The sequence below is a fragment of the Phascolarctos cinereus genome, unplaced genomic scaffold (assembly GCF_003287225.1).
Source record: "Phascolarctos cinereus isolate Bilbo 61053 unplaced genomic scaffold, phaCin_HiC Scaffold_5;HRSCAF=322, whole genome shotgun sequence".
Taxonomy (NCBI): domain Eukaryota; kingdom Metazoa; phylum Chordata; class Mammalia; order Diprotodontia; family Phascolarctidae; genus Phascolarctos; species Phascolarctos cinereus.
This window is the reverse complement of record NW_027555958.1, coordinates 44,179,619-44,466,421: the sequence shown is the minus strand read 5'-3', so window position 1 is coordinate 44,466,421 and position 286,803 is coordinate 44,179,619. Positions and strand designations below refer to the sequence as shown.

The window sequence follows — 286,803 nt, the reverse complement described above, 5'->3', positions numbered from 1 at the left end:
CTTTACCAGCATTGGCGAGGACTAAGACGAGCGGGTGTTGCCGTCCATAGCCACTGAGATCCTCAAGTAGCTCGATGTGATGCAGGATCACCCAGAGAGAACTAGTCTCCAGGCAAGTAAGCGATGACCTCAAGGGCGAGCGGCAACTTTTGGGCTCATCCTGGATGATACTTCTTTGACACATTTGACCTTTGGGAAGGAGATCACCGAGGCAGTAGAAGGCAAACAGGTGGCTCGGCAGGAAGCAGAGAGGGCCAGATTTGTAGTGGAAAAGGCTGAGCAACAGAAGAAAGCAGCCATCATCTCAGCAGAGGGTGACTCCAAAGCGGCCGAGCTGATTGCCAATTCACTGGCCACCGCAGGAGATGGCCTAATAGAGCTTCACAAGCTGGAAGCCGCAGAGGACATAGAGTATCAGCTTTCCCGCTCTCGGAACATCACCTACCTACCCGCCGGACAGTTGGTGCTCCTCCAGCTTCCCCAGTGAGACCTGCGGCTGCACCGATCCTACCCCACTCAGCCATGATCTAATCCATAGCTTTTTCCCTGTCCTCCCACCCAAAATCACTAAGATTTAATGATTTGACCTAAACAAAGGAAATAAAATTGAAGTCATTTTGGGATCTTGAAAAATAAATAAATAAAATAGAGCATATTCTGTAGAAAACTTTGTGCTTTAATTAAAATTTATCTTTTAACACTATAACCTAGAAAATCTTATGTTTGAAAATAGATGCAAAAGGAGTTTTTTAAAATCAGATTTTTAAAAGTATTGCCATGATCAGAAAGAGGGGAAACACATGCCACCCAGTGGTTTTTAAAAGAATTTTTTTTGTTTCTGTCAACGCAAAAATTTCAAATTGTGCATATGGTGAATGTGCAATTATTTAAAATCATACAAAAGTAATAAAACACAAATTACTGTAGAACTCAAAAGGCAAGTTTATGGCATTGAAATTGCCTTAAGTAAAGCAACATATTTTTATAGCTTATATATTGCTTAGCCAATATTTAAACAAGGATCTTATCTCATTTCTCTCTTGTTATATAATAGATTGTTTTTCCAGAGTAGCATAAGTAATGTTTATCTAAAATATACCAAGTTGTAAGAAAATTTTTTGAAAATAAAATACTCTGACACAGACTATGAGAAGTTCATATTCAAATATACACAACAGGGAACACCCCCGCCCCCTCATACTATGAGATAAATTTAGTGGGCATGACACATGTACTGCAACTATGCACTGGATTCTAAATAGCTACCTATCAAATCTCCAGGGATATAACTAACCCAAGTCTAGCAGCACTTTAACACCTCTTGTTAAATGAACTGTAATTTGATTCAGAAGATAGAATCCTACTTCAGAAGAAAACACGGCAAATGCTCACAAAGGCATTTTAGTGTGGACTTTTTGTCAGCTGTAGGTATAATGTGTTTTTAAAGTTTATGTATACAGCAGTTTATGTATTAGCTCCTAATAAATTGTGAAAATGCAACGTGTAAATATGAAATAAATTGCATGATAGTTTTCATTTTAAGTAGTATCTTAAGAATAAAAAATGTCACTGCTAAGCCTCACAAATATCTATTATGAATCATTTCCTAATAAAAACCTCAGTCTTGGAAGTATTCATACAGTTTTCTTCCTCCAGTAAAAACGATGCCTTTCTATTAAAAGGTACAGCTCTTAGCTCCAATTAAGCATTGACAGCAGATATTCCAAATCTAAAACTCAGTTTGCCTTCATTTAGCAACATTTATTTTGTTGTTGTGGTGTTGGGCAGCTACATGGTAACAGTAGATAGAGTGCCAGGCCTGGAGTCAGGAAGACTCATCTTCCTGAGTTCAAATCTGTCCTTAGACACTTACTAGTTGTATGACCCTGGACAAGTCACAACTATTCGCCTCATCTTTCTCATCTGTAAAATGAACTGGAGAAGGAAATGGCCAACTACTTCACTATCTTTGCCAAGAAAACGAGTCTGACACAACTCAACAACAAATTTGAACTTCCTTAGTATTTAGAGGAAAAGCTAGGACTAGCACCTCAATATCTTGACTCCCCACATAGAGCACACCCCATTAAATCAGGCAGCCACTCAGCCCTCCAGAGACCATTCCCTAGGGCAGTGGTGACAAACTGAAATAGATACTGATCCCTGTGGACTACATGTTGACTTAGAAATCTACAAATTAACATTTTCTAAGTTGTATTTTTATTTATCTTGTTAAACCTTTCCAAGTGACATTTTAATTGGTTTCAGCAGTGCTAGGGAGTTTTGAGGAGCTGATTGAGGCTCCTTAGACCTCTAACACCTCTACCTTAGGGAACTTAATCAACTCATTTTAGAAGTCTGGCGCTGTGGCTGAGATATCCTGATTGGTGAGTGACTACAAATTCTCGTGGGACTCTATTTAGTACCAAACTAGATATGCTTCAGAGCCCACCTACTTCAGCCCATCTACTTTTTCTTGCTATTTGCCCTGCCACACGTGCCCATACCATTTCCCACCCCCACCACCCTTGTTTTCCACTTCTTGCTCCGCAAATTGTAACAAAATCAATATCATTGCTTTTAGAAAAGGCATGTCAATGATTCCTCCCATAGCTCCATTTACCATCACTGTGATTTCTCAGACCAAAGCACCCTTCTCTGGCCACCATTCCCTTATCTGTGTTGTCTCCCCCATTGGAATGTAAGTTCCTTGAGGGTAAAGATTGTCTCTTACTTTTGTATCCCTGGAACTTAGCACTTAGAATACTAGATCCATACTACTCTATAAATAAATTCATTTATTATTTCTACTTGTAACAAGGTCCTAACCAATGGAACCCCCATCCTCAGAACAGAAACAATGTGCTCTGCCTCCTACTAGCCCACATGAAAGAGGTTAGGGAGACTGCTTCAAGAAAGCAGAGATGCCAGCCTCTTAGAAGATGGTAATAACAGTTATAAGTTGTTACTAGATACTATTTAAAGTCTTTCCATCAATTCATGCTGCAAGTCTTTTGTGCCCTTTAGCATTTCTTCTGTGTGTAGGAAATACCTGCCTGTCCCATGCCTGATTCATATAGTACACTGAGTGCTTCTTTACTTCCCCCACTTTGGGGTAACTTAGACATGAGCCAAAATCTACTTTAAATAATTTGTTCCCATGGTGGGGGCTTAATGAAGTGAGCAAGAAAAATGACCCTAGACCTCACCCCTCTCTCATTAGAAGTCAGGCTACCTCAGCATTTAACCAAGTCCAGATTGCCTGCAGAGGTCCAGAGCAGAGCAACCCCGTAGAGAGAAACAGAGGGTATAGTACTCCAATCTGTTGGGAAGTAATACTTAAATACTCAAAATACTTAATAGTCAAAACACGAAACAGCTCATTCCTACCTCCTCCTCCTCCTAGTATTTTAGGCAAGGAGCTCAGTCTCTCTGAAGAGATGGTCTCTAGGCATCTCTTCCTAGGTCCTGGCCTAATAATGAGTAATATACGCTGAAGAGTTTTATTTAGGTAAAGATTTTCCTGAAACCAACAACATTTTGAAAATAGTAATTGATTTTTTACAAGTGTTAAAAAGCCACACACTGTTACAGAGTCAAAGCTTCTGCAACAGAAGAGGACCAGGAAAAGCTGATGCAGATCACAAGCCTACATTTACTAAATGCCTTCTTACTGCCAATTAAAATTGTAGGAGTGAAGGTGGACTGTCACAGGCTCATACCACACATTAACAGGGTCATCTGTGTCTTTGGTCTTCCTGTCAAGATCCTTCCACAGACATCACTTCCCACTTTCTTGACTACCAGAGTGTTCAGTACTTTGCACCAAGATTCTTTTGAGGCTCACAATATTTTCAGGGAATCGAGTTATGCTGGGGAAATCAGCCAGATGCCAGCGATTTCAACACCGCTGCATTTTGACCAGGACAAATATCTTTCCTTCCAAAGATCAATGATTATCCAAACTTTTTTAACAAGCAACTCATGACTGACATTGTGACACCAGGCAATGAGATTACCATAGAGATGGTGTTGAAGATAGTCACTGAGATTAAGAAGATCCAAAGTATTTCTTGAGTTCCATATGATTTAACTCCAAAGCCTCCAGGAACTACTGAGCAGAGGTAATAAACTTCTTTTTCTCTTTAAAAAAAAAGCAGCAGTTTTTAGGACTGCTAGTTAGGCATTTTACATTTTACATTTCACCTTGTCTCTGCATTGTCTCCCTCAAAGTCAGGCCAAGGGCTTGGGCTCCTCCTCTTGTTAGCCGTTGACTTCTCTGCTTCTTTTGCTGCCAGCCATCTCCAGTCATTGGACCCAGGGCCTCTGGACTTCTCAACCTTATAATGTTGACTCCAAAGCCTGGATGCATCTACCTGGAAAATGATGTTTAATTACTTTCTGAAGAAAGAAAATAAATCAGAAAAAGAAGCCAGGGAGCCAGGTACTGCATTTGGAAGCAATAGCAACGTAGGAGAAACAGCAGCCACTCACATCCACCTCCTTCACCAAGGAGTCTAGAGAAAGAATGCACTATTTACTCCAGGGGAAAGAAAGTCAAAACAAGAAACCAAGTAGGAATCTGTCTCTTCTTTTTAAAGGTCCACAAAGTCATTGGTTCCTCCAGCTCAGCAGCCCATAATGATGAGATCACTTCATTATTTCAAAGCACCCACCATTCAGCACTAAGCCGCCCATATGTCCAGTACTAGGGAATTCATCATCTCCCAAATCCAAGTGCTGAGCGAACATATTTGGGTGGCCAGAACCATGAGGAACAATCCTGAGTATGCTCCATGTGATGGGAATGCCCTCATTATACCTTGAAAATTTTGCTCAAGAATCACTTTCTACATGAGGCCTTTCTTGGCTTCCTGTTAGTGCCCCTTCCATTTTTAAACTTGTATTTATTTTTAACACATATGCTTATTCAAATATATTTTTCTGTAATAGCTTCTAAGCTTCTTGAAGGGAAAGCTACATATTATTTTTATCATGGAATCCCAGTGACTAGGATAGATGCTTATTGATTGATTGATTTCCTCAGACTGTTTTTTTTTAACCTTGAATGCAAACTCTTTCCCTGTTCTAAGATTCTCAAAATCTTTGACATATCTATTTTGTCATTGTTTCTGGACCCATAAAAGTAGGGATCATTTAATGATCACAGGATGTTAAGCATTTTTTAAAAAATCAATGTAAATTTTATTTTAAGACTAGACAATGAATAAAAGGAAGTAGTCATCTGACCATTGATTGTCAAGGCTTAACATGAACCATTAGGCAGAGTTGTTTAATGATTCATTAAAATGAGGCTAAATCAGAACTTTGAAAGTATTTTCATTTTGACATTTCATATTGAAGCAACAGACTGCCTTTAAATCATAAATTGTTCTTAAGAAAAAGATAGTATTTTTATAAAATGCCTAAAATGACAGCTACTGATACACAGTATTCTAAGATGAAATAGTATAAGCCTATAAAACTCATTCCCTAATTTAGTTTCAGACCTTTTTAAAGTTTAAATTTGCATATCTTACTTATAGTGTACATCTCCTTTAAAAAGTATGAATTCAGGTGTACTCCTATATAACTTTATACTATGTAGATGCAAGAAACACACACCGGTATAGGAACAGACAACGAACATCTGTAGAGTGTCAGCACTGACTGGCACACAGCCTGTTCAAAGTAACAATAACATGTTGCAGGCAGTGAGTAGAGCAACACTTAGACACTCTGATATCCATGACTCCTGTGCAGCTTAGATGTATAATTGTAAGTGGCTTATGAGAACCAGTCCTTGAAATATGGTAGATATTCCCTGCCTGGATCCAGTCCAAGTGGCCACATGGAAGCTGGAGGTGAACTTACTTCGGCCATGATGATTAAGTGTTCTCTCTCTAGTAACTGCGTCAGAATTGAGCAGATGTACAAAAAGGGAACTCCTTTCCAGACCCTCTGAACAGCTCAATCATCCTCTTGCTTAGGAGAGAAAGAGCAAGGTTGCCTCTTTTTTACAGCCATTCAGTTCTAGTTCATCAACCATTGAGAAAATTCTTCAGCATCACACAATGCAAACACCAGAATCACCATGGCTAGAAATAAGTTCCCCCAAATCTTTCACTTAGTTGGGGGATTGGACCCAGATAGGGAATATATGTGTATTCTTCAAGGACTGGTGTCCCATAGGTCAATTCACCCTTAGATAGGACCTTTAAATAGAAGCAAATAATGAAATAGAGCATTGAAACTACCTCAAGAGTAGATCTAGGAAAGTTAGAGTTTACTGACTCTTCTTCCTGAAGAATAGCTAATCTGAGGGAAAAACAGTGTAAGAGTTGGCCTGCATAAAAAGACCTCTGTCTGGGTAAGCATAGACTCTTTGGACTCCATCCTCCACAAATCATGGAAGGAAGATAAGACAGGAGCTCTGGGGGGGGGGGGGGCACTGATTGTTCCCTTTTTGCCTTTATAACCTCAGCACCTAGCACCATGTCTAACAGATAGTAGGCACCTCTTGCTTGTCGAATTTAATTGTGCCTCTGAGGGACTATTTCATCAGCAAACCAGGGAGTTTGGATTAGAACTAAAAAATACTGTGGGAAGGAAAATAAAGGAGGACATAATCCTACCTAGAAATGGGTATCACCAATTCATAGAAACTCAGAGGTGAGAAGATTTCAGAAGTTATTTAGTGCATCCCAAAACTGAGAAGGAATTTCCTGTGAAAATAGTTTTTTTTTCCTTCCAAAATATACAAGTAGGTGTTTAGAACTCCACGAAAAAAGGTAAGAGTTAAATATTCATTCTATAATCATTGATTCAGCAACTTGATTATTCATTTCTAGCACATAACTCCTGAGTTTTCCTAAATCATAGGTGAAAGAACTTGCTACACCTCCATTCAAAATTCTAAATACATGTTGCTGTCTCCCAAATATTTTCTCATATTTTAAATCATTATAATCGCAGATCTAATCTGCTTTAAAAGGGCTCATAACTACTCAGGAATAAGTAGCTAGTTAGCACTTTATATTTGTGCTTGATTTCCTTGGAGTTATAAAACCAACAGGTTGCTGTCTTTCTAACTTTGTAGAATTGAAATTAACTTTGTTACCGTGAATTAACATGACCTTTAAAACCTACAAAATGAATTAATGAGGCAACAGGTTGGTATTAAACAGAAAGCATTATTACAGGTGTTGGTTAAGAACATATAAATAGAATTTTCTGTGCTGTCTTGAAACTTCTTATTTTGCCAAAATCAAATGAACATTAATATTTTTGGATTATAGGATGATTAATCTGGAATTTAAACACTGTAATGTCTGAAGACCATAACTGAAAATTTATTCAAATGAAGCTATGAAAGAATATTGTGAAACTTCCTTTCAAATGTCATAGGACATTTGCACAATGCAGGGCTCTGTTTTCCTCTTCAATAGTTCTCCCCACAACTCCCAGGAAGTTAGTGAAATTAATGTACATGCACCAAGAGCAGAACAATTTGTTTGAAAACTGATAGTAAAACTTACAACATGAATTTAATGAATATGAAAATCACGGAAAGATTAAATAACTGTCAATATAAAACTCCCTCCATTTGAAAGTCAAGGGTTTTTTTTTAGCTGGAACACCTGCAAACTTTGCTTGATGAGAGTTATAAAGTCCAGCTGTTTTTTTCTCTTGTTTACATCAGTTCTCATAAAAGAAATTCTGTGATTTGAATTTAGAGAATTTAGCTAACTATGCTGACAATACACACGAGCCCAAAGACAAATGTGATTCAACCTTTCCAGGTTGTATTAGGCCAAAGTACTACTGATAGTAGTAAACATTTTATTACTGCCTTGGTGCCAAAAGTAAAGAAATCTTCCCAAACCACTAAACAGATACAAAAATAATAATAATAATTTGCCAGATCTATATTTACTAGGCAAATTAATTTACTGTCCAACTTTTCTGTAAAAATATCAAATAAGACCAATTTTAGTGTTAGCTTATCTAAAATACTAATAATGTTGATTAAACAATTGAGCTATTTTTTTTCTTGGTTAGGCAATGGGGTTAAGTAACTTGGCCAGGGTCACACAGCTCGTGTTTGGTCTGAGGCCATATTTGAACTCAGATCATCCTGACATGAGGGCCAGTTCTCTATCCACTGCGCCACTTAGCTGCCCCCAATTCAGCTCTTTTTTTAACTAACCTAAATCTGCATTTGTGCACGGTGACACACTACACTAAACTGTAGTAATTTTACTTTCGTTCCTTCAATTGAATTGCATAATACTGAGGACGATATTGGATTACAAGATAAAAAAAGATCATGGGACTATAAATTTAAGAGTTTATATAAGAATTCTTAGAGGTCATGTAGTCCAAACTCTTCATTTTACAAATGTGGAAACTGAGACTAAAAGAGGTTAAATGACTTGCCCAAGATTATAGAGGCAGTAAGTAGCAAAGTAGGCTTCAAATCCTGGTCCCTGACTGAAAATTCAACAGGCACCAAGCATTTATGAAGCACTTACTACGTACCAGGCAGTCTGCAACTTCAAAGTCAAAAAATGAAACAAAGCAGCGCCAACAATCACTGAACTGTGCTGGAAAATGTTGAAAGATCTTTACTTTCCTCCTTCCCTGTCTTGATTCCACTATCAACCATTTTAATGTCCTTGATAAGACTCTGTCCTCTAATTCAAAAAGATCTTTCACATCCAATCATTCCCACTGCAACCTTCCTATTTCAAGCCTTCATAGGTAACTGTAATTAGTCAGATTCTCAAAAGCAAACAAATGTCTGAACAAGAATCCTCCCTAAAACAGCCTGGATGGTTTTTCATGCATCTTTTCCAGCCCATTCCTCTTTTAGATAATTCTGTTTGGGATTAGGTTGGTTGTTTTTTTATTTTTTTTAAGGTCTAGATTTTTTTAATAGCATATTTATATTCTAGTATATTTACATATACTATCCTCCCCACTCTTTATCCCCACTGAACTACCTCTCATAACAAAGAAAAGCAGTTGGGCAAAACTGTTTACAATGGCTTCAACAACATCCTGCACCTGGAGCTCCCCCACCTTTCCGTCAAGAGGAGGGTTTTTTCATCTGTTTTCTAGACCCAAGATTGCACATTGAAATTAACCTGAGCTCAGTATTCTTTTTATTATTATTACTATTAGTCATTGTATATACTGTTCTCCTGGTTATTCTTCCTTCACTCTATATTGGTTCGTGTAAGACATTCCATTATTTCTTTGAACCCACATCTTTTCTCACAGAGTAATTCTGTTATGTTCAACCACAATGGAAAGGTCAACCATTCCCCACATAGTGAACCATCTAGTTTGTTTCTATTTTTTTACTACCATAAAAAACCGAAAGCTTTGAGTGTTAGGAAATGTTTTCCTTCCATCAGGTTTTTCATTAATATCAGAAAAGAAGAGGACTCTTAACTAGTCTTCCTGCTTCTGCTTTATTTCTTCTCTAATTAATTTTTCATATTATTAGCCAAATATTTGTCCTAATACACTGCTGTGATACTGTCCTCTACTAAAAAAAAAAAACATTGCAATACTTTCCACTGCCTACCTAATAAAGTTTCCATTTTTGAGAGGAAAAAATATCTTACATCCTTCATTTGCTTTCTGGATTCACTAAGAATTTCTACCATTAAACAATCTTCTGTTTAAATGGGCTGTGAAAGGGCACAGAGTGAAAAATGACACTGAAGCATTCAGAGCATTCATGTTCTTAAGAGCATTCCTATGGAAAGATAGATCATCTATAAGCCTTTTGCAAAACAATGTAGGGGGTAGCCTATATTCCCCTCTTCTACTTGACTAGCCTCCCCCCCCCCAACAAGTAAGACAGGTAGGGAAAGGAAGTGATAGAAACAGAGCTTACATACAAAGGAAAAGAAAAGCTAGGTTATGGTTTTCCCCCAATCATGGGGTCAATATATTGTAATTAGATTAATAATACAGACTCTGATCCCATTCCTTCAGCAAAAAGGCCCAGTGTTCTCAGAAGCACAAAGTAAAACTGATTAAACTGTTATTAGTCAGTTTGACATAGATAGTGACCAAAACTATTAAAAAAAATATTGTTTGAAATCTACCTTTAAGACATTCTGGCAACAAACGGTTGTCACGATCCCTCCAATACCAGAAATATTTTTCCTGTTAAAGGAAAATCCTGTTCTAATCCAAGCTTCTATATGCAGTAACAGAAGATCCTGACTTTTCCTTAAATATTGGTTAAGATACTGATTTATTCTTGTAGACATTTAGTTTATTTTGGGAACTTCCTTCCCTTTTTTTGGCAGAATTGAAAGGTCTACAAGGATCTACAAGGATCTCTTCCTAGTTATGTTTTTTTTCCCCCTTGGCTATTGTAAATGCCTGAAAAGCCCCAAACTGAACCTGTTGTTGGCATTAGTTTAATTTCCAATTTCTACTGAAAAGCAATCCTGTAAAACAAAAGCAATCTTTTAAAATATGCACTATACACAGGAGCCCATTACAGTATTCCACCTTTAAATCTAGAGGACTATTGCTGACGCAAATGAAAAAATGAAGAAACCACGATGCGCGATGTAATCACTGAATTGAAATTAAAATTTAAAACAGCACATTTTGTTAACAGGTTTTCTTCAATCAATCAAGACGTTTTTACACACTGACATCCATTGCTGCAAGTAGGAAAAACTTCTTTATAGAAATGGCCAGCTCTCAGAGCAGGTATTTACAAATATCCCCAAATGGAAAACATTCTTTAAGTCACTTTGTTTCACACAGCAAGGCTCTTTCCTCCCACTATGGACTTTGTGAAACCTTGATTTAGGGACTAATTTAAAATTAGCCTGTTTATTAACGTTTAATTTAATTTAATCCAGACAACCGACTGGATTGTCAGGCTTCAGAGTCAAAGTCAGGGAGGGCAAACAAGGGACGTGGAACACGTCGCCCAGGGGCGAGAATTGCAGGGGAGCTTCCCGGGTCCTCGTCTAGTTTGCCTGAGACTGGCGCCAAAGAGGCAGCAAGCCACCGCCCCCAGCCCCACTGGCGGTTTAATTACCCAGCTTAATTTGGGAGAAAAAAAAATTGCGCCTCCTTGGCCGTCAGCCCCGGTTTCCAAAGGGGCAACAGCCGGGGGGGAAAGGGAGTTCATGACGTAACTCGCACACCGTGAGAACGTACACTGAATCCTCACCCGGGGTCCGGGGAGCGTTGGGTTAGCTCGGGCGTGAGTTTTAATCATCGTCATTTTTAAATTAAATTTAAATCGATGACGTCCTGCAGACGGTGCTCAGGGTGGGGTGGAAGGATTGACTAAAAAAAAAAGCTGAGGCAAGAAAGACTGAAACCGCGCCCTCAGATGACTGACAAGTAACTGCAAGACCCCGCGGGGCCCGCAAAGGGGAGGGGGCGAGGGGACCCCGGAAAGGAAGCGGTAGTACTAATCCTAGAGACCGTTGGGCCGCCCGCGCGCCTTCGAATAGGCTTTCCGCGCGTGCGCGCGCGCACTCCGAGAGGTAGGGGCGGATATCTGCCCCTTTGCTGTGCGCGGGGCATGGCCCTGAGTGCGGACACGTGACGGGGAATGCGGCATTTCTGGACCAATCAGGGCGCCGGTGACGAGGGCCCGTGCGAGAAGGGCTGGTTAACCCCGCTCTACTCCTGCAGCCTTAATCTTTTCCTCTTTTCTTTCCCGACATTCTGGATGTCGTTTTGTCGGGCCCCTCAGGCTTAGGTGTAAAGGGGATTATGTGTTACTAGAGGCTTTGTAGTTCTTCGTCCTCTTACGCCCGGATATCCACACGGCTCCTTGAATAATGAACGCCTATTTACCTCTCCCTATTCTCCTGCACCCCCCCGCCCTTTTTTTTCTACCACCGAATTTCATTCTCTCCAGGAAACCTCAGTCCTTCAGCCCTTAGTTGCCTGGGAACGCAACATGCAAAAAAAGGAACATGTAAACCCCTTGGACTCGGAGAAATGCATGTTGCGTTACGTATAAATATCCTGAGAAAACAGCCTTGCTGTTTTAGGAGCTAAGGAGGCGAAGCTGAAATTAAATTAGTAAAAAGATAGCTAAGGACCGGCAAGTCAAGTAATTTGCAACTTAGTGACGCTTAATGCCCCAAATTGGATGCACCCTTTGCAGCAAGCAGTGGGTTTTGAAGTTTAAACTGACTTTATGGAGGTGTGGTACTTAGATGTCTGGTTTTGGGGGTGCCTGCTTTGTAAATATTTTCAATAGTTTTAAATTATGTGCCCAGAACTGCACGCTTTTTTAAAAAAAATTGTTACATGTAATTACTCAAAACTGAAAAAAGGGGTACCTTCCCTCAGTTCTTCCATGAAGGGGACTGTTATCTTCCTCTGCTGACAGCCCGAGAAAATGGCAAAATGTTTGTGAAACAGAAAGTACTTTAACCAGCATGATTATGTGCCAGATGCTTTTGACTATCACCAAACTATGCCTGCTCTGTGGCATAACCTGTTCTCTTTCAGGTCAGAGCTGTTCATCACACCGACACAAGTAGCTGCCTCAGGCCAAAGCAGTCCGTGGCAGGCTGTCAAATCTTACGCTGATTAGTACGTGAAAGAAGCATGGAGGAGTAGAATGCTATTATTAATCAACAGCTGCAGAATACCACTGCATCCAGTTCTGGGAAACGCAGTAGGGAATTTTTCAGCTCCTGGGAAAATAATGGTCCTAAGGTCATGTTCTCCAAGGCCAGTTTGAACTGATTAGACATAGAGGAGAATGATTAGTAATATATGAAAGAAAAAGCAGTATCCTGAATGAGTGGAACAGCATTTGAACGTGTACACCAAGTAACAACACCTTCACTAAAAATGCTTTTTTGTGAATTGGTAACACTGCTGAGGACAGTGCCTTGCTTATTTTTGTAGCTGTCCTATGACCTAGCAGTGCCTTAAAGACTATAGGTACTTAATATTTGTGGAATGAAAGGACACATATATGTATACACACACACAGTACCTTGGGATTTTTTCAGCCCCCCAAACAGGAAAAAACATCTACTATTAAAAACTTAGACTTCCAGAAGACCCATAAGAATGTGATCTGGAAGGAATCTGAAGAGATCTTCTAGTCCAACTCACTCATTTTAAAGAAGATGAAATTCAGGCGACTTACCCAAAGTAACACAGGGATTTCGTGTCAGTCAAGAGAAGCCCCGTCTCCAAAGATTCCCAGTCCAGGTTATTTCCGCCACACCAGGCTGTCTCCAGTGTGGTTCAGTGTTTTCCATTTGCAAAGGGCAAAGCCATACAGGCAGAACATTTTGGATTCTAAACTATTATCAGTCATAAAAATGTCCAAAATCATAATTAAATTATATTTGCAATACCCTTTGATCCAACAATAGCACCTCTAGGGCTATATCCCAAAGAGGTCAAACAAATGGGAAAAGGACCCACATGTACAAAAACATTCATAGCAGCTCTTTTTGTGGTGGCAAAGAATTGGAAATTGAGAGGATGCCCATCAATTGGGGAATGGCTGAGCAAGTTGTGGTACATGAATGTAATGGAATACTATTGTGCTATAAGAAACGATGAACAGGCTGACTTCAGAAAAACGTGGAAAGACTTATGTGGTCTGATGCTGAGTGAAGTGAGCAGAACCAAGAGGACTTTGTACACAATAACAGCCATGTTATGCAATGACTAAGATTGTTAAACTGAACTTTTCTCACCATTATGAGGATCTAAGACATCTCCAGAGTCCGCGGGATGGAAAATGCTGTCCACATCCAAAGAAAGAACTATGGAAGTGGAATCGCTATCACTTGTTTTTACCTTCTGTTGAGTTTTGTTTCATCTTTCTGATGGTTCCTCCTATTGGTTTTAATTTTTACTTACAACATCACTAATGTGAAAATATGTTTAATGGGTATGTAAATGTGAAGCCGATATCAAATTGTGCACCGTCTTGGGGAGGGTGGGGGGAAGGAAAGGGGAGAAAAATTTTCAACTCAAAAGCATATGGAAAAAATAAAAAAATTTAAATTAAAAAAAATTATATTTGCAAAATAGGTGTCCTGACTTGCTGGTATTCTCCCTGACCCAACCAATTTTTTTATCTACATTGTATATAAGTTGTATTTCCTTAATTGTGTACATGTTGCATCCCAACACTACCAACATCATCTGTTGAATGTGATTTCTTTGAGAGCAAGGAACATTTTAGGTTTCAGGTTTGTTTGTTTTGGTCTTTATATTCAAAACACAATGCTTTGTACATAAATAGTAGGTACTTAACAAATGCCTTTTGGAGTTAATTACAAAATCGATGTGTTATTGATCTGTTAGTCCTCTCCCTGCCCATTCACATTATTTTATACTTACATTGCATATACTAACATATTCACTTATTTTCATGCATGTTGCCTCCACCAACCCCTCCTCTACCTACCGGAATGTAAGAGATTTTAAGGAGTATTTTTTCTTTACATTCACAGCACAGTGATTTGTACTTGGGTGCTTAATAAATGCTTGTCAAATTGAATTATAAAATAGATATTACTGAATTTTGTATAAATTAATTTAAAATAATTTTAAATGTGCTAGGAGTACTTGTTATTTACACTCTGTTATTTGAAAAGAACAGTATTTGATCTCATTTTAAATTCTTCTTATAGGAGCAATAAATCTTATTGCAAAGCTAAACCCATAATTTGTCTTTAAAGTAAACATAAACAGGAAATTTCACGTTAACATAGCTTACACTTGTCTAAGAAATTATATTTCTGTGTAGGGATGTGAGTAAACAATAATTTTTAAATTAGAATACTATTTAGTTTGCTGAACAGCTTATTAGGGAGCAAAAAAAAGTACCATCCCGTAAGAAGTGTCAAGAATGCTAATGCTCAAAATGAACTAAGACTGCCAAAGAAAAAGACAACAAAAATATATATTTTTTAAAAAGTTACTGGGGAAAAGAGGAGGACACAAAGAAAGATAGGACCCCTTTTTTGGGGTAAATGGAAAAATAAGAATAGACCTCAGAAAGAAGGCAACTAAGGTGAACTAACTGCTCAATTTTTATTTTAATTATTTTTTTTTTGCTAAAAAGAATGATCTTTGGACTGGAAAGAACAGTACAAAAACGGCTAATAGGATCGTAGATCTAAGGAGCTGATATCCGAGATAAGTAGGAAGATAGCAAGACAGCACCTAGCTGCTTTTAAAATGAGTTCAAGTCACTAGGCCCAAACAAATGACATTGCAAAGTATTGAAAGAACTGGCAGATATGATTATTGAATCACTGCCAATGATCTTTGAAAGACTGTGGAAAATGGGAGGTGCACTGAAGGATTGGAGAAGGGCAAATATCCTGATTTTCAAAGAAGAGAATGGATTCTGCAAACTATAGGTTGTTAAGTTTGACTACCAATCTTGGCAAAATTCTAGTACGTATTATTAAAAGGATTATTAGTGAACATTTAGAAAAGAAATCTGTGATCATATGGCTTCATCAAGAGGAAGTCACACCAAATTAAATTAATTTCCTTTTGATGGGGTTATTAGACTGATAGATCAGGGTAATCTGGAAGGGTAAGCAATTCATTTTGGCCTTACTCTCCCAGAGCTACATTTCCCTGTTGGGGTTCTAGGGGTACCCTTCAGGGGTTTGGGATGTCTTTCTTTACTACTATCAGCTCAAGCTCTCGTTCTGGTATGTTTCCCCCACTATTAGATGCCAATGATTAATGTCCCAGTTTTAGTGAATATCAATAAACTTTTACAAAAGGATATTTACTTCAAAGACATAGCAAGAACTAACGTACAAACATTTCTCCCCAATTCTTGGAGGACAGACTCTATCCTATATCAGTGATAAAGAATAGTTTGATCCCTGGGGAGAGTGAGAATGGGTTCAGACAATTCAGTTCTTTACAGCACTGGTCTCACCACATTCAAGTTCTATCAATGTCTCAGCTACCACTAGGATAGGTCCCAAAGATCATGTCTTGCTTGGACACTGATTCTGCTGGATTGGAAGGCTGCAAAACCCAGCATGAACTCCATTCCCACACCTCCTGGTAGCTTGATCTCCTGATCTCCCAAAGCTCATAGGACCATAGCCATCTCCTTCACCTAAAATAAGAAAGAAGAAATGTTGAGGCAAAGAACTACAGCCTATGTTCATGAGCAACATGTTGGCCTCAGACAGAAAGGGCCTAAGATGTTTTTCCTCACAACGTCTCCTCTTACCAGAACACAGCCAAGCAGAAAGTAGTCAGACCAAAGGGACTGACTCTGACCAGCATACAGCTACACAGCCTAGAGCCACAGCACCTCTTTATCATGATTGGCAGACCAGAACCAAGCACAGAATGTCTGCACATGCTCCCAACCTTTTCCAGCCACTTTTATTACACCTCTTATGCCTTTCTGGAAGCAGGCTCCCCAGGCTCTTCCATGTGGGGGATTGTATTAGCTGAACACACTCATAACTATTCACCAGGCACTCATCTCCTAATCCCCTCCCCTGCTTACCTATAATCCTAGATTGTGTTAACAAAGTCTATCATGTTATTCTTGTGGACAAGACGGAGAAATGCAAGCTAGACAATGGTAAAGGATCATATATTTAGAGGTGGAAAGGACCTCAGATGTCATCTAGTTCAACCCCCCTAATTTTACAGATGAGGAAACTGAGGCCCAGAGAGGAAACAGAACTTGCCCAACATCACTGATGTTGTAAGTGACCCAAAGTCGCTCAAAGAAAATCTCTTTTTCACTGTGCCACATTTCCCCCATATGACACAATTACACGAATTTGAAACTGATTTACCAATTGAACCATTGGTTTGATGTCAACTTAGAGATCTGTTGGGGAGTGAAGGATCAGAGACTGGCCTCATGCTGTTAAAATCCGTTCTGTTTTGTTTTTTGCAATTACTTGGATAAAGGCATCAATGATATACTGATCAAATTTATAGATGGCACCAAACTTGCAGAGAGAGCACATTAGATGGTAGATTCAGGATCCATAAAGATCCTTATGGGATAGAATACAGCCAAATCTAATGCAATAGGTTCAAGTATAAAGTCTTACGTTAAGATCAAAAAATGAATTTTACATACAGAAAAACACACAGGACACACCTAGACAAGGGTTTGTTGGGGAAAACATCTGGAAGGTTTAATGAATCTCAAATTCAATGAGTTGCCTGCAATGTAATAGGCATAGTACCTAGGGCTGGAGAAGGGAGTCCCACTATAGTCTATATTGATCAGACCACATCTGGAATATTATGCTAAGATTTAGATAACACATTTTAGGAAAGATATTGATAAGAGAGAATATCTAGAGAAAAATGACTGGGAATCATCGTATGAAAATCATTTGAAGAAATTGGAGATGTTTAGCTATCAAGAATTCTTAGCAGGGATATGCTGTTTTCAAGTATTTAAAAATTACTTATGAATTATATTTGTTCTGCTTAATCCTACAATCATTTCAGTCATGTCCAGCTCTTCATGATTCCATTTGGGGTTTTCTTGGCAAAGATACTGGAGTGGTTTGCCATTTCCTTCTCTGGTTCATTTTATTGATGAGCAAACATGGTTAAGTGACTTTCCCAGGGTCACAGCTGGTATCCTAGAGTATCTTCTATTAAGAGATAGTGATTGAGTAGATACAGCGCTAAGCTTGGAGTCAGAAAGACCTGGGTTCAAATGTGAACTCAGCCATTTCCTGGCTGTGTGACTGTGAACAAGTTACTTAACCTCACTCAGACTCAGTTTCCTCCCCTGTAAAATGGACATAACAGCCCCTATATCACAGCGTTGTTGTGAAGATAAAATGAGATATATGTAAAGTGTTCAAAAATGTTCAAAGTGCTACACACATGCTAGCTATTATGATCTATGATCTTGGGAGATACACAACCTCTGGGTCTGCTGTTCAGTCATTGCACTCATGTCCAACTCCTCGTGACCCCATTTGGGGTTTTCTTAGCAGAAATACTGGTTTACCATTTCTTTCTCCTGCTCATTTGAAAGATGAGGAAACTGAGACAAACAGGATTAAATGACTTGCCCAGGGTCACACAGCTAGTAAGCGTCTGAGGCTGGATTTGAAAAAGATAAGTCTTTCTGACTCTAGACCTGGCACTCTATCCACAGAGCCACCTAGCTGCCCTGGCTCTGTTTACTCATCTGTAAGATGATGAGGTTGCAGAAAGTGACGTGAGTTCATATCCCTTCACCCCATTATACTACCATTAGGCCTATACTCCAAAGAAAGGAGAAAAGGATATATACTGGGTGTCACAAAAGTCCTAAGGCTTTTATACAAATATATGTATTCAAAAATATTTATATCAGTTCTTTGATGGTGGCTAAAACACTAAGGGGGTATCCTCCTATTGGAGAGTGGTTTAAAAAGAAAAACTGTAGCAAATTAACATAATGGAATATTACTGCACTATAAGAAATGATGAAATGAACAACTTTGAAGGAAAATGGAATGACTTTTATGAACAGACGCAGAAGGGTTAAGTAAGCAGGACTAGGTTAATTATAGAGTGAGAGTATAGAGAAAGATGACCTCAACAGACAATACAATAATAAACTCTTAAGTCCATGAGGGTGAATATGAAACATGGCACTCACCTCTGACAGAGGTGAGGAACAGAAGATGCAGATACATATACACATATTTTCATATATTAGATAGAGCTAACGTGGGAATTTGTTTTGCCAGACTACATAGCTCTGTGTTAAGGATTTTTTGTTTGTTTGGTTTTTAATATTTTGGGGGAGGGGGAAGAGTAATGGGAGGGACAGATTAACAAAAATATTTGTTACTTAAAATAAAACTAGGCAAAAATTTTCTTTTTTATTAAAGGGGTTGGAGTAACTGATCCGTAAGAATTCTTCTTGTTCTAAATCTATGATACTATATATCACCTTGCCCCATATCACACAGGCATAAATCACCAGGATTTGAATAAGGTCCTCTGACTTCAAATCCTATATTCCTCATACTGCATCATCTTACCTGCCCTAATCTTATTCACACAGACCTCTTCAATTAATGCTGGACAGCTACAGATCAAACTAACCTAGACATGTGACTCATTCTTGCAGCTGCTTTTCCAGATGTTGGCACCATCTCCCTGATTTCCAAATCCTCTATCAATGCAACCTGAACACTGAACTCAAGGTCCTAGGCAACCTTTCTTAAATGTAACATGATTTGCATCTTAAGAAGGGGTGTAATCTGATATGGTTCATATTCTAATAGATAGTTTTCAAGTGCTAGGAAATTTTTTTTGTCTAATAGAAAAAAAATCTGAAAACAAAGTAACAATTCTTGTGACGTTTGACTTTACATCTAAGACATTAGCTCAGAAACTTTCACATTATTCTTCTACTTAGTCTGTTTACAGAGAACTTCAGAGCTAAAAATTCCACCAGGTCTTACTGATAGGGTGAATGTTCCATACAAAATTAATCCATATAACAAAAACAACACATCTTCAATGGAGTTGAAATAATTCTATTTCAGAAATAGTTGACAGCAAATGTAGATATAGAAGAAACAATGAATGCTATAGCTAAAAAATGAAGAGTGCTACAGTCTTGTTTATTTAACACTGTCATGGCTTTATTCAAAACACAGTTGCACAAAAGTAATATAACTTCAAAGTTTTTTTAGGAGAGAAATTCTTAGAGGACTTAACACACTATATACATACTGCCTTACAAAGAGCATTAAAATAGGACAAAAACCTCTACAAAATATAAAACCCCTCCCTTACATATTTGCATGAAAATACCACCCACCAAGCAAAGTAAGTTCTAGAAGTTATTTGGAGGCTGTAAGTATTAACTTTTAAAATAAAAGAACTGTACTAATTCTGATTGCACAATAAGATGATTGATTTTTTTAAAATGTGGATTAATTTTAAAACACGGTATTTTGAAAGCCAAAAGTAATAGATGGAATTTAAGAATGCCAAGTGCCCGAAATGTTGCATTTCAGCTGTTAAAAATGAGTAAATTATTAGTCAAGCATCCCATCATTCCACCAACTCTGTCCCAAGAATCTGATTTCACTTAACCAGTCAAGTTTTTTGTTAATTGGGTTTCTCTACAAATACTCTGTAATTATACTCCTATGGGAACCCCAGAGTTACTAGTCACATTCTTTGAGCCTCATGGGGAAAAGAAAAAATACTACTGTCTTAAGTAATTTAATTGTGGCCCAATAGAGAAGTATGACTTCAGTTCAAAGAGACATGGTCACCATTTGTTGATGCTGATTTTTACAAAAGTTAAGTTACAAATATTCAAAACTTATAGGAAAAAAATTCTTGAGATAGTCAAGATTAATACAAATCAATTGTCTGGAAAACTGAGCCTCCATGATAAAAAGTGGGGTACATATTTTTCTATTTTTTTTAAATTTAGTCATATAAAACATGGAAACTTAATGGGAAAAATACACACAGGTGCACACATACAATTGCAAAGTCTCCCCAAATTCTTTTCTTTATGGATATCCATTTTTAAACAAATCTTCATCTTAAAATCAATCTAGTATCAAATATTTTTGTCAACTGCCTAATACATGCCATTCAAATATCTTAAAAGCTGGTTATGCTTCGTAATGATGGGAAGAATAATTTAAGGTTCTATTCAGGAAAATAAAATATGCTTTGCAGATCTCCAGTCTGCAGCGTCCAAATCTTGATTCAGGAATCAAACATTAAATGTAAAAGTCTATCCATGGATAGAATGCCTCATTAAACATTCATAGGCAGCTATTTGACATCTAGGGGATTCTGTTCAGGAACCCCCTCCGACTTCATCCTGATACAATTAATTCACAATATTAACCAGGTGACATTCAGGGTAAGCAGAGACTCTTGAACAAAGTTATGTGGATAATCATGTCTGTACTTGAGACAATTTTAGTCAATCGTCTCATTCAAGGGTAGCCTATGAGAAATCCAAGCAAAGCAAGAAAAGGTGGTTGAGGGAAGGGCCTAAAGTTTTTGCAGTCTGTCTTCCATTTGGGGAGGACAGAAATCAGAAAGGGCAAGGAAACTGTTGAAAGAGGAAAATGTATACCTTAAAGAACCCTGTCATGCCATGACTTGTAGCCTAAACAAGAAAGGGTTCATATACATGCTCAGAACTTGGAATACATGAGATTTTCTTTTAAACACAAAGACCTAAACAGCTGCCTGGTTTGAGACAGGTTTCAGCAGCCTCTCCAACAATAAACTACAAAAATGCTATTTCTGAACAGAACCCTCACCATTCTGCTTCTGATTTAATTATGTAACCATACAAAAAACCGTTAGCATCAAAAAACTGACTATCTTCTAACTAGACCTCTGGCCAATTCTAGAGAATATAACCAACTTTTTCATCTCAAAGAGAGACTGTTGACTTCTCATATTACAGCATATAACAGCAACTTTGATTTCAACTAGTTTATAAATAACTTTAAAACCTTATGAATGAAATGCACCATACTACACCCATGAAAAACCTGCCATATTTTAATTGTGAACTAATTATGACCAAAACATTGAGCATGAACAAGAAAATTAAGATTTCAAATGAATTGCTAGGGAATTTGATAATGGGGTCAATTATTATATAGGACTGATTTTTTTTTCTATATACCGTATGTGATCACTAACAGGCTAACAAATCTTATTTGGAATGATAAAAAGGCAAAAATAGTAAAACCACACTTTTCCTATAAAAAGTTACAAGTTATCTTCTGTAGGGACAGCATGGTACATAAAGAAACAGAGATGGACAAGATCACTCTATTGCCAACTGTAGAATAATGGAGTCTGGTCCATTTAATCATCTTCTTCTTCTCCTTCATCTTCAATATCTCGTTTCCTCTTTTCTCCTTGAACACTTTCTTCTTCTAAAATAAAGGAGGAAAATTTTTAATATTCAGAATTTTACCAAAAAAAAGACTCAAGGCATATTAACTTGTAAACTTTTTTAAGGTCAAAAGGAAGTTGTATGTCATCTCTCAAATTATTGCAATTTAAATTTATTACAAAATATTTAACAGATTGTGAAACAATCAACTCAAGCAGTTCATTATGCACCCTTGTGGTCAAATCACGTAGGACATTTTTTAAAAAGTCTCATCAGTGAAGTCGTTTTGTGACTTTGAAAACAAACACCCAAGTTTAACAGATTTCTATAGAGCCACAAATGAGGCCCAGAGATACTAAGATTAACAACAGACTTTACTAGTTTAACTGTTTCTTTTTATGAGTCTAACAGAAAAGGCTGAGAAATATACACACATGTAGGCAGGGTAACAATTTTCTAACAGAACAATAACTTCTTTTAATTTAATATTTAAATACATAATATAATTTCAACTACAAAATCAGAAGATTGACTCCCTCCCAAAAAGAAAAAAGTAATGAAAAAACTGAGATCAAGATTCCTTTTATCTTCTCATTAATTTTTTAATTAATTTTGTAAAACTCTTGAATAAAACTTTTATCATTAGTTATATTTGAAAAAAAAGTTCTCAAAAAGATGTATATACCTTTTAAGAAGGTATTTAAAGGTAGGCATTTAAGCTGAAGAATGATGGAATAAGTAAAATTTTTCCAAATTAGAGAAATTTTTGAAGTTATGCCAAGAGATCTTAAAGTAGTTAATAAACCTTACCTTCTTCTTCCTCTTCATCTCCTCCTTCTTCAACATAGTCATCATCATCATCATCATCCTTAAAATGCAAAACAGTTAGTAAATCATCCCAACACAAGTAACCAATTAATAAGCACTTATTAAGCACCTAGTACATACTAGGTCCTAAGAATACAAGAGAAAAAGAAATAGTTCCTGCTTTCAAGCAGGAGATAATATATACACAAAAAAAGTTTATACAAAATAAACACAAATTAAATGAGGGGGAGGGGAACAGGAAAGGCTTCATATAGAAACAACAAAATGTTACTATGTTATTTTGAAGACCATCTATACCTGCCTGACCCATATGCCCTATCTTAAAAAAAGCAAATTTCTAATTTCTTTAAGAAAATAAATGATAGTTGAGACAGTTTCAAAAGAGATGGGCCTTTTATTCTGAAGGTAAATGCAAGGGTCAGAACGGAAATTGATCCTGGCTGTCCAGAGTCATACAGACATTAACCATTTTTCTCTCTATATTAGGAATAATCTTGACCCATATCATAAAAGATAAGAACCATACAGAAAAACATATTTCGAGAATCATACAATCATCGGAGATTGAATCAGTAAATAATACATAGAGTATCTGGAAGGCTATGGGTAGTTTTATTCTTTTAAGTACCAAATTTTATTTCCATTTTTTAAAAAATGATAACTTCCTTGCCTTCTTAAACAATGACCCACAATTTATCTGATCATTCACGATTATAAACATCAGCTCCATTGTGGTGCTGAAATAATGGGATATTCACAAGGCCCACCAAAGTGGGGATTATACAAAATGTCCTCAGACTATGATGATATTTTTTCTGGTCTTTTTCTTTGCTGTCACTTCTTACCCTGTCTGTTTATAGTACCTCTATCCCCAACTCCTATCTTCCTTCTAATATGCTGGGAACTTGAACCACAGAAGTATTTATAAAGGAAAACCAGGCTGAGCTAATCTGTGAATGGCTTCTCCAATGAGTAAAGTATATGACCTTCAGGCATGGATTTATAATAACTATTTGGCATCTATTAAAGTAGTTGGATAGCAAAGTAGAATGGTCAAGCTGGAATCAAAAAGACATGAGGTTCAAATCCTGCCTCAGACACTTACTAGCTGTGCGACCCTAGGCAAGTCATTTAACCTCTCTCACCTTCAGTTTGCTCATCTATCAAATGAGAATAATAACACTAGTACCCACCTCCCAGGCTTGTTTGGCAATCAAGTGAAATAATACCTGTAAACTGCTTTGCAAACCTTAAAGTACTGTGTAAATGTTATTTATTATTACTACTGGCTATTTGGGGTGCCCAGAAGCCTATTCTGATTGTTTTCTACTGCAGTCCAAATAACTGAGTTGGAAATAGGTGGTGTGCTACTAAATTCATCTGGCCCCCAACCCTAAAAGGGCAAATAATTTCACGGAATAAGAAGGAAAAAAGGAGGCTCAGACTATTTTCAGAAGCTTCCTACTATTTCACCAAGAAAAATAATCACTTAGTGAATAAGACTGCAGCACAGATTTAGGGTAAGATACAGATTATAGAGAAGACAGAATCTTAATTTTCTGCCATTCAGAGGGCCCTCCCAAGCTAAATTGCTTAATTCACATTTCAGCATCTGCTGAGGCAGTTTTTCTACTCTTTTCAAAATATAGCCTCAGTCAGAAAATAGCAATCTACCTATATCTAGTAAAAGAATACAATATGCTAAAACAACCACAGAGATTTAACAGGAAGATCTGGGAGCAAACTAAAGCCTGAACTAAAAATAAAAGAAAAAAAAGTTTTTTCCCCTATATAGCTTATCTTTTGCCCATTTCAAAGATACACAGAAAGGAAAGTAGCATGTTGCTCTGAATCTAACTTGACAAGTCTTCTTGAGTCGCCATACTTTCCAGAAACACTGGACCCAGAGTATGCAAGATGTCCTGAACGTGTCAAGGGTGAAGCACCCACTCGCGCATACACACACACACACACACACACACACACACACACACACACCCTTGCAACCAATATAAAGACATGGCCCGACTAAGTCCATTTCAAACATTCTTTGGCATCTGAATTATAATGTATATAAAAGCACACTGAAGGGATACACACCTAACTGCTGAGTTTATAAAGGCAGCACTGTGTGACTAAAAGAGCCTTTAGAATCATAAAGTCTGGGTTCAAATCCCAGATATGCACTTCCTGTGACAGAAGAGATAAACTTGGGGTACAGACTAGCCATATTTTTTGTACATGGACAATGAAAATATATTTTTCTTGACTATGTATATTTCAAGGGTTTGGTTTTTCTTCTCTCCTTGCTCCCTCCACCTCCCACCATGGTAAGGAGTAGGAGAGAGAAAAAAATTAGATTTTTGCTTTAAAAAAAAATTTTTTTTATAGGAGTCCAGTAAGAGGCAGCTAGGTGGTACAATGGTTAAAGCACTGGGCATGGAGTTAGGAAGACCAGAGCTCAAGTCCAGCCTCAGACACTTATGTCACTGAACCTAGGAAAGTCATTTAACTTGCCTGCCTCAGTTTCCCTATATGGTGGCATGAGAATCAAATGTAATAGTATCTGTAAAGTGCTTAGCACAGTGTCTGGCACATAAAAAGTGCTTAACAAACATTTATCCCTTTTCCTTCAGTCAAAGAAGTTATCTTTCTGACACTGGGTTAACCACTGTAATTAGGTCAATTCATTCAGGTCTCTTCATCTTCAAAATCTTATCTACAAAACTAGGCTTTCTTCAAAAACATAAGTCATGAGCTATGGTCAGCTTCTTATCAGCAGAAAATAAAATGCTTCCTTGTTGATGGTTATATATAATGCCAGAAATACAATGGTTCCCAATTCTCCTAAAGCCCATCATACACATTTTAACGCCCTGTATCAGAAGAGCAGCTGAAAAAGAATGGAATGGGGAAAGGCACTCAGAGAAGACCTATCAATCCAGTCCAACTTCTGCTCCCTTCTCAGCCAACTCAGCACAGCCTCCGGAGGCTTCCACGCTTCCAGCTTCCCAGAAATCAGACTTGAGAAAGCCTTTTCAGAAATGAGAAGCTGTGCTGGTTCAGGCTATTCTTAGGCCACACTCACAAGTGATGATCAAAAAGTTGCAAGTATTGGGGCAGCGGGGTGGTGCAGTGGATAAAGCTCTGGCCTTGGAGTCAGGGGGCCCCGAGTTCATATCCGACCTCAGACACTTGACACTTACTAGCTGTGTGACCCTGCAAAAGTCACTTAATCCTGACTGCCTCACTATTCTATATCTCAAATTGGGTCTTACACTTGTTAAAATGTCCTTTTCACCTAAGGCTTTTTAAAAACAACAGAACTCAGATTCATACTCACTGGGACAATGTGTTTATTGGCAAGAAAGATAATTTTCTAGAGTATTTATACTCTTTTATAAAGTACTATTTGCAGAGAAATGAAGATAAATTTAGAAAATAAGCATCCATTTTGCCCAAATAAATGCCAGTTTGTGGAATGAAAGCTTAGGGAAAAGATAAATTATCAATGCTAATGTAAACTGAGGCATTTCACTGCTAAGGAATAATTCAGCTTAGTCAAGTACAATGAAGAATACCTAAGATACGGAGGTCTCATTTTTCTACTACTACATACCCTAAAATTCACTCCAAAATCACAAGCAAATAAAATCTATATTTCTCTGCACCTGTTTCTTCATTCAGAAATGCTCCTACACACACACACACACACTCTCGCATGTGCACACAAATTAAATTATATGTAACATTATATATAACATTAGCAATTCTAAAGAGATGGTAAATATGTTACTTACCACCTTTCCAGCATTGATAAGGATAACGCAAGCATTGTAAACACCAATTGTTAACATTATTTCAAATCTTATGTTAATGAAATGTGGCACATATATCGAGGATCTGTGTGACAGAAAAGGAAGCATCTGGATATGCACCAAAAATGAGAATGTACAGGCTGAGTGTTTCATTGGTGTCCACAAAGTATTTAAAAGAACCAGATTAAGGCCTATATGGGTCCTTTACAAAAGATTCTTGGAAAGAAATGACCAAGAACTGAGAAAATGTGGATGGCTGGGCCCTGCCCCCAATAACGAGGTCATGAATTCATTTGGAGTGTTACTTTTAATTGAAGAAATGGACCGTGAATTCTAAAACTCATGTATATTCACAACATGAAAAGAACTTTTACTTCCTAGAGGCCAGGGATTGTGTCTACTTAACTCACTTTTTATATGATGCCAATACAATGTTTTTTGGTGATGGTGAAAAGTGTTTGTTTACCTGAATTTCTTCCTTCATTAGGTATGACAGACCCACCTCCTCTTCTTCTCCCTCCAAATCTGAACCTGCTTCATCTTCATCTTCCTCCTCTTCCTCATATCCTCCTGGTGGACCTGCTTCATCCTCCTCTTCATCTTCATCTTCTTCATCATCATCTTAAAGAAAAGTAAACAACAGAACAACTGCTCCTTGCCAGTGTGATCTTTTTATCCTGGCCCCAGTCATCCCAAGCTCTAAGCTAATTCAAGTATGTCAGAAATGGTATATTTAACATTTTCTTTTCAAAATTCACGACTTGGGGGGAAAAAAATTCTAATTCGAAGGCACCTATTCAATCTAATGTTAGTGACACTAATTCTGTGACTTCTATCACAGTAAATGTTTCTCTGCTACTATCAAGACTCTCCGATTTCTTTCTAAAACAGTCTCACCATTAGCAATAAACACTGCCCCCCAAAAAAACCAATATTTTCACCAGCATTTGGTGCCACAGCAATAATACCATTGTTTGTATATTATTTATCAAGGAATTTGGAAGATTCAAGGTCAATACACTGGTTTTCTATTTTTTTTTATTTTACTAGTTCTTCACCTATTCACACCCAAGCTTCCAAGCAAATGCTGATATGCATGGCTACAGTGAAGGCTAAATTTAATGCTATTTTATGAATGCTTTTGAAAGATTACCCTCTTCATCATCTTCCTCCTCTTCAGAATCTGGTGCTTCATTATCTTCCTGATCAAATCCATCTAGATAGGTGATTTGTTGAAGCAGTTCAAAAATACTTTCTCTATAATCTTGCAGATTTGTGATCTCACAGTTAAACAAGTCAAGGCTTTTCAAGCTTTTAAGATTTTGCTGAAACGTCAAAGTTAAAATTTATATTCAAAATTTTAAAGTACCATATTATCATTTTAAAGTATTGCTGGGCTAAAAGATATATCCAAAATAGTAAATTAGAAAGAGCACTAGACTAGGAGTCAGGAGATCTGAATTCAAATTCTAGCACTTGCATAACTTTGGACAAGTCACTTAACCGCTTGGTGCCTCAGCCTCCTCATTTGCAAAACAGGAATATTAATATTTGCAACACCTATGTCATGGAATTACTGTGAGAAAAGCACTATAAAGTGCTATACAAATAAGATATATTTTACATTTATAAGTAATATAAAGCAGTTGCATAGCATGTATAATGGATGGAGAACTGCCCTTCAAGCCAGTAAGACCCACATTTATGTCCCATCCCTGACCCACATGTGTTTCCCCACACATCTCTTTACCTCTCAGTAAATCAGACAACCCTCTAAGCCTATAAGCTGCAGAGAACGTGTTGACCTGCATTGTTAGAGGGAGTTTTCTCACCTGGGAGTTCCCCATACAAATGTTATCACAGGTAGAGAGTTTCTACCTAATAATAATAACATTTACATAGCACTTGAAGGTTTTCAAAGCACTCAGTATGTTGTCTAGCTTGGTACTTAAGCAACAAACCTAGGAGGTAGATGGTGGTATTATCCTCATTTTACAGATCAGGAAGCTGAGTCTGAGAATGGTTAAGTGATTGGTTAAGAGGTGGGTTAAGGGTCACACAGCTAGCAAATGTATAAAGTAGGATTCAAATTCAGATCTAGTTCAGTGCTCTACTCACTACTCCACCTAGTTGCCTCAGCACTAGTAACCTGCTGGATTATGCATGTACATATATAAAATCTGCCTATCTCTTTATCTATCTAGATCCACAGACAGCTAGCTGGCAAAGCAGAGAGATCAAAGGGTGGTTTGCTCAAAGATTAAACAAGATAAGAGAAGTAAAGTGCTTTGCAAATGTTAAACCTTGGTCTAAATAACTATTTGCTTGGGTCAGAGTGCCAGTTTTATACAAACACTTTTAAGGTCATGAATTTTATTTATAAACAGTTCAATACTGAAAATGTTAATTTTTAAATATGAATTAAAATGACATTTTTCTGATTATTTACAAAGCCACAGCCAACCCTTATCATGATTTAATAAAATTAGCTACAATCTCTTTTTGTAATACCATATCACTAGCCAGCAACATCATCAATATTTTTTTCCATTTCCCCATCTCCTCTGCCATCCCCAAATTAGCAAACCATGAAATAATGGCCCAAAGGATGGAAGGACAAAGAAAATCCAAATTAAATTATCAGACCCTAAGAGCTGACTACATCTCTCTACTAAATCATGTTTTTATCTGGATGTTTTCATTTAAGAAATCCAAGAAGTATTCCAATCTCAACATAGAAGAAGTTACAAAAGGGGGACAAGTGGTGATTATCAAGCTATTGACATTCAGTTGATAAAAATCAAAGGAAATAATGTATATAAAGCACTTTACAAATGTAAAGGCTACATAAAAATACCACTGATTACAGTCATATACAAATCCAAGCATAAAGATTTATCAAGTTAAAAAGCAAGTTCAACTGAGGCAAACACTTTGACACATCCTTACTTACCAGAGCTTCTACTGTGCTGAGATCTTTGATTTTGTTGCCACTCAGATTGAGGTAGGTGAGATTTGGACATTTTTCTGCCAGGACCTCCAGGCCCCCAGAAATAATATTATCACTAAGTTCCAACTACACAAAAGGGGAAGAAAAGAGAATGGCTATGACTAAGGACACATCTAAAGCAAAATATGCGAACCACTTAAAAGGGAAAAAAATGACACTGTCTTCCTTGGGAGATGTTAAAATAACTACCTTCCATACTTGTTAGATTCCCCAAACACAGTGCCTTGCACATAGTAGGTGTTTAATAAATGTCTATTTAATTGAATCCCTAAATTAATGCTGTAGAATCCCTTTATGATGGCAAGCAGCTCATAGCTAAGCAATTGGCTTCAACTGTTATATTAAGGTTTCATAGCATCAGTTTAGACAATTCAAGGAACAAGATCTGTCCTTTCCAAATCCATTCTCAGGGTTCTAGAGGATTTAAACTTAAAAGAGCATTGTAAACAATACCCAAACTGATACAAAATTATATAGAAATAGATAAAGCCTTTTTTCCTACTTTCAAACAATTCTAATCAATGGATAGATCAGTCAACTAATCTAGTGAAAGGTAATGTTACTAGAATGTTTGGTTCTAGAAACACCATGCTTTTAAAGGAATAGCTCCAAAGGGAACATACCTTCCGAAGTTTACTCAAGCTGGGGAGCCCAGCCAGCGAGGTGAGTGCCACATTGACCATGCTCAGAAATTCTAATTCTTTGAAAGTATCATTGAGACCCTCAATTTCCCCGTTGACAGAATGACAGTTATCAAGGACTAACTCTGTCACCTGTGAGAGAAAACATATTAATGATCCTTCAGCTTTTTTGCAGATTACTCAGCAACAGGATTCCTGAATCCAAACAGTTTCAAATCACATATCCTTTTCATTTTGACAAGGACTGGAGAACTATCTAAAATCACCTTGTAAATTATGTGAATAAGAGTTGCCAGCCTGCTGTGAAACAGAAAAATAAAAACTTCAAAAAGGAGAGATCATGTCAGGTCCCAGCCAATAACCCTGACCATGCTTTGGAATAGATCCTCAACACCAGGACATATACTCAGGTAAACTCCTGCCTGAACACTCCAGGTGCTCAGAGATGCTCAGTAACCGTAAAATATGGGTGCTGAAAAATCACCACTGAACTCAAAACAACCAAGAAATATGTCTACAAGATACACAAACAGGCATCATTCCACTACTTCAGACAATACCCAAAGTTATAAATGTTATGAATGAATTTTGGTTTTCCTTTTACCCATTTGGAAGAAAAAGCAGGGTAGCAGAAAGATAGGGGGGAAAAAAACAGCAATGAAAGATGAAATTAATTTTAAATCTGCTTTTTTGTTTACGAATGTCACCACTCATCCCTAAGAAAACTTAAAAACCTTGTTACCCTTCATAAGGAAAGATTAGACATGGCTTTTTTCCAGAGCCTATCCCAACTTTCAAGGGAAATTGGTCAGTCCAAGCATCCAAGCCAAACAGTAGCACCCAGAACAACACACCCCTGACTACGAAATGGTATTTACTTCCCTCCACCATAATGACATTTTGGGGGCTTCCTCCCCTACGATTTCCTCCTCTCCCCCCACACGAAGGGCAGCATCAACCTTTAAGGTTAAGTTCTATTAAGTAACCAAACTTTCTGGGGTAGGTCTGGGTAGACTTGACTTTCAGAGTGGCCCATGGCTCTTTACAATCCTCCATGCAAAAACATCTGTTAGAATCGTTTTGTTGGCTAGAAAGCAGCAAGGAAGGGAGGGTAGGGAAAACACAGGCTAGAGAAAGTTAACAACTTTACTCTCTTTGAAACTAGCAATTCACTTAAATTGCTACAGGAGTATACCTGTAAAGGTAAAAGCAGGGGGAAATGGTTTAAATCCCACACTTCAATCCAGGTCATAAGCAAGCATCAACATCTATGTGGGGTGCTTTTGTAAACATTTCTGTGATTATTTTTTTTAATCATGTGCTTTCAGCAAACAGGCTGGGATAACCCTGAGAGCAGCCACGATTTCCTTCTGCCTCCCAGCCCCCTCCCACCCTGCCAACTTCAGCAAAGACGGCCGCTTAAAGACGCCACCCGAGCTCCGGATCTGCGAGCCGCAGCAAAAACGGTCAAAGAAAGTCCTGCTGCTCCTCCGGCCGCGCTCGTCATCACCACACATTTCTCTAAGCGTCCAAACTCTCCCCCTATCCAATGCAATCTCAGGTACAGCGGTAGGTAACTGAGCTCTTCTTCAAGCAGCCACGATTCGAACGCGACGCCCGGCCCCGCTCTACTCTCTCTGGAGCAGCCAGGGCTTGGCGCGGGGGCCACATTTTTGTCTCTGCCCTTGCCGGTGCCGGGCTCCGGCAGGCTGGACGGCCGGCCGCTGGGAGGGGGCGGCGGGGAGAGGTAGCTCGCCGCTACCTGCCAGGCTGCATGGCGGGCATCGCGTGTCTCCCGTGACCACCCCGCCGCTTCGGCCCAGCCCCCAGCCATCCCCCGGCGGGCTTCGGACCCTGGAGAAGGGCCAAGGGTAAAAAGGGCAAGGCTGGACGGGGCGCCTCTCCCACTCAGCCACCGGGCGCTTCAGGGAGCGGAGCCCGGCGGAAAAGAGGTGGACGTCCCCAGACCGAAGAAAGAGCAAGGGGCCGGCCACCGGGTCCGCTAGAAGAGAAAGGGAAGAAAGTGCGCTGTTCTCCCAGCTCCCCCCGCCGCCCCTCTTTAATTAAAGAGGCGTCTGGAAAGTCGGGCGTTCAAAGAGAGTTGCGCCGAATCCATCTTAGGAGCACGGGGGCCGGGGTCGCTCTGGGCACCGCAGCCAGAGACCCCGAAAGTTGGAGCGACTCCACCACCGCCGGGAAGGTGCAACGACATTTTAAGACCTGGAAAATTCCTCCCCTCCGGGTCTGTGGAGGAGGAGGAAGGTGGAACGGGAATCGCCCCCCACCATCCCTGTCCCCTCCCCCTCCGGCCAATGCGGCTTCTCCCAAAACTTAATCGATGTCAGATAAAACCGCGAATGACCCAGATTCTCCCCAAGAACGGCAGCCGGCCGGAACCCCACCATCCTGAGCCCCCCCCACCCCGAACAAGAGAGTGGAAGCGCGCCGAGGGTGGGCGCGAGGACTTCGGGACCCCTGGGGTGGGGGTGACAAGCACACCCCGGGGGCAGCCGGCAAAAGGGAAGGGCGTCCAAATTTCGGAAGAGATGAGGCACCTGGAAGGTTTAGGTCCAGCATCGACGCCTTTGCGTCCTCCTTTCCATTCGCCTAACACCCCCCAAAAAAATAAAGCCACCCCAGAGTTGGCTGGAGTAGTTGGGAGAACTTCTTCGGGGTTCTGATCGCTGGGGGGAGGGGGGATCGAAGGCAGCGAGGGGCGCGCCAAATCCAGCCACAGCCCCCAAGAGGGGAGCAGAAGCAGCTGGCTCCCCACCAACGGGGTGGGGGGGGCAAAAAGAAGCACAACTCACAGGAGAGGGGGATTAGAGACGCCCCCAGAACTCCCCCTGGGAAACAGCCCCCTTGTCAATCTTGGAGAAAAACAAGATGATTTAAAACTTAAACATCTCCCTCCCCTACCTCATGTGGCTAGTAAATTTCTTGCACCCCACCGCCACCACCCAGACCCCCCCAAAAGCCGTCCCTCAGAAGGGGGGAGCATGGGGGGAGGGGGAATTGATTTATCTCACCTCCTCGGGAGCTCTGTTCCTTAACTCCAGGTTAATCTTCTGTTTCATCTTCATCTCCATGTCCTCCTCCTCCTCCACCACTACTCACACTCCTCCCTTCCCCTTTCCCTTTCCTCCTTTCCCTTCCCTTTCCCACCACCCCCAACCTCCAAATAAAAAAAAAAGGTTAGGAAATGAATGAAGAGATACAGGAAGGGAAAAGATTACACCCACCACCACCAGAAAAGGGTGGGGGAATGAGAACAGCAAAGGGAGTCGGAGGAGTTGGGACTCAAACTCAGATGCCCCCACCGCCCTCTCCACACACTCGCACACACGCACACACACGCAGTTCCTTCCCCTTCAATGGCTGCTCAGCTACTGAGCCTCCATGACACAGCGCAGCCAACCCCCTATCTGAAGCCCCACCCAGCACCCCAACGTATTGGTAGAGCCTTCGGGGACTCTGTAGGCCAATGGACAGTTTAAATGTCGATCAGGCTTCTGGGCGGGGTGGAATACGACAGCCCAAGACCATTGGCCACAGTCGAGCGCGCAGTTAACTCGGATAGGTACAGAAGAGTGTCCGTCCAAGGGGCAATATTTTGAATTCCGGTCGCCCCCCTCCTTTTCTTTGTGTGCTTGGCGCGCTTTCCCTAGGCACCCTGACACTTTTTTTTTAAGTGCAAAAGGAAAAGAGATTGTCATTCTGACCGAGTTCCCTAAGTTTTGCCCTGGCCTTCAAGTCTATGAGTCCAAGAGACGTGAGCAAGGTGCTTTTGTCATCATAAACCTTTGCCCCCAGCATGTGGAATGGGGGTGGGGTGGGGGTGGGGGTGGGGGTGGGAGAGAGGATGCGAACATGTTAGTGCATTGTAGTTATTCGCATTTATTTTTGCATTTCCCCCCACTCACCCGGCCTTCCAGGAGGCCGTGTGTGACAGTGTTTGCCTTAAAAAAAGATTTACAGACATAATTTAATGGAAAAATGTGAAAATATGTGCGATTTTAAATACAGTTGGATATCTTCAGAGCAAAAGGTTTGGGAAGAATTGAAGCTTTCTTGTACGCAGGCCGATTGAAGTGTTGGGACAAGGAAATAAAATTCCTAGCCTAATGACATTCGTACAGTGGGCCTAAAAGAAATGACTTTGTACCGCTTCCTCCCTCTTAGTGAGGTTTCCATGGGAATCTGTGCCTGAGGTAGGATGGGGGGGGGGTGGGGGCGGGAGGTGGGTATTCTGTAGCTTTGTTCTGGAATACGATTCCTGAATTAAGACGTGTGAGGAACAGCGTAAAAGAGAATGGGGAGACGTGGGGAACTACGTGCAGAATCCGTGAAATGGTTTAAGTGTGAAAAGGGCGTCTTCGTACTCTAAAAGCTAAATTAAACTTTAGAAATAGAATGTCTTTGTTATGTAGCTTTCTCAGTGAGCAGTGAATTTTCTTTTTTCACAGGTGATATGAATGTCAATTCTTCCCATAGAATTTCCCCACACAGTTTACATTCTCACTTTTGATGGCCATTTCTGAAGACATAGGTATTAATTATAATTTTCCCCAAATTACATATGATTTGTATGTAATATAATTTTGTATAGTGTAATTTCATTTTCCTAAACCCTAATAAATTTGTTTCAAAAAACTTAATATCTCCAAAACTGAAGTCATCATTTTCCCCAAAGTACCTGTTCCTCCAGACTTCCTTGTGTATGTTAATATTGTGGTAGGCTCAGGCTTATTACAAGCCAACCCAAGAAATATCCTTCTATGATAGCTGTTCAGTCACTGCAAAGTGCATGCTGGAGAGAGGAAAGAAAGGGAGAGAAATCCATCCTCCTCCCCTTCAGAGACCCAGACCACATGATCAACAAGTTGGACAAAGGGATGGCTGCTAAGACGTTGGCATCCCCTCTTAATCTGAATTAATAATCCTCCTTGAAGAAGTCTCCTGCCCACCTTCATGGGGACCAGAGGATCAAACAAAAGAATCTGATGAAGGATGCCTTTTAGTGAGGCCCCAATCGATCATGCTGATCAGCTTAATTGCCCCATTACACTAATTTGATAACCTTCATTCTTCAGCTACTCAGACCTTAGTATCATCTTTAATACCTGCCTGTCCCTTGGCTTTCAAATCCCTTCCTATGTCTCAACAATTCTACTTCTCTAATATGTCTTCTATCTTCTTTCAATTCCCACTGCCTCCACCCTAGTTCTGAATCCTGTTGTTTTTATGTGGACTAAAGCAACAATCCCTTAACAGAGAAGTCCTCTTATTTCTCTTTCCAACCTACTTCATACAATAATACCAGATTAATCTTCTTAATGCGTGACTCTTGTTACTTCAAAGTAATGAATTTAGACCACCTAGGTGCCCCTGTTGTGATTTTTTTTAACTCGACTCCAAAGAGATAGGAGGAGATTCCTTTACAGACATGGTTGGGGAGGTGGGGGTAAGGTCCATTAATGTGGAGCATCATATACAAACTCAGATTTTTAAAAATTATTATTCAGGCTTGCTGTATTTTTTTCTCATCTTTTTTCTTTTCTATTACTTTAAAAAAAGTGTTTGTTATGAAGAATGGCTCTCTGGGACAGGGAAGGGAAAAACCTAGGCAGCAGAAAAACAGAAGATATCAATCTATCATTTTAAAAAATCATCACTCCTTTTACCCCTAGTAGCAGCTGAAAGTAAACTTGAGTTCCATCAACAAGAATAAGGGAATCTCAGACAATCAACTAACAAACTAATCAAGAAAATAAATAGCAGTATAGAAGGATGCAAAGTAAATTCACAAAAATCATAACATTTCTATACCATACTAAGAAAACAGAAAAGATAGATAAATTCTATTAAAATAACTACAAAATGCATAAAATATCTGGGAATCTAACCTACCAAGATACCTTCAACAATCTTATAAATACAGTTATAAGATACCAGAAATTTTAAAAAAAGATTTAAATAACTGGAGAATTCATTGTTTATCATTGGGCCATGCCAAACACACACACACACACACACACATACACACACACACACACACAATGATTCTATGTAAATTAATCTATAGATAACAGTGCTATGGTGATAAAATTGCTAAGTGATCACTTCATAGGACTAGACAAAATAATTACAATTCACTTGGAGGAACAAAAAGTCCAGAATCTTAAGGGGAAAATGAAAAAAAAAATGGGGAATGAGAACATAGCTTTAATATATCTCAAATAATATTATAAAATAGTAATCATCTAAATTATTTGCTTCTAGTTTTCAGAAAAATCAAAAAGTAGGTCAGTGGAGCACTCTAGATGAGCAAGACCCAAAAGCAGTTGAACATAGTGATCCAATGTTCAACAAACTAAGAACACAGACTACTGCCGGGAAAAATGGAAAGCAGTCTGGAAGAACTCTTATACCATATAAGACAATAAACTCATAATGGATATACACAAATGTAGAAGATCACATCATAAGCATGAGCACCACATTTTATTAGGATTTGCCCCAGGAAATTATTTTAAAGTAAACATTGAGTCCTCTGTCAGAAAGAATACTATTTTTATTCACCAAACTAAAAAAAGCTAAAACTTAACTAAACATTTTTAAAAATTGACAGCTAAACTTTACCAAAACAATATATAAGCTTTTAAAATGACACAAAATACCATTTTTTGAGATAGAGTGCACCCTATTATACCTGACACACCTGTGGGGTGTATATGCAATTACTAGGTACCACAATATAGCAGTAGCCATATTGATGCTAGCCTTAAACCTACAGAAAGGTAGCATATTGCTGCATCACGTAGTGAGGGTGTGCAAATGTTGGATTTGACCACTAGGTGATGCTATGCTCAAGTCATCAGCCAGATAGTCTTGGCATAATCTCTGATGTATACTTCCACACCACCATGCCACGCTAGCTCTAAGTAGATAAGGTTAGAATTTAGACTCGGGAATGATGTGAAATATTGCTCAGAATTATTTTTTAAAATAGAAAATCCACGCCCTCCCCACCCCACACACACCTGGAGTTTTCTTTCTTCTATTGAATGACCTCTTTCATTGTTAGGACACAGTCAATATACTATGGTCGCATAGTTTACTAGCTATAGTGAAACTGTAATAAAAGTGTTACATGCTTCCACTCTGGCCTCCATTCCACCCATGCCCTAGAAACCTCTTCATTCTGGAAGATCATTACAGCCTTAGGATTCACACCTTGGAAATACCCACCACCCCTGTGGCCCCTCCCTCAGATTGAATGATTCAATTTAAGGAGGGTGCCCAGGCTAGCCTTTTCTTCGTTTTTCACCAGGCTGCACTCCAGATTTCTCTGTCATGCCCTGGTATCTGGTAGCTTCCTTCGCTACCCCACTCCACCCCTTTTGCTTCTTTTAATGACTTTTCACTGCTCTGCTTCCCTTAAATCCAATGCACGTGAAAGTCAAGACATCACCCTACTAATGTCATTGGTCCTGTTCCAGAAGGAAGAACAACATCCGTTGTATACCCAAGATAAGCTTCTTGAGAGCAGGGACGATCTTTTGGCTTGTATCTGTATCTCCAGTGCTTAGCACAATGCCTGGCACATAGTAACGGGTTAATAAATGCTTGTTGACTGACTCCAAACAGCTCCTCTGGACAGCACTCCTTGCTTGCGGGTGTGGCTGGGGTTTTCCAAACTGCACTCACTCACTGATCATTGAGAGGGAATATGGTGTATGTGTGTTCAAGCCTTGGCCTCAGATGGTAAGTACAAAGCAGAAGGAGAGAATAGTTGTCTCTTACCCCTGCCTGGCTCATCATTCCAGAGAGCTTCAGAACATCTCATTTTGGACACTCAAGGACCTCCCCTCACTCAAGTCCCAACTTCTGCCCCTACGCTGATCCCACATTGTTGTTTGTCCTTCATTCTCAAAGAGGAACAGTGACATCAGGAGGAGGATGTCTTGACTTGCAAGTGAATTAGATTTAAGTGAGGCAAAGCAGTGCAAAGTCATCAGCCTCACTCTCTCCTCCAGGGTCATCAAAGTCCAGTGGCAGGCAAGACATAGGTCAAGACGGCTGGCAAAGGTCCCTGGGTGTCAAATAAATTACATATGAATGCACTGTCAGAGTGTGGCAAGTTTTCCCAGCCACAGGGAGCAGGTTCTATACACCAAAATAGAGGCTCCAGTGTTAGCCACGTGGGTCATCCACTTGGGTCATTTCTCCAGCCAGTAGTTCCAATCACTGTAGACAGAGGCACGTATCATAGAATTGGTGGGGGCAGGGCAGGGCTAGGTACACAGATCCATGGCAATGAGTCCTCAGAAGCAAAATACCAATCAAGTAGCTTATGAAAGGACACAAGTGAAATGTTTATTGAAAGATATAAAGGGTGTTCCTTCCCACTACCTGGCATGGCCTCACCCCACCAACCAGAGCCTGGCCATTAGCGTGAGGTGATTCCGTGTCAGAGCTGCCAGCCCGCCTTCCTGGTTCTGCCTGACCTTCCACAACCTTAGATTAACTATATCTTTGTCACAGTTCTAGTGGAGTGCTGTAGTAATACTCCCCATCCATGGCAAATAAAAATCTGAGTGTCCTGATCGCCATTTGTTATTCCCTGAATGATGGGCAGAGAACGGCTGTGCTTTCTCAGGAAGAATCTCTCAATTACCAAGGACAAAGATATACTGAACTCTAAGCTCTATATGCCTGTACACTGATGTTGTCACATTCTGGTGTTTCATAGCTTTGTCTCTCCTGTGGGAAGACCCTTTGTCTACCACAAAGGTGAAACACCATTGCAGACATACCCAATTCAGAGAGGTTTTGGGGTCATCCCCCAAGAACCGCCACCCAGTAGATCAGTGATAGGGGATGTGAGTTTTCAGAAGAGTTGTAAACAATCAACAACCACATAAAAGATAAGATGGTTCCAAATCACTAATAATCATAGAAATTCAAAGGAACAACCCTGAGGTTTCACCTCACCCCTTTCAGCGTGGCAAAAATGCCCCGAGATGAAGATAGTCAATGTTAAAAGAGTCATGGGAAGATAAGCATCCTAATATAATGTGGATGGAACTATGAGCTGATCTAAGCTTTCCAGAAAAAATTTTGGATTATGTAAGAAAAGTCACTAAACTATTAATATCTTTTAATCCAGAAGTCAGGGTGGTTAGATGATGCAGTAGGTAGAATGCCAGGCCTGGAATTAAGAAGATTCATCTTCCTGAGTTCAAATCTAGTGTTAGACACTTAACTAGCTGTGTGACCCTAAGCAAGTCACTTAACTCTGCTTCAGTTTCCTCATCTGTCAAATGAGTTAGAGAAGGAAATGGCAAACTGCTATCTTTGCCAAGAAAACCCCAAATGAGGTCACAAAGAGTTAGACAGGACCAAAACAACTGAACAATCCAGAAATCCCCTTTCTATACATATATCCCAAGAAGATAAAAAAAAATAAAGAAAAACCCTATATATACCATAACATTCATAAAAGCGCATTTTGCGGCAGCAAAAAATCTGGAAACAAAATGAGTTGTCAGCAAGCTTTTATTAAGGGCCTAATGTATGGCAGGCACAATGCTAAGCATGGGAGATACAAAGAAAGACACAAAACAACCTCTGCTCTAAAGGAGCTCACAGTCTAACGAGGAACACACCATGCAAATGACTGTGTACAAATAAAATATATTCAGGATAAATGGGAGACAATCCACAGAAGGAAGACACGAGTATTAAGGGGGATCAGGAAAGGTTTCTGTAGAAGATGGAACTTGAGCTGAGATTTGAAAGAAGCCAGGGAAGCTGGGAGGCAGAGATGAGGAGGGAGGCAGTTCCAGGCATGGGAGCAGCAAGGAAAAGTACCCGCAACTGAATCAAGTGATAGAATATCTGGTGAAAGGAACAGCAAGGAGGTCTGTGTTACTGGACTGAAGAATATGTGGGGCGATGTAAGGTAGAAGGAGACTGGAAAGGTAAGAAGGGCCCAAGAGTTGAAAATATTTTGGTATGCAAATGTGATGGAACACTATTGCACTGTAAAAAAAAGAAGACAAATACAAGGAATTCAGAGAAATGTGGGAATACTTATTTGAACTGATATAGAGTGAACTAATCAGAACTTGAAAAACAATGTATAATATTACTATAATAATGTAAATGAAAATAACAGAAAAAGGCAATCATACTCTGATTAATAGTAATAATCTTTGGTCTCAGGGAAGAGATGATGAAACAAAGTACCTATTGTTAACACGACTGCTGGCATCTCCCATGCTCAATATTAAAAAAAAAAAAACAACCCTCTGGGGCAGATAAAATTAAGCTAGCTTGTAGAAATCAAGGCTGAATTAGGACGGTATGAGAAGGTGGCAACAGGCATTCATATAGCAGCTACTATGTACCAGGCCCTGTACTATTTTTTTACAGATATTTTTTACACGTCTCATTTGATCCTTACAAAAACTCTGTAAGGTAGATGCTATTATAATCCTTATTTTACAGTTGAGGAAACTGAGGCAGACAGAAACTACTTGACTTGCCCAGTGTTACACAGCCAATAAGTATCTGAGGTCATATTTGAACTCAAATGTTCCCGATTCCTGGCCTGCACTCTATCCACTGTACCACCTAACTGCCCCTAGGCACTAATGTGGGATCTCCTGAAACTAAGGGGCAAGCTCTGACTAATGGGATAAATTGATATCAGCTGCTGGGAAAGAACAGTCCTGGTACAGAATAAAAGCTTCCTCTAACATGACAGAACCTCAGCTTGGTACGGGCTGCTGCTGTGCAGGGGTAGTGAGTGAATCTTTGCTAGGGGAATAAGTCAAATTAGTAAGTGTTTATTTATTAAGTACTTACTGTGTTTCAGGCTCAATACTAAGTGCTGGGAATACAAGCAGAAAAAAAAAGATTGTCCTGCCCTCAAGAAGTTTAAATTCTAATGGGAGCAGAGAGAAAAGGTATCTTTACTGGAACATGGTGAAGAAACAAGTCCATAAAGTCAGAAGAGGGGCCCGAAGAAAAACGAAGGAAAGACACAGGAACAAGGAAGACACAATATATCATGCAGTGGCATTTCTGTTCCAAGTCCTTGATGCAGAAAATCACACTGATTTGGGGCTGTGTAGGCGAAATCCTGCCAGTGGGATCAGGGGAGGTGTCCTTTGGACCCTGGTGGAACAGCCAGGGCACTAGAAAGGAACACGACTGAATGGGAAGAATAAAATGAAGACTCCTTCTAACAGTTGTAGAGAAACAAGGTAAAAAGATTGACCAGCTAACAAGAAAAAAAAAAACGCAAAACGATGTGGAAGCCAGAATAGGGTGCTGGGACTATGGGAGAGAAAGAGATAGTAGTCTAGTCATCTGGCTGCAGAAGGTCATGGAAATCTGATGTTAATGGGGAAGTTCTATTGAAGGGAAGGTCTTCTTATTAGTGACAGTCAGAATTAGTGCATGTCTGAGGCTGGATTTGAGCTCAGGTTTTCCGACCTCCATGTCCAGTATATGTAGTTACTGGCACGTTTTCTCCCTCATTAAAATGTGAGATTCCTGGGGACTGTGACCCTATTTTTGTCTTTCTACGTATCCAAAGGCCTTAGAACAGTGCCTCCATGTAAGTACTTAATAAATGCTAAGTGGCAAAATAGACAGATAGACAAATAGACAGACGGATAGACGGAGAGACGGATGGACGGATGGACAGATGGACAGATAGACAGATGACAGACAGACAGATAGACAGATAGACAGCTGTATCTGGAGTCAGACTGGAGGTTCAAATTCAGCTGTGTGATATTGGGCAAGCCTCTTAACCCCTGTTTGCCTCAGTTTCTTCAATGGTAAAATGGAGATAATAATGGCACCTACCTCCCAGGGTTGTTGTGAGAATCAAATGGTTTTTTTGGGGGGGGGTTGTGTTTTGTGGGGGGGTTTTTGCATTTTTGGTAAGGCAATCGGGGTTAAGTGACTTGTCCAGGGTCACACAGCTAGTAAGTGTCAAGTGTCTGAGGTCAGATTTGAACTCAAGTCCTCCTGACTCCAAAGCTGGAGCTCTATCTACTGTGCCACCTCGCTGTCCTGTGGGTTTATGTTCTATCACAAGATACTGAACTTTGAAATTCACCTCATCCTTCTATCTGAAATGCTTACTGAAGGCACAGGTGACCCCAGTGTCTTGTTTCTCAGCAGGTAAGTTACATATGACTACTATAAGAACTTTGAGTTTAATAGCTGGGAAACTCCAATAACTATAACTTTTTGATGAATATGGAACAAACACATTATGGACTATCTCTAGCATGACTGACAAATATATGAATTTTAGCTTTCTTACTCTAAGATAGAGGAATTTATAACCAAAGAATTTATATAAGGTGACCCTCCTTTAAGGCTGGAGAGAACAGAAGCTGAGACAGATACAGAAGAGCCAAGTTAGAGACAGAAGAAGCTGGGTCAGATACCAAAGAAGTAGAGCAGAACTGATTGAAGGAAAGATGTTGCTGCTGAGAGCTGATTGGAGGAAGAAAAATCCTTTGTTCTTAATACAACTAACTGGGGGAAAAGTTTGTCTACCTGGCCATTTACTGCCACCTATAACTTGAAAAGGGCTAAGTAGCTAGGCCAAGAGAGCAGAACTGATGCTTTGCAGATGCCATATTTAGAGAAACTGCCCATTCTTAAAAAGCACAATATTGACTTAGAATCCAACCAAGGAAAGTTCAAGCGGAGTGGCCAGTGAAGAAGCAGCCCTAGAGACTGTTCCTGAAGAGGGCAACAGACATCAAGACCTGCAGGCTGGAACTGTGAGTTGCCTTAGTCGTGGGTAGCCATTCATGTGCCTCCATACTATAGTTTTGGAAGCATGTGCCCATTCTCCCCCACAGCTTTATACATTTATGGGAAAGTGAGTCCCAAGAGCATGGGTAAACTGTTATTTCTGCTTTGCCTTCTGCTTAGTAAGTTTCTAATGAAGAGCTAACAGTGTCATCTTGGCTGCTTGGTTTCAGTAGGAGGCACATTGTTGTTACTCAGTCATTTCAGTCATGTCTAACCCTTCACGACCCCATTTTGGGGTTTTCTTGGCAAAGATGTGGTTTCCCATTTTCTTCTCCAGCTCATTTTACAGATGAGGAACTGAGGCAAACAGAGTTAAGTGACTTGCCCAGGGTCACACAGCTAGTAAGTGTCTGAAGCCCAATTTGAACTCAAGTCTTCCTGACTCTAGTACCCAGCACTCTATCCACTGTTCCACCTAGCTGCCCCATAGGAAGCATTTTAGTCAGAATATAAGAATTACAGCTATGAACAGTGAGAGTGTATACCCTATGCCAAGATTATCCAAAGTCCAAATCCCTGAGATTGATTTGTAGTAGCATGGCCAACCCCATTGGAAACCCTAACCTGCTTGTGTGGGTATAGGTTGAGGTAAGGGAGCCAGCCTACAGAGAGAAGACAAAAGAAATGGGGAGGCTTGTAGTATTAAAACTCTGTGTCACATACACACTCAACTGTGGGGCCATGCCCCTGATACACTTAAATAAACCATTTGAGTTGTACTTCAGTTTTGAATACTCATTTTAGCATATCACCAGACCTGGCCCAAGACATCAGTCTCTCTCTCTCTCTCTCTCTCTCTCTCTCTCTCTCTCTCTCTCTCTCTCTCTCTCTCTCTCTCTTTCTCTCTTATTTTTATTTTGAGTTCTGAATTCTTTCCCTCCATCCAGCTCCTTTCTCACCCCTTGAGAATTCAAGAACAGTACATATTACATATGTATATATAACATATATTTATATATATTTTCTATTTTATTTATTTATATATAATATATATGAAGTAATGCAAAATGTATTTCCACATTAGCCATTTTGCAGAGCAAGACAAGAAAAATAAAGTGAAAGAAATATGCTTCAATCTGCACTGAGTTCATCAGTTTTCTCTCTGGAAATAGCTAACATTTTTTCATCATGAGTCCTTTGGCTTTGTATCATGGATCATTTTACTGATCAGAGTAAGTAAGTCTTTTACAATTAATTATTGTTACAATATGGCTACTATTGTTCACTAAGTGTCCTATCTCTGCTTATTTTACTTTGAATCAGCTCATATAAGTCTTCCCAGGTTTTTCTGAAACAATCCCTTTGCCATTTCTTATAACACAATAGTATTTGATTGCAATCATGTATCACAACTTGTTTAGCCATTCCCCAGTTGATACAATTGAAGGTATCCCTTCAGTTTCCAATTCTTTGCCACAACAAAAAGAACTACTATAAATATATTTGTACATATTGGTCTTTTTTCTTTGATCCTTTTGGAATTTAGACCTAGTAGCAGCATGTGCTGGGTCAAAGAGTATGCACAGTTTTGGTGGTTCCTTTGGGTGGTTCCAAATTGTTCTCCTGAAAAATTGGAGCACTAATACATTGTTGGTGGAGTTGTGAACTGATTCAACCATTCTGGAGAGCAAATTGGAACTATGGCCAAAGGGCTATAAAAATGTGCATACCCTTTGACCCAGCATTACCACTTCTAGGTCTGTATCCCAAAGGGATCATGCATATGGGAAAGGGATCCACATGTACAAAAATATTTATAGCAGTTTTTTTTGTGATGGCAAAGAATTGGAAATTGGGGGGATGCCCATCAGTTGGGAAATGGCTGAACAAGTTGTGGTATATGAATGTAATGGAATATTATTGTGCTGTAAGAAATGATGAGCAGGCAGACTTCAGAAAAACCTGGAAAGACTTAAAGGATGCTGAGTGAAGTGAGCAGAACCAGGAGAACATTATACACATTAACTTCCACAATGTACAATGACTAGCTTTGACAGACTCATCTCCTCTCAGCAATGCAAAGATCCAAGACAACTCCAAAGGACTCATGATGGAAAATGATGGTCACATCCAGAAAAAGAACTATATAGCTGAATGCAGATCAAAGCACAATATTTAATCTCTCTTTTTGCTTTTTTTTTCTCTCTCATAGTTTCTCCCATTGGTTCTAATTCTTCTTTACAAGATGACTAATGTGAAAATAGGTTCAGTATGAATGTATGTGTAGAGCCATATTGCACCCCATCTTGGGGAGGGGGAAGGGAGAGATGGGGAGAAAATTTGGAACTCAAAATCTTATGGAAGTGAATGTAGAAAACTGAAAATAAATAAATAAGTAAAGTTTTTTTTAAAAAAGACAGATTGTTCTCCTGAATGTTTGGACCAGTTAACAACTCGCTAATAGTGCATTAGTATAGCTGTTTTCCCACATCTCCTCCACCATATGTCATTTTCCTTTTCTGACATCTTAGCCAAACTAATAATTGGTGTGAGGTGGTACCTCAGAGTGGTTTTAATTTGCATTTCCCTAATTATAAGTGATTGAAAAAAGTGATTTTTTTATATGACTATTGATATATCCCTACTCTCAATAGAGAGGTGGGCACCATGCTTATGAATGTGGTATAGACTAGATTGCTGTGTTGGCTGGTTTATATTTGTTTAAAGTGCTTGGGTGGTATATCAGGAAATGACAGTGTTAGAAAAATTAAAAAAAGGATCACAAATGATAAAATGAACAATTTTGATTATAAAAAATTAAATTTTTTTTGCACAAATAAAACCAACATAGTTAAAGTTAGAAGGGAAACAGGCAAAAAAATAAACTTTGTAGAAAGTTTTTCTGATACAGGTCTAACATACAAGATATATAAAGAACTGATTCAAATTATAAGAACAAGAGCCATTTCCCAATAAATAAATGGTCAAAGGCAGTTCTCAAAAGAAAAAAAAATCTAAGCTATGCAACAACCAAATAAAAAATGCTTCAAATCACAAATGTAAAGAGAAATATAAATTGAAGCAACTCTGAAGTTTCACCTATCAAGTTATCAAATTTGACAAAAAAGAGAAATAACGATTTCGAAAGGTATCATGGAAAACAGGCACACTAATGCACTTTTGGTGCAACTATGGATTGATACAGCCATTCTGCGAAGTAATTTTGTAACTGTGCCTCACAAGTTACCCATCTGTAGCCCAGCAATGCCATTGCTAGGCCTAGATGTGTGGACTAGATGTGTGGAAGAGAGTAAAGTGTAAGAAGATTAGAAAGATAGAAAGGGACCAGGTTGTAAAGAACTTCAAATGCCAACAGAAAACATATCTGATCTTAGAGGTAAAAGAGATCTATTGGAATTTATTGAGTGGGGAGACATGTAAAATGTAAAGATCTATGCTGTAAGAAACTCATTTTGGCAGCTAAATGGAGAATGGATTTGAGTGGGGAGAAACATGAAGCAGGGAAACCAATTAGAAAGCTATTGCAAAAGTCTGGGTGAGATGTGGTGAGAACCTAAACTAGGCTGATGGCTGTGTGAGTGGAGAAAAGGGGATGTATATAAAGAGATGTTGTGAAGGTAGAAATAAGACTTGGCAATGGATTGGATATGTAGAGTGAGTGCAAGCAAGGAATCAAGGATGACACCAAAGTTCCCAGATTGAGTGAGGGGGGAGGATAGTGGCACCCTCAACTGTAATAGGGATGTTTGAAAGAGGATGGGGGGGAAGATAATGAGTTCTATTTTAGCCATGTTGAGTTTGAGATGCCTACAGGACATCTAGTTTATTACTTGTCTTTCACTTCTAAAAGGACCAATGACATCACAGAGTGATGTCTTGACTTGAATGTGAATTGGATTGAAGTGAGGCAGAGTTACACAAAGTCATTGGCCTCACTTTCTCTTCCAGAGTCATTGGAGTCCAGTGGCAAGACAAAAGTCAAGATGACTGTAATGGTCCCAAATGTAGTTGATGACCTTGGCATCTTTGATGTCTAACCAAGCTCTAAGTGCTCCACCGTGCCTGCTTCAGCTACCTTCATGGCTATTGGAACAAATTGTTCTCATCTGCCCATTCCACCAGGGGAAGTCTTCATATTCTTGAGGTAGACATTCCCCTAAATCACCAATGGGTTTGTGGCCCATCAGTTACCCTCAACCTGGTTTGGCCTGTCTGCCAAGATGGTTTTACTGGGTGTGGCTGCTGCACATGCTATAGCTTCTTTGGAACCACAGGTGAGAGTTGGGTGAATCAGGTAGCCACCAAAAGTGGAAAGCAACCCTAAAAAGGGCTCAGTGAGCCCTCATACCCTCCCTGAACACTCCATACACCCCAGTCCAAGGAATCCAAAAGGTACCTGGTGAGTTATAGGCAGAGTTTACGAGAGAGACTAAGGCTAGACATATAGCTCTGGGGTCATGCTTTTGTCTTCCTTTGCATTACCAGTGTTTGGCACAGTGCCTGGAATATAGTAAGCCTTTAATAAATGTTTGTTGACTTGGAAATCATCCATATGGAGATGATAATTGAATCTTTGAGATCTGATAAAACCACCATGTGACACTATTAAGGGAAAAGAGAAGAAGTCCCAGAACAGAGCCTTGGGGAATGCTTACATTTATTAGGTATGGCATAGATGAAGATCCAGTAAAGGAGACTAAGAAGGATTAGTCAGATAAGTAGGAGAACACCTAATAGAAAATAATGTCATGAAAACCCAGAGAGAAGACAGCATCCAAGAAGAGAGAATCATCAACTGTGTCAAAGATTTCAGGGAGGTCAAGAAGGATAAGGATTGAGAAAAGACCATTAGATTCAGCAACTGGGAAAACATTGGTAACTTTGGAGAGAGAAGTTTTATTTGAATGATAAAGTTAAAAGCTAAGAGTTTAAGAGAGATTGAGAAGTGGAAACATTTAGTATGGATGAGTATTAGAAATTTAGCTGAGAAAAGGAGATATTGGACAATAATGTGGACTGTTGGATCAAGGAAAGATGAGCATATTTGTAGACAGCAGGAAAGAAACCAGTAGATAGGGGAGAGATTAAAGAATAAAGAATAGAGACAACAGTAGATACAATCTTCTGGAGAAGACAGACAAGCATGGGATCAAGGGTGGATATAGAAGCTTTGGTCTAGGCAAGGAGAAGGATCACCTCTATCATATATAGCAGTAAGGGACAATATAGAAGAGGAAGATGTCTGAGCCAGAAGAGGAAGGGGGAAAAGGGAGCCTTCAGCAAATGGCTCCAATTTCTTCAGTGAGTTATGAGGTGAGGTCCTCCATAGAGTGGGGGAGGGGTACAGTATGAGGATTGAGAGAAAAGATAGTTTGAAACAGCTGCTGTGGAACATATTGAATTAATTAGGAAAGAGTAGACCTTGATGCAACAAGGGCTTGGTTGAAGTTAACATAAATTGGTGGTAGACCCAATCACCACAGTTTTTGTGGGGTTTTTCCCTCCAGTTCCATGCATTAGCATGTACCTACGAATAAAAGAGAACAATAGAGGGACATATAGGGATATAAGGGACTAAAGGGAACCATAGAGGGAATAAAACAGGATGGGGTTTGGCAACACAGGATCCATGATAGGATAAGAGGTAGAGATTAGAGAACGCAAGTCAGTACAGAGTTGAACTGGTCCACGAACTGGTCAAAAAAGGAAGAGAGAAGAGTATATCTAATGTATGGCCTCGGAAGAAACTGATGGATAGAGGAAATGGAGGTCATGGTGAAGAACAGGGGTAGGGATCATAAGGCAGAGGGAAAGATAAAGTGATGAAATATTGTGATCAGATAAAGAAATTTTATAGTTCAAGAACACAGATGTGGAACATGTTGGGACAAAATGAAGATGAAGGGTATGGCCATCTTTCTGTGCATCTGAGGTAGAATGGAAAATGATGGGAGTTGAGCAGGTTAAGAAACTTAGATGTTAAGGTATTTGTATGTTGAAGTTCCCTAGTATGAATTCAGGAGCTGTGGAGAGAAAGACTGAGCCAGACACTCAACTCATTGAGGAAAGAAGAAGGATGTCCTGGGAGTTGATAGATAATGTTCACTAGGATCTGGATTGGGTAATAAATTTGGAAAGCATGAACCTCAAAGGAGAAGAGATTATTGAATGATGGTTATAAAGGGACAATCTGGAAATGGCAATGGGGAAGCAAGGAGTATTCCAACTCTCCCACCATGTAGCCAGTACTAGAAAGGGAAAACAAAGAAGCAGTGTCATCGGGTGGAAGTCAAATCTTAGTGAGTGCCAGAAGATGAAAGGAGTGAGAAAAAAAGAAATTTAAGGTGAAAGGAAGTTTGTTAATTATAGAGCAGGCATTCCAGGGGGCACAGTGTAGCACAACTTAGAGATGGGAAGAGTAAGGTAATGACTAGCTGGGGATGAAGCCCAAGATTTATACATTGGTAGCTGGGGGTTCAAAATCACTGACTTTGGGAGAATATTAGAAGGCAGCAGAATGCTAGCCATTGACGAATGAGGCCAGGCACAGTACTGATACTCTGGAGATTGATCTGCTGAAGAAAGACAGGTAAACAGATTGTTCAAAGCTCTCCCTCAAGGGATAGACCCTTAGAAGTCTCTGGGGCTAAAATAGAAGCCAGAAAGTAGGTGGCATGATCTTGTCCCTAGGGGGCTGACAGGAGAAGTCCCTGTTAGGGCTTTGGTGGGATAGCATTTGTGGGAGACCTTTACCAAGTCCAGGATGCACATTTGTGTAGCCCCTCTTGCCTTGCCCCATCTGTCATCTTGTTGTTCAGTAGCTTTCAGTTGTCTTCGTGACCCCATTTGGGATTTTCTTGGCAAGAGTGGTTTGCCATTTCCTTCCCCAGCTTATTTGACAGATGAGGAAACTGAGGCAAGCAGCGTTAAGTGACCTGTCCAGGGTCACACAGCTAGTAAGTGTTGGAGGTCAAATTTGAACTCAGAAAACTTTCTTGATTCCAGGCCTGGTGCTCTATCCACTGCACCACCTAGTGGCCAACTAGATACTGGTAAAAGCACCATCTTCCCTAGGAGCATTCGAACTCCTGTACTAAGTATTCTCCTTGATTGTCCAATTAATGGGCACAGGTAAAGATCAGATATCTCACAATAAGGACCAGTGGAAGACAAGGTAGATTAGTGGAACAAAAGGTTATTCTAGCTCTGTTGGCTACAGGCCTCCCCACCTGAGTTATGGGGAAGGGTCTAATCTTCCCTTGTCCCACAGTTTCCAAGAACATTTATTTGGTCTGTGGAGGACACTCAGATCTGATTTCTTGCACCCAAAGGTTCCTTGGGGTACAATGGCAGTCAGCCCCCCACTGTGTTCCACTTTGGATACTTGCAGGGTGTATTGCAAAACCACAGAAGCCACCACCAACTCACTTGATTAATCAATGTTCATGAAGATTATGGTATTCCACTCGAGCGCACAGAAAAACCAGTTATGGAACCCTTCACTTGTATAAAAGGGAATGCTTTTGGTAAATAAGTGAAACATTATCTGGGGTACCATGCACCCCAAATCTATAGCTTGTGAACTCCCATTTCTGTGGAATGCAATCAATTCAGAATGAAATATGTAACAAAATAAATCAAAGTGCATTTATGTAAGAGTATAAAGTAAATAACAAGGACTTAAGTCACGTAGAGACCAACTCAACACCCATAACATCATATTACTACCTCCCCAATATAAGATACAGTTTCCTGCAGGTAGTGAGGCCTAAGGTTCAAGACTCTCACTTGAAAAAGAAAAAGACAACATAGGAAGTGACCTCTATATACAACAGAGATACAAAGTAAGGAAATGGTAGCGTAGGGGAGTAAGTAGGCAAGGATGACTGAGGGGGCTAAGGATAGTTATTCACTGTAATCCTCACCCACTGGCAAGCTAAACGTGGAGATAGGTGTAGGGAAGCAACAATATTAATACTAACAATGGATTGCAAATTGGCATTCATTTGGTTCCCCTCTCTCCCTTTATTCCAGGTTGGCTTTTATCTGCCTCCTTCAGGTTATGTTCTCTAGTCTGAGAGGTTTTTTATTTGACTTCATTTAATATCTCCCAGTTTACCCTCTCTCCTGCAAATCTACTTAGCACTAGCTATTAATGTCACAGAGACTGAAAAGATTTGTGATCTCCCAGAAAGAGAAACCAGTGCTCCATTGTCTCACTTGCACAGTCAACTACCTGTACCTTCCACTTTTCCTAGACCGACCAGTTTCCCTGTCCTCTATTCATTGAGCTATTATCGATTATACAACAAGAATTAGTGATCAAATGTATATGAAAAGGAATAAATAGCATAATAAATGCTTATTGATTAATAAAAGAGAGTAAACGAGAGGAAGTTCATCTGATACACAGGGATCAGAATCAAGCATTTATGACCCTACAAACAGAAAAGGGTTTTTCTCCTCAGATCATTTACCTGTCATGGGAAGGAGGGAGAGACAGATCTTGGAGGAGTTATTCAGTTAAAACAGTAATGTCTTTTCTGAACTGAGAGACAGGGAAGATGGGGAATAACTTTAAGGGTCACTCAGCTTATTACACTAACCATTGTCCTTATTAACACAGCAAATACCCTCATCAGCCTCAGTGGCTACAATTCTGTAGCCGAAGGGAAGAGCAGTGGGTAGGTAGGCCAAAGCATCTGAGTACCTGGCGTCAACCCATGTGAAGCCAAGATGGAAGACACCACATGAACACTAAATCGGCTTCCTCATTCTCTTTCTAACATCTTTCTCCTAGAATTAGCTGAGCAAAGTTCCACAATCCTCCAGTTTCAAAACACTAATGGTATTGGATTCTAAGGAAGCATCTCTCATCTCCATGGAAATTCCAATACAGGGTTACACAGACTTCTAGAAACTGAAGGTTGTGACTAAACCCAATTCTATTTCTATGCTGCTTTTCAGTGTGGCATCAAAGGCTAGGAAATGGAAAAGACACTTAAACAATTTTCCCATCAGAAAAACACTGTAGCTTCAATGTTTGGGAAACCTATAGAAACACTGAAGCCTTGCAAAAAGCTTTATTGCCTCCTCTTAGAAATCAAAGGTGGAAAAGATCTCCTGCTGCCTCTAATACTGGGAAAATCAGTACCAACTGAGCCAGACACAATGATGTCTCATCTCATGAGGAGAGCTCTGACATAAACTGGATGTGCTCCCCATTTTCTTCTTCCCTCACTCCACCCACCCAGTACTATCTTGTCTCTCTCTACCCTGTATCTTATTCACTAGCCTTCTCATGAAAATCATATCCTTTCAAATCAGGCATGCTGACTCACTCATAGGCTTCTGGGAGATGTAGCTCAGAGACACCCAGAACTCCTCTGCATTATTTTAACAGAATTCTCCAATGGGCAATAGAAGAACCCATCATCTTTATGACAGCAAGACAACTAGGCAACTGGCTTGCTGCTTAAGGATCTGATTTATGTACACCAGAGGTATCAAACTCAGAGCCTGAGAGTGTTGCCTGAACCAGATTAAAATGTAACTGGAAAATTGTATAACAAAACAAATAAAAATACAATACAACATAGATAATGTCGATTTGTGGTTTTCTAAGTCAATATGCAGTTCACAGGGATCTGTTTCTATTTGAGTTTGACTCCACTGGTGTATGGTATCTGGCCATTAGTATAAGGCTGATGTACTTGTGGAAAAGTGACTTTACCTGGAAGACCATGAATAGTATAGTCCAAAAATAAGACTTAAACTCAGGACTTCAATCATACATGATGTGAGGGAAAAAACTATGGAGGCCAAAAATTTCCCTGAGGAATAGGCATGTAGCTTCAACAACAGGGGGAGGTTAAGCAGTGAGAAATCTAGTGGAGGGAGAAGTGAGTTCTAGTCAGGGTATATACCATCATCAGGATGGCAATGTACCCTTAGAATGAGAAGAGGTCTGTGACAAAGTTCCTGATAGCTGCCATTAAGGGTAAAGGAGAATCCATAGGGATTGAAGCATCTAGCCAGCACTGGGGCCATGCAAATTGCCTTAAAGCCTCAATAAGCCTCAAGGAAATAGCATTGCTGGAAGGGGAAGGGTAGAGTTGGTAATTTTTCTCCTATATTTCTGTTCCCAAGTCTCTGTCTCCCTTACTCTAATAATAATATAAAGTATTAATTATACAAATTAGTATTAAATTAAACTTAAATTAAATATATTAATTACATGAGCATTAATAACAGCATTATATTAATGTTTATAATACTAGTTATTTCTTAAGATTAATTAACTACTGGTGATAACAACATGAAGTATTGATATTAATATTATAAACAATAATGTCAATATTATATTAATGTTACTGATTGTTTCTTAATGTTAATCAAATAATTACTGTGATAAACATTAATAACAATATTGATATTAATAAAAATTATGTCTTAATATTAATTAAATAATTACTGGTGGTGGTGATAATAATATGAAGTAATAATCATATAAAGTATGGTCTAGTTCCCTGGACTCTGGGCTTTCATGAGCCAGTACAATCTAGGGGAGAAGGCCCCCCCTCAAATCTCACAGCTCTTGGGATTATATTGCCACTACACAAAGTTTACCTGTGGAAGTTCCTGAGCATAGCTCATGTCTAAGTCTTTATAGACGTGGATAAAAGGATCCCTTAGATTCCCATACAAGCCCTAACAGTAGCAAAGAATTTATTGGTTATAGGAAAGCCTTTATTCCATCCTACACAAAATGCAAAGTAGTCATTGGAACCCATGAACAGTCAATAAAATTATCTCCCTTCCCCATATCCTCTAGCCTAATAGCATTCCCCTGTTTTGCATTCCTCAGAAGGAGACCAAACTTAGGGTTGTCAGTAGGATAGCCTCCCTATATTCCAGTGACTCCTACTTTCCTGCAGAGTCCTACACTGTTCCCCTGGATTCATTGTCATCCTATAGTTTTAAGTCCCCTCCAAAGGGAAACATATTACCTATCCCTAACTCTGCTTCTTTCTCTAAAATATGACAGCTTTCTTTTCCAATCAATACCTTTTTTGACTATTATATTACTTACAGTCCACCTCATGATTCAAGATACCAGTAATGTAGGAATTTCTGTCTGTGGAAATAATGTTGGACCAAGCCCTTGTGCAGAATTTAATAAATTTATTACTAATCATACACTGAAGCCAACATTGCAAGCCCTATTTCTCCCATATAAGAAATATGCATATTAAGCATAGTATGTTGGAACTCTATTTGCATGCCCAGTGAGACTTAATAATATTCTTTGAAATGTATGCTCTCCTTTGCAATTTTTGCAGAATGAAAACAAAAAGCCTTACTATGCAAGCTTTATTAATACCCCCACCTCATTCTAAGATAACATTGGTTTTTCTAAGGTCATTCTCAGGATAATTATTAGCACCTAGACTGAGCAAGCAGTCGCCCTGAGATAACAGATATCTCCTAAGGTCACTGAATATGTGTCATCCTTTAGCTAATTATGAGAAATTGCCTGGTACGGGCCTTTCATTAACATAACAGTTATTTGTTTCTAAGCCCTATGAGGGTGTGGAAAGTGAACCAAAGATAAGCTGACCAAAAGAACAATCATAAATTCAGAAAGGCTGTCCACCAGGTAAGCCTTGCATAATTTTGCCAATCCACATTCCTAAAATCTTCAAGGCCATATCAAAATGAGACTTTCCTGATAACCATGTCAGAAGCAAAGCTTTTTCTCTACATATAAGAGAGATCCAGTTTCAAATCACATTGCAGCTGAAAATATGGCTTCTTGAGCATTTATTTCTGCCTGCCATCCACAAAGAAGTTGATTATAGCTCCCACGGGTATAGGAAAGCCTGAAAGAAATAATGACTCATCAGAGAACTAGGAGGTACATTGGAGGCAGCCATATAGCACCCTTATCCCTCAAATTGGGACTCAGCCAGCTGTGCTATATTCTTTAATACACTCCACTTGGATACATAATCTATATGTTGGGCTCTTCTTTGATTTTTCAGTGGTATAGTGGTAACATTTACTATGTATCCATCTACTAAGAGCATTTACTGATAAATGTTGGAGAATGAGCAGGACAGACTAGTCACCTCTCCAGCCTCTAAAAATTACCACCTCAAACTCAGGATGGCAGGATAAATTCCAAGATCATGATGTCTAGGAAATCTCTCTTCTTCTAATTAGGAGGCTGGGGTTCAGAAACAACATTGTACAGGAACTCCTCCCTCCTATATTCCTGAGGTTAGGGTTCAGGAGGGGAATCAATGCTCCTTCAGAAAGCCAGGGTTCAGGAACTCTTATTGATTATCACCTCTCTAAGCTAAGACCATACTAAGGCCATTCAGTACAGATGTATGATGTCCTCTGACTCTGTTCAGCAGCCTGTGAGCAGGAGGCAGGTGGTGAGAAAAATCCAGGACTGGGATTTGGCAAGAGAAAAGTAACAATATGGAAAGGGAGGTAAGGGATTTGAGGTGATGACAGTGTAAAGTCGAGGTGATTAGGTATTAGAGTTTCGGGGAAGAGCAAGAGAATCTTGCTTTGAAATCAGAGCAAGGAAACTTGAGAAAGGACAGAGGGATAGAGATTAGAAGTTCTATGAGAGTGAATAATATGCTTAAGAAGGATGAAACAAAGAAAAGAGATATAATAAAAGGTCATAGTCACATAGGCCAGAGGCCGCAAAACTCCTGAATGCCTTGAACCAGTTTAAAATGTAATTAGGAAATGTTTAACAAAATAAATAAAAATACAATATGACATAGATAATCTTAATTTGTGATTTTCTAAGTCAATATGCAACCCACAGAGGTCCCAAAGTTTGTGATTAATGATGTAGAATGCTTATGGGTAGTAGTGAGATCCAAGATGTGACAATTAAATATTCATTTGTTGTCTTCAATTAAAAGGAAAACATAATATTTCAAATTCTAATAGTTATGTCACTCTGCAACAAAAACAAATATATATTAAGCAATCTACCACCGTATAAAAGGACTGCTCAGCCGGGGGGGGGGGCGGGGCGCATAACTCACTCTCTCCTTTACCCACTAAAGGCTCTTCTTCTCTTTGCTTTGGTCATACACACAGATTCAATTCAATCCTGGGGGAAACTGGCCCCTAAAGAGAGGGACTGACTCTTTTTCTAGAACTCTCCAGTTCTTTATGCCCTGGTAGAAATCATTTAAAGGTCAGATTTGGATCAAGTCTAGAATCTCCCCAAAAAAAGAGTAGAAAAGCACTAAATGAGCAATGTAAATCTACCACACAACAGCCATTTATTTCTTCTGCACAAAAGAAATGCTTAGCGCAAAAGACTCACAAGCATGCATTGACAAAGACTTAAACAAGCAACAGTAACATAACTGCTGTTATGCTCTCCTAAGTAGTTGATACATAAAACATTAAAATATGAAGCATTGTATAAGACTGCTGAGTAGGCATTTCACATTAACCTTGGCTCTGTACTGTGTCCCTCAAAGTCCACAGCTTCTGTCAAGTAATTCAGGAGTTAGGCATCTCCTTCTGTCCACAATCATTTTTTTCCTTCCAAGCAGTGCCATAGGAGTGTAGGGGCCTACCTCCTATAGTTGTTATTGTTGTTATTATTTGACCTTTGCTCTTGAAGAGAACAATGACATCAGGAAGGGGATGCCATGACTTTTTTTTTTGGGGGGGGGAATGCCATGACTTTCAAGTGAATTGGATTTAAGTGAGGGAGGGCTGTGCAAAGTCACCAACCTCACTTTCTCCTCCAGAGCCATCTGGGTCCAGTGGCGAGATACAGATCAGGATGACTGGAGATGGTAGTGCAACCAACACCATTGGAGCAAACCAGGAGCTCTGAAATTCACAAGGTTACCTCCAAGGCTAGAAGAATCTATCTTAGGATTGCTATTCAATAATCTATGTGCAGGAAAAGAAAGGCAAAGTAAAGAGACAGCCAGGGACCCAGGCTCAATATCTATTAACTGAGCCCCTGCTCTAGTTGCCACATGTGAACATTGGCCATTTCTGCTGGGGTGGGTCTTCCCATACCTCTCAAAGGAAGTCCCAAGAGGAGACAGAATTAAAAGTAATGCATTCTGGAGAGAGAGAAGAAAGACTCAACTTCTTTTTAAGGTCAACTGAGTGGGTCATTTGTATCAGTTCATTTAAGTATTCCCAAATTTTTCTGAAATCATCTTGCTTGTCATTTCTCATAACACAATAATATTCAATCATGATCATATGTCGCCATTCCTCAATTGATGGGCATCTTGAGAGGGAAAGTTTCAAGGAGGATGCGGTGGTATATGTTAAACTTTTTAAATAGGTAGGGAGGCTCAGATTCATATAATCTAGCCAATATCTCACTAACAATCAGACTCCTTAAGAGTCTGCCCAATATGATGGGATGTTCTAATAAACCTTTTCTTTGGCTGAAAGAAGGCTTAGGTAGAATTTTTTCAGGCAGGAACCACATGTTATCATATTGGGGTCCCAGCACCCCTGAATGTCAACATTTTGATGTCCCATGTGGGGAATCTGCCTAACCCCAAGTCCTTCCTTAAAAGACTGGAAGGTATGTAAGGCCTCTTCCCTCCCCCCACCCCCTTTCTTTCTCTGCAGTTGGGGTCACTCTCCAAGCACCAAGGCTTTGGAGGTGTTTTCAGGCAGACAATTACGAGGCTGTCTCCAGCTTGGCCTGATGCTCTCAGGCTCTCGGTCTACAGGGTCTGTTCGAGACCATGGACTGTGGTACACCTTCTGCAGCAAAGAGGACAAGAACGGACTCCTTACACAGAAGCGTATGCCTAATTCTGTCAGTTGTCTCTGCGCTGAGTAATCGGGGAAAACTACAGTTGCTTTTTGGTTCCCTGAGGCTTACTTATTCCCTTCCCTTTACACTCCTGAATCCTCTTTCATGGAGGTTACAGGGAAAAGTTAGAACAGCTAAAAAGATCTTGGTCACTCCTTTCTCCCACTCCCTTCCCTTGAATCAAGAGGGTATCTGTTAACCCCTCACTCTTTACCCCTAAGCTTTGATTTCGCTCTCCCGCACCTGGGAAAAGAAGAAGTGGGGAGAGTCAGTAGCTACAGCATGGACCCACCTGGCAATAGCCTTGGGCCCTATGGCAACCTTTGCCTAGAAGCATCATTCAGGTTCAGCACATTCTTCTCAAGGTAAAGAAGCTAGACTCCTAACTTGGATTTGTGTACAGGCCATTCACCTACAGTTTGTAGCAAACAGTGGGTACCAGCCAATATTTCCCCATTTTTTGCCTGGATGCAGCCTGTGCTTGGTTCCAGTCAGCCTCCTGAGGCAGGGAAAGCTCTACGCCCCTTGCCAGTAGAAAGCAATTTCAGAAACCAAGACCTTTGCGCCTTATCCCAAAAGAATTTGGGTCCCATTTGTTTAAGGGGGGGGAGTGATAAGAATGAGATCTAGATCCCAAAAAGGAAAAACCCTGGACTTTCCCAAATGTCCAAATCTCCGGCGTTCATTGTGTCTACACTCAAATCTCCCAATTCTGTTACCCTTAACCTAGCCTAGCCCTCCCTATGGCCCCCAGCCATTTCCCACACTTAATCCTAGGAAGGCTCCATTATATAGATCCTGTTCTGTTCACCCCAATTTATTGGCCTCTCCCATTCAAGTCTTCCTTAAACCCCTCCTCCAGTCACCTCAAACTACTTGTCTACTCCTAGATCCCTCCCACAGTCTTTCTGTAGTCAAGGTTAATCTTGTCTCCATTAAGGTGCATAGATTCTTAAAATCTAACTACTGCTCAGATTCTTAGAATCTAGCCAATATCTCAGACTCTCAGATTCCTCAAGAGTCTGGCAAATATGGCAGATCTTTAATAAACCTTGTTTTGGGCTGAAAAAAAAATAGGTAGGGATTCAATAGGACAAAAAGGGGGTGGGGAGGAAGGGAATTCTAGGCATAAGGCACAGCCTGAACACAAGTATGGAGGCTTGAGAGATCAGTGAATAATGAGAGGACAAAGGAGAATTCTGTTTAGCTGAAGGGAAGGGAAGAAAGAGAGAGAGAGAGAGAGAGAGAAAGAGAGAGAAGAGAGAGAGAGAGAGAGAGAGAGAGAGAGAGAGAGAGAGAGAGAGAGAGAGAGAGAGAGAAGGAGAGAGAAGAGAGAGGAAGGAAAGAAGGAAGGAAAGAAAGAGAAGAGAAAAGAAAAGAAGAAAGGAAGGAAGGAAGAAGGAAGGAGAAAAATAGTATGCTTCTGTCTGTATTCACACTCCATCAGTTCTTTCTCTGGAAGCAGATAGCATTTTTCATCATGAGTCCTTTGCAATTGTCTTGGATCATTTGTATTGCTGAGAATAGCTGTCATTCACAGTCATTCATCATACAATATTGCTATTACTGTGTACAATGTTCTCCTGGTTCTGCTTACTTCACTCTGCATCAGTTCATTAAGTCTTTTCAGGTTTTCCTGAAATCATCCTTCTTATTTCTTATGTTACATAATATTCCATTACAATTATGTAGCACAACTTGTTCAGCCATTCCCCAGCTGATGGGCATCCCCTCAATTTCCAATTCCTAGTCACCACAAAAAAAGCTACTATAAATACCCGTGTACAAATAGGTCCTTTTAAAAAATCTCTTTAGGATACAGAGCTGGTATTGGTATTTCTGGATCAAAGAATTTGCAGGCCCTTTGGGCTTGAAGGAAGTCAAGAAAACTAAGAGACCTAGAAGTGCAGAGAGAGAAAATTCCAGGCAGTTAGGATGTAATTTCATTACTGATTACAGCTCAATTATAATACTGAGGACATTTAAATTAAGATTTCTTCAATATTTAAGATGAAAGACATAGGAAGAACTATAATTCAAATATTGAAGAGAATTGTAATTCTCTGACAATAAGACACAACAAAGCCTACATCTCAATAAAAGGCTATTATTTTAAACCAATATACAATCCCACAATAGTATGTATATGTAATAAATATTTAAACTATTTTAAAGAGATCAGCTGTATCAAAAATTGCAGAGGTCAAAGAGGTTGAGTACAGAAAAGGGGCCATTGAAGTTTATGATGAGAAAATCACTTGCAGAGAGAAATTTCATTAGTATGAGGACAGAAGTCAAATTGTAAGGGGTCAAAGAAACAAATAGGAAGCATTTGGGGAAGATTAGATAACCTTTTCAAGACCTTTAACAGCAAAGGGGAGGAAAGTGATAGGTAACCAGATGAGATAGAAAGAACAATGGGAGGCTTTTCTTCTAAGGAGAGCTGAATGTTTATAATGGACAAGGAGGCATAAATGGTGAGGAAGAGATTAAAGTTACATGAGAGAAAGGGGATGATTACTAAGAGCAAGGTCCATAGAGAGATCAGGAGGGAATGGATCAAGAGTACAGGTAAAAGGGTTTATCCTTATTTAAGGATAGAAGCAGTGTTGCATAGGGAATAGAAAACTGGTCTGGGAGCCAGGGAGAGTCCTATCTCTGACATATACTGGCTCTATGACCCTGACCAAATTCTTTAACCTCTCAGTGCTCTAAATACTTTCTCTAAGACTACAAGTTTTTCAAAACTATATCATCACACACAGGGAACCTCCATCCCCCACTTCACCTTTCACCCTCCATCCCACTCCTATTTTCTGCTCTTTTGATGAATCTCTTCCCCCATTAGAATGTAAGCTCCTTGAGGACAGGGACTATATTTCTTTTTGCTTAATTGATATCCCCAATACTTATTACATAGTAAACTCTTAATAAATGCTTTTTCTCTTTCTTTCTTCCATAAGTTGCAGAAAAGGTACCGACCATCATTGGTAGATAGATTTTCCGCATCTGGGTATTCTCTATATCAATGAAATCATAGGTCCAGTCTGTATCACTAAAGAATAGGGACAAATACTTCTTCTGTGACCAATGGGAAGGAGGACAGAACAGGTAAAGGTGCTGAAACCTAGTAAAATTGGAGGAGGTGCACTAAAGAAGATCATTTGGGGATGGCCTCCATTGCCATGACTCCATGAGTTTTCTCAGTGGTGGAGGACAAGGAAGAGGAGAGCAGACCTTTGGGAAATATTCACATTAAGGGGTCAAGAAACAACCCTGCAAAGCTGAGGAGCAGCTGTACAGCTCCAGGTAAGAGGAAGATTAGCTGTGATGAACAAGATAAGGAGTTGATAAGAGTCAAGTAGAAAAACAGTTGAACAGTAACAAGGGTCTAGCTGAAGCTGTGGACCATGAATTTGTAGAGGTTAAATTATCCCTAGCAGTCACAATCTCCAAGCTGGAAGAGGGATGGAAATACACATTATAACACCAATATTCTTCCAGCAAGAGGCAGTGTGGAGGAAAGGAAAGAAAATCAGGCTATGTGATCATGGGGAAAATCACTAAACTTCTCAATGCCCTAGGTACCTCTCTAAGCTGTCAAATTTCAGAGGAGTCCCTAGTCATTGGTGAAGTGAGTTGTTACGCTGAGAGTTCTCTAAACCAATGAACTAGTAAGTCTGGACCATTCTCCCTCTATCTAGTAACACTGTGACTTCATGGAACATCAAGTGATTCCCAACAGAATCACAGCTGAGAATCCCTCAAAGGATAATAGAACATGGTATGTGTGAGTATGCCTCAGTGTATTATGTATTATATATTCAGTGTACAATGGCTCATGGAGCTAGACTGTGGACTTACTCTCCCCAGAGAGGGGTAGCTGTGAGAAGTTAAGGAAGTCTTTCTCTTGTGCTAATGGTTCAAGCCCCCATTTTAGTATCTTTTCCTCATGGTTAACCAGGAGTGATTACGCTCCAGATCCATTTAACCAATTAATATCATTTAGCTATCACCAAGGAATAGTTACTGTGAAGATAAAGCAAAAACACAAGTTACAAATACTCCCTTCTAACACCTGGGGGCACCCTCTCCTCTATACCACCTCAATCCCTATAGAGAGTGGGCTTAGATTTAATGAGGTTTCTATCACAGTAAAAGGATATGGTTACCGAGATGTATATTCTTAGAATGGTGCTTTAGGATTCGGAACAGAAATCTTATTTCTTTTTCTAGTACCACAACTATGTGGACATGAATGTGTCACTTAACCTAACTGGGCCTCACTTTCCTCGCCTGTAAAATATGTAATCTTTTGAGGTCAAAGAAGATAGAGAACATTTACATAGCACTTTAAGGTTTGAACTGCACCTTAAATACATTATCTCAAGATAACTTGTGAAGATATGTTAATTCTCTGGAAGAAAGATGCAGGAGATATTGAAACAATTGTCATGATTTTTCCCTCTGTTGCCATTTGTTAGTATCTAGAATAAGATTAGATTTCTTGCAAATAAATTTCTAGCAAATAAACCCACCTTGGACATGGGTCTGTTGTAAAGCCCACTGCTTTCTACTTCCTTTAGGGAAACAGACATATCAATTTTCTTCTATGACAAAAAAAGAAAATTTTCTTTAAAATTAAAGTTTATGGTCATTGGAAGGGAGTGGTTACTGGTAACGTTAGTACATCTTGGTGGAAGAGAGATAGCCACACTATATGAATAGCCGTGAGTGAGGAGACGGGGTGGAGAGAGGATGGTAGCCACAAAATAGAATGAGATGGGCACCCCCTCAGACAGAGCAAATTCATGTAATCCCAAAGTCTCAAAATTAGACAGCTATAATAGACCTTGGTGGCCATCTACTCCAACACACAGAGGAAGGGAATCCTCACTATAAAATATCCAAGAAGTGGTCTTCCAGCATCTGCTTAAAGACCTCCAAAGGGAAAGAATCCATCATCTTCTTTAGGCAGTCAATTCCACTTTTGTATAACTCTTTTAGCAAGGTTTCTTGTCATGAAGCCTAAATAGGTGTCTTAGCAACTTAATACACACCGTTCCTGGTTCTGTCACCTGAGTCCTGATAGAACAAGTCTGATCCTTCCTTCTCATGACAGACTTACTTGAAGACAACTTTCACACCATCAAGTCTTCTCTTGTCCAAGCTGAACAGGCCAATTCCAATGGATCATCATATCATGTGGACTCAAGACCCTTCACTATTTAAGCTGCTCTCCTCTGGACCCTCTCCAGTTGTTTGCACTTCTTAAACCATGGTTCCCAGAATTGAACCCTACAATCCAAATAAATTCTGATAAGGGAAGAGTACAGTTGAACCTTCCCCTCCCTATTCTTGGAGGACTCTCTTAATCAGCCCATGATCACATTATCTTTTCTGATTGCCACATTATATTGCTGATTCAAACTGAGCTTGTTTTCAGCTTTTTTTGTCTAGCATTTTGCAAGTGCTTATAAATGCTTATTGATTGAATGTTGATTGTGTTTTGCTTAAATCTGTTCTTTGTAAGAATGGAAGATTCAATGGAGGAGAATGGGGGAGGGGCTGTAGGAGAAATTCTAATACTTTTTAAAGATATAAATAAAAGTTACTAATGGGGGGAGGATAATAGGTTAATCAATAAACATTTATTAAGTGCCTATTGTGCTAAGGTAGCAGTATAACCTATTCCTTCCTCCAAAACTGGAGGTGCAGTCTCCCACAAATACAGACTTATGGGGAGGGGTACAAACAGAAAATACAATGTTAGTAAGGCCACCCATCAGATTAAAGGAAAATAATGAATGCTGGAGGGGATATCGAAAAACAGATACACTAATGCATTGTTGATGGAGCTGTGAACTGATCCAACCATTCTAGAGAATAATTTGGAACTCCACTCAAAGAGCTGTAAAACTGTGCAAACCCTTTGACCCAGTGATACTGCCACTAGGTTTGAAACACAAAGAGATCAAAGGAAAAAGAAAAGGACCCATATGTATAAAAATATCTACAGCAGCTCCTTTTGTGGTGGCAAAGAATTGGAAATGGAGGGGATGCCAATCAATTAAGGAATGGCTGAACGATGTATGACATATGATTGCTATTGAATACTATTGTGCTGTAAGAAATGATCAAGGGGATAGTTTCAGAAAAACCTGGGAAGACTTAGATGACTTTAGGTGAATGAAGCAAACAGAACTGGGAGAACATTGTACACTGTAATGGCAATATTGTAATAACAATCAGCTGTGAAAGACTTAGCCAGTCTGATCAATACAATGATCCACAATAAATCCAAAGGACTCATGATGAAAAATGCTATCCACCTCCAGAGTGGAAACTGATGAACACTGAGTCCAGATTGAAATATATTTTCGTTCACTTTTTAAACATTTTTCTTGCTCTTTTTTCACAACATGGCTATTGTTGAAACCTGTTTTGCATGACTTCATTATATATGTGTGTGTATGTATGTATGTATAGAAGAATATCATATTTCTTGCTTTCCAATGAGTGGTAGAGGGGCAGGGTGAAGACAGAAAATTGGGAACTGGAAATAAACATTTAAAAAATAAAAATAAATAAATAAATGGCAGTCAGTGATGAAAAGCTTGAAGGAATGCATGTGGCTAAGGCAATTCATGACTCCAGAACTTCAGATCCTTAGTGTTCTCTCTCCAGAGAGTGAGAGATAAGTGGCTCCACTGCTCAGCAGGGTTAGCCCACCCACAACATGCAGCATTGAAGCTGGACTGGGTGCTCCCCTGGGCTTGCTCCTTATAGGACATAGGGCTTCCATTGGAAGGACCCAGCCACGGCACTTGGCCTCTCAGCTACTTGGTGGCAGCAGTATGAATGACAGCAGTAGTAGTGACCACCACAGCCAGTGGCAATGAAAGCTGCAGATGGATGAAGTCACCTGAGGACATTGTGAACTTCTGAGAGTGTGACTCCTCTTGGCAAAGAGAAGTGTTAACTTTAGAATCTATGGCACCAATCTTCCAAGCATGACTGAGCACTACAACTTTATCAGGACTCTCGGAAGAGAGAAAAGGACTCTCATGGGCAGGAAGTGCCCCTTTACCATTCACCTTCCCTACACATTCATCTCGCTGCTACTGTACTTCATACTTGAGCCCATCCCCCTCATGGACATTCTATTTGTGAGAGAGTTCATCCCCAGGCTTTGGGAAGAATTTTTAGTATTAGTTATTATTGGTGGGGTATCAGGAGCAACAGTACTAGACCACAGCCCCTCAGAGTTACCCCTAGAACCCTGAGAGATAGTAGGAGTAAGCTACCCTCGGGAGTTTCCATCTGCCAATGCAAGTGTCCATTTGGGAAGGGTGGCCTGTGATAGGTTGGGGGGGACTCACAGAGTAAGCATGGCTTCCCACTGTCTTCCTATTACCCTGTAAAGACTCCTCAGTGAGCCCCAAGTTGAAGCAAGAAGTTGCTAGGTCTAAGAAGTCTGAAAAGATCAGTTAAAATAGCCCTTACATATTCTTTGAAAGGGTCTTCCTCATTGGTCTTCTGGGCCCCAACCAGAGACCTGCACCTTTATCCCAAGTCATCTACCTAAATAAGGGGAGTTCTTTACTATTTACAGCTGCCTGGTGTCTGTACTATATAGCCTACTAGGGGTGGCGAACCTGCAGTCTCAAGGCCACATGTGGCCCTCTAGGTCTTCAAGTGTGGCCCTTTGACTGAATCCAAACTTCACAGGACAATCCCCTTAATAAAAAGATTTGTTCTGTAAAATTGGACTCAGTCAAAAGGCAGCACCAAGGACCTAGAAGGCCACATGTGGCCTTAAGGTTGCAGGTTCTCCACCCCTGGTAAGTCCTGGCCTGGGTGGCTAGGTGGCGCCATAGTGCAGAGTACCTGGACTTAGAATGAGTACTCTTCAAATCTGGCCTCAGACACTTACTGTGTGACCCTGGGCAAGTCACTTAACCTTGCTTGCCTCCGTTTCCTCATCTGTCAAATGAACTGGAGAAGGAACAGTATGTGTGCCAAGAAAATCCCAGATGAGGTCACAAATAGACATGACAAAAATGACTGAGCAACTCCTGGCCTATCACACCTTGTCTTCATACTTCTGAATAAACGATTAGTTTTACACGTTATCCAAGTTGACAGGAGATGGCGCTAAATGGTAGCAAATGCCTTGGATTGGCCGTTAGACCCATTTCCCAACGGAAGGAAGGACGGGAAATGTAGAGGGGAACAGATGAGAAAGAAATGGAGAAAAGCGTTCAAATGGAAAACTAGAAAGGAGAAGGAGACACTTCAGTTTTATGATCTTCCCCACTTGTCAGTTCCTCCAAATTAAACAAGCTTTAAAAACACAGAGACAAGTGAATGTGGAAGCCGTCCCAAAGATACTTGAAAAAGTTTGTCCTTCCCTCCACATTCTTACTCCTTGGGAGCAGTGCCACTCCTATGATGCACAAAAATTTTGAAGAAAACTCCAGAAATGATGAGGACAAGATGCCTGAAAAAAAGGATGCCTTCGTAAAAGATCTTTCAAATAACAATTTGCAAAAATCAAGTCTAAAATCCCTGCACTGAACGTTACTTTTAGGAAGCCTCAAGAAATTATTAGAAATGCCAGAAGATGGCGCCCTAAGTGTTCCTGAAATTCAGCACTACAACGAAAAGTTTCATTTCAGTCATAGCGTCTCCCCTGGGACTCTGACTCCTTGGACGACTTCTTGTCCACCTGTCTTCTTTTCTCCTTGGCAAGGAGTTGCCTTCTTTCTCCATTATATTGCTGTATTTTAACTATCCCCAAACTCAGGAAGCTTTTCTTTGATGAGCACAATAACACAGAATTTTACAGTTTACAAAGTGTGCTGGGGGGAGCTCTTGGTCTGTCTCTCAACAGAAAAGTGATGGACTCATGGCACAGATCGAGACTTTTTTTTTAAGCATGACCAGTGCAGGAACTGTTTTGTCTGGCTATGCATATTTCTTATAAGTATTTTCTTTTTCTTTTATGGAAGGGGGAGGTTGGAGGGGGAAAAATCTATTTTTGTTCATTAAAAAATAAGACTACATTTTTTAAAGGCAATTGGGGTTAAGTAATTTGCTCAGGGTCACACAGCAAGATTACATTTTGTTGTTGTTGTTGTTGTTATTTGTTTGTTTTTGGCTAGGCAATGGGGTTAAGTGACTTGCCCAGAGTCACACAGCTAGTAAGTGTTATGTGTCTGAGGCCAGATTTAAACTCAGGTCCTCCTGAATCCAGGGCCGGTGCTCTATCCACTGAGCCACCTAGCTGCCCCAAGATTGCATTTTTAAAAGCGTCTTCATGCAAGCAATCCCATTTGATCCTCTGTATATATTAGGTAACTGAGGTGCAGAGAGTTAAATTGACTTGTCCAAGATCACACAGCTAGCTTATAAGAAAGCATGGACAAGAATCCTAGGCTCCAGGGATCTTTTTCCACTGACTATACCATGCTTGCTTTCTCTCCTTAGTGGAACAAAATGAGAAACTTTTCTTGGAAGCTTATGTGTCAAAGAACAGGAGTTTTAATTTTTTTTTAATTCCAAAATAGTTTGGTTTTGCAGCTGATCCACATGGTCATGTATAGGTATAGCCAGCTTTTGACTATCCAGGGAATGATGATGCAGCACATCTATTATCCTGGTCAGTTTGCCTCCTCAGATTGTTGGAGCCATTCCATAGCTCATTGCATTGACAACACTGAGGGTGAGCTGGAGCGAAAGGAGGACTTTAAACTGAAATGGGTGAATTTTGCTTCTCTAGCAAAAGGTTTGGCGGGGGGAGAGGTTTTCCTCTTAATATTTCCTTCTCTAGACCTCTGTTCCTTGCGAGGTTTCAATGTGAAGAATTTAGAACTTGTTCTGATCTCCAGATTTCTAGTCTCGTGGTGGATTAGACATCAACCCACATTCCTAGCACATGAGTACTTTTCTCTCCCTTCTCCGAGCTCACAAGCTCCTTTGCCCACCGCAGCAGTCTAGAGGGGTCTGGTAATTGATGCTGTTCCTTCCCCTTTATGAAGACCTAGGACCCTCTTCTCTCTGAACTTGTACTGGTTTTTATCCTCTCCCCCACCCCCATACACACACACACACACACACACACACACACACACACACACACACACACACACACACACATACTTTCTGTCTATCTCTTTCTCTTGAGAATCTACTTAGTTGCTGAGGCTGTTTCTGTCTCTGTCTCTGTTTCTCTCTGAGTCTCTCCATATCCCCCCGTTCAGGCCTCCCTGCCATCAGTCAGTGTCTTCTCCTCTGACAAAAGCCGTCCTAGATCTAGGCTCCCTGGGGAGGAGGGGGGTGGCTGGCTCTGGCAGTGAGAGACGCTGTCTCTTCATGGTGCTACAGTCCCTCCCCCACTGAGCATACAAACGGGCTTTATCCTGCAAACAAACACGCCCCTCCATCACACCCCCAGCTTAAGCAAGCACGTGGCCCTTGGCCCCCAGAGTGGGGAGATGGCCGCAGCGACAGGACCCAAAGCCAACTTCAAACATGTTATATGTGCCTCAATTTCCCTTTCTTGGTCTCAACTTTAATTTTGCCACCTGAGCTTCCAACTCTCGATCCACCTTAATCTTCAGCTCCCTTTTTGCTTTCTCTCTGTTTCTAAGCCTCGGCATATATCCTACGCTGCCATTCTATCTGCATTTTTATTGCTTCTCAGTTTGGCCAAACTCCAAACTAACCTGTAGACATCTTCCCCCAAAAAGTGTTTTGTTTTAAATATCACGTCTCTTTATCTTCTCAGGCCAGAGGAATGGCAGAGGAGTAAGATGAGGACCCAAATGCATGTCTGGAACTAGTTAGATTGAAGAAGAAAGAGGATCTTAGGTGACACCAGTTTAAGGGTAAGCTATGTGAATAGGATAGAGAAAAGAAGAACTAGCAGCTGGAATCCTGAGCCAGAGCCAGGGCTCCCTGTAACTGACTGCATATACCAAACAGGGTCCATCCTGCATGCCTAATAGGCTATTTAAGGAACTGGCTGCTGACATCCAGGGCACCCCCCCCCTTTTCCTCCTTCTCCTCCCCTCCTCACACACACTCACACCCATCCAGAGCCACCTTAAAAGCGAGAGGCAATTGTGAAGTATCTGGCCAGTAAGTGGAGTTGGGACTGGATAATGAGATAAAGACAAGAGGGCAGGGAGAGAGACAGAAAAATTTGTACAGGGGGGCCAGAAACACACACATCCATACACACATACACACACACACACACACACACACACACACACACACATGTAGAAATAGAGTCCCCTGGAAAGTCCCCAGAGAGACACAGAGAGGCACTAAAGGAAAAAATAGTTGGAAAGATAGATCTAGATCTATACAGGGCACTAATAGAATTTCCTCTGTGTATTTCTTCTCTCTCTCTCTCTCTCTCTCTCTCTCTCTCTCTTCTCTCTCTCTCTCTCTCTCTCTCTCTCATACCACAGTCTACCTGTCCCCCCACAAACTCCTGTCTAATCTTCTGTACCCCCTTCCAGGAGACCATGCTGCTATTTCTTAACCTCTTGTTAGAGCTGGTCCGGACTCTGGCTGCAGATGGGGGTATGTACATTTGTGTTTATTTGTGTCCATGTTTGTGTCCGTATGCTTGCAGGTATGCTAAGGGGGGAGGAGGGGTGAAAGGGCTAAGATGACAGTATTCTAGAAAAGAGACAAAGGAAGGGAGGAAAATCCTGACCCCTACCCAGGTTTTCTGCCCCTATTCCTGATCTTCTGCAGCTTTTCCTCCTATTTCAATGTGATTTTAGAAGGGTAGAGAGTAAACGGTCCAGCGGGGCAGGAAAGGTTAGTAATAGATTCCATCACTACTGCAGCTTCAGCCTCCCGAGCTCTCCTTATTTAAGAAGTCTTTCAATTAATAGAAACAGCTGCTTTGAAGGGGAAGGGGGGGAGTGTTAAGAAATGAATGAATAGGGATTGAGTTCTTACTGTAGCCAGAAAAAAACCAGCACCTGCCCAATTTTGTCCCTGAATCCTTGTCCCAGAGGTCTCATGCCCAGAAGCATAGTGATGCCCTTTCTTGATTCAACTATAGATAGAATCCAACAATGTATTCCCTCTGATAAGTGACCCACTAGGTTATATGGAAATAAATTGGGAAGAGGTAGACAGGGTCTCCAGTACTATCTTTCTAAGGGCAGGAAGAGTTGAGCTGGAGGAGAAAAAAAAAAGCTGGCAGATTCTTACTGGAGGCATTCTGGAACAGAGGGTCTCAACTCCTCAGAGTCCTACAAGAAAGAAAAAAGGGAAGTGTGAGGGAGTCCTTCAGAGACTGTCTTCCTGTGGCTTTCTGAAGAACACTACTGACTTTGATTCCCTGATAATATTGACTAGTCTGGCTTAGTTGCCTACCCCACTCCACCCTTCATACCTCTGGATGACCTTCTCTCTCAAACACTTTAGATTCTCTCAAACGATTCCCTTTTTTCCTCTCCTCGTCACACTAATGTGGAATCTAGGGAAATAGGAGAGGAAATGGGAGCCTGAGCTACTTTAAATTTATATCAGTCTGGAAAATGAAGAATCTAGTATCAAAGAGATTCCACAGGAATAATCTCCCCTGTAACCCCCAACATAATCTAGCTCTAGGTGAAAACTCAGAAGCCAGGCAAGGAGGGCCCCCTGTGTCTCTCTCCACTGCAAAGACAGGCTGGGTATGATCCCTTCATGTGACTCAGCTGGCAGCTCCCATCTCCACATACAATGCCACTTTCATCCTGTTCTTACCCGCCCTGGCTCCCCCTGCCCGCCCACCCTCACCCTAGACCCTGCACCAATTCCTTCTTTTCCTTTACCATCTGGAGATCTGGGAAGTGGGAGAATAGGGATTGTGGCTTTGGGATTAAGGAGTTTCCTACCGAGCTGCAGCCCAGGGACCAAAAGCAGTGCTGAGTTGAAATTCACAGATGTTGATTTGCATCTCATTAGCATTTTATTCATTTTGTGTGCCATAGCCAAGGAATCCCTTCAACCTCTGCCTTTCTACCCTAGTATCTCTGGGTGCTTTCCTGCCTCACAACCAGAAATTTCACCCCCCCCCCATGCTGGGGAAAAGAGGGTTGGACTTACTGCACATTTGTATCCAGATTAATTTTAGCCTTCAGCTTTTCCCTCTGTTTCCACCCCCATCCCAACCAACACATTCAATCCCGCAGGGGTTTTAAATAGGTCCCTCTCCCTTACCCCGACCTTTCCTTGCTAGGTTTCTGGTTTCATGACTTCCCTGGGAAAGGTTGAAGTAGAAGGGGATGAAAGAAATAGAGGACAAGGGAGGTGTGTGGAAAAAGAAAGAGAAGTGAGACAAGAAGAGGCTTGGGGTACTGATCAGGGGCATTGTCATAGCTCCAGTTCCTCTTCTTGCAGGTTCACACTGGACATATGAAGGTAAGATCACGATTCAGTTTTCCTCCTATTTCCTAACTTTGTTTCTGGTCGGGGGAGTGGGTATACCCTCCAGCCTTCAGGAGAGCCCAAATCCTCCCCCTAGCAGCAACTTTCCGTCTCTCCTCTCCTTTCCCCATCACCTTTCCTCACCTTCCAGTCTCATCTCTCTCATGATCTCCTGGTCAATTTGCCTCAAGAAAAGAGAGTTCTGGGGTCACTGGTGACTCAACTTATGAAGACGCTAATTCTTCCCCCACTAACTCAAAAACCAGAATCTTAGAGATAACCAATCAAACCTTCACCCTCTGGCTCAGCAAAAGGCTGGAAACTTGTTCTTTCAAAGAGGGATGAAATAGAGGGTACTGTGGCATCCAGTAGAGTGGGGCGGGGAGAAGTTGGCAGAAACACCCGAACTTCTAACTCCCCATTCTACCACAACCCTCAACCCAAAGCAACCCCATTCCTTAACCTGAATTGAGATAGTATGTGGAGCAATGGAGAGAAGAGGTGCCAAGGCTTGGGAGCCAGTCATCTAGTGGACCCTGCGGTGGGCGGAACCTAACTCTGGCTACTCTTTGAACTTTTCTGGTCGTTGACTCTGTCATTGACAGAAATCCAGAGCAAATGTCAAGGGCTCTGGTGAGAGGAAGAGAAGCAGGGCTAGGAAAAGGGGCCACCTGAATCTCCATTTAGTGGGGAGACATGAAAGGCTTGGTTCACCCCATCTTTCTGAGGCTTACAGTCTATTCCTCATCCTGAGCCCCATCACTCCTATCCCAATGCACCCACAGGCTTTCTTTTCCTTTTTCTTTCTGATCCCCATTACAGTTATCCTAGTCTTAGGTTATTGTTAGATCAAGAAGAGCTGCCACCATTTCAGTTTCCCAGAATTGGACCCACCACAGACTTGAAAGGAAGGAACTGGGGCATAAAGGGTAGGGGACAGTTATTTTGTCTCTCAATTCCTGCATCATACAGATTCAGTATAGGAGTGGGGAATTAAGCAGAAGGCACATTCTTCAACACATTTCCCTGGATGGGGTGTGGGGTCTGGAAACTGGAAATGGCAAGTGGGCAGAGAAAGATAGGGTAAATGTCCTTGGTAATTCTTTATTAGGCCCACATGGTCAGGACCATTGGCCAGCCACTTACCCCGAATGTGGGAGCAATGCCCAGTCTCCTATCGACATACAAACTGAAAGAGTGCCATTTGATTCAGAGCTGCCTGCCCTAAAGCCCCATGGCTATGAACAGCCCGGCACAGAGCCCCTATCTCTGCACAACAATGGACATACAGGTAAAAGACAGGACAGGGTGTCTAGGCTTTAGATCTAGTCATGGAGATTTCATAAAAAGCAGGAATCACTAAAGTGTCCAATATTCCTGGGTTCTCTGGAAGTTTCACCCTTACATTTGGGAAAATGAGGGTGGGGATCAGGACCCTGCACCTTTCAGTCAGGATGGCATCAGTCAGTCTCCAAGCAAACCCCACAAATCAGTTCGTAGTGTCAACTGCTGTCCAGATCTGGGAAGGGGGGAAATGTGCTGGAATGTGAATTAGTTAACCAGAACTAGGTGCCATAATGGGGAGGGAAAAACAGATTGGCCAAGACTTCCAGGAAATTCTGGGAATACCCAGGGATGAGAAGAATCTAGCCCAACACCAGATGTTCCCCTTATTCTCACAGTGCAACTGTCCCTGCCCCCCACTCTATATCTGGGGGGGCTCCCCCGAAATTATGTAGCAGCCCAGCTGCACCTGCACTGGGGCCGAAAAGGGCAGCCCGGGGGGTCAGAGCACCAGGTCAACAGTGAAGCTACAGCTGCAGAGGTACTGGGAGACAAGACGCATGGACTTGGGTTGCTGAAGGGACAGGGCTGGGGAGCACTGGAGGGAAACCAAAGACTGGGGATGCTGGGAAATAGGGTTGGGGAAACATTGGAGGGGGGAAGCCCGGGAACTAGGGATGCTGGGAGCTCAGGAGACAGGAACACTGCACTAGAGACATGGGGAACATCGATCGCCCTCTCCCCACAGCTCCACATCGTCCACTATGACGCTGATTCCTCTAACGACCTGAATGAAGCTGCTCAAAAGCCTCAGGGACTAGCTGTTCTGGGCATCCTCATTGAGGTCAGTGGTCCCCTAAATCCCCTTCCTGCTGCCTCCCTCGCTTTTCTCCCCTCAGTCTTAATCTTTCACTTATTTCATTTCCTATATCAGCTTGTTTCCTTCCATAGTGGGAGGTGGGCATACAGTGATCACCATTCTGTTCAAGGAAGAGACAAAAAATGAAAAGCCAACCCAGATTATCCTAGAATTATCCCTGGAATGTCCATGACCCCAGACTCCACATCCTTAAACTATCATCTCCCTATCCTAGGTAGGTGAGAACCAGAGCCCAGCTTATGAACACATCTTGAGTCACCTGGAAACAATCAGGTATAAAGGTAAGCCCCAAAGAAGTTGTAGTAGGATGGAACAAGGTTAGCTCTCAGGCAGACTTAGAATTGTAGAATTAGAGAATTTTAGATATGGAAAGGATCTTAGGAATTAGTAAAGCAACTCCTTTCTGATGCATAACATCCCCACAGGTAGGTACCTAGCTTCAAACACCTCTGGGGACAGGGAACTCATTATCAACATGAGAAAGTCATTCTAGTTTTACACAACTTTAATGTAAGTTCTTTCCTGGGTTGAGCCAAAATGTATCTTCACCTCCTCCCCCCATTTGATTCTCGTTCCTAATGGTAACAGCAGCTTGGGATGAGGGAAGACTAAGTAGGACTGAGTTGTCTCATTACTTGGAAAGCACAGAAATTCATGTTTGGTTAAGGCAGAAGAACAGTAAGAGAGATGAATTTTGGCTGGTGCTCCCCTTCTCTTCCCTTGGGGCAGCTATATAGTGAAGTGGAGTACTGGGCTTGGATGCTGGGAGACTCATCTTCCTAAATTCAAATCTGGCCTCAGATACTTACTACTTGTGTAACCCTGGGCAAGTCACTTAACCTTGTTTGCCTCAGTTCCTCATCTGTCAAATGAGCTGGAGAAAGCAATGGCAAACCACTCCAGTATCTGTGCCAAGAAAACCTCAAATGGCATCGCAAAGAGCCAACTGAAATGACTGAATAGCTCCTCTTTTACCCTCTGCCTTCCTTAGGTCAATCTACCTTGGTGCCACCCTTTGATGTGGGGGGGCTGCTTCCTCCAGAGTTGGGGGAGTACTACAGGTACAATGGTTCACTCACTACCCCTCCCTGCTACCAGAGTGTTATCTGGACTGTCTTCCACAGAAAGGCTCAGATTTCTATGGAGCAGGTGAGATGAAGATGGAAGGGGTGAAAGATTTGGAGGTGACCCTGTTCCTATCCCCCAATACCTGTCTCTTCCCACTAGTGACCCCTCAACTGTTTTCCCTTTCCCAGCCCTTTATTGTATACTCTGCCACCCTCAGCCCCTACTACTCCTTTTCCCTCAGTTGGAGAAGCTACAGGAGACTTTGTTCGCCACAGAGGAGAGCAGTCCCTCCCAGTTACTGGTCCAGAATTACAGAGCCCCTCAGCCCCTCAACCATCGACTGGTTGTTGCCTCCTTCATCCCAGGTAAGGATGCAAAGGGTAAGGAAAAGGGAAGGAGCCTGACAGGTAGGAACAGGGAAACCACTGGAGAATAAAGGTAGTTGGTGGGAAACAAGGTATACAAGCAATGGGGTATGGAAATCTATCCTGCCGTACAGGAAAACAGAAGGGAAAGGGGATAAGAGAAGGGGAGGGGGAGAGATGGAAAGGCGGACAGATTAGGGGAAGGGGTATTCAAAATGCATGTCATCTTGGGGTGGGGGAGGGAAAAGATGGGGAGAAAATTTGGAACTCAAAATCTTGTGCAAGTGAATGTTGAAAACTAAAAATAAATTAATGAAAGGTAGTTGGGGAGCTAAAGGGCTCCAAGATTGCCACTAGTTGAGACTCTAGGGTGCTGGAATTGCTCTCCTGAAAGATGAAATTGGACTGGTGAAAACAGGATCTGATCTGTCTACTCTTCCTTTGCAGAAGGAGCCTTTTATTCCACAGGTAAGGCAATCCTTACCCAGCTTCAAATGGATAGGCTCTGTGTGTGTGTGTATATATGTGCATGTACGTGTGTGTGTGTGTGTGTGCGCGCGTGTGAAGGGCCTGACCCAATTTCACATGGATAGCCCCTATGGGTATGTGTGCGTGTGCGTGCGTGTGTGTGTGTGTGTGTGTAAGGCCCAACTCAGTTCATGGTCTAACAGTTCTTTGGCTCTCTCAGGTGAAATGGTGGGTCTAGGCCTAGGAATCTTGTTCGGCTGTCTCTTCCTCTTGCTTGCGGGTTACTTCATTGTCAGGAAAATTCGGTGAGACTCTACCTTCCAAGCTCCTTAGCAGACCCTTATAACAATCCTTTTCTCTCGTGAAGTCCCAGCTGTAAGCTGTTGCCTGAAGATAGGAATAAATCCTTCGGCTCACCCCCTTTTCTCATAATTCATCTGCTTCTTCCCCAGGAGGAATCGGCTGGGGGAACAGAAGAGTGTTGTCTTCACTTCATCCCGACACGCTACCACGGATGAGTAGAGACCCTCGCAGACACCCCTTAACCATCACTTTTCAGCAAACCTGGAGGATTCAGTGCTGGGACTTGCCAGATAATAGCTGTAGCACTAAGAGTTGAATGTCCCTCCTTCCTCCTGACAGCTCCTTGGGGAGCAAGCTTGGACTCTAAGGAAAACAGCTTGGAAAGCTCTTACCACCAATGGAAAGATGAGAAAAGCTAGAGGATTTGTTTTTGTGGATAGGACAATGTTTTTCCCTGAGAAGGGAGAATTAGTTATACTCAAGAACCCCTCTTACCTTTCAATATCTTCCCTGGACAGTACAGTCCCTTGGAAAGAGGGTTGCTGTAGAATGGGTTCAAGAATCCATATTCTGAATGTTTCGGAAATAAAACATTTTTGACCACACCATAACTCTTGTCTTTGTGGCTACTGGGTTGGGTAGGGAGGAAAGAAGCCTGCCTGGCCTACAGTAAGTGCTTAATGTTTGCTGACTGACTGAAAGACAGGAATTGCACACACACAGATCTCCCCACACCATCTTCTATTTTGAGCAACCATTAAGTGACAGAGAACCCCTATGAAACCTGGGTTATACCAGATATTTGAGAATGTTGGGAGGATGGCAGGGAAGGGTAAAGGGAAAGAGGGGAAATGTTTAGAGCAAAAGTTTTTCACTTAGGGTCTGTGAACTTTGTTTAAAAAAATATTTTGATAACTACATTTTCATGTAATTAGTTTCCTTGTAATCCTATGTATTTTATTTTATGCACTTAAAAACATTCTTCTAAGAAGGGGTCCATAGGCTTCATCAGACTGCCAAAGGGTTCCATGGCACAAAAAATGTCCAGAACCCCTGGGCTGAAGGGACCCCCAGAGGTCAAAATCCTGTGTAATATCTTACCTACTCCCAAAAGCCAAATCCCCATACATAGTTATAAAATCCTTTTTATTAGTCAAAATCACACTTACTTTGATTAAAAGGATGGGATATGCCATCCCCAGCAGAAAATAATACATTTTATAGAAAAGTCATTCCCTCTTTTCTCCCTCCCCATTCTCCCTCCCTCCCCATTAAAAACTAGAAAAAAATTCCTACTGTTCCTCCACAAATCCTTATAGGCCATAACCCTCCACGGTACTGTGGCCCTGTAGTACTCCGGGCCACCTCAGCTCTCTCACTGTAGGATAAAAATTATTAAGTTCCACTCATCCCAGTTGCTGGGAACAGAGAGAGAGAGAGAGATGAGGAGCAGAGATTACTATCTCCCTAACACACTCCTCATTCTATTCCCTAGGATCTCTGGCCAATGGGGGAAAAGGGAAAAGATGGTGGACACAGGGAGTAGAAGAATCGGGAAAATAGGCTAAGACATTTTGGAGGAAGCAGCTCCAAGCTCCTCTACCCCCAAAAGGCAGTTTGGAGTCTTTGTCAAACCAAAAATGATTTCCCTCAGACCTGAGAAAAAGAGATATCCAATTGGGGTGGGGGAGAGGGAAGAGGGCAGAAGGGAGAGATAACAGGGAACTTCTCAGATCCCTGCAAACCCCAGTAACCTCTTTACCCTCAGGTACCCCAATTTTATCTCCTGGGCAATGACTAAGCTAGGCCACCTCCCTTAGCAGCTGTCCATAGTTGGAGATGGAGAGAAAGACAGGAGACAAAGAGGGTGCCCCTGGCCCTCAGGGTTTCCCCCAGGTCCCCTCAGTCCTCGGGTGGGATGCGCAGGGCAGAATACACCATCACCCGACTGTCCTCCCGCCGTCGGCCTGCAGAGGGGAAGGGACGTGAGTCTCGGACAGGATGGGGAAGTGAAGGACCCAGGGCAACAGGGGGTCCTCAAAGGGTGGGGAGTTTCAAACCCTCTAACCATTGACCGGCTGTCCCCTGGCTGCTCCCGCTGTGGCCTAGAGAGCAAAGGTCAAGAGTGGACAAAGTGAAGCCCCTGAGGATGGGGAAGGGGAAGTGGATGGAAGGGAATTATACAGAGAAGAGCAGCAGGGGCACTAAGGTGGGAGTGGGGCAGGGCTCAGTCTTGGATAGTGGGCAGGCAGGTGGTGGTCAGGCAGGCGATCAATCCAAGTGGTCAGTCCTTACACGAGAGGCTGCGCTGGATACTTCGAAGGGAGCCTCCAGCTGTGATGAATGCCCAGATCCCCATGGATAGAGTAACTGCATAGATGGGCAACAGGCTGGCTTCATACCAGGGATTCAGAAATGTCTAGGGAGAGGCAATAGTGATTGAAGAGAAGAAAACGTCCCCTCCATTCCAACCCCAGCTACCCTCTGAGCATGTAACAAAACCTTCTCCAGACCTTTCACTTTGCCCCAACAAAACTCAAATATTGTTACTATGCCTCTTCCCACCTACAATGTTGCTTCTCCTCTTAGCTAGGCCCTCAAGCCCCTGCCTCTTTTCTCCCAGAGACGCCCATTCCTGACTCACCAGTCCTGATGTCAGCAGGTGACTGCCAACAACCAAGCCCAAGGCCCAATATCGTCTCCTCTCACAGGCATCAAAAAACACAATCCCCCAAAAGGTATGAAGCAAAATGATGGCTGCTGTGAGAAACGCTGGGGAAAGAGAAGGGGATCGCCTGAAGCACCTCTCCAGCCCTCAACCCTGCTGAGCTCCTCCCAGCACCCCTGGCGGAAGCAATCTAGAGAATTTTCCAGGAAGAACCTGATAGGGCATTTTCCCCTCCAGGTTGAACTAGATCTGCCCGACACAGCCAAGTGCTGAGAGATGCTATGGTCTAGGATGGAGATTTAGGGAATGGGGTCTTACCTGAGGTTAAGAAGTAATAGGGTGAATCTCCATTAATACCAACCACACCTGGACCAAGCGCATCTGCCAAGATGTTGATAACAGAAAAGACGCCACTGATGATGCCGAAAGATAGACCAGAAACTGGGGAGATGGGCAATCAGCGAGGTTAAGAGGGGCAAGGACCATTCACTGTGAGTTCCTACTTACTCCTCCCACCCAGCCATTCATCCTCTCAGTCCCACTGCCCCAGACTTCGTGTGGGAGGGTCTGGTAGGGAAAGGGGAGAGATGAGAAGCCACTGAGACCAAGTTACTCTGCTAGTCACCCCTCCCTGGCTCACCATAGGCCATCTGTCGGATGGAGATGGGAGATCTTCCGTCCTCACTCAGCGATGCTAACCCCTCATCTGCCTTCTGGTGGGGATATGAGGGAGGGTGGGGGGGCTCCTTTCCCCCAGGTCCCTCCCATAGCCCTCTCCCTTCAATACCCACCCCAACAGCCTGTCCCTGTCCCTCCCAATGACTTTCCAGCCCCTCCTGTGCTCCCTCCAATGCCTCGACCCCCTCACACCCAACCCCAGTGTTCTACTCTCTTACTTAAGTAGCTTGTAGTAGGCAAATCTGAAAACCTCCTGAAGCAGGACAGAAACGGCAGCACCAAAGATGAGGAGGCCATATTGGAGTCGGGTGTCTGACTGATCAGTCACATGGACCAAGATGAACCAGACCACAGAGGCCAAAAGTAGAGAGACCAGCCAAAAAAATGCCCTGAGGGAAGGCCGGGGAGGGGGGGAAATCAGAAGAAAGGGGGAGAAGGTACCGGGCGGTCAGAAGGCTTAACAAAGAGAGATCATTTAAAGGAACAACAAGAAAAGTGGAAGTTAGATTTTAAGGAGGATTTTCGTAGGGCAGGAGTCACCTAGGGATTAAGGGAATGAACTGGAGGAAATAAGGTTGGCTTTTCTCTCCAGTTAAAGCCCTCATCTGTAAGAGTATTAAGATTAGGCGAGTGACAAAGGTCTGGGCAGGACCAAAGAGGAGGTAGAAAAGTATGTGTGGGTGTGCCCACGTTAGGGGGAGGGAAGGAGAAACAGAAAGACGGGAAGGGCAGGATTCCTGGACCCTCCCTTGAGGCGTGTCTCCTCCGGGTCAGCGCCCCCATTCCCAAAGAGTCACCTCGGCCGGGGGGGGGGGTGTCTGCCCACGGAAGGCTCGGGGGGCCTTCAGCTTCCGAAGGCCAACGTCAAGGCACTGGGAGGTGGAATCTCTCCCACACGGGAAGGCAGAAGTGGACGAGAGGGAAAGGATAAAGGACCCACAGCCTGCGGACTAGTGGGCCACGCACCCTCTGCCTCGGCACCCATCTATCTTCCTCGCCGTCGGATCGTCCAGGGCTCCCTTTCTTCCACAGCCTCCGGCCGCCTCCCCTCTCCCCCACCCCTCTTCCCATCCCCACGCCCACTCACCCGGCCACCAAGATGATGACCCGAAGCGGGTCCCCGGCCACCGTGACCAGAAAGAGCGAGAAGGCCGGGCCGAAGGCCACGAAAGTACATCCGAAAAAGACCGCAGCACCCATGGCTGGGCCTCGGGGGTGGGCTGGGGAAAGTGGGAAGGGGAGCAAGGGGAGGACAGGGACCTACAAGGGAAGGGGGTGGGGGGGCAGCTGACCAGTGGGGGGGGGTCGATTTCTGCCCCAGTAGGGGCACGGCGGCAATGTCACCCCCAGGCCCCGAAGAGGGGGGAAGGGGGGGGCGGGGGGGGACACTGACGCCCCAGCAGCAGGTCCGCCCGACTTCCCCTACGGAGGCCGAGTTGGGGACATTCCCAGGCCCCAGCCCAGCCCCATCGCCCTCCCTTCTTGTCCCCTCCCCCAAGGCCAATGGTGAGATTGTGGGAGGCGTGGCTACAGTTGGGCTTTTTTTAGGGAGGGATGTTGCATCCTGGGAGTTGTAGTTCTTAGTTCCTCCAGTCTCTACCCCTCCCTAGGGTGCGGTTTAGTAATTTACGCCAGGTATGGACGAAAGGAACTGAGTTGAACTTGAATTGGGCTTGGAGCCAGGACAACTAGGTTCTGCCTTCTTCTTCTCTTCTATTCCCAAGCTCTCTTAGGGTTGCAGTTGCTCTCAGTAGCAAAGGGTGGTGGGACTTGCACTGCCTTCTGGTAGGCTGTAGGAAGGTTGGGGGTGGGAGAGAGAACGCCTGAAAAAATACCAAGGGCTGGCGTGGGGGGGGGGCAGTAGGGAAGATGGGGACGCGCATTGTTTTTAGTTGAATGGAAGGAAATGGATCGGGGCTACAGCAGAAAAGATGAAACTTAAAAGCTCCAGTGGGAATTTACTGTCTTACATTAGACCTGGAACCTAGGAAAGCATCGGAAAGACCTCTGTCTGTGAATGGGTACAAGAAATAGTGAAAGAGGAAAGGATGCTCCTTGAAGGGACTGACTTCAAAAGAAGTGGTTCTTATGAAGCACAAGAAAGTTTTCAGTACTGTACTGTGCTGTCTTTTGGTTGACAGCTAACAAAGAAACTCAGCCCCCTTCCTTCCCCCACCCCCACCTTTTGTGTTACACTTCCTTTATTTAGTTTCTGAAGATGTATTTTTGTAATATCTTGTTCTTCAGACTGATTGATGGAAGAACAGAGAATTAGAAATCTAGTTCAGATAGCCTGCACAACCACATTGGGATGGAGCACAGTTCTTGGCAAATAGATGTTTGTTGACTGATTGGAGACACTTAAGATCTTCTAGGGGACTTTTCAGATGTTTAAAGGAACCTTGGGAGGAAGGGAGAACAAAGGGTGTCATTTTTCCTGGAATTCATGTGAAGGACTATTGCCAGTGAATACGGAGTGTAAATGAGGATATAGAATGAGGAGATTAGGTCCAGTCAGGACAGGAACATAAAGCTTCAGGGGGTTGGACCAAATAACTTTGGGAGTGAGAGGTCCAGTGTCTGCAGAAGGAGAGGCAGGCTGATCTCCCTTTCCTCCTTCTTCCAGTCTGTGAACAGGAACTTGCAGCAGAGTTAAGGTGAAGTAATAGTTAACCGAAGAGCCAGGAAGGAAGTTACAACTGTGCCCAGGAACTTTTATGGGAAATGCTTTGGGATCTAAACAGTGGAACCATCATCACATGATGGGTAAATAAGATAGAAGAGAGACTCAGTCTTCAACCTAGGGGATCTCTTCCTCTCCCAGCCTCCCTCATCCTACTCTGCTCCTCATTTGTTTGTGAGAAGGGAAGAACTTCACTTTTTCTGAGAGGAATTGAGGTTAGCCTTCAATGGCAGGGACTCCAAATTGATGGTCAAATAAAGGAAGGGAAATATCCCCATTCTTTTATCAGTGAGGCAAGAGGATAGGAAAAATCCATATTGTGATGGACAAAAGCTTAATAATTAATATGTTAGAGTAAACAAAAGTAAATCTGTAGAACAAGAAATGTATATACATTGACTCCAACTGTATGTAGTGCCACTCTTCTTCTGGTTCCTGAACAAAACTAAAAGTCATGCCAGCTAGCAAAAATTTAGATGGACTTTGTTATGAATAAAAAAAAACCCAAGAGTTTCTGGGTAATTAATAATAAATTTATTAATTAGGCTTAGCCAGCAAGCAATAAATTGAAGATCAGTGGGTTGTCTCAGTAATGAGACAACCAATGGAGACACTGAATGCCTTAAATCCCTTTTGTATAAGGGAATGCCCCTGACAAGAGAAAATCAACCCTGACTGGTGGACATTTAATGAAGAGATAGGCTAGAAGTCTTCCACTCCTCCCACTGAGAATGAGGTTTGATCATGAGACTCAGCCGTCTCCAGCAATCTGGACAGGAAATCCATCTTCATCCAGACCACTCTGGTTGGTTTTCTCCTTCATGAGCTGGGTCACCCTAAACTCTAATGGAGGGGTACAAGGACAGGGTTCCTGTCCCTGGGGTGAGAACTCACCTAGACTGGATTCTGTTTATATTCCAAATAGAAGTTAGGTCTCCTAGTTGGATGGGATCCTGCCCAAGACTGAAGACCTTGTTCCTTGAGGGCTAAGAGCAATTCCATCAATCAGGTCATGTCCTTCAGAGACTGAATTTTTACAGGGGCTAGGACCTTAAATGAGGAAATAAAAAAGCCTGCTTCCCAATTTAATAATTGGTTATTAATATAATAGTAAACTAATTTCTCTCAACTTGCAAGAACTCTCATTTTGTTTGCTTGTTTGAGGGTTGTCTGTAATACTCTTTTTTGTTTTGATTTTGTTTTTGCCAATGATTATTAAATTTATAATAAATTAAATGTGTTAATGAACAAATAATGGCTTGTTGATCATTTGATGAATTATTCTTCATAAATGGAAGGACAGTCTGAAGTAGAGGATAAAGTGCTGGCTTGGAGCCAAAAATTTGGATTTGTGTCCTGACTAAACTGTATGATAATGGATAAATCACTTAAGAACTGAAAGTCTGTTTCTTCATTTTTATTTTAATTTATTTTTCACTGGAAAACTTTTTATCGTAGGTGGAGTGGGGTAGCTGGACACAGTTTAGATGATTCCAATTTTGTTGGCAACATCTAAAGCATCACAGTCTGGAGCAAATTGGACATAGGCCTTCTCTCCATCAGACCAGATCAGTGTGTTGACCTTGGCCATGTTGATGTCATACAGCTTCTTTACCACCTGCTTGATCTGATGCTCGTTAGTCTTGATGTCCACAATGAAGATGAGGGTGTTGTCCTCAATCTTCTTCATAGCAGACTCAGTAGTCAAGGGAAACTTAATGATGGCATGGTGATCAAGTTTGTTTCTCTGAGGGGCACTTTTCCAAGGGTATTTGGGCTGCCGTGGAAGTCTTAGTGTCTTGGGTTGCCAGAAGGTGAGGGATCAGATCTTTTTCTTTTTGTGGCTATCAACACCCTTCAACACTGCCTTGTTGGCCTTCAAGGCCTTGGACTTGGCTTCTGTCTTGGGGGGCACAACCACTTCCTTCTTCACCTTCAGCGCCATCCTGGGGGAAAGGCTATTTCTTCATTTTTAAAATGAGGATAATAATGTTATTATCTACTTACCTTGAAAGGTTGTCATTTTAAGAAAAGTACATTGCAAACCTTAAAGCACCATATAAATGTGAGTAGTTATTAATTATAGTAGCTGTCATATAACTGACATAGTTTATTATGATAATAAGATGAATTAATTCAAAGTAAGGTCTTATCCAGTTCCACTGAAGTAAAATGTAAAATACAGAGGTTGTGTGTAAATGAATTGCTAATGTTGCATGGGGAAAAAAATCAGCAAATTTCCATAAAACCTATAAAGGTTTCAAAGTTCTGGAAAGGATATTACAGACTCTATCCAAAATATCACATTAAAAGAACTTCAAGGCTAAAGATAACACTCCCAAAGAAAAAAACATAACCCCCCCCTCAAATTTTGGCATTCCATCAAAGAAAGTGACACAAACTTCAAGGTGGGGGGCATTGAGCAATATCCTAGGACTATTTCTATAAATGGAATCAGCAAAAACAAACCAAAACATTATTTTGGTTGCAGAGGATTCCTTGGAATACCAATAGGAATTGCTGAATTCTGGGAAGACTTCTGGTTTCTCAGTGATATCACTAACGTCTGCCTACCCCCAAATCTCTGATAGCTGTGAACATTATTATGTGCAAAAATGTGGGAATTTGTATTTTTTTAATAATATTTTATTTTTTCCCCAACTATATGTAAAAACAATTGAATTTGTGTTTTTTTAAATGAGTGTCTCCAGGTATATTTGTAATGTAAACATTTTGGCTACTATTGATGAAGCTTCTTAAACAGACTCTTAACAGTTAAAACATTTTTTAAAAAGTAGAATTCTGTTTCCATAAGTGATTTATTCTAATTTATTCTAATCAATGCTGATTTGGGGGTTTGGATAGTTGGGGGTGGTGAAGAGAGAACTCTGGGTTAGTCCACTGTAAGACTAATCTATACCCCCCCCACACACACACACTCAAATCCAGGAGTCTTGCACAGTCGTATTTGAGGATTCAGTTAGTTTGTGATAGACCAAGGAGCTAGGACCATAGCAAGGAAAAGTAGCTTCAGTTTTGATTACTTCCTGCTTAGGAGAATGGGGGGGGGCGTTGAGAAGGGGGAAGAGAAGTACAGATGTAATTTCCTTTTCTTTTTTTTTTTAAACTTCACTGCTCTGAGTCAGAAGCCAGAATGGATGTTCTACTTGTAGTCATAACTGCTGTGCCGCTCATCTTGGGTAAGACCATTCTCTCTTCTAGCCCTCGCCAGAATTCTGTGTCTAGTAGTTAGGGAACAAGGTGGGGAAGAAGATGAAAAGTGAGGAGAGGATAAAGGGTGGAGAAAAGAATAAAACAAGAGGAGCAATTCCAGTCTCATCACTAACTGGCAGAATCTAGATGGTGAACATGGGAATAGAGAAAGTAGGAGATCCAACCTAGAAAAGAATGGGCTGAGAAGGGTCGAGATTACAGACTTGGGGAGATTTCAGGGGGAAAAAAAAAAAAGGAAATCACTGTTCTCTATCTCCCAGGAAGGCAGAGCAAGAAAAGGCAGCTAAAACTGCATAAGAGGAAACTCCATTTTATGATGGGGGAAAACTAGGAGCAGGGTGACGTTAGATGGGTTGAAGTGACTCTGTTGCTGGAGAGTAAAAGAAAGACTCCTGTCTATGTGGGGTTGGGACTCCTAGAGAAGAATAGCAGCCATCAGGGACACTGTTAAGAGAATAGCTGTCTCCTTCCCTTCTTTGTTTCCCAGTCAGCCAGGTGTGTCTCAATGTTTTCCTTTCCTCTTCCTCCAGATTCCTGTTGTTATTCACTTGGCTAGGATGCAGGGATGAGGGTGGATAGCAAAAGACATGGATCTGTAGACTAAGTCATAGAAGGTAGAAATCTTAGAGATCAACTAATTCAGTTTCCTCATTTTACAATTGAGGAAACTAAGTCCAATAAGATGAAGCGGCTTGTTTAGGTCACACAGATAGTTAGTGGAAGAGCCCAAGTCTCCCAATGTCCATTGCCTAAACCTTCCTTGTCTATCTGTTGTTGTTGTTGTGTGTGTGTGTGCCTCAAACAAACAGCAGCTCTAGGAAGGAAGTGTGGCAGAGTAAATAGAATGTTGGACTTAAGAGTCAGGAAGACTTGGATTTCAATTTTACCTCTACCATTTACTAGCTCTGTAGCCATGAGAAAGTTACTTAATCCTCTGAACCTCAGTTTCCTCATCTATAAAATGGAGATAAAAAAATGCCTGCTGTAGCATCTACTTCACAGGATGACGAGGCCCAAATGAGAATGTGTATAATATTCTTCACAAATCTTAAAGATATATATGTACATGTGTATATATGTATATGTGTGTATGTATCTTAATTATTAGAACTGTTAGTTTTCAGAGTAGCCAAGATTCCATAAGAACTTAGCTTGGATGGAAGAAGATTTGCATTGGTTGTTTGTTTTTTTTATCTCAGTCCCCTCCCAGACCATTTCTTCATCTGGGCTCTTAGCAAATAAGAGAGACTATGTGGAGCAAGGTGTTTTCTGTTCTGGAATAATAAATAATATTTATACAGTGCTTTAAGGTTTTCAAAGTACAGATATTATCTCATTTTATCCTCTAACCAACCTAGGGAGGTAAATGCTATTATTATCCCCATTTTACAGATGAGGAAACTGAATCACAGAGAAGTTAAGTGAGTTGTTCAGATTCACACAGTTCATAAGTGTGTGAAGTCAGATGTGAACACAAGTCTTCCTGACTCCAGGTCCAGCACTTTATCCAATGCACCACATGACTGGGAAAGATAATCACAACCTCAGTCCTTACAGGTCAAACCTGGGACAATTTGAGCTGGGAATGCAGAATATGAGACTTGGAAGGAAGAGTCTGAAGAAAGAGTCCTTGGTGAAGTAAAGGGCAGGGTGATCCTATGGTTTTTAATTCAGAACATGGGGCAGAACATGGGGAAGGAATTATAACAGTCTTTTGACAGGTTGATGCTTAGGGAAGGCAGCAAAATGGGAACTTGATGGGCTGAGTATTATTTCTTGATGACTTCAGACTGTCAATGGATTGTGGATATACCCCATGAGTTGCTCACTTTTGCTCATTTTAGGACAAGAATATGAGGAAGAACAAATATATGAAGAAATATATGAAGATTATCAGGTGGTCTATTATACAGTCACTCCATATTATGGTGAGCATGATACAGAGAGACACAATCTGGGCTTGAGTTCTGACTGCCTTCTGTGCAGTGGCCAGGCCAAAGAGGACAAATAAGATGAGTAATATTATTTCTTTTTGGGGAGAACCAAAACCATTAACCTAACCTACCCCACTTCCCAGTCTCATTTCCAAAGTCTAAAACAGGATCTGACTTAATTGTCTCCTAAGCTTGTGATGATTAATCTTGTGGGGGCTGTGACATCATTCTCCCCTTCTTAAAGATATATGCAATATCTATTGCACATCGATGTGCACATATACACAGATATTACATACACACATAGATATGCAATAGCTATGTATGGGTATAGATGTACACATACATCTATACCCATACATACATGTGTCTTTTTTTTTCCTTTCCAGCTAATAAGGGGTAGAAAACTTGTGAAAATTCAATTATCTATCAGTGCACTATACAGTTATACCCCAAGTTGAGAGGGGAGGGGAAAAGTAGGGCTGCTCTGAGGAGAAGCAGGTTAAGAGCATTAGAGGGGAATGTTTTAATTAAAATATAGATACAATAGGTTTTTAGGGGGATATTATTGCATATCTCTATGTTTTTGTTTATTTGCATGCTTTTAAAATTAAAGTGAATGCAAATTATACACTGTCCTCTTACACTGCCCATGGGATGTGGCCAACAACACTTGGAAAATTCCCATCTCAGCCTTTTATCTCCGATTTCTGGGTCCTGTTAGATTTTCATTAGATTGTGAACTCTTTGAAGTCAGGGACTATTTTCTCCTTTCTATGAATTCCTAGCTCTTAGAGAGTGTTTACTCCATAGTAAGCACTAGTAAATAATTGACCATTTTTTCCCTTTCTCAGATGACTTAGTCAACTTTACCTTTGACTATTCCCAATTTGAGGAGGAGGATAGAATGGTGAGTGACCCACTGACCTGGGGAATTTCTATAGAGGGGTTTGGATGGAAGGTAGCTTTAAAAAAACCCAAACCATAACTAGTTATTGTGTTAAAATAAAACTAGTTGGTAGGCCTAAAATGAATCAGGATAAAGAGAAACTGGGCAATCAGCCAAAAAGGAATAGGGAACCTATGGGGAATTAGTGGAGAGGAAGCCAGAATTCAATTAGTTTGCTACAAATACTACAAGAAAGGGTTAGTTAGGCTCTTATCCAGAGGATCTAGGGAACTCAGAACATGTGTTAATGGTAAAGGATAGGCAATTTTGTATTTCACTGAGGGGTTGGGGGACGAGTAGTTTTGAACCTAAGTCTTGGGAGATACTGAAAAGAACCTTTGGGGAGGTTGTATGAGTGGGTTGGGGGGGTCAATGGAGGAGTTAATCCTGTTTTCCCATCCTACTGATAACAGAACATTGAGAAAGAAACTATAACTGAAGCAGGAGACAGGAAGGTTAATCCTGAGAAAAAACTTCCAGACAATGGCATACAGAAGACAACAGAACAAGTGAGTAAGGACAGAGACGCGGACCTCACAGAAGTAGTTACCTCTCCTGGATGAATCACAGGCTGGCTGGGATGGGAGCATGAAGAAGGAGGAGGGCTGGAGGGCCAGTCCTGGGACACTGAGGGAGCCGAGTCCTCTCATCAGATGAGGTCTGTGTAGAGTGCTTGGCACAGTGGCTGTGCCTTCCCTTCTCTGGCTCTGCAAAGTATGAGCACCTTGCTGACACTGATTTTCCCCTAGCCAATGGTCCTTCTCTTTCAGAGTTAATGCCAATGTCATGTGGAGATGAGTGGGAGGGCTTACTTCAATTTCATTTCAATTTAATTAGTATTTAAGGAGTGTTTGGTGCGTGCTGAACACTGGACTTGGTGTTATGGGGATTGATTATGCTACATGTTTTTTCCACTTTAGAAATTTACAATCTTATTGGAGAGACAAAAGTTGCACACATGAAACAACAGAGAAGAATAAGAGAATACATATAATTAGACGGCAACTTAACATAATTAAATTTCAAGATGCATGATATAGATAATGAAGTGTCATGGGTGGAAGGAGAGAGGAATCATAATTGGCTAGAGGTTTTAGTGGAGACAGTAGGACTAAAAATATAGGAGGGATTTTAATAAATGGAGAGTAGCGGAAAGGATATTCCAAGGGTAAAAAGAGCAAGGATGAGGAGGTGAAAATGAGCGTGGGATATTAGGGGGTCAGGGAGCAGAGTATATGTGTTGGAATGTAGTGGGGACATAACATGGGGTAGGTACAATGGCGCTGATTCATGTAAGGTCTTCACCACCAGGCTGAGGACCACAGTAGCTAGAGCTGGAAGGGATCTTAAATATCATCAGTTTCGATTAGACCAGTTGCTCTGTTGAGTATAATGTCATGTAAACTCAGTTCCATATCTGCAAAATGAGCTGGAGAAGGACATGGCAAACCACCCCAGTATTTCTGCCAAGAATACCACAAAATGGGGTCACAAAGAGTCAAGTGAAATGACTGAACAACAAACAGACATCATAAACTTAAGATGTTCAAAACTAAACTCATTTTCCCCAAATTCTTCCCCCTTCCAAACTTTCCTACTACCTTCTAGGGTACCATCATCCTGCCAGTCTCCCCGATTTGATACCTAGCTATCACCTTCTGTTCCTCACTCTCATCCCCCTGGGTATAATCTGTTGCCAAGGCCTGTCGATACTACTTTCATAACCTTCCTTGCATCTGCTGCCCCTTTCTCTCCTACACTGTCACCCTGAGGTATAGACCCTCATCTCCTCATGTTTGGACTACTGCAGTAGCCTGCTAGTTGATCTGCCTGCCCTAAGTCTCTCCTCACTTCAGTCCTTCCTCCACTCAGCTGTCAAAGTGAGTTTCTTAAAGTACAGGTCTCCGTACTCAACAAACTCCAGTGACTCCCCATCACCTCTAGGATGAGCTATAAGATCCTGTGTTTGGTGTTCAAGGCTCTTCATAATCTAAGCCCTTCTCATACTCTCCCACCCTTCCAGTCTTCTTACATCTTACACCCCACCCCACACACTTTTCAATATGGTGACACTGGTCTTCCTGCTATACCTAAAACAAGTAACTCCATTTCTGGGCTCCGCGTCTTTTCACTGGCTGTCTCCCATGCATGGAATGCTCTTCCTCCTCATCTCTGCCTCCTGGCTTCCTTCAAGTCCTAGCTAAAAGTCCACCTTTTATAGAAAGCCTTTCCCAGGCTCTCTTAATCTAATACCTTCCCTCTGTTGATAACTTCCTATTTATCCTGTATATAGCTTGTCTGTACATAGTTGTTTGCATGTTGGCTCCCCCACTTGATTGTGGGCAACTCCAGGGCAGGGATATTCTTGTCTTTCTTTGTATCCTGTGTGCTTAGCAAGTACCTTGAAAACTGCAGATGCCTAATAAATGTTTATTGGCTGACTGAATTGACAGTCTGGATTAAGGTGGTAAGAGTGGGAATGGATAAATTCAAGGGAGGGTTCAAAGGAAAAAATGACAGGACTTGGAGATCTATCTTATACAGGGATGGAATGAGGTAGAGGGAAAGCTGAAGATGACTTGTACATTTTGACCCGGGGTGATTAGAAGAATCACCAAAATCAGTGCTATTTTGAATTGACAAAATTGGGGAGTATGGGAGTGGGCTTAGTTTAAAAAGGGGGGATGATGAGCTTGATTTTGGACAAGGTGAATAAACACTGAGAGGAAAATATTTAAGTGGCAATGTCCTAAGAACAATGGGAACAAAAGTCATAGTAGAGATATAGATCTGGAAGTCATAAGCATGAGGTGATAGTTAAAGGCATGAAATGAGTTTGCCAATAATAATAGCTTGTATTTATATAGTATTTTACATATAGTATGTCATTTGAGCCTCTCTACAACCTTATAAGGTAAGTAGTATAATGATTATGATTTCCATTTTATGGATAAGGAAACATCCTTTGGATGTTTAGAGAGATTTAGAGAGGCTAAGGAATGCTCTACCTATCATGTAGAGATTAATCAGTGGAGCCAGGGATTAAATTCAGATCTTCTATGTCGCAGGCCAGTACTCTGTCCACTACACCACATGAGAGATTATACACAAAGAAGAACTGGGGCCAAGAAGGAAAAGAAGATGGTCCCAGAGACAGAGAAGGATCTACCACAGAGGTAGGAGAACTAAGATAATGATGCATCCCAGAAGAAAAGGGAGGGCAGAATTTTAAGCAGAGAGATGTTCAGTGGTGTCAGATACTACAAAAAGACTGGGATTAAGAACTGTGAAAAGGCCATTTAAATTGGAAGGAAGTCATTGGAGACTGGAGATAGTGGTAGAAGCCAGATTGTGGGCTTCTGAAGAAGTGGGTTGTGAAGTAATATAGGTAATATACATTAACTGCTCTTTTGAGAAATATAGTTGTGAAAGGAAAGAGAAAAGAGAAAGGACAGCATCCGGAAGGGACAAAAGGCTCAAGCAAGAAGGAATCTATGTTTGAAAGTTGAAGGGGAGGAATCAGTAGAGAGTGAAAAGAGATGCAGAAGTGAGGGTTTCTGAGGATTTGGGAGGGTGCTCAGGCCTATTATGCAGAGAGTCTCATTTTAGAGGGGATAAGTGATACATCTTCATCTGGGCCCAGAAGAAAGGAGAGGGTAAGTATAGAGAATGAGGCATGTTGAAATGAAGCTCTTCTCTTAGGTGTGGTGAGCCTCCCAGCCCATGTGTCTGCCAGCAGCCACGTAGGGTAGAGTGTGGAAGGGATGATATATTTGTGTTTTAGGCACCTTCAGCTATGGATGTTGCTGTGCCCACTCTGCAGCATCACCTCCCACTCCTCCTTCTGCCCTGGGTTCTGCTGAGGTGGATATTGCTACTTTAGAAGGTGAGAGGTCAGGATAATTATGCTCAACCACCTGCTTGGGAGAAAACAGGGTAGGTTAAAATAGCTCTTCCAATGTTCTCAACATCTCTAGGGAGGGGATGGGAATGTGTTTGGGGAGGACTGGGGACTAGGGGAGAAGGGGTGAATGGGAGGAGTGGGCTAACAACAGGAGAGACTGTGTTTAGAAAATAGGAAAAATTTCTTGTTTCAAGGAGATAGTCCTGGGAGTGTCATGAAATAAAACTTAAAATGGGGCCTCAGGTGACTTTAGGACTTCCTAGTCCAGATGCAGGAAACTGGACAAAATAACTTCTTGAGTGCCCTTTGCCAGCTTAGAGAGTTAGAGCCAATTTCCAGCTGGTTCTGGCCCAGATGAGGCAGGTGCAAATAGGCAGTGGGTGAGCCTCCTAATGAGTTGGAGAGTTAAAGGGCAAAGTTCAGTAGCAAAAGAGAATCCCTGTTGGTTAAAGTAGGGTTGAGGGAGGTAGAAAAAGGAAGAGGAGAGAAAGGAAATTCCAACTAGGGAGTTGGAGGTGAAATTCTGATAGGAGTTAAGCTGAAGAAAGGAATTCCTGGTAATAAAGAAATCATGGAAATGAAAGTTGAGAAGGATAAGACATCTTCTCTGTGGACCTCCTCTAAAAGGAGAAATGTTATTGAGGATGAGGGAAAGGAAAGTTACATATCAGATGTATATTCTGGAGTGAGGAAAGGGTGCCTGGGCTCCTAATCCTGTTCCAAGAACCAGAGTTCAGATTTCCTTCTTGATCCTTACTACCTGTGAAATATCCAGCAAGACACTTAAAAATCTCTAGACCTAAGTTTTCTCACCTGTAAAATGAGGGATTGGAGTGGATGGACTCTAAAAATTTCCAGCTCTGGATCTTTTCCTTCTTTCCTTTCCAGGAGAGAGAAGGCTGCCATGACTTCTTTGAACAGGGAGCTGGGGGTGGTGGTGGTGCAGAAACTGGAAAAAGAAATAAAGAATAATTGAACCACAAAAATTATCTCATTGACCTTCCATAAGATCTTCCCTTAGAGAATCATCATATTACTTCTTGGGCCATTTGGGTGGGAATGAGCCGTGATTTTTTGCATCCCTTTCTCTTTGGAATTGAAAACAATGTGTATTGTCTGCCTGTTACAATCTCCGTTCTTTCCCATATTTTGAAGTTTATATATACAGAGCCCTAACTAGGGCAGGCCACTAAAGCTTTGTATACATGCAGGCACTGAAATTTAGAGGAATACTGACAGCACTTTTAATCCAGCAGTTTAGAAGCCAGAATTTAGCATCTACTTAGCAAGAATATTGAGATACCAGGTGGTAGCTTCCTCCCCATCAGTAGCACCTAAAATGAGCTCTCCTCAACCCCATTCCCTATGCTACTCACTATCCTCAAATGAATTGGGGACACATTTCTTTCCACTTTCCTAGCTGCAAAATGATGTGTTTGCTCTGGATACAGAGTCAAACTTTCATCCTCCCTTTGCTTCCAATTTGGTTACTAAGTCAGGGGTGAAGAACCTGCGGCCTCGAGGCCACATGTTTATTTCATCTGAGGCTGGGAGGTTTGTGTGTCTGGGTTGGGGAGAGGGAAATGCCTTTAACACGCAAACCAGTTCCCTTTTCCTATATAGCCCCCTGCAAAGTGTTTGGGTTTGTTTTTTCTTTTTTTTAAAAAACATTGAGAAGCTGTCAACATAACCAAAAACCTTGCCCCGATATCCCGGTCTTGCAGAATTTTATATTTCTTTTTAACCCCTTTATGTATGCTAAGGGGAACTGTGCTTCCCCCTTGTGGCTGTTTCAGAAACCGTCACCCCACTCGACTTCCAACTCTGAACCCACCCGTGAGAATATGAGGGTCATAAAATCTGAGCCGAAAGGGACTTTAGAGATATAGTCCAGCTTCTCCATTTTTATTGAACAACTGAGGCCAAGAGAGATTAAGTGCCTTGCCTAGGGTCACACATCTAGTGAGTGTCAGAGGCAGGATATGAACCCAACTCTTTCTGAGCTCAAGTACAACACTGTATGCACTAGTGTCTCGGAATGGGGAGATGTTAATAGTCTCCTCATGACTTCTCAGCTCCAGGTAGCTCCGCACGTTCAGACAGGCCATTCACTTCAAACAGTGTCTCTAAACTCACATCCCAAAGTCATGCACATCCCCAGGACCCAGAGGGGGAAAAGGATGACCGTTGCCCCTCTCCCCTACCAGGGGAAAGTATTCAGACGTGGAAGGGGTGCGGGGAAGGGATCTAGCCCAGGTAGTGGGCGGATGAGTAACACCAGGAGCGTGAGAGGCCTTCTGGAGCTCTGACAAGGGGTCCGAGGTGTGGCAGGCAAGGCACCAGTGTGTGTAACGTGTGCTCTCTCGAGTTATGTAAGGAAAGCGTTGTAACTGCCTCCCGGTCCGGGGCCTGCGAGAGAACACGGTGTTCCCGGCGCTAGTCCCCGCCCTGCTCTGCCCGGGGAGCACCGAGACACCCAGCTTGGGTGGGGGGGGGGCCGGTTAAGGAGACGTGGGGAGTCACGAGTCCCAGGCCCGAGAGTGTGACTATATACGCCCAGTACACAGTGTCCCACACAGTCGGCCGGTCCCACACGTTGCAAACACTGGACTGTCTCGGCTCCACGTGCACATCTGACATGTACACTGCGGGGGGGGGGAGACGACAATTCCGGGGGCGGAGCCTGGAATTCCAGAAGCCTCACCTCGGCTGTGGAATCCCCCTCCCTCGCCTACCCGCGGCGTCCTTGGCCCTCCAAACCGCCCTCCTTCCGCCCCTAGCCGCGTGCATGCTCTTTCCCTTCAGGCTCCACACACTCGAGACTGTCAGGCCTGGGTTCTCTACCTCCCCGCCTAAGTTTAGCCAGTGCAACTCCTCCTCGCCCTCCTTTCCCGTGTTTCCTACTTCCCCCTCCCCTTTCGGCCACTGGGTCCTCTTTCTAAGCCGCATGTAGGGGCGGAGCATGGTATTAGTCTCTCCAGGCCAATTAACGATGGATCGTCCCTCCATTGGCCGAGCTCCTGAGAGCTTAGCCAATGAACAGGGGATGTCGTCATGGGCCGGGGAACAGAGGTCACGTGTTCCCGGCTCTCCAGCCAATAGGAGGATAGCAATCCGGTGCGCAGGGGAAGGCACGTGTGGAGCTGCACGTGTCGGGATGGGGGTAGGGGCGGGACCTGGCTAAGGAGAGGCGGAGGAGGGAAGAGTAGACCCGGTGCGCTAGGGAGAGTCTTGGACCGAGCTGGAGGGTTGGTGAGTACGTCGCGGGCCCTAGAACGACCTGCTCTGGGGTGGTTTCGGAGAGAAAAGGTCTTGAGAAAGGGAGGGATCAGATAATGACACTGGGTGGGGATGCGTTATGAGACGAGACGGACTGGAAGAGAGTGATAGGGAACACGATTTTAGGAGAGATTTACGGGGGTCAGGGGCGAGCCTTGTCCCTTCTTGGGCTTTGGAGGGACCTCCGGGAGTGTGAGTGGAAGGCAGTGGGCATCCTTCCCCGGATCACAGCTGCTTACACTGCCCTGCACCTGGCTCCCACCTGGAGAGGCTGGCACAAGCTTGACCAGGAGTTTGAGAAGAGTAGGAGTGACAGCCCCAGTAGACGTGGGACGGCAGCTTGTGGGAGGATAGATGTGGTGGCGGATCTGATCAAAAATATTCCTTTCGACTTTGGAAAGAGGATAAAGAAACCTCCGTCATTCTGGAGGCGGCTTCTCCGGGGGAGCTTTTGAATCACTCCCAGCCCATTCCAACATAGATGACAGGGTGACTTTTCTGTTGCGTCAAGGATAAATTTGAGTTGGGGGGGTCGGGGGGGGGTGGGGCGGAAACACTGTCCTAATTCCACTTCTTCCATCCTGTTCCACTCCATCAATTCCCCAGACCTGAGACGAAAACTCTTGCTTTGTTCTTAAGTTGCAGGTTCAAATGTGCTACAGCATCTTCTCTTAATTCAACACTAACGTCCATCCCCAGCTTTCCTGGAAACATGGAGTCTCCATGTAGTATTTCTTTTTATTCTTCTTCCTCTCTCTCTTCTTCCTCTTCCTCCTCGGAGGTAGACAGTGCCCTCAGCGACTTTGGCTTTCCCTCAGATAGTGAGGGGGAGTGCAGGGGGGGCTCATGGGTCCAGGTCAGAGGCTGGTTGGCAGAGGGGAAGTCAGCGGCCAGGACCTCTTCGATGTTGCCGTCGCCCCCTGAGTTCCAGTGGTCATCAGGCTTCATCTTGCCTAGAAGGACCTGGCTTGGCTTCCCCCATGGCTGGTTCAGGAATGAAAAGATCAAGAGACAGTGAGGAGGAGACATGTCTGAACAACCAGAACTTAAGCACAGAAGGAGATCGGCTCTTTGCTCAGAAGGTAAAAAAAAGAAGGGGGAAGAACTGGGAAGTCTGGAGGCCTATTATTTTGTGTATGTTCTGAAGTAGTTTAGTGATTCTAATTGGGTTGTGTTACTGACCATCTTGTGTTACATAGGTCCTAGATTTGAAAGAATAACTTGTGTTGTGGTAGGGTAACTTTGGGTCTGCCTACACTCTCTGATCTCTTTTTCTGTAGTGTAAAGAGCTCCAAGGATTCATTCGCCCCCTCACAGACCTGTTGAATGGGCTGAAGATGGGCCGCTATGAGAGAGGTGGTTATCTATTTTTGTCCATCTGTTCCGCTGTGTTACTCATTCAGTCTGTATCCATATCTTTGCCAGAATGGAATTAGGCTAGTGTGGCTTCTTCCTTTTTGTCCCTGGAATAGTTGCAATACCTGAAAATAACCTTACCCCATCTTATCCTTAAGTATTATAGCTTCGCCAGGTTAAAAGCCTGGAAGCCCAAGTTTCTTAGTCCTCCAAAGGCTTTGTTATGGAATAGAAGTGCCCCCCTTTTCCTCTTCCTTATTTTCTCCCAACAACCTAGAAATGTATTCCCTTCCCCTCTCTTCTCTAGACTGGAATCTTTCAACCCTTGGTATCTCTTTCCCTTTCTCTCATTTACATTTAGGATTAAGCAGTTTTCAACAGAGTGTGGCAATGGACAGGATTCAACGTATTGTAGGTGTCCTACAGAAGCCCGAAATGGGGTAAGTTGCCCTGCTTTTTCTTTCTCTGACCCAAATAAAAGTGTGATGTTTCCCTCATCTTGTTTTCTTTTTCCTTCTACTTCTGAAGTCTCTAACTGCTCTTTTAAATTTTTTTTTCTTTTTGCCTTTCCAGTGAGCGTTATCTAGGGACCTTGTTACAAGTAGAGAGTATGTTGAAGACTTGGTTCCCTCACATAGCTTCCCAGAGGTCACCCTCAAAGGATGAGAAGCACAGATTTCAATCCAAGGTGAGAACTTAAAAGCTATAAGTCAGGGTGGGAGGACTGTATGTAGAGGGGGATTCCTTTTTATCCCCAAACCCTTTCTCATTGATACAAGCATCTCCAGGAAGAGAATTGCTTCTTTGTCTCCCTACCCCTAGTTTATGCATTGGTTTGTATTTATCACTGGGAAGTTTTCTGATGTCTAATCTTTTCCTTCCCCCTACAACTGCTGATCTTGTTTCTTGAGTAGATAGTAGATAGAATGGGTCCTTTCCTTAGTCAGATGTCCAGGCAAAAAGATTAAAAAAAAAAAGGTCTTCTAATCTGATTGTGCTTAAGAACAGATTAAAGGGTTTTGGTTTTTTGTTGTTGTTTTTTGGTGAGGCAGTTGGGGTTCAATGACTTGCTCAGGGTCACACAGCTAGTAAATGTCAAGTGTCTGGTCTGAGACCAAATTTGAACTCGGGTCCTCCTGACTCCAGGGCCAGGGCTCTATCCATTTCACCACCTAGCTGCCCTTAGGGTTGTTGTTTTTATTAAAATAAGTGGATTCACTGCAGAATTCCTATAAACAGTATGATTCCATAGTACATTTAAAAATCAGACTTAGATTGCAAAAATTTGGTTTATCACACTGTGTGACCTTAGACAAGTCATCTGAACTTCTTCGGGTCTCAGTTTCCTCATCTGTAAAATGAGGGGCTTGGACTAGGTGACCTCTGCAGTGCCTTCCATGTCTAAATCTATGATCCTACAACTTCTCAAGACTATTGTACCAACAGGATGCACCTTTTTATACATTGAGAACTGGAAAATGCTTGTGGAATACAGAGTAAAAGATTGCAATTGCAGGGAGTCAGGGAAGCTGTGCTGTCCTTGAGAGGGTTGGGGACCTGGCATTAGGGGCTTCTGTTGCCTCTTTCCATCTCCAGAGAAAAATCAGCTCTTGATGGCTTAGTCACTCACTACTTTCTCCTCAATCCTTCTGATTCCTAGCGTTTGGCCAGCAGCCAGACCTACCCAACTGGTCCCTCAGCTGATCTCCCCAGAAAGGAGTTAGACCAGATTCACCTAAGACATCGGGATCAAGGGAAAGAGAAGTTGCATTCTCAAGAACAAGAGTTGCCCCAACTCCTCCCAGAATGGCCAGCCATGAACTTGACATGGATCCACACATCCCCTATTTGCAACCCACCTCTCAGTTCTCTTGGCTCAGCTGCCTTCAGCCATGGTCTCCTGGGTCCTGGGGCCAGCTTTGGGGTTATCCTCTTCCTTCAACATGGAGCACAATCTTTTGCCTATTCAGCACCCACCACTCCTGTCCCTGATGCTACAGTGTCTCCTATTGTCTGTGATGGTCCTAAGAACCTCCCTGAAGAAGGGCCTCGTTGCTACAGTTTGCCAGTTTCTCTAGCATCCACTCCACTGACCTCAGAATGGAGCCGTGCCCCATCCTCACCCTGTTTATCTACTGTGGCTAGGGAGATGACAACTAGAATGGATGAAAAACAGGCCCTTCATTTCTGCTGATGTCCCATTCTCCCCATCCCAACTATAGGACTGTCCTCTCTGCTCTGGTTTCTATTTTATGTGTGTTTTTTTATTTTATTTTTTGAAGTGTGTATATTTGTGCTGAGGGGATAGAAACCCTCTCTGATTAAAGTAATGTTACACCTGAATTATTTGTTGATTTGAGGAAGCAGAACTGTACACTTGAGTGATCTCTCTCTCTCTCTCTCTCTCTCTCTCTCACTCACACACACCCCCCCCCCAACCAACGTTTTCTTCTTAACTGGAAAGTACAAGCAGAAGGGATTTTTTACACTCCCTTCAGAGGCATCTTTTTGGGACAACTCTCAGTTAAATTGTATGTTTCACTGTTTGGTTTGTTTCTAATTAATTCCAGGACTGCCATCCTCATTTTTTTTGTTATCTTCCACTGACCCAGATCAGCAGCTTCTACTGTGAGCTAGCCATTTACAGCAGGCTGTTGATGTTTTGGGGTGTGTATGTGTGTGTTGGGGAGGTGAGTCTCATGTAATTGTTGCCAAGGTAAGGATGTAAGAGCTTAGAACACCCACAGCTGGCTGCCAGTTCCTAAAGAGGGAGGAACAGTATTGAATTGTCAGGAGTTCCCTCAGGCATGAGCTTTAAGTCCTAGGTGTAGGAAGAGGGAAAGGCTCCCTATTTTGTTGTTCAGCTCTTTGTGATTCTGTGGACCTAGCATGCTAGTCCTGTCCAGGCAAAGATCCTGGAGTGATTTGCCATTTCCTTCTCTAGTGGATTTTAAGGCTAACAGAAGTAAGTGACTTGCCCAGGGTCACACAGCTAGTGAGTGTCTGAGGCCCAATTTGAATTCGGGTCTTCCTGACTACAGGCCCAGCACTCTGTTCACTGAGCCATCTAGCTATGCTCCCCTCCAACTTAGAAGCAAAGTGTAGTTATAAACAATTATACATCTACTTTTCTCACCCTGAGTTCTTGTTGTATCAGGTTCAGCCTCCTGTTGAAGACTGCCCTGTGTGAACATGTCTCATGGTAGCACTTCAAAGTCTAGACTAGAGTAAGGAAAACATATACAAATCTTTTATTTCCCCCTTCCCTTCTTGTCTATATCCTCTTTGTTGTGCATGACCTTGACAACTATTTGACTGAAAATCAGGGGCAGAATTAAGTGTGCCTCATCCTCTTTGAAAATGGCAGCATTTTCCCCATTCCCCTTTACCTTGGTCTATCCTCTTATTCCCTCATTGCCTTTCCTGGATTCTCAGTTGTTGTTTTTTTTTTTTCCCCTCACTGCCTGAGCAAAGGGGCTGAGGTATTGCGTTTCTTGGAAGGCAAGAAAAATTTTATCCTTTTTACTATCTCTCGGCCTTTTCAGGCAGGCAGTGGCCTCATAGAATCTTGAGTTGGAAAGGACATCAAAGGTCCTTTAATTAAACTTCTTTCAATAACTTTTTTTAAAAAATCATTTTTATTTACCTCTACTAGTCCATTTCTATTGACTACGCCTTTTAATTCAATTTTAATTTTTGAGCACCTAACTTTTTGACATCTATAAGGCAGTAATAGTTTGGTTCTCAGCTCTCTGATCATTCTTATTTTGTTTCATGATTCTATTCCTTTCTCCCAAAAGTAGGAACATCCCAAGGCTCTTTTTCTAAACTACCTCAGATAATTCACTTTTATACTTTCAGCTCTCACCTCTACTCAGATAAATCTCAGATCTTTATCTGACCTTCTTTCTGAATGCCAATCCCACATTTCTGACTGCTGACTATCTACACTGGGATATCCTCCTTTCCCCTGAAACTCAAATAAAAGTACAAAATTTTAGAATTGGAAGGGACTTCTAAGTTCATCTAATTAAATGTTGGCATTTTATAGATGAAGGAACTGGAGGCCAGAGAAATTACTTGTCCAGGTCAAATGTCTTTTGCCTTCCAGTCCAGCCTTTTCTACTGTACTGACTAGTTATCATTCATAGCCCCCATATGTCATTTGGCACTATCTCTTATTATTTATTTTTTATATATAAGACTTGCCTGGTCAAGATCTGTCATATATCTTTGTGTCTTTTAGTAGCTAGCATAATACCTCGAACAATAAATGTCCAATAAGTGTTCATTATGTTGATGCCTTGGCCTGGAAAAATTGGTTGGGATCTCTTTGTGTTTGGGTCCTGGCTTTCTTTGGAAATTCAAAATATGTATGTTCTTTCTGACGTGCTTGTCTATTTGTTAGTATTTTCCTAGGTTATACTCATTATTCCAGCTTTTCCTTTCCTGAATTGTGACTTTGCTCCAGGCTCTGGTAATTTCTGGAATTTTTAGGGCTTTCTTTGGTCCTGATCTGTGTTAGCTAGGCTTATGAGTGCTGTGTTCATGGACCACTGGCTATCCTGCTGCAAAGGCCTGGAATAGTTTGATCTCTGTAGGCTTCTATTCCTGAGTCCTAGTTTGGGGGTCTAAGTAACACAACAGCAGGCTAGGAATCCTGGCTAAGACCCTGGTCTGATCTCCCACCTCTCTTTCCCCAGAACATAGCTTCAAGCTCTAGGATTCCTTGGCATGCTCCTTCCTGGTCCCTGAGATGGAAGGCTTCTGTGAGATGAGCAGATAGACAGAGTCTTTCTGTACTGAACTTTTCTCTATATCCATAAGATTCTGGCTGGCTGTATGGATTTGAGCTGGCAAAAATGAACTTAACTGTAGTTTCTCTTTGGATTTTTAGAAAAATCATTACTCTGCCCTGATATTAGTTTTAAAAAATTCTTGATGGAGTAGTGGGGGAACTTGGCCATTTTGCATCCACGTTTTGACATCTTGAGAGACCCCTGCTGTATTTGTCTACATCTGTCAGAACAGATCTCTGCCCTGGTATGTGCTTTGTGTTTATGCCTTGGGGGAGGTAATAGTCCTTGTAATTAAGTGGTTGCTTTAGGGAGGGAATCTTTTCTTTTTTATCCTCCCTTCTCCCATTGACTTTGGAGGGCCCCTTAGCGACCCAGTAACCCTTGACAGACATAGGTGGAGTTTGAATGCCATAGAGGGAAATTTTTCTTATGGAGAGAGAGAGAGAGAGAGAAAAGAAGGAGAAGGAGAAGCAGCAACCTGAAGACTTTCCAAGAACTAAAAGTCAGATGGAGGGGGAAAAGAAAGCAGCTGTCAGAACTGATTATTTGGTTCATAATATCCCTGTTTTGGGGAAAATGCCGAGAACAGGCTTATCGTGGGTATATTACACTTCAGTCTTTGGAAGAGGACCTGTTCCTTTGTACGTGCAACCCCAGCAGCCAAATTAGGCGCCCGATAAATACTCGATAATAGTTGGGGCAGGACTAGTGGGAGAAGAGAGGCCTGGCATGCACCGCTTGTCTTGATCTCTCCCACTCCTTTCTGAGACTAAGGGGGGGTGACAGGAGGTCCCTGGTCCTGTCGTCTCCCCTGAAAGAGAGAAAGAAATGGGTAGCGACAGTAGAGACGGCATGCAGCCTTCCTGAAGACGCAGGCCAGGACGGCGCAGGGGCTGGCGTCCAGGAGCTTCGCGCTCCCAGACTTGAGCCTTAGAGACCTGGGTACCAGAAGGTTGCCATGGTTTCGCCAGGCGCGAGCGCGCGTGCGCAGCTCCGCCCCGCTCCCGGCCCCTCGCGGGCGCCAGCAGCTTCTTTTCTTCCGTCCGGCCCTGCTGGGGGAATTACAGTTTCCGCTTCCGGTCGCGACGCAGGCTCAAGGTCGGTCAGTCCCAGAGGACGCGGGTTGAGGAGTTATGTTCCTGGGGTGGAAAAAGATGGGGAGAACGAAGGGGGCCCCGAGAGACCTTCGCTTTCCCCTCACAAAAGCAGAGCAGGCCCGGGGCGGAGGGTGGGTTACCGGAGCTAGAAGGGGTGGTCGCAACCACGAGTGCGCCTTTCGGCCGTGGGGTGGAGTTCGTCACCATCTCATCTCCCGTCCCCCCTTCTGAGCTCGGCCAAACCCTCGGTCTTGCTAGACACCTCACGTCCCAAGCGGTCCCCAGCGTGTGCGGACCTCCACGTGCCCCATCTCAGCCCTTAGGCACCCATCTTTAGAACGCTTCTCGGTCCTCGTTTGCAAGCATACCCTGCATTTCACTGGATCTTTTTATTTTTATTTATCTGGATTTCATTTCCATTTCTCCAGCTGACAGTCGTCTCACCACCGCCCCCGCCCCACGCTCCCACCCTTCAGCTGCTTTAGTCGAAAACTCCTTTCCTTACAAGGACAACTTTGTCCCAAGATCATGGCAAACCACCTGAAGTTCATTGCCAGGACAGTGATGGTGCAGGAAGGGAATGTGGAAGGTGCATACAGGACCCTGAACAGGTAACTGCTGGGAGATCTGCAGCTGCTCCCCCATATTATGGGGAAAGTGATGCTTTTCTTCGTCCCTAACATGTATCTGGATAATTTTTAAACCTGTGATACCCTTGGTCCTAAACAGGTTGAGGGAAGAAGTTCATCTAAAGTTCAACTGTGAATAATGTTTATTGGTTATAAGTACAGCCCAGTTGTATGTGACATAAAATAGGGCAAACATCCTGTTCCTGCCCTCGTGGATCCTGCAGTGTAATTGGAGAATTAAGATGTAACCTCACAAAACAGTCTGAGAGTATGAATGGCACGGCCTGTCTTAGTGGATACTCTGCCTGATCTGGAGTCAGGAAGACCCCTCTTCAAATCTGGCCTCTGATGCTTGCTTGCTGTGTTACCATGGGCAAGTAGCTTAACCTCTCAGAGACTCAAGGATGCAAATCTTATCGATTAGAGATGTGTAATCTGCTTTAGTGGAAGGAGTTCCTATTGATAAGATGGTAACATATATACTTTGCAATTCTTAAACGCTACATAAATATCATTGATGATGATAATAATCTAACGTTATTATTCAGCACCTAGGGGCTAGGGCATACAAAAACAACATCAGACCTGAAAGAAAGGTAACTTTCTGCTGGGGAGGACATAGCATGTAAACAAATAAGAAAATAAAAGTAATTTGAAAAGGGAGAATCAGGAAAGACCTCTGGTAGGAGATCACATCTGAACTGTGCTTTTAAGAAAGAGGGATTCTGAGAAGACATGGGGGCCGGAATGCATTCATGCTCTAGCCACTTCACCACCCAGCTGCCCCAATACTAGTTTCTAAATATATGATATCCCTTAGTGCTAAGGGAGAGTTTCCTAATATGTAAAATGAAGGTAAAGTGAGGAAAGCAATTTGCAGACCTTAAGGTGCTATAAAAATATGAGTTGTCATTAATAAAGGATTTGGGCAGACATCTGAGATTGAAGTAAAGAGACACAACAGACCAAAGTACAGAGGTAGGAGTGAAATGGGAGGTGGTAAAGTTAGATTACTAAGTGGAGGGCCTTTGGTAGTATTGAGAAATAAAGTTGGATAAGTAGTTGATGAAAAGTCTTAAATGATAGATGTGATGATATGGATCTGTTAATAATTGCTTATGTTTATATACTGTTTTATGACTAAAGGATTTTGAACAGCTTCTGCTATACTGATCGTAAAATCTTAATTTTGAAGCTGGAATAGGCTTTAATAAATTACTTAAGTGACATTGTATCCATTTTATATGAAGCAACTGAACCTTAGATTAAGGGATGCCCAAGACCTGGATAGGGGACCTTTGGCCTCAAGGCCACATGTGGCCCTCTAGGTCCTCAAGTGCAGCCCTTTGACTGACTCCAGACTTCACAGAACAAATCTCCTTAATAAAGGGATTTGTTCTGTAAAACTTGGACTCAGTCAAAAGGCTGCACTTGAGGACCTAGAAGACCACATGTGGCCTTGAGGTGGAAAGCTTCTCACCCCTACCCGAGACCATGAAGCTGGTGACTAGGGAGGAGTAGAGAGTGAAGTAAAAGCCAGGTCTCTTGCCTTTTAGTGAATTGATTTTCATAATTCTGATTAAAACTGCTTTCTTGTCTCAAATGGAAAAGCATTCAGTAGTAATTACATAATTATAGAATGTTAAAGTTAGAAAAAAAGTCTTAAAGATTATCTCATTCAGCTTCATTTTACAGATTAAGAAAAGATGAGGAAAACAGAGGATTGAAGTGACTTGCCCACAGCTAGTAAGTGGCAGATCTGGAGCTTTTCAAATCTTCTGGCTCTCAAGTACAGGCTCCAGGTCCTTAAAACTATACTATATTTATTTCCTAGATCTCTAGTTAAGAATCCTTATAAGATAATATTTAAATATTAGAGAGTTTCTTGGGCTCTCTCAGAAAGGGAGACTCATAGCTAGAAGGGGTTTTTGGGCCCCCCTCCCCAAATGAGGGATGGTGGTGAGGGGGAGAAGAATATAGGGATAGAGTTGTTGTCCCCCTTCCTCCTCCCCAAAGAGAGGGTTATTAGCTTTTTTTTTTTAAATACACAGAAGAGAAAAGCAGGGCCAGAAGGAATCAGAAACACGTAGGGCAGCTTTGAAAGTTACGTGTTGAGTTTATATTTTTAAAGAAAAACAGCTAGGTGGCACAGTGGATAGAGTGGTTAGAACCCTGGCCCTGGAGTCAAGAGGACCTGAGTTCAAATCCAGTCTCAGACCAGACACTTGACACTTACTAGCTATGTGATCCTGGGCAAGTCACTTAACCCCAATTGCCTTGCCAAAAAAAAAAGAAAAATAAGCTATACATCACAGATATTTTTAATTTCATGTACAATTCTCTTTCTGTTCTACTGTGTATATGGAAATAATTATTTGGTGTTAAGTTCAGAATAAAAAAAATAGGGAGTTGGAGCTGGAGAAGCAGGGAGTGCCAGGTTGGAGGGTGGCATTAAGAGAAATGTGATGATGGAGAGAAAAAAGATGGCATTGACAAAAGTTCGCTCTGAGGCAATGAAAAGGAGAGAAGATTAATGTATGTTTTCATGAGGCAATTGAGGACTATGGGTAAGTCTTTGAACACACTTTACAAATTTATTTCTATCCCCTGCTCTCTTTGTAGTGAGACTTTTGTTGTTGAAGGAAAGCTTATTAAAGCAAATAGTTGGTCTGATGCCCTGCTGCCTCCCTCCCTTTTGCTCCTACTTGCAGCATACCTAAAAGGTGGGATTCAATGATTTATTCAACTTGGGAGAAATGAATTTGCTCTGAGCTTTGAAAAATAACTCATCATGGTTAAGAGTTTGGGAGAAGTGGCATTACAGGTACATGGAACTGTCAGTAAACATTTATTAAGTGCCTGCTGTGTGCCAGGCACTGGGTGGGCTAAGCACTGAGGAGATAGAAAGAGTTCAAAGAAAGTCTTTGCCTTCAAGGAGCATCCAGTCTAATGGGAGAGACAACTAGCAAACAAATACGTACAGACAAGCTATGTACAGGATAATAGGAAATAATTAAAGGCAGGCACTGGAATTAAGAGGGGTTAGGAAAGGCTTCCTAGAAGATGGGATTTTAGTTGAGACTTAAGCCAGGGAAGACACTAGTCAGAATTGAGGAGGGAGAGCATTCCAGTCATGAGGGGCAGCCAGAGAGAATGTGTTGAGTGGAGGGATGGGGTGACTTGTGTCACTGGACTGAAGAGGATGTATTTGTGAGGAAGGTTTCAGAAGACTTGAAAAGTAGGAGGGGGCTAGGTTTTGAAGGGCTTTGAATGCCAAAGAGAGGATTTGATATTTTATTCTGGAGGTTATAGGGAACCACTGGTTTACTGAGTAGGATATGGATATGGACATGGACCTGTGGCAGGGTCAGAGGAGAGGAGTGGGCATTGCAAAGGTGAAATCGACTGGCCTTTGAAATGGAGGATGATTCCAAGCTTGTGAGCCTGAGGGCCTCGGAGGTTGGTGTTGTCCAATAGGGAAGGAAGGATTGTGGGAGGATTTAAGGGGAAGATAATGAGTGTAGTTTTGGATATGGTGATACCTACTGAACATCGTCCAAGACATCTTGTTAGAAACGTCTGAAAGGCAGTTGGACATGTAAGGTCGGAGGTCAGCAGAGGTTGTGATTTATGAGCTCCTGAGCTATAAGAGTGAGTTAATCTCATCATTTAACTGAAATTGCTTTCTTTCTAAATTGCTTTATTCAGTGGCTTTGTCCATTCTTATCCTTCTTGACCTTTCTGCAGCATTGACACTGCTGACTGCCCTCTCCTTACTGGGTTTTCATAATGCCCGCCGATCAGGGTTGCTTTACATTTGCTGTGTTTGAGTGTGTGTGCACACACCCCTTCACCAGTGCCCACCCAATAGACCATATTAAGCCAAGCCCTTCTGTCCTCCGCTATCTCTAAAGTCTATTCAAGTTCATGTTCATTATTTCCATGACATTACCTATCCATTTCTTTCTCTGTTGTCCCCTTCTCCTTTTGCCTTCAGTCTTTCCCAATAAAAGGGTCTTTTTCCGTGAGTCCCATCTTCTCATTATGTGGCCAAAGTATTTAAGCTTCAGCTTCAGTATTGACTTTCTAGTGAATAGCCTGAATTAATTTCTTTAAGTACTAACTGGTTTGATCTCCTTATTGTCCAAGGGATTCTTAAAAGTCTCCTCTAGCACCACAATTCAAAAGTGTTCATTTTGCAGCACTCAGCTTTCCTTATAGTCCAATCTCACAGCCATACGTTGTTACTGGAAAAACCGTAGCTTTGATGTTACAGACCTTTGTCAGCAAAGTGATGTCTCTGCTTTTTAGTATGCTGTCCAGGTTTGCCATAGCTTTCCTTCCAAGAAGGAAGCATCTTTTAATTTCATGGGTGCAGTCTCTGTCTTCAGTGATCTTTGAGCCCAAGAATATAAAATCTGACACTGCTTCCATTTCTTCCCCCTTGACTTGTCAGGAATCAGGTTGCTAAGATCTTAGTTTATTGATAATTAATGTTCAAGCCAGCTTTTACACTCTTCTCTTTCACTCTCATCAAAGAGGTTTCTTAATTCCTCTTCACTTTCTGCCATCAGAGTGGTATGATCTGCATATTGAAGATTGTTGATGTTTCTTTCTCCCTGCAACCTTGATTCCAGCTTTTGATTTATCCAGTCTGGCATAAAAGTTAAATAAATAATGCAACGATATACAACCTTCTTATACTCCTTTTCCCATTTTAAACCAATCAGTTGTTCCATGTTCAGTTCTAACTTTTGCTTCTTGGCCCACATAGCAGTTCCCTAGGAGACAAGTAAGATGATCTGGTATTCCCTCAGGACTTGCCACATTTTGTTGTGATCCACACAGTCATTGAAAAAAATTAAATTTTTAAAAAGGAGGGAATTGATGTAATATTTTTTAAGGCACAGTTGACTTCTCACACTGTTTAACAGGTTTGTGATGAAGAAGAAGAATGATGACTCCATGGCTGAGAGCCAAGTTTATCAACTTGGATGAAATTTTTGAGTGCTTACTCCTTCTGGAAACTCCCATTCTTTGGCTTCCAGTACTGCTCTATCCTAGTTCTTCTACTTACCTTACCTCCTTTTCAGTCTCTTTTGCAGGCTCCTCATCTATCACTTATTCCCTTTTAAGCATGGGTGTCTCTTGAGGCTCTATTTTGGATCCTTTTTTCATTCTAAATCTCTCTGCCTTGGTGATCTTCTGTAGTTTCATTTGTCACCTATGCATATGATCTCCCAGTTTGTACATCCATAACTGTAATCCTTCTTCTGAACTCCAGGCTTAAGACTTTAAGTCTTTTAACTCATATTTTTGTTTGTTTTTTGGTGAGACAGTTGGGATTAAGTGACTTGCTCAGAGTCACATGGCTTGTGAATGTTATGAGTCTGTGGCCGAATTTGAACTCAGGTCCTCCTGACCTGAGGGTCAGTGCTCTATCCACTGCGCCACCTAGCCGCCCTGACTTTAAGTCTTTTAACCAAATCCAGCTTGATGTCCTACTAGCATCTGAAACTCAAAATTTCCTAAATGGAATTTTTCCCTTTATCTCTTCCCTTCTTCAAATTTTTCTATTTCTGTAGATGGCATTACCATCCTTCTATGTACCAGGTTTGTAGCAAGTGCTTAATATATATGTGATTTGTTGATTGACTGAGTCTTTCCTCTTGCTTTCCTTCCTCTCCCTCTCCCCCCATTCAGTTAGTTGCTAAATCTTGTAGATTTGACCTGTTTACACCTGTCCCCTTCTTTCACTCAGCTACAAATATAGTTTAGGCCCTTGTTCATTCCCTCTTGCCTGGATTGTTGTAACAGTGTCCTCATTGATCTCCTTGCTTTGAACTTTATCCTGTATACCTATTCAGTTAATCTTCCTAAGGCAGAGGGTTGATTCTGTCACTTTTCTGTTGAAAAGCTTTTATTGACTCCCTGTTGCTGCTAAAATCAAATACAAACAGCCTGGCATTTAAAGCCCTACACAATCTGCCCCCAAGCCTACCTCACTTCACATACTTTAAGTTTCAGCCAGATGGACTTTTAGATGTTTCCAGAATTCAGTATTCCATCTCCTACCTCTGTGAATTTGTTTGGGCCATCCTCCCAACCTGAAACACTGTTATGGCCCTCCCCTTTCCTTCCGTCCTTTTCCCTCTCCTCCCCACCTTCTCTCTCTCCTCCCATCCCTCTCCCTCTCCTCATCACTACTCCTTAGAACCCTTATCTTCCAGAGTTTATTAACTTATGGACCATCTCTTCTGTCAAGCCTTCTCTGATTATTCCTCCAATTGTTAAAAGTTTTCTCTATCCTCAAAACTTGTATCTTCCCAATAAAATGGAACCTTCCTGGATACAAGTATTGTGTTTGTATCCTTAGGGCCTTGTACTTGGTAAATGCTTATTAAATGTTGGTTGACTAAGCTGCATTCCAGAGGAACTCCAAATAGTTCTTCATAATACAATTTTGTTATAACTAAGATATTGTTAAGACTTTCCTGTTTGTAGAACTTGTAGTGGGAGTTATTTTCATTATGAGGAATGACTTACTAGACAAAAGACCAGAGAAAATAGTTTGTTGTACAGGCTTATTTGCTGTGGAGAATTTGTTATAGTCAAATTGACTAGAAGTTGTCTCTAAGTTAGCTTGTCCTCCTCATAATCCCCTCTGCAGAAAGTATTCTGTCCTTCCAAAAATTTTTCAAGGGCACTTTGTTTGGATCTTTGCTGTATCTATTACATTCTATCCTGTATCATGCCTAGGTATGTGGCACAGAGCACTGGGCCTGGAGTCAGGAATACTCATCTTCTTGAGTTCAAATCCAGCTTCAAACACTTAGTAGCTGTGTGACCCTGGACAAGTCACTTAACCCCTGTTGGCATCAGTTTCTTATCTATAAAATGAGCTGGAGAAGGAAATGGCAAACCTCTGTAGGATCTTTGCCAAGGAATCTCCAGATGGGGTCTGAAAGAGTCAGATGTGACTGAAATATGATTGAAAAACGACTGGACAACAACAGCAGGCCACCATTCTTGGTAAATGGTTGTTGGATTGAATCTGCTTTGTCCTCAGGTGACCCTGAGCCCTGGGGGCCTGAAGTTGGAGAAGTTAGAGGCTGACCGTGGTGTTTTTCTGTATAATCAGGAATCTGTTTACCTTGCAGAGGAACTTCCTGTTCCTTATACTTCTGTCACTTGAGAGAAGGAGCCATATTCTTTGTGGAAAACTATTCATCTCCAGCCCATGGTAGTGCTGTTTCTAATCCCTTTACTGATAGTCAGCATGAAGCCGAGATGGTGTGGGGGGCTCACACATTTCTTGTATTCTTGATTGTTATCTAAGAGCCTCCTTAAGTGAAATATGAAGTGATTATAAAGTATCATTTAATGATAGATAGGGCAGTCTCCTTATTTTTTTTCCAACTACCTTCCTCCTTCTCTCTGATCTAATTTCCATTTAATGAACATTTTTCTTTTTTAAAATTATTTTTATGTATTTCATTGAATATTTCCCAATTACATGTAAATTTTTTTAACAATCATTTCTTAAAATTTTGTGTTACAGATTCTCTCCTGTCCCTTCCGTCCCCTTTGAGAAGGCAAGCAATTTGATTTTGATTTTTTTATATATGAGGTCATACAAAACACATTTCCATATTAGCCATAACATTTGTTTTTCTGATACCTTTGCCAGCTATGGTGTTTTAAATTCAGCTTAAAATATTCTTCACTTTGGGAGGGATAGGGAAGAAAGAGTCAGGGGTCAGCAAAGGATAGAATAACATTTGGACAGTTCCTGCCACCCTGCCTAGCCTCCCTGTGTCTCTATCCTGGCACCTCCCACTTGATTCTCAATCTCAGGATGCAGCAGAGAAGCTGGAGAAGGAGCCCAAGGGTATTCAGTACCCTTCAGTCTCTCTAGTCGAGACAGTGTGACAAAATACAAAGCGCTGAATTTGGAGTCAGGGAAGACTTGGGCTTGATTTTTTTTCTCTCTGACAATTATTAGTAATGTCCTTATGGAGAAAGCCCTCCACCTGTTTCTTTACAGATACCCGTGGCATTGAAGTGGTATATATATGTCAGTTATTACTGACAACTGACAAAACAGTAGTTAAGACAAATGGCATTTGGTCCTTTGCCCCCAGTTTATCTTTTATTTAGTCTTTTGTTTTAAAGACTGCCTTAGAATTTTGTCAGTCAGGATAGCTAATTTTGAGAGGATATGTCATGAGCATCAAGGAAAATCAGGTATGATGAGCCCTGAGTAGCTTTCCCCGTTTGCTCTTAATGTTGTAGTTACTTTCCTTAGATAATCTTGAAAGCTTAGGCTAAAAGTTTGGGAGCAGTTGTCTTTGGGCCATCAAGGAAAGTGCTAAAGGAATGACTTGTTCTGTTTTTTTTTTTCTTTATGGGGAAGCTGTTGGGGGGGGGGGTCATTGAAAGAAGAATGAGATTTTTTTAAAAATTTTTTTTTTAAAGTTTTTAGGCAGTTGGGGTTAAGTGACTTGTCCAGGGTCACACAGCTAGTAAGTGTCAAGTGTTTGGTCTGAGGCTGGATTTGAACTCAGGTCCTCCTGACTTCAGGGCCAGTGCTCTATCCACTGTGCCACCTAGCTGCCCCAGGATTTATCTTCTAAAAAATAATAACACATTTATATTCCCCCTTAAGATTTACAAAGCACTTTATTCACAGCAATCCTATATGGCAGATAGTATAGCTAATAGATGTGTGTGTGTGTGTGTGTGTGTGTGTGTATACACACATTTTACATATATATATATATATACACACACACACACACACATTATATATGTGTACACATACATATATTACACATCTATATGTAATAAATGGAAAAGTTTTTATTAAGTACTGATCATTGGCCAAGAACTGTGCCAAATGCAGGCTAAAAATATAAAAATCAAAACAGTCCCTGCCATCTAGAAGCTCACCTCTTTAAAATAATGTGGGTATAGATGTGGAAGCTATTGCAGAGATCTTGTTGTATTTTTAAGGTGGCACTCTTTAGGTGAACCTTGTTCTGGAATCCTCCCCCAGCTCTATCTTGGATTGTCAAAAAGTGCTCTTACCATCAGTTTCAAGCCCTTCAAGAAAAATTGAATGGAGCCAATCCTGTTAAAGGTTCTTTCATAAGGAAAGCCTATTGAGCATGTAATGTGAGCAGTTAGTATTCTGGCATGTTGGGATCTCAGCATCTTTGTGAATTTTATTGTATTTTTCATATTCCTCACATGCTCGTCTTCTGAAGTACCTTTTTGGTCCTGCATCAGGTTTGAAAAGACCCTTTAACTTCATGTCTAACTAAGGTTGGCACTATAAAAATTGGTTACTTGCTCTGTGTTCTGTTTACATAGGCAGTTGGTGTTAACTCAGACCAAAATGGTTGAGAAGGATAAGGGAGTGAGAGAAGAGATGGGGCTAAATTCCTAGCCCTTTTGGAGCACACTAGAAACTAGACAAAGGAAATGTTTTCAGGAGCTGCTGTCATAAAACCTGCATGTGTTATGTAACCATAGGTCCTTATTGGTCAGCTAGGCTGAAGGGGAGGAGCATGTGTGCCTGGGAGGGGAGAGAGGAGGTGGTCCAAGTTGAAAACCTTGGCTGAATGGCTGGTCATTATGCAGATGAAAGGAGGGAGAACTGGGAGTGTGCCTATTTGGCCCTCTTTTCCCTTGGTGGCCTATTGAGTATCTTGTGCACACATTTGGCTTGATATGAGCTGGCTGTGCTGACATGTGAGCCTACTCTCTTCCTCACTCAGGCAGCTCAGCACCTTTTACATAATCTGTTGAATTCGTTAAAACTGGTGACTGGTTCCTTCAGGGATTGACTGCCAAATATCTGCAGTATAAGTTCCTATCTGTTTACAGTAAATCTCATGATTGGGCTAGTCCTTCAACACCTCTGGAGGTAGGCATGTCACTAGTAGTATGGGGTATTTGCCTCCTAACCAGTGGCAGTAATCTATACTTCTCCAGAATATTTTCTCTGCTGCTTCTATAGCATACACCCTTGCTATCTCCCATCAGAAATACTGCAAGTGTTAGATGCTATTGTAGTAGCTGCTGCTGCTTTTTTTTTTTTGGTGAGGCAGTTGGGGTTAAGTGACTTGCCCAGATGTAGTAGCTTCTTCAGAGGTCTACCTCCACTTCTACTTCTTTTCCTCAGTATTTTTTTATATAACTATTAGGTTAATCTTTATCCATTCTGAATTCTGATCATATTTTTATCCTTCAAAAGATCTGTGATTGTTTTAATGGGTACTCCCTCTGATAAGATGGATCACAACCCAGCCATGGTGTTTCATTCTGTGAGATTTTTGTCTTGCTGTCCAGTAAACCTTCAGTGGGGAAGCCACCCAGTATGCTGGGAATCATTTTCTAGTTCTCCTGACATCATGTTGCTGCTGAAATGTGTCAGTTGTCCGTCAGCTATTCCATGTGACCAGCCCGATTTTTTTCCTTTTTTTTTTTGTTTTGTTTTGTTTGTTTGTTTGCCTTTAGGCAGTTGGGGTTAAATGACTTGCCCAGGGTCACACAGCTAGTGTGTGTTAAGTATTTGGTCTGAGGCTGGATTTGAACTCAGGTCCTGCTGCCTTCAGGGCCAGTGCTCTATCCACTGTGCCACCTAGCTGCCCCCTTTTTTTTTTCTTTTTAAAAAAAGATTGGGTTTCCCCATCTTGCCCTGGCAACTCACAAGCCAGGTGCCACTATCGATTGGCACAGGCATTTTGACCTGTTCCATTTCCTGCCTGGTGGCCCTTCTCCTTCCCTGGTCCCAGAGGCTCACCATTTTAATGCCAAATTTAGTGCAGAAACCCAATTGGCACACTCCCCTGCAGACAGAATTCCCAAGTTGAAGAGATCTGCCCAATGTCAGCCTCTTTGTTAGCTAGGATTATGGGCACATGCCACATGCCAGGCCCCATTTCTTTTAAGGGCCACCTTTCTCTGACATCTGTGATCTCTCTTCTTTTGTGTGCTTCTTTATTGGTAATGTGTTGCTGCTTGCTCTGTCCATGCCTACCATGCCTCTCCTTTGCTCTTTGGGTGACCCTCAGCTTTATTTGAAGACTGTTATACTCCATGATCCATAGTGATATACCATCACCAGAAGATCAGAAGTGTTAAAAAGATGGGCCTTTGTTTCAGAAAAAAGCTTGAGGTCCATGAAAGTACTGTACGATTTCCTGAAGGCAATCTAAGTCTGCTTGCCTGTACTTTTTCTGTTCTGGGCGCAGCTCAATGTCTATCCAAGAGAATGTGGACTGATAGACTGACTCTGTAGGCTAGTTGTCCCTCCAGCTACATTACATGATCCAGAGTCTAGACATTCATCAACTGGGTTTTTCCAATGTGGATATTTATACCACACACTTTTAAATGATTATGAATCTCATTTTGGAGGCTCTTCAATTTTCTCCAGTTGATGCAATCCCCACAATATCATCAGCAAACAGCAGCTGGAAGACTCATCCTTATATAATTCCTTCTCCATTTGGATTTATGTTGGACATCCTCCATGATATTGGCAAACACCCTTGGCAAGCATATAGCTTCCTGTTTTGTGTCCTTTTTTGATAGTAAGAATTAGAGGGTCATCAAGCAAAATATCTCTGTTTTATCATTAAAGGACTTATATGATTTCAGCATGTGCATGGGAGACACCTTTAAGGCAGGGTTTTTCTCTACCAAATCAAATGCCTTTGTTAAAAAAAATACAAATTAAGCATAGCAGGATTTTGTAATCTATGTACCTTTCAGCCAGTTACTGTAAAGGTGTAGTTTGCTGCAGAATATCATGTGTGAAAACCTGGCCTTTTTTTTTTTTTTGAGCTCTGGTCCTATCATTCAGAAGTGGTTTCTTATTGTCTACCAAGCAAAGGTCAGACTCTTTTGTATGACAATTAAGACTTTTCCTTTCCTAGCTTATCTTGAACTATACCCTTCCAGTGAAATTGAATTACTCTGTTCCCCAGACCCTGTACTATTCCATGTAGTCGGGGGTGTACTGGTAAATATTTAACAACTGGCTCTCCCCCAAAAAAGCAGACACAACACTGTTAAGTTTAATCTGCATTATTAACATTTCCTCTATCACTTTCTTAAGTTTAGATAAACAATAAATCAAGCCCTGATCTGGAGCATTTACTGATGTCCCAGGTATAAATGCTCCCAATAAAAATTTAACAATTGGCTCCACTCCCCTATGTGTCTGTGACCTGGAAGAGTCTCTCTTCTCCTCTTATTCTATTTCTGACCACCTTCTAAAGACCAGCTGGGTCACTACTTCTTGTAATGACCTATTTCCCCTTAGACTTCACACAGGGCTGTTTTACACCTTTAGGTTGCTAAGGCTGGAATATATCTTAGAAGTGATCTTGTGCCTTTTTATTATGATGAGGAAAATGAGGTCCAGAGTGGTCAAAGTCACACAGGTAGTAAGCACCAAAGTTGGGATTTGAACCCAAGGCACCTGACTCCTAAACTGGTGCTGCTTCTACTATACAGTCTGCCTCTCTAATTAAGTATAATTATGCATTATAGTTATTTGTGTCTTATCTTCTATTAGATTTTAGGTCCCATGAAAGCAGGCACTTGTATTTTACCCAAGCTTTATATTCGCTACCCCCCAGTACCTACTACAGTACTCTATGTACAATAGATGCTTAATTAATGTAAGTTGAATTGAATCATAGGCAGTTGTTTCCTGTCAGGGAATCCCATTTTCAAATTTCATCCAGATTGTTGGAAGGCCCCATTCACCTTTTCTTTCTCTCACCCTCATACCTTGTATTCATTCATCTGCTAGACAGTTCCTTATAATCCGATAAGATAACAAATGTAAAGCACTTGCAGACCTTGAAGTACTACATAAACCTAGGTGTTGAAGGACAGACTCCTTCATAATTTTCTCTTGTACTCTTGTTATTCTTTCTCAAATTCCTCTTCCTGCCTGTTCACTGATAAGGTCTCTGGAGAATTTCAGAGTTGAAGAGGACCTTAGAGATCTGTTACTTCATAAGTTCCTCTAGAGTTTGTTCTCTTGAATTCCTTTACACTCTTTCTTTATCTGATCTTACAAAACACTGGTCCCCAGTGTGGTATTTGAGGACTCTGAATGATGGTAGACCCCATCTCTGAAAAACTCAACTCTAGAAGCACCCTTACCCCCGAGACACAATTTATGCCATGCTGAGGTAGGCATACCATGATTATCCCCATGATGCTGCCAGCATCTTTCTGGGTTCTAATTAATGTGCATATGCCCTAATTAAAGATCCTGCTGGGGAGAGGAGAGTATCATAATACGGTGGAAAAAGTATTAGCTCTGGATGCAGAGAACTTGGGTTTAGATCCTGCTTTTGATGTGTAACTTCTGGCAAGTCACTGAATCTTCCTGGGCCTCCTTACTTTTAAAATGAATGGAGTATATTAGATGGTCGTTGAGGTTTCTTCTAGCTTTAGATCTCTTGTCCTGCGGTCCTTGATCCCATTGGAATGGGATTGTGGTTCTCAAGACAATCTAAAAAGTGAAGAGTGATCTCTATGAGATAGGACCTTTTTAGAGTAAAAAGGAGTGTCAGTTCCCTGAGCTAATAGCTCTTAGACTGCTTGAGGCCCAAAAATTAGCAAATGGAAATATATAAACCTGGGGGGACTTGTCTAAAATAAGACCCCATGACCTTTGAGTATTTATTTTCTCCCTAATTCTGGTTAATCTCTTTCCCACCATCTTGGAAGTTTGAAGTACCCCACTTCTACACAGCTCTGTTCAAAAACAATCCTCCAAATTACAAATTGTATCTAATAATGAAGCAGCAGGAGCCTGGGTGGGGCAGGAGACACCAGGTACTGGGTAGAATCCAGGGTAAGGTTTCACATATACGTTCACCTGTGTAATTTACCTAGTAGAATTTTTATCTGGCTTCTGTGCATTCAAATAACTACTTTCCAGAGCTTTATGATGTTGATATGGAATAGCATCAATGAATAGGACTTCCACTGAGCACAACTGGCTAACAGTTTGTATACTTCTGCTGCTTTATCCAGTCTAAATCCCACGCCATCTCCTCACTGTAATAACCATGTTTCAGACTCTAGTCCCTCAATTCTTACATATTAGATACAGTGAAGTAATAGAGTAAGCTAGGAATTGGGCTAGGCAAACCAACCCAGTTATAAAAGGCAACAGAAGAATGGTGCCTTCAGTGTTCCAGAACACCAGCTGAGGAGGGATTGAGGGAGATATTCAGATATGGATCATAAGGTCAGTGCCTTCCCGAGGAAGCTTCCTAGGAATTGCAGAAAGTTATTGGCTGGCCTGACTTGTCATGGGAGTCACACTCAGTGTTCGTTTTCACCTGGCTCAGTGAGAAGGGAAAGGTGGGAGATAGATCATAGGCTCAAGGAAAGAAAAGATTTTCCCCTCGATACCTTGCTCAGAGCTTGGGGGCACAGAGGACAAAAATCACCCATGATCCTATTTCTGTCACTTCTTGGTAGTAGCATAGGCCTTGATACTATTTCTCTGCAGAGCCCGGGGATAATTAGACCATAGTTCCTAAGGACAGGAACGTCATCCTCCCTTTCCTTTGCATTTCTCCACATGTTGTAATACCGAGTCTTACACATTGCCACGGGAGTGTTAGGAGTTGTCTAAGGCATCTAACCAATTTGTTTTGTCTCTGTGAAGAATTCTCACTGTGGATGGGCTTATTGATGACATCAAGCGGCGGAGATACTATGAGAAGCCATGTCGCCGGCGACAGAGGGAGAGCTATGAGACTTGTCGGCGCATCTACAACATGGAAATGGCACGAAAAGTTAACTTCTTGATGCGCAAGAATCGGTTGGACCCGTGGCAGGGCTGCTGAACCCAGCGGAGATTAAGAGACCCAGTGTGAAAACTCCCTCGTAGGCGATAGCTATGTCTCCACAGGTTTCTCTGAGAACCTAACAATTGGGGAATTTGCTTCCCGGTTTTTCCAGCCCTGGTTTCTCTTGCCATCTTTTCAATCCCAGTATATTCAGATACATACATAAATGCATGCATGCCACGCATTCACACACATTTACCTCCCTGCCAGTGAATGATATTAAATGTTCCTCCCTGTCACCATGTCTCTGAATGGAAAACCCCACAGGACTGTGTCTTTGCCATTCTGAAGAAATTGGCGGCACAGAGACTTCAAAAATGAACGAGTGGAATATAACACTTTTATTCCATTCCTTGATCCCCAATAATTCCCAGTAAGGAAAACTAAGGACTACAGATAAGAAGTGTCCCCTAGTATTGTTTGAAAAGTCATCTCTTTTCTCTCCAGAATAATTTCCTAAATTGAAGAAGGGTAAGGCTCATGTAATTGTAATAAATTCTACTTCTGAAGCACCCAACCAAACTATTCTACTGAAATCTTTCCCCATGGGAATTCCTGGAAAACTCCAACAATCCAAATTACTCCTGTTTTCTCTTTTGTTCGGAAGGGGGAACGTGGACGGAGACAGGGATGCAGGGCCGGTCGGCACGGCGGTAAGACCAGACAGGAGATGAAGCTGGGGTTAAGCTAATAGGCATAAAGGTGAATGGGGAGCAGCTGAAACATAGAAAAGATGAGAAGATGGAACACACATGGGACAGACATGAATCGAGGAAACAAAGTGGAGTTTTCCACCCCACCCCCATGTCCTCTTCCCCCAGCAGGGACTCTCGGGTATGTGACACCGACAGCTTGTGGCGTCGGGCCACTGTGGGGAGAGCCAGCTGCTTTGCTTCCTCTCCTGCTGTCTGTTTGCTCTGGCCACGCTCCCCAGATAGCTGTGTTGCTGATATTAGGCGAGTAGGCGCCAACCCCTGCAGGGGGTGGTGGGGAAGGCCAAGGTGGGCAGCCCGCCCCGCTCTTTCACACGGCCGTAGCCTGCTGAAGCCTTCTGGAGCTGCGTGGCTTGCAAAAAGGAAATAAACAGCGCACACTGCCAAGCTTCCTTCCGTTACAGTTTGCTGATGTTCAGACAGCTCCCTCTGGTGGTAAGGAAGGATGGCTTTGGGTCACTTCTAGCCCTACTCATTTATCTGCTTTTTAACCTCTTTCCCTAAGGATTCCCATTTATACTAACATCCTTACTGATTAATTAAGCTGGGGCTATAATAAGATAGAATGTAACTTGTGGTCCTTGCCCTCTTAAGCTTCTGCCCTTCCATTAATGTCAACATTAAGAGTACTTGAGGGATACTAGAGAAATAAAAGGTATCCTTGGCTCCTGGAAGTTGATAATCCAGCTGAAGACTATATACCTGTGAAACAATTTTTTAAAATCCAATTTTGTGTACAATTAGTCACTCTTAACATCTTTTTTCTGGCATTGTACTTGGTGGGTGTTTTCCCTTTGTCTCCTGTGTCAAAACAAGATTTAGGAATATATCAATGCAAGAAATCAACTACCCATAAATTCGGAGCGGAAGAATTCCACAAACATTAAGTAGCTACCCTTATGAAGGGGGAGGAGAAATACAATGCTGAGCTATCTTAATCCCTGTCCTCACGAACTTAAAATATAAGGGGGGGTGGATAAGTTACAGATACAGATAAATAGGATACAAAAGGTTCCATAAGTATCAAAGTGCTATGTGAATGCGGCAATAAAGAAGGAATTACTTTGATGCAGTTGACAGAGAAATTTAGGAGTTGGTTAAATTTAGCACCAAGCTTTTTAGGAAGAGACATTCAACATGTCTAAAATAGAAGTGATTTCAGTTTCCCCTCTTTGAAGTCCATCCTCCCTTGGCAGCCAAAATTAGCTTCCTACGGCATAGATGTAACTGTTAAAGAGTCAAGAAGCATTTATGGTGTGCCTGGCATGTACTGCACTAAATGCTGGGAATATAAACACAAGCAGAAAGATAGTCCCTGTCTTCAAGGAGCTTACATCCTAATGGAGGAAGGCAACATGGGGGGGGGCAGGGACACACACGACAGGTACCCAGCAGTGCCACGGGAGGTAACAGTCCAGAAAGGAATGAAGACAAAGCTGGCCTGGGTTCTTTACTTTAAATGGAGGTTTTGAAAGGAACTGGCCAGTTAGAAGGGGGCAGAGTGTGCGTCTAGTGTGAGAAAACCAGGTGGAATGAAGTTTGAGAACAAGAAGGCTGCTGTGGAATGATGGAGAAAGTCCAGATTCAGGAGCAGAGCCCAGAGAAAAATGAAGGCTTAAGTGGCCTGAGCTCTTTCCATTCGCCTAACTGCTGCTAGGATAAAATGGAAGTTTCTCAACCTGGTTGGTATGCTGTATTCTGGCTCTAATAAATTTTTCAAGACTTATTTCACTTTCGTCCACTTTTGTAATGCTTCTTCTAGCCAAATTTATCTGACTGATGTTCCTGAATTCCACTTGCCAACTCCCACCTCTATCCCCTTGCCCAGGTATCTCCAAGTCCCACCTCCGGGTTTGACTGCACTTCTTCCCCACCTGAACTTCCTAGAATCCCTAGGATCTATTACTGTGCTTTGTACATAATATAAACACTTGTATATTAAGAAATCACAAACAATGGGGCAACTAGGTGGTACACTGGCCCTGGAGTCAGGAGGACCTGAGTTCAAATTTGGCTTCAGACACTTGACACTAGCTGTGTTACCCTGGGCAAATCACTTAACCCCAACTGCCTTGCCCCCCAAAAAAATTGCAAACAAAAATTCAGAGAAATGTGGGAGCATTTTATGATCTGATATGGAGTAAAATAAGGAGAACCAGAAGAGGCATATGCACTGACTATAACAACATAAGAAAAGTTGATACTAAAATGAAGTTGAGTGCTGAATGACTGAAAGCAATCATGGCTCCAGAGAAGTTAATGAAACATACTTTCTTCCTCTTCACAGAGATAGGGCTACCACAACAGATGGTTGTATACATTGTCAGGCAGTGAATATATCTGGTACTCCTACTCTTTTTAATAGGGAAGGGTATTTCTATGACTGTAATATAAAAAGAAAAGTTATCAATAAAACTTAGTTTTAAAAGTAAGCAAATGTTGAATGAATGAGTGTTCTTGCCTGCCCAACCTGTATCCTCCAGACTTCCTGTTAAGGGCATCATCAACCTTGAAGTCATCCAGGGATTAACTCTTCTCCCTCCCTGCCCCCAGTGCCATGCAGTGAGCAGCCAACTCTTATTAATCCTTATCACACCATCTCTTTCATCTTCTCTCCATTCACACAGGTCTACCAACCCTTAGTCCCTCAACTCATCTATGGTAATGGCCTCCTGCTTGATCTCCCTGTTTCCAATCTTTTCCATCTCTAATCCATGCTCCACATAGCTGCCAAAATAATCTTGTTAAAAGGCACAGCATAATGACAATAGCATTTATATAGTCTTTTAAGGTTTGTAAAGAGCTATAGGCATAGGTTAACTCAGTTGATTCTAAAAACTGTGAGGGAGGGGTTATGATCCTCATTTTACAGATTAGGAAACTGAGAGATTAAGTGATTTGACCAGGGTCACAGGAGTATCTACGGCAAAATTGAAACACAGGTCTTCCAGATGCCAAGTCCAGCACTCTTACCCACTTCAGCTTCAACTAACCACCTTTCTTCTGTTCAAAAGCCTTCGGCTGCCGAAGATAGAACAAGAAGGCATGTCAGGTGATCTAATCCAAAGTCCTTCATTTTAGAAATTAAACAGGCCCAGAGAAGGTATTTAAGCCTACAGTCACCCAGCTAACTATAGTCAAAGAACCAGAATTTGAACCCATATCCTTTGACAGAAATCCAGTGTGATGATTAAAAAGGTTTAAGAGACATAGTTTCTTTAATTTAATGTGATTTAATCATTTTACTAATAAGACCAGTAGGTTATTAATAAAAGGATGGTCATTTGGCCGTCTCTGTTAGACCACAAACAAACATGGCAGCGGGCTTATAATTTACATACCCTTTGAAGAGTAGGTGTTCAGTGAGGGGCAGAAAGTGACATGTCACCCTTGGACAGAGAAAATATCTTTATATCAGACCACTCCCAGCCTTGGGAAGCACTGAAGGGGTCTCGAGTGGAAAATGCTTAAGAAGTCCTGATCTAGACAAAAGGATCTGACCAAGACTGAGGAGAGTTAATTCAATCTTATTATTAGTAATGTCCTTCAAGAAACTGAACTGTTTAAAGCTAGGAATTTGGAAGAAGGGAAGAGCTCTGAATCTCCCCAAGATATTGGTTATTAATAATCATTTCTCTCACCAGCTCTCTCCATTGCATCCCATTTCTTCCTGGATAAAATGGAAACAACCCACTTCAAGTCCTCCCCAATTTGGCTCCAGTTACTTTTCCAGCCTGATCTTATGCTACTTCCCTTCACACTCATGTTCTAGCTAAAATGAAACACAGCAGTTGCTCCACTTAGCATTGTCTCCTGCCTGTCTACACAAAACATGCCTGTGCCTGGACTTCACTCTCTCCTCACTCCACTTCTGGATCTTTATTTCCCTCAGGTGTCACTGTGTTCTGAAGTAGAAAGGCACCAGGCTTCAGACTGTCAAGTCTGTCTGACTCTGTAACCTGGGGCAAGTCACCTCATCTCTCTGGGCCCCAGATTCCTTAACTGAAACTATGAGTGGGTTGGACTGATGACCTCTAAATGGTTCCTTTCAACTCTAATTTTCCATGTCTGTGATCTGTCCACTCCACCATCCTCTGTGAAGATTCCCTAAGTTAAGGGGCAGCTAGGTGGCACAGTGGATACAGCACCAGCCCTGGACTCAGGAGGACCCGAGTTCAAATGCAGCCTCAGACACAAAACACTCACTAGCTGTGTGACCCTGGGCAAGTCACTTAACCCCATTGCCTAGCAAAAAAGAAAAAGGAAAAAAGATTCTCTAAGTTGTATGAGATTTAGATTATTGGTGAATATTTAAGAGTTTTAGTAAATCACTGGAATTAATATCGATAGATCAGATTTGGATTTAATAGGCTTCAGTAGTAGAGTTTGTAAGAGTTGAGGTTCCCTAATTTTAAGGGCTACAAACTAGTCCTGTCTCATGAGGGAGATAAGGAAGATGGATGGAAGATGATTCAACCTGGTCAAATGTTTTGTCTAACACTGAGTCTCTTTGGTATTGAGTGGTATCTAGCATGGGACTGTTGCGGTCTGAGAGATTGAGACCCCTCAAAGACCAGACTACAGGACGGGTCATCTGGAATGAATTCACAGACTCAAGCATTCTTTAAGTCAAGGTGGCAAAGATTTATTGTTACACTTTTAAGCGGGCAAGGACTCTTAAGGAACCTGTGAGAGACTGAGGATGGAGCTAGGGTTTATATGGAAAAGGGCATGGGAAAGGAATGCCAGGGATACCGATGAGGTAATCTAAAGGTCCAGGTGTCTTTGGGAGCTATGGATGAGAAAGTACAGGGAGTATACCAGACAGGGAGGGAGATGACAGAGGTATGGCTCTTTGGAGTCTGGCAGGAGGAAGAGTCCTTGGGCTGGCCAAGGACAAAACTCTTGGGCTGGGCGAGGCACCCCTCTCCCTCTGTCTTGATGAGAGAATGCTCTGCAACAAGGGAAAGCTTTCTTACAAGACAGAAACTTACTAAGGAATTGGGAGGCTTCCAGAGACATGATCTGAGGGCAGGGGCCTGAGCAGCCCAGCACTCTCTCACCCAGCTTTGTGTAGCTGCACCTGGGAGAGAGATAAGGGTCATGGGTCATGCTGGGGCCCACGCATGAATAACTGCTAGGCACAGTGTCTTTGGGCTGGGGAGTGGTTGTCAGAGACAGTATTTCTGAGCCTAGGGAGAAATTGGGGTCCAAGTACAAACACAAGCACCCCATCAGGACTTTCCGGAGGATGTTGTTCAACTCTGCATTTTTCCCGTTGCTATAGATTCTGGAGAACCCGGTAACCTGGCTAATAAATTGATCATTCTTGGAAACTTGTGCCTCAGTTTCTCTTTATTGCAGATTTTTATCAAGATTGTTGTTACTTCTTTATCTCTCCTTAATCACTTCAGATTTACACATCTTTTTAGGTGTATCCTCATGTAAAGTAATGTAAGTCCACTGAGGGCAGGCACTTTTATTTTTGTATTCCCAGCATCATTCAAAGTAGGTAAATAGTGGGGCAGCTAGATGGCACAGTAGATAGAGCTCCAGCCTCAGAGTCAGGAGGACTAGAGTTCAAACCCGGCCTCAGACACTTGATACTTACTAGCTGTGTGACCCTAGGCAAAAGTCACTTGACCTCAACTGCCTCACCAAAAAAAAAAAAGAACAAACAAAACAAACAGAGTAGGTAAATAATAAATGTCTGTGGAATTTAACTGACAGAGATTTATTGTGAGGAAGGTGGAAGCTAATCCAGGACATAAAAAAAGCAAAGAGGTAGAAATGGAAAAATGATGCTGAAGGAAGGCTGCCTGTGCCATAAGAGACTTATTGAAAAGGAAGACTTTTTTCCTGTTTGAAAAACACTGATAGAAATTACTGCTTCACTCTCTAATGGCTAGGACTCTACTTGTGCCTTTTAAAACAACTGTGGCAATGTTCAAAAAATGTGATAACTAACAACTTACACATCTGTACAATACCTTTAGAAAAATAAAATCAGTAAATGTTGAGGGCTTATATACAGGACATTTACCAGACACTGCCACAGACAAGAGTTGCCACTTTTATTAAAAATTATATTCTCCAATTAAAAAAAATTTCTCTTTTGAAACTGGGTCTCTCTCTCTCACTCACACTGAAAGCACATTAGCCACTCATGGGTTCTATCCCACTTCTTTTTTTTTGGGGGGGAGGGCTATGCAATGGGGTTAAGTGACTTGCCCAGGGTCACACAGCTAGTAAGTGTTATGTGTCTGAGGATGGATCTGAACTCAGGTTCTCCTAACTCCAGGGCTGGTGCTCTATCCACTGTGCCACCTAGCTGCCACCCCCTCCAACTTTTGAAGTCCAACTCAGATCCCATCTCTTTCATACTACTTACTACTAGGCAAGGTACTTTAGCTCTCAGCTTCAGTTACCTCACCTGGAAAATAAGGAGGTTGAACTGGATGACTCTAAGTTTCCTTTCTGCCATAAATCTGATCTCTCAGATGGTAATGATCTTCCTTGAACATGACATCATAATAACTAACATCTATATGGCTTACTTTTTAATAACTTTATTCCATTCTGTCTTCTCCCTCTCTAGACTGCCCACTGTATCATCCCAACTCTCTCTTTTCTTCAATCTCTATCTACAGGCTACTGCCCTACTGCCTACAAATATGTTCATGTCTTCTCCATCCTCAAAAAACCCTTACTTGATCCACCCTTCCTTGCTGTCACCCTATGTCTCTTTTCTTTTTTGTGTGACTAAACTCTTTAAGAAGGCTCACTGTGATCACTGGCTCCACTTCCTTTCCTCTCACTCTCTTATTAGCTCTCTACAGTCAGGCTTCCAACATCATTGTTCAACTGAGACCTCAAAATTAGCAATGATCTTTTAACTGCCAAATCTAATGGTCTTTTCTCAATCCTAATCCTTCTTGGCCTTTCTACAGTCTTTGATAAAGTTAATCACCCTCTTTTCCTTCATACTCTCTTTAGGTTTTTATGACACTTGTCTCTCCCGGTTTTACTGTATGATTGCTTTTTCTCAGTCTCCTTGCTGGATCTTCATTCACAGCATGCCCATTAATCATGGGTATGCCCTTAAGGCTCTATTCTGGACTCTCTTTATTACTGCACTTGGTGATTTCATCAGTTTCCAAGAATTCAACTATCATCTCTATTCAGATGATTTTCACATTTACCTGTCTACTTCTCTCCTGACCTTTGTTCTTTCATCCTCAGCTACCTACTGGACATCTCAAACTCGGATGTCTCATGGACATCTTGAGCTCCACATGCCCAAAACGGAATTCCTTATCTTTTCCTCAATCCTTCCCGTCATCCCAGCTTCCCTATTACTGTCCAGGATGCCACCATCTTCCCAGTCACCAAGGCTCACAACTCTCTCTCGTTCCCAATAGCCAGTCAACTGCGAAATCTTGTTGTTTCTCACATTTCTTGATATAACCCCTTGTCTCTGACACTACCATCCTGCTGGTGCAAGCCTCAATCACACCTGGACTACTGCAATAGCGTGTTGGTGGATCCGTCTGCCATAAGTCTCTCCCCCTCCCCCTTTCAGTCCATCATCTACTCAGTTCTCAAATTAGCTTTCTTAACACAGAGATCTGACTTTCCTAATGCACACAATCTGGCTCCAGATTACCTCCAGGATCAAACATAAAATCCTCTATTTGTCTTCTACAAAGCCCTCTGTATTCTGGCCCCTTCCAATCTTTCCAGTCTTCTTACATCTTAACACCACCACTCCCTCAACCAGGTACTCTGCAATCCAGTGACACTGGCCTCCCTGCTGTTCTTCCGACAAGATAATCCATCTTCCACTCTAAGCACTTACACTGACTCTCCCCCATGCCTGGAATGTTCCCTCTCCTCCTCTCTGCCAACCTTCCTTGAAGTCTCAACTAACTCACCTTCTCCAAGAGGCCTCTCCCAAACCTCCTTAATGCCAGTGCCTTCCCTCTATTGATTTATCCTGTATACGGCATGTTTGTACACGGTTGTTTGCATGTTGTCTTCCCGCACTGGATTATGAACTCCTTGAGAGCAGGGACTGCCTTTTCAGTGTCTGGCACTGAGAACTTACTAATGGTTTCGGAGCGCTGTACAACTTTGTGAGTCAGGTGGTGCTACAAAGTGTACTTAACTAGCTTCTTTATCCCATTATGCCCACTTTAAAGATGATGAGAGATTGGAACCACCTTCCTCAGACGACTTTGAGGCTCTCCATATGCAGCCGCCAAGCAATACCGTGAACCTACATGCCGTGCGCCAACGATGAAAGCCTGCTTTCATTGTTCACACTTTACCAGGTCCTAGCACAGTGCTCTGCACCACGTCGGCGCTTACTACACGTCGGCGGAATTAGTCTCGGGACCGAGAGCACAAATCTTACTTCGCACGCGAAGCGGAAGGCTGGTGAAAGAGAGTCTAGCCTTAAAGCGCTCGCTTCCCACACAGGGAAACGTCTGCCGGCTCTACTTCCTCTTCCGGAAGAATGAACTTCCGGTTTTCCGCACGGCATTAATGGTGGGCGGATACTCCTGGCAATCGGAAGTCCTCCTAGGCTTCGAGAGAATCTTGCGCATGCGCTGCGGCGGGTGGGCGGGCGAGTGGACCTACCCGCATTGCTCTGCACCCCTTGGGCTCGCCACCGTCACGTGCCAGGGGCGCCGGGCGGGAAGCCGCGTGGCGGAGGCAGCAGTAACGACGGCAAGCCGTAAGTTCGGACGACTTCCGGTTCCGGTGTAACGTTCGGGCTCCGTCTCAGGGGCTGAAGTTTGTGAGGTGAGTAGCGGGCTCGGGCCCGGTGTGGCTGGCCATGGGGCCTGGGGGCTCAGCCTCCCAGCCCTGGCCGCAGTCAGAGCAGAATTGGAGGTGGCGGCTCGTTAGGCGAATGGGCCCAACGGAAAGTGGTCGAGGAGAGGTTTCTGAGGGGGAGTGGGGTGGCGGGGATTGTAGGGAGGAAGAGGGCGGGGGCGGGAAGGGGAAAAGAGGCTCAGGCTGAGGTGAGGTGCACGGGCAGAACCGGGGGGTGGGGGGAGAGTGGGCGGCTGGGAGGGAGTTAGGTCAAAGGGGAAAGAAGAGTATGTCTGGGGAAGCATCCCGAGAGGAGAAACGTAAATAACTGGACTGGAAACTTCCACCCTTCCTATTCATTGGGGGTCATTCGGACTGCCTAGTGGAGGTGGGGTGATTATCTTTGCTGTACTTTAAAATCTGTTGTCATCTGCCCAGTGACAGTGCCAAGTTGTACTCCCCAGAGCTGATTTGTGTGCCACCCACACCTATTGTTTTGTTTTCATTTCATATGAACTGGCATGTGGTGGTGAGGGTTTCGTTTACGAGCGTTCAGCATCATATCTAACCATTCCAGTCCCATAAACGCTACGGATGTGACGATGGCAATGTTTTTCCTTTTGTGGTTTTTAAAGTATTTACAAAAGAACGCTCTCTGTTTAACTTGGTCCTCACAACAATCCTCTGAGGATAAGCAAACCATTTTGTCTTAATCCCTGTTGTGCAGGTGGAATCCTGAAAGCCAGAGGAATTAAGTTGCCTATTCCCTACTCTTGGCAACAATACCAGGATCCCTCTCAGTACCACGCATGATATCATTCCCACTCTGTTTCCTTAATTCAGGAGTGTATATGGTCAAGTAGAATTTGGAAAACATAGTCTTTTTAAGCTCTGATTCCCAAAGCAGATTGAGATACTCCGGAGAGGCTCCTCTGTTGTCTAATTGATAGGTGAATAGGATTGTTGATGAGTTTTCTTTCAGCAAGATGGATGCTGGATACTCAAGGTTCAGAATGTCCTCTGTGTGGTTTTTCTCCTTTAGTTTCATTTTTTCCTCTGTGGCCTTTCTGTCTTGTTTTATCCCAAATTCAAAATCATAGCTTGGTGGCAGTACAGAGTGCGAACTTGTAAAGGCCTCCTCTGTCTTGAAATGAAGACATTACTCTATTTCTCATAGGGAAAAGATGTCTTAGGACACCCTAAAGAAGATTTAAATGAAGAAAGCTTTCAAGTGAAGAAAGCTAGAATTACAAATTGGACAGAAACTCTGATATATGCGCTTGCTTAGGTTTGAAAAGGCTAAATCAATGAGCAATTATTTTCTCCCACGTCCTGAGCACTGTGCCAGATGATATAGGGAGAATACATAAGAAAATGTCTTAGGTCAATGAATAGCTTCTGATTTAGTTAGACAAGTAAAAGTGTGAATATAAATGACAGCCCTGCTTAGTAGACTGTTGAGTCAGAAGGTCTATTGTTCAGAAGAATCCTCAGTGGTTTTTTTTTTCTCTGCTGAACTCAAGAATTAGGAGACTAGAGGGAAAGAACAGTCAGAAGAGAGGAAGGGTATGCATCCTCACTTCTATGATCCTTGTCTAGCAAGGTTATGTTCCCTTCAAGCACCTCATCAAAATGGTCTTTCATGTGAACTTGCATTATGAGAGGGTTGGTCATAGAGTTTTTAAATGAAATTGAGGTATGGTGGCATGAAGATAAAAATCTGTAAAGGAATGTTCTTAGAAGTTGTAAGCCTTAGTATGAAATTAGTGTTTCACCTTACCGTAAGTACTTCGTGACCCACTGCCCTGTGTTATGATCCCACAGAACAGGATTCTGCCAGTCAGAGTGAAGTTAGGGGAGGCCATGCCTGAGGCCACGAGATGACTTCTGAAAAACATCGTCTATATTTCCATATTATGTAATCTGCCCGGCTCTGTAGACGTAATAGTATCAGGGAGGAAGCTCCAGAATACAGTACTCGGCTTAGTTTCCCCAGGGTTAGTGTAAGAGATGCTCTCTTTTGGTTTTTCTTTACAGAGGTTGTTACCAGTGGGAGGAATAGGAATTTATCCGCAGTTGTAGTACAGTAACTTGCCCAGGCGTGTAGGAGGTAGCTGGGGAGAAGACATTTCTAATAAAATAAACATCACTATGTATTATTTTTGGTCTCCTACCCTTCCCAATCACTTTTTCATGATTCACTCATAGGTGCTGTGTTGAGTATCTAAGGTTGTCTCACTGTCCATTGTTCCTTCTTCTGAAGAATGGCCCTGTCCAAGAGGGAGCTGGATGAGCTGAAGCCATGGATTGAGAAGACAGTGAAGAGGGTATTGGGTTTCTCAGAACCCACAGTGGTCACCGCAGCATTAAATTGTGTAGGAAAGGGCATGGATAAGAAGAAAGCAGCTGGTATGTATTTTCTCTGGATCCCTGCATATGTCTCTCAGCCCGACACAAAGGACTGAAATATTTGAAGTGTTCTTGTTAGAGTTAAAATGATATTGGAACTTTGAAGGAAGAAGGCTCTATTTTCCTTGAGTTGCATAATAGGAATAGTCAATCTTAATTATTTGCTTTAGGATTACCTACTTAGTGTCCTTTGAATCTCCTTAGTCATGTGTGTTTATGATATGTTTTATGTACATAAAATGTTTATATATAGACAATTTTTGCTTTATGAAAATTTGCATTACACAAATTCAACTTTTTATAAAGAATTCTGAGAGAAGTCCCCATTCCAAAAAACACCTATGTTAACTTTACAATACTGCAATTTCTCTCTTTTCCACTCCTGCCCCTTGGCTTGGTGCTCCATGGCTTCCCCCCAAAAAAAATTTTTTTTAAAGCTTTCCAAGTGAAAGCAGAAGTATGGAGGTATGCAGAGATAGCCCTGCCACCGGATACAAAGCTTGGCCTGAGACCTCTGGCACCAAGAGAGAAGACCTTTGCCCCACACTGCCCACTTGTCCAGCCCTGTGTGTCTGTCTTCCATTTGTCTGTGCACGGGTACTGCATGTCTGTAGCTGGCCCCATGGGTCAGCCGTCTTCTCCTATCATTGTCTTTGTCTGGCCCCCCATTTCTACCCTCTCAGTTCTGTCCAGGCCCCTCCCTCCATGAGTACATGGCCCCCTACTTGCCCTCCTTTCCCCACATCCATGGGCAAATTCACATTAGGTAAAAAAATCACTTTGTGTAGAGGTCTGCAGAATGGTCTGCTTACATAAAGCAAATATTGTGTGTGTTTGTACACGTATAATTCTTTTAATAACTTTAAATATAATTAGAAAAGTAAGTCAGCTATAATAAAAACATCATGTTACATCTTCCAAAACCATATAGGCATAAATTTTTATTTACCTTGTACCCCTGATCCCCTCTATATCAATAATTTTTGACAGTGTAGAAAATCCTATAACACAATAGAGGAAACAAAGGAACTTTCAATAAAAATGTATCTGAAGTATCCAGGTTGAAGCCAAACCTTACAGAGTACTTGAGTGAAATTAAAAAGTTGGGAGATTTGGATTTTGCTAATGATGTGTCTCCCATGCCATCAGTTTAGTGCTTACCACTTGAGGGAGATTTTGAGTTTCTTCATAAGATTGGGTTATTGGACTGATTCTTAAAACACTCTGGTATCAATATCTTACTTTATCTTGCCTTTTCTTTTAAAGAATAATAATTGAATTCTGTTCCCTAGTAATCACAGGCTTTTTTTTGTTTTGATGCTATTTATCTCAGATCCTTCTCTGGGTGTTTTCTCTCTATGGTATTCATAAAGGGATTTGAAGCTAAAGGAGAATAATAACAACAATGAAGTTGTGAAAGTATTTGTGGCCCTGAAGTTTTCTAGTAACTTTTTCAAAACTGTCTTAATCATATTTTAAGTTTATTATTGTTTATTGCTTTTAGGATGTTGACACACATTCCTTGCGGCACGTATATTTTGTGGTTTTAATTGTCTGCATAGGCCCTTTGGAATAATAGGAAGGGGTTGAATTTAATGAAACTCTTAAATTGGAGATTTAGTTTGCTCAAGCCACATATCCTTATATTAATGTAATATGGAATTCTCTCTTGAAAAATAGGTCACACAAATTCCCATGATTCTTGACCATGAGGTAGTTTTTATCTGGAACTCAGACTGTTGCCACTTTCCACTCCATGAAAACTATAACCTACATTTCTGCCTCATAAACCATAAGAAAAATGTCTCCATAAAACACTGCACTTAAGAGAATCCCACAGAAAAAATCAAGAACACTCTTTTGGGTGGAGAAGAATAGTTGATCTAGGCACTTTGTACTGTTAGTACTAAATCACTTCATTTAATAGATGCTTTGGAGAGCCTGAAGTATATACAGAACTGTTTTAAACTCTCAGACCTTTCAACTTCTACCTTTTTCTTCACCAGATCACTTGAAGCCTTTTCTCGATGATTCTACCCTTCGGTTTGTCGACAAACTGTTTGAGGCAGTGGAGGAGGGTCGTAGTTCCAGACATTCCAAGTCTAGTAGTGACAGGAGTAGAAAACGAGAGTTGAAGGTAGGTTTTGGTTGGCTGATTAAATGGCATGGGAATATTTTCAGTGGTAACACTAGCAGCTAAACTTTGTGTGATCACACACATAGACACAATAGAATTCCTAACATTCAAGAGAAAGCTCTAGGCTGTAGAACAGACAGTGAATTTGTTTTTATACCACCTTTGATTTTTTTTCTTTAGTTTATGGTGGTGAAACATGGAAACACATCATGAGGCAAACACTCCAGAAAACCAGTAGTTTTACCCTTTACATACATAGTTGTGCTGTAAGATAAGGAATTATTGGTGTCCATCTCTTCACTTTTTCTTCTCACCACCTGTAATAAATAATAGCTTCTTCCTAGGGTTTTGTGATTTTGTTTTTTCCCTATTTGGGTCCTAACCTGTTGCCTCTGAGTCTAGGTCCATTGCTTCCCTGAGATACAGCTTTCATTGTTATTAGTTTTTAAGGAATTCCTAGTAGAACTTGTGGCTGGTGTTCCTGAAAAATAAGTATCGAATATGCATTGAGCATACTTGTTTTCCATAGAACATACCACCAAAGATGCTCTCTTCGGGGAGCTCATAGCTAAGGGACACCAGTTTCATGGACAACCTGTAGTTTTCTGCTCCATTACTTTTTATTTTGGGTTCCATATAGGTGATGCCCCCTTTTTTTTCATCAGCAGTAGTCCATCTGCTGGTCTTACTTGGCTTAAATTTCTTTTCTTCTTGCTTTTTACTTATTTCTGTAAATCCCGTCACAGAATCTCCTGTTTCCCTATCCTTCCAAGATATTTTAATATTTTGCTGTTTTGGCCATGCCACCAGCATTACCAGGTTGTAGAGAAGGGTAAGGAATTTTCTCCCAGCCCCACAGCAGCCAGGATACAGAAAGACCTAGACCAGAGAGAAATAGTGAACACCACATACCTTTTATATGTAGGGCTCTAAAGAAATATAAAGAATATTGAGAAACTTGAGAAAAATCATAGTTTAATGGGGAGATAGAACATAGATGTGAGATGCCAAGAGAGGTGTAAAATATTTAGCTGTTTTAAAGTACAGTGGAACCCCTTTATAATGTTGGTGTTGGGGGACAGGACTGATACCTACCTTATGGGCTATCATACTTTTAATTTTGTTATGTTTAGGGGACTTGACAGAATCTGTATAATAGTAGTTTACATTATACTGGGGCTCTACTGTATGTGTATAAATGCTGAAAATATGCTAGAATGAATGAAGTAATCAGAGTTGGGTGGTATTAGTCAAGAAGTCTTCCTGGAGGAGATGTTTTAGCATCTTTATGCTTAAGGAACCTTGGGACAGAGGTCCCACTTTTGGTCCCCTTAGGTCCCTATTCCCACACACTATATATATTATGGGAGAGTCCTTTCTCTTGAACTGTAGGAATTCCAGGAAGCGCCCGCCCCTGACTGAGGATATGTCCTTGCAAAACACGAGCCCTCCTAGTGAAGAGGGGATGTCACCCAAAGCCTACCACCGGTGTGTACATTTGCTTTTTCCCATTGCCCCTTCCACTTGGCCGTTGTTGGCCATGTTAAACTCACTTTGAAAAGTAGACAATCAGTGTCTTTTGTGTGCTGGGCCTTGAACTGAGTGCTGTGGGGGAGTACGAAGGAACAAAGAGTTTTTGCCCTTGAAGAACTTAGATCTAGTTGGGGAGCCAGAACACATACACATGATAAAGAACACATACCAAGCAGAATGTCAACAAATGCAACTTAGTATAGCTCAAACATTATACATACATGCTTGAGGGTATAAAACAGAGGTGTAATCAGAATTAGGTGAGGTTATTAATCAGCAAAAGCTTCCTGAAGGAGGTGAGTTTTGAATAAGATTTTAGGAGTGGTGGGATCTGAGTTGGTGGAGAGGAAGAGAGGGAGGATGTGTGAGCAATGGTATTTATAAAGACAGAGGTGGAAATTTGCTTGAATGGACCAGAGGATCTGTGTAGGAGAGTAATAAAGGTGGTAAGATGGAGCTAACAGTTGATGGAGGGCCTTCAAGGCTAGGCTTACCCCTGGGTCTTATCAAGTAGCTATCTGCAAGGCTCTGTTATAACCCCCAGGGCAAAGCCACACAAAACTAATTGGGTTGGGGGTATGATGGCATTTTGTCACTAAGAACAGAAAACAAATCTGCCTCTTGTTTTGGCTTCTCCCAGGAGGTGTTTGGTGATGACTCAGAGATATCTAAGGAGTCATCGGGGGTGAAGAAGAGGCGTATACCAAGGTTTGAGGAGGTGGAGGAGGAGCCAGAGGTAATTCCTGGACCACCGTCTGAAAGCCCAGGAATGCTGACCAAATTACAGGTTAGTGACAGACAGAAGAGGTAAGTAGTTTGTGAATTGAGGATTGAGGGGACATGAATCTAGATCCAACGTGGCCTTGAATTGAGATTTTGTTTAGCTGCTAGGAAAGTGATGTTTCCTTTTGCTGTTCAATATTCTTTATGGAGTGAAGCATTATAGTCAGGTAGCCAAAAAATACCTACTACTTATGGTTCTGGGTGATGTGGAAAAGGAGGTAACAAAGCCTAAAGGTCATGGTTTTAGGACAGGAAATAATATGCTTTAAGCTCTCACTGCCACACATTATATTACTTTAAAATGAAATTGAGGTTTTAACATTTAAAACATTTTAAAGGCTTAAAAGAAATTGCCCACAGAATTACTGTTATGGAAAATGTTAACATAAAAGCAGGCGTTGTCTTTGATTCCTGAAACTTTAGTGTTCCAGGCTTCTTTTGAACAAGAAGAATACTTCAAAGATGGAGTATAGAGTGGGGTGGGAATCTTTGAAGTAAGGGGGAAGGATGTGCTCTTGTACTCTGGTCTCAGAAGGAGGCAGTTTGGGCACACTTAGCAGATATTTGCCAAAAATTCACATCCACATCTTTGCATTTACCAAATTTTCCACAAAACAGCTTGAGATTATCAGGGCTCAGCTAGATATTGGAAGTTCCTTGCGACTTAATCTTCTGTAATAGGAAGGAAGGAAGATGGTATTAACCACTATACTTTGTCTGCAGATCAAACAAATGATGGAGGCAGCCACAAGGCAGATTGAGGAAAGGAAAAAACAGCTGAGCTTCATTAGTCCTCCCACCCCTCAGGTATAGTAGTCACTGCCATCAAAAAGAGCTGAATCCCACATTCCAACAATCTCCAGCAAACATCTGTTAAATGCCTAGTCTTTGCATATTAGTAACAAGTATTAAATAAGACATTGTTTCTGTTCACATGAAGCTTATAATCTAGTAAAGGTTACAAAAATAACTACAACAAATAATACGTAGTGTGTAAAAGAGCTGGAACTCATTTAGTACTCCTTGGAGAGGAGGACTTTAGTGACAAGGAACATTGGGAAAGACTTTTGGTAGAGACTTCAAGAATGGGTATGATTTCATCTGTAGAGATGAGGTGGGTTCTTTTTAGTACAATGAGCAAAGGCATGGAGATGAGATGGTACAGGATGTGTAGAGGATATAGTGACTACCCTTGTTTGGCCAGATTATATTGCCATGAATGGGGCAGTGTATGAAAAAGCTAGAAAAGGTGGAGCATTGCTAGATTGTTCATTGCATTGAATGCCAGCCTAAGAAGTTGTAACTTTTAATTGTCAGTAGGCCACCATTGAAGGGTTTTGACCACCCATGTATATAAATGAGGTTAATCTGGTAGTAGTATGAAGGGTGGCTTGGTGGGAGGGGAGCGTATTGAGGAGGGAAAGTGAGTTACGTAACTCTTACAGTATCACTTGGTTGCACATCCAGGTATGGTGGCATTTTTTGGACCCAAAACCTGATAAATCCCATCTGAAATTCAGTGAATCTCTATTCCCTCCCCTTTTAACTTTGTCTTTTTTTCCTGTACTTCTCATAGCCAAAGACTCCTTCCTCCTCTCAACCAGAACGGCTGCCAATTGGCAATACTATTCAGCCTTCTCAGGCTGCCACCTTTATGAATGATGCCATCGAAAAGGCACGGAAAGCAGCTGAACTACAAGCTCGGATCCAGGCTCAGCTGGCACTGAAACCAGGACTTATTGGCAATGCCAACATGGTTGGATTGGCCAACCTTCATGCTATGGGCATTGCTCCCCCGTGAGTACTCGCTTTCCTTTTGGACCCTTTGCTCTTTTTGAAGGTAACAGTTGAGAAAAGCCTTTGGCATTCTTTGACATTATTTCTTCAAAACAACCTAAATTGTTTTTCAAACACTGTTCAAAGATCCATGTAAGTGATGGGTAAATATCTGTTGAATTTGTCCTGAATCCCTAAGGGGGCAAGAATTATTCTTATTTTACAGATGTGAAAAATGAAGTTATGGTCACCCAGAAGGTTTTCAAATCAAATTAGAAATCAGGTCTTTTTGCCCAGGGCTCATTTCATTAAACTAATTTGTTTTAAACCAGACCAGTGTTCTAAACCATTTTGAAAAGCTGCTTGTCGTAAGTCCTCTTTTAATGGCTGGAATGAGTCTAGATCAGTGTTAGGAATCAGTTTTCACCGCCTTGTTTGATCCTAATTAAATGGGATAGATGAGCTTTAAGAAATTCAGTTTACAGGGGCAGCTAGGTGGCGCAGTGGATAGAGCACCGGCCTTGGATTCAGAACGACCTGAGTTCAAATCTGGCCTCAGACACATAACACTTACTAGCTGTGTGACCCTTGGGCAAGTCACTTAACCCCCACACCGCCCAACCAAAAAAAAAAAAAAAGAAATTCAGTTTACAAGACAGTTATAATTCCATATAACCAGTTTTATAATTTATGGATCTTTTTGTTATTATAATTTATGCCCCATATTAGATTATTCAGTTTGATTAGTTATAATTGAGGTATTTCTTATTACTTATTGAAGATAGCATGAAACATCTTAAAATTTCTTAATCTAGCTCTTCCCTAGGGTTCCAGATAAAATTGTAAATTGGGCTTTTTTTCCTACTCCCCCTTTTCCTCCCAGGAAGGTGGAGCTGAAGGACCAGACAAAGCCTACACCCCTGATCCTGGATGAACAAGGCCGAACAGTAGATGCTACAGGCAAAGAGATTGAGTTGACACACCGAATGCCAACACTAAAGGCTAACATTCGGGCTGTGAAGCGAGAACAGTTCAAGCAGCAGCTCAAGGAAAAGCCATCAGAGGATATGGAATCCAACACATTTTTTGATCCCCGAGTCTCCATTGCCCCTTCCCAGCGCCAAAGACGTACCTTTAAGTTCCATGACAAGGGCAAATTTGAAAAGATTGCTCAGAGATTACGGACAAAGGTAACTGGTGAGAAAGCTTGAAAAAATTCAGGAAGCTAGCAGAAAGGAAATTAGAATGTTTATAATATAGTTGCTACTAAATTATTCGTGTATTGCAGGGCAGCAGCCATACATTTCATAGTTTTATGTTGGATTTGCTTAATTATATTCTCATTAGGCTGATATTAAATTGAGTTTGCACTCTCTGAGAACATACCACCTGATGAGGTTAAGCTGCAAGGTTACAGCTCAAATGGGAAAAGCTAATTTAGGATTAAAATTTGCTTCAGATGATCTGCATGATGTGGATAATTGAATGGACTATAAGTTGCAAAAGATCTATTTCCCCCTTTCTGTCCATAGTGAATTTTCATGGGAATTTTTGGCTGAATGTGATGGCTCTGATTCAACAAGAATTTATTAGGAGCTAGGCATGGTGTTTGGCACTGAGGACACACATAAAATAAAGCTGCCTATCCTCAAAAAGCTTACATTCTGTTGGGGAAGAGGGAAGACAACCTATACAAATACAAATAAATAAATATAAAATATAAAAAGCAATTTCCAAGGGGACAACACTGTCTTAATGTAGAGAGCAGTTTGTTAATAATAGATTCTAGAGGGCACACTGGCAGGATAAAAGAGTTTGGTTAGAGATATGGGAGGAGGCATGGAGTTGATACACATGACTATGAGGGAGAGCAGGGAGTAAATGATAGGAAAAAGGAGCTTCAGCTGTTCTACAACTCTTGATTTTGAATGGAACTTTAGATCAGTAAATTGTCATACCCTTCACAGTAGCAAAAATAATATTGCCTTGGTTTTCAGTTCCTGAGAAAGAGGTGGAATGTGGGGGTATGGGGAAGAGTTGACTAGTCAAGGCTGGGGTCAGTGGAGTCCTAGAATCAAGCTGATTAGAAAAAGAAATGAAACATGCTTGAAGTACTCGATCTCAGCCAGGTCAGCCGTACTGTTGACCTACTCTTTTGCTGAGAAGATTGTCTTCCCCAGGTTGGGGCTCTGATATATGCATAAATGCTAAAGGTACACTAAAGTGAATGAAATGATCAGAGTTGAGTCAGATTAGTAGAGAAGTCTTCCTGAAGGAGGTGATTTAGCAGCTTTACATTTACATAGTCCTGGGATACCCAGGCTCTCCCCTATTCTCCCTATTATGTAAATCTCTTAAACTGTTAATAATGTTAATAAAGGCTGTGGAAAAATCATTGGATTTGTTGTCAGAAGCCATGGGTCCAAAGCCTGGTTCTGCCACTTACTATTTTCATCTTTGGGCCTCAGTTTCCTTATCTGTAAAATGAGAGGGTTGGATTATCTTTTAAGTCCAGTTCTAAATCTGTGATTCCCCCTAAGGAACTCAAAAGCTTTTTTTTTTTTTGTGGGTCATGAGGTATTAGAGGCACTTCCATGCACAAGTCTTTCCTGGTGTCTTGGGTGTACAATCCCCAAACAACTTCAGCGTTAAGATCTTTCAGGGTCCTAGAACCAATGGGCAAATGTAGACTGTGCAATTGCAAGTGTAGATCCAGCCACCATTTTTCACACTGATATGCCCAAGCCTGCAGTACCTTTCCTTAAAATAAGAATGCCAGAGAAGACTACATTTTGTTTATCTTCAGTGAAATTCGTTGCTTCAGGGTCAGTGTCATTTTCCCACCGTCTCTGTTAGATGCTAGGCACATTAGAATAACAATACATCATGGGAGCACAGTAGAACAATGGTATCTAAGGCATTCAGCTACTTCTGGGGTATGTGATTTAGAGTTGAGCCTTGAAGTCATCCAAGTCCTGGGTGTAGGCTTCTGGTCTTCCCCTTCTGGTGAGTTGTAGTAGCCTTTGTCCTTGAATCTTTGGGAATTTACTAAAGTGGTCAAATGGTAGTGAAAAGACAGCCCAAAAAGTGAAATGTTTTTAAAGACAGGCTTCTTTCACCTACCAAATTACCGTGACTTCAGCTTCCTCTTGCATCTGTGTTTTCTGATTCTCAGGCTCAGCTAGAGAAGCTGCAGGCGGAGATCTCACAGGCAGCCAGAAAAACTGGCATCCATACTTCAACCAAGTTGGCGCTCATTGCTCCTAAAAAAGAACTAAAAGAAGGAGAGATTCCTGATATTGAGTGGTGGGACTCCTACATTATCCCCAATGGTTTTGACCCGTGAGTTTACTAGTTAACATTTTTTGAGATATAATCTAAATGGGGGAGATGAGACATGTGAAAAAAATTCAAAGCATACATTTAAGGATTATAAATAAACATGTATATGTAAGTTCATTTGTAGTACAACCGTCAATCTTCATTTTGGCTATGGAGAAAAATAAGTTTAGGTAATTTGAAGCTGTAGATAATCAAAAATAATGTTTTTCAACCTGTTTACTTTTCTAATTATGTTCTTAATGCACTAACAGTAAAGTCAATTTGTATTTCTTAAATACAATTGATTAATTACATAGTTCACCTAGATATATAGTAGTCAAATTGTGATTAAAAATTAGCATTTGGCAGTATGTAGGGAAGATGGCACGATCCACATTTTATATAACGAGCACATAAATACTAAAGAGGTGCTTGAGTGAGTGTAGGGGAAGTCTTTGGGAGTCCCACTTCTTTGAAATCATCTCTACTCACATATCCTTGTTTTCTTCTTCTTTCCCTAATTCTAGTACAGGGGAAGCACCCAAGAAAGAGGACTATTTTGGGATCACAAACCTTGTAGAGCATCCAGCCCAGCTAAACCCTCCAGGTAAAGTGTAGATCATTTACCCACTTTGTTAATGGGTTGTTCTTTTTCTCCTCATCCTGACTTAATCATAATCTGACTACAAAGAAAGAGAAAATAATTGGTGCCATAGTCAGTGCTTCCCTAACCTATTCCTTTGTATTCAATCTTTCTAGCTTTGCTTTAGATGAAATTGTTATTGCTGGTTCCAGATCTCTGAATGTTATCTTGAGTAGCTTATTGTGGTGGGGGCTCTACCATCTATGTTTAATGGCTTTGGCTGGGGAAAAGTCCATTTGTTGAACATATCTTTGCACTTAAAACACCCCTTTTGCCTTAATAGTAAGCTGGACTTTTTCTGGCATCGTGGCTCCAGCTCATGTTCCACACTGATCTCTATTCACTTTCTGTACTTTCCTTTCTTCCCCTTTTTTGTTTTGCATTATCAGTTTGAGAAATCATAGAGTACATGAGGTATCTTGAAGATCGAGTCTGGCCCTCCCTTTTACAGATTAGTAAACTCAGGTCCAGAAAGCATGCAATTGTATGGTAGAAACTAGTACACTGGACTTTGCAGGCCTGAGTCCTATCCTTTGTCCTTCAGTGAGTCCACTAAAGTTTGGTGTTTAGTTTCATTTAATCCAGTTTTCCCCAGTTACTTCTAACATGAGTCATCTAGACTTTAAAAGCAGATTTTTAATTTTTGTTTTTTTAAGAGAGAATAAAGAAGCATGCAGGTGCCCAACACTGAACATTGCACCACTCCCCTCTTCCTTCTTTCTCCGTTCTAAAGGGAGCTGCAGAGTTTCGTTCAATCTCTGTAACTGTCCAGCTGCAGTAAATATCTTCTAGGCTGAGATACATTCTACCCCCTACATAGGCTTAACTGTGCTTCACATTAATACGGGCTCCTCTAATCTGCCTCCCTCTCTATGCTTCTCTTAACAGTGGACAGTGACACGCCAGTGACATTGGGAGTGTACCTCACCAAAAAGGAACAGAAAAAACTTAGGCGTCAGACACGGAGGGAAGCTCAGAAGGAGCTACAAGAGAAAGTCAGGCTGGGTTTGATGCCTCCTCCTGAACCCAAAGGTGAGAACTCTTAGGGCAAGGGGGAGAAGGATGGCAGCATGAACTATTTTATCTTGGTAATTTTCAGTATTTCTTCTTCCTTGCCTTGACGTTTACTAGAGGACTACTATGTATGTACAGAAGGTCATATTATGCAAAATTGTATTCACTTTTTTCCTTTTCCCTTCTCTTCCAAGTTTTCACAGTATGAGTGAATTTATTTAAAGTAACTTATTTACTTATTTTCCAGATGTTTAGAAATCTTTTGTTAAGAGTTATTTAAGAATGCTATGTATTGTATTGAGCTTTTAGGAGGAAAGGTGCTTTAAAAATTCATTAAGAAGAATATCAAGTCATACTGGAGATCCCTTCTCTCTTTGCCTGTGTTGCCAGGACAGGAGGACATTCCATAGAGAGAGAGAGAGACATCCTCTTTGACATCAAGCACTTTTCAGTCTAGCTCAAGATTCAGTACACAGGGAGAGAAAAGTTCATTCCATAGTCAAAACAAAGCAACAAGTTAGCTGCAATGTAATTTAGCTTAGTGTTAATTTGCTACATAAACTGAGGAAATGCAGAGGGAAAAGTTACCCTATCATTGCATTTATTAGGAAATACTCTTCCAGGTGTTTTAAATGGTATTGGGGACATAGGTTAGAGGAAGAGAGATAGGAAAGGCTGTCTCAGCTGAAGAAATGACGTGTAGGCAACACTGTTTTGTCTCTGATGCAGTAAGAATTTCCAACTTGATGAGAGTATTAGGCACAGAAGCTGTTCAAGACCCCACAAAAGTGGAAGCCCACGTCAGAGCCCAGATGGCAAAAAGACAGAAGTAAGTGCCCTGGAACAAGGTGGGGACCTCGGGCAGGGTTCTTTTTCACACTGTGGGATAGCACGTTGGATTTTGGCCTCCCTTGGGGGACTGGTAGACGGAGGAGGGGAGAGTCCTCTGTTGCTCTCTCTTTCCCTCAGCCCTGCCTCTGGTCTTCAATGCCTTTCTTACTTGTGGATGTCCTTCCTGTCACGACAGAGCGCATGAAGAGGCCAATGCTGCCCGAAAACTAACAGCAGAACAGAGAAAGGTCAAGAAAATTAAAAAGCTAAAAGAAGACATTTCACAGGGGGTACACATATCTGTATATAGGTAGGTGTCTTTGTTGGGCCAGTGTTGCCCACGTAAATATCAAAATAGTATGACAAACCAATGCTTGGGGCGGTTGGTACAGTCCACAAAGCTTTCCTAACACCAACCCCAGTGTTAAATTAATGAAGTTAGGGGCTTAAGAGCTTTAATAGGAGTGGGATTGGACCTGGGAAGTAAAATTTCTGTTGTGATTTTAAATTCTTCTGCCAGTGTAGTAAAGTCTTTTTTCTTTGACTTTGGGTCAGTGAATTAGTATTGATCTGCTAGGCTGAATGAACAAACCTCTTACAACCAGATTATAAACTGGGGCTGCTCATCCATTTTTAGAACTTAACATTTCTGGTTTCATTTCACTTAGAACAACTTTCAAGAAAGTACTGATAGCCCTGCTTCCCTCACCTTCATATTGATTTTTATCATGTCCTACCATTCAGCTATTACAGTTATACTCTCCTACTTCAAAATGAATTTATTGCTGACTCACCAAGAAAAATTTGTGGAGTACCTTCTGTTTCTGGGGACTGTTAAGTGATGTGGGGGGATAGAGATATAAAACAGTTGAAATACTTTTAAGAGTTCATTAATTATGCCGTTTAAACAATCAGCAGTTTTCCATATGTAAAGACAAAAAAAGCTTTTTGTTTTGTTTTTGAGAAACAAATTTGGAAAAATCCGTATTTGGACGTGTAGGTTTATTTTTCCACTCCATTTAATCAGCTGCTAACACTTAAGTTAAAATACATAACCACACTTTCCCTGTCTCCAGAGTACGAAATTTGAGCAACCCAGCCAAGAAGTTCAAGATTGAGGCCAATGCTGGGCAGCTGTACCTTTCAGGGGTGGTGGTGCTTCACAAGGATGTCAACGTTGTGGTGGTAGAAGGGGGTGAGTTTGGATTAAGGGGTCAAAGAAGTATACCGAGGATACTGAAACCTAGATCGGGGATGGGGGGGAGAAGTATTTGAGAGGCACATCTTGGAGCAAGACCCTCTAACCCTATCTCTTAGTATCCTGGTAGTAGAAGACCCATAGCTTAGGGTAGTACCTACAGGGGTTGTACCAATCATCACATTAAAAATTCTGGACATCACATGGGCTCAGAGGGTCTTTCTATTACCACTTTCCTAGCCCAAGTCTGGGGAGGAAAGAGGGGGGTAAAAATTCTGTCTCCTCTCTTTCTAGGCCCTAAGGCTCAGAAAAAGTTCAAGCGTCTAATGCTGCACCGGATAAAGTGGGATGAACAGACATCTAACACGAAGGGAGATGGTGAATGGGGGTTAGAGGGGTAAATGGGGGAGGAGGGGGTAGAGAATTGGGAGGGGAGGGATGGGGCTGAGTATTACATCTCACTTCTTTACCTTTATTCCCCCAAAATTGGGTGGAATATTAATTTGGGGAAAGAGTTACTGCCAGTGTCATAATTATTCACATGACATTTATTTTGCTTCACATACGCAATTAACTTAATTATCTGCCTGGTCTTCAAAGATCTTCTACAACTTGATTCCTGTGTTGCAGTTGCCAGGGCACTCTGCTTTGTCATACGCGGATACTGTTGACCCTTATACACAATTATCTGGCCACCAATTCATGGGCCTGTGCATATGCCTCGTGCCTTGCAATGCTTTGCCTCTCCACAACGTCATATCTTTTTCCCATCCAGCCCCAAAACTTGCTACCCAAAGCAATATACTTGATTTATTAACTGCCTACGTTTTGATAGCTCCTTTACTTTGCACTCTTCAAAGAATTAAAATATTCTGTTTGCATATAATTTGTTTAATGTTGCATTTTAAAATGTTCCTAAAGTTTTCCTTATAACATGGTAGTAATTCTATTAAACTACAACTTCCCTAAGAGTAGAAAATGTTCCCTAAGAGTAAAAAATATATTCTATATCTTAGAGGAAGTATGATACAGCTGAAAGAGTGCTAGATTTGGAAGCAAGATGGACCTGGATTCAAATTCCCTTTCAGACACTAGCTGTCTGATCATTGAGCAAGTCACTTAACCACCCTGAGCCTCAGTTTCCTCACTTGTAAAATGGGAATAACACTTAAGGTTGTTGTAAAGGTCAAATGAGATAATGTGCCTAAAGTGTTTTGTAAATCTTAGTTACACACACACACACACACACACACACACACACACACACACACACATACATACATACATTCATTCATTCATTCATTCATTCATTCATCTATTTTTATTTTTTGTGCCAGGTACAAGATTTCTTTATTTGACTTGTTGAAAGTCCCTACTTGTTTGGAGCTTTCAATTCAATTTATGAACAGTACTCTACATAACTTACATTTGATGATAATAACAATAGTTAGTGTTTAATATAGTGCTTTAAGGTTTGCAAAGCACTTTATAAATACCTCATTTTATCCTCACAAACCTGGGAGGTAGGTGCTGTTCTTATCCTCATCTTAAGAGATAAAGAAACAGATACAGAGGGGGATTAAGTGGCTTGTCCAGTGTCACATAACTAGTAAGTATCTAGGCTGGTTTTAAACTCAGTGTCTTCATGACTTGAGGTCTAGTGCATCACACTGTGCCACATTTGGAGAAGAGGAAGCATTTAAATGTGGCTGTCTTGAATATTTTTAAAAGGTGATGTGAAGCTTAGAGGATTTTTCAATGGCAGTTTGTAAAACTGTACATCTGGGTCTGTTTGGAGCCAGGCTTAGCCATGTTGTCTTTTCTAGATGATGATGAGTCTGATGAGGAGGCTGTGAAAAAAACCAACAAGTGTGCATTGGTCTGGGAGGTAGGTGGTTTTTCCAGTAGCTTTTTCTGAAATACCAAATCAGAAGAGATTTGTGTCAGAAATCAGTTCTAAATTGTGCTAATTGAGGGAGCATTGAGGTCATCAGTCTTCTTTGATACCTCAGTGGATCTCTGGTTTTGTTGATGGGGATACTATACCTCATCCTTCCAGGGCAGGGTCATGGCTGAATTATGGAAGGTCCACATTGTTCCATGGCTCCTCTAGATTTCTTTACACTGTGTGGGCATCACTAGAGCACATTAACCATCCACTCATTATCTCTAGCTCTCACTGCAGGACTAGCCCAGCTGCATTTTCCATAATGTATTTTTTTAACATTATGTTTTACAGCATTTTTCCTGATTTCTTAATTTCTTATATTATGATTTACTGAGGTCTAGTATTGGTTTCCATTGGGGGGATGTAACATTTTTATTCTTCAGATGTTGTGGTCCATGTTTAGCAATTATTATAGCATTGGCAGAAGAATGTTGGTGTTAAAAAATGGATCTTTGTTTCAGGGATTGGATTTGGGTCTTTTAAAAAGCACTATTTGATTTCCCAAAGATTAAGTCTTATTTAATTCTGAGACTAGTTAATTGTCCATCTCCAGCCTTTGACGAAGATATATTATGTACTCATGTATTAAGTCTCTGGCTTGTCCATCTACCTATCATAGCCTGTATAAATTAGTCATTATTCAAACATTTTTTTTCCATATAGAGAAGTAGGCCAAATTCTTTAAAATAATTATGGGTTTCATTTAGGAGGCTATGAAATGTTCTGGGGCTTTATATAATACACAGTTCTATCTACAAAGAGGATCATTTGAAAGTATGTCACCATCTATGGAGAATTCCTCTTCCATTTGGACTCTTGTGTTGAACAACCTCCACAAGAGCAGCAAACACCTTTTGGCAAGCATACTTTGATATTAATAATTGGCAGATTGTTTGAGTTCTCTCTTAAATCTTTCATCTTGTGTGATTTTGATACATGCATGGGAAACATTTTGGTTAAGGAGAGCTTTTAAATTGGTGTTCTGTTTTACAAAATATACAGTTAGCAAACAATGCATACAGCAGAATCTTATATTCTTTACAACAGAGATGTCAAACTTCCCCCACAAAAAACTCCTAAGTAGGCCTGAACCAGATTAAAATATAATTGAGGACTGTTTAACAAAATAAAAGTGCAACAGAACATAGATAATGTAATTTGTGGTTTTCTAAGTCAATATGTGGGGCATAGGAATCAGTTTCTGTTTGAATTTGATACTAGTGGTCTATATATTTCAGTCAGTTCTGACTATAAAGGTGGTCTTCTGTAAAATATCCTTTGTGAAAGGAAATCTGTTCCTTTCATACTGTCATCAAATATTCCTTTGATGTATGTATAGATCACTCTGAAAAGTTTTTTACCACATGGGTCAATAGTTATTGATTTTTTTTTCCAAACAGCCAGCATTTTTATTTTTTTAATTTACTTGCCACTTGCACTTCCCACCAACCACCTCAATGAAGAGAATTAAACAAGGGGAAAAATTCCCTGAATCCCTCAATACCAAAACCAGTTAGCCATGTACAGAAATGTATCTGCCTCTCTGCATTTAAGATCATCAGCGCTGTCAGGAGAAGAATGGTGTGTTTTATCTTATTTTTTTTTACTCGTGGCTTATTATTGTGTTAATCAGAGTTCTAAAGTATTTCAAGTTTTTCTCTATTGTAATTCTGTAAATTGTTTTCCTAGTTCTCCCCACTTTGCATCAATTCATAAGGGACTTCTCAGTTTCCCATGAAATTGTTCTTATGACACAGTAATAGTCCATTATATTCATTTATTACAGCTTATTTAGCCAGTCCCTTAGTTTCCAATTTCGGGCTCCCACAAAAAGATCTTTTAAAAATATTTTTGTACACATAGGTCCTTTTCCTCCTTTTATTTCTTTAGGCTCCATATTAGGCCTAGGATAGCTGGGTCAAAGGGTATGATAGTTTGATCATTTTCCTGGGTATAGTTCCAAATTGCTTTCCAGAAAGGCTAAACATCTCCACCAAGATTGTTCTAATATACTTGTTCTTCCACAGTCCCTTAAACATTTGTCCTTGTCTTTTTTTTTATCATTTTGCCAGCCTTCATGAGATGGAAAAAGGAAGTAAGGAAGAGCATGAAGGACAGCTTGTGCAAATGGGTGGTGGGAGATGGAACGTTGTATAGGAGGAACAGTGAGTGAGCCAGTTTGGTTGGAACTTGGAGGGCGTCCGAAGGGGAGGAGTGTGAAATCATTCTAGAAAGATAGGTTGGATCCAGATTGTGGAGGATTTAAAATGCCAAACAGAGAAATTTGCATTTTATCTTAGAGGCATTAGGGAACCACTGAAACTTCTTGAGCAAAGGAGTGAGATCTGTGTTTTAGGAATGTCAATTTGACAGCTGTGTAGAGGATGCATTACTGTAGAAGGGAGATAGGGAAATGAATCAGCAGGCTATTGCAATAATCCATTTGAGAGGTAATGAAATCCTGAACCTGGGTGATGGCCTTTCAGTGGAGAGAAGAGAATGAATTGAAGAGATGTTCTGGAGACAAAGTTGACAAAACTGAGTAGCTGATTAGATATGGTTGGGGATGACAGGAGAGTAAAGAATTGAGGATGACTGAGGTTGCAAATCTGGGTGTCATGGAAAAATTTCCTTGCCATAAATAAGAAAATTAGGAAGAGAGATGAGTTGTTTTTTGTTTTGTTTTGTTTCTTTTCTTTTTAGGCAGTTGGGGTTAAGTGACTTGCCCAGGGTCACACAGCTAGTAAGTGTCAAGTGTTTGGTCTGAGGTCAGATTTGAACTCAGGTCCTCCTGATTTCAGAGCCAGTTGCTTTATCCACTGTGCCACCTAGCTGCCCCAAGAGGGGTGAGTTTTGAAGGAAAAGATACTGAATATGAAATATCAAGCAAATAATTGCTAGTGCAGGTTGGAATTCAGGAAAGAGATGAGAGCTAGGTATGTAGGTATGAGAGTCATCTGTGTCAATAATATGGGAGCTGATGAGATCATGAGAGCTGTGGACAATCTTGGCATATACTCATACTTAGTGGGCGGAAGATGATTACCAACAAAGGAAACTGAAGGAGTAGTTAAGACAGGTAGGAAGAAAACTAGTACAAGAAAAATCAGGGAGGAGAGAGAATATAGGAGGGAAGGGATGGTTACCTTTATAGAGCGGTCAAAGAAGATAAAGACAAAGTCTTGGATTTAATGGTTAACCTTGAAGAGATTCATTTTAGTTTAGTAGGGTTGAAACTTAGACCACAAGGGTTCAGGAGTAGTTGGCATTTTATTTTGAGATGCATAATAGCTTTTTTTGTCATCACTGTCTTAGTCATGTGTCAAGCTATTAAAATGAACTCTCTGAATACATACCAACCAGGCCTCTACTACAAAAAGATGTCCCATATGTGTTAATATCATACAAGATTCCTTGATGTATGCAACAGAGATATCTTTGTTGAAAGATTTTCTTATTACTATCACTTGAGTCTTAACAGGTAAATATGCTCCCCAAAGTTACTGGCCTCTGTCATGGAGAATGTCCAAAAAAGACTAAAAGGAAGAGAGATTTCCTAGAGATGATAAAGGCTTTCATTTAACTGTTTTTACAAGGCATTTTGCTGATTGCATCAAGGTCCAGAACACTTCGGAACATCCGTGAGATTCCGAGAATTTTCAAGGGGGTTGGCCTGATAATCTACACAGTAATAACCAAGTGGATGAAGACTGCTTAATGTCTAGAGTACATGAAACGCAGTTGACTCAACAACCCACTGAGCTGATCCCTTGTTAGATATGTGTTGGACAGATTCTACAAATAGATAGTGAGCTGGGTCTACAATTAAATAAGAGGGAGACAGAAGGATTAATTATATTTAGGAAATTCCCAGTGCTTTCAACAATCTCAAGCTATATTCTGAAACAAAAAAAAATTTTAATGCCAATATAATATTAATGTTTATATAGCATTTTAAAGTGCTTTACATGATCTCACTTGTCATATGGCTACAATCCATGGAACACCAACAGTTTCTAAAGAATCAAAATTGTGAGTCACATGAAAGGCAATGATAGAAGGAAGCATCTTTAAGTAAATAGGCTACAGAATGTTACCAATGTTGAACTGCATAAAAGATACTGATGAAAATACATTTGACCAGAAAAAGAGGTAGGCATGTTATGTAACAAGAGTAAGGGCTAACAGGTGAACAACCCGATTAGGTAACCTCAGAGTAAAGTTAAAAGCCTTAAAGAAAAGACCCTAACACCAATGGATCCCCATTTCCCCCTGTGCTACCCCCCATCCCTCCATACTTTGGAGGATTTATGGAAGGACACAGATAAATAACCCAGGAAGAGATCGATATTCAAGGTTTTCAATTTGCCTTGTTGGAAGGGTACCCACATGAGTGGGATCACAGATCCCTTGAAAGATTAAAATATGTAGGAACAAGAAGATAGAATAAGTATGTTCAGCAAGAAAATCCATCCAGGGATTGAAAATTGCTTTGTATTCTGTCCTCAATGAGATAATTAAGAGTTGACTAGCAGAGGTAAGAGATGTGGGACAGAAGAAAGGGAAGTGAGGTATTTTGGGTTATTTCCTTTTCTGGGTATCTCCCATGATGTATGTATGAAGAACTGAAATCTTTGACAGTTTTTCTTACTACTCTATTTTGCTCCCTGTCTCTTTCCCAGGGTACAGCCAAAGATCGGAGCTTTGGAGAAATGAAGTTCAAACAGTGCCCCACAGAGAACATGGCCAGAGAGCATTTCAAAAAGCATGGGGCTGAACATTACTGGGACCTTGCACTGAGTGAGTCCGTGTTGGAGTCCACCGACTGAGACAACTACAGTCCCCACCCATTCCTCTCCACTGCCTTTGTCCCTCCAGCTTTCCTTTATTCCTCCATCCCAACCTCTCTGTGTGTCTGTGTGTGCACACGTGTGTGCACACGTGTGAGAGAGATCTCCAAAAACTACCAGGCAGAGCTGTGGGACTGCGGGAGAACCGCTGCTCTGTTCCCAGTCAGTCTGGTGCTGCCTTCCTTTTTCCCTTTCTGTGCATATGATTAAAGAATTATTTTTAAACCTGGTATGGCATTTTTCACACATAGGTGTTTGAGGGTACTTTTTTTATTCCAGTCTTTTGACAAATATAATAGGGACATTTTTATGATTGAAGCAGTAAAGACTAGTATTTTTTGGAGCAGAGTGGGGTAGTGAGAGGAGAGGTATTCCTGATAGGATCTCATTTCCTCGGTAGCATCTAGACAGCAAGTAGGTATTTGATACTCCTATCCAGCAAACTTCCAAGTCCCTTTCTGGTGGAGAGGAGAGATTGGCAGTGGGATATAGAGAAGTAATGAAAGATGTAGTAGGTAGATGGATGAAGCAGGAGGATTCGGAAATTTAGCACAGCTTCTTTCTTTTACAAAGTAAAAATCGTCTTTTCCCCCTGCCCTCAGAGACTACTAGAATCCTACTCTGAGATATTTGGTATCTCTAGGATAGCTTGAGGAGATGTTAGTCACCCTAACATCCTCTCAAGTAATTCTAGAAATAGTCTTAAGGTCTGAGATTCCTTCATACTAACTATACCCTCCATTTATGCTGCATAAATTGCACCAGGCAAATGGAAAGAGTTCTGGATTTGGATTTAGGATCTTGAGTTTAAATCCTAGCTCTTTTTACTTCCTGTGTGATCTTGGGCAAGTCACTTAAATTCTCTTGGCCTCCATTTCCTCATTAGTATAATGCTGGGGATTCAACAACATCTCTTAAGTTCCTTCTAGCTCAGGGGTATTAATGGAACACTGTTGGGGAGTGGAGGTAGAGAAAGTATGCTTACCTTTGGTGTTCCCCTAAAAGGATCTTAAAAGTAATAATGCTAACCAAGTTGTGGTGTCAGTCAACTTGTGCATATTTTGAACTTACAACAGGTTCTCAGTCATCAGGGAAAATAGTTTTCCTAACACATATCCTCTCTTTCCCTACCCCCCAAGTTCTTCCAGGTACAAAAAGCACTGTTTAGCCAATTGTCCCTTATGTCCTGGAGCAAGAGCTTACCAACCTTTTTGTTAGGAGACATATTTATAAGTTTCTAAATGGACCAAGGTGGTTTTTTTTTTTAAGTAATGTGGTAACAGTGGGTACTTGAAGTCAGAAGACTTGGGTTCAAGGCTCCACCACATTATTAGCTGTGACACTGGGCAAGCTCTTTAACTAATCTGAGTCCTCATTTGTAAAAATGGAGAAAATACTTGTATTACCCACTTCACAGGGTTGTTGTGAGGAAAGCATTTTGTAAACGTTTAAACGTTATATAAATGTGAGCTGCTATTACTACTACCTACCTCACAAGGTTGTTGTGAGGATCACTTTGTAACTGTAAATCACTGCAAAATATATAAATGTGAGTTGTTATTGTAAATGGAGAAGGAAATAGGCATTCCACAATAATACAGGTAATCAATGATGTTTTAAGTCCTGGGATGGGCGGGGGCGGGGGGGGGGGGAAGAGGTAAGACAACACACAAAGGTAAAAAAGGTTGACAATACATGGTAAGTGTATTGGAGGTGGTATGAATGATTGGTAATGTACAAGGGGGTGAGGCATTAGCAATGATGGGGGGGAGGGGTGGGTAGGGAAAGCATTGTGGGATAGATGGTATTTTGGTTGGGCTTTAAGTTGAGGTAAGAAACAGGTGGAGGGAGACCAATCCAGGCACGGAGACCAGTCTGAGCAAATGCATGGAGGGTTTAAGAGTGTTTGGAGGGGAAAGGAGAGAAGTAGAGAAAAGAGTAGTAAAATAGCAGTTGATCTGCTACGGCATAGTAGTACTGCTAGGTCAAAGGGTTTGCAGAGTTGAGCAATTACAGAGGGATAGTTTCAAACGGCTTTCCACAATGGCTGGGCCAAATCACAGCTTCAACAACAGTACATTATCATGCCTGTGTTTCACAGCAATTCCAAAATTGTCATTTTCCATTTTTGTCATCTTTGCCAGTCTGATGGTTATAAAATAGAACCTCAGTCTTGCTTTAATTTGCACTTCTCTAGTGATCTGGAATTTTTGTTGATAATTTTAATTTCTTCCTTTGAAAACTTTTTTCTAACCCAGGATATTGGGGTAGGGATGGTATCTGCCATAAAAAGAATTCAATTTGCCAACGCAAAAACCTTCATAACTTAAAATTTTAGAAGCTTGCCTTGGGCAATGAAAGATGAAATGACTTGTCCAGGGTTAAATACACTGGAGGTCAGACTTAAAACCATGTCTTCCTGGTTTTGAAATGGGCTCTATACTCTTCTCCATAACTAATATAAATTTACAGGAATAATAATAGGAAAGAAGGGTGTTAAGTCAAAGCAAGACCTGACTGTGAAAACTCATTTCTCCCTCTATGTGGGCCAGTTTAAGACTAAAAAGATTGCACTACATGACCTCTGCAGTCCCCTTTAGCTATAGAGCTAAGGATTCTTTTAATCTAACGGGTGTGTCTGAAGCCAAAAGGAAATTAGGAAACAGTCGAGAACGCTGTCAGATGCAGCTGAGAGAGCTAGATTCCTTTAAAAGGTAATTGGATTTGGCTATTATAAAGATGTTTGGGAGGGCAATTTCATTAGTGGTGTGGCTAGATTGCAAGAGGTTGAAAATAAGCTCCTGAGATAGTGGAATCGTTGGGTATACCTAAGTTTTGAAATAAAGGGGAGGTGGCAGAGTACAAAGTTATGATGAAGGGGAAGGTTTTCTTTTTGCCTGGTAGGCAAATGGGAAGAAGAAATGGAAGACTAAAAATGTATGAGAAAGGGGCAAGATTGTTGGAAACTCTCGAAAAACACATAAGGTAATGGGATCAAAGACGAAGAGTAGGCTGATCCAGCTTTAAGAACAATTATCACTAACGTGACCAGAGAAACGAGAGGACGATGATGCTGAAAGATTCTGAAGAACTGAAGATCTTCCCTTCGGTTACCATCTGTTCTAAGTGTGGAAGTGAGTTTGGAGCACTGAAGCTAAAAAAGGGCCCCAACTAATGATAAGGAACCTAGGTAAGCACCACCAATTTACAATGGATGTGATCCGCTAGAATGAAAAATGATTTGTGCGTGTGCCTTTGTAAACTAATTCCCAAGGCGTCTTAAGAGTGAGTACAGCGAGTAAAGCCCACAAAACACCTATGTGAATCATTCACCCGAGTCTAGGCTCTGGCCAAGCCTCAGCACCAGCCTCCGCTTACACGGAGAGCGCTCGGGGGGTGGCCGGGTTACCTAACCCAGAGTCTCGCTACCTTCTTGGGTTTGGTGAGGACAACGGCACAATCACACCTTCCAAAGCCTCCAAACTGAAGAGTTCGGGCGAAGTCGGATGTGTTTGCTACCCTTTACGGATTCCCCCTACTTGGTCTGAACGGTCATGTGGCCCTGAATGGTTTCTCCCGAGGTGGAGCTGCAGAGAGAGAAGCGAGAAAAACCGTTTCCTCCAGGAGTCTGCGCAGTGCATGTCTTACTGTAGTTGGCGCATGCGCGTGTTCTGAGGCGCTGCAAGATGGCGGCAGGCCGCTTCGTCCCGATTCGGTGCTCCGGAGAGTTAGCGGAAGCGAGGGCTGCAGTCGCCCGGGAATAACAGTAGCTGCTTCGCAGTGGGAATTCCCTGGCTCTTTTCCGTGAGCAGAACGACATCAAGAGAGACCCTGAGGCCCTGAGATCCGGAGGGAGAGGGCAAAGCGGGCCCCTCCCCCAAACCTCCCCACAGATCGGCCAGCTCTCTTTTTTTCCCCCTCCCTTTTTTCCCAGCGTTCAACACGCGAGTCTGTGACACAGGCGCAGGAGGAGTCGGAGGGGGCCCTCTGCTCTCGCGCGTGTGCGGGCTTCAGCGCGCGCTTTCCGTCTTTCTCTCTCGATTGGTCAAAGTGCATCGCCTGCACTCCTCCCCTTCCCTCTAGACTGAAGAGGAAGGGGAGGCGGGGCTGGATAGCGCATGCGCGGCAATCTTGCTGTCGCTGTTGCTGTTGCGTTGCAAAAAAAAATTTCTGGCTGGGTAGTCTTGTGGCTCTCGTAGGAGGGCTGCAAGGGGTTTGAGAGAGTGTTGTGGAGGGGAGGGGGTGGGGGTGGGGGTGAGGAGTCGGGTAGTGTTAGGTGCCCGACACAAACTCCCATCCCCCGTCCCACGGGACACCCTGGTTCTTGTTGGGAAGGGGTTATGAGTGCAAGGTGCCGGTCAGGCCCCTGCTAGAAGCGGAGTCCTGCGCTCTGAAACCCTCGCCTGTCGGGCCAGACATTTAGAAGGGCATTGCTCCAGGCCTCGTACGCCCCTGCCCTCTGGGCGAACCTCCTCTGCCCCGGACTGGTTTAAACACTACATCCTCTTCCAAAGTGACCAAAGTGCAAGACTCGCGGCCGCCTCGGCCGCCCCCCTGAGCGCCGCGGGGCCGCCTCCGGCGCCGGCCCTCCCGCCCCCACCGCCAGCCCAGCCGAGCGCGTGCACCCGCTTTCTCTTTCCCTCACAGCCCCCAGCTTGCACGCACCCGCAGTGATTGTTTTGCCCGCTCCCGCCGCCGCCGCAGGAGGAGCAGCAGCGCTTGTGCAAGGCGGAAAGATGGCGGCCGGCGGCGGCGGCGGAGGCGGCGGCAGCAAGGCCTCCTCGTCGGCTGGGGCCCTGGAATCTTCGCTGGATCGCAAATTCCAGTCGGTGACCAATACGATGGAATCCATCCAGGGCCTGTCGTCCTGGTGCATCGAGAACAAGAAGCACCACAGCACCATCGTCTACCACTGGATGAAGTGGCTCCGCAGATGTGAGTGGCCCGGCGCCGCTTTGGGGCGACGGGAGGGCAGGGAAGGCCCGGCCGGGGCCGGGGAGGGGAGGACGCGGAAGGAGGGGCCGCCGGGCCGGGCGTTCTCGCCAGCCCACAGCTGCCTCCATCCCCCAGCGGGAGCGGGCCACGGGCGCCTGGGCTGTCCGGTTCCCGTGGGGCCGGGCATGGCGTGAGTGACCTTGGATCGCGGGGCCCGGATAGAGACGGATTCCAGGTGCCCCCGCCTCGGAACGACGCTTGCCGAGCTGGCCGAAGCCCGGAAAGCGTGCGGGAAGCCAACGGCTTCGTGCCCGTTTGTTTTACTGGGCCTCGGCGTGCTCGATTACGATCTCTGGTGTCCCGACGAGACGGGCCGCCCCCCACCGCCCCCTGGAACGTCCCAACTTCTTTGTGCGCCGCCAACTTCGCACCTGGGGGGCTGGAGGGCGAGCAGAGGGGGCTACTCGGGGCCGGGGGGGGGCGGGGGAAGGTGAAGCCCTCGGCCACTGCAAGAGTTCCTAAGCCCCGGCCTTAGCATCCACTCAATTATTTTACTGTGGATGGAACTTGGAAATCTAAACTTTGCATCACCCAAAATGCTTTATTCAGGCTCATTCCTACTGCCTTTAGTTTTTGTAAGAGTATTTCAGCCCACTTCCTGTCCGTAGATTTAGGTGAACAAATACAGAAAAAAACGTTTTTGAAGATACGTTTTTCCAAGGGTGATATCCTATTACCTTCTCTTTGAATTTTCTAGACAATGAAATTCATATTACTGCTTGAAATGCAGTTTCAAAACTGTCAATAAGTGGTGTATTTGCAAGAATATCATAACCTTATAGGAAAGGAGAGTATGATTGATGCCATTTGCTGCCCTGTGAGAGAAGATTTAATCTAAGCTCCGTCTGTAAACGACCTTTTGGAATTTCATGCTCCTTGTTGCATTATTTTTAGGACTTGTCCCTATTGCTGATTATAGTTGAGTTAAGCAGACTAGGTGTGGTGTGGTTTGGTTTTGATACTTATTTCGGTTAATGTGGTCTATAAGTATAAAGGATGCACAGTTCACTGTGGAATAGTGTCTTGGGTCGTCTTTATTTTGGGCAACAAAATGATGACAAATAATCCTGAAACTCACTTTTAAAATTTTCTGTTATTTTTCATCTTTACTCTGGCTGCTCCAATGGTCCTTCAGTGGAGAGGTGAAACATACTGAATTGGAGGCTGAAAACTTTTTGCTTCTTTGTTTGCAAGTTTGTTGTTGGGAGCAGTGTTTCCAGGTTACCTTGGTAATCACGCAGTACTACTAGTAAAGTACAGGATTGCTGGGGTAGTCATTCCTGTGCTCAGATAGATTGAAAAAGTTGTTCCTTTTCTGGGTAGTAAAAGTCGCTCTAATAAATGATACTAACATATAGTATCTAAAACTAATAAAGTTGAGTAAAACTTTAATTTCTAGCGCTCTAGGGGATCTGTAGATGATATTTTGAAGATTGTTATTTTTTGCGCATTACATAGAGTAAGTGCTTAATAAATTTTTTTTGAATGAATAATCTTCCATTCTACTTTAAAACATACCTAAAATATTCTTACATTTGGACTGGGGATTGAAAAAACCCCCACCAAATTTATTGCCATTGTAAAAAGATACTGTATTTTAGAGAACCTGTTGATCCTCACCTGTGACTTTTGGAATCACAAAGCATTTTTATTTATTAAAATATGTGGTTTTGATGAAATGTATTTCTGTGATTATAGGTTATTTTTTTTGCCCCCGGTGTGCTATTTATATTATGGCAGGTCAATGAGGGAACTAGTAATATATCTTAAAGAGTAGAAAAAGATTAATTCAGACAGACTTCTCCTTTCGAGTGCTTTTCTTTTGCGGATGGGAGGGTAAGTAAAATTATATGTAGCATTCTTAAAGAAGACAGCATGGATAGAGCTCAGGACTTGGAGTCAGGAAGTCCTGGGTTCATCTTTGCCTGCCCCATATATGACCCTGAGCAAGTCATTTAACCTCGTTCTGCCTCAACTTCCTCAACTGTAAAATGGAGGTAATAGCACCCACCTCCCAGGTTTGTTGTGAGGATCAAATGAGATATTTGTAAAGCAGGTAGTACAGTGTCTGACACATAGTGTGCACTTAATAAATGCTTGTTTCTTTCCGTTCTCAGTTTCCTCTTCTATGAAATGAGTGGTTGGACTGATCGTTAAGTTTCCTTCCGTTTCTAATTCTATGATCCTATAAACTGGTTTTTTGAGGACTACCTGCAGAATGGAGTTATTCTGAGAAGATAATGATGATTTTTCAGGAGCGATTTATGTAGTGACATTGCATTTAAATTTAATGAATAACTTTTAACCATGCTTTTAAACACTTTGAAAAAGATACTAAAGATTTAACTCCACCTTTGAAACCCAAGCAGGTTTCTGGGGCCAACTATACACAAAACTGAACAAGTGAAGTTTATCTTTTGGCACCATCCGCCTCTCTTTGTCTCTGCCTTGATACCCCCTCTCTAACCTGCCTACCTCCCTTGTTCCTTTTTTTCTGGCAGCTGTTGTCCGATTTCAGTCATTTTAACCTTACTAAGACTGTTGTTGAGTCCTTTCAGTCGCCTCCAACTCTGTGACCCCATTTGGGTTTTCTTGGCAAAGATCCTGGACTAGTTTTCTGTTTCCTTCTCTAGTTTATTTTACAGATGAGGAACTGAGGCACCCTTGCCCAGGGTCGCACAACTAGTGTCTGAGGTTGGATTTGAACTCAGGTTCTCCTGACACCTAACTGCCCTTATTAAGACTATGTAAACTCAATTACCACTCCCAGGGATATTTATATTTTTAAACCTTATCTCCAGTTGTGGAATAGAAGGCCGAGTTTGTTGTTAAAAAGAATTTCAGCATCTCTGCATAGTGAAGCAAGTTGGGGAAAGAGATTTTGAGGAAAAGAGGGACATGTTAGGGAACCCTGAATTATATACCATAGGTGATTGCTACTTTCTTTCAGGCTGCAGGAGGACCTATACTAATTTACCTATCTGCAGCATATATTAAATGATCACTTTGGAAATTAACTAATCCAAGTTTGAAGAACCACTGAATTGTTCTAATTTCAAGATAATTTATCTAGGCTAGTAAGAAAAGTGACTGATACAGGTATTAGTGGGCCTAGACTCTGGCTCGGATGTGGACATTGCCTACAACTTTGTTAAATCCTTCAACTGTTCCTCCTTCCACAGCCCACAATACTTTCTTCCAAAAATCAAATAAACAAACTCTACCATTACTGGTTATTGTTTTTGTGGAATGTCCTGGACATTCACACAGATTGTAGTCAATTTGTATTATGCATTCACTGCTACAAATTACATTCATAATTGACAGAAGTTCAAGACACATTGGTGTATGGTTCCAGAGATGAGGGGGCTCAAAACCAGGTTATAAAAAACAGCAAAAATAATTGAATGTATCTAGCTTGGAGACAAGAAGATTTGGGGATGTGATTACATAATTTAAATGGTATATAAGATGATCAACCTCAGTATATCTTCCACATCATGTATTCCAAACCACACCGGGGGGGGGGGGGAGGCAGGCGCACACACACAATTTTTATATATGAGGAAAGTAAGATCCAGACAGGGTAACACGGGCAATAGGTAGAAAGGCCAACATTTGAATCAAGTTCATCTGACTTCAAATCTATCTGCCTGTGTCAGATGGAAGGGAATAGGTTTGTTCTGTGTGGCCTTGGAGGGTTGAATTAAAAACAATGAGTAGACATTATAGGGAGGCTTATTTTACCTCAGTATAAGGAAGACCATCTTGATAGAGGCGTCCAAAAAAATTGAATGGGCTGCTAGGCAGAGGCTGAATAAATTACTTGAGGAAAGGGGACTTGTGCTTTGGGTCGGAGTTGGATTAGATGCATATTCCTTCCAGCACTAAGATTTTATGATCAAATGGTCTAAACAGCTTACTAGGGGGAAATGGAAAGTTTGACAAGCATAGTGCTTAGCAGTGTTAAATAAATGCTTTCATTCATTCTCATTCCACCTCTGCCCTTAAGTATCCTCCAAACCTTGTATCTTTTCTGTAATGTGTTGATTTTTGGTTTGGAACTTGATTATGTTTGGAGTAGAGATGGGAGAGAAGAATTGATAAGTAATTGTTTCAGGTGGTGGAGTGTTATATTTGTTAATTTGTTTCATCTCTTTTTTTCTATAAATAAAATTAGACAGTTGAATTTTAAAATGACCACATTGTAGCCACAGACTGTGAGTATTCTTTATATAGGATTATTAATTATGATAAACTGATTGTGACCAATGTACTATTAATATATTAATATGGTGACTGACAAGCCAAGCTTCTGACCTTTCTGGTTACCACCTGAGTGGTGTGACTCGTCCAGGCAATACAGACTGTTTTCTTCTTCTTCATAGCAAGACCTTAACAGTAACATATTATGAGACTAGCCATCTTCATCTTTAATGCCACATCTACTTAACTACAGAAATGAAAATTTATAATGGCATAAACTATATAGATATAAGAAGTATACATCAGCTTAGATGAATTTTCCTTAGACATCTCTAGTTTCAAATGCTTCTCCCTGCCTCAATTCTCTCCCCACTCCAATCCATCTTCCACTTGGCTGTCAAATGGATCCTGCTAAAGTATGTCTGACCGTATCATGCCCTGAATTCCCCATTCAAAAAACTCCAGTGACTCTTTATTACCTCCAGGATCAAATATAACATCTTCTCTTTGACTTTTAAAGCCCTATGTAACTTGGCCCCTTCTTAACTCCCCTCCCTATACTCTGTGATCCAGTGGCCCTGCCCTTCTTGCTATTCCCCCAATATGATACTCTATTTCCTGACTTTGAGCATTTTCCCAGCTGATCCCCATACCTGTAATGCTCTCCCTCCTCCTCCTCTTTTCCTTCTGGCTTCCTTCAAGTCTTATCTAGTCCCACTTTCTGCAAGAACGTTTTTCCCAGCCCTCCAGTGTGCCAAGCAGGGGGCTCCACCTGCCCCCTTTCCCTGCAATGTTGCAAAATTATTTGATACGTATCTTGTTTGTATATAGTCGTTGTCATGTTGTCACCGCCTTCCCCCCCAACCCATTAGACTGTGAGCACCTTGAGAGTAAAGACTGTCTTGTGGGGGCAGGGGAGTGGTATCTCCAAAGCTTCGTCCAGTGCCTGTCACTTATGAAGTAGGTGCTTCATAAATGCTTGTTGACTCTACTCAGCCACTGAGCTTGTTTTTGATCTAGTATTCATCCCAGCTCTGAGAATTCTGTCCTCTTCATAGTTTTACTCTGAATCCATGATAAGTTTTTTTCCCACCTGGCTACAGAAAGAATGAAGAAATCTGGTCTTCTAATTCCTGCTCTCAGGCTTACACTGGACTAGCTTCCCAAACTTCAAGCTGGCTTATTATATTCCCATCTTCCATAAGCTTAAATACTTTTTCTCTCTTTCTAACTGTCCTTTTCCTCCCATCCAGATACTTGGGTTCTGCCATCTATTATTTCATGAATTTATAGATTCATAGAAGATACTCTGCGTTTTTTGGCAGTGCTAGAGATATATCTTACTTAACTGTTCATATGGTCTATGGACCTGGAAATACTTTAACACTTTGTTGTAATGTTATTCATAATTATGGAATGTTGTGGTAGTTTATAATAAAACAGGTGGGGGGGCAGCTAGGTGACAAAGTAGATGGAGCTAGGGCCGTGGAGTCAGGAGAACCTGAGTTCAAACACCTGACACGTAGTAGCTGTATGACCCTGGGCAAGTCATTTAACCCCAGTTGCCTCACCAAGAAAAGCAAAAAACAAAACAAAAAAAACCCAGGTTGTTTTGATATCAGTGGAAAGACCTTGTCTTGTACACATGTGTACCCTACCATTCCTCCCCTCAGTCTTGAAGGAGCCTATAAAAAATGAGTGTAGGAGAAAGAACACTGGCCTTGGACACAAGGAGACCTGAGTTGAAATCTTACCTCTGATACTGCAAATGACCAACTATGAGCTCTCTCAGCCTCAGTTACTTCATCTGTAAAATGAAAACAAATTTCTATAAAACTATTACCACACAAGGTTTTTGTGGGGATAGAAAGAAAATAATTTACATTAAAGAAACTTGTAAATCTTAAAGTATTTCTTGAATGCATATCATTAATAATATCTGTTCATGATACAAGAAGCAGCATGATGCAGTGTATAGAGAATTGACCTTGGGGCTAGGAAGACTTGGGTTCACTTCCTGTCTGTGTGACCTTGGGCAAACTTAGCATATCAAGACTGTAGGCAACTCTTCAAGACTGTACATGTCAGAGAAGGTAGGTAGGAGGGAGTGTCCTATTCCACAGAAATCACAGGTCTACTTCCTATTTACCATTCCTAATACAATTTTTCAGATCTGTCCAAAATTCTGGACTAAATAAACTATGTGGCAGTTCTGTTTCCTGAAACAGCACCAGCACATTTATCAGAAGCATAGTCATGTTGTATAGTGACTTAGCTTTATTTAAAGGAAAATTTTAACCACCTAGAAAAATTCTGATAGAATATGCCGAATTGGACTTCCCTAAAATGATTTTCATTTTAGCAACAAATGGGTTTGGACAGAGAGGAGAAGGTTTATATATAAATAAAAAGGTAGTATTGAATTTATTTAGGGATCCAGGCTGACATTTTGGGTTTTACCCTCATTTCCAAACAGTTTTGTCTTGTCTGAGCTTCCTGCCATTCATGAATAGTTAACATAAAAAACCCTCTTTGACTTCTTGGCCCTGGCCAATCAATTAAAATATCCTTTATTAAGTATTAATTTTTGATTAGGATACATGAAAGGAACACAAGAGAACCTTCATAATAAATTCCATGTTGCTTTCAGAGCTGTCCTGTTTGTTTGTGCTTCCATTTTAGCTTCCATACGATTCATTAGTATATTCCTTCTTTTACCATCACTTCTTTTTCTCTGCCCTCAGGACCTCTGTTTTTCTTATTTGACTCTCTCACTATCCTCTGAATACATTAAGGTTTTTAAGGGACACTTGTGTCTCTTCCACCTATTAGAATTGTTATTAGTCAGCACCACAACAGATGGACCTTTCCATTGCTCTAATATCTTTTAGGTTTCTCTGGACTCTTGTGTTTGTATTTCAAAGTTCCTACATGTCTCTGGTCTTTTCATCTCAAATATTTAAAGGACCCCTATTTGATTAAAAGTATCTTTGCCCCCTTCCTCCCTCTCAGAATTATACTTAGCTTTGCAGGGTAAGCTATTCTTGGTTTATTGTATCCCATGACTCTCATTTTTAGTAGAAACTGACAGCTCTTATGTGGTCTCAGCTGTAGTTTCTTGGTACTTGAACTGCTCCCTTCTGTACATTTGCAGTATTTTTTCTTTGACGTGAGAGTTTGGGTTTTGACTGTGAAAATCCTGGGAATTTTCCTTTTGGAGTTCTTTTTGAAAAGTGATCAGAAGATTCTTTCTATCTTTACTTTGCCCTGTGGTTCTAATAGATTTGGGGAGTTTTCATTTGATTTCTCAAAATATAGTGTCCAGGCTTAACACACACACACACACACACACACACACACCCAACAACAAAAAACGTTGTTTCCAGGGAGCCCAATGATTCTTACATTCTCATCCTGATTTGTTTTACAGGTCAGTTTTTTCACATTTTAATTCTTTTGATTTTGTTGTAATTTTTTTTTTACTGTCTCATAGAGTCATTGATTTCTGTTTGCCTTCTTCTGGGTTTCAGGGACTCCATTTCTTGAGTAAGGTTGTTTTTTTTTTACCCAAGGTCTTTTCCCTCTAAGCTTCTCGTTGTCCTTCCAGTTCTTTTCCTTAAAAACTTAAAATTTTTTTAAAATCTATTTTGCCTCTTTTCCTTTAGATATTCATGTAGTCTTTTTGGAAAATCCATTTTTTCCTTTTGGGTCTCCGCTTGCAGTTGTGCTCCCTCCTTGTAGAAAGCTCTGGGTTTGCAGTACTTTTTGATGCATGGTTGATGTTTTTTAAAAATGTACTACCTTGGGGCAGCTAGGTGGCCCCGTGGATAGAGCATCAGCCCTGAAGTCAGGAGGACCTGAGTTCAAATGTGGCCTCACACCAGACACTTGACACTTACTAGCTGTGTGACCCTGTGCAAGTCACTTAGCCCCAATTGCCTTAAAAAAAAATGTACAGCCTTCTTCAGCTCCTGAACTGTTACTTTGTACTAGGATCAGGCTTCCCTCCTTTCCTCCCTCTTACACTTTTGAGTGGTTGGTCAGCCTTCCTGGTCTAGCCCTGGGTTCTTGTGCTGATCTCTACCTCCTGCAATTAGGTGCCCCGTCCCGTCTCCCCCCACCTCGCATGCTAGACCAAGGGTCTATCTCTATCTCTCCATTTCCACGCACATGCACACACATATCTTAGGACAGAGCATTAAAGACCACCAAGCTCCTGGTCTTTCTGGGGCTTCCAAGGTCACTGCTCCAGGGTGTTGTGGCAGGGAGTCCTCTACTCTTGCCACCAGATGTAGAACCTTGCAAAATTCACACCTGGTCTATCTATCACACAGTGCTCACTTTGCTTGATTGGTTCCTTTTCCTATTGCCCACAGACTTCTGGCAACTTTTATGTACAAGTCTAGGGTGGATGATGTCATTATATTTTCTCGTCAATTTCTTGATCATTATTCAGTCTGGTGAGAACTTCAAGGTTTTGCTGGTAGAGCTGGGCAGCATACCTTTCATTCTTGGTGGAAAGTCTGAATTAGTTGTTTATGAGATGTTTTCACTAATCTGAAAAATACCTTTAGTTATTGGTTCCTATGGTGATTTGAGGTTTAATAGTTCAGTATGTGTAAAGAACTGAGTGATGTCAGTAAAATTCACCACAAGAACGTATTTTCACACTGCCTTGACTTGGAGTTCCACATTTGTTTGTCAGGACATCAAATTATTATGGTGATTTTTAGTTGTATTAGTGTGTGTTATTAGACATGGAAATTGTGTGGTTTGGCATAGAGAGTTGTGTCTTCTTTTTATAATAAGAAATAATTCCAAATCTGCTCTGTTTTTCGAAAAGTACTCTGGCTAGAATTAAAGTTGTTTTGAGAAATTTTGTATTTCAGGTTAGTTTTTTTTTCTTCGATTTTTACAGAGACAGTGTAACAGGTTCAGTTATCATCTTTATCCAGATAACTCCCAGAACTGTATATCCAACTCTGCCCTCTCTCTAGAACTCCAGTCCTATATCAGCAATTGCCTATGAAACATTTCAACTTAGATATCCTTTAGGCATCTCAAGTTCAATATGTTCAAAACAGAATTCATTACCTTTCTTCCCAAAGCTTATTCTTCTCCCAAACTTCCTTATTTTCGTCAAGGGCATGACCATCCTTCCAGTCACCCAGGTTTGCAATCTTGATGTTGTCTTCCTGTCCTCATTTTCCTTCACCCGACACATCCCATCAGTTGCTAAGTCTTGTCATTTCTTTCATCACAGCATCTTTTGCTTATGTCTGTACCAACTCCAGTCTGTCTTCCACACAGCTGTCAAGGTGACTTTCCAAAAGCACATGTTACTTCCCTACCCCATGAACTCCAGAGCCTCCCTCTCAGTTTCTGGGATCAGATATAAATCTTCTTTTTGGCTTGACAGCCTTGATAACTAGGCCCCAAATTCAGTGTTCTTCTACATTACTCCCCTTCATGTGCCATGTGTTCCAGCTTTACTGGTCTGCTTGCTATAATACACACATGATACCCCATTAACTATGACTCTTCCATGGCTGGAATTCTCTTCTTCCTCATTTCCATTTCTTGAAATCCCTTGTTTCCTTTAAGAACTACATTCCACATAAAGCCTTTCCTTATTTCACCCTCACCCCCACCCCACTTCTACTTCTCTTCTTCCCAAAAGTACACAGTATATATTCTGCATACATTTTTACGTGTTCAGATGTTGCATCTTCCCCCCCCCCATCTAAGCTCCTTAGAGAGCAGGAACACGTGTTACTTTATACTCCCAGAACTTATCATCCTACCTCCCTTAGCCTATAGCAGGAGCTTCATTAATACTTACAGAGTAATTGAATAACAGCTTTGATATAAATTTACTGCTTTAGTTTTAGGGGGGAAAGTTTGCATGCATTATCATTTCATAGCAAGGATCACCCTGTGAGGAAGATGGGAACAAGGATTATTATTGTTCTCATTGTACCTCTCATAGGGTCATAAGATTTAGAGCTGGGCCTTGGAGGTATTTGGACCCAATCCCCTCATTTTACAGATGAGAATACCAGTAATGAAAGATGTTCAGCAAAACTGCTAACACATCTGACATAGATGTAGTATTCCACAGTGAAGGTAGGGGGTTGCCTTCTGTTATTTATTATTTAGGTCCTAACTTGGTCATTATAATTTGTAGCATTCAATTGGATTGCTTCTTGTTCTTTCCGTTTACGTTGTTATAGTGTGTATATTGTTTTTTGGTTCTGCTGTTATCACTTTACATCAGTTCTTATAAGCCTTTCCATGTTTCTCTGTATTTATATTTGTCAGTTTGTCCAGCACAGTAATATTCTGTTACATTCATGTACCGTAACTTGGTTTTTAAAAATGTGTTTTTATCAATATATGCAAGGCAGCTCAGTGGCGTAGTGGATAGAACACTGGGTCTGGAGTCAGGAAGACCTAAGTTCAAATCTAACCTCAGGTACTGACTGGCTGGATAACCCTGGGCCAGTCACTTAACTGCCGTCTGCCTCGATTTCTTCATCTGTAAAATGGGGTAGTAATAGCATCTACCTCTCAGGGTTATTATGAGAATCAAATGAGATCATAAGGATAAAGCAAACACCTAGCACAGTACCTGACATATAGTAAGTGCTATATGTAAAAGTTATTAATAGCTTTTTTTTTTACATCACCAAAACTTTTCCCAGTGTTGCTTCCCCTTCCCCTTCCAGAGAGCCATCCCATGGAACAAAGAATTTTTTAAGAAGAGATGGGAAAATCAGCAAAATTAATTAAATGAGGACCTCAGCAAAGGAGTGGAGTGGGAATGTTTTCTCATATGGCAGGATATTGTATGTGAGGAAAAGCAAGGTCTGTTCGGACTGTAGATTGCATGGTGAGTAATGTAGGTTAGTAAGTGACAGATTCAGGAGAATGTGAATCCGTTTTCTGACTATAGATCCAGTCCTTTTCACATCGCACTACTGGAAAAGCTATATTTGAACTTTAGTCCAGTCAAATTGTTTTTCAGAACACACCACTAAAATAAAAAAGTGAGAGTCTATGCACATTTATTAAGTGCCTGCTATGTGCAGGGCACTGTGCTAAGTACTAGGGATACAAAGAAAGATATGACAGTTCCTGCCCTCAAGGAGCTCACAATCTAATGGGGGAGATATCGTTTTTAAAAACAGCTGAAGGTAGGGGAGGTTACCCAGCAGGGTGAAAAGGGGATGTGGGATGATGAGGTCATGAGCCAGGGTGGGGAAATGATCTGAGGAGATGTGTTTCCAAGTTGGTTTTATTTTACAGAATGATGAGTTTCAGATTGTTTTTGTTTTGTTTTAAATTTTTATTGATAGCTTTTGTTTTTATGTCACCCTTATTTACAAATATAACTTTCTGTCCTTCTCTCCAGAGAGCTGTCCCTTGCAACAAATGGAGCTAGGTTTGGGTTTTAAGTGCTAAAATAATTGTATCTGATTCTATGGATAATGAGTTCCACTGGAGTTTCTTGAGTAGGGCAGTGATATGGTCAGACCTAAATGAGAGATTACTTTTAGCTCGAATTATAAAAAAAGGTTTCATAGAGGAAATTACTTTTGACTTGTGCCGGTGAAATTTGGATAGAATTCAACAAGTGGAGGTTGGGAGTTGATTCTGAAAAGAGGGAACAACATGAACAAAGGTGGAGGCAGCAATATGTAAGGAATATGATGGGAGAACAGTGGAGGATGGGCTTTGGAGAGCTCCTCCCAGATCCTCCACTATTTAAGGATAGCATCCAGAAAATTCCTATCATTTCCCACCAAACTACTTTCTTATACTTTGTCATCTCCAGAACTTCATCAAAGGAAATCACCTAGAAAACTCATACCTCCTGAAATTGTTTCACATGCTGGCTTGCAATCTCATCATCCCTAATCCCTTCCTCACCTCCCTGGGTAACCTCTCCCCATCCTTTTCAGCTTTTAAAAAATCTGTTGTCTCCCCCAATTAGATTGTGAGATTCTTGAGGGCAGGAACTGTCTTATGCCCTTCTTTGCATCCTCTCTGCTTAGCATAGAGCCTGGCACATAGTAGGCACTCACTTAATAAATATGTATAGACTCTGACTTTCTGATTTGAGTGTTATGTTCTGGGAAATAGTTTGACTGGACTAAGGTTCAAATATAGTTTTTCCAGTGGTGTAATGTTTTGAAAAGAATTGTATCTATGGTCAGGAGATAGTAAGTTGCAGATACTTGAGTCAAGTATCTGCAACTTACTGGCTATGTGAACTTGAACAAGTCACTTAATTTCTCTGATTCTATTTCTTTATCTGAAAAATTAGATAATACTTGCAGAACCTATTTCACAGAGTTGTCAACAAAGATTATATGAAATAACTGGATATAAAGTACTTTGTAAATAATGTGTGTTATAGTGGGCATATCAGATATTGTTTATGATGTTGATAATGAAATATTAATTAGTGAGATGAGGAAGATAATTTAGGTCAAATTGTAGAGGGCCTTAATGCCATGTTATACCACAAATTATTTCCTTTGAGATTCTTGATCTTTTTTTCCTCAAAATAAAATTTTAAATTATTTTTTCTAATTCTATTAACTTGGCACAGCTAGATGACACAGTGGATAGAGCAGAGGACCTGGAATCAGGAACACTCATCTTTCCCAGTTCAAATCTGGCCTGAGACACTCACTAGCTATGTGACCCTGGGCAAGTCATGTAACTGTTTGCTTCAGTTTCGTCATCTGTCAGATGAGTTAGAGAAGGAAGTGACAAACCACTCCGCTGTCTTTGCCAAAACAAAAACTCCTAATGAGGTCATGAAGAGTGGGGACACAATTCCTTGGAAATTTGTTATACCCCTAAAACTGTAAATTTTATCTATTTTTTTCTAAAAACTATAAATTTTAAGTGTCTCCTGCTTTACCTTTATGAATCAGTAAACATTTGTTAAATGCCTACTATGTTCCAGGGACTGTTTTAAGTGCTGGGAATACAAAAAGAGGCAAAAGATAATCCCTGCCCTCAAGAAGCTTACAATCTAATGGGGGAAACAACTTGCAAACAACTATCTACAACGCAGGCTATGTACAAGATAAAAATAGCAGACAACTAACAGAGGGAATGCACTGGAATTAAGAGGGATTGGGGAAGTCTTCCTGTGGAAGGTAAGATTTTGGTTGGAACTTAAAGGAAGCCAAGGAGGTCAGTAGTCGGAGGGGAGGAGGGAGTATTCTACACATGGGGGAACAGCCAAAGAGAATTCCTGGAGCCACGAGATGGAGAACCAAGAGGCAGAATTCAAGTTTCATGATCAGTTTTGTTAAAGAATTATTGGCTACCGCATTGATCAGAATTCTAATGTCTTTCAGAATTGCTTTCGTTTACTTATTGTGGTCATTGTATGAATTATTCTGGTTCTGCTCACTTCACTTGCATTAGTCTTTCAGGTTTCCGTGAATTTGTAATAATTGTCATTTCTTTTTTTTGTTTTATTTGGGGGGTATCCATTGGACATGTTTAGTTTAAGATAGTTCAAAATAGTTAATAGATAGTTCATCTAGTTCGAGATGTCTGAAAGGCAGCTGGAGATGTGAGATTGCCAGGTTAAGAGCAGGATAGGTAGATTTGAGAATCATTAACGTAGAAATGATATTTAAGTCCGTAAGAGCTGATAAGATCACCAAGTGAAATAGTATAGCGGGAGAAGAGAAGTGGGTCCTGAGGGACACCTATGTTTGGAGAGTGTGAACTGGAGGAGGATCTAGCAAAGAAGAAAGAGAAGAAGCAGTCAATAGGTAGGAGGAAAACCAGGAGAGAAGAGTGTCCTGAAAACATAGAGGGAAGAGAGTATCAAGGAGGAAAGGGTGATCAGAAGAGTCAAAAGCTGCAGAGAGGTCAAGGAGAATGAAGTTAGAAAAAAGGCCATTGGATTTGGCACCTAAGAGATCATTGATAACTTTGAGGAGGGCAGTTTCAGTAGAATAATAATTTCAAAAGATGGATTATAGATGACCTTTTCTACAAATTTAGTCACAAAGGACAGAAGAGATATAGGACCATAGTTATCAGGGATGGAAGGATGAAGTGAAGGTTTTTTCAGAATGGGGGAAACATAAGCATGTTTTTAGATACTAGATAGGAAGAGACTGAAAATAATACAGTGGGGTTGACAGAGGGGGCAGTCTGTTAGAGGAGACAAGAAGAAATGGGATTGCTTGAGCAGGTAGAGGGGTTAGCCTTGGTAAAGAATAAGGACACCTCGTCATGTGAAGCAGGCATGAAGGAGAAGATAGTAGTAGAATGCATATGAGTGAAATGAGAGGAGGAAGAGGGAGCTTGGCACATGGCCTCTTTGTTTTTTAATAAAATATGAGGCTAGGTTCTCGGGGGTGGGGGGGATCATGGGAAATTTGAGGAGAGATGAAAAGATGTGTAAGAGTAACTATGAAGGAGGCAGGTATAGAAGGATTGCCTAACAGCAGTGAGGGCCCAATTGAAGTTCTGTAGCAGATGTTATACAATGTTGATGAAATGAAATGATGAGACGTTGAAAAAATGGAACCAACAAAACTCAGCAGTTGAATGGATGGGGGGGAGGGGTGCACGCACGCGCGCATCCATGATGGAGAATGAAGAGTCCAGAATAACTTAGGTTGGTGAATGTGGTAGTATTGTGGTTTCCTCAAAAGAAATAGGAACATTAAGATGGGAAAGGGTAGATTTAGAAACTAACGTAGTGATTCCCTTTTGGACATGTTAGGTTTAAGATGGCTGTGGAACATTCAGATTGAAATATCAAACAGACAGTTGGAGATAGGGGAATAAAACTTAGTAGAAAGATGAGAGCTAAATGTAGAAAATTGGGAGTCATCTGCCATCTTATTATATGAGAGGGAAGAGAGAAGGAGCCAGGACAGAATTGTAGGGTGCTGCCACACGTAGAAGTGGAACATGGGTGATGACGAGGTAGGAAGATAAACATGACAGAGCAGTCTCTCAAAAACCCAGGGATGAGGGAGTGTGTAGAAGGAAGGTGTATCAGATGCTGCTGAGGATAGAGAAACTGACATTGGATTTTTAAAAAATTCTTTCTAATTAGGAGTCATCATCATCAACCATCAACATACGCAAAAATTTTGATACACAGAGGAGAACAAAAAGGGAGATGGTATATGGAGCCATAATCTTCCGTTACATGGTTTGTTTTTTTAGAGTGTCTATTAAAATAAATCTAACAAGGATGGAACAAAATTATCCTATTTGCCAGCTTGCATTATGAAGTGAAACCTCAGAGTTATTTTAATTTTCATTCCTCTTATTGTCAGTTATTTGGAGCATATTTTCATTCAAGTGATCACTTACAGTTTGTAGTTCTGGACCACATCTAGAATATTGTGGTCTGTTTCAGGGGCCACATTTTAGAAGGAACATTGAGAAACTGGAATGCATCTAGACATTTGTCAGAATGGTAATAACACCCTGAAAATTATGCCATACAAGGATCTGGTGGTGTTTAACTTAGAAAATGAAAGACTTCGGGACCATGGAGGACTAATTATCATATGGAAAAGGGATTAAAGTTGCTGTGCTTGGCCTAAGAGTTAATAGGTATAATTTGCAAAGGAGTAATAAGTATATTTAGTAATTAAGCAAAAACTACTTAGCACTTTGTTGTTCAGTTATTTGAGTAGTGTTCTGCTCTTTGTGACCCCATTTTTTTATATTTTTTTATTTTTGGCAAAGATACTGGAGTGGTTTGAGCTCATTTGACAGGTGAGGAAACTGAGGCAAATAGGGTTAAGTGACTTGCCCGGAGTCGCACAGCTACTGTCTGAGGCTGGGTTTTAACTCAAGTCTTCCCAACTCCTGGCCCAGCACTCTATGCACTGTGCCACTTTGCAGTTAGAGCTGTCTAAACCTTTTCAGTTCTTGAGATTTTTCTGTGGTCCTTCCAAACCTGATATTCTGTGAACCTTTCAGCTTTTAGGGTTTAGGTAAGAATATGAACTTGTAAAACTATGTTGCATTATCTCAACATCCCTCCACTTCCATCAAGTTGTCTTTTCTGTAGGTTAAACAGTCAGTCAGCTGTTTTTTATTAAGCACCTACTATGTGCCAGGTACTGTGCTAAGCACTAGAGATACAGAGAAGGGCAAAACATCACCCCTGCTCTCAAGGAGCTCACATCTGAGAAGAAAGACAGCATGAAAACAACTGTGTTACATACAGGATGAGTGGAAAGAGTCTCAGAGGGAAGGTGCTAAGAGTGGAAAATGTAGGGACCTACATGTAGAAGGTGAGACTTTAGCTGCTACTTGAGGGAAGCCAGGGAAACCAGGAGGTAGAAATAACGAGGGAGAGAGTTCCAGGCATGGGGGACAGCTAGTAAAAGTGCTCAGAGTTGGGACTTGGAGAGAGGAATGGCAAAGAGGCTAATACTGGATATTAGAGTACATGGAGAAAAGTAAGATACAGGAGGACCAGACATGTAGAAATGGGCGAGGTCATAAAGGACCCTGAAAGCCAGGCACAGAATTTTGTATTTAATCATTTCCGATTTGCCTGATCGGCAAGATTTCATAATCTTATAGAAACTCATAATTCTGCAAGAAAAATGAAACCCTGTGACTTGCACCATAGGCTCTTTTCCCCTCCCAATTATAGATATACCCTCCCTGCACCATCTCCACTGCCTTCCAGCCACCCATATTTTCCGTTTTTTATGTGTTATCTTCCTTCTTTAGATTGTGAGCTCACTGAGCATGGAGACAGTTTTATATCTTTCATCGTATCCCTAGCACTCAATACCATTCCTGGCATATAATAGGCACTTAGTAAGTGTTTGTTGACTTCCCTTCTTTTCCTGGATGAAGCCATTGGGGTGAATGAAGGAGGAGAAGGGGGAAGATGTAGTCTGACTTGCATTTCAGGAAGAACACTTTGATTGCTGAGTAGAAGATGGATTGGAGTGGTCACGGTACTTGGGTCATCCTACTCTAGGCAACAATCAGGTTGATAAATCAGCCCACAGGCATTTATTGAGCATCTGCTACGTGCCAAGCAGGACACATTTTCAGTTGAAACTACTCTTTCCAAAGTTTAGCAATGACTTCTTAATGACCAAATCTAATGGTTCTTCTTAGTCCTCATTCTTCTGGATCTCTCCGAAGCTTCTGACACTACTCACCGTCTCTTCCTATATACTCTCTCTTCTATGGCTTTTCATGGCACTGCTCTCTAAGTTCTCTTTCTGCCTTTCTAACTATCCCCTCTCATTCTCCTTTGCAGGATCTTCATTCTTGTCACACCCTTAGTGTGATTCCATAGGGGTAGTGATTGTTAGTAATTATTAGTATTATACTTATCTCCTAATATACATTTAGTCAGTCTAATCAACTAATGTGAGTATTAGAATTGCATGTATTAATACATATTTTAGATGTAGAAATAGATATGGTTAAAGAGATTCTCTCTTATATTAGGTCCCAAACTTTAAACTACAAGCTATAAGTTCACTCTTCACTAACTGATTCTAAAGCTCACTGGTTATCATTGAGTTCACTCGCCTAACTATGAGCGCTCAGACTAGAGCACCTCCACCCTTTTGGATGATGAGTACGTAACCTTGCCCAGAATGGTAGAATGTCTTAAAATGATAGGGTAAGTCCCCCAACTTATTTTTGTATCTCCAGACCACCTTCTCTCACCCAACACTTGAGGGGCCCATCTTATGACCATTTAGTAAGCAGAGATAGCCCTTGCCTTGCCCGTCCTGTGACCACCTATGCTGATACATCATTTCTGGCCCTTCTGGAAAATCAAAAGCAGGGGCTGTTAACCAGTAAGACTCTATTTTACTTTGCCTCTTCTGAATCTCAGGGTATCAAGCACTATAAAACTAAGACCCTCAGGAAAGGGGGCATCTCAGTTCATGAGGAAGATCTGAGGGCCCATTCATTGAAGGGATCCAGTCCTTTTAATCAATGGTTATTGGCTCAGAGCTCTGCCTCGGTGGTTTTTCTTGCAGTTTGGACCCCACAGGATGTCCTTTGAGGCTTTCTTGGGCCTTCTACTTTTTACTGTCTTGCCAGAAATGGATTCAGTTATCATCTCTATGCACTTGAATCCTGGATCTGTATATCCAACTCTAGTATCTCTTCTGAGCTCCACTCTTATATCTCCAACTGCCAATTAGACATTTCTGACTGATATTCTATAGGAAACTCAACGTTTCCAAAACTCTCCTTTCCTGTAGTGACAGGAGGGCACCACCATCCTCTTATTCTCTTGGCTCACACCCTCAGTGCTTTTCTACACTTCTCACTTCTGCTCACCTCACAAATACAAATCTATACCTTCACAGCCTTTCTCAGTGCCTTTCTTGCCACTTACACAACCAGTTCCATACTTTGAGCGCTTATCACTTCTCTGCTAGACTGATGCGGTAGTGTTCTAATCACTTTCAGGGACTCAAATCTCTCCCTACTCTAGTCCAGATGTGTCAAACGTGTGGCTCTCCAAAAATGCAATGGGGAAATGTTTAACAAAACAAAAATATAACATAGTGTTAATGTGTGGCTTTTCTAAGTTGCAAGGATATATTTCTATTTGAGCTTGACATCACTACTCTACACACCTGCCAAAGTGATTTTAAGGTCTCACCATATCATCTCCCTACTCAGTGAACTCCAGTGGCTCCTTATCTCTCTCACACGCGCACACACACATGTGTGCACGCACGCGCGCACTGGGATCAATTCTGAAGTCCTCAGATTTCAAGGGTCTTCTTCACTTGACCCCTTTTCTACCTTTCCAGTCTTTTTATACTTTATTACCCTTTCTTCTCTCTCCATACCTTTATACTGACTGTTCCCATGTCTGAGTCATTCTCCCTGTTCTCTTCCATTCTTAGAATCCCTGGCCGGATTCCTTCAAGACTCAGCTCAAATTCTCCTCTCTGCAGAAGGCCTTTCTAGTTCCCCTCATCTGCCTTTCCTTTTAAGATTACCTCCCATCTACTCTTGCATGTATCTATTTATTTACATGTTTTCTTTCTCATTAGTATGTAATCACTTTGAAGACAGAAACTGTCTTCAATGGTGGGGTGAGATTTGATCCAGATTTTAGTCTGCCAGCCCCTGGGTTAATCATTACTATCTATGTGTTTGGTGATACGAATAAAAAAAAAATCCTCCCTGTCCTCATAGAACTTGTAATCTATAGGGGAAACAATATGTACACTTGGGTATAAGGCATAAGAACCCATGATTTAATTGTAAGGAAACTTTATGTACCAATGCAAGTCACCACTTGGAGTTGCCTAGAGCGCTGAAGGTTAAATGACTTTTTGAGGGTCACACAGGCAGTGAGTGTCAGAGGTGGGGCAAGAAGTGACTTGTGTCACTTTTACCTGGCTTTGAGACCAGTTTTCTCTTCGTTCCAGGGTGCTGTGTCTCACATATGTGTATATACAAGGGAAATACAAAGTAATTAGGGAGAGGGGTACTAATGGGGAGGATCAGGAAAGATTTTAGGTTCAAGATGGTACTTCTGCCCAGCTTTGAAGAAAACTTGGTGACTACACCAAGTTAGAGACAGGTAAGCCATGGAGTGTTATCTAAGAGGAGCAGCCAGGAGGAGGCTTTGGCCAGAAAGTGAAGTTCCTCTGAAGTAAGCCTTGAAAGGTAGTATGGAGCTACATTGTAAAGAGCTTCAAATGCCATACAGAAGAATTGGCCTTTTGAGCAGAAAAGTGATTTGGGCAGACCCGGGCTTTGAAAATGTCTTCTTGGTGGGGCAGCTAGGTGACGCAGTGGATAGAGCACTGGCCCTGGATTCAGGAAGACTTGAGTTCAAATGCAGCCTCAGACACATAACACTTACTTGACCCTGGGCAGGTCACTTAACCCCATTGCCTGAAAAGAAAAAAAAAAGAAAATGTCTTCTTGGCAGTTGTGTGGAAAATGAATTAGAAAAAGGTGAGAACAGATGTGGGGTCATGCATTAGAAGGTACAAGTGAGAGGTAAGGAGGGCCTAAAAGATGTGATGGTGGCTGTGTGAATGAAGAGAAGGGGATACATGCCAGAGATGTTGAGCAGCTAGAATTGATACAGCTCAGCAACTGATTGGATGTGGGGGATAGGGGTTAAGAGAAAAGTGGAAAATGACTCTGAGGTTGAGAACCTGGGTGGGTTGAAGAATACTGACGTCTTTGACCTACTCAGATGGATCTGTAATCTTATCAAAGTGGGTATGCCTTTCAGTGATGCAGATCACAACCCATCTAATTCTGCCTCCTGGCGAAGAAATCTTTACTTTCCTTTGATGTTTCTAGGATTCCAGTGAAGCATGAAAGCTGTCCTCACACTGACTACTTGAGAAGCCTGTCTTTTTACTCATAAATTTCTTTGACAACATACTTTATTCCGCTTCTTGGTAATTCTGTGTTTGTAAATGTGCTTCAACCTACTGGCAGCCACCAATCAGTAAATATTTATTAAGCACATACTCTGAGCCAGGCACTATGCTAAGCACTGAGGACACAAACTGAAGGCAAAAGACAGTGCCTTCTGGCAAGGAGTTCACAGTCTCATTGGAAAAGCAATATGCAAACAACCATATGCAGGTTATATTGGAGATAATCCACAGAGAGAAGGCCCTGGTATTAAGGGGGATCAGGAAAAATTCAAAGTTGGGATTTTAGATGAAACTTGAAGGAAGCTCAAGGAATTTGGAGGGAAAGAATTCCAACCATTGGAAACAGCATTCGTGAAGAACAAGAAGGAGGCCAGAATATATGGGGGTAAGGTGTAAAAAGATTGGAAAAGTAGGATGGGGCAGGTTATAAAGGACTTTGGATGACAGAAGATTTTATGTCTGATGCTGAAGGAGCCACCAGAAAGCTGTTGCAATGAAAAATGCCATTATTTTGATTGGGTGGCAAGTAGAGATGGAGTGAATGTTAAAGTAGGAGAAGTTATCAGGTGGTGGTAGTAGAGGGTGAGCTTGGAAGAGGTAGTAGGAAGCAAAGAGTATTTCACCTCCCCCAGCTTGACTAGTGAGTTAGGAGAGTGAGTGAAAGTTCAACTAGTGTTGAAAAGGGTAGCCAAGGAAAGCCGGGAGGGGCAGCTAGGTGGTGCAGTGGATAGAGTACCAGCCCTGAAGTCAGAAGGACCTGAGTTCAAATCCAGCCTCAAACCAAGCAGTTGACACTTACTAGCTGTGTGAGACCCTGGGCAAGTCACTTAACCCCAATTGCCTAAAAAAAAAATAAAAACAAGGAAAGCCAGGACTGAAATGAGTGATAGAGGAAAAGATTTAAGATGAAAACAAGTTTGCTACCTATAGAGAGATAATTATGAGCTCTGTGGGTTGTTTGTTCATTTGAATAGTTAGGCTACTCTTGGACTTGATGCAAAAAAGCACAGGTAAGAACTTGCCATCTGCTGAGAATCAGCCTTCTCAAGCCTTACTTTGCCGTTACTCTCCCACCTTAGTGTTGAATACCTTTGGTGAGCCCGTATCTCCCTATTCTATGCTTCATTTGATATTTATGATCATAGAGCTTTGATCAAGCACTATGAGCAAAGCTATCTCTATTAGTATATCTTCCAAGAAATCTTAGTTGATTTTTATGTGTGCACGGGAGACATCTTATTGGAAGAGAGCCCTTAATGAGTCGCTTTGCTCTACCAAATCAAATCATTTTTGTTGTCAGTAATCCCAGGGATCTTATATTCTCTGTGACTTTGGGTCAGTTGTGTTATTGCAGTTTGGAGTTACTTGCAAAGGTACAGGGTGGGTCTGCTGAAAAGAATTTGGCCAGTCAAACCTTCTTTTAGTCAAGAGTAGCGGGGTTTTATTACAACACTAGTTAGGCTGCAAGATTCCTAACCGATCTGTTCGGGGGAGCAAGATTGGTACTTTTATTCAGAAAAAGACTTGAGAAAATCTGAATGGGATCAAGGAGTAGCAAGTAGCCTGGGGTGGGCCAGAAGCCGAGAGGGAAAGCTTGGGCTAGGTCAGAGGGCCTCAATGAAAGGACAGTTGAAAGGATTGTACTGGGATGGGCCAGATGCCTCAGGGAAGTGCCAAGGCTGAAATATGTGGGAAAGTTCAAGGACTGAGGGTCTTTCCCTTTTTTTAGAGGTTCAGGTCCCATGACCCCATCAGTGTTGGGGCATAGATGTGGGTTCCTTAACAGTATCAGTTAGGAAAATCTTCTGTTCCCCCCTAATATCCTTATCCTGGATGCATTCAATGTATATAATTATTTTCATTAAATATTACTGATATGAGAAGATGATCTCAGGAACCTTTATTTTTTATCATAGCAAAATCCAAGATGTTTTTCTGTGCCTTTGCTGTCTTCTCCTCCCTCAGATGACTTGAGATTCAATTCCTCAACACCTTCAAAATTATGTCACTTCCAGCATAGACTTCCTTTGTGTAACCTTAGCCATTTATTTTTGTAAGCACTGCTGGGGCTGTGTTGATAGAATCCAAATGTGGTGACTCCAATGGTCTTAATGATGAAAAGACTGTTATAAAAATATTTGCCAATATTTGCCATCATTCTTTTATTGTCTTCCTTCCAATTTCATCTTTTATGCCCTCTGAATGACTCTGCTTAGTTGAGTTTCTTGTCACACTAACTTTAAACTTTTTTCTTTCCCCTTCTCACTGTTCTGAGTCAATATTGTTCATAATCTTCCACCATCCTTCTCCATAAGAAGATTGTGACTGCTTCCCAAGGATCAGCCTAGCTAAGTAGGTAGACACTCTTTACCAGACTCTTGGTGGTAAATTATTTGACCATGGCAACTCATAAGGCAAAGGGAAAAAAAATACAAAATGGCCCCTGTTCTTGGATCAGAGGCCTTTGTATCTGCGATGATAGTGGCAGAAAAGGGGCCAGAAGGTGCTAGTATTCATGCAGTTTTAGACCTTCTTTAAACATTAGCTTTGTAGTTTGTGTTCTAAATGTAAAATTTGCATGTCAAGTAACTGAGTAAATATACTATGGCAATAATTGAATCATGTCAGTCTTGATATTTTTATTATAAAGTAAGAAAATAGAAGAATGTTTCATCTAGTTGCAAGCATAGTATAGCTCTCATTGGAGAGGCAAACAAAAGAGTTGGCGATTTTATCTTACATCCCAAAAAACCAGAAAGCATCGCTTAGTGTGACATTTGACTATTTCCTAATTACAATGCTTATAGATAAATATTTGGTTGGATAAAAAAACCACAATGAAAATAATTACAAATTATGGACCAACATTTGTTGGTAGAGCATAAAGAAGTAGGGAAATTCTATTCAGAATTTGAGTGGATCATCCAAGTTAAATGGCAGCTAACATTTACATATCCATTTAATTTATGCATATGTTATCTAATTGGATCCTCGCAAATAATCTTATGAGTTAGGTGATATTATTTTACCCCATTTTTCAGGTGAGGCCTAGGTGATAGTGACTTATCCAGGGTCACATTGGTAATAAAAATCATTTCCTAATGACTACATATCTAGCACTCTATCCACTGTACCACATTCCCCCTAAATGAACATTTCAGCACTACTTAATCATGAAAGAAGATAATTTCAGAGGCTTAAGAATTCATCATTTTGCTAGATAACCATGACTCCAGTGAGGGACTAGCAGTGCAGAATGAGGCATACTTTTTCTGACATAGCCAAGTTGTAGTTCTCTTTTTTATTATTTATTTTTAGAAGGGAAAGCATTTACTTTTGTTTTGTTTTGTTTGGGGAGGGGGTAGTAATAGCAATGCCAAAAGAAAAGGGAGGGGGTGAACTAATGAAACATTTATATCATATACAGAAGAGAGCAGAAGGAAGTTCCAAAAGATATTAACAGAGAAATATTGGAGTTACAGTTCTAAATATTCTATATACTTGTAAAAAATACATAAGCTTGACATAGTTTCATGTGTAATTCTCTTTTCATGATTATGTTTATTGGTAGCTATCTGAGTTAATAATTTTGTAAATGTTTTTCTTAATCTGGGACTGCTGGAGGGAGAAGGGAAAATAGTGTTGACAGATGAGCTGCACTTACATTTAAAGACCTTCCCAGAAGTAGGCCTGAAGTGAAAAGTTAATTGTTCTACAATTTGCTTTCCTTATAAAAGCGTTTGGGGAGATATGGCATAGAGATGACCTGAGACCAGGGCAAAATGAGATGAAGAGATGAGATGGATATTATTTACAACTAGTTGGACAAGAGTGAGATTTTTACACTGTGGGTAGATGGCATTAGGAAAAGCCAGAGGCCATGTGTCTTTGTATAGAAAGAACTGGCCAGGACTCAGCAGGACCTAGCTTTAAGTCCCACCTTTGGTTCATCCTGGCTGAATCTCCCTGGAGATATCATTTAACCTCCCATGCCCCAAGCAGTTCTCTTGAGACTACAAGTTACAAAACATTTATAGAGTTTCCTCATCAAGAGTTTCCTGTACAAATGAAGTCACAGGTCATATCCCATCTTTATTTGGGGGGGGGGGGGGGCAGAAACCAGCTAAGTTGAAAGGGAACACATTATGTTGGTGGCACTAAATAGTGAAGGTATCAGGGCAGCTGGGTTGGGGCAATGGCTAAAGCTCCAGCCTTGGAGTCAGGAGGACCTGAGTTCAAATCCGGCCTCAGACATTTCACATTTACTAGCTGTGTGACCCTGAGCAAGTCACTTAACCCTGATTGCCTGGCCAAAAAATTTTTTGGGTTTTGGTTTTTGTTTGTTTGTTTGTTTGTTTTAGTGAAGGTATTTGTATGCCAGACTAAGAAGCTTAGATTTTATTTGCAGTGGAGAAATCTACAGATAGTTTTTAGTAGGGGAATTAAGTAATCAAAATAGTTTTGTAAAATGTTTAGTCTGGCAGCACTGTGTTGGTTGACTTGGAAGGGGCAGGAAAAGGTGAGAGGATAGGTGGAAGGTAGATAGACCATAAGATCATAAGGGTAGTACGGTCAGGAATAGAAAGGAAGAAAAAGAGATGAGAGAGATAAGGAAAAAATAAATGATAAGATATTTGACTCAAGGAGCTAAAAATTTGTAGTCAGAAGATGACTATTTTGAAGTTAGGTGACTGGGAAGATTGTAGTATCCCTTGGTCATAAAATGGAGAGACTTTTAGGGAGTGGGAGCATACAAGTATTTTGACATTTTTCAGTGAATGATCTTCTCACCCTTGAGAATACTACTTATTTAAGTCTTTGTTTGAGATTCACAGAATGACCACAAATAAAGACCAAAGTTAGTGAAAACCTCAACAAGTATGACAGATAGATAGACACATAGAAAGGAACAAAGGAAGAAAGATCCGTGTAGTTCCTGTCCTCCAAGAGCTTATATTGAAAGGGGTAGCTGCTACACGCAAAGGCGAGCCTGAGAAGGGGGTGAAGGGAGGCAATCTGTAATTCTGGTGACAGGCAAGGTAAAGCAGTAGCTCACCTATCAGGCCTGGTTTCCAAAGTTGAACTGGGATGGGGTGGGTGGAGATGATAGTTGGAGTTCAGGAGGGACAGTATGGAAATGGCCAAGAAGGAACAACATATATTTACTTGGGGTTTATGAAGGAATAATTCACTTATATAGACTTTTATTTTTTGCCTTTTGTCCCAAAAATCTAGTACAGTGTCTTGCACAGTAAGTGCTTCATGTTTATTAAATAATTAAAAATATATATCATATATCAGCTTTGTGTCATAATTCAACAAAATGTGATCATCCAGGTCATTAATACAAATTCTGAATATAACATAATTAAAAACACAATTCTGTGGCATTTCTCTTAAAACAACAAACCATATTGAAAAATCTTCCACAGTAGTGCAACATGATTTTCTAGGCTTAGATTCCCTCCATCCCCCTATGCAAAAGCTTTGCATTCAATAGAATAGGTTATTAATTTTCCACCCCCTCCTTCCTTGTTTTCCTTCAGAAAGAACCTCTCTATTTTAGTTGCACATTTCTAAATTATCATCTTTACTCTCCAGTTCATTTTATTGGAATATGGTTCTCATTTCTTTGCATTTTTTAATTACTATTTACCTTTCGTGTTCAAATCCCAATTCTTCTTTGAAGCCTTCCAGACCACTCCAGGAATAGTTATTATTCTTTCCTCTTAGTTCCTGTAATATTTAGATCATTAATACTTGCAAACTGGAATTGGGAGGGATCTTAGGTTATCTTGTTCTAAGTCTTTTCGTTTTACAGGTGAATAAATTTAAGGTTAATTTGCTGCCCAGCAGCCAGTAAGGGGCCAGACATAGACTAAAACCTGCATTTCCTTAGTCTCATTCTATTATTTTTTCCATTAATTTATATGTTCTACCTATTCTACCATTCCTTTGGTAATAACCTGCCTTGTATTTTTGGTTGATCTTTTTAATAGGTATACATCTCATTTTCCTGCTAGATTTTAAGTTTTCTTAGGACACCAGCAAGGTTGGTGGTGCTGGTGCTGGTGATGGTGGTGGTTGTTGTCGTTGGAGAGGGGCTGGAAGAGTGGGGTAATTTCATCAGTGAAGGAAACTCCAATGGAAATTATTACTGAGGTTAAGTAAAATGCCCAGAGTCCTGTAACTAGCAACTAAGTTCTATACGTTTTTGGATTCCCTCCTCTCCTCCATCATATCAAGACCTAGATCTGGATTACTGGGTCCATGGCAGCTGACAAGATAAGCTACTGACCAAAGCGTTCCTATGAACTATATATGTTTTGTTCAACTATTTACTTTTCTATATTAAAGCTTTACTTAATAGTAAACGATCTAATGATCATTAAAGCTTTAGTATTGGTTTGGATATTACGATTATTCTTTTCAGGAAGATCTCAGGTTACCATGATGAATATCACTGGCAGAAAGCCCATGGGGAGAAGGAGCTTATTCTTTGGATTTTCTCAGTAATTTTACCAGCTAAATAATAATAAGATATTTCAGTTGCTGTATTCGCTAGTCACAGCTTAAAGTTACCTTAAAATATTCAGGTATTAATTATTGACTTTTCAGAAAGTAGATTACATTTCTTTTCTAAATTACAGCTTTAATTTACTTGAGAAGATAAATGGTCAAATACCATAATAACTATTCAGAATTTCATGTATTTCTCCAGAAAACAGCTCATTCATGTACTAGATTATCAAAGTACCTCTCCATTTGGTCTTACTGCCATCAGATCAACCTGATGAAATGGAAGATAGACACACTTAAAATGCATTTGAGAACACTGTGTGCAGTAATATCACGTGCAGGTACTAATTTTTAAAAAAATCTTTATTCATCTCTAGCTGCCTTTCCACACCGACTGAATCTCTTTTACCTGGCCAATGATGTTATACAGAACTGCAAACGGAAAAATGCAATCATATTCCGTGAATCATTTGCTGAAGTGCTTCCTGAAGCTGCGTCTCTGGTGAAGTAAGTATTCTTTTAAGTTTTTAAAATTATGATTTAATTTCCTTTTGTACCTGACAAGAAAATAGGAGAATCTGTTTGAATGATGTTTTTCCCCTTATATTTTATAATTTGTTGCTATGATTTATTTAAGTTGTGCCACTTATTTGTTGCTTGTCTACTCATTTATAATTTTCATGTGCATAGAATAATACTTTTCTTTAATGGATCCTTTTTTGATAGGATTACCAAAGTGGTAGGTGAGGAAAATTCTGGGAATGTAGTGGACCTAGATTTTAGCAAAACCTTTGATAAAGTATTTCTTGTCCTTGTGGAGAGATTAAGACTAGACCATGAAACAACTAGATAGAAGCAAGAAGATCAGTTAAAAGGCAAGACTTGTCAACTGACACTCAAGATGTCTCATCCCTAGGAAAGACTCAAGGATGACTGTGAGGTTGCAAACCTGTAAGAGTAGAAGGATAGTTATACCCTTAATAGAAATAGGGATTTTTTGGAGAGTTATGTTTAGAGAGGAATGTACTGACTTCTGTTTTAGATATTTTGAATTTGCAATTCAGTAGAAAATCCAGGTGGAAATGTCTAACAGGCAATTATTGATTGGGACTGGAGTTTAGGAAAGATTAGAACTAGTTGTTGTATAGATTTAGAGTAATCTGCATAGGAGTGATGCTTGAAACCATAACTACAGGTGAGATCAAAGTAGAAAAAGAGAAGAGGACAGATCCCAACACAGACCCTTGGTGAAACTCATGTTTAAGGGGCACAGTGGTGTGATCAAACAGGTAGCCAGAAAACCAGGAGAGAATACTGTCACAGAAGCACAGGGGGAAGCGAATTTTGAGGAGTAGGAGAATGGGCATCGGTGCCAAAAGCTGTAGTGTCGTTTCATTTGAATTGGGAGGTAGGACACCAGTTTGCAACTCACAAAGAAATGAGTGGGATGTGACTTTGGGAGCAAGGTTGTGTGAAGAATCTTTTCTAGGCTTTTGACTGAAAGGAAGAAGAAGATAGAGGAGGTAGCTTAAGGAAATAACAGAATCAAATGGAGATTTTTTTTTTTAAAGGATGGGGCAACCTGGGCATTTTATAGGAAAAGGATAACTAGCCAGCGATTAAGGAAAGATTGAAAGATGTTTAGCTTGGAGAAGAGATGACTTGGGAGGAAGGGAGAAATGAAGCTGTCTTTAGCTATTTGAAGGGCTGTCACCTGGAATGGCTTGTTCTTCTTCGTCTCAGAAAACAGTTAGTGAAAGTTGCAATCGGGCAAGTTTAGGCTTAATATAAGAAAGGCCTTTTTCATAATTAGAACATAGGGTTATAAAAAAGGGCTCAGGCCCCCACAGGATATTAGTGAGTTCCATCCTATTCATTGAAGGACTTTAAGCAAGAGTTTAGTGACTTCTTGTCGGAGAGGTTGTAGAGGGAATTCTTTTTTAGGTATGGGTTAGACCAGATGGCCATAGATGCAGGTTCCTTTCACCTAAAATTTTCTGTGGTGAAGATAAAGGGAAGTGATCAAGTTTAATAAAAAGAGCAAGTACTTACATAGCACCTACTATGTGCCAAGCATCCTACCGAGCACTTTGCAATTATTACCTCATTTGATCCTCACAACACTCCTGGGAGGTAGGTGCTATTATATATTATAGTTGAGGAAACTGAGGCAATCAGAAGTTAAGTGATTAGCTTAAAGACTGAAAGCTAGTAAGTCTGAGTCTTGATTTGAACACAAGAAGGGTCTTCCAAAGGAAACAGATAGTCAAGTGGCATCCATGAAATACCTGTTATTGACTCAGGCACTGTGCTAAGGGCTGGGGGTATTAAAAAAGGCAAAAAAGAACTTCACCCTCTAATGGGGAGACAACATGCAAAATATGTATACAAACAATATATATGCAAAATTAAGGAAAGCACTGAGGAGAACCGGGAAAGGCTTCTTGCAGAAGGTCAGACTTTATCTGAGATTTGAAGAAAGCCAGGAGGTGGTGATGAGGTGGTAGAGAGTACCAGGGTTCAAGAACACACATGAAGAGGGATTTGTGTGGATATGGAGAAAAGGGCCACTTCTTCCTCCTTCATTGCAGCAAAGGAGGAAAGAACAGGAGATGATATCAGAGGGTATATAGTGTGGAATGGAGTAGAGAAGGGAGTTGGTGTCAATTGATGTTGATTAATCAGTGAAGTACAAAGTCAGGCTGTCTGCTGAGGGAGAAAGGAGGAGAAAGAGTGGTGGTTGAAGCTTAAGACAGAAAAGGGGGGGACAGCTAGGTGGCTCAGAGGATAGAGCTCTGGCCTTGAAGTCAGCAGGACCTGAGTTCAAATGTGGCCTCAGACACATGACACTTACTGGGTTGTGTAACCGTGGGCAAGTCACTTAACCCTGTTTGCCTCACCAAAAAAAAAGAAAAGAAAAGAAAAAGATTGGGGACCACATGGTAGAAGAGTTATGAAAGGAATGATAAAAAGATGGTTTACTTCTGTGGTATAACATTTGAGATTAAATAAATAATAAACATTGGTAGTGGACTTGATTATCACACAATTCTGTGATTTCCTCTTGCAGAGTTCAGCCCAAGAGTAGAAGTCATTTCATGAGGATGTCACGGATACTTTGCAAACTAGAGGTTTCGGACTAGCTGAACCCCAAGAGCCTTTCCTGCTCTAAAGTTACATAGTTCCAAAGAGGGAAGACTTGAGAGAGTCTTGAAATTAATGCCAATGAGAAGGTAGCAACAGGAAAAATGTACACACACACACACACACACACACACACACACACACACACTTGTTGGTAGTAGGTATACAAGGTAGAAGGTAAACAGACAATTCCAACAATTGCATAGACATAGACAATTCTAGCAACTATATAAATGAAGATAATTTTAAAGGACAGCAAAATTCAGTATTAGATATACATTCATTCTTTCTCTTAACAAACTCAACTCTAAGAAGGCACCAAAAAACCTTACACTCTTTGAGGTGGAAAGAATGGAAATCTAAAGGGATGTCCATAAGTGGGACAATGGATGAACTGGTTGTGGTGTATAAACATGGTCCATGAGTTGTGTAATGTGAAAGATTCAGTTAGAAAGACAATGGGGTTTTGTATAATGTTACAAAGTAAAAATTTTAAAACCTGACAACATCGTTCCATCATTAGAAAATATAGACAAACACAATTACAAAACACTTTTCACACAAATAAAGTCAGATCTAAATAATTGGAAAAACATCAGTTGCTCATGGGTAGGCCGAGTTAATGCAATAAAAAAGACAGTTCTGCCTAAGCTAATTTACTTATTTAGTGCTATATCAATCAAACTACCAAAAATTATTTTATAGAGCTAGAAAAAATAACAAGATTCATTTGGAAAAACAAAAGGTCCAGAATATCAACAGAACCAATGAAAAGAAATGCTAGGGAAGGTAACCTAGCTGTTCCAGATCTTAAATTGTATTATAAAGCAGTAGTCATCAAAACTACATGGTACTGGGACAGGTAGGTGGCACAGCGGATAGAACACCGGCCCTGGATTCAGGAGGACCTGTGTTGAAATGCGGCCTCAGACTCATAACACTTATTAGCTGTGTGACCCTGGGCAAGTCACTTAACTCCATAGCCTAGCCAAAAAAAACCAAAAAAACAAAACAAAACTACTTGGTACTGGCTAAGAAATAAAGTGGTAGATCAGTAGAATAGATTAGGTATGCAAGACACAATAGTCAGTGTGACTACAGTAATCTACTATTTGATAAACCCAAAGATCCCAGCTTCTGAGATAAGAACCCCACTATTTGACAAAAACTGCTGGGAAAATTGGAAAAGAGTGTGGCAGAAACCAGGCATAGACCAAAATCTTACACCATATACCAAAATAAAGTCAAAATGAGTTCATGATTTAGATATAAAGGCTGATAGTATAAGCAAACTGGGAGAGCAAGGAATAGTTTACCTGTCTGATTTAAGGAGAACAGAAGAATTTATGACCAAACAGGAGATAGAGAACATTGTGAAATGCAAAATGGATAATTTTGATTACATTAAATTGGAAAGTTTTTTGCACAAACAAAGATGTGCAACCAAGATTAGGAGGGCAGCGGAAAACTGGGAAAGAATTTTTGCAACCAGTGTCTCTGATAAGGGTCTCATTTCTAAAATATATGAAGAACTAAGTCAAATTTATAAGAACACAGGTCATTCCCCAATTAATAAATGGTTAAAGGATATGAACAGGCAGTTGTCAGATGAAGAAATTAAAGCTATCTATAGTCATAAAAAATGCTCTAAATCACTATTGATTAGAGAAATGCAAATTAAAACAATTCTGCGGTACTGCGTTACACCTATCAGATTGGCCAACATGAGAAAACAGGACAATGATAAATGTTAGAGAAGATGTGGGAAAATTGGAACACTAATGCATTGTTGGTGGAGTTGTGAAATGATCCAGCCATTTTAGAGAGCAATTTGGAACTGTAGCCAAAGGGCTATAAAAATGTACATACCCTTTGACCCAGCAATAGCACTTCTAAGGCTAGATCCCAAAGAGATCATAAAAAAGGGAAAAGGACCCACATGTACAAAAATATTCATAGCAGCTCTTTCTGTGGTGGCGAAGAATTGGAAATTGAGGGGATACCCATCAATTGGGGAATGGCTGAACAAGTTGTGGTGTATGAATGTAATTGAATACTGTTGTGCTATAAGAAATGATGAACAGGCAGACTTCAGAAAAACCTGGAAAGACTTATATGGACTGATGCTGAGTGAAGTGAGCAGAACCAAGAGAACGTTGTACACAGTAATAGCCACGTTGTGTGATGACTGACTTTGATAGATTTAGCTCTTCTCAGCAATGCAAGGATCTAAGACATCTCCAAAAGTTGCATGCTGGAAAATGCTATCCACATCCAGAGAAAGAACTATGGAGTTTGAATACAGATCAAAGCATACTATTTGCTCTTTTTTTAAAAATTTTTATTTTTTATTTATTTTTTGTTGTTATTGCTTAGGCAATCAGGGTTAATTGACTTGCCCACGGTCACACAGCTAGTAAGTGTTAAGTGTCTGAGGCTGGATTTGAACTCAGGTCCTCCTGGTTCCAAGGCCAGAGCTCTATTCACTGCGCCACCTAGCTGCCCCTGCTTTTTTTTTATCTGATGTTTTGTTTTATTCTTTCTTGTGATTCTTCCTATTGGTTCTAATTCTTCTTTACAGGACTAATGTGAAAATATGTTTAATATGAATGTATATGTAGAGCCAATATTAGATTGCACTCTGTCTTGCAGAGGGAGGTGGGAATGGAAGGGGGCAGCTAGGTGGCACAGTGGAGAGAGCACTGGCCAGAAGTCAGGAGAACCTGAGTTCAAATCTGGCCTCAGACCAAACACTGGACACTTACTAGCTGTGTGACCCTGGGCAAGTCACTTTACCCCAATTGCTTTAAAAAAAAAAAAAGAGCCTATGGAAGTGATTGTTGAAAATTAAAAATAAGTTAATTAGAAAACAAATAATTAAAAGTAATTAACTTCAGAAAAAAGAATATAGACAAAAGACAGAATTAGAAACAATGAATAGAGATTGCAGTTTTCAAATTTAATGAATGTTGAATTTCAGAAACTCTGAACCATGTGTTGACAGACATGAACTCAAGTAGAGGAGCATACTATTAGAACAGCCAAGACCTCTGTTTCTGAAAGTATCTCAATAAAACACAGAAGAGAGAGCCAGTGGTGACTGATATTAAAATATAAGTCATAATTCTTTTGACAAAACTTGAAATAAACATCCTTCCTGCCAGTCACTGAACTTGACCTTACCTTGGCAGTGTTCCCTAACAGTTATTAAAAGCATGCAAACTGGATTTAACATGAAGGTGAACTGAAGAATTAAAAGTATATGCATTGTACCTATTTCATTGCATATAAGGAAACTTTATTTTTGTATCTTTATCTTGAATGCAAAAGTGATTTTGTACTAACTGTCAAAAGTGTATTTGCATTGAGATGCAGAAAGTATTATATCATTGTTTAGAGACTTTCATTCTCATGACCTATTAATTACCTTAGTGCAGATGACACCTATGTCTATACAAGCATACACCACCACCCACAACATAAGTCAGTTTCCCAGAAGTGCTGTGTGCCCCAGTCTTGGCTTTAGAGGAACAGTGATCAAACAACCTTTATAGAGAGGTGGAGGACTACAGATGCCATTTGAGAGATAGACTATCAAATATAATAAGTTTGTTGGTTTGTTTTGCTTAACTTTTTTTTTTTTAGCAGAGGAAGTTTGGGAAGGGGAGGTTATTGGGAAATGACAGTAATATTTGGTTGTTGGATTTTTTTTTTTAGCCATCAATAATATTTTTTTAGTTTAAAAACTATTGGGTGGTTTTCATATGCAACTGAGAAATAAGAAATACAGGAAATGGGGTACAGAAATCTATCCTGCCCTACAGGAAAATAAAAGGGGAAGGGGATAAGAGAAGGGGGACAGAGATAGAAGAGAGGGCAGGCTAGAGGAACGGGTATTCAGAATGCATGCCATCTTGGGGTGGGGGGAGAGGCAAGATGGGGTGAAAATTTGGAACTCAAAATCTTGTGGAAGTAAATGTTGAAAACTAAAAATAAATAAATTTATATTAAAGAAAAAACCTAGCGGGTGAAACAGCATAATGCAGTGCACTTAGTTCTAGGAACTAAATTATGAAAGTGAAAGATATTTCTGGTGCAGCCATACTGCCCCACTAAACTGTTCCTCATGCACAATACTCCATCTCCCAATATGCCTTTAAATTGCTCTGTCCTAATTTTTTTTAATCAGCTAAATTTTACTTTCAGTTGTATTTTTGTTTCAGTACTAAAGTGGCCTTTTATTTTCCAAAAAATATTTTTGCTTTAATTGTCCAATTCACCACACCACACCCCCCCCCACCACCACCATTTGAGAACACAAGAAAAACAAAACCCGTTACAAGCACATATATATATAGGCAAGTAAAATAAATTTCCACATTGGCCATGTCTAGAAAAAAAGTCGTCTCCTTCATTCTGAATCCTTCACTGCTGTATGAGGAATGTGTGGGTAGCATGTTTCATCATTAGTCTTCTGGAATCATGGTTGGTCATTACACTGATAAGAAGTCAGCATGTCAGTATTCCATCATGTTTCTGTACCGTAACTAGTTCATCCGTTGCCCAGTTTATAGACGCCTCTTCAGATTCTCATTCTTTCCACTTCAAAGAATGTTAGGATATTTTTTGTGCCTTCTTAGAGTTTGTTTTAATCCCTCCCTTAATCTACCATAATTTTCCCTAACTTTCCTTTTTCTCTTTCTCTGCCCCTGCCCTTTTTCGCTTCCCTGTAGTACAGTCCTCTTCCTCTCCCTTTCTATTCTTCAGTTCACCAAGACATAACTGAACTACTAGGACTTATCTAATTGCACTCCCTCTATGACCCTTGAGCAGGATGGGGTTCAGAGGGGATATGTATCATCTCCCCATACGTGAATATGAGCGGTCTGTCCTTGTTTATTCCTTTATCATTATTCATTTATATTTACCTTTTTATGTTTTTCTTCACTTCTGTGTTCTGCATGGGTCTGGTCTTTTCATCAGGAATGCTTAGAAGTCCTGTATTTAATTAAGGGTCCATTTTTTTCCACTGGAGCATTATACTAAGTTTTGCTGGATAAGTTATTTTTGGCTGTAAGCTCATGCCTGTTCTCTGCCTTTTGTACAAGTTCTGTGCTCCTTTATAGTGGTGGCTTTGATCCCAACTGTGGCTTCTTAATACTTGAATTCTTATGTTGGTGGTGGGTTTTTAGTAGAGAACAGTGTTCCAGGTAGATTATGCACTCAAGCATTCTCACTATACATATGTCTGTTTTATTTATTTGCAGTAAACGAATAAGCCATGAGTACAGAACTGAGTTAGAGCTTTATGATAACACAAGCAGTATAAATAATATGGTGCTTTTGGGCGGCTTGTTTAATAATTACTAAGTCGATAATAAGTTGCTGTTTTTGTTCCTCAGGCAGTGTATTATTTTCGTGTGTGTGTGTGTGTTTAGTGATAAAAGCTGTGAATACCGTAATTTATCATAATTGGCCTGTATTTGTAGGGATCTCTGGTGTTTTCATCTTTTGTAGGTATGTTTTGCCTTCTACTAAGAAAGGTAAGGGGCAGCTAGGTGGCTCAGTGGATAGAGCACCGACCTTGGATTCAGGACGACCTGAGTTCAAATGCGGCCTCAGACACGTAACACTTACTAGCTGTGTGACCCTGGGCAAGTCACTTAACCCCATTGCCTAACCAAAAAAAAAAAAAAGAAAGAAAGAAAGGTAGGATTAGGATTACATCATAAAAGGAAGCTAGTAAAGTGCCCTACTCGTAATTCATGTGCCACCATGAAGTGTTTGAGCCAACAAGTAGTGATATTATATAACCCTGCTACTTCCTCTTTTTTTGGCTCCTTAAAATGTTTATTATGTACTTATTTTTGGCATTCTTTTCTTTTTAAATTTTCAGTTCCAAAATCCCTTTCCCTTCCTTGCCTTCCCCCACCCAATGAGAAGGCAGACCCTACTCCTTTCTAGTTTTTGCAGAGAAACTAGTTTCTCTCACTTCCAGCAATTCACAAACTTTCTATTTCTCATTTTATTTAACTTCATTAACTTTCATTATATTGGCCTTCTTGTGACCATATACACCAGAAATTTTTCACATCTTCCTTCAGTGTCTGTCACTTCTTTTGTCTTTATTTCTCAAGTCTCTGTAGCGTAGTTTTTGATTACTCTTGAAGTAGGAGTGTGTGTGTGTGTGTGTGTGTATGTAAAACCATACTATACATCCGTTTATCAGTTCTTTCTCTGAATATGGATAGCTTCTTCTTTCATAGATCCTTTGTAGTTGATTTAAGTGTTTATATGACTTAGTCATTCAAAGCTGTCCTTAGACTAGTATTGCTGTTACTGTGAATATTCTCTTGGTTCTGCTCATTTCACTCTTCATTATTTCGTGCGAGTCTTTCCCACGCTTTTCTAAAATCTACCTCTTCATCAGTGTGCCATCACAATCATATGCCACAACTTGTTTGGCCATTCCCTAAATGACAGGCATCCCCTCCATTTCCATTTCTTTGCCACCAGAAAGAGAACTGCTTTAAGTATTTTAAAATACTTAAAATCACCTTGGGAAACAGACCTTTGAGCTAAGTTCTAAAGGAAGTCAGGGAAACTATGAGGCAGGTGACAGGGTAGCGCATTCCCAGGGTAAGGGACATGCAAAGATGTGGAGCCCAGAGATGGAATGTTTTCAAGGAGCTGCAAGTAGACCAGTGTTGCTGAACATAGAACATAGAAAGGAAGAAAAGTATAAGTAGACTGGAAAGGTAGGAAGATGATAGGCTATGAAGAGCTTTCAGTGCCAGACGAAGGAGTAGATATTGGATCCTGAAAGTGATAGGGAACCACTGAAGCTCATTGAGCAGGAAAGTGACATGATTAAACGTACACTTTAGAAAAACCACTGTGGCAGGTAAGGAGAGGCTGGATTGGAGTAGGGAGAATTTTGGGGTAAGGAAACCAGTTAGTAGGTGGTTGCAGTAGTTCAGGTGAGAGATGGTCAAGTAGAGTTGTGGCTGTGAGGGGATAAGGAAACCGAGATGTTATAAATGTAGAAACCACAAGATTTGGCACCAGGTTGGATATGTGAGGTGAGTGAGAGGCAAGAGTTGAGGATGATACCAAGGTTATGGGCCTGCCTAACCAGGAAATTGAAGAACCTAAAGTTCTCCAGCTTTTCCCATTTCAGACTGTAATATCTTTTCAATATCATTTTATTTATTTGATGAGAGAGGTGACCTTGGAGCCATGAAGATCTGGGTTCAAGTTTTACTTCTGATATGTAGTGGCCCTGTTGTCATGAGCAAGCAAATCACTTAATATCTTGGTGCTTACAGCTACAGTAACAGTCTCAGGGCCTGTGAAGTATCTGCTGTTTTATCACCTTGTCTAGGATTCTCCGACTTTGCTGTTATCCCCACCCCCTACCTACACAGCATGAAAGATAGGTTGAAATTTAGGGGAATTATTATTTTTCATCTCATTCTTATCTTCTTTGATGGTGTTCGTGTAGAAATGGGACAGGTCACTATCTTGCTAGTATTCCCTTTTATTCAGCACTGGTGGGTGAAAAAAGTGGTTTATAGTTGAACAGAAGGATTTGGATGTAAGCTCATTCTCTGTAGGCTTACTAAAAGCGTCCTTGGTGTGATTCGAGTAGCAGACAAGATAACAGAGGTGATTTGTACCTCATTCTGTTGTGAATTTTATTTCCTTGGTCAGTTGTCTATGGCTGGAAGGCTTTTCATTCTTTGCAGCTTAGAGAGCAAGCATTTGGGATAATGGCATTTATTTAAAATGTTATTCTTAATTTTTTATGAATTGGCATTGTCATATGTAATTGTGGCAACATTTCAGTATGTGATGATACTCTAACTCTAGTACAGTTTATTGATTTAGTTGTCCAAGATATTTTATGTCTGTACTTATAATATAGAAAGGTTTGTCATGTCAGATAATTCTTGACATCCAGTCATGTCTTGCTAGATATTTAATAGGTACTGAATGTTTAAAGGCTGTAGCAAAGTGTTGCATTGTCTTCAAGGTTCCCTCATATAATCTGCCTTGATCACCAAGGCTAGTCTTTAACCCTTCTATGATTTCTGGTGACAAAGACCTGGTCCTGAATTACCATCACCAATCAGTTAACAAACATTATTTGCCTACTCTATGTTGGGTGCTAGATATACGTCTACAACAGATAGAATGATACCTGTTCTCAAGGAGAGGCAACAAGTACACATAGAATATAAATAAAAGAGTATAAATACAAAGTAGATAAATGCAGGATAGGAGAGGGTACTAGCAGTTGGTAGAATAAGGAAAAATTTCATAGACTGTGATGCTTAAGCCACCACCTCAAGAAAAGAGGCATTATTTGAGGCAGAAATGAGGAAGGAGTGCATTCCAGGTAGGTGGGATGGCCAGTGCAAAGGTGTGGCAATGGGAGTTGGAATGTTGTGTGTAAGGAAAGAAGAGCAAGCCTATTTGACTGAATCACTGTGTATTGGGGGATGGCTTAGTGTCCAGTGAGACTAGGAAGATGACCCGTCATTTGTTTAGCACTTCTTTGTGTTGATAATTTTTAGCAGAGTTCATGTAGATTTCGTTATAAGAGACTTTGATTCCACTCTTGGATCTTATTAGTTTCATAGGCTTTATCCTGAGACAAGCCACTTTTGGTTTCATTCAACTAAAATATCTGTCTGTCCTTTTAACTCTTTTTTAAGAATGCCATCATTTCTTAGCTGTGTGATCCTGAGCAAGTCATTCTGAATGTTGTGGTACTATGCTTTCAATGCAGCCTGAGATTGCATTAGTTTTCTCAGCTGCCATATCACATTGTTAATTGATATTCAGTCTACAATCCATTAAAATGCCTAGGTTTTGTTTTGGTTTTTAACTGATATCTAAGAATACCTCCCCTAGCTTATTAAACTTGTGAACTTAATTTTTTAAAAATTTTGTTCCTGTTAAATTTCATCTTGGTATATTTGGCACAGTGTCCTATCCTGTCAAGATCTTCTTAAATTCTTACTTTTATCTACCTTTCACGCTTTGTGTCATGTGCAGAGTTGATCGGCATAACATCTATCACCTTATTTAATTCTTTGCCAAAAAGGTTAAACAGCATAGGGCCAACCATGTTCTCTGGGACATTCCACTGGAGATCTCCTTCCAAGTTGACATTAAGTAGTAAATAATCACTCTTTGAACATGGCTGTTCAACCACTTCTGAGTCCATCTAATTGTATTCTTACATGGCCTAGCCTTTACTTTTCTACACAAAAAACTTGAGAGATATCATCAAAAGCTTTGTTAAAAATTAGATAAACTAGGGGCAGCTAGGTGGCACAGTGGTTAGAGCACTGGCCCTGGAGTCAGAAGGACCTGAGTTCAAATCCAGCCTCAGACACATAACATTTACTAGCTGTGTGACCCTGGGCAAGGCATTTAACCCCATTGCCTACACCCCCCAAAAAAAAAATAGATAAACTATATCTATCACATTCTCCTGGTCTACCAGTCTGGCAACCTTGATGAAACAGTGCTATCTCTTTGTGATCACCATTTCCTTTCCTAGATGTTCAGTAATGATCCTTTTAATTATTAAATACATTCCAGATTTTTCCCTAGAATCTAAGACAAGTTCATTGGCCTATAGTTTTCAGACTTCGTTCACTTCTTTTAAATAAAATTAAAATCAGAACATTTTCCCTTCTTCTACTCCCTACCACTCCCCAATTGTTCAGAGATCAGTGGTTCAGCAGTTATATCTGCCAGTTCTTTTAGTACCCAAAAATGTGGTTTGTCTAGCCTGGACTTGAATTCATAAAAGGCATCTAGGTTCTTTCTTACTTACTTTTCTTGGTTATGACTCCCTATTGGCCATTTTCATTCATTCCATTCCAGAGTTCCTCCTTCCTGTGAAAAACAAAAAAGAAAATGAGAAAACAAAATAAGTAAATAAGAATTGAGCAAGTCTGCCTTTTCTTTGTCTCAGTTATCCCACCCACCCCTTCTTTGACTTATTTTAAGTCCTTTTTGTTCTTTGTACCCTACCCTTTCCCGACCTCCCTTCCCCCCCCCCAGTCTTAGCTCATTTTGAGCTTTAGAGCTCCTTACCCTATTCATGCTGGGCTAGGCTGTGCCTTAATATCCATCCTTGATTACCTGCCCCTGTTTCCGTCTTCTTTGTGTGTCTTTTTAAAAATCCTTGCCTACTTCCCCCTTTTGTCATCAGAATTCTTTTTCTTGCATCTTCTTGAAAGCTTACATCCTTTTCGGGCTGATTTTCTTTATAGAATTTTAGTCCCTGGGCTCCTATCTGAACTTTGTGAAATCTATTCTCATAACATTTAGAGCACAAGTGACTTTCTCTCTCTTCCTTGCATGCCATCTCCTAGCTATCTCTGTGCCTTTATCCTGGCCGTTCTACGTGTCTGGAATGAACACCTTCCTCATATCTGCCTCATGGAATCTCTCTCTTCCTCAAGATGGCAGTTCTGTTCCCCCCAAACTCCCAGTGCCCTTCCTTCCCAACTGCATTGTATTTGTTCTCCTTATGTACTGCATTTACATTTTATGTACTCAGGCATATACTTATTAACCTCTCTTGGTATTTTGCCCAACTATATGCTATAAAACTGACAATCTAGATGAATATTTATGAAAATATAAATTTTCCATATTATTAGAACAGGAAGCAGAATACTTAAATTTCTCTTTCTTTGAAAAAGAAATTAAACAAGCCACAAATGAACTCCCAAAGGAAAAAACTGAGGACCAGATGGATTAACAAACGAATTCAGCCAAACAATTAAAGAATAATTAGTTCTAGTACTGCAATAAAGTGTTTGGAAAAATAGAGAAATCCTACAAAATTCCTTCTGTCACCCAAATAAGGTATTGATACGTAAATTAAGGAAAGTCAAAACAGAGAAAAAAACTGTAGACTAGCTTCCCCAATGGAATTTAATGCAAAAAAACTTTTTAATAAAATACTAGCAATGAAATTACAACAGTATATCAAAAAGACCATACATTATGACTGGGTTGGATTTGTAATTGAACTACACAGCTGGTTCTTATTAGGAAAATAAGAAGCATAATTGACCATATTAATAACAGAAACAACAAAAATCATTTATTTCAGTAGATGTAGAAAAAACTTTTGACAGAATATAACACCCATTCCTGTTTAGAAAAAAAAACTAGAAAGCATAAGAATAAATGTATCTTTCCTTAAAAATTAAGTAATATCGGGGCAGCTAGCTAGCTGGCACAGTGGATAGAGCTCCGGCCTTGGAATCGAGAGGACCTGAGTTAAATCTGGCCTCAGACATTTGATACTTGCTAGCTGTGTGACCCTGGGCAAGTCAGTTAACCCCAGTTGCCTCAGAAGAAGAAAAAAAGAATAAACTTGAGAAGAGAATAATTCTGCAATAATTTGAGGGGTAGCCAGGTGGTGCAGTGGATAGAGCACCGGCCCTGGATTCAGGAGGACCTGAGTTCAAATGCAGCCTCAGACACATAACACTTACTAGCTGTGTGACCCTGGGCAAGTCACTTAACCAACCATTGCTTAGGCAGGGCCCCCCCCCCAAAAAAGTATCTGTTTAAAAGCAAGAGTAGGCATTATCTGCAATGGGAATGTTAGAAACAGGGTTAGACACTCCTCAGTAGAGTTAGGGAGGTACGGGCAAGCTGTCACAGCCCACTGCTTCCCTAGTGGCAAACCGTCAGAGTTCTGTTCTCCTTTAGGAAATAAAACTGAACCAAAGTGAGTGGAGGAAGTATTTATTTACAGTTCTTGCAAGAAGCGGGTGTCTAGGTACCCTGGAGGGACATGGAGACACACACACACTCTACGTACAGTAGCTAGAGCAAAATATCCCTATGCCTAGCCACAAGTCCCTCCTAGCTGACTTTCATTGGTAGAAGTCAGCATAGGTCACAGGCATGTTTAAAAAATGGTGTCTCAACTCAGCCTGGAAGTGGAGAAGCTAGTATTCATGAGCCCATTACACATGTGCACTTTAGGTAAAGCTTAACCTTTGTCCTACTTCCAGCCTCTTTAACCAACCAGTTTCATCTACTTTTAGCCGGTTCTAGAACCTCTGACGTAGAGCTTTTTCTCTCAATTTCCTTATATGGAAATATGATTGTTTCTTACCTCTCACAGGGATGAGCTAGAAGCCTTTCCAGTAATATCAGGGGTGAAGCAAGGATAGCTATTATCACCATTACTGTTGAATATTGTATTAGAAATGCTAGCTTATAGCGATAAGACAAATATAGCCTGAGAAGAAACAAAACTAGGTTTAGAGAAAACCCTAGAGAGTCAACTAAAAATCTGATTGAATCAATTCAGTATTTCAGCATAGCTGGAGGATATAAAATAAACCCACAGAAATCATCAGCATTTCTATATATTATCAACAAAACTCATGAGAAAGAGATAGAGAAATTCCATCTAAAGCAACTATAGATAGTATAAAATACTTTGGAGTCTACCTGCCAACACATACACAGGAACGGTATGAATACAAATACAAAACACTCTTCACACAAATAAAGACAAATCTAAATAATTGGAGAGATAGTAATTGCTTATGGGTAGGCTGAACCAGTATAATCAAAATGACAATACTACCTAAATTAATTTCCTTATTCAGTGCCATACCAATCAAACTACCAAAGAATTACTTTATAGAGCTAGAAAAAAATAACAGAATTTATCTCATGGAACAAAAGGTCAAGAATATCAAGTGGATCAATGAAAAAAAAAGAATGGGAAAGAAGGTGGCTTTAGCAGTGCCCACTTTCAAACTATACTACAAAGCTGTAATTATCAAAAAAAACATTGGTATTGGGTAAGAAATAGAGAGGTTGATCAGTGGAATAGATTAGGTAAACAACAGCAAATGAATATAGTAACCTAGTGAATGATAGACCCAAAGATACCAGCTGCTGGGGCAAGAATCCACTATGTGACAAAAACCATTGGGAAAACTGAAAAATAGTCTGACAGAAATTAGGCATAGACCAACCTCTCACACCAAATACCAAGATAAGCTCCAAACAAGTACATGGTTTAAATATAAAGGATGATATTATAAGCAGAATAGTAGAGCATTATAGAAATTACCCGTAAACTCTATGGATAGGGGGAAGAGTTCATGACCAAACATGAGATAAAAGAGGTTCACCAGGAGGTAAAATGGATAATTTGATTACATAAAATTTAAAAGTTTTTGCACAAATAAAGCCAAGGCAGCTAAAATTAGAAGAAAAGGAAACTGGGGGGGAAATCTTTGCAGCAAGTTTCTCTGATAAAGGTCTCATTTCAGGATACTGAGTCAAATTTACAAGAATAAGAGCTACTTCCCAATTGACAAAGTGTCAAGGATATGAACAGGCAGTTTTCAGAGGAAGAAATCCTCTGAAAGGAAGAAATCTAAATCATCGGTAACCATATCAAAATGCTCTAAATCACTAATCATTTTTGTTGAGTTGCTTTTTAGTCATGTCCAACTCTTCATGACCCCATTTGGGGTTTTCTCGGCAAAGATACTGAAGTGCTTTGCCCTTTCCTTCTCCATTTCATTTTATAAATGAGGAAATTGAGGAAAATAGGGTTAGGTCACTTGCCCAGGGTCACACAAACTAGTCAGTGTCTGGGGCCAGATTTGAACTCAGAAATAAGTCTCCCTGACTCCAGAACCAATGCCACGTATATCCACTGTACCACCAAACTCAGAGATATTATTTCACATCCATCAGACTGGCAAAAATGACAAATGCTGGAGGGTATGTGGGAAAGCAGGTACACTAATGCATTGTTGGTGGTGCTGTGACCCAGTCTAACCATTCTGGAAGATAATTTGGAATTTTGCTTCAAAAGCTATTAAAATTGTGCATATCTATTGACCTAGCAATACCATTACTAGGTCTATGCCTCAAAGAGATCAAAGAAGAAAAGGGCTAATATGCATAAAAATATTTATAGCAGCCTTTTTTAGTGTCAAAGAATTGGAAATTGGTGGGGTTGCCCATCAGTTGGTGAATGATCAAACAAGTTATGGTTTATGAATGCAGTGGAATACTATTATATTAATAGTAAGAAATGATGGTTTTAGAAAATCTGAGAAGGTTTGCATGAACTGATGTGGAGTGATCAGAACCAGGAGAACAGTGTGTACAATAACAACAATATTGTAAAACTAATCGATTAGGAACTTCTATCAACATAGTGACCTACCACAATTCAAAGGACTTGTCATGGAACTTGCTGTCTGCCTCCATAGAAACTGATGGATTTAGCATATAGATTGAAGTTCTTCTTTTTCTTTTTTTCTTAATTTTTTGTTTTGTTTTAGGTTTTTTTGTTTGTTATTGGTTTTTGTTTTTGACAGGGCTAAAGTAGAAATTTGTTTTACATGACTATACATATTTGTAGTGAATTTTGTTTTTCTTTCCTTTTCAATGGGTAGAGGAGGGAGGTGGAAGAGAATTGGAAACGGAAAACAAGATAAAATTGAATTTTGAGGAAAAAAGAATATAAGCTCCTTGACAGAAGCCAGTCTTTATTTCTGCAGTGCCTATTATGTAGTGGATGTTTAATAAATACTTGATTGATTGACTAATCGTTGAGATTAGCACTATATCATGTTTTTGTGCCAGTTTGTAATCTGTTTCCCAAGCTCATCTAGTTCCTCATTTTGCCCAAATGTCTGTAATATATTTTGATGACAATGTTATTTCTGTTTTGGCTTCCATTGGCTTTCATCTAAATGCTCTTCATCATGCTCCTTTCCTCTAGTTCCTAGGTTTCTTCAAATGAGTGTACTTTAGTAAACATTTCTTCCTGCTCTCTTCCCGTACTCTCTTTGTTTGTTTAATGACTTTCCAGGACTATTTTCCAGTTATGAATCTCTGCATCAAATCTCAGTGATATCTTTGAGGACAAATTTGCCTCCTTGACTTAGGCCAATGGTTCATAGCCTAGGGGCCCTTGAACTTGTTTTTCTAGTATTTTGTTAACTGTGTTTCATTAGAATTCATTTCTTATGTAATCCTTTATATTATTTTTATGCATTGAAAAACATTATAAGAAGGAGTCTGTGGGCATCACCAGAATGTGAAAAGGGCCCATGATGTAAAAAAGGTCAAGAAACTCCTGCTTTAGTTCATCTTACTTATTCACTCCCCTTTGTCCATTTGTATAGACACATGAGACCCTGGGTTTTATTACTGGCTTTTTTCTTGGACATTTTCTCTTATGAATTTTGTGAATTTCTGGCTACCTTTACCACTATTTTTTTCCCCACATTGTAGCTATTCTAATATCTAGATTGGTAGATAGTACATGTAGGTAGTTTCTCCATTTCCCTGTTCATTTTCAATTCTGTTTACAAAATCCACATCCTTTTTCTGTGGGAGTTTTGAGACTCAACATTATATTAATTTAAAGAGTCCTTGGCATCAGAAGGCCATCCAAGCTCCATCACTTCTTAGCTATGTGATCTTGAGCAAGTCTTTTAAAATCTTTGTTCTGTCCACACAAATTGTATCAATGCGTCAGAAACATGTTTAACATTGTGTTTCTATCTAATTAATTTGTATAGTGTTGGTATGTTAAGTATCCTTATTGAAGTTACAGTTCTGTTTTGTTTTCAATGAATTTTTCAAGAGTGGTATGCAAAATAACCGTTTCAGGGGTTGAGAGAGAGAGAGAAAGAAGAGAGGAGGGAAAGAGAGAGGGGAAGAACAAACACATAAGTGCATAAGATCAGCTACAAAAAGTGAATAGTTTTCAATGCTATGTAGAATATCTACATTGGTCCCCTGCTTTCTTTACAGGCCAGAACACACTGAGCTGCAAAAAGATCCTAGTAGCTCACCAGAACTGTAGGTCTAGAATATTTGGGTTCCCTCAAGTCTTTACTTAACTTCTGAGCCGAGCAAGAGGAGAAATGGTTTTTATAGAATCCAAAAGATATAAGGAGCCAGATAGAAGGTGGATATTGCTGGAAAAAATATCTCAGGAAAAGTTAAATCATCTATAAGATTCTCCTGGAAAATAAATTTATTTGAATTGAAATCATAATCATCTATTAAGGACTGTAGTTGTTTGTATATTGTTTTCTCCATTTAGAATGTGAACACCATGAGAACAAGGATTATTTTTTGCTTTTCTTTCTAACCATACTGTGCTAAGTTATCGGGATACAAAGAAAGGCAAGGAGCTCACAACATGCAAATAGATATATACTGGCCAGGTTAGGGATTATCTCTAAGGAAAGTTACTACCATTAAAGGTAACCAGGGAAGCCAGGAGGCAGAGATAAGAAGGGAGGGACGTCCAGAAAAAGTGGACAGCCAGTGAAAAATGTCGGCTCAGGCAGAGCCAAGATGACAGAGTCGCAGGAAGAAGTACTGCAAGATGTGTCCCTCTCCTTCCACCCAGATTCATCTAAATAGATCTGGAAAATGCATGCACGCACACATTAGGTGAGAAATTCGTTAACCCAAGTTGGCACAGGAAGACAAATAAAGAAGTCTGTGGACAGGAAAGACAGGGATCTGTCCAGAAGCATTCCCCTGGGGAGCATTCCAGTACAGAGAGATTTCAGACCCGTACTGGGTAGGGACTCCTGCAGGGGGCCAGGAATAGGTGCCACCTGGCAGCTTTGTCACTTGTTATGCAGTTCTGGGTCACACATCCAGGTTAGACTGAGGAAGAAATTGGCATCCAGGGGTGAGGAGCAGTTACAGGCTCTCCTGTGTGCCGAGGAACAAGGAAGTTCAGAATCAAACAGTGTAAGGGGACTTAGTTCAAGCTTCTAGGCCAATTCTAAGCCTGCAGAAGAATAACCAAGATAGAGATCCCAGACCAAAGGGGAGCTATGCTTTCCAACTTTTTGAAAGGGATGGAGTCCAGCAGCACTGTGCCCACTTTTCGCAGACCCAAACCCAGGTCAGGAACTTACAGAACTCAGACCAGGAGGACAGCTGTCACATTTTGCCCTAGATCAGACCTCTTTAGGAATGCTAAAAGTTTTCAGATCCCCAGCCTGTCCCTGAGATCCTGGAATAACACAATAGTCAGCATCCTCAGGAAAGCAACAACAGAGCCGTCTCATACATTCCTTCAGAAGTGCTACATCATCTTGCCCTAACATCAATTTGGAAGTACTGTAAGTAGTGTAGAAAAAGGAGCAAATGAAAAAGAGTCCCATAAAGAGCTCAAATGGAATTCCTAGAAGAGATAAAGCTAAAGCTTTTTTAAAAGTTTAAAAGTTTTTATAAATTAAATGAGAGCATTGGGGGTGGGGAGACAAAATGAAAGCTATGGAAAAAATAATTGGAAAAGGAATTAATAGCTTGGTTTGAAGAGGTACAAAACGTGACCCAAGCAACAAACTCCCTGAAAATCAGAATGGACCAAATAGAACCAGTGACTCTGAGACAACAAGAAATATTAAAAGAGTCAAAAAAAAGTGGGAGAAAAAAGGAAAATGTAAATTACCTCATAGCAAAAACAACTGACCTGGAAAATAAATTAAGGAGAAAAAAACTACTCAGTGGACTACAAGAAAACCATGACCTGTCCCCCCACACACACACACCCCCAAGAAAAAAGAGCTTAAACATCATATTTCAAGAAATCTTAAAAGAAAAGTGCCCAGATCTCTTATAACCAGTAGGAAATGTAGAAATAGAAGGAATCTACTGGTCACCTCCTGAAGGAAAATCCCAAATGAAAACTCCCAGGAACATCACAGCCAAAATCCATGGCTTCCAGGTCAAAGAAAAAATATTGTAAGCAGACAGAAAGCCTTCAAGTACCAAGGAGCAATGATCAGATTACACATGATTTAGCAGCCACAACAATAAAGTAGTAGAGATCTTGGACTGTGATATTCTAAAAGGCAAAGGATATAAATTTATAGCCAAGAATAGCTTACCCAACAAAACTTAAGTATAATGCTACAGGGACTTTTAATGAAATAACTTCCAGACATTCCTGATAAAAATAGTAGAACTGTGTAGGAACTTTGAAGCTCAGAAACAGGAGATAAAAGAAACATAAAAAAGTAAAAACAAATGAACAGTGATAGAGGACTCAAAGATAAAATTGCTTACAAGGAGATGCTACACACACACACACACACACACCCCTTATTATCATTAGGGGTCATAGAGGGGCTCTAATTAGACTGAAGACCTGGGTGTGTTTCTTTCATATTCTAATGGTCTTAGGAGAACAATGGGAAGAAAAGGAAAGAGGAGTGTGGTGAGGGGAGAAGAGAAAAAGGTTAGAGAAAATTATCTCACATAAACCTCAGTTTTCTGTAAAATAAAGGAAAGTACAAGTAGAAGTCTATACAAACAAGGGAGTGGTCAAAGGAAAGAAAAATATATGCCCAGTTGGGTACAGAACTACATTTCACTCAACAGGGAAATAGGAGGAAAAAGGTAGAGAGTAGTTTGGTCTGAAGCAAAAGTCTATACAAACAAGGGAGTGGTCAAAGGAAAGAAAAATATATGCCCAGTTGGGTAGAGAACTACATTTCACTCAACAGGGAAATAGGAGGAAAAAGGTAGAGAGTAGTTTGGTCTGAAGCAAAACTAACTCTGAAGATGCACAAAAATATTCATAGTTCTTTTTGAGGTAGCAAAAAATGGGAATCTGAGTGGGTGTCCATCAGTTGGGGAATGGCAGAGCAAGTTATGGTATGTACTTTAATGAAATACTACTGTGGTATAAGAAATTATGAAGGGGATAGTTTCGTTGAAACCTAGGAGGATTTACATTAAATGATACAGACTGAAGTGAGACACAACTTTGAAAGATTTAGGAACTCTGATCATGCTAACGAACAGCCGTGATTCCAGAGGACTGATGATGAAACTCTTTTGTTCTCAATTGAAGGAGGGGCAAAGTAGAAGGGAAAATGTTTTTTGCCAATTGGAAAAAATATATATATTTTTTAAAGGGTAGAGACAAGGCAGAGAAACAAGAGTGCATTAGAAGTCTAAGACAGAGTGTGATTCATGGAGAAGAGCAGTAAATGGGGAGCTCTTCTTCCTGGCTGTATGGTTTGGGGCAAATCATGTCACTTGCTTTGTTTCAGTTTTCTCATTTGTAAAATTAGAGTTGGACTAGGTGACCATCAAGATCCCTTCTACCTTCTCAGAATAATATTTATAAATGCATTAAATTAATAACTCTAACAATGGCTGGAGCAGCTAGGTGTCATAGTGGATAGAGCACCATGTTCTGCCTGTAAAGCCCTTATCTGGAGTATTATATTCAATTCTAGTCCCTACTTTTATGAGAGACTTCAATAAATAAGAGGATAGTGAGGGGATTGGGAATCATGTCCCTTGAAGAACTAAGAATGTTTAGTCTAGAGAATTTTAAAATTTAGGACAATTACATATGACAAGTGATATGAATATCTTTAAATATTTGAAGGTTTACTCATGGAAGAGGTGTTAGAGTTACTCTGCTTGATGCCAGACAACAGTAGGTAGGATTTACAGGAAAGCAGATTTTATAACAATAAGGAGGAACTTCTTAACAATTGAAGGGAAGGAAAAAAATGAAGTGAACTACCCTGGTCAGTAGTACGTTCTTTGTCATATAAAGTCATAAAATCTTAGCCTTCATAGGGACCTCACAGGTCATTTACCTTTATATCAACTCTTCACCTAAAGCATAAATCCCAGTTTCTCCATATATGATCAGTGATCACCTATTCTACACTTGAACACTTAAATTAATGGGAAATTCACCCCCTTTTGAGTGTGACAAAATTGGAAGATTCCCTCATGTCAAACAGAAACCTGTCTCTACCACTTAAAATTCATTTAAATGAACATATATCAACTCTGCCTTCTGGAATTAAGCAGAATAAGTCTAATTAATTTTCTGCATGACAGCCTTTCAGATATTTGAAGACAGATATCTTGCTCACCCTGCTCCTGTCCCCCAGAGTCTTCACACTTTCTTAAATAAATCCTTGGATAGCATGATTCTTATCACAATCCTCTGGTTACAATTAAGCCTGTCTATACTCTTGTTAAAATATGGTACCTAGATCTGAACACACTATCATGTTCTAGAACAGAGGTGGGGAACCTGTGGCCTTGAGGCCATACGTCCTCAAGTATGGCCCTTTGACTTTGGATTCAGTCAGAGGACCACCTTTGAGGACCTGGAGGGCCAACCATTGGTCCTTCAGTCATTTCTTTTTTTTATTTTATTTTATTTTATTTTATTTTATTTTTCTCAATTACACTTAAAACTTTTAAACATTTAAAAAAAATTTAGTTCCAGATTCTCTCCCTTCTCCCCTTGAGAAAGCAAGCGATTTTATATAATTATACATGTAAAGTCATGCAAAACAGCTCCATATTACCATGAAAAAGAAAAAAGAAAGGTTTGGTGTCAGGAAGTTGAAAAGATATGCTTCAGGGGCAGCTAGGTGGTGCAGTGGATAGAGCTTTGGCCTTGGAATCAGGAGGACCTGAGTTCAAATGCGGCCTCAGACACTTGACACTTTACTAGCTGTTTTACCCTGGGCAGGTCAGTTAACCCCAATTGCCTCACCAAAAAAATGAACAAAAAGATATGCTTCATTCTGCATTGAGACTCCTTCAGTTCTCTCTCTGGAGGTAGATAGCATTTTTCGTAAGTACTTTGAGAATTGACTTGGATCATTGTATTGCTCAGAATATCTAAGTCAGTTGATTATTGCCAAAATACTTATTGCTGTGTACAGTGCTTTCCTGGTTTCTGCTCACTTCACTTTGTATCAGTTCATGTAAGTCTTCCCAGGTTTTTCTGAAACCATCATGGTCATCATTTTTTATAGTACAATAGTATTCTGTCACAATCATATACCACAACTTGTTCAGACATTTCCCAATTGATGAACATCCCCTCAATTTCCAATTCTTTGCTACCACAAAAAAAGAGCTGCTATAAATATTTTGTACATATAAGCTCCTTTTCCTTTTTTCTTTGATCTTTTTGGGATACAGACCTAGTAGTAAGTGGTATTGCTGGATCAAAGAGTATGAACACTTTTATAACCCTTTGGACTTAGTGCCAAATTGCTCTCCAGAATGGCTGGATCAGTTCACAACTCCACCCAATTTTTCCATCTCCTCTGCAACATTTGTCATTTTCCTTTTCTGTCATATTAGCTAATCTAATAGGTATAAGGTGGTACCTCAGAGTTGTTTTTCTCTAATCGAGTTATTTAGAGCATTTTTTATGTGACTACAGATAGCTTTGGTTTCTTCTGAAAACTACCTGTTCACATCCTTTGACCATTTCTCAATTGAGGAATAACTTATATTCTTATAAATTTGACTCCATTCTCTATATATTTGAGAAATAAGGCCTTTATCAGAGAAACTTGCTGCTTAATTCCTCCCCTCCACTCCTCCTGCCCCGCCCCATTTTCTGTTTTCCTTCTAATCTTAGCTGCATTGGTTTTGTTTGTGCAAAAACCTTTGCTTTATTCTGCATCTTGAGTCCTTGACCTCTATGTTAGGACATGGGTAGCATGCATCATTACTCCTCTGGAATCGTGGTTGATTATTTCATTGATGAGAGTTATTAAGTGAAAGTAGCATGAATAGCTGAAATTTTCAAAGTGCTTTAAGGTTTCTAAAGCACTTTGTGAACATGACATCATTTGATACCTATGAGGTAAGCTCTATGGCTATTACTATTTCCATTTTATAAATGACCACACTGAGTTCATAAAGGTTCATTGACTTGCTCATGGCCACACTAGGAGTAAGTGTTAAAGGCAGGGTTTGAATCCTAGTTTCTCTTGAATCCAGGACTTTATGCTACAATTCACTTTCTTGTACTACACAATTTTAACCATTTAAATAATAATTGCTTATTGCATTTTCCACTTAGGATTCTTACAGAGAGACTGAGAATCACTTAATCGTAATTTTAATTTCTTGAAACTTAATTTGCATTTTAAATCTTTTGTTTTGATGTCAGTTTTAAATATATATATCTCCCCCTTCCTTTACTCATTGAGTCAGAATAAGAGAGGGGGACAACTTCAACTGAGTCTGACAATATATTCAGTGTCCAACACATATGGGTCCCACACCTCGGTAAATAAATAAGGGAAGATTACCTTAAAGTTAGTCAGACTAGCCAGGGGGTTGTATTGTGGTTTCCTTGCAGGGTATGGTTTCTCATGCACGTTTTTCTCCATACTCAAGCTTTGTGGGAGACCTTGGGAATCTCCAGCTGTAAGTCAGATGCAATTATTTGATCTCAATTGTCTATAAGGACTGGATATCAGGAAGCTGAGCTGTTTGAGTAGTTCTCCTGAGAGATCTCTTCATTTTTAAAAATTTTATGGTAGATTTTGTTTCAGCACATGATAATTCCCATCTTGCTCCCAGTAGAATCTTCCGCGATATAAAATCCTTGAAAATAGAAAATAATTAAATCAAACAACATGAGTGATTTTGATGAGTACATGCAGCCTTCACAAGCTTCAGCAGTTTTCCATTTGTTAAAAGAAAAGTTGTGTGCTTTTAAGCTAGTAACAATATTTCCCATTATTTTTTATCTGAGATTTGTTACTCTTGAAAGTTTGTATTTTTAGGGTTGGAGTGTGCGTATTGTACTTCTAGCTATCCTTTGTTCACTCTATATCACTTTAGGAACTTTTCCTATATTTCTTTGAATTCTTCCCACATTTATTTTTGTGCGCTAATAATACTCCATTACATCCATATAACACAGTTTGTTTGGCTGTTCTCCAATCATTAGTCATAGAATTTGTTTGGGGGGGGCTGTAACAAATAGTGCCTTTATTAATATTTTTTGGAAGATAGGTCTTTTCTTGTCAGTAGCCTCTGCAGTACATAAACCCCAGTCAGATCACTGAATCTGGTATTGGACAATTTTGAAGCTTTTCTTGCATAATTCCAAATTATTTTCCAGAACAGTTGGGTTGGTTCATAACTGATATAGTGCATTAGTGTACTTGTTTTCCTATGTACAAAAAGTAGTGACTTTTAAAACTATTCCAGGTATTCTTGGCTGTTATAGAGGGTTAGCCTCTCCAAGAAGTGGGTGGGCTTTGAACCTTTTAGAGCATCCAATGTTGAAAATCATAGGCAGAGGGCCTATAGGATTTTGCCTGCCCAGCAAACAGGTATCTTTAAGTATCTCACCTATTCTCCTCTTTACTAGATGAGTAGCACTGGACCAGTTAATTTTCTTTCTGTACTTCACCTTCCTTATTTCAATTTGCACTGAGTTAATCAGTTCTCTCTCTCTGGAGGTAGATAGCATTTTTCTTTTTCTTTTTTCTTTCTTTTTTTTTTAATGTAATTGTTCCCTTTTTTTAAAAAAATTTATTTATTTTTAGTTTTCAACATTCACTTCCACGAGATTTTGAGTTCCCAATTTTCTCCCCATCTCGCCCCTCCCCATACCCCAAGACAGCATGTATTCTGAATACCTCTTCCCCTAATCTGCCCTCCTTTCTATCATCATCCCCCCCATCCCCTTCTGTTTAGATTTCTATACCCCATTTACCCCATTGCCTGTATATCTTATTTCCCAGTTGCATGTGAAAACAATTTTTAACATTTGTTTTTAGAACTTTGAGTTCCAAATTTTCCCCCTTCCTCCCTCCACACCCACCCTCATTGAGAAGGCAAGCAACTCGATAGAGTTTATATGTGTGTAGTCATGCAAAACACTGCTGTAGTAGTCATGTTGTGAAAAACTAACTATATTTCCCTCCATCCTATCCCACCCCCCATTTATTCTGTTTCTCTCTTTTGACCCTGTCCTTCAGAAGTATTTGTTTCTGATTACCCCCTCCGCCAATCTGCCCCCTCCTCTATCATCCCCCCCGCTCTCTTATCCCCTTCCCCTCTAATTTCCTGTAGGGTAAGATAGATTTCCATGCCCAGTTGAGTGTGTATGTTATTCTTTCCTTAAGCCAAATCTGACAAGAATAAGATTCACTCATTCCCTCTCACCTTCCCTCTCTTCCCTCCACTGTAAAAGCTTTTTCTTGTCTGTTTTATGTGAGATAATTTACGCTATTCTACCTCTCCCTTTCTCTTTCTCCCAGTATAATCCTCTCTCACCCCTTAATTTTATTCTCCAGATATCACCCTTCATCTTCAACTCAACCAGTGCCCTTTTTTTATATCTATATATCTATATATATATAAATTTTTTTCCCCTCCACCTACCCTAATACTGACAAATATTTCATGAGTTACACATATTATCATCTTTCCGTGTAGGAGTGGATAGCATTTTTAAAAATTTTTTTTAAATTTTATTAATCTATTTTGATTTATCAACAATCACTTCCATATGCTTTTGAGTTTAAATTTTTTTTCCCCCTTCCTCCCCACCACCCTCCCCAAGACAGCACACAATCTGATATAGGCTATACATTTACATTCCTATTAAACATATTTTCTTGTTAGTGAAGTTGTAAGTAAAAATTAAAACCAATAGGAGGAACCAAAAGAAAGAGGAAACAAAACTCAACAGAAGAGAAAAAAAAGTGAGAGCGATTCAACTTCCACAGTTTTTTCTTTGGATGTGGACAGCATTTTCCATCCCGAGGCCTCTGGAGATGTCTTAGATCCTCGTAATGCTGAGAAGGGTTCAGTTTATCAATACTAATCATCGCACAACGTGGCTGTTATTGTGTACAAAGTTCTCTTGGTTCTGTTCACTTCACTCAGCAGTGGATAGCATTTTTCAAGAGGATCTCTTAAGGTCCAGTCCAGTTCAAGCCCCTTTAATCTGCTATGGTCCCAGAGCATTTGGCAATTTTATTCAATTTCCTTTCCACAAAAAAAAAAAAATCCTTCAGAGTCAGGTCACACCATAGTAACTGCAAAAACTTTTTAATTAAATACAATCAAAATTATCAGTTTTGCGTCCTATAATGCTCTCTTTCTCTTGCTTGGTAACAGATTCTTCCCTTATCCATAGATCCAGCAGATCAGATTTTCAGCGCTCCCTTAATTGCTTATGATATCACCCTTATGTCTAAATCACGTACTCATGTTGACCTTATCTTGGAATGTAATGTGAACCTTTGGTCCATATTACCTGGTTTCTACTAAACTGCTTTCCAGTTTTTCTAGCAATTTTTGTGAAATAATGAGCTCTTGTCCCAAAGTTTTGGATTTTGGGGTTTATCAGTCACTAGATTACTATGATTATTTACTACAGTATAGTGTGTACCTAACCTATTCCACTGATCTACCACTCAGTTTTTTAGCCGGTACTAAATTGTTTTGATGATTACTGCTTTGTAATAGTTTGAGATCTGGTATGACTTTTACTTTTTTTTTCCCCCATTAATTCCCTTGATTTTCTTGACCTTTTGTTCTTGCAGGTGAATTTTGAAATTTTCCAAGCTCTATAAAATAATTTTTGGTGGTTTGATTGATATGGTACTGAATAAGGAAATTAATTTATGTAGAATTGTCATTTTTTTTTGTTTTGGCTGAGCCTACCCATGAGCAATTAATATCTCTCCATTTGAGGGGCAAATAGGTGACACAGTGGCTGGAACAGTCAGGAGAATCTGAGTTCAAATCGGCCTTCTAGGCAAGTCACTTAACCCCAGTTGCCTTGCAAAAAAAAAAAGACAAAGAAAAAAATTTCTCCATTTGTTTAGATCTGACTTTATTTGTGTGAAAAGTGTTTTGTAATTGTGTTTATATAGTTCCTGGGTTTGTCTCGGCAGGTAGACTCCCAAATATTTTGTGTTGTCTGCAGTTGTTTTAAATGAATATCTCTTTCTATCTCTTCCTGCTGGACTTTGTTAGTAATATGTCGAAATGCTGATGATATATGTAGGTTTTATTTTATATCCTGTAACTTTATTGAAGTTGTTAATTATTTCAACTAATTTTTAGTTGATTCTCTAGGATTCTCTTAAGTATACCATCATATCATATGCAAAGAGTGGTAGTTTTTATTTCCTGATTGCCTATTCTAATTTCTTTAATTTCTTCTCCTCTTCTATAGCTAGCGTTTCTAGTACAATATTGAATAATAGTGGTGATAGGGGGCATACTTGGTTCACTTCTGATCTTATTAGAAGTCTTTTAGCTTATCTCTGTTATAGATAATACTTGCTGATGGTTTTAGGTAGATACTACTTATCATTTTAAGGAAAGCTTCATTTATTTCTGTATTTTCTAGTGTTTTTAATAGGAATGAGTGTTGTATTTTGTCAAAAGCTTCCTTCGTCTGTGTACATCTTTTTAAAAAATCTGAACAGGGACAGCTAGGTGGCACAGTGCATAGAGCACCAGCCCTGGAGTCAGGAGGACCTGAGTTCAGATCCAGCCTCAGATACATGATAATCACTAGCTGTGTGACCCTGAGCAAGTCACTTAACCCCAATTGCCTCACCAAAAAAACTCTGAATTAATATAATTATGTAGTCACATCTATCTCTTTAGATCATTTCTACTTTTCTTGTTCATTAGAATCATATGTGTTTATGTCACCAGACTTCATTCTTTAGAGCAGCCAAGCCCTTTTTACCTGGCTCTTACATTAGACTATGGATCCAATCTACCCCTTCTTTTTCCTTGAAATCTGCTGTCTCATAATCAAGGATAGACAGTAAACTATGCGCGGCATTCCTTTTTGTATCTACTACTATTGTGGTAGATAGTAGCATGTAAGTTTTTTGAGGCCAGGGATTCAATCATTCAAGCCTCTGAAGAAGCCTTGTACCTAATAGATGTTTAACTTTTGAATGAACTTTTAAGATCTGTCTGGGCAGTGAGGGAGGTAGAACTTCTTCAGTGATAATGACATGGTCAGATCTATGCAGAACAATTGAAAGGTTATTACAGTAACCTTTAGGCAAGAGATAATGAAGGGCTTAGCCAGAATGGTGGATGAGTGGAAATAAGGTGATGGATGGGAGAGGTGTTATAGAAATAGAATCAACAAAGCTTAGCAGCTAATTAGACATGAGGGGTGAAGGATAAGAGATTTTTGAGATTGTGAGCCTGCAGTGGAAGGAGGGGGTAGGTTTGAGGGGAAAGGTCACGAGTTCCGTTTTGAACATGCTGAGTTTGAGGTGCCTAAGGGATATTTAGAAATAGCTGCTAGTTGGAGATGCAAAACAAAATCACAAATTGAATACATAGAGATAAGAGTTGAAATCTCAGCTGACAAAGATCCTAAGAGAGAAGAGAACCCAGAGCAGAGCCATGAGGTATATAAGGACTGGATAATGATCCAGAAAAGAAGACAGGATGGAACAGCCAAACAGGTAGGAAGAGAGACAGAAGAGAGCACAAAGATCCAGGGAGGAGGGTTGAGAAGGAGGAGATAGTCAACAATATTTAATGCTCCATAGAGGTCAGCAATCAGATCTGACAGTTAAGAGATCATTAGGAAGTTTGGAGTGATGAGGCTCCTGTAAGTCCTTGAATCCCACCTTCTACAAGAAATCTTTTCTGGAGGCAGCTAGGTGGCACAGTGGATAGAGCATCGGCCCTTGATTCAGGAGGACCTGAGTTCAAATCCGGTCTCAGACACATAGCACTTACTAACTTACTAGCTCTGTGACCCTGGGCAAGTTACTTAACCCCATTACCTAACACCCCCCCAAAAAAAAATAATTAAAAATCACTTTAGGGAGCATAGCACTGGCCCTGAAGTCAGGAGGACCTAAGTTCAAATGTGGCCTCAGACCAGATACTTGACATTTACTAGCTGTGTGACCCTGGGCAAGTCACTTAACCCAAATTGCCAAAAAAATTTAAAAAAAAAAAAACCTTTTCTGATCCCCTTTAATGCTAGTGCCTTCCTCTTGATAAAAATCTCCAGTTCATATATATGTGTGTGCGTGTGTGTATGTGTATATATATATATATATACACACACATACACACACGTGTATATATATACATATACAGCTGTTTGCATGTTGTCTCCCTTTCTGCCCCTATTAAGCTGTGAGCTTTTTGAGTACTGGGGCTGTTTTCTTGTCTTTCTTTTTATGTATTAGCACATCATAGGTACTTAATGAATGCTTACTGACTAAAATAAGAATGCAGTTTGTAAAGGATAGAGTAGTGAGTGGGAGAGAAAGTGAAGGCAGTAAATGTAGGCAGCTTCTCCTAGTTTGGCTGTGAAATAAGTGGGAGAAGGGATGTGTAACTTAAAGGGATTATAGAATCAAGTTCAGGTTGTTGTGTTTTTTTTTTTTAAGGATGGGAGAGATCTTGGTATGTTTGTAAGTAGTAGGAATCAGGAGAGATTGAAAGTTGGGCAGAGAAAGAGGTGTTCCTCCAAGGAGCTAAGAAGTGCTGATACTGAGGGCACAAAAAGAAAGGCTGGTGTTTGTAAGAGCCACTTCCTCCTCAGCTTGGAGCATAGGAGGAGAGTTTGAGATAACATAGAGATGATTTGAAGCATAGAGTTGGGGATAAAGTGAAGCTCAGGATGGATAGTGTCAGTTTTCTCAATGAAATCCGTGGTGAGGTTGTCTGCTAAGAGAGAGAAGAAAAGAGCAGAAGAGGTAGCTTGGCAAGAGAAGGTTTAGAACAGAAGCTGAGAAGAGTAGTTTAAAGAATCAATCAGAAAAGTATGCATGCACATCAAGATTTTTTTAAAGAACTTTTGTTTTTTAAGATGGCAGGTTCTGCACTAGATACTATAGAGAAGTGTTCCTAGATAATTTTTTTTTAATCATGAAACTTAAGTGTTCATTACTAGCATGAGTGCTTATTTTTGGAGTACCAATTTGGAATATTAAACTATAATATCTTTTTCTTCTCCTCAATTAGGGATCCATCTGTCTCTAAGTCTGTAGAACGGATTTTTAAAATCTGGGAAGAGAGAAATGTATACCCTGAAGAAACGATTGTGGTACTAAAAGAAGCTTTGAGTAAGTATCTAGTTTTTCTTAAAATTTTTAATCTTAGTTCCTTTACCTTTTTTCTTTGCTTTTTAAGGTGTGGGGTAGGACACCCCCAAATGGACTTCCTACAAAGAGTACTTTTTTTGGTTGCTAAATAAATTAACCTAGAGCCTCTAGGAAAAATACAACTAAAGTGGAATACATCAAATAATAATAAGCTGAAAAAATATGTGATATACATACATATGGAAATGACGAAAATGTGTCCTCTGCTTTTGCTAGAATAATGCAAGTTAGAGCAGATTCAGTACTACTGAAATAGAGTATTTTTGCTGCTCAGTGCTTGTATTATTAATCTAAATCTGCTTTTCCTCTGTCCTATTGTTGAATTCAAGAACAAGGGTACTAGTTCTCATTGTTAGCAAATACACCTTGTCATTCTTCAGATACCTTTGGTTTGTTTAGATACTAAAGTAAGTAATGAGTATTTACATTAAAACTGTCTTGACATGAAGCAGAGAAATCTCCATTTACTTTCTTCCTGTGGATTAATTGATTATGAATAAGTTATTAAAACTGAAGGAGCCAGTAATTTCTGACACTGACCAGCAATTATATAAAAGTTTATTTTTAAAAATAGAATATTTTCTAAGAAGCTGTTGAATTTCCAATTGCAATTTATTAAGAGGGAGTTTTTTTTACATCTTCCTCCATTCTTCTTGGTCATTAATTTCATTGACTTTAGAAAATTTTTATTTGGCAGCTTCTTAGATTTGGGTGAGTATTTTTGAGAGAAAGAGAGAGAGAGGACAAAACAAAAGAAACCACACACAATCGTGGATTTCCTTTTATCATGCTGCAACTTTGGCAAAACTGAAGTGGAGAGTCAGAGCAGCTTCCCGTAATGCCAGGCTGCAGCAACTGAAATGTTTTCCAGGTACCACTTTCAAAACTCAGAAGCAGCTGAAAGAAAATCTGAACAAACAACCGAATAAGCTGTGGAAGAAATCACAAAGTAAGGAAACCAAAGTGACCTATCTCAACTAATGTAAAATGACCTCCTTTTTTGTGGAGCAGAAGAAAATGTAAACCATTTGGCAACGCACCTGGCATAAACCATGGGCAAGCCTGTTGTCCAGGCCTGGGAAGCTCCCACTGGCATACTCTTAGAAGGCACCAAGGAGTTGCTGCTAGAAAATCACTTTTAAGCAATGAAAACACATCAAAAGGGTTTAAATATGCCAAGATTCAAGAGTAGTTGGGGGATACTTTAAAAAGAAAAGAAGAAAATCTCTTTATGATAGTTCTGAGGCTTATTTTCAGGTTCAAGGATGTAGGAAGTTAGAGGCATTAAACAACAGAGCTGAAGAACAGAATAGGCATAAGAAGCACTTCTGTGGGAGCCACGAAGCCCGTCAGAGTTGGGGACACCCTCTGCCAGAGTAGATGTGGCCTCCCTCCTGGCCAGAAGCTTATTCTCTACCTGGAGCTCTTCTTAGGTTTACCATACTTTATGAAAGCTTCCCAGCAAGAGAGCAGGGGAATGGATTATACTGCATGTGGTAGCCGGTGTGGGCCAGAACTGAGAAATAGTGAGACGGACTTGAAAGCGTGGAGGAAATCAGGGTAATAGACAGTAGAAATGAATGGCTAAAGCAAGATAACTTGAGATGGTTTTGCTCCAGCAGCCGTGTAATATTCAGTGTGGATTAGGGAGACCACTGGCATCATTTTGTCCATAATTTGCATATTTAATAACAGGGAGCCAACATTTCAGCAAAATGTCAACCAGAGATATCTTTAGAACTTTCTGCCTACTTCTGCTATTAAATTAGTAAAGGCACCCTAGGCTAAAGACTTAGGGATAGAAAAGGCGACATCCATAAGGGATGTTCTTCAGCCACTATTCACAATTAATTGACTTGAGAGACAGATTCTTTGTTAGGTGGTGTTGAAATGCTGCCACTGCACAGCACAGTAGGACAGCTATGCCCTGCCACTTAGTATTTCAGAATTTGTAGCGTGTCCAGGGACTATTTGGAGGTAAGTGGGCTAAGGCCAACTAAATAGTAGAGTATGTGTTTTTCTCTTTTGGTACATTAAAAGTGCCAAAATTTCTGCTCTGGAGAGTATTTCCCTCATTGCCTTCAGAAAATCCTTAATGTTTAAAATAATGACATAACACAAATGATATGCAAATGCATGTTTGACATATATTCAGAGAATAAACTTTTAGACTGTATATCTTGTAGAACTTAGAGAAGATGGGTTTTTTTCCTGAATTTCAGGTGCAACTCTCCATATTTCCTTGACTTCTAAATTCATTTGTTTGCTTGATTTCAACAGCCTCCACCAACCCTAAAGCTGCTCTCAAGTCTAAGATAGTCGCCGAATTTCGAGTAAGTTACAAAATAGTGAAACTTGCCAAAGCAGCATATTGTATGCTAGTCACTTTTAATAAATATTTATTTATATTAAATATTTATATATGTTATATATTTATAATAAACATTATTTATATTTTCCATAGATAGATATATACATGGCTACTTTATGTCTTTTTATCTGTATCTATCTATCTTTTGACAGATGAGGGCAGAGAAGTAAATCAGTGGGATTAGGGCTTTGGGTGGGGAATCTACAGCCTCAAGGTCACATGTGGCCCTCTAAGTCCTCAAGTATGGTCCTTTGACTGAGTCCAAGTTTTACAGAACAAATCCTTTTATTAAGAGTATTTGTTCTGTGAAGTTTGGATCAGTCAAGAGGCTGCACCCAAGGACCCAGAAGGCTACCTGTGGCCTCGAGGCTCCAGGTTCTCCACCCCTGGACTAAGCAGTTTGATTTTTATTAATGTATTATTTTGAGTGAGAACCTGCTTTCAAAGTACATATTCAAGGTGCCAAGAGACAGACATATTAAATTTCTGATAGCTAAAGGAGTAAGGCAGCATGGGAAAGTGAACAGAGAGCAGGCTTAAGAATCAGGAAGACCTGGATTCAAGTCCTGCTTCTGACAGATCCTCTGTATGATCTCCTGGCAAGTCACTTAATCTCCAAGTGCCCCAGGCAACTCTCCTGCTATAAATTGTTGAAAGGTGCCATTCTGCATTGGTGGAAGAGGTTTCCTTAACTGGGAATTCTCTACAGAGACAAAATCATAGGTCTGGTCTGACTCTTTCCTTTCAATCCTTTCCACCTCCCAAAAAAAATCCTAAGGAATTCCCTTCCTTTATGAAAATCTGTTAAAATAGAATTTGCATGTTTGAGTTAATGTATGGAATGTTGTTAAAAACAACATTTTACTCATTAAAAGTCCAAAATAGACTTCCCTGGCCTCCTGTATTTAACCCTACACCCACTGATGCCCTCTGGAGGATTGTTGTTTTGATCTAATAATCTATATAGAAGCCCCTGGATTTTTAGATGAGGAGTGTTGGAGCTGTTTCCTTCAAAGTTTTGTTAAACTTTGATCATATTAGATTGAAAACAAGTATGGTACAGAATGATCAGACAGGTGTACACTAGCATAGTGTGTATAATATGCTAAATCCTGTGGTGGTTGTGTTCAGTCCCAGGCTCTCATTGATGAACTACTGCTATACAAGCGTTCTGAGGACCAGATTGAACTGAAGGAGAAGCAGCTGGCCACTATGCGAGTAGATGTGTGCAGTACAGAGACCCTCAAGTGCTTAAAAGGTAAAATTGCTTTTTTAAAAAGTTTTTTATTGTTCATTGACTCAACTGTGTGTGTGTGTATGTGTATGTGTGTGTGTACATAGATGCTGGGAGGGGGAGGGGCCAAGGTTATTAAATTCAGGGCTTTATAAGCCAAAGGATTTTATATTTGCTACTGGAGGTAATAGGGGACCAACCCCTGAATTTTGAATTGGGAGGAATAGGTTGATACAGTCAGATCTATGTTTTAAAAAGGTTAATTTAATAGCTGAGGTGTGAGGATGGATGGAGAGAAGAGACAGGGAGACCAACCAGCATGCTATTAAAATAATCAGGACATGGGGTGCTGTCAAAGTCAGAGGAGAGAGTGGAGTCTATACAAGAGATGTTACAAAGGTGAAATTTATAGGAATTGATCACTAATTGGATATGTAGGATGAGAATGTGAGGTGTTGAGGAGATGAGCCCTAGAATGTGAACCTGAGTAACGGAGAGGATGGTGGTACCCTCATTAGGAAGAGGGGAGTTTGGAAGAGGGGAGAGTTTTGAGGGGAAAGATAATGAGTTCGTGTTGAATTTAAGATGTCTATTGGACATCCAGTTTAAGATATCTAAAAAGCAATTGGAGATTTGAGCCTGAAGGGAGAGAGATTAGAGCTGGACATGTAGATCTTCGAATCATCTGCTAAAAAAATCACAAAGGGAAATAGTATAAATGGAGAAAAGAAGGCAGCCCAGGACCAGCTGTGTGAGACCTCTGCTGTTAGCAGACATGATGTGGGTGACGATCCACCAAGAGACAGAGAAGTGGCCACATGGGAACAAGGAGAATCCACGGGGAGCCAAGAGACTGCTGACAGCGTCACAGGCTACAGAGAGGTCGGGAAAGATGAACATGGAGAGGAGAATTTGGCAATTAAGGGATTGTTGGTAACTTTGGAGAGACCAGTTTCTGTTGAATGATGAGGTCAGAAGCCAGACTTCAGCGGGTTAAGAAGAGAGTGACAAGAGGGGCAGCTAGGTGGCGCCATGGATAGAGCACCGGCCCTGAAGTCGGGAGGACCTGAGTTCAAATGCAACCTCAGACCAAACATTTGACACTTAATAGTGTGTGACCCTGGGCAAGTCACTTAACCCCAGTTGCCTCACAAAAAACGAACAAACAAAAAAGAAGAGAGTGACAGGAAAGGAAGTAGATGCATCTATCATAGATGGCCTTCTCAAGTTTGGTCACCAGAGGGAAGAGAAGTAGGGACATTAGCTAGCAGGGATGGGTGAATCAAGTGAGGGTTTTTTGAGGATGGAGTAAACATGGGCATGTTTATAGGTAATAGGGAAATAACCAATAGAAAAGTATAATCAGTGTATATATCATCCTTTCTTGGGTGGTTTTTTGGGGGGTTATTGTTTTTCTCCATGTTGCATTATATTTTTTTCATATTTATGCATAGAAATTGTTATATATGTTAGTCAAAATGGCAAAATCTGAATATGTTTGTACAATGAGTTTGTGCTTTTTCTTTTCCTTTCTAGAGTTTATGTCAGTGGTGGGAGTGTTGGGTCAAGGTGATCTTGATCAGTTTTGGAGCTCTAAACGCCATCAGTGTGCTCCACCAAACTATTTTGACAATGCAGATTACATGGTGAAAGCATCTGTTTCTCCATAGTTTTTCCACCATTGGGTTTTTAATCTTTTTTTTTTTTGCTTAAAATGTCCTTTTTTTAAGTAGAGTGATCCATTTTCTTAACAGAGGTAACATTTTTAAGGAGATAGGCAAACTCATTTCCTCCTGTGGTCCTAGAAAACAGATTGTTCTTGGTACTGATTTCCTAAGCTATGACTTAATAAATATAAATGGCAAATAAAATCTTACCTGCCTTCCCATTCCTCTGCTATATAGTATTTCTTAAACTTACTTGGTTTTGTCTGTTAGATTTTGTGCAAATGGTTTGGGAATGTGCTCATGTGGACAGTGTGAAAGCAGACAAGACAAGTGGAGAAGGTGCCGGGTCTCAAATTTTCAGTCCAAGCTCAGCTGCTTCTTGTCCCCTTTTACCTTGGAGCAAGTCACCTTATCTTTGGCCCTCAGTTTCCGCTTCTATAAAATGAGAACAGTTAAACCAGCTTTGCCTCTGAGGTTACTTCTGGCACTAAATAGAGATCACCTCCTGGGAGGATCTAGTGATGTAGCATAGTGAGGCCCACATCAGCCAGTTGTTTTCTCTCTATTCCATGGCTACAAGATTTGCCTTTATCCCAAATGTATGTCATTGATCAAGGAAAGGTAATGGACAAGAGGTTATGTAAATCCAATGCTGAATAAGTAAGTCAAGGTACTTGTCTTACCTGGATTAGTTAGAGGTTTTTTTGTTTTTGTTTTTGTTTTTGTTTTTTGGTGGTGTTTTTTTTTCCCCAAATGTGAAGGATGTAATATTTTTAATGTGACACAGAGAGGTCAGTTTCTCTTACTTAACCTTTTTGGGCCTTGGCTTCCTCACTTTTAAAGAGAATGTTGTTTGACCTACAGGCTTCGCAGGATTGTCGTAAAGGCTGTACCTAGGTTGCCTCATTGCCATCTATGTCTCATTTTTGGTTCTGGTTCTGAGATGAAACAGTGCATGCAGTGATCCCAGAGAAAGAGTGTTTCCCAGAACTAGAGGCTGTCTGCCAGTGGCCAGAAAACTGAATAACCCTCCTTAGGGCTTGTACTCTTTTATACTCAGAAGGATAAAAGGGACTTCAGTTGCCACCTTGTACAGTCTGGACCCGAACAGAACTCTCCACAACTTGATAGTCATTCAGATTCTTTCTGACTTACCATGTCACTCTTCTTCCTCTAGGGGGTAAAAGGGTAGTGATCTAACTACCCAGCATTAAACAAACATTTGTTATACACATACGATTGCGTCAGGCGTTATCTGATTGTTTTTGATGCTGAATTTCATTTTATCATGACAGAATTTGGGGTTTCATCTTTGAAAATCACCTACTTATATCCCAGGTGAATTGACCATCATAGGGAAGACTGTGATAGGAATATTAAAAATTGGATTGAAACTTGTTAGGTTGCATTGACATTGAATTCAGTAAGGTAAGAAGCAGTTGCCACATTTTAGTTACAATTATAGCTATTTCCAAGGAGCAGTTGGGCTCCCTTTCCCCTTTGCTCTGTCTCTTCCCCCAACAAGATCATTTGAATCATACTTGGCAGTTTTAGGAATTGGGGAAGTTCTTTGAGGTGTTGGCTTGTACGACCACATAGTAGGTTATGCTCTGGGGCAGCAAAAGTGGGTTCTTGGATTTTTGAGAGAGAACTTACTCAACAGTGTTTTCATTTATTCAGCAAAGGCTTTTTTAAGTGCCTATATACCATGTAATACGTTGTTATGGTGGGCACAGAGAAAGATACAAAGCGAGATAAGATACCGTTTTTGCCCTTGGGTAGTTTACAATTTATTCTAGGTTTAGCTTTCAGATTCCTGATCTGAATGCCTCTGTCGTTTAAGATAAAACCGGTGGGAAAAAGTTTTCCAAAGAATTTGAAGAGGCAAGCTCCAAGCTGGAAGAATTTGTGAGTGGCTTAGACAAGCAGGTGAAGAATGGGCCCTCCCTGACAGAGGCACTGGAGAATGCTGGAATTTTCTATGAAGCTCAGTACAAGGAAGTCAAAGTGGTGGCCAATGTAAGTGATAAACCTCCTAATGGTAATACTTTTGTGGGTAATTGGGTGTTTGTCTTGTGGGATAACCTGCGCTTGGGAGAGAGCACTGATGACTGTGACTTCTAGATCCTCTGCCTGTTAGCCCATCATCACAGGAAGCTGCCTGGGGTTCTTTGTAGAGATGGGCCCACATTGGCTAGAATTTACTTTCTCTTGGAAAATTGGAAACTTCTTGGCAAAAAGGAAAGTCTTTTCTTACTTTATACTCATACTCAGTATTGATGGTACACAGTGCTTTGTACCATGCACATGCTTGGTTAATTTGAACTGAATCAAAATAATAATTGTTGGTCCTTTCTTTAGAAGAATGATAAGTTCTCTCCCTCTCTACCAGGCATATAAAACCTTTGCTAACAGAGTGAACAATTTAAAGAAGAAACTAGATCAGCTTAAGTCAACCCTGCCTGATCCTGAAGAATCTCCAGTCCCTTCACCAAGCATGGATGCCCCCTCACCAACTGGTTCTGAGTCCCCTTTCCAGGGAATGGGAGGAGAGGAGTCCCAGTCACCAGCTGTGGAGAGTGAGAAATCAGCCACCCCTGAGCCTGCTACAGATAACCGGGATGTAGAAGACATGGAACTCTCTGATGTGGAGGATGATACGTCAAAAATCATCGGTATGTCCATAGGAGATAAGCAAATATGTGCAGATCATTTTGCTTTTAATATTCCAAAGAGAGAAATGCTGGTTCTTCTTTACTACCACATTTGGACTTAGAAAAAGGGAAAATAGTTTGATGTTTCATGGTAGATTACTTATAGACAGCCTCCAAAGGTACTTTAGTCCTTACACAATTGGGAAAAGAAGGATACTAACTAGAGCTTTCTTCCTGATTCTCTCTTAAGAACTAACAGACTGTTTCCTGAATGCTCATTCCAACCTGTCCTGAGCTGCTGAGGTGACACTGCAGGGCCATCATTGTGTTGTACTAGTCTCAGACACTTATTCTTGCTGTTATGAGCAAATCATATTTTGTGTCATATTATATTCCCAATGAAGTCTAAGAGTGATTATTTTAAAATCTAAATTTAATTAGGAGGGTTTTAAAAGGTAAAAAGTACTAGAGGAAATGGGTGTAAAGGAATCAGAAAGGACTTTATTCATTCCTCTCTGCCTTTTCTTGCTACATTCTTATTTCTTTCGTAGACCACCTGCAGTCTGCCTTCCAGTCTTATTGCTCAACTGAAACTTGCTCCCTCCCAAGCCACCAATAATTTCTTAACTGCCAAATCTTTTGGATTTTTCTCAGTTCTTATCTTGTTGACAACAGCTTTCCCATCTCTGGGTTTTTAGCACACCGCTTTCTTTTGGTACTCCTCATACCCATAAGAGTGTTCCTTCTCAGTCTTCTTCACCCATTCATCCATGGCATTCCACCCCTTGCTGTGGGTATACCACAAGATTCTGGCTTGGGCCCTTTTTACTCTACTCTCTTACTTGATGACTTTATCAGCTTCCATAGGTTCAGTTATCATCTTTATGCAGATGATTCCTAGATCTGTATATCCAGGCCTACAATCCTTCCCAAGTTCCAGTCTCCCGTCATCAGCTGTCTGAGTGTCCCAGAGACTCAGCGCATCTAAAACAAAACACATGTCTTCTCCCCAAAACCTGAGCCTCCTCAGGCTTCCTTATTACTACCCAGAGCACTAACATTCTTCCAGTCACCCAAGTTCACAATCTCAGTGCCCTCCTTGACTCCTCATTCACTCTTAACTCACATATCTTGTCGGTTGCCAGGTGTTGTCATTTCTCTGTCCTACATCTGTCCTACACATCCCCTCTCCACCCATGTCGCTGTCGTCACAGTTGCCAAAGTGATTTTCATCAAGCCTCAGGAAACCAGCTTCAAAATCTTCCAGTGGCTTTCCCCATTAAGTCCAGGATCAACTATAAACCCTACCCTTTGTTATTTAATGCTCTTCATAAACCAGCCCCATCTTAATTATTCCTGCGTTGTCAATAACGATTGTGCTCTATGAATGTCACAGCTCAGCCATACTGAGTTTCTTGCGGCTCCTCACATGTAATACTATCTCCTAAATCATTGCCTTTGCATTAGCTTTTCCCTGTTTTTCCTTTCTGCCTTTACTTTTGAAATCTCTGGTTTTCTTCCAGACTCATTTCAAGCACCACCTTTTCCATGGCCCCTTTGCTGGACTTCCCAACTCTAGGGCCTTTCTGCCCAAGGCTACTTTATATCTGTTTCATATTTGTTGTTTAGTATTTATCTATGTACACACTATCTCCCTTGTTAGAATATAATCTTAGACCCTTTGTCTTTAACCCTAGCACCTCAAAGAGCATTTGGTACCAACAGTGCTTAATAAATTCTTGTTAATCAGAGAATATAGTTTAATTAGAGAAGGTTCTGTGAAAGGTGAAATTCTGTGAAATTTTGATCTAGCTTGTGAAATGGTAGAACAAGAATTTAAGTAATTAAGGGGGGGAAACTCATGATAATTTTTCTCTGTAGCATTTGTAAATTTCAGTCACAGATTCAGTTATAAAGCAGGGAAGAAACATAGTACGCCTTTAGCAAAAGAAAAACGTAGGCCATCAGCAGGATGCTTCATTGCTCTTTTCTTTTTAAACAGTGGAGGACAGGAAGGAAAAACCTGTTGAGAAGCCAGCTGTATCCACATCTGCACCCACTAAACTAACAGAAAGTGTCCCAAAGGCAGCGCCTTGCACCACCGCTTCTGTGGGTGTGACATCAACTCCACCACCACCAAAACCCATGAGCACATCAGTTCTGCCCCCTTCCCCTGCCCTGGCTTTGCCGAATCTAGCCAATGTGGATCTGGCAAAGATCAGTTCCATCCTTAGCAGTCTAACATCTGTCATGAAGAATACAGGTAAGTGCCAACAAGGAAGGTGAGAAAAGATTATTCTCAAGTATTAAATTAGGCTAACATTTTAAAAACCTAATTATAATTGAAAAGGAGACTGCTTACCTAGTCTTTTTAAAAGGGAAAAATGTTTTGTGATAATAAACTTTCTAGTAGCAGAACACTTCCTATCTTTCAAGCAACCTTTCTCCTTCTGTTTAGTTGATATAGTTAAATGGCAACATTTATTAAGCACGCAATATGTATGGGTCCCTGTAGTGTGGGCCCAGTATATCACAGGGAAAGGTACAGTGACTCTACCCTTGTCCCACTCAAAGTCTAATGGGGGAAAATGAAATACATACATGTGAAGAGACAGATACGTCTGAGGCAACTTAGCAAATAGAAATAATACATCATGAACTAAGGATAGAGGGCTGTGTAGACAAGTACCACGAACCTTATTTTCTAAATAGTCCCTTGCTTAGTGAAATGATTTCATTTGTGGACAGCCTCTAAAATGCTTGATTTAAATAGCAGGGGAGAATATATGAATATTAATTGAAGGAACTAGGGAGACATGCTGACTGTTTCTCAAGTTTAAAAGGTTGTCAGGTGAAAAGTTATCAAGCTTCTTTTACTTGGCCCAGAAGTCAGAACTAGAGTGTTGTGTTTTGAAATTTCAAAGAGGCTGTTTTAGACTTGAAGTGAAATAGAGCTGCCCAAAAGTGGAATGGGCTGTTCTTAGAGGTAGTTGGTTCCCTGTGAGCCTAGATTAGCCCTTGTTTTAGATGCTGTATTGGATCTGGATTAAATTACCTCTCAGGACCCTTTCTGTTTTGACATTTTATGAACCCAGGTATTATTATTCATGTCTCATTGCACTTTGATCTTTCTCCACCAGGGGTCAGTCCTGCATCAAGACCATCTCCAGGCACTCCTACAAGTCCCACACACCTCCCCGGCAACCTGAAAGCTCCTGTCCCTGCTACGACAACATCTCACAACCCTTTGGCCAACATCCTCTCAAAGGTGGAAATCACCCCGGAGAGCATTCTCTCTGCCCTTTCCAAAACTCAGACACAGGCGGCGCCTGCACTGCAAGGTAACACAGTGGGTCTCAAAAGGACTTAGATTTGCATATGTGTTTCTATTCAGTGTGGATTCAAAGAATACCATTTAAGTAATAATTTTTTCTCCCTACAAAATCTGTAATCTCATCCATGTAATCGATGGCGTCTGGTGACACAATGTTTAGAACTCTGGGCCTGGAGTCAGGAAGACCTGAGTTCAAATCCAGCCTCAGATAATTATTAGCTTTGTGACCCTGAGCAAGTCATTTAACTTGTTTGCTCCAATTTCCTAAACTGTAAACTAGGGATCATAATATTACCTACCATCAGGGTTGATGTGAGGATTAAATAAAATAATTTTTGTAAAAGATGCTTGGCACAATGCCTGCCACATAGTAGGTTCTTATTAAGCATATAACTGTTTATTCCCTTCCTCTTCCCTTCCCTCCCCTCCACTCCCATGTAAGGAATTCCCAGTGAAGAAATTCCCTTCTCAGATGCAAATCTTCCTGGCTTTGAGGCATGCTTTTATCTACCACGCCATCGTGGATCTTCCTGCTAGCTAAAGTAAAGCATAACTCAAAATATTAATCTTCTAGTAACAGATCATATACCTGTAGAACCCCATTGTAACAAATTTGAACATGAAAACTTCTTCATTGTGTCCTAATTTGGGGAAAATGGGAACATTATCACACAGCGCAAAGATGCGCATACCGGAGGAGGTGGAGCACTTGTTGGATCCTGCCGTTCTCTTTTTGTGCCCCTCTGTATGGCTCTCTAGCTGTGGGAGGTCTTCTCTCTGTGTCTTGTTTCAGTACTGCAGGGGTTCCAGCATATCATTGTTGGGGGTTTTCTTTCCCCCAAGCCCTCTTAAGTCTGTGAGATGTCTCCACAGAACAGCTTGCTCAAGGACCACCTCTGGGTATTTTAACATTTTGTAGATATCAGTGCAGCATACGGTCTGTCTCTCACTATGTGGTTGGCATATCTACTTTATGTTTATTTGCTTCCAGTTTTATTATCAGAAACATCGACATTAGTGTGGCAGTGTTTCTCTAAAATTATAATTTGGTAATTAGACAAAACTTTCACATTTTTTGTAGAAACAGTTAAATTTGATTTGATTAAAATGTATGATTCTTATCATCATTACCCCCCTTTCCACCACTCCACCACCGTCACTACCATCACTGCAGAAAAAGAAAGAAATGACACTGAACTGAAAGGCATTTTGTATTTTTCTTTGTTTTGTGGCTTACTCCAGATAAAGAGTGGCCAGCGTACTGTTGCTAACCTTTCCTTTCGTAGCTAGGCTGGTCTTCAGACATTAGGTGCATTCTCTTCTGTTGCCGAGGCATGACTCACAGGCCTTTTACAACTTGGTTGAACTTACTAGAATTTGATTTCTGCTTGCATGGCTTTTGAGAACCTATATCCCAATGAGGAGAAGAAGTTTTAGGGAAGGGTCTTCAGCTCTTTGCTAATAACCACTCTTCAAAAGAATATATAGTACAGCCTTTGGTAAAAACCTTTCATATTAGAATATTTTATGTAGCATTATAATATGTTTATAAGGCAGTGCTAAGTACCAAAGTATTGTCTTCGTTATCCTTATTGCTGCATGGTCAAGGACTGGTGGGACGTTGGTTGTGTAAGATTTGGACATTTAATAGAATTCATTATATAACCAGATCAGCTTGGTTAGCACTGTTGAAATGGACCACCTGTCCAAATATCGAAGTAGCTCCTGTTAATAAGCGGAGTATGTAGGTCATTCCCAAATGGTTAAGATCATATCACTCTTCTTTTCATTGACATAGAACATATAAAATTAGTGATAGTGTTGCCTCACGTCATAGTACTAATTTCAGTGATGATTTGGACATTTTAATATAAATATAAATTCCCCTTTACTCCCCTTCTTATCTCCATCTCCTGAATATAGCTATATTTTTTGTATATTGTACACTAATAGTATTGGAGTCCTTTATTTTTTCATAATTCTACTTGCTCACTTAGACCAGACAGCTAGGTGGTGTGATAGATAGATCCTCTAACCTGGAGTCAGGAAGCCCTGAGTTCAAATCCAGCCTCAGACACTTAATTGTGTGATTCTGGGCAAGTCACTTAATTGTTTGCCTCAGTTCCTCATCTGTCAAATGAGCTGGAGAAGGAAATGGCAAACCACTACAGGATCTTTGCCAAGAAAACCCCAAGTGGTGTCACAAAGATCCAAACACAAGTGAGACAACTAAACAACAACAGAAGCTTACAGCAGATCAGTGCAGAAGTATCACGTGAGTTTTCCACTGTAATACAAATACAGAAAAGACATTCTAAAATGATTCTGTTGCTAATAGAATGAGCAGTGGGTAACTTTTCGAGGAATAAAAGTAAAAATAAAATATCTCCTTTCACTTTATAACAAGAAAATTTCTTTTGTCGACTTTTATAGAGTTGTTTCTACACAAAAGTAAATATATCTAACAACACTTAGATCTCAAGATACAAGGATACAAAGCTCATTTTAACTTTTACTGACAGTTATCTACTGCATTCTCTTCTGGTGTTGACAGAAGTATAAGACTGAGGATGAAAGTTAATTTTATTTGTCCAGAAATGAAGTGTGGCTCTTGAGAATTTCATCTCATCCTGCCTTAATATCATTGTTGAAAAATAGCTTATCAAAGTTAGATTATAGAAGCACTTTTTTGAGACTCATGTTTGAGTCTCTTGAATTTTATTTTTCAGAAGGATAATGCTTTTTATTACTGTAGGAAAATTATTCAGAAGTGGATTATGGTTACTAGAAGTGGTTTAAGGTTAGCATGACCAGGACAGTCTTCATACATTAATCCTTCATAAAACTTTAGGTTTATAAATTGGTTATAAATTTTCAAAAAGGTTATCAAATAAATATGAGTTAATTGAAGTATTATTTCCTCTTCAATATATGTTACTAAGGAATTGTTTCTTAAATTAATGTATTTGATGCCAAAAGATGCTAGTCATTTTAATATTATAAGGACATTTAAAGTTTGGTTAATAATTGATTAGAACACTAAGGCTCTGTTAAAACCTTGGGTTTCTTCAGTGTATTTTGCTATTACTAATTGAAGGTTTTTCTTCGAAATGTTTACAGGAGCAGTTCTTTTCAATGGGGAAACAACTCCTCCCTGGAGCCCTCTCAGACATTCTGGAAAACTTGATTTCTCATCAAGTGGGGCAGGCTTTCAACTGTGCCAGTTGCCCAGGGTCACAAAAAAACTTTTTTTTTCTTTGTAGGAGTCAGTGACTGCGTTAGTCTGAGAGAGAGAGAGAGAGAGAGGTAGTCTTTTTGTGTTTCAGTTTTTAGAGATAAACAGGTGTGATAATCTGAAGCTCTGCAATTGGAAGTACTTTCTGACTACTGATGTTGCCAACCTGTGCTAGAAACAGCTAATGAATTATTGTTCTTTCATATTTTATAAATAACTTCAGTATTTTGAGTTACATTGAACCATTGGGCATTTTTTGACCAGATTTGCTTTACTCCTTGTAAAGCTTTGTGGTGTTTTTTTCCCAGATATATTACTAGTGTATCATCAGACTGGATGGGAGTGACTGATTAGTCTCCATGATTTTCGTTGGGTTTGGGAGAAGTTCTTTGTCTTTACTGTTTCTCAGATGTCCAATATTTTTTTTCTTCCTAGGCCTGTCATCCTTACTTCAGAGTGTTACTGGGAACCCAGTTGCTTCAAGTGAAGCTGCATCCCAGAGCACTTCATCTTCCCCAGCCAACACCAGCATCTCCAGCATGAAAGGGAGGAGTTTGCCCTCTAATACACAATCCTTTATGCCCAAAAGCTTTAGCTATTCTCCTAACTCTTCAACTTCTGAGGTTTCTTCAACTTCAGTTAGCAAGGTTCCCGTAGGACACAGCCCAGGGCTCCCAACCTCAAGTTTTAAGCCACCATCCAACTCACTGGGATTTTCTGCTTCCCACAGTGCAAATCCTGCTATTCCATCCACTGACCCTGCTATGGGGCAGTCCTCTGAGATCTCTAAGCCAAAGCTAGAATCAGAGCCCACCTCCCCAAGCCTAGAGATGAAGATCCATAACTTTTTGAAAGGTAACCCTGGCTTCAGTGGGTTAAACCTGAACATCCCAATCCTCAGCAGCCTGGGGGCTAGTGTTCCAGCTGAGAACCATCCCTCTGACTTTCAGCGAGGCCCAACAAGCACGTCCATGGACAACATTGACGGAACTCCTGTCCGGGATGAGCGGAGTGGGACTCCTACCCAGGATGAGATGATGGACAAGCCTACGTCCAGTAATGTGGATACTATGTCCTTGCTGTCCAAAATCATTAGTCCTGGCTCCTCCACACCCAGCAGTACAAGGTCACCACCCCCAGGGAGGGATGATAGCTATTCCCAAGAGCTATCTAACTCTGTATCTTCCTATCGGCCTTTTGGCCTAGGCAGTGAATCCCCCTACAAGCAAACTTCTGATGGAATGGAAAGGCCTTCCTCCCTCATGGATTCACCACAGGAAAAGTTCTACCCAGATACCTCTTTCCAGGAGGATGAGGATTACCGAGATTTTGAATACTCAGGCCCCCCTCCATCAGCCATGATGAATCTAGAGAAGAAGCCAGCTAAGTCTATCCTAAAAGCAAGCAAGCTTTCTGACACCGAGTACCAGCCCATCATGTCCAGCTACAGCCACAGGACTCAGGAATTTGGTGTGAAGTCTGCCTTCCCTCCAGCGATGAGGGCTCTCCTGGACCCAAGTGAGAGTTGTGATCATCTCTCTTCTTCTCCTGGCCTGTATGGTGCCTATAACCTAAGAGGGAATGAGTCTGGGTCAGACCGGTCACCGTCACCGAGTAAGAATGATTCCTTTTTCTCTCCTGACTCCAACCACAATAGCCTTTCTCAGTCTGCCACTGCACATCTCGGCTTACCCCAGAAGCAGTACCCAGACTCTCCTCACTCGATCCCACACCGCTCCCTTTTCTCTCCGCAGAGCACCCTTGCCACTCCCACAGCCCGGCCACCCACTTCAGGCGTGGAAAAAGTCCTGGCCTCCACCATTTCTACCACTTCAACCATTGAGTTTAAGAATATGCTCAAAAATGCCTCACGCAAGCCCTCCGATGATAAGCATTTCGGCCAGGCCCCCAGCAAGGGTAGCACCGGTGATGGGGTCACTCTCACCAGCCTCATCCAACCCAGCTTGAGTTCCAGTGAGCAGCAGCAGCCAGAGGAGCACTACCGCATAGAAACCCGGGTCTCCTCTTCCTGCTTAGACTTACCTGATAGTACTGAGGAGAAAGGAGCCCCCATAGAAACCTTGGGTTACCATAATGCCTCCAACAGGAGGATGTCAGGGGAGCCCATCCAGACAGTAGAGTCCATCCGGGTGCTGGGGAAAGGGAATAGAGGACATGGGCGTGAGCCTTCTAGGGTGGGCTGGTTTGAGCTGAGCCCCTCAGGCAGCTCCTTTGACAACGGCCCCTCGAGTGCCTCAGAGCTGGCCCCCCTCGGGGGTGGGAGTGGAGGGGGGCTTTCTGGCTTCAAAGCAGCTTCATACAAGGAGCGGGCACCCTCATTTCAGGAAAGTGTCGGCTTTCGCTCCAGCAGCTTCAACTCTACTTTTGAACACCATCTCCCCCCACCCCCCTTGGAGCATGGGGCACCCTTCCAGAGAGAGTCTATGGGCCCATCATCTGCCCCGCCTGTTCCCTCTAAGGAGCATGGTGGGCTCTTCTCTCGGGATACTCCCGGCCACCTGGCCTCTGTGGATCTTTCAAACCCCTTCACAAAGGAAGCAGCCCTAGCCCATGGTGCCCCACCCCCTCCTCCTGGGGATCATAGTGGGGTTCCCTTCTCTACTCCACCTCCTCCTCCGCCCCCTGGGGAGCACAGTAGCAGTGGTGGCAGTGGCGTCCCTTTTTCTAACCCTCCCCCTCCTCCTCCCCCTGTTGACCACTCAGGGGTGGTCTCCTTCCAAGCCCCACCCCTGGCAGAGCACAGCGGAGTGCCGGGGCCTGTTGCAGTGTTCTCCAAGGAGCATAGCTCCCTCCTCCAAGGGAATCTGGCTGAGCATTTTGGAGTGCTCCCAGGACCCCGGGACCCTACACAGAGGGACCTCAATGGCCCTGGCCTCAGCCGTGTTCGTGAGGGCCTAAGCCTGCCCACACATTCTCGGGAGCACCTAGCCCCAGCCCACGGAGGAGGTGGGGGAGGCAGCAGCAGCAGTGGCCCTGCCTTGGGTCCCCCACACAGAGACACCATCAGCCGCAGTGGAATGATCTTACGGAATCCCCGGCCAGACTTTCGGCCTAGGGAATCTTTCCTCAACAGAGACCCATTTCACAGCCTAAAGAGGCCCAGGCCACCTTTTGCTAGGGGCCCTCCGTTCTTTGCACCAAAACGCCCATTCTTCCCTCCCAGGTACTGATGGAGATCGAGGGAGAGCATTTTGAACACTCTAGAGAGCATTGGAAGTAGGTTTTTTTTTGTTTTGTTTTGTTTTTTTGTCTGTGCTTTTATTTTTGTTGTTTTTGTTGGGTTTTTTTTTCTTTTCACTTCCATCTTTTTTTTCTTCCCTTTTTTATTGTTGTGATAAAGGGCCCACCCACCCCCCACCCCCCATGTCACCTTCCTAAATTAAAAGAAATCTCTGCTTGCACCTCCCAACTCTACTAGACTTTCTATCTTTTCTTACCAACCTCCCACCCTCATTTATTTTTGTGGGGGGGGGGGTGTAAATACACACACACACGCTCGAGAGTGCACACACACACACACACACCCCTTTCAGTTTGGTTGTGGGTCATGGGGCAGCAGAAGAAAAGGAAAACAAGATCTGTTTTAACCCCATTTTCTGAAGACTATTGCCATTTAAATAAAACTGCCAATAGTACAGATAATGACATATGTGCGATGTTGGGGTGTTATTTGGGGCTTGACTTATCATGTGGCCAGCTGATGGATTTTGCCCTTTCCTTCTTCCCCTTACCTCATAAATGTCACTGCTATCTAGAATCAGCTTAGCTGACTTCACTGTGGCCGTCTTTGTCCTGCTGACAATGGAGGGGAACCGCTTGGGAAGAATTAGGAAGTTTTTGTTTTGGTAGCTTTTTTTTTTAAAAGACACATTAAAATTTCTGAGCACATATGTACCATTGCTCTGTACCTCTTCTCTCCTAAAGTCGAATTTAAAAATTCAGACATCCTTTCACAGTAGTTTTACAGGTAATCTTTGGGACAGAATGAGCAACACTTTTTTGTGATCTAAAATTCTCATTTCTGGGAATGCTAGAGAAAGGTGATTTCTGGCTGGGTAAAAATAGAGATTGATAATAGATTCTATGTGAAGTGGGAGGTAGAGCAATTTGTTGTAACGTATTTCTGTTTTTCATAAACACAGTTTAGGGACAGGGTCAGGATCATAGGTGACTGATTCACACATTTGCACTTAGATCTTTGCCTCTGCTTCTGTATCTTCGTCTTTACCATTTTCCTTTGTCTCTGCTCTTGCTTTGCCAAAATGAAAATCACTACAGCAAAGATCTAGTTATAATGTAAACAAATACTTATGAAGTTTTTTGTTTTTTGTTCTTAAGACTGCCTCCCTAGACATTTCTTTACTCAGAATTTAGAGTCTCCTGTAGTTATTGTTTCTGGTATCTAGAAAAGAATTTTTCTCTGGGTTGTGTCAGCAATTTATGGCAATGATTAGGAGAGAGGGAAAAAATTTGCATCCCACAAGTTTCTAAATAAATTTCTATAGCATTTTTAAAATGCAATATCTGCTTGGGATGTGGTGTTTCTTACCCCTTAAGAGAAATGTGGATACAGGAGGACCTGATGGATCTTAATTTCTAGGGTTCATGTGTAGCAAGCTGTCACAAATAAAGCTGAAGCCTCAATCTCCAGGCAGGAAGAAAAGGTCTTCTGTCCCTGCCCTCAGAGGGATCTAATTGCTTTAAGAGCTTGGGGAAAAACAAGGATGAAATTATTGTTTGTTTCCACTATCAGATTTAGCATCATAGGGAAGCAGCCCTGGCTTTGCTGCTGTTTCCTTTGTCCTTGTGATTTAGTGTCTCTCCCTGCCCTACTTCTCCCTACTCTGCCTCCAGAATATATACCCCATGTGGAAATGTCCTTTTGAGAATCTCTAGCTGGGTAATTGAAATAGTATCGGCTGAGGTTTTCATTAGATCCATCAGGCTTCTTATACTTCCTTTCCAGGCCAGGAAAAAAGGGTGGGATAAGAAAAGTATAAGTACTGAACAATCTAGGGTGGTTGGATTGGGGGGGGGCAGTTTTGCAGGGGGTGGTAAGAGTGGAGAGATTACAGAAGGTATGGTTTTGTCTTGTTAGAACAAGCTTACTTTGGTATTAAAGAAAAGAAACCATATTTAAGCCTTTTGGAGTGTTTGATGTAACTTATTCCACATTATTTATTTGAACTTAGAGGTTCATGTCTTGTGTAGTTAGGATGCTAAAAAACCATCCGTCTTCCTAATGTATGTCCAGTCTTTAGCCCAACTCTTCTCCCTTTTTCTGATTCTCCAAGGTCCCCTACAGTTCCTCATATTCATGCAGTTTTGTGGGAATGGCTGGATTAATAAGCAAAGAAGCAGTTCGGTAACATTGAGCCCTACAGTTGGGGGGGGAGCATAGAAAGGAAGTTGGGGTTTTGTTTGATTTTTGATACTGAAATAGACTTCCTTTTGCGGAGGGGCAGGGTGGAGAGAAGGAATGTGTTTCCCTTTGGAATATAAGAATGTGAATTATTGCTGCTGCTCTTTGCTTAAACTGTAAGTGGTGTTTACTTGAAAAAGCTCTCTCTCACCATTTGATTTCATCAGAAGATGGCCTGAAAGGTGCCCAAAAAGTAGACTCCTGAATGTTTTAGGGATGGGGGTGGATTTTCATTAAAGCATGATGGTGAATGCCTGAAAGTAAGACTTTGTTGTACAGTGTAAAAGACAGACTTTTGGTGGCTTTTTTTTTTTAAGCCAGAAAATATTCCATGTTTGTGTTTGGGGATAGAGGTGGGAGTTAGTACTTAACTCTCAACTGTTACCTTCAAGGAAAACTATCTACAACAGTAACAGAAGATACCAGTGTATATATGTATGTTATAACAAGAAAAGAAAAAAAGACGTTTCTGGTATACATAACATGAACTGAGAGCTTTTAGTCTTTCTGTGTCTGTGATTTAAACCTCCTTGACCGTGCTCTGACTTTTGTATCTTACCTTCAGTTTAAAAAATAACAATAAACAAAATATTTTTTAAAGAAAACACAACATTGTGTGTCTTGACACAGACATGATTAGTAGGAAAGCCAAAAAAAAAAAGTCATTGCTGAAATCCTTACTGCTCACTGTGAAATCACAGACAGAGAAGGGGGGTTGGGGGGGAGACAGGGAGTGAGATTAAACCGGCATCACTTTAAGCTTTGTGAATAGAATCGGATGTAGAAGTCCTGAACATTGGCAAGAGATTGGTGTTTTTGTCACTGCAAAACCTGCTTGTCCATGGCCCATTTCTCCATGTCCTAGTCTTATGCCTCATCAGCTGCCTTCCCAGTGAGGACTGCAGTGTGGAGGTGAATTTATGGGGAGGCAAAAGTCTTCTAGATAATGTGAATACGCTTTACTTCCTAATTACAAAAGACTTGGTCCTATTCTGAAGTTGCTGGTTTATGCAAAATTAAGCTGCAGCTGTTAATTGTTTTGAAACCGCTGTAAATGACTGCTTTACTTTTTTTTTCTTTCTCTTTTTTTTCGGGAGGGGGGGGTGGGTAAGGGTGGGAGTGGGGTGCCTGTTAAGGTTAAAAATAGATATGTTGGATTGATAGTCTCACGTGTTCAGTGTGGAAAACAAAAGTACCTGCATTTAAAGGTAACAACAATGAAACTGCAGATCCTTTGAAATGTGTATTGATAACATTTAATAAAATAACTAGTTCTAAAGGTTTGACATTTTTCTTTGAGATTCTGGGTCCTGAGCAAGCCCTCAGGTTTTCCCTGGTGAGTGCAAGCAGGAGACTGGAGAGCAGCTGACCTTATCCAAGAGCTGGCTTGTGGTCAAAATCTTACTTTTTTTCCAGCAGACATCATATGACTCCCAGGACCAATGGTGAAATCAACAGCACGAAACCCGAAGAAGGAAGCATGGATATGTCTCTGAAGACAGGGTTGCATTTCCTTTTGCTTTAGAGATGTGTTTATTGTGCACACTTGTGGGCCTGCACAAGAGGTGTTGTAGACCAGTGGTGTCAGACTCAAACAGAAACAGGTCCTGACAACATAGATACTTAAAAAAAACACAAATTAGTATTATCTGTGTTGTATTTTTTTTCATTTTGTGAAAAATTTCCCAATTACATTTTCGTCTCTTGTAGGCTGTACTCTGGAGTTTTGTGGTCTGAGTTTGACACCCCTGTTGTAAACTACATTGTCTCCTTCCCTTTCCCTACCACACATCCCTTTCCCATAGGCCTTTCACTCATTTTCCAGTTCCTTCAGAGTATCATTTTTGTTTTCCAGTTTAATAAAGAATGCTGTCTTCTGTAGTGTTGTTTACTTATCCAAAGGGGCCTTGGTACATTTTTTGCTCATCATCTCTCTTTGCTTTCCCATTGTCTCCTGGGACTTTGCTTTGATGGAGCAGTAATAGTTCTGTGGTGGAAAGGAAGCTTAGAAGAAAAGCAGATAGGGACATTTTCTACTTATTCTTCTTACAATCGCCTTAGAGGAGGGGGTCATAGGTGTAGAAGGTTAAAGGCAGTTCTCAAAGGAGGATTCTTAATAGGGCCTGACACGGGCTGTCCAGGTGGTTACCTGCACTCTACAAAATTACAGTTTGCAGCCAGAGAGCTATTTGGACATGTAGCATACCCCACACATTTCTTGTTGCTTCCTTGCCAAGTGCTCTTTGTCATTTAGAATCCTCAACTCTTTCTCCCTCCCCAGCCCTGTGTAGCCTGTTAAATGAATCTTTGATATTAAAGTAACATCTGGTTGTCCCAATTAGGGCACTGGCTGGTGAAGGTTACAAACTCCCCTTGGTTACCTGAGGTTCTCATATGTGTTACTGGACACTTCAAAAATAGCACTGTCCCTAAATCGTCCCGGTTGTCCACTTAAGTTTTTTTTCTTTTAAGTTCTGTTCATCTTTCTCACCTCTGGAAAAGGGAATTTATTCTGTTCACAGCTCTAAGTTTTCCTGTTATGTCAACACTTCCCCTTAACCTCATCATTAAAGAAAAAAATTGCCTGCTTTACTTTTTGCTTAAGCTCAATAACTTGTAAATTGCTACAATCACACATTCTAGAAGGGCTTAAACAAACTTTTGGTATTGGGGCGTTTCTCATACTTTTTAATGAGTAACTGCATAGACAAGCCCAGTCAGCTGCTATTGTTCACAATAGCTGAGTAATAACTCACTGGGGCTGCATAGACAGGACTGTGAGAGCAACACTCATTACTAAGTTATTGGCAGTCAAACAGCCCGTTTTTTGTTTTTTGGGTTTTTTTCCCCTCCTGAGTAGAACTCTTAAGAAAGCAAATAAGGGAAGGATAAAATAAATGCTCTAGCTCCTCCCTTTGCCACCCTCTCCTTGTCCCGCCCCCATCCAAGGGGATCTGAACAATCATATTTGGGGCTACAGAATGTAATCTTACCTACAAACAGGCATTTCTAATTATTGCCACACAGCAGTCTGCTAATCCCCTCTTGTCCAGTTTCCTGCTGTCTTTCACCAGTTAAATGTCAAAAGTTGGTAGAATGGGTGGAGGAGCTAGCAGTTCCTGGTGGTGGGAGCAAGGTAAACAAGAGAAAAAGTTTATTGTTTGACTAAAAAGAATAGTGGCTAAACCAGTCCACTCTAGAACTGTTCTACTTCATATCAAATAAAAGGCCTTTCCTGGGGCCTGCTGCATTTGGGAAAAAAAATTATTCTGACAAATCCAATTTTCCCTTGTGGAATGGAACTATTACAGGCGAGGTTTTCCCATCGTCCATTGAGAACAGACAGAAAAGTAAAAAACCCCAAGTTCTCACTTTCCTGTGATTCTAATGTTCAAGACTGTCAGCTCTCCTTGTCATGCTGGGACTAGAATCAGAGGTATGCCTGTAAGACAAATGAATGTGCTTTTGAGGTCCAAGTTCTTAAGGAACCGGAAGGCTTGTCTAGAGGGGTAAGATGGCTAGGGACCTTTCTAGATTGAAAACCTATGAATTCAAGTTAAGTACACTCCCCTGGCCACTTTTGCCCACCTCTACATAGGAAGCTCTCTTTTCATGCCCTTCTCTTTCTTGACAATCATGTCATTTGCTTCCCCTTTATGTTTGGTTTATTCCACTTAGTATTCTCAACTTCTTTTGAAGTCTTAGGACACTGAAGGGGATACCCTGAGAAAGGAAATTAGCATTTTCTGATGGCTAATGGTCAATCTATCCATTCACCTGCCCTCTCTGGGGAAAAAAAAAAATTCCTTAACTCTCTAGGAAAGTAAATGAGCTGCTTTCCTACTAAGGGGTCTCTAGGAAAAGTGACAGCAGCCCTTTTGCTGGACCCTTTTGCCTTCAATTCCTATTGACCAATTTCTTTGAGGGGTTTAATCTCCATTACTTCTATGGTACTTTCAGCCACATCTTCGTTCATATTCGGCAGAAATTGACATCAGTAGTATAACAATTGTCTTCTCTTTGATGAAATGCTTCGTTATGAGCTATGCTCAATTTGAACATATGTGCAGGTAGAGATTGGATTCAGATCATTTTTCTTGGCAAAAGATTCTACTATGCCCTCCCTTTTTCTCAGGTACCTGGAAAATGGGGAGTGTACTAAGCTTCACGATGGGAGGGATCTGGCTGGTGGTTTTGGCAATGGAGTAATGCCTCTTCACTCTTGAATAAGGGAAGGAGCTGGTGATCTCCCAGAAATAAAGCTACTAGGGATTTTCTGTCTATGGCCTCCATTCACCATGCTTCTCTTTTTTGCCTATCCTTAGTCTGATAGAAGAGCATTTGTAAGACATCCCTTTTGGATTTTGTCTAGTGTCTAATCTACTCTGGATTTGGGGCCTCTGGCCTTAAGGAAAGGCTCCTAGGAAAGAAAAGGAACTCCATTTGACCTTTTTTCTCCAGTGTCAACAGATGACACTGAAGAACAGAGATGTTGAATGACAGGAGGAATGTAGAAACCTCAGCTCTTAGGGTAGTTATATCCCAGTCAGACTAACGGGGTTACTCTCCTGGGGCTGAGTCTGGTCCCAGCCACTAGTCAGGGGTTGTAGAATTAGATGATTCAGAGCTTAGTCAGTTTGGTAGAGGTGGAATTGACCTGAGAGAACGTTCTCCTGGCTCAAAGCTCTGTGAAAAGCAATTTTAATGATTCGGTTTAATTTTGCTAAGTGTTTGCTGTATACAGGGCACTGTGCCAGTCACAAGGAATACAAAACAATTTCCTTGCCCTCAAGGACCTTAAGGTATAATTAATACAAGTTGTATAAAGATAAATATAAAGTAATTACAAGAGGAAGATAGTGTTAATAGTTCAGGAAGGCCAAGTGCTGGAGGGAAAGACCAGAGTTAAGCTTTGAAGAACGCTAGGGATTCTATAACTTTGATATAAAGGTAGGAGTGACATGCTAGATATGGAAAACCACTTACACAATGACATAGGCAGAGGAGGTGGGATGTTGAGGGGGAGCAGCTAGCCCACCAGTTTATAATAGCTGGCATAAAGGAAAGTAATGTGAAATGACATTGGGGAAAAAAATAGGAAAGAGCCAGATTGTTGAGAACTTAAGAAAACAGGCTGAAGATTTTCTATTTTATCCTAGGGACAGTGAGTAGAATGACAGTTTATGACAGTGGTGCTGATGTGTTATAGGCCTATCAGTTTGGCAGCTAAGTAGAGGACAGATTGGAAAGGAATAGGATAGAAGCAGGGAGTTTAAATAGGAGGTTATTGCTTTTTTCCAGGTGAAATGTGAAGAGGGCCTGAAGTAGGATTGTGGCCTTTTGAGTCCACAGATGGGTACAAAAGTTGACCCCAAGGAAGATATGAGGAGGCACCTCATATTGCTGTGCAATGTTGGACTTTTTTGATATATTGATTAGTTTTGCTTCCCCTTATTCTTTGTCATAAGGGATTGCTCTCTGGGAAAGAGTGAGTGGAGGGAATACGTAGGGAAACAGGCAATGTGAAAACAAGTGATTAATAAAATTTATTTTAAAAAATAAGGTACAGAAGAAAGTTACTGTGGACGTAGAATCAAGATTTGGTAACTGATGAGCTGATAGGAACTGTCAATGTAGACAGCTTGGATCTCCATTATCTTGCAGTGTGATTTGGTATATGTTGTTTAGGTCATCATGCTTATCCACACACCCTTTCCCATTTTCCCCACTGGTTGAAACAGAGGTGAGGACTTCTGCCTGCTATGAATTATTTCAGCCCTATTGTGTTTCTGTTTGATCTGCATGCACACACTGTTGTGTAACCTTTCCCACAATGTTTCTTTCTCTTTCTCCATTTCAGGCTGTTCAGCAGGTCAGAAGACAGAGCCAAGATCTGGGGTCCTGGATCTGTGACTCAGACCAAAGACTCAAACTCCTCCCTCCCTGTCCCTCAGGAAGCTGTGACCTCTGTGGCAGCACAGAACAAATAACCTCTGAATGAAAACTCTCCTTCCACAGCCCACGGTCCGTCCTCATTCTTTCATGTCATTCCTCCCCCAGACGACCCTTCACCCTCATTTTCATTGTGATCAATTCAATAAACAAATTTAGCCCTAGTTCACTGTGTCCAGATTTGGTGTGGGAAGGAAAGAATAGAGATAAGGGAAGCTCGGCCTGGGGCTGGAAGGGGAGGGGGGAACTGTTTTTGTAGCATGATAGCTGAAAGACAGGATGTGCAGTCCTCTGTGGGGGCATGCAGAGACAGCCAGAAAGGAGGATGCTTGTGCTGGGGAGAGTGTTGAAGGTCTTATCTGTCACATATTCATTTGCACGTTCATTGAAAGTTAAAGGGGACTGAAATGGCTGGACATGCTTCTGGGCGCCTTCCCAAGGTACCAGGTTGTCAGGTTAGTCAGACTCGATCCCCAAAAAACTGCACTTTGGACGCCTGAGGGATTCAGACCCGGGGCTGCATCCCGGGCCGCATCCCGGGCAGTCCAGGCAGGCGGAACCCTCGGCCGCGGGTCCCTGTGTTGCTTGGGGTATGCCTTTTCAAGTGTTCCCACGACAGTTGAGTGACGGTCCCCTTAGCCAATAGGCGAGGACGCTCTAGAACCGGAAGCCAGGTGGGGACGAAGGGGACCGGCAGAAGCTATTTCCGGGACAGGGCTGTTGTGAGCCTCGGCTTGGTGGTCGCAAGCATGCGTGGGCCGTGGCAGACCCTCGGGATCCGGAGGGCTGCGGGCTGCGGGTTACACACGGTGCGTGCAAGGACACCCCCTCCCGCACCCCGAGCCCGGGCGATCCCTCGCCTTTCGCCAGTGCCCTCCCCGCCCCGCCGGAGTGGTGGCCACACTCGGGCCCGGTCCAGCGGCCGGAGCTCCCCAAGCCTCGCCAGCGTCACGTCTCTGCTCTCCCCCCAGGCCCCGGTGCCGGCCCTTCCCCACTGGCTCGCGGAGAGGTTGGGCCTCTTTGAGGAGCTGTGGGCCGCGCAGGCCGAGCGGTCGGCGGAGAGGGCCCGAAGGGAGCGGCGGCCGATCCGGGTCTTGGCTCCCGGAGGCCTGAGGGTGGACGGCGAGGCCTGGAGCACCACGCCCTACCAGGTAGCCCAGCGGATCAGGTACTTAGCCGGCCGCCCCGCGTCCCCTTGCTTGTGCAGGTGTAGGTCTGACAGCCCGCAGCTAGATGGTCTCCGAGGTGTGTGATGCTTTATGTAAAGCAGGACCCCTAGAAGAGGGCCTTCCATGACAATAACTGACCTTCATGTACGCCTACTGTGGGCTGGGCACTGTTACTTCCCTCGATCCTCACAACCCTGGGAGGTAGGTACTATTATTATCCCCACTTTATAGATGAAGAAACTGAAGCAGGCGGAGGTGAAGTGACTTGCCCAGGGTCACACAGGTAGTAAGTGAGGCCAGATTCAAACTCAGGTCTCCCTGACTCCAGACCCATCCCCAGGGCCACATAGCTGCCTAGGTTCCATTGTACCTTCTTGGCCCTGGATCACCATTGTTCCATCACAAAGCTTTTCCCGTTACATTTTCTGTCCTTCTGTTTTCATCTCAGTCTCTCTTTCTTATTTTTCTTCTCTGTGGGTGAAATGACAAGTTGCAGTCTTCCAGAGTTCAGTGTTCCTAATCTCCAGAATAGAGCAAAATATTTGATCCCTCTTCCTGCAGGAATCCTGACCCTGTCCTTTCCCTCCCTCCATCCCAGTCCTACCTTGGCAGATACTGCTGTAGCTGCCCGAGTAAATGGAATCACCTTTGATATGGATCGTCCTTTGGAGGGAGATGCTGACCTTGACTTCCTGACTTTTGATTCCCCTGAAGGAAAATCGGTGAGTGACCCCCAGCAGCCAGGTTAGGTTGACATCTGAGCTGGAAAACATTCCACCTGGATTCCTGAGTCTAATCCTAGCACTTTAATTTGCCTCAGTTTGACCATATGGGTAAGGGAATGGCCGTAGACCACCCTGTCCCCACCCCCAACATTTGATTCTTTTATTATCACTACTAAACAGATGGAAGCTCTTCTACACCTTCTAGACAAACTTTGTGAATTGCTATGCCCAAAAAAATTCTTCCCTGTCTGTCCAGATTTAGCTGAGTTGAGTTTTGTCCATCACCAAGTTCATAATCAAAGCTTTTCAAGCTTGTTGATTTCGATAGCTGACATTCATATATAGCACTTTAAAGTTTGCCATGTGGTTTACATATGTTCATTTAATCCTCACAACAGAATCTTCTTACCTTAAATCCAGTGCTTTTTCTATTTCCTTTAATGTTGATTATTTATCTGTTTATGTTGTGCGTTGAATAGGAGAAGTTACATAGACTTTATATAGTTTATATAGTTGGTTTCTGCAGTCGTCATGTTAAGTACAGCCAAGTATCATAATGTCCCTTTTACAGATGGGAAAACTAAGACTCAGACTGCTCAAATATCTTGCCCAAAATCCAGGCCTCCTCTCTCCCTCTGAATACAGCATCCACGTGTACTGATAGAGAAGACAGATGGCACACAACATTGTAAAGACATTAAACCCACATAACTACTTTGAGGAGTATCTGAAATACATCTTTAAAGGTGGATTGGCCTTCTCACAAACCATCAGAGTCTTACATATGGGGTTATGTAGTCTAGGCCTCTCCTTTTACAAATGAGGAAACTAAGGCTCAGCATCCCTATGATTTGCTCAAAGTTATACAGGTAGCAAGTGGCAGAGCCAGGATCTGAGCTGAGCTCTTAACTCCATTTCTCTGAGCTTTCTTCTGCACCATGTCTATCCCGTAGCCAGACTGCCTTCCACCTTCCCCTATCCTAGTTTGCTCAGCTAATGCAGGCTGACTTTAATCTAACTCAAATATAATTCACTGTCCCTGAGATATTTGGGGGGAGGAAGAAAGGACGGTAGAAAGACCAAGAGAGAATTCTGTATTTTTTGTGTTGAAAAAGAAAGTTAAGAGACTAAGATAGAGCCCTGCCTAAAGGCCTTCCTAAGAAGCAAATTTAACATGGTCTTTTACCAAAAGACAAATGGAGTTGTCCACTTAATTAATGGTTCACATAGATGGGAGTATATCATGCTGTGGAACAGAGAAAGAAATCTATATTTTTTTCCTTATACCCTCTTTTTATTCATCCATGACTGCTGGAGGAAGCAGAGTGGATAGTAGAAATGGAACTAGACAGAGAGCTGGGAGATGTGTGTTCTAGTCCAGATTCTTCCACTGAGTAGCTGTTTGACTTTGGGCCTCGTCGGGGCCTCATTGTCCTCACTTATAAAATTAGGGGGTTGAACTAGAAAATCTCTGAGGTCCCTTTCAGCTCTAACATCTTACATATCTGCCTTATTCCTGAAGTCTAATCTCTTTCCACCCTCCTACAGTCCTGCCAAGTTACCTGAGGTTAAGAGAGTAAAGAGCTAATGAAATGTAGAGTGTTAAAGGTCAGGAGGTTTGGAGGGAAATATATCAATAACTCCTTTCTCTTGACTCCAGTTGTTCTGGCATTCCAGTGCCCACGTTCTCGGGGCAGCTGCTGAACATCTACTGGGTGCCCTCCTCTGCCATGGCCCCAGCACCCTTGGTGGATTCTACCATGACATATCCCTCGGAGGGAATCGGTAAGTGGAGGAGAGTTAGGGGAGGGTGAGAGCAAAAGGAGTTGTTGGGTTTGTTTTGTTTTGTTTCCCCAGTAAGCACTTTGTGGAGGTAGAGCAGTGTTCAGTTTGAAGAATGCAGAGTGACTAGGTTAAGATTCTTTAGAATGGGCCCCGTGTTCCACTATGCTCTGTGCTGCTTCCCCTGGCTTTCTGTTTTCCATTGAGAGAGTGGGATTTGAGTGAAAAACGTGTTTTATTTGCCAAGCATAGAATGAGAGAAAGGAATGGTATTCTTTACCTTACTCCCCAGGTCTCAGATTTCCCTTCATTCTTACAATTCGTGATCTACCTCTCCTTTCAGATTTTCTGATCTAAAGTTACTTTAGGCCTTACCTGCTTAACCTCTCCTGACCATTCTCCTTAGTGCTAATTGTCCTTAACTTTTCTCAGCTGGACTGCCTGTACTGTCTTTCTCTCAGTTTCTTACTCCCTCTCCCACAATAGCCTCTGTATCTGTCCCTCTGTCTTCTCCAAATGAGTCTTGTCTCCCTTAGTGGTTCTAAGAGACCACTTAGAGACAGTGTATCTGTATCTCTTCTTTCCTCTGGGATCTTCCTCCCATGGCCCATTCCTGGTTCTGCACACTGGGAAGGGTCCCTCTCATATGTCGATTAACCAGTTCTTTTTCTAGGACAGTGCGGGGCTCAGAGCTGCCCATCCTAGAACAGACATGTCAGAAGATCGTGGCTGCTGCTCACCCTTTCCGGCGGCTGGAGGCCTCTCGGGAACAGCTTTGTCAGCTCTTTAAGGTCAGAAGGTGTCAGAGACACTGAGAGCCAAGGGCACGTGGAAGGGACAGTGGCACTCTCCCACATCAGTTTGGCCCAAGGGAGATGTCTTCTTCCTCTCAATAACGTATCACCTCTGACTTCCTCTCACCCAGGACAACCCTTTTAAGCTTCAGCTGATTGAAGATAAAGTAAAGGAGCCAACTGCAACAGTATATGGGTAAGAAGAACACAAGTGAAGAGACCAGGGGTAGTTAAAAGTTTATTCTTTTTGTTAGAAGAAAAGTCCACTTCTGCCACCGTAAAAGACATAGCAGTAGGTCGAGGGGTTGGTTTTGTCTCCCATATCTTCCTCGGGCAACCTTTTCTCAGTGCCTGGAAGCTGTGAAAAGAAGAAAACTAGAGGGTCAAACGTGTGGGATGCTGATCCTTTTACCCCCTTCCTTCTCCCAGATGTGGCACATCAGTTGACCTTTGCAGGGGCCCCCACCTCCGACATACGGGACAGATTGCAGTGCTAAAGCTCCTGACGGTCAGTGAAAGGAGGAGGGGAAAACAGGTTTTCTCTGTTTGCTCTGTTGGGGAAGAGAGAAGGGAATAGGGAACCACTATCCTGGGGACAAGGTGGATGTGCTTGTTACGTAAAAATTAAAGTTTATACAGTGTAACTTAAAGAACAGTGAATTGGGAAAGTATGATACACGATAGGTATAACCTACGTCAAAATCAGATAAATTTAAGATCAATTTTTATTGATGTCTTTTGGTTTTCTTGTCCCCCACATGTATATCTACTGTAACCATCATCCCCATGCCCTTCCAGAATCAGCCCTTTTATTAACAGAGATAAGGGAAAGGATGGAGATTAGGCCTGTGATTTCATTGACATAGGGAGCTTTCGTATGAGGAAACACCACCAGGGTCAGTGAAACGTAGAATCTAAGAGAGCTGCCTTGGAACCTAAGAGGTTAGGTGACTTAACGTGGGCTGACGCATAGTATGTGTCAGAGGCAGGGCTTGAACCCAGGCTTTACTGACTCCAAAGCCATCTCTTTATCCATTACAACACACTTCCCCTCATAATAAAGAATTTTTAAAGGAAAAAGGTTCTTTAAAACTAACTTTTTGCCATAAGAAATGATGAATATGAAGAATTCAGAGAACCACAGATTAAAGCAAGGAAAACTGGGGAGGGAGATACAAATTGATCACAGTTTCAAAAGAAACAAAAATTCAAAACCAAACGCTACATGGTAATAATGTAAGTTTGGCACCGTAGAAGAGGAGAGAAAATATGCCTGCCTTCTTTGCCAAAGTGGGAGAACACAGGTGTGGAACATTGCCTAACTATCAGATTTGAGTGTATATCTTGGTTATTTTTGCCAAATTGCTATTTTTCCCTTTTTTTAAAAAAATATATTTAGGACAGAAGGAAGCACTGGATGTATTCAGTAATAAGGGTGATATAAAAACAAAAGGTATCAATACAAGAAACCTTTAAGAAAACTTGAAATATTGTTCATGTTTTCTAATAATCAGAAAAATGCAGATTAAACCAATTTTGTAAGTTTTTTTTTAATCAAATTGGTTAAAATAATTAAAAGTAACAAAATCAGTGCTCTTGGGAGTGGGGCAAAAGTACATTCAACCGTCATTAGTAAATTCCAGACTTGCAGAATTGTTTTAGATAATAACTTAGCAGTATACAGTAAAAGTTACAAAAATAATTATACTTCTGATTGAATAATAATTCCACTGATAGCAATATACCCTCTGAGGGTTGTTGGGGGTCTTTTTTTATGGCTGTTCAAAGATTTTCATGGATTCATTATTTGTTATTACCAAAAAAAAAAATTGGAAGCAACCTGAGCAGTGGAAGAGGGCTTAAATAAATTGTGGTATATTGATGTAATAGGATTCTATAATGCAATTAATATCAGCATCTATGAAGAATTAGGAGAACTGGGGAAAGACCTACATGAAGTAATGCAGATTGGGAGAGGAAAAAAAAAGTGAGAATTGAGTATATACACTATTAGCACATAAGAAAAGTAAATAGGAATAGACAATTCTTTTTTTTAATATAAATTTATTTATTTTAGTTTTCAATATTCACTTCCACAAGTTTTTGAGTTCCAAATTTCTCACCCCTCCCCCCCACCCCAAGATGGCATGCATTCTGAATACCCCTTCCCCTGGTCTGCCTTCTCTTCTATCTCTCCCCCCTCCCTTCTCTTATCCCCTTCCCCTTCTATTAAGAATAGACAATTCTAATGGAGATTTAAGAGGGGAAAACTGAGAAGTTATGACATTCTGTGTATGGACATTTATTAATGCAAATATTTCAAAACAGAAAAAGAAATAAGAGCAGACCACTTTGCTGTATGTGGTGAAGGGAGAGGCTAGAGTGTAAATGAGCAGAAGCTGGAGGGGGAGTTCTAGAAAAGCTTCTCTGAGCCAGGGACAGAATAAGGAGGTAGGGCAGGAAAGGTCCAGCAGTGGGGAACCTGCTCCTTCATAAAAGGATTTGTTCTGTGAAGTTTAAATTCAGTCAGAGAGCCATACCTGAGGACCTAGAGCATCACATGTGGTCTCGAGTCTGCAAGTTCCCCACCCCTGTCAGATACAGCTGGCAGAGAGGAGAGGGAAGGGCTTCTGGCTTTAGAGGAGTACACTAGGTGAAGGCTCAGCAGGTTGGGAAAGTAAAACTTAGGGCCTTAACAGGGCCCTGGTCCAAATATCCCCAAATGGAGAAAGAATCCAGGACCAAGAGTCAGAAGAAGAATTGGGATTCTAGGCCTGACTAGCTCACTCTGACATTGGGACCATTCCCTTGACTCTTAGTGACTTAAATTTCTCTTTTCTGCTTTATGTGACCACTTTTTAGAGATAACTATAGATATAATGAAATAAATTACACATAAACTACATATAATAGATTATATATAAATCACATAAATTTATATGATTTACATGTAACTATTTGTAAAAGTGCTTTGAACAATCATTAAAAGTACTATTAAAATGCAAGGTGATTGAAGACATTCACCACCAACAGCAATAAAAGCCCAACCATGGTGTTGACTTTTCTATACAAGACAATGGGGTGTGTTGAAGCTAGAAAACTAGTAATTCTGTGAGATAAATGGAAAGAAGGTCCCGACTCCTGACTGGAACTTAGAGTAATCTAAGCAGGTGCAGGTGTCTGGGAGAGAGATGAGGAGACCTAGGTGGAAGATAGATGAAGGAGATATGGGGACGTCACCCAGGAGATAAGTGAAGGGAGGGGCAGGCTTGGCCTTGTGTCAGTGACAGTGAAAACAGAAAAGGAAGTGGAATTCAGACCAAATTCTGGATGCAAAAGAAAGGAATTGAACATGAATCCTAAGGATCTGATCATTGGGAGCCAGTAGAAAGGCAGCCTCTCACTGCTGATGGTGATAGGGAAAATTAGAGGTAGGGCAAGACAGGCTTTCATGGTCAGTTGGAGGCAATCCCGCTTGCTGTCCGTGTCACCAGCAGGGACACGGTGGAGGTGGTTCTGGGGCCCTTTCCACCTTCCATTTCCTGTGTCTCCCTCAGAACTCATCTTCATCATGGGTGGGGTCTTCAGGAGCTGAGGAGCCATTGCAGAGAGTGTATGGTATTTCCTTCCCCACTGTTGAGGGGCTGAGAGCCTGGGAGAAACAGAGAGAAGAGGCAGCAGCGAAGGACCACAGACGCATTGGGAAAGTATGGCAGTGTTGGTCACCAGGGACAGGGCATGAAGCGGGTCCTGGGTGGACACTGAAAAGGAAGAATTGGTCTAGCTGGAAGGAAGGGAATGCCTGGCTTGGGACTGAACAGGGACTAGGGAACTCTGAGGAGCTGAGATCCCTGGCTACCCCTGACCCAACTTGTGGATCTCCAGGACCAGGAGCTTTTCTTCTTCCATGAGCTGAGCCCTGGAAGCTGCTTTTTCCTGCCACGGGGGACAAGAGTATATAACGCGCTGATGACTTTCATCAGGGTATGTGGGACCAGAACCTTGAGGGGAAAAAACCAAGGGAAAGGGGGGATCACTTAGGAGAGAACCAGTAGTCAGCCTTGAGGGAGCTAGAATAGATCAGGACAGTGCATCGATGTGTGTATGTATGGTGGATCAGGGATCGGGGGTGGAAAGCACGGAAAAGAGAACATGCTCTGAGAGCGTTGATCATGTAAGGCTTGGGTTAGGGGTCTGGGGGATGGGGGCTCTCATTTTCTCCCAATCTCCTCTGCTGTCTCCAGGATGAGTATGCGCGTCGAGGGTTCTCAGAAGTGAGGACCCCAACACTCTTCTCTACAAGGCTGTGGGAGCAGTCAGGACACTGGGAGCATTATAGTGAAGACATGTTTGTTCTTCGGCCTCCAGAGCCTGATAGGCCTGCTGATTGCCAAAGTGACAAGTCCACTAACCAGCCGAGAGGCATGCTGGCTCTCAAGCCCATGAACTGCCCTGCACACTGGTGAGCTGGCAGAGGCACGAATGAACAATTAGAAAGAGTCAGGAGGTCTGGGTTCTAGGGCTCCTGCCTCTGCTGCTAACTAGCTGTGTGACCTTGGGAAAATGAAGCAGTTAGACCAGATGTTCTCTAATGTCCCTTCCAGCCCTTGCTTTGCCTAGCAAAATGGCGAACGTTTGCAGAGCTCCTCCACTGCACTGGTGGAATCGGGACACCAGATTCTTGTCTTCTTACAGTCTAGCTGGTAGTAAGATACCAGACGTTAAAAGACAAAACAGTTACAGAGTTGTTAACAGGTAGAAACCAGTAGAATACAAAATGAAGCGTATAAACGCTGATGACCCATGGAGTGGAGGAGCAAGCCGTTATCCAGGAAGCGACGTCGGGCAGCTCAGTTGTGAACCCAGTCTTGATGGATGGGGGATGGGTAGAGAGGAGCCAAAAAGGACATTCCAGGGGCAGGGAAAGGCAGACTCCAACATTCCTTTGGGGCTGGAAGTCAGAAGAGTTGAGTTTCCTTGGGGAGCTATGACTCACTGCCCTCTTCTCCCCCGTGCCCAGCCTGATATTTTCACACCGCCCCCGGTCCTGGCGGGAGCTGCCTCTGCGGCTGGCGGATTTTGGGGCCCTGCACCGAACCGAGGCCTCAGGGAGTCTGGGGGGCCTGACTCGGCTTCGTAGGTTCCAGCAGGATGATGCTCATATCTTCTGTGCTCCAGATCAGGTTATCCCCGCACCTCCTTTGCATGACTTCTACACTCTCCACAAGCGTCTAACACCGCTACCACTAACTCATTTACCCTCTCACATGTGCCCTTTGAAGCACCACATTATCTCAGTTTTGTAGGTACATACATACACACCTGTCCATTCCTTATGACCCTGAAGGTCACGCTCTTATACTCTGATTTCTCCTCCAGTTCCTCCTTTTCAGCATGGCACTTGGACATTAACACTCCCCAGTCCCTCAACCAAACTCCCACCTCCCCATGTCTCCCTGTCCCCCAGCTAGAGTCTGAGATCCAAGGATGCCTTGATTTCCTTCGCGTTGTCTACACAGTCCTTGGCTTCTCCTTTCATCTGGTGCTGTCGACTAGGCCGTCTTCTTTCCTAGGGGAGTCCTACCTTTGGGACCGGGCTGAGCAGGTTAGTAGTAGAGGGGACAGTGAGAACAGGAGCCACAAGCCTCCATGGGGTTGGTGGGGAAGAATGAGCTGTCCTGGCCCTTCGGAGTTTGTCTGGGAGGAGACAGCATTGCTTCCCAGGTGGGAGAAAAATGGATGAGACTACTAGAAGGTAGAATTGCAGAGTGATATCATTCTGCCCTCCCATAGGTCCTTCAACGAGCACTAGATGGCTTTGGGGAACCGTGGGAGTTGAACCCTGGAGATGGTGCCTTTTATGGCCCCAAGGTGAGCTGCACACATGGATGGATGAAGGCACGGGCTAGGGAGTTGGGACAGGCGGAGCATGGGCTCAAACCACTGCCTGAGTCATAGTCAGAGGACCTGGATTTCAATCCTCCCCCTGAAATCTGTGACCTTGGACAAGTCACAGAATCACCCTCATCTTCAGTCTCCTCCTCTCTGAGATGAAGGGGTTGGACTACATGGCCCTGATGACCCTTCCAGGTCCAGATCCGTGATCCAAGGGGTCTCACTAACCCCATGTACTGGACTTTCTTCCTCCAGATTGATGTTCATATCCAGGATGCCCTGGGAAGACCCCATCAGTGTGGGACAATACAGCTTGACTTCCAGCTGCCTTTGAGATTTGACCTCCAATATGTGGGGTATGGAGGCTTCCCCACTCCGTATCTCTTCATGGTATTCCTAGGCATCCGTCCCATGGGACACAGTGTCTGTCTCCTCTCCGACTTGGTCCTTTTTGCCAGAAATCAATACTGTGTATGAGAAACAGTTCAGTTCAATTTGACCCGCATTCATTAAGTGTCCGCTGTTTAAGGTGCTGGGAATACAAAGAGAACCAAACCACCCCTTCTCCCCTACCTCTGCCTTGTAGGGAGCTTTGTCCGGCGTCTCTGGGCCTGGGAGAGGGGAGAAGGTTTGAGTGTTGTGGTTTCTGACATGTTCCTTCCCACCCATCAAGGCAGGCAGGGGTCCTGGAGCGCCCCGTCCTCATTCACCGAGCAGTGCTGGGCTCAGTGGAAAGAATGTTGGGGGTGCTGGCTGAGAACTGTGGAGGCAAATGGTAAGACCACTGCTCCCTAATTTCTGACCGCTGTCACCCTGTCCTGACGGGGGCACCGTGACGTGGATAGGAAGCCCTGGGTTCAAATTCCACTTCAGATATTTACTGACTGTGTGATCCTAGGCAAGTTATTTAACTTTGTCTCAGAGTCTTCATCTGTAGAATGGGGCAAGGGGGTGGGGGCCTCCAAGGTCTCTTCTGGCTCTAAATCAGTGATGCTTTGAAACGCTCAGATACGCAGAGCCCCAATTGCTAAACTCTTTCACCACCCTTTTCTCATTACATCTCTCTTCCCCAGGCTTTATTGTCCCCATTCCACTCTTGTGGAGGGGTAACTCTTTGCACTATTTCTCCCCTCAACCCCAGGCCACTGTGGCTATCTCCACTCCAGGCTGTGGTCATCCCCGTGGGAGTTGAGCAAGAGGGTTATGCACGGGAGGTGAGAGGGGGATCTGGAGGGAGCTTGGGGCCAGGGCTTGGAAGGGGTCAGGACTGAGAATCCAGCTAAAGTAGTGAGAAGGGAAGGAATGGGAGCGAGGGAAGGGCAGAGTGTTCAAGAAATCTTTTAAGCACCTACTTTGTGCAGGGTGAGTTTACAAAGACAAACATGAATGGTCCCTACCCTCAAAGAGCTTACCTTCTGTTGAGGGAATACAGCGTCTACCCAGATTGGTAGAAGGGAATTTGTAAAGGGAAAGAGCATTACCTCGGGGAATGGGGAAGGCATCCTGAAAAAGAGACACATGAATCTGCGTAGAAACGTTTTGAGAGAGTCGGAGATGAGGGAGTGGGTTGTAGGCATTGGGAATAGACTTTGTGACCGCTTGGAGATGGGTGTTGGAGGCCATGCTGAGTGAAGAGCTAGTTGTCCAGTCGAGCTGGACTTCCAGTCAGGTTCGTGAAGAGGAATAATACAAGGTCTCCGGCTGGGCTTTGCAGGCCCTTTGCATTCCAGTGATTTCTCTCATTGTCTTCTCCTAAATCTTCCCAGGTGCAGGGAGCCCTGAAAGCCGCAGGCCTGGCGGGTGACTTAGATAAGGACCCAAGTCTGACCCTCAGCCGGAGAGTACGGCGTGCCCAGCTTTCCCAGTATAACTTCCAGTTTGGTGAGTGGTTCCGCATGGGAAGCAAAGCTGTTCTTGGACATTTTCTCCCCAGTTAACTCATTCAGACTCTCCTAGGCTCGTCATCTCGATGGAATACAGCTGCTTTGGTACCAGTACCCAGGCTTCCCTGCCTGTTTCCATCTTCTGCCACCCAGCTTCCTTTAACTCTGGGATCAATTGGTTTTTTAGCTTTAGAAAAAAAGGACAAGAAAGATTAATGAGGCTATTAAAGTAATTGTCTTTGCTTGTTTATCCTGGCCTAGAGCCCTGGGGAATGGAGGCACAGATGACACATTCTGGGGCAGGGAGTATCACCTATAGCATAGTGGATAAGTCACCACTCAGGAGGACCTGGATTTGAATCCTGCCACAGAAGCCGGAGGATTGTGTGACCATGGGCAAGTGACCAAGAGTCTCTGAGAGTCTCCATTTCTGTAAAATGGCGATGTGAAGCTCAAATGATATCATGAATATCAAGTGTCTGTGATCTTGTTAGGGCCTTGATTTCACCATTTGGGCAAGACTTAGACCTCTCATCTAGAAGTAGAAAACAAATATTCCTCCCCTGGTTTGCCTTTGACTGTCCCCACCAACATCTAGCTTCCCAGTGAGTGAGTGAGTGAGTGAGAGTGAGAGAGAGAGAGAGAGAGAGAGAGAGTGTGTGTGTGTGTGTGTGTGTGTGTGTGTGTGTGTGTGTGTGTGTGTGTGTTTTGTTACCTGGTTCTTTCCGTTTCTGCTTTGGTCTGCCTGGATCAGTGTCCTGGGTTGTTTGTGACATTCTCTCATTTGTCTTTGTCAGTCTCTTGCAGACTGCAAACACTAGCCCTGGATTCCTGGCTGGAAACGATAATGGGGTGGGGAAGTTGGAAAGGAAAGGGAAGGAACTGTTATTTCTTATCTCAGCTTCCCCTCCTCTGCAGCTGAAGGCTTGGAAGCCAGGGGCACAGCTAAATATAACTCTCTTCCTCCTCTGCCACAAGCATTTTCAGGGAGCCTGATCTCTCCCAGAGCCCCAAGTGGACCAATGCGGCTTCATCCTGCCCTTCACCTAACTTGCCTTTTCCTTCCCCAATAGTGGTGGGTCCCAGAGAACAGAGTCAGAGGACAGTAAACATTCGAACTAGAGACGGTCGCCAGCTTGGAGAGCGGGGTGTCACAGAGGTGGTCAGTCGGCTTCGAGAGCTGCAGGATGCCAGGGTCCACAATGCTGAAGAAATATTTTGAGTCACGTCATGAATACGAGCAGAGGGGCTTTGGGACTGGGCCCCTGCCCTCCCTCAGGAATGGTGGGAGAAAGAATGGAACAGAAATGTCCTTCCCAGTGGAAAACTTTGGGGGGTTTTCCCTGGAACTCTGCTAGAGCTGGTGGGAAGAGGTACCAAGAGCATCCCTTCTCTGCTCTGAAAAACTGACAGCCTGGATTTGACATTCCTAGAGGAGGAATGTGTGGTCTGGTGAGGGAAAAGTGTGGAAGAGAATAAGAATGAAAATAAAAACTTGAACCTCCAGTTGTCTGTCTTGGTCCTAGCCAGACCCTGGGGTAAAAGAAATGGGGAAAGGCTCCTCTCTCCTATTGGCTCTGGAGGGTAAGACGGGATCCCCAGCTTCTCATGAATGAAGGCAGCAGTGTATGCAGGATGGGCCACAGAAATGTGTCCTGCTACCTAACTTAGCCCCTGGGGCCCAGAACTCCCACATCAGGGGTAAGAAGAGGTGACAGAGGAGCCGAGGCCCAAGAAGGGAGAGGGAGTTCCAAATCTTAAGATTCTCTCCCTGCCATGAAAATACCAAGTGAATTAACTCACCCCCAGCACGGAGTGTCCGGCTCTATTCCTCAGCCCCAACCTCCTGACTCCCCTCACTGGGCTTAACCAAACAGCTGTGCCCAAGGACATCCAGCCACAGCTTCCCATCAGGTCAGAGAAGGGGGCTCCCAAAGAGCTAACTCCAGGGGGCCCCTGGAATTCTGCTAGTTAGCAGTCACCTACTCTGAACAGGCATCTTTGTGACCTCTGCCTTGGCTGGGGGAGGGGGGTGGAAGTTGCCAGGGATTAGAGTGAGTCACATCAGGAAGCCCTGGGGGAGGGCGGTAGCTCCCAGGCCTGGACCTATAAAAGCAGGCGGAACCACATAGAAATCACAACAGCAGTAACTGGAACCACAGAAGCAGGCCTTGATCCCTGAGAACTCCTGAGAGCACAGGAACATCTGGGCACTGATGCCCAGCACCAGCCCCACGATGGGGTGCCTGTCCACAGCAGCCTTGGTCTTCACGGTTTTGGCTTTGGGGGCTTCAGCCTCCCAGGGAGGTGAGTCTGGGAGCTGGAGTCAGGACTGGGGAAGGGGGCTAGAAGAGGAAGGGGCCCCAAGTGAGAGAGGGGGATGAAGACTGGGATGAGGTGGGGATGGAGTTCCAGTTCCTTGGGGCCTCAACTGAAGCCAGTAGAAGCTGTCCAGGATCCCCCTCTCCACCACCTAGCACAGTCCTTGGGCACCCAATGTCGTATGGTGGCAAGCACACTTCAATATGAGTCTTCTCATATTGAGGTCTAGGTTCGAACTCTGCTCCAGCAATAACTTTGTGACCCTGGATGAGCCATTCAGAGCCTCAGTTTGCTCATTTGTAAAATGGGAATATTAACATTTTTGCTCGCACAAATTTTGGAAGTTTTATGAGGAAAGTGCTCTGTAAACCTGAAACGTTCTGTTAGAAGCTCCAAAGTTCTGTGCTTCAGTACCAAGGGATTAGTTTGGCAATTGATAGATGGCTAGAGGTGGCTTCCCTCCCGTCCCACCTGCCCGAGGGCTTGCGCCTTTTCCTCTCTGGGGAAGGGCTGGAGACAGAAGAGACCACGTCTAAGGTGCTACAGGAAGAAGGGGTTGGGGCAGGGAGACTGGCAGCAATGTGTCCAAACATCCTCCTCGACCAATGAGTGAAGTGGGGCTGGTGGAAAGGGGGGAAGAAGGATTAAGGCTGCTTCCTTCCCCGAGGAGCCCAAGATGAGGCCAGCACTGAGCCCTACCACCTGCTCACACGGGCATCCTTGAGACAGAGAGGGGAGGGGCTGCTCAGAACCGGTTTCTTCGCTCCCATCGACGCCCTCAACATCCCTGCCAGAGGAGAGGAGTTAGGGGAGAGAGAGCCACCAAAAGGGGTCAGGTGGCATGTTACAGCAGGAAGCGAGTTGAATGTAAAGTCAGAGGTCCTGGGTTCGAATCCCAGCCATGAAACTTCCTACCTGTGAGACCTTGGGAAGTTTTTTGGGTCTCAGTTTTTCATTTATTAAGAAAGTTAGGTAATAATAAAAGCTAACACATAGAGGGTTTGAAGTTTGCAAAGTGCTTTATATTTATTATCTTACTGGATAGGTGTATTATCTCACATGCATATGCTTCAGCTAGCTCTGATGCTGGGGATAAAGAAACTCCTCAAAATATCTCTCCTCATCCTCCCTTAGGTCATTGTCTCTTCCCCCAGGCGCCTTCTGTGTTTTCTCATTTCCTGAATAAGGGGAAAAAGTGGAGGGGGGGGGCACTAATCCAAGTCACCAGATGGTTACTTAGTGGAGACCGACTGGGTAGGTGGGGCTGAATGTATCAGGGACGGACCACAGAAGAGCCTGAGGAATTATGAAAGAGAAAGAAGAAACGAGGTCTTGGGACAGGAGGGGGCGCCCGGGGAGCCCCCGCACCACTGCTCCCAGTGGGATGGGAGCTGAAGTCAGCCAGAGCATCTTTCACTGAAAATATGGCAGACACTCCTATGGGCATGGGCAGGGAGGAACAAGATGCCCTAGGAAAACCCAGGGGGCCTGAGGGAAAGCCAGTGGCAGGGATCCAGACCCAAAGGAAGGCTCAGGCCTCTTCCATCCACCACCAAAAAGCCTCATTACTCAGCAGCCCCTCCCGACCTCTTGGCCACATTCCCTTCGGGCCAGGCTGGGGTGAGGCTTTAAGCCAGGATGGAGGGGTCACTCACTGGCACCCAGTCAGATGACAATCTCAATAAAACACATGGAAGGGGAAGGAGACAAGTAATAGGGCAAAGGTAACATGGAGGAAGTCCCTTCGTCAATTTCAGGGTTTGTCCATGCATGGTGTCGGTAGCTTTCAATAAATTCAGTCCACCTTTGGGGCTACAAAGGTGAATAAGATGTGGTCCCTTGTCCTTATGGAATTCACAGTCAAGTAAAACAGTGAGTTGAGTTGACTTGAATTGAATCCTGGTCCCAGCTCTCTCCTTCCCAGCCTCCCTATCTCTTCATCTCAGGTTTAGGCAAGGCAGTGAGGTAAATGCCCTTCCCTCTTGCCCGAACACTGTTTTCCTCTCATAGTTAGAAAACAAGAGACACTCACTGGCAAAAGAGCTGGGGAAGAACTGGGAACATATCAGACCCTCTCGACCAGTGTTCTACTTGGTTTTCCCCTCAGGACCCAAGCCTTTTGAACAGAAAGAGGTGATTCCAGAACATGTCTTTTTTAGTCAAGAAGAAGGTAAGGAGGGTTTTGGAGGTGTGGGGGAAGATGGGTGGGTGGGGGAGTGGGGGGATGAAGGGTCCTAGAAACCACAGCTGATTGAACCATTTCCTCCTAGTTGGCTATGCAGCACCCCCTGCCCCTTCCAGGCTTCAAAAACCCATCCTTAAAGACCCCATTCCACCCCAGCATATCTTTGAGGGACAGAAAGCAGGTACGTCCCAGCTCTCTCCCTTTCAGCATATATGCCAAATCTCTTTTCAGGTCTGGCTCTATCTTCCCTTCTTCCAGGTCTGGGTGGAAGTTGGGTAGAAGGACAGATACCTAAAAACAGGGAGGGAAATCTCTCTCCCTCTAGAGCCTTCCAGCTCCCCCCAGTCCCTTCCTGTCTCCTTTCCCCACAGTGTATGACCTCTTTGAAGACTTTCCTCTGCAGCAGGCACAGAGCCCTCAGAGAATCCCTCTGGAGAAGAAAGGTGAGTGACACTCTAATCTGTCCCCCTTCCTGCCTCCCAAGATGGCAGGGTCTCCAATTCTCTTCCAGGCACAAAGAGTCCCAAAGAGTACTAGAATCCAAGAACTAGAAGAAATCTCAAAGATTGCCTAGTAATCCACCTCCTGCCCTCCAAAAGCAGGCAAATCATTTCCACTTGAAGACCTCCAATGAGGGTGAATTCACTACAGCATCCTAAATTATTAGAGTTTAAACAACTCTAGCTGTTAAAAATGTTGTCCCTCACTTGGAGCTGAAATTACCCCTGTAGGGTCAAGCCAATCAACTCTTACTCCCCTTCCCCAGGATAGCAGCCATATCCCAACTGTCATTAGGTGCCATCTTGCATTGCCTGAACTGTCTGACCCTTTGGAAGATTTCCCATCCCCTCCAATCAGTGCAGCCCCAGTCTTGTATCATCTAGCTTCGCTCTCATGGGAGTGGAGAATGGCAGAAACTTTCCGTGTGAACCCCCTTCTCCTCTGAATCTAGGGCCCTGTCTAGTCTTTCTCTTCTTCCTCTCCTAATAGTGCCCATTCCTAACGAAGCCATACCTCTTCAAGAGGAGGTGCAGCCCTCTCAACATTTACCTATGGGGCAGGAAGAAGGTAACTCCTTTCATTCTGTCTACTTCCCTGCCTCTACCACCTCATCAATGGATCTTTCTGACCCCAAAGAAATTCCCTTCCCGGGTCTGATGATCACCCCTTCTTACTGTCCCCCACAAGGAAGGGGACGAACACATCCTCTCCTCTGGAGATGACTCTGTCCAAACCTTGGGATGTTAGTCACACTTACTCCATTTTCTCCCCACCACAATAGAATCTCCTTTCCACCCTCCAAGGGATCATGGATTTTCCCAACAAGAGCAGAAAGAAAGTAAGTCATACCATTTTTGACCTGGAAGGAATCAGAGCTCGTCTAGTCTACCCTTATCATTTCAAAGATGAGGGAGGAATCTGAGGACCAGAGATGGTGGTAACATGCGTAGAGTGACCCAGCTCGTCAGTGGTGGAACCAGTCTAAACCCCAGATCTCTTGACTCCCTTCCACAACACTAAGCTAGCTGCCTCATCAAATTCCTCTTCCTGTTTAGTCTCCTGTTTCAGTCCAAGGAGAAGAGTTGGTCCCTGGGGCTTTACGAATCAGGGGTCCCCATCTCTGACCACTTTTCTCTCTCTCCCAGTCGATCCCTCTCATCCTGAAGGGCACCCCAATGCCCAGAGAGAAGGTAAGACCTAAAAATGAATCCCTCGGTCTCTGCCTCTTTCTCCTCTGTGCTATTCCAGTCTCTCCCTCCAATAACCTGCCTCCACTAAATGGACCCTCTCCCTGAGCTCCCACCTTCTCCCCTTCCTTTCTCCCAACCCCCATCTCCTCAAAGTGTAGCCTTGTTCCTCTTTCTCCCATTCCCTGTCTTACCGTACCTTTTCTTGATCCAGAAATGCCAACTCCCCAGATGATCAATGAACATCCTGGGCCAGAGTCCTCACATCCCAACAAGCCCCATCGCTGCCAGCAAGATCCCCACAGCCAGGGCTGGAGTCATCAACTAGATGGCTTCCCCCCTGGGCGCCCTTCCCCAGACAACATAAACCGGATCTGCTTCCCTGAACGCAAAACATGTGGTATATGGCCCTTGGAACCTGCCTCAGACTGGCTACTCCCACCTCAGCCGTCAGGGTCATGCCCTCAACTTTCTGGAGACTGGATATACTGATTGCTGCCGCCGCCACAAAACAGACCAATTGGGTTGTGCGACGGGTGTGGTGAGTATTGTCAGAGTAAGACTACATTCTCATGGGCCACGTTGGGAGGGAAGAGAGACCGCTCCAAACTAAATTTAGCACCTAGTCAGGAAGCTTGAGATGGGAAGTGATGGACCTCCTCGGTTCTCTTTCTCAATATCTCTGCTCTGAGCCTCCCAAGTGAGGAGGTAGATAGAGTAGGATCTGTTTATTTTCTGGATATTTGTCTGTCTGAATCTGAAAGGAGAAGGGGATGTGGGCATCAAAGTCCTGGAATGACCAACTCTTTTTGCTCTAGTGGGCAGATGCCCTGTTTCGGTTCTGTGAGTCTGAGTTCTCAGTCAAGACCAGACCCTACTCATGCTGTTCGCTTCAGGGAGAGGCCCCGCCTCTCCTGCTTCCAAGAGCATGCCTCTCTGCCAGACTACCAGCCTGTCCCCGGGCCCTGCCCCACTCACACGCCCAGGCCTTCCTCTGGCCTGGAGTTGTCCTTCCCCCCGGGAGTCCCCACACGGGGCAATGTTAGGAACATCTGCCGTCTATGGCGATTCCGATCTATTCCCCGAGGACTCCCAGGAATGGACTACATCCAGCAGCAGCTCCAGGCACTGATGCAGTTGGAGGGGAAATTCAGGCACTGCTGCCACCAAGGAGACAATCACACCTGTGCCCGGCAGGCAGTAAGTGAAGGCCCCTCCGATCTGTGGTCCCACCATCTGACCGGCCTCTGATCCTGTCTGTCCATCAGTCCATCTACCTCTGACCTCTGATCCTGCCCATCAGTCCATCTACCTCCGGCCTGATCCCGTCCCAGCAGCCTGCTTCCAACCTGTGGTCCTGTTGTTCATCAGTCCATCCACCTCCGACCTCTGATCCTGCCCATCCGTCCATCTCCTACATACATTCATCTGTCTCCAACCTGCAAACATCTCCAACATCTGGTCCCAAATATTTCTGGCCCTCATCCACCTGGGACCCCGATATGTTCCACCAATTCTAACCTACCCCATCCATCCATCCATTCATTGACCCATCTTATCTCCTTCCACAGTTATCTGACAATACCCCACGAACAGTTCCAACCTTCCTCCTCTCTGCCCGCACCCATGTAGGCTTCACAAGCCCTAGGTCCATCCCTTCCTCAGATGAGGCTAACCTTCCAAACCTCACAGCTTCCAGTGACATACCGAGCTGAGAGTCTGAGGTAGGGTTGTTCCTATCTCTTTCCCTATCCCCGCCACCCCACCCCTGACCTCTCTCTACCTTCTCCCACAGTGGGAGGATGTTCTGGACAGTTACTGTAACGAGGAAATGGCGATTAAGACACATCACCACATGTGTTGCCACCGTTCACCCCTCTCTGCCCGGGATGCCTGCTTCGCTCGCCATGCTCCCTACCCCAACTATGATCGGGACATCCTGACCATTGACCTCAGCCGGATTACTCCCAATACCATGAACCAGCTCTGTGGACACCAAAAGGTTCTCACCAAGCAGTAAGTCTGCCCTCCCTTTCCACAGTACTCACAGAGAAATGGGTGCAAAGCCTTGTTCACAGGCATCTAATTTTCCCCAAATACCTATGATCCCATGAAGAAAGTGAAGCAGGATGGCATGAGTCCGTGTTTGGCCCCATGCGTTACCATTTGAGCTGAGAATTTTCTATGGAAAAAAAGACAAAGTTGCTACAAGGCACGCCATTTTCTCCCCCATTCAGTAAACAGATTCCTGGGCTTATCCGGAACATGACGGCCCGATGCTGCAAGCTGCCACTCCCAGAACAAGGGTTCTGTGCAGAGGAGGAGGTAAGTCTAGGGGCGGGAGAGAGACAGAGGGGATGCTGGGGAGGCCAGACACATGTGTTGTTCTCTTCTTCAGTACCTTGAATATACAAATGGAAGCAATGAGGCCTTTTTAGGGGAAAGGGAGAAGAGGAAGAATTTATTTTCTCAGCTCCAGAAGTTTCAACTCCATTCTCCCTACCACCGTTCTTCTCATGCCTCTTCTGGGCCTCAAGCTGGGCCCCATTCTCCTATCTCCAACTCCCAGGCCCCCTTCTAGCATTTCCAGATTTGCACATCTGTCTGTCATCTGGACTCCAGCTTTGGAGTAAAGGGGCTTTGCTTCTCACGAAAAAGGCCCTAGGAAGAGTTCCAATGGAAGAGGAAGAGGGTCTGGGGTGAGAAAGGGCAGCTGGGAGAAGATGGAGAAAAGAGAGACAAGGATCTGGGGGGTGGGGGAAAAAACAGGAACAATTCAGGGGCAGTTGGGTGGCACAATGGATAGAGCCCCCCCTCAAAAAAAAGTCATTTAGGAACAATTCTAGGAAAGCTGCATTTTTGACATCCTTCCATGGCTAAATGTATCTTCTTTAACTATTGGCACCAAGGTGTCTTTGCTTTCCAATGATCTGAACCCCACACCTTTCTCTGCAACCACTGTCATAGAAATCAGCCTTCATCAAAGATCTTTGTGGCTCCCGACGTGACTCATGGAGGGATACTAATCTCTGTTGTGATGAGACCCCTGGGTATGGACAAACCAGCTGCTTCAATGCCCACTACCTAAGGAATGTGGCTTTGGTGGCTGGAGTGGCCCAGAAACCCAAGGACCAGCCAGGGCCAGGGACCACTGAATTACCTCCTGCCAGCCCCACCCCAGAGCACAAAGGAGAATGAACCACACCTGGCTAAACTTTAGCGAAGACCCAAAGGGGGGAGGAAACCCCGCCTCCTCTACAAACTGTCTTTCTAATAAACACACTGGTCTTGGATTTGGTCCCTCTTGGTACATCTCGTCCCCGTCCCACATTGCATGGCCCTCTGTCCCTGTTTCCTCCTGAGACAAGCCGCTCTCCTCTTTTCCTGACTATAGAGAAAGGAGTATAAACTCTATGTGTGAGAGAGTCCTAGAAGGATGCTAGATAATCCCATTTTATCTCTATCTGGTGCTTTTAACTTTTCCAAACACTTCAGCGCTATTCTTCATTTGTAGACATAGGGATTTAGAGCTGAAAGGGACCTTAGATACCTAGGCCAACTTCCAAACTGAAGCTTAGAGAGAAGTGATTTATTAGTGAAGTTGACCCAGCTTGTTCCCTGACTCCAAATCCATGACTTGCCTTGAAGGGAGTTGAGGAAAGAAGGAAGGGAGGGAGGGAGGGACAGAGGGACAGATGGAGGGAAGGAAGGCTTTATTAAGCACCTACTATGTGCTTGAGGCAGATGCTAGTTGTGTGACCACAGGCAAGTCACTTAAACCCTGTTTGCCTCAGTTTCCTCATCTGTCAAATGAGCTGGAGAAGGAAATGGCAAACTACTTCAGTATCTGCCAAGAAAACCCCAAATGAGGTCACAGGGTCAGACACATTTGAACAATAATAAATGTGCTAAGGGGTTTGCAAAATTACCTCATTTGATCTTAACAACCCTGAGAGGTTGGTGTTATTATTAACCCCATTTTACTGCTGAGAACCCTGAAGCAGAATAAAGTTAAGTGACTTGCCCATGGTCATACTGCTAGTAAGTGACTTAGGCTGGATTTGAACTAAAGTCTTATTTGACTCTATCTAGGCCCAGAGTTCTATCCACTGCCCCAGTCTCAAGAAGAATGGGGAGGGGGTTAAGATCTTGGACATTTTTCCCTCCTCTGGAGAGGCTGCAGGTCAGGGAGGGCTTCTGGTTCCTAAGGTCCTCGCTCCTCCCTACTGTGGGTACCCAGGGCCCCAAGTCCAAAGAAGCTGGAGAGGCTCCTGGGATAGAGTCCTTTAAAAGCATTGGAGGCGGATGCGATGGGGGACGAGGGGACTCTGGGGTAGGGCGGACTTCCCTGGGACATAGAGCACAGGCTTTGGAGGTGGAAGTGGCCTGGTGGGTGCTCAGGTTTGCTCATGAATGGTTCTGCCTCAGACAAGGGTGGGGGCGCCAGGGCCAGGGCCAGGGCGAGGGAGTGGCATGAATTCAGCACAACTTGCGGTTCGCCCTTAAGTGTTCACAGATTCCTAACCGCGCCCCACTGCCCACACTCTTTGGGAAAACCACAGGCGTGCAAGAATAGACGCACGCTGCCCGGCTGTTCCGTGGTTGGCCGAAAGAGCCCGTCTTTCTCGAAGAGAACCAATCAGGAAGCGGGTGTTCTAGGGGCAGGGGAGCCCCGCTGCCCTGGCTAGCTGAGGGGCTCTGGCCGTGGGCCCGGCCGCCTGGTCTGGCTCTCTTTCTGCGGGTTAGACTGCGGCTGCGCGGCTTTCTGCAGTTTGGAAGCGGCGGAGCGGGCTTGTGAGCTGGGCTTGACGCGGCCGGTTCGGGCTGCTCGCTGCCTTGTTGGGGAGGTGTGCCAGCTTCCATGCGCTTGGAAAAAAAGCCTCGTCCTCACCGCCTCTGTGTTGCTGACAACAGAAGGTCGCCATGTGAGAGGCAGTGCCGCTTGTATAAACTGGGGAGGCTGAGTCCATCTTCCACTCTGTCATTTGGTTTTCCCTCTAATGGCTAGCAAAGAAATATGTCTATGCGCGAGTTTTTGTAGCGAGGCCGCTCACGAAGATATGGTTGGTGCCCGGAAGAGCAAAGCAAACGCAATTAAAATGCTCTTTAAAACCCTTCAGTCTTTTAACATTGCCGCCTACACAGGATAGTCTAAACTAGGCTTCACAACCTACCTTTCCAAGTTGATTTCTCAATACTGCCCCATGTTGACATTCTATTAGATTGTAAGCTCTTTAACAGCAGGGACGGTCTCTTTTCCCATATTTGTATCTCCAACTCTTAAAACAGTTTCTGGCACATAGTAAGTTCTTAATAAATTTGTATTGACTGACTGACATTCCATTCCAACCACAGAGATCTATACCTTGTTGTTCAATCATTTAAGTTTGGGACCCCATTTAGGATTTTCTTGGCAAAGATACTGGAGTGGTTTGCCATTTCCTTCTCCAGCTCATTTGACAGATAAGGAAACTGAGGCAAACAGGATTAAGTGACTTGCCGGTGGTCACACAACTAGTAAGTGTCTGAGGCTGGATTTGAACTCAAGTCTTCCTGACTCCAAGTCGAGAGCTCTATCCATTGCACCATCTATCTGAATCCTTGATCTGTTCACCAAATGGCAACAGCACCTTTCATTTTTCCACCTCTACCTTTATGTTCTAGATCTTCTATTGGAGTTCTACTCATCTTTAAGACCCAACTCTGATTCTACCTCCTAAAGGAATCATCCCAGTCTGAAGTGGTACTTCAACTATTATAAGCTCCCATAGCATTTATGGTTTTTGTTTTTTAAATTATTCGTATGAGAAAAGGGGGAATAGTGTAGCAGGAAAAGTGTTGGACTTAGAGTCAGGAGACACCCAGTTTTGAATCTAACCTGTCACTATAGCTGTCTGAACATGAAACATCTGTTTCCTCATCTGTAAAATGGGATAAGTAATAGCTGTGGTTCTTGGGTTCATCCAGCTGAGCAATACTGGAGAGTAGGGGGAATGCTTTTAAAGGACTCTACAAAGAGAGAATGGAATTCTAGGCCTAGGGTACCAGTAATTGTGAATTGTCTTTGCTACAAGTACATTCTACATGTATATTTCACTACCATTGTATGCAAAGTTTGAGCCTGCTCTTCCCATGGACATTGTATGTATTTGTGAGAGAGTGTGTATCCTCAGTTAATGGTGGGGAAGTTTCATGATTAATGACCTTGAGTAAATTTGAGTAAATGCCTTTACTAAGAGTTCATTGAGTCTGCCGTTTGGTTGTTATTAGGGAGCACAGTGATGGGAGTTTGTGAGCAAGAATGTTATGCAGACCTGTAGTTTTACCCCTTGAACCAAAGTAGCAGCCACCTTCTAGGGGCTGTTGCATATGAATGCAAGTTTAGATCAAGGAGTAATAACCCTGTGAGTCTGCTTTACTAACACTATTGCTTTATAAATGCTAGTTGACTGACAGTAGCCCCCATCAATGTGTGTCCCATTAGCAATCAGCCAGTAGATATAATTCACTCTTAGCATAGGAAAAACAGTAATCACAAAAAACATTTCTTCCATAAATTTGGGGCACACTCTCTCACAAGTTTATACAGTATCCATGGGAAGAGTGAGCTCAAACTTAGACCCACAGAGGCACACAGGCAACTTCTAACTTCTGATGCTGCAGGGCCAGGACATCCTTTTCCCCTTTGTAATCCCACACTGGCTGCTTTCTTCCACAGATGACTATCTCTCTCTCTCTTTGTCTCTCTGAAGTGCTTGTCTTGAGGCTGTCTGCTGGATGCAGTTTTTCATCCTGGACTAGTAGCTCCCCTTTCAGGAAAAAAGAAAGAGATTCTCTCCCCTAACCTTGAAGGCATCTCTTTCACAGGCAGTTCCTGGTTTGCAGTGTCTCCAACTCTTCCACCTTGGGAATGCCAACATTTGTCCAGAGTTTTGCTAATTTGCTTACTTAGCAGTGTCAGTTCCTTCTTGGCTTAGAGAGGTGTTTGCACCACATAGGATGACCGAGGCTTAACTCTGTGTAGTTGTGATTGTGTTCTCCCTTACATAAAGATCGAATGAGATAAGAAAGGTAAAGTGCTGTGAAACAGACTTAGTTATAGCTGATTGAAATCATAGGGCTACAGATTTGAAAAGGGACCTTAGAAGTCATTAAGATCATAGGGTTTTACCTGGAAAGACTTGTATGGACCGATGCTGAGTGAAGTGAGCAGAATCAGGAGAACGTTGTGCACAGTAACAGCCACATTGTTCAATGACTAACGTTGATAGACTTAGCCCTTCTCAGCAATGCAAAGATCTCCAAAAGTCTCATGAAGGAAAATGCTATCCACATCCAGAGAAAGGACTATGGAGTTGGAATGCAGATGGAAGCAGACTATTTGCTCTTTTTTTTCCTTCTGTTTTGTTTTGTTTCCTCTTTCCGGTGGTTCCTCCTATTGGTTCTAATTCTTCCTTACAACATCACGAATGTGAAAATATGTTTAACAGGAATGTATATGTACAGCCTATATTAGGTTGCACACTGTCTTGGGGAGGGAAGTGTGGAGGGAGGGGGAGAAAAATTTAAAAATCAAAAGCTTATAGAAGTGATTGTTGATAAATTAAATTAATAAAAAAATTTCAAAAGAAAAAAAAAGGATCATAGGGTTTTAGACCTTAGAAGATCATTTCATTCCAACGCACTCATTTTACAGATGAAGAAGTCAAGGCCCAGATATATTAAATAACCTATTCTTTGAATTGGTCCAACCATTCTGGAAAGCAATCTGGAACTATGTCCCCCAAAAGTACTAATCTGTGCATACTCTTTGACCTAGCAATACCACTACTAGGCTCATATTCTCAAAGAGTACTAAAAGGAAAAGGATCTACACGTACAAAACAATATTTGTAGCTGCTCTTTTTTGTAGTGACAAAGAACTAGAAACTAAAGGGCTGCTTGTCAATCAGGGATTGACTGAACAAAGTATGGTATATAAATGTGAAGGAATATTGTTATGCCATGAGAAATGATGAAGGGGATGGTTTCAGAGGAGCCTGGGAAGACTTGTATGAACTAATGTAGAGTGAAGTGAGCAGAACCAAAAGAACACTTTGTACTCCAACAAACGACTTTGAAAGACTTAAGAACTCAGATCAATTCAATGACTAACCGCTCTTCAGAGGACTGATAATGAAGGATACTCCCCACCTTCTGACACATTTTTGGACATGACCAATGTGGGAATTTGTTTAGCCTAACTATGCCCTTTCATAACACTTACACACACACACACACACACACACACACACACACACCACACACACACACATTTTTCCAGTCTTCTTATACTTTACTCCCTCCCTTTGTCCCCTGTAAGCTTCCAGGTTCCTTGTCTCAGCTAGTCCCACCGAAATCCTACCTTATACAGTAAGCCTGTCTGAATCCCCTCTTAATTCTAGTACCTTTCCTCAACTGATGATTTCCTGTTTACCCTGTCTATAGCTTTTTTGCTTTTTAACAAATTTTCAGCAATGTATGCACACCTTCAACAAAGACAAACACGGCATCAAAGTCGGCTACCGCACTCACGGTAAATTATTTGACTTGAAAAGGCTACAAACCAAGACTAAAGTGGAGGAAGAATTGATGTATGATTTTTTTTGTTTGCAGATGATTGTGCACTCAATGCAGCCTCTTTGACTGAAATGCAACAAAGTATGGATCAATTCTCTGCTGCTTGTGCTAATTATGGCCTAATAATCAATACCAAGGAAACAGAGGTTCTCCACCAGCCTGCACCATACCATCCATACATGGAACCATTGGTTATAGCAAATGGAGAAATTTTGAATGGTTTACATAAGTTCACTTACCTTGGCAATATACTTTCCAGGGATATACACATAGACGATAAGGTTGACACACACATTGCCAGAGCTAACTCAGTGTTTGGGAGGCTCTGAAGGAAAGTGTGGGAGAGAAGAGGTATTAGATCACCTACCAAACCGAAGGTCTACAGAGGCCTTGTGCTGACCTCATTGTTGTATGCCTGTGAAACCTGGGCACTATACCAGCACTATGCCAGGAAACTGAATCACTTCCATTTGAATTGTCTTAGGAGGATTCTGAAGATCACCTGGCAAGATAAGGTACCAGGCACTAAGGTTCTTTCTCCCACTAAACTGCCAAGCATTCAAACTCTACTACAGAGAGCACAATTCCAATTGCCTGGCCACAGTGTTCGAATGCCAAATGTATGTTTGCCTAAAAGACTATTTTATGGAGAGCTCAGGCAAGCAGGCAGTCACATGGTGGTGAGAAGAAGAGATACAAGGACACTCTCAAGGTCTCTCTAAAGAACTTTGGAATCAATTTCATGACATGGTAGACACTGGCAAAGGACTGCCCAGCATAGCATGCCCACATCAAAGAAGGCTCTGTGCTCTATGAGCAAAACAGAATTGCAGTAGCTCAAAAGAAACGTGAGATGCACAAATTTAGAGACATCTCCACTCCAAATATTCGTGTGTACTATTTGTGCCCAGCTTGTGGTAGAGCCATCCACGCTTGTATTGGTCTGATCAGCCACAGTTGGACACACCGTACCTTGACGCCAACATAGTGATGCCATTTTGGTCCACTGCCAGAATGAAGGGCTACAACCAATCAACCAGCTTTGTACATAGTTGTTTCTGTGTTGTCTCTCCCATTAGACTGTGATCAGGGACTGTCTTTTGTCTTTCTTTGAATCCCTAGTGCTCAGCACAGTGCCTGACACATAGTAAGCACATAATAAATGTTTATTGACTGTTAAAAGAATTTTGTTTTTCATTTTTTCTCAGTGGGGAAGGGAAGGATAAGTGGGAGAGAATAAAAATAAATGCTTGTTAATTGGAAAAAAATTTTTTAAAGGTCACATAGGTAGTAATTGGAACAGCTGGTATTCAAGCCAAGGTCTTCTGAATACATATTCAGTGCTCTTTAACCCAACCCTTACTCAAATCATCAATGCTCTCCTTAACATACTTAACACAAATTATTATCCACGCTCTACTTGAAGACCTCTGATGTCAAGGAACTCATTGTCTATCAAGCAGCCCATCCATTTTTGTACTGCCCTAATTGTTAGGAAGCTTTTTCTTTATATTGAGTTCTGTACTCCAGGGCCAAGCAAAACAAATTTAATCCCTCTTCCACATGACATACCTTTCCTAACAACTACATTTAACATATTCTTTCTCCACCTCTTTGTGGTTTTATCACTCCATCTATCTTCTCACTCAGACCAACTAAAATGCAAACTCTTGAAGAGTGGGAATTGGGTCATCTCATCCTGCACACTGACTATACACAAAATAGGCTCTCTATTTCTCAAACAAGTAAATGAAATTAAATAACTGAAAGGCGTGACTATACTATTTCAAGATTTTTGCAGATTATATGGGAGAAGACACAAAGATTATAACAGAGGATGAGACCACTGTCTTCTCCTGCAGAGCTAGAGTCTGGAGATGGCTTTAGAATGAGAGGAAAATCACGGCAGTTGTCTGAGGGGAATGGGATGTGGGGAAGGAGGTAAGAGAGAGAGGAGGATTGAGCTCTTATAGCCTCAAATAATAGAAGATTCCTGGATCATCAAACTGGAAAAACTGATCAGCCCCCACTGAATGAATTGAGCTGTTGGTGAAGAAAAGAATTGAGTCTGATTAGGCCTGCAGGCATTGAATCCCAAAAGGGTGTTTGTTATATTTTGATTGAAAAGGAAGCTGCTCTGTTCTGGGAAAGGAAGTAGAGGCCTGTGGGCAAAAAGAATGGCACAGATAGTGACCAGAAATAGCAGGAAAAGGCAGGACGGTTCTAGAGAAGCATGACTAAGATCGCTGGGCTAACCCAAAGTCAAAGCCATATACAGTAGGAGAAAAAGGATGGAACTCTGTAGCACTTCAGAAGTTTGGAAATCCAAATCCTGCTCTGTTATTAATTAGCTGCACGTCCTTGCATAATTAACCTCTTACAGTCTCTGTTTTCTCACTCTATACCACCACTTTATAGAAATTGATTGTAACATCCCCTAGAAAAGGCCAAGTGAGATCAATGGTTATAAAGAGGCACATACAGGAATGTGCTAAAATTTTAGTTATGCCTGTAGAGACATGAGCCTTCTACTACAAGCTTAACTCAGCCTTTCCAGACCTAGAGACAAAGGAAAAATCACCTGGCCTCATTCCTACTTCCATAAATATTTCTTGCCCTATCCTTAATTCCAAACTCTGCTCACCCTTCCTTTCCTGCTACATATCGGCATAGAAACCATTCTATTCCCACAATCTCAATTAGACACTGGACTTCTGCGCCCGGGGCTCTTGTTTCTTTCAATGGGTTCCCTCTACCTTTTTGGTCTTTTGAGATAAATCACCCATATCAATATCTTACTCATCCATGCTTCATGTCTAAGAACCTCACCCTTGACACTCCTTTACAAGCTTTCACCATCCAAACCTATTGCTAATTTTGTAAGCCGTGATGCGGGGTTACTTGTATGTGGGAACTTCCTCAAAATATCTAGGTTTGTAATGAATACTTTAGGAAAATCTGCCTTGGGTGCTATTTTGATTCTTGCAAGTCAGGGATCTCATGGATTCATAGAATGTCAGAGCTAGAAGTCTTTAGTTTCTCAGAGCTTAGGTAGTTCTAGAGTGAGTCTAGCTTAGTGGATACTGTGCTAGATCTCATGAGGAAAACCTGAGATTCTGTTCCCACCTCTAATATTTTAGCTATACGACCTGTCGACCTGAAAGCTGGTTAAAGAGACAGCAAGCTAGGTGATAAGTAAATTCATATTGTTTTATTCCCTTAAGGTAGCAGCACATAACATGTTACATGGAGGCAGAGCTTTAACTCTGACTGAATCAAGCAATTTTAGCAGGACATTTAAACCCTGACTCAGGATGTCTGTGTTGATAGGCAAATGTCAGATCCAGGATGTCTGTCTTTCCTTTACCACCATAGAATATCAAGATAAGAAAAGTCCCATTATTGAAGGTAGTGTCTGGGTTAAAGGTGCCTTGGTGATCCTAAACAGAAGAATGCTCTTGATCAGCTTTAGCTGTTGACACAGGAAGGGGCATTCTCAGATCCGAAATGATTATCAGACCCTAGGCAGCTAACTCCAGGAGCTACAGTTTCCTCATCAGTGAAATGGGGATAATGATACCTGTATGTAGCACCTACTTCACAGGGTTGTAGTGAGGCTCAAATAAATCACAAAATTAGAGAGTCTAAAGGGACCTCAACAACCATCTAGTTCAATTCATAAAAGAAAGGAATATTCGTTATAACATAACATACCCCACAAGTGGTCCTTCAGCTTCTACTTCAGGAAGGGGGGCCCAGGGCAGTTCATTCCACTTTTGGACAGCTCCAATTGTTAGGAATTTTTTTTTTGGCCTCAAACCTAAATTGGCCTCTTCCCAACTTCTACCCATTACTACAGGTTTTGCAGCCTGGGGTCAGAGAGGACAGGTATAATCCCTATTTCCTAGGGGAGCTCTTCAGAGACTTCAAAGACAGCTATCCTGTCTGCCCTGAGTCTTCTCCTTTCCAAGCCAAATATCTTCAGTTGTTTCTGCCAATTTCTCAGATGAGGGCTGGTAGCCCTAGCCAAAGGTTCCCAAAGTGGGCAATACTGCCTCCTGGGGGGTGCTAGAACAATCCAGGGGGGTGGTAGTATCCTCTGCTGCAATGGAGGGGTGTTGAATAAAAATAAGAGGACTATGAAAGCACAAGAAAAGAGAAGGAAATTTTGAAAACTTGCGTACGTGTTTCATCTGTTGTGTAACATTGTTAAAGTCAAAATGATTACATTATTTTCCAAATAAATACCTAAAATGCAAGTTATAACCAATCAGTGTTCAAGTCCACTGACAAGTCTTAACAAGCAAATGTTGGCAGGCAAGCAATGACTTGTTTACAGTATGATACTATACGGTTACATGATGAAATGTTGCATCATCAAAATGTCAATGCAAGAACAAATCTACAAATTTACAATACATTATTAAATTTATGATGTGTCATTTTTAAAAATATATATTTTATATATTTTTTTAAATGATGCAAATTTCCAAAAAAAAAAAATTTTTAACGGTTAAAGAAAGTAGATTTCTGAGTTGTGGGGGTGCTGAGTAATTTCTTTTAACAGGGGGTGGTAGGCCAAATAAGTTTGAGAACCTCTGCCCTAGACCTTGGTTTTCCTCTACTTGAGGGCTGTCCTCTACTCTCCAGCTTATTAATGTTCTTAAATGGAACCACCCAGAGGTGAACACAACACTGGAGATGAGTCTGTGCCTGAGAAGGGCAGAGAACAATGAGATTATCACCTCCCTTTTCATGGAAGTTTCACCTTCCTTCATGCTGCCCAGAATCACATTGACATCACCCTGCTGACTCATAATTGAGTTTGCAGCCTACTAAACCCCCTAGATCTTTTTAAGATCATCTGTTCTCTAACCATCTCCCTCCTCACCACCATCCCCGTCTTGTACTTGTGAAGTCCATCCCTGTTAAATTTCATCTTTAGATATAGTCCAATGTTTTCTAGTCTTGTCCACTAGCTGTGTCATCCTGGACAAGTCACTTAACTAGCTCCTCATCTGTCAAATGAGCTAGAGAAGGAAATGGCAAACTACTCCGGTGTTTTTGCCAAGCAAATCTCAAATGGTGTCATAAAGAGTCAGACACGACTGAAATGACTCAGCATGAAAAACTACATCTCCAGTCTGTCAAGATCTTTTCGGAGCCTGACTCTCTTGTTCAGAATGTTAGCTATCTGGCCATATCACCCTGAAAAAAACAATCTCATCTGATCTCAGAAGCTAAGTGGCTCCAAGCCTAAGTTAGTAATTGGATGGGAGACCACCTAGGAATAATGGGTGACATAGGTTGGGTTCCCCCCAGAGGAAGCAAGAAATAGTGGTAGATAAAGGGCTGGATTTGTAATCAGGAAGATCTGGGTTCAAATCTCATCTCTGACACTAGCCTAGTCACTTAGGCAAATGACTTAACCTCTCTGATCACAATCTATTGACTTTCCACCTATCCCTCTCCCTTCCCATTCTAAACCAGCTCTTTGTCCAAAATGTGACCTCCAGTCCCTCAGCCCCTCAGTTCTGTCCCTGGCTATCACCCCTGCACTAGCCTCACTCTCCTCCTTTCTTCATCTTGACCCCTTAGTGAACTGGCACAACTCTACAAAGTTCTCTTTTCTTAAGTCCCTTGCCCCATTATTCTACAGTCTCACACCAGCCAAGTCTCAGCCTTTGATCACTCCCGTTGTCATCTGCTGCCTTCATTCCTACAGAAGTGGTAGGACTGCATGCTACTGAATGAAGGTGGAGAAAATCAGTCAACTGCTCTGACTGGGTCCAGGACAAATTCATGTTACAACCAAGCTCTTATTGCTAGGCAGCCAATGTAGTCCTTCTACTCTTCCCTAAGAGAAAAAAAAACACAAAACAAAACCCAAAAAAACAAAAACCTCAACCCCAAATCACTCTGGCCCTCATTGATTGGCCAGCAATAGGTTCCAGGCCTAAGTAGGCTTAGTCATTGTTTGGACCCTGAATGGCTCAGAATGATTGTAAATGACAATTGTTTCTGTTTTGGCCAGAAACCCAGAGGGTCTTCCCCTCTCAGATCTATGTTTTTTTAAAGAGGCTGTTCTTTGCCTCATTTTATTGAGCCTTAATCATTGAATGGGTGTTGCCTCAGTCAAAATAAGACATGTTAAAGACCTGAGCTTGAAAAGGCCAAGGTCCCCCACTCCATCCTGGGCCATCTCCAGTCGTCCTGATTTATATCTGGCCACTGGACCCAAATGGCTCTGGAGGAGAAAGTGAGGCTGGTGACTTTGCAGAGCCTCCCTCACTTAAATCCAATTCACCTACGTGTCATGGCATCATCTCCCTGATGTCATGGTCCTCTTCCAGAGCAAAGGACAAACAGTGGCAACTGAATACTACTATTCTATATAAATCTGAAGGATTGGTCTCTGGGAGAAGTGGGGCTCACAGTGACAAGGAGAATTATTATGGTTGTTTATAGGTTCAAGCACGAGTCTCTTATGGTCTCTATTTTTTGACAGGTGACATAAAGCCTATCTTATATTAAGAAAACAGTTGTTGAGTTTCATATGCTTGGTCTCTTCAGATAATTCCCATTTTTTCCTTCTAATTTGAATTGTCTTCAGAATTTCTAGCAGCTCCTGAACCTCTTGGGCTGACTTCTTCTTTAGCATTTTAAGCCCTGGAATCCTACCTGACTTTCCTCTGAACTCTTTGAAATTTGCTCTCCCAACATCTCGGGTGTATGTCAGATTTCCTCTCCTCTCCTCTATGACAAACTCTGGGAGGGGGTGACTACTTTTCCCCAGGAGTCCTATCACTTCGACCCCAGAGATCAGTTCCTCCCCATTAATGAGAATCAGATCCAGAAGAATATTTCCTATTGTTGGTTTTTCACCTTTTGAAGGATGAAATTATGATTAAGCCAAGTCAAGAGGTTACTAGCTACTCTGCTTTTGGCAGAAAAGGAGCTCCAGTGGATTCCTGGGTAACCACAACTATGGTCTATCGTGCCTCTCTGCCAAGCTTGTGATGTTTCCCAGGCTCCTCATCTATTTCTTCTGTTTCAGGTGGTCTACAGTATAATCAAATAACAAAATCACTTCTATTTCTCCCTCTATTTTCCCCAGTACTCTCTCGTGGTTCTTAGATTGCCTCACATGAATGTATCTTCTTAATATGCAATACTATCCCACTCTACCACACACTCCACCTTATTAACTCTCTGGGTTTTTTTGAAGGAAGTATAGCCATCCAGAGCCAGAGTTCACTCATAGGTTTCATCCAGCTAAGTCTCATGGATACCCAAGGGGTCAGGTTTTCGTCTTTGTTTTAAGACCTCTACTTGGTGACTAAATTTCAGGTATTTGTGTATAGCCACTTGAGGCCATGAATTTCACCACTGGCTCTTTTCTTGGATTTTGTCTCCTGGGAATTTCTGGGTGTCGCAACTACTATTCTTCCTTCATGTAGTATCTGGTTTGTAGAATAAACACAGGTAGTCAGTCTTTGCCCTCTCTCACCATAACTTATTTTAAAAAATTTTCTTTGATATTTTATTTTCCCCCAATTACATGTGAAAACAAATTTTAACATTCATTTTTTAAAATATTTTGAGTTCCAAATTCTCTTCCTTTCTTTCCTCTCCCCTCGTTGAGAAGGCAAGTAATTTGATATAGATTATACATGTGAAGTTCTGGAAAACATATTTATTAGTCATGTTGCAAGAGAAAACAAACCTCCCCCCAAAAAAAATAAAGTCTTAAAAGTATGCTTTAATCTGTATTCAAACTCCATCATTTTTTTTCAGGAGATGGATAGCATTTTTTATCATAAATCCTTCAGAATTGTCTTGGATCATTGTATTGCTGAGAATAGCTAAGTCATTGACAATCGATCATTGTACAATATTGCTGTTACTGTGTACAATGTTCTCCTAGTTCTGCTCATTTCACTTTGCATCAGTTCATGTCTTTCCAGGTGTTTTTTTTTCCTTCAGCCAAAGACAAAGTTTACTAGAACATCTATAGGGGTGGATGAGATTTAAAGAATCCTCCATATTGGCCATACTCTTAAGGAATCTATGCATTTGTGTGGATAATGCAAATGGGCCAGATTTTAAGAATCTGAGCACTTTAATGGAGGCCAGATGGACCTTATAAACAGAAAGACTGTGGGAGGGATCCAGGAGTGGACAAGTAGTCTGGGGTGACTGGAGGAGGGGTCTAAGGAGGATCTAGATGGGAGTAGCCAGTAAGCTGGGGTGACTGTGAGGTACCAGAATCTCCAGGGACCTAGACCAAGGGAGGCCAAGGGAGAATGGAGCCTAAATAGGGTGGGAAGTGGCCAGGGGCCATAGGGAGGTAAGACGATGGAGGGCTAGGCTAGGTTAAAGGGCACAGAGAATTGGAAGATTGGGCTAGGCCAGTTGATAGGATTGTAGCCTCAGGCAAATGTTGGAGATTTGGCCAAGTGGGAAAGTCCAGGGCTTTTCCTTTTTGGGGTCCAGATCCCAAAGACATGGTCTTTTCCTTTTAGGGGTTCAGATCCCATCCCCATTATTCCCCCCTCAAACAGATGGGACCCAAATTCTTTTGGGGTAAGGGGTGAAGGTCTTGGCTTCTGAAACTGCTTCCTGCTGGCAAGGGGAGTAGAGCTGTCCCTGCCTAGAGAGGGTCCCAAAGAGGATGTTGACTGGAACCGAGCACAGGATGCATTCAGGGGACAATGGGAGGACATTGCTTTGGTACCCACTGTTTTCTACTGATGGAGATGGGATCTGAACCCCTAAAAGGAAAAGGCTATGTCTTTGGGATCTGGACCCCAAAAAGGAAAAGTCCTGGACTTTCCCACATGGCCAAATCTGGTGTTCCCTTGAGGCTATAATCTTATCAATTGGCCTTTCATCATTGGCCTACACCCAATCTCCCAAGTCTTGGTTACTTCCATTTGGTCCCCGGCCCCTTCCCGCCCTTAATCCTATCTAGGCTCCATTCTCCCTTGGCCTACTTTGGTCCAGGTTCCTGGAGGTTCTGTTACCTCACAGTCACCCCAGTTTACTGGCCACTCTTATCCAGATCCTCCTTAGACCCCCTCCTCCAGTCACCCTAGACTACTTGTCCACTCTTGGATCCCTCCCACAGTCTTTCTGTTTATAAGGTCCATCTAGCCTCCATTAAAGTTCTCAAATTCTTATAATCTAGGTAAGGCTGAGATTCATAAAGTCTAGCAAATACCCAGATTCTTAAAATCTAGCCCGCTTGCATTAGCAATACAAATGCTTAGATTCCTTAAGAGTCTGGCCAAAATGTGATGAGGATGGGATCTAGCCTGAGGCTACAATCAACTGGCCTTTCATTGTGGCTACACCCAATCTCCCAATTCTCCATTACCCTTAACCTAGTTAAACCCTCCATTGTCTTACCTCCCCTGGCAATTTCCCACCCTTAATCCTAGCCAGGCTCCATTCTCTCTTGGCCACATGGTCCAGGTCCCTGGAGTTCTATTACCTCATAGACTACTTGGCCACTCCTAGATCCCTCCCATAGTCTTTCTGTATATAAGGTTCATCTTGTCTCCATTAAGATGCTCAGATTTCTAAAATGTAGCCAATAGCTTGCTAATATTCAGACTCCACAAGAGTCTGCCCAATATGACAGATGTTCTAATAAACTTTGTCTTTGGCTGAAAGAAGGATAAGGTCAAATTCTTTTGGGCAGGACCAGCGTGTTGTGATTTTGGGGTCCTAGCATTCCTAAACCCCTGAACCTCAACATATGGATGATCTTTAATAAACCTTGTCTTTGGCTAAAAGAAGGCTTGGCACCTGCATGTCATGGTTTTGGGGTCACAGCACCCCTAAGCCTCTAAACCTTAAAACTACCAACTATAGGTAAATGGCTTGTAGATTGGAAGACACAAATCTGACAGAAAAGTAAAAGTGTTAAGAGCCCCATTAAAATCATTTACGTTTGACCTGCAGGATTATGCGATCTTGTTACTTTCTCAAAAGTATAAGTAACGCTTTTGCAAGTAGAAGTTTTCCACCCCTGGGTTCAGTAGTTATGCAAATGAATTTGCCAGGAGACTGACTTTCACTTCAATTATCACTGAAATTTTCCTTCCCAAACCAAACTAAGATGTTTTTGACTTAATTTCAGTTGTTTGGGGGTATTGAATTACTACACATTTAGGCCAAAACAGCAAGATCTCACACGCTTGCATTATGCTTATATTTTTTGCTGTCTATGTGCTCCGACTATAGAAATTTGCTGTAAAAGGATTTAGGGGCCAAATGTTTGAGGATAAAACATCTTCAGCTCTGCTTGAATTCAGATAATTCACAGTTTGTTTTCTAGCTATGCAGTATCAAATCCACCTCATAGCCAGACTCAGGAATAGCCTGGTGGGTAGCATTCCTTTTTCAAAGGAACACAATGGGGAAACTGAGCCAGGAGGATCCCATCTGAGACTAAGGCTAAAATTGTCCTCTCAGCTTTTCCTGATGTAGACTTCCCACCAGTATCACATTCTCTCAGAGTAGCTTGTGGCATTTCTCTCAGAGATGGTGGATTATTGATTATTGATGGATTGTTATTATCCATCAGACAACTTAAAATCATTTATGGTCCCGTGAGTTTTTACCTCAACAGCAAGTTTCATTAATCACAGCTTAGGAAAAGCTTTTTTCCTTTTCCAGGTGTTTCTGAAAGCATTCTGCTCATCATTCCTTACAGCACCAGAGTGTTCCGTTACAATCACATACCATAACTTATTCAGCTATCCTCAATTTGATGGGCATCTCCCTTTTTTTCTTCTTTTTTTTTTCCTTTGTTTTTTTTTTTTTTTGGTGAGGCAATCGGGTTAAGTGACTTGCCCAGGGTCACACAGCTAGTAAGGGTCAAGTGTCTGAGGTAGGATTTGAACTCAGGTCCTCCTGACTCCAAGGGCAGAGCTCTATCCACTGTGCAACCTCACTGCCCCAATCCCCATCACTCTTAAAGACCTTTTGATTAGATTTGCAAGACACTCAATAGATATTCTTTTATTTTCTTACACATTTAGCACTCATAATTTTAATTTTCTTCACTGATAAGTTTTACAGGAAAAAAATGAGATTTTATTTTAAAATGAGAAATCAATTTTGTGATCTGCTTTAAGGTTAGTTTAAAGTAATTTCTTCCAGTCATTAGAATTAATGAGCATACCCTAAAGCTCTAATAACCTTTAGCCAAGAAAAAAGCCAAACATAGCTTCCTTTGAAAAGAAAACACCAAGTGCAGGTAGACCACATGGAAAACATCATTCACACTCAACATTTCAGTAATTTACACTGTCCTTTGATGTAAAGACGATGAAGTATTTCTCATTCAAGTGCTTCAAAGGCCAAATGTTTCCCTTTAATAAGTCAAAATTGTTTCAGAACCAGATACAATAAGTTTATCTGGCAAGATTATTTAAGATGTGGTCCATATAAAATGGGCAGCTAGGTGGAATAGTGGATAGAGTGCCAGGCCTGGAGTCAGGAAGACTTATCTTCATAAGTTCAAATCCAGCCTCAGTCACTTACTAGCTGTGTGACCCTGGATAAGTAACTTAACCCTGCTTGCCTCAGTTTCCTCAAATAAGCTGGAGAAAGAAATGGCAAACCACTCCAGTATCTTTGCCAAAACCCCAAATGGGGTCACAGAGTCAGATACGACTGAACAAAAGTCAGTAGCAGAGCTGAGACTAGAGTCCCAAGTGTCCTGACTCCCCATCCTCCCAATGTTCTTTCCCACTGTATCTAACCTGCATTTTAGCCTATTTGACAGAGTTACCACTGAGGTGCACTCCAGTATGTGGAGGTCACAAATTAAAACGGTAAAGAGTATGAGGTCGTGGGTGTTGTTCTCTTTTCTACAATTCCATGAATCTTGGCCTGGATATCTTGCAAGCCCATACAAGTACACTCAGGGCTGACCCACCTGTTCCTAGCAGTCATCAACGACTCTTGACAGGACAGCAGCCTTCCCTCTGCATGTTTAAATTTTTGTGAGGCTGCCATTCAGGGATGATAATTTAGTTACGTACTAGATTTCCAAATCAACATACCACAATGAATAACAGTCCATAAACCCCTCCGGATTACTGGAGGTACCTGCCTGGGTTGCTAAGAAAAACAACAACAAAAACCAGTTGCTGCCTGTTGTAAGATTATACGGAGGCACGTTTGTGAACTTCTAATGTAGGGGTACTATGTCAGTTGCCTATATAGGTAATATGTGTATTGGGATTAATTCTTTAAAGTCTAGCAACTGAAGCCACAAAAGATAAAATCTAATGTGCTGGAGGTGGAGATTACAGTGGGATGTAATAGAGAGCTCTGAATGGGCAGTAGGAGACTTGTATTTGATTTGCTCTCATTGATTGATATTGAAACCTTGAGTGAATCACAGCTTCCGTGGCACTCTAAGGACAAAATGAGATAATGGAAAGCACGTTAAAAACTATAAAGTACTGTCCAGATGCAAGAGATATTTATTATCGCGGCCCTTCCCTTGCATTTCACTATCCCAAGGTCCTCCTTACTCCAATACATCAACAGAGCTGTAATTTTATCAATTTTTATTAAGGTAATTCAAATCCCTTCAGTCTCTTAATAAGTGTCCTTCATGGGTTTTTGTGATCAAAAAACAATTCAGCAGTGTGTAGCTACCTTTCTGGTTAAAATGAACTACGCTAATCCTTGGGGAGCAGACATACAAACTCCCTCCTCTACTCACAGGCCCATCCTAAAGGCTTTCACAGCTCAATAGCACTGGCTGGCACTTTGTCTCTATTGGCATAATCTTTGGTTAACCCAGAGTCACCTCTAGGTCATAATTAGGCATCAGAGTTAGATACCTCCAAAGTGGAGGTGCTATCAACAATCTTTAATTTTCTATTCTCTCAATTATCAAATATAATTGTTAGCGTATTGAATTTATTACATACTTGAAAAGCAAGCTTTACATAATAGAGATCTGCTGTTTCAAGTCCAAGTCAACAATAGTTTAGTAAGTAAATCCAGGAGATAGAAAAAAAAGGCAAAAAACAGTCCTTGCCTTTAAGGTACTCACAATCTAATGGGAAAGACGTGTAAATTTCTATGCACAAATAAGATGTATACAGGATAAGCTGGAGATAATGCCAGAGGGAAGGCTTTAGCATGGAAAGGGGCTAGGGAAGGCTTCTTGCAGAAGGTGCAATTTTAGCTGAGATTTAAAGGAAGCCAGGAGGCAGAGAAAAGGGCGGGGGGCGGGGGGCGGGGGGCGGGGAGGAATTCTAGGCGGAGAGACGGCCAATGAAAATGTAGAGTGTCTTATGGGAGATTCATTGGAGGAGGCCAGTGTCTCTGGATTGTAGAGTAGCTGGATGAAAATAAGGTCTAAGGAGACTAGAAGGGTAGGAAGAAACCTGATTATGCAAAGCTTTAAAAGTCAAACAGATGAACCACCGTGGTTTATTGAATAGGGAAAGTGACATGGTCAGATACGTGCTTTAGAAGATTCCTTTTTTTGTTTTTTAATTCAGGTAGCATTTATATAGTGTTTTAAATTTGCATAATGCACTTCAAATATTATCTCATTTTATTCTTACAACCAAGGCGCTATTTTTTATTCCCACTTTACAGTTGAGGAAACTGAGACAGTTTAAGTGACTTGTCTCAGATCGCACAGCCAGCAAGTGTCTAAGGCCAGATCTGAAATTAAGTCATCCTGACTCCAGGTCCAGAATTCCAACTTAGCTGCTTTGATAGCAAGTGGAAGATGGCCTGGAATGGGAAGAGAATTCAGGTAGGGAAATCAACCCAAAGGCTGTTATAATAGTCTAGGGTAAAGTGATGAGGGCTTGCACCAGGGTCGAAGCAGTGTCAGGGGAGAGAAGAGAGTGTATGTGAGAAATGGTACAGAGGTAGAATTTATAGGACTTGGCAACAAATTGAATATGGAACTGAAAAAGAGTGAGGAGTCAAAGATGACACCCTGGTGGTAAGGCTGCATAACTGGGAAGGTGGTGGTACCCTCAACAGTAATAGGGAATTGAGAAGAGTGGACAGTCTAGGGGGAAAGATAATGAGTTAGTTTTGGACATGATGAGTCTAAGTTGTATACTGGACATCTGGTTCAAAATGTTTAATAGGCAGTTGGAGATACGCAATAAGAAGTCAGGGCCTTTTTGAAGATTTCCCCCTAGATTTGGGCTCTCAGAGAAGACCCTATACATCAGTGCTTTGAACCTCAAAGATCTAGGAGGGTCTAAGAAGAAGAGGTCAGTGCAAGGTCAGTGTAAGGCCAGGCAATCCTGGGTGGGACCAAGTAAGGCAAATCATGTCGCACCAAAAAGTGAAGTTTGGAGCCGACCCTGGACCTGGCACAAAGCTCCAGTATAGAACTAAAGCCGGATAGATGAATAAATTGAAGAAAACCAATATCAAGGACTATCACAAATCTAATTCCTTAACAATTGCAAGCAGAGATCCAAAAGAGAAAAAAATGGATTTTCCACAAAGACTACATGAATGCCTAGAAGAAATAAAGCAAAAGACAAAAAATGAAATAAAAGCTCTTGAGGAAAGAATTGTAAGGATAATAATTAGCTCAGAAGAGAAAGTAGTAATCCTTACCCGAGAAATGGAATAACTGAAAACTAGAATGGACCACATAGAAGTCAATAATTTCATGAAATAATAACAAATATAAGAACAAAAACAAAAGACTGAAAAAATAGGAGAAAATGTAAGACACTTGATAGCAAAAACAACTGATCTGATAAGCAGATCAAGGAGAGAGAATAACAACAATAATAGCTAACATTTATATAGTGCTTTAAGGTCTGCAAAGTGTGTTATAAACTTTATCTCATTTAATCTCACAACTTTAAGAGTCTGATGCTGCTATAACTTAATATTATATTTAATATTTTAAATAATTATATTTAACCACAATTATATTTTTTGTTTGTTTGGGGGTTTTTGCGAGGTAATGGGATTAAGTGACTTGCCCAGGGTCACACAGTATCAAGATCTGAGGTCACATTTGAACTCAGGTCCTCCTGACTCCAAGGACGGTGTTCTATCCATTGCGACACCTAGCTGCTCTAAACCACAATTTAAAAAAAAAGTCTAGATACTACATTTCAAGAAATCAAAATGAAAATTGCCCAGATCCATTAGAACCAGAGGGCAACATAAAGATAGGAAGAATCCACTGACCACCTTCTGAAAGGAATCCCAAAAGGAAAAATCCCAGGAATGTCATAGCCAAAACCCAGAGCCCCCATGTCAAAGATAAAATACTACGGGCATTCAGAAAGAAGCAGTTTAAGTATTAAGGAACTACAGACAAGATTACACAAGATCTAAAAGCTTCTACTGGAAACGAAAGGAGGTCTTGGGATACAATATTCCAATAGGCAAAAGATATACATTTAAAATCAAGAATAACGTATCATTATCATGAAGAGATAAGTATAATACTATAGGCAAAAAAAAAAAATGGAGCTTAACAGGAACAAAGAACTTTAAAAAAAATTTTAAACATTTAATGTATGATTTTTGAATGAGCAGAGATGAATTGGTTTACCATTATATGGAGAGCAGAATATGTATTATTGGCCTGTAAATTGACTCCACAGGTCCAAATCCTTCTCTGTTGCTTTTTACTTCCTATGTAGTAGACACATACTGCATGTCTGGAGTTTGTTTTTATTTGAAATTTTTTATTTTCAGTTCTAGATTCCCTCCTTCCTTCCACTCCTTCCTTTACTTGCTGAGAAAGCAAGAAATATAATACCTATTATACATGTGAAAACATGCAAAACATATTTCCACATTGGCCATGTTTCCCCCACCCCCTAAAAAGCAAGAAAGATAAAGGGGAAAAGATATGCTTCAATGTACAGTCTGAGTTCATCAGTTCTCTATCTGGAGGTGGATAGCATGTTTCAATATGAATCCTTTGGAATTGTAGCTAGTTACTGTATCATTCAGAAATACAAAGTCAGAATTACAGTTGATTATCTTTACAATATTACTATCAATGTGAATATTGTTTAGGTTCTGCTCACTTTACTTTGCATCAGTTCATATGAGTCTTCCCAAGTTTTTTTTGAAATTATCTCTGTCATTTCTTACATTACATCATTTCTTACATCATTTCTTAATATTATTTATTTCACACATTCATATGCCATAACTTGTTCAGCAATCATTCCCCAATTGATGGGAGTCCCCTCATTTTACATTTCTTGGCCACCACAAAAAGAACTGCTATAAATATTTTTGTGCATGTGGGTCTTTTCCTTTTTGATTTGATTTCTTTGCGCTATAGACCTAGCAGTGGTATATTGCTGCATCAAAATATATGCACAATATTATAACCCTTTGGGAATAGTTGTAAATTGTTCTCCAGAGTAGTTGGATAGTTCGATACGCGGCACTACTAGACCCCTCTCCTTTCCATTTTTTTCCATTGATTCCCTTGATATTCTTGACTTTTTGTGGAGTAGAGGATTTTTCAAGCATTTTTCATAAAAGGCAGAATCAAACAAGATCTCTGAAATGCAAACCTAGGAGACAAGAGAAATCTAGAAAGGTTAATTTGTTTGAGTAATTCAAAGGAAAGCTATGATGGTGTGGTACTAACATTCCTTTTTTTTTAATAGGAAATTTATCTCACATTCTAATTGGAGAAGACACAAGTATCCCTTCACAACCTCAATGTCCCTCAAAGAGTACTGAGGCAATTAAATAAGAAAAACAGGGGTCCTGGGGGCCAGAATGATTAACTTTTGAGGACTTTAAAAGGGAAAATATAAGGGAAGATAAAAGAGGAATATATTAGTGTAGAAAGGAAGAAGAGGTTGCTGTTTCTCATAACTGGGGTGTTTGAGAGAAATAATATAAAAACACCGAGGAAAAAGAATAGACATCAGATGAACGTCACTTTTTTTTTTTTGCTTTTTGGTGAGGCTATTAGGATTAAGTGACTTGCCCAGGGTCACACAGTTAGTAAGTGTCAAGTGTCTGAGGCTGGATTTGAATTCAGGTCCTCCTGAGTCCAAGGCTGGAGCTCTATCCACTATGCCACCTAGCTGCCCCTAGACTTTTTTAGAAACATTCAGAGTTTGAACACTGTCTTTTCTTATCCAGTTCATGGATCAAATGTATTCTTAAGTATAATGTAAGTATGTTTTCCTTTGGGATCACATGAAATTGCAAAAGAGATAAGAATCTTAATGGGAAATGAGATACAAGCTAAATTGTGAGTGTGTTTTCCTTTGGGACCACATCAAATCGCAAAGGAGATAAGAATCTTAACGGGAAATGAGAGATACAAGCTAAATTTGAAAGTTTTCCCAGAATCCTGAAAGAGACATAACAAGCCAATTTGCAATAAATTGATGAAATATTATATATGAATCATATTACACTTTAAACCTTAGGCTGAACTAAGAGGCTTATGGGCCAAGTGCTTCTGCCTTTGGGAAAACTTCTGAATTATCTGCATCAAGCCCTCACATGCGGAAATGCCTGACCAATCTCCTACCTTTTCAATGTGGGAATAATTCTACAAGTGACACTGCCTTTACCCTTACTATACACATGCTTTTTAAACTACAATTTATTTGCATCTCTTGTTTTTTACATCAGTAGAATTTTTTCTAGTATCTCTCTCCTCCCTCCACCCCCAGATAATTATCACATACAACAAATATTTTTAAAGGGAAGAAAGGAAAAAGATTTTTAAAAATCAGCCAAACCAATCAATACGTCCAAAAAGTATGAAAATATATACCATGTTTTACACCTGTGAACCTCCTACTTCTGCAAAGGAGTGGGGCGGGGGTGTCTTCTCATATCCCCTTCTTTGGGACCATCCTTATTCTTTTGAACATATCCTTTTTATGAGACTTTACAAAAGGATTATCCTTTGCCCTATTGTATGTTCTAAGTTTTTGGTTTAGAAAATATAGGCATCATAAAACCAGGGATTGTGAACAGGGACTTCCTCCCCTGTCTGGTTGAAGGGGCAAACTTGTGTTTGCCTAAATGTGTGATTCTCCAACAGCATGCCCTAACTCCTCAATTTCTGACTTCAGGTCCTTGGTATGCATGACATTTCTGCTTCTCCCTCTACTCCCCAGCCCTCTCTGGCTGTAGTTCTAGTGCCTATTATTTATCCTTGTAGTATATAGCCTTTATGCCTGCCTGCCTTTCTGGGTTCTTCGGGACCATAAAAATTCTATTCTTACCTGGAATTTTACTTACCTTGAAACCAAATTGGATTTCTTTAAATAAGCAGCAAATCTTCCAGTCACAGGAGCAAGTTAGTGCGGTTTAGGAAAAATCCCGTCTAGCCAGTACTGTTAAATCAGTTTATAGGGGATCTGCATGTTTATCTAAACATAGATCCCTTTGTTTACAGGGATTTGCTCTCAGTGATATACAGTCACAGGCAGTAGCCATTCTCGGAAGGCAGGTCCCAGGCCTCCCTTCCCATGCCCCACCATGGAAGGAGGCCCACTGCCTACTTCTACAGTATTTCTGTAGCCAGGTCTGCATATTAAATTGTTCTGCTTCCTAACTGCAATAAGCAAGCATTCCTTATCTCATGGATGGAGTCCTTGTTACTCTCAATATTTTTTTAATATGTTTTTCTTTGATCTCCTGTTATCAGTTGGGTCTAATTACCATGGGAACCCTCTCTTTGAGATAGCCTCTTCTTTCCTGCCAGCTAGCCGATGTTCGTGTACCCCGTGGCTCAAGCAGCCCACAAAGGGGGAAGCTCCAGGCTTCCATGGAGCCAAGTTGGGCAGCCTGTCACTTCTGGGAAATGAAAGGAGAGGAGAGCAGAATCAGGTTTCTTTCTTTGGCTCTACCTCCACCCAGGAGTCAACTCTGTGGCTTTAAAGTAAAGCTGAAGTTTGGCTCATTTATTGTCTCCCCAAAATGTCCCCTCTAGAAAATGTACAATTTATAATTTGTATTATCAGGTATAAGACAACTGTTTTTTGTTTTCGGCAACAGAAAGTGCTTAAGACATAAGTTGTTAAGAGAAAATATTATACCCGTCAAACTGTCTTTGGAAGGTAAAGATAACTTTGTGGTATGACTGAACAGATATTTCACATTCTTAATAACCTCAGACCTGAACTTGAACCTAAAGCAAAACAGACTTCAGTTTTGGAGGGTGGATTGATTAAAAGGAGGGAAAGCACAAGAACTAGTGCTCAGTGGCTGGCTGTGTAAAGAGAGGGGTAGAATCACATCTCTTCAATTATGGATAACTAGTGTTGATCATATCCCTTTCCCTACCTTTTTTGTAAAGAGGAGTTGGGGCCAAAGAGAATACAAATTTTAAGAGGATAGAATGGGGGAAAAAATGCAATGAACAGTCGTAACCAAGAATGTGATTAGGATGAAGTCACCCATAAAATGGAAAAGGGCAACAGAATGGATTTGAAAGTAAAACCCAACAATACGTTATTTACCAGTACAGCAAGTGAGGCTAACTACATCTTTCCCTCAGGGTTCTAGGAGTATTCCTGAGGGGTTAAGGTTGGGGTGTCGTTCTCTAATCTCATTGGCTCAAGCCTTAATTATGGTAGGGGTCCCCACTGACGGCCATCAGTGACCTAGTTCTGATTAAACAATGAACAATAATTAGCTTTTACAAAGGGATATTTATTTAGAAGATATAGACCGAACAGAAGTTCAAGCATTTGCCCCCTCCCCAATACCTCAGGGGGAAGACTCTTCCCTATACCACCTTGGT

General features: G+C 41.6%; 10 protein-coding genes and 2 pseudogenes across 35 annotated transcripts; 9 read left to right on the top strand and 3 right to left on the bottom strand.

The window, feature by feature from the left end:
- The window catches only part of LOC110216944 (prohibitin 1 pseudogene), an 803-nt pseudogene extending 316 nt beyond the window's left edge, over positions 1-487 (top strand).
- A 21,300-nt stretch (positions 488-21,787) lies between these two features.
- ANP32E (acidic nuclear phosphoprotein 32 family member E) lies at positions 21,788-33,604 on the bottom strand. 2 transcript variants are annotated; one of them, XM_078154910.1, is made up of 7 exons: positions 33,240-33,604; positions 30,193-30,342; positions 29,513-29,635; positions 27,713-27,884; positions 27,062-27,180; positions 22,724-22,781; positions 21,788-21,953 (listed from the first exon to the last, which is right to left on the bottom strand). In XM_078154910.1, the coding sequence occupies exons 1-7, from the start codon at positions 33,297-33,299 to the stop codon at positions 21,883-21,885; spliced, it is 753 nt and encodes a 250-aa protein (XP_078011036.1). In that variant the 5' UTR covers positions 33,300-33,604; the 3' UTR covers positions 21,788-21,882. The 2 variants fall into 2 exon arrangements, with proteins under 2 accessions (XP_078011036.1, XP_020860020.1); XM_021004361.2 differs by having other exon boundaries at positions 27,026-27,180; positions 33,240-33,603.
- A 35,224-nt stretch (positions 33,605-68,828) lies between these two features.
- CA14 (carbonic anhydrase 14) lies at positions 68,829-76,003 on the top strand. Of its 2 annotated transcripts, XM_021004383.2 has the most exons (12): positions 68,829-69,013; positions 69,403-69,466; positions 71,288-71,308; positions 72,426-72,605; positions 72,997-73,139; positions 73,347-73,442; positions 73,693-73,759; positions 74,470-74,627; positions 74,788-74,911; positions 75,359-75,379; positions 75,600-75,684; positions 75,832-76,003. In XM_021004383.2, the coding sequence occupies exons 2-12, from the start codon at positions 69,409-69,411 to the stop codon at positions 75,899-75,901; spliced, it is 1,023 nt and encodes a 340-aa protein (XP_020860042.1). In that variant the 5' UTR covers positions 68,829-69,013; positions 69,403-69,408; the 3' UTR covers positions 75,902-76,003. The 2 variants fall into 2 exon arrangements, with proteins under 2 accessions (XP_020860042.1, XP_020860027.1); XM_021004368.2 differs by lacking the exon at positions 68,829-69,013 and having other exon boundaries at positions 69,056-69,466.
- A 610-nt stretch (positions 76,004-76,613) lies between these two features.
- APH1A (aph-1A gamma-secretase subunit) lies at positions 76,614-80,480 on the bottom strand. Its single transcript, XM_078154909.1, is given in 7 exon segments — positions 76,614-77,649; positions 77,978-78,101; positions 78,327-78,454; positions 78,669-78,791; positions 78,991-79,063; positions 79,219-79,417; positions 80,116-80,480. Coding segments are annotated over 7 exon segments (825 nt in total). The 5' UTR covers positions 80,229-80,480; the 3' UTR covers positions 76,614-77,584.
- A 2,592-nt stretch (positions 80,481-83,072) lies between these two features.
- Positions 83,073-92,625, bottom strand: LOC144457504 (large ribosomal subunit protein uL23 pseudogene; annotated as a pseudogene). The gene is made up of 2 exons (XR_013486849.1): positions 92,546-92,625; positions 83,073-83,675 (listed from the first exon to the last, which is right to left on the bottom strand). The product of XR_013486849.1 is annotated as a large ribosomal subunit protein uL23 pseudogene (transcript).
- On the top strand, positions 84,807-92,718 carry CUNH1orf54 (chromosome unknown C1orf54 homolog). Of its 2 annotated transcripts, none has more exons than XR_002327858.2 (7): positions 84,807-84,911; positions 86,790-86,873; positions 87,734-87,789; positions 88,242-88,337; positions 90,897-91,004; positions 91,613-91,764; positions 92,621-92,718. XR_002327858.2 is itself a non-coding variant. In XM_021004396.2 (7 exons), the coding sequence occupies exons 1-6, from the start codon at positions 84,866-84,868 to the stop codon at positions 91,709-91,711; spliced, it is 489 nt and encodes a 162-aa protein (XP_020860055.1). In that variant the 5' UTR covers positions 84,807-84,865; the 3' UTR covers positions 91,712-91,714; positions 92,621-92,718. The 2 variants fall into 2 exon arrangements, 1 of the variants encoding a protein (XP_020860055.1); XM_021004396.2 differs by having other exon boundaries at positions 91,613-91,714.
- A 2,273-nt stretch (positions 92,719-94,991) lies between these two features.
- CIART (circadian associated repressor of transcription) lies at positions 94,992-98,710 on the top strand. Its single transcript, XM_021004411.2, is given in 6 exon segments — positions 94,992-95,849; positions 95,851-96,093; positions 96,292-96,367; positions 96,729-96,807; positions 96,941-97,055; positions 98,028-98,710. Coding segments are annotated over 6 exon segments (1,173 nt in total). The 5' UTR covers positions 94,992-95,723; the 3' UTR covers positions 98,562-98,710.
- A 3,446-nt stretch (positions 98,711-102,156) lies between these two features.
- Positions 102,157-120,231, top strand: MRPS21 (mitochondrial ribosomal protein S21). Its single transcript, XM_021004421.2, has 3 exons — positions 102,157-102,264; positions 102,692-102,874; positions 117,609-120,231. The coding sequence occupies exons 2-3, from the start codon at positions 102,792-102,794 to the stop codon at positions 117,787-117,789; spliced, it is 264 nt and encodes an 87-aa protein (XP_020860080.1). The 5' UTR covers positions 102,157-102,264; positions 102,692-102,791; the 3' UTR covers positions 117,790-120,231.
- A 6,977-nt stretch (positions 120,232-127,208) lies between these two features.
- Positions 127,209-149,993, top strand: PRPF3 (pre-mRNA processing factor 3). 4 transcript variants are annotated; one of them, XM_021004455.2, is made up of 16 exons: positions 127,209-127,313; positions 129,534-129,734; positions 131,741-131,871; positions 134,045-134,191; positions 134,911-134,994; positions 135,764-135,984; positions 136,847-137,153; positions 139,139-139,305; positions 139,812-139,891; positions 140,816-140,959; positions 141,671-141,770; positions 141,969-142,082; positions 142,849-142,967; positions 143,265-143,348; positions 144,797-144,858; positions 149,601-149,993. In XM_021004455.2, exons 2-16 carry the CDS (start codon positions 129,590-129,592, stop codon positions 149,745-149,747), a joined length of 2,052 nt encoding a protein of 683 aa, XP_020860114.1. In that variant the 5' UTR covers positions 127,209-127,313; positions 129,534-129,589; the 3' UTR covers positions 149,748-149,993. The 4 variants fall into 4 exon arrangements, with proteins under 4 accessions (XP_020860114.1, XP_020860130.1, XP_020860122.1 ...); XM_021004463.2 differs by lacking the exon at positions 127,209-127,313 and adding an exon at positions 127,321-127,452; XM_021004471.2 differs by lacking the exon at positions 144,797-144,858.
- Positions 149,994-153,421: 3,428 nt separating this feature from the next.
- On the top strand, positions 153,422-240,119 carry RPRD2 (regulation of nuclear pre-mRNA domain containing 2). Of its 11 annotated transcripts, none has more exons than XM_078154899.1 (13): positions 153,422-154,703; positions 182,296-182,425; positions 213,926-214,026; positions 214,937-215,014; positions 216,346-216,398; positions 217,568-217,694; positions 221,181-221,356; positions 221,730-222,012; positions 223,994-224,254; positions 225,132-225,332; positions 228,996-230,174; positions 231,745-231,797; positions 239,864-239,953. In XM_078154899.1, exons 1-12 carry the CDS (start codon positions 154,505-154,507, stop codon positions 231,774-231,776), a joined length of 2,820 nt encoding a protein of 939 aa, XP_078011025.1. In that variant the 5' UTR covers positions 153,422-154,504; the 3' UTR covers positions 231,777-231,797; positions 239,864-239,953. The 11 variants fall into 11 exon arrangements, with proteins under 11 accessions (XP_078011025.1, XP_078011026.1, XP_078011023.1 ...); XM_078154900.1 differs by lacking the exon at positions 239,864-239,953 and adding an exon at positions 235,420-235,898; XM_078154897.1 differs by lacking the exon at positions 231,745-231,797 and having other exon boundaries at positions 239,864-240,119.
- Positions 240,120-240,634: 515 nt separating this feature from the next.
- Positions 240,635-253,709, top strand: TARS2 (threonyl-tRNA synthetase 2, mitochondrial). Of its 9 annotated transcripts, none has more exons than XM_021004496.2 (18): positions 240,640-240,764; positions 240,927-241,123; positions 241,723-241,846; positions 243,510-243,634; positions 244,305-244,422; positions 244,557-244,621; positions 244,855-244,933; positions 247,983-248,132; positions 248,311-248,409; positions 248,670-248,887; positions 249,446-249,608; positions 249,893-250,030; positions 250,219-250,296; positions 250,576-250,676; positions 250,994-251,095; positions 251,462-251,534; positions 252,087-252,201; positions 253,277-253,709. In XM_021004496.2, the coding sequence occupies exons 1-18, from the start codon at positions 240,705-240,707 to the stop codon at positions 253,423-253,425; spliced, it is 2,154 nt and encodes a 717-aa protein (XP_020860155.1). In that variant the 5' UTR covers positions 240,640-240,704; the 3' UTR covers positions 253,426-253,709. The 9 variants fall into 9 exon arrangements, 8 of the variants coding, with proteins under 8 accessions (XP_078011032.1, XP_078011033.1, XP_078011029.1 ...); XM_021004488.2 differs by having other exon boundaries at positions 244,293-244,422; XM_078154903.1 differs by having other exon boundaries at positions 240,638-241,123; positions 244,293-244,422.
- Positions 253,710-254,333: 624 nt separating this feature from the next.
- Positions 254,334-261,691, top strand: ECM1 (extracellular matrix protein 1). The gene is given in 14 exon segments (XM_021004510.2): positions 254,334-254,510; positions 256,633-256,695; positions 256,796-256,891; positions 257,082-257,153; positions 257,701-257,778; positions 257,993-258,049; positions 258,357-258,401; positions 258,613-258,788; positions 258,790-258,939; positions 259,217-259,303; positions 259,305-259,598; positions 260,194-260,414; positions 260,636-260,723; positions 261,366-261,691. Coding segments are annotated over 14 exon segments (1,749 nt in total). The 5' UTR covers positions 254,334-254,419; the 3' UTR covers positions 261,597-261,691.
- Positions 261,692-286,803: the final 25,112 nt, after the last annotated feature.

Excerpts from the sequence above, each read along its gene's own strand:
- ANP32E (XM_021004361.2), bottom strand. The coding sequence starts at position 33,299 with ATGGAGATGAAGATGAAACAGAAGATTAACCTGGAGTTAAGGAACAGA. Across the intron at positions 29,636-30,192 it reads GCTTGAGTAAACTTCGGAAG|TTGGAACTTAGTGATAATAT; the intron begins GTATGTTCCCTT and ends CCTTTTGTGTAG. Across the intron at positions 22,782-27,025 it reads TAATGAAGGAAGAAATTCAG|GATGATGATGATGATGATGA; the intron begins GTAAACAAACAC and ends TTGCATTTTAAG.
- CA14 (XM_021004383.2), top strand. The coding sequence starts at position 69,409 with ATGCTGCTATTTCTTAACCTCTTGTTAGAGCTGGTCCGGACTCTGGCT. Across the intron at positions 74,628-74,787 it reads CTCAGATTTCTATGGAGCAG|TTGGAGAAGCTACAGGAGAC; the intron begins GTGAGATGAAGA and ends CTTTTCCCTCAG. Across the intron at positions 74,912-75,358 it reads TGTTGCCTCCTTCATCCCAG|AAGGAGCCTTTTATTCCACA; the intron begins GTAAGGATGCAA and ends CTTCCTTTGCAG.
- CUNH1orf54 (XM_021004396.2), top strand. The coding sequence starts at position 84,866 with ATGGATGTTCTACTTGTAGTCATAACTGCTGTGCCGCTCATCTTGG. Across the intron at positions 84,912-86,789 it reads TGCTGTGCCGCTCATCTTGG|GACAAGAATATGAGGAAGAA; the intron begins GTAAGACCATTC and ends TGCTCATTTTAG. Across the intron at positions 91,005-91,612 it reads GAGAAGGATCTACCACAGAG|GCACCTTCAGCTATGGATGT; the intron begins GTAGGAGAACTA and ends TTTGTGTTTTAG.
- MRPS21 (XM_021004421.2), top strand. The coding sequence starts at position 102,792 with ATGGCAAACCACCTGAAGTTCATTGCCAGGACAGTGATGGTGCAGGAA. Across the intron at positions 102,875-117,608 it reads GCATACAGGACCCTGAACAG|AATTCTCACTGTGGATGGGC; the intron begins GTAACTGCTGGG and ends GTCTCTGTGAAG.
- PRPF3 (XM_021004455.2), top strand. The coding sequence starts at position 129,590 with ATGGCCCTGTCCAAGAGGGAGCTGGATGAGCTGAAGCCATGGATTGAG. Across the intron at positions 139,892-140,815 it reads AGCCCAGCTAAACCCTCCAG|TGGACAGTGACACGCCAGTG; the intron begins GTAAAGTGTAGA and ends TTCTCTTAACAG. Across the intron at positions 142,968-143,264 it reads CGTTGTGGTGGTAGAAGGGG|GCCCTAAGGCTCAGAAAAAG; the intron begins GTGAGTTTGGAT and ends CTCTCTTTCTAG.
- RPRD2 (XM_021004428.2), top strand. The coding sequence starts at position 154,505 with ATGGCGGCCGGCGGCGGCGGCGGAGGCGGCGGCAGCAAGGCCTCCTCG. Across the intron at positions 182,426-213,925 it reads GAAGCTGCGTCTCTGGTGAA|GGATCCATCTGTCTCTAAGT; the intron begins GTAAGTATTCTT and ends CTCCTCAATTAG. Across the intron at positions 222,013-223,993 it reads TGATACGTCAAAAATCATCG|TGGAGGACAGGAAGGAAAAA; the intron begins GTATGTCCATAG and ends CTTTTTAAACAG.
- TARS2 (XM_078154903.1), top strand. The coding sequence starts at position 240,705 with ATGCGTGGGCCGTGGCAGACCCTCGGGATCCGGAGGGCTGCGGGCTGC. Across the intron at positions 241,124-241,722 it reads CAGGTAGCCCAGCGGATCAG|TCCTACCTTGGCAGATACTG; the intron begins GTACTTAGCCGG and ends CCTCCATCCCAG. Across the intron at positions 249,609-249,892 it reads TCTTCTGTGCTCCAGATCAG|CTAGAGTCTGAGATCCAAGG; the intron begins GTTATCCCCGCA and ends CCTGTCCCCCAG.